This window comes from Pimephales promelas, chromosome 19 (genome assembly GCF_988280905.1).
Source record: "Pimephales promelas chromosome 19, fPimPro1.hap1.1, whole genome shotgun sequence".
Classification (NCBI taxonomy): domain Eukaryota; kingdom Metazoa; phylum Chordata; class Actinopteri; order Cypriniformes; family Leuciscidae; genus Pimephales; species Pimephales promelas.
In genome coordinates this window covers 16122604-16410961 of record NC_142787.1, presented here as the reverse complement: position 1 = coordinate 16410961, position 288358 = coordinate 16122604, and the positions used below count along the sequence as shown (strand labels likewise).

Below are 288358 nucleotides of genomic sequence, written 5' to 3'. Positions count from 1 at the left end.
AACTTCAGCCAGCGCCTTGTTTCCTGTCTGCCATTATTGGGCAAACTTGATTAATTCAGGTGTGTCTGATTATTGTTGCCGTGACTACTGAGGTCAGGCACACCTGAATTAATCAATTTGTCCAATAATGGCAGACAGGAAACAAGGAGCTGGCTGAAGTTCAGGAAAGTAAAAGTTTAAAGCTGCAGTCCGTAGCTTATCTTCTTTGTCGCCATCTCTGTTCGAAATCTGCAATTGGATTTATTCGCGGAATTATCATCTTTACGTGGGTTGTAAATTGGCATGAAACAGCTAGCGCGGAAGAACACAGTGTTTTGATGCGAGTGCTGCTGTCAATCACCGCGCTGTGTGGATACTGTCATACAGAATCACAGATTTACTTTTTGAAAGTTTGAACAACATAAGAATATTCACCGGAAAATGTCTTCTGAACAAGTAAGTAACATCCATTTCGTTCTGATCAACTAAGGGGGAAAAGCATTCGACATGATAAGCGTCGTTAGAGTTAATCAACGCGATTTACAGCAACCGTGCAAATTATAGCCTACTTTGTTCTCAAATTGTTCATGTTAACAACATCAGCATTGCGTGACTAATGTTAAATTGAATGTGTTTTATGGTGACATGTAGTTCAGACCTCATATTCTCCATAATAGCAAAACGAGAAAGGCAAAACAAAGGAAACTCCATAACTGTGTGAATTAAGAAAACGTACTGTTACACGATTGAACTATTGAAATGTCTTACTTGTTCAGCAGAAAAAAGCAGTCTCTTCTTCCGTTTTGAACCCCTTCAAAACACGGAGTTCACACACTTTTCAAAAGCCCCGCCGATGTTTAAATCCTTGTGTTCGCATGAGACGGTTTCTTTCTCTTTCTCTAAACACCTTAAATACAAAGTCTTTTGGGTTTTATAACTGCTGAATCTCCAGTTGACACTGATGATTGTTGTTTGGATCTTTCTGGATGCCATAAGTTTAATTATGTCAAGTGCTGCGAGCCTGCGAGAAAAGCCTATACATCTATACAGTATAGCCGGCTAGCCGAAACTCCTTCTTTGTGTTTACGGGTGTGACGTAATGACGCAAGACATGCCCGTGGAAACCACTCAGTACCACTGGAATTAAAATCATCATTACAAGCTAACTGTTTTGAATCTAGCTGTCTATGGCAAGCAGATAGTTTTGACCACTGGCAGAATATGTTTTTTTTTTTTAATAATTATTTTGGATTATTTATAACTTAAAAAAGTTACGGACAGCAGCTTTAACTGAATCAAACCAAGTGTGAACACACTCTGAAACACTTTCTTGTTCTGTGACCTTGGATATGTGTCAAAACTTTGCCAAGTAGGAGACATCCAGACAGATAGAAGGTTTATGCAAATATCTCTCTGTCTTTCCTTTTATTCTCCTTTGTAATGTGCAGTGGAATTGTGACAGGTGATCTCTCATTATCCACAATATCAGCTGTAGTTAAGAACAGTCCTGGATTTCAGTCCAGTCTCTCTCTCTCTCTCTCTCTCTCTCTCTCTCTCTCTCTCTCTCTCTCTCTCTCTCTCTCTCTCTCTCTCTCTCTCTCTCTCTCTTTCTCTCTCTGAAAAGTTAGATAAAACAGTAATTAGTATTCTGAGCAGACTGAGGTTCTGGCTCTAACTTTTATGTCTTATTTCTGTAATCTTTTTTTATGTCCTCTGTGCTCGCTCTCCCTACATTTTTTTTTTGTTGCCATCCATCCTCCACCGAACAAAATGTGTGGCACTATAATTTTACTGCAAGGTGTATTGTCACCATTAAATAATATCCCTGTTTAATGAGTCTCATCTGATTAGACCATAAATGAACAGTAAACGCAAAAGTTTGTTACAAAGCAATATTTCAGCTGCAGAAAAATGCACCCATATATTGTGTGCGGGAGATAATTCGTGCAGACATTGATCTGAAATGTTGTGATATGAACTGACATCTGAAAATGTTGGTGTTGTTCTTTTTAGGAAACTGAAGTGTAGTTTTGCATGATAAACGAGAGGAACTCAAAGAATGATCTGCACATTTGAGAGTTAATTCTAGTGCACAGTCAACAGAAAACAAGACATGAGCTATAAAGTTCATGACAGCTACAAAGTTGAACGTGTTTTTTAAGTTTTGGTAGGAGATGCTTGTTTAATAGTTACTTGATCCCCTTTAAAGTTACCAAAACAATTAAAAATTGACATTTTTTTATTTTTATGGAACATTGCAGTAACCCCCCTGCGTTTACTGGTGTGAGGGCAAGGAAACTTGTCCAAATCACAACCATCCAATCAATTCATCAGTTTCCCCATGTACAAAATCAATTCCTGCCTTCCTTTTATTTGTTCAGGAACCCATTTCACTCGGATATACGTCACAATGGCGAATCACAGCTTGTGTTTCATGCCGACTTTAAGAGTCAGGGGGCTTTTTCAGTTCACTTTACTTTTCTAACTTAGAACAACTTTGAGAGAGTTTACTTCCCTTCTTATTTAAGGTTCTTAGATCATATTAGTGGTAGCAAACAATGGTGGAACGCCAATATTAGAAGCAATTAGCATCCGGAGCTCCGGCATTAAGCTCTGCACAAAGTAATTATCTTCATTGCATTTTTCGTCCTTCTTAGATCATTTGCATTTTATCTGTAAGCTAAGATGGCTAATTGGCCTTAGAAGGCACTTAGTGACTAATGTGATTAGAAACTACTCTACATCACAATCGAATGATCTCCAATGAGTTTGCTTTTCCCAGGACAAATCATATCAGAATGTCAAGCAAGAGTACAAACACACAGCTTCCCTAAGCTGCTCAATGCTTCTCACTGATGAGTAATTGAAGAACAACACTGCACAACTGCTGCAGGAAATGGACTCTCTTCCTCTTTTTCAGGTGTATTGGAAGCTGACAAACATGTTTGGAGTTTACTATTATGTACAGTGAACTATTATCCCATAATTTACTCACTCTCAAGCCATCCTATGTGTATATGACCTAGGATGCCTAGTTTATAAAGTTATAAATATGAATTTATTTCTTAATTTATGATGAATGGATGCGCTTTTTTGGACTTCAAAGTTAATGGTACCATTCACTCCCATTATAAAGCTGGGAAGAGCCAGGATATTTTTTAATATAACTCATATAAATTGTGTTTGCTGAAAGAAGAAATTCATATACACTTAGGATGGCTTAATGGTGAGTAAATTAGGGGATCATTTTCATTTTTGGGTGAACTAATACTTTAAATAAAATAAATGTTAAAGGGGCTATATGTAGTATTCATAAACTCTTGTTATTAGCGACAAATGTGGCCATTAAGTGAATTGCAGGTATCAACTTGTTTCTTATGCTCGCACTTGTGTGCGTGTAACGTATCACTGTAAAAAAATATTGATGGTTTAACTTAAAAAAGTAAGCAACCTGGTTGCCTTAAAATTTTAAGTTCATTGAACTGGAAAAAGTGAGTTAATACAATGAAGGGCAATGATTTAATCATCAGAAACTCAAAATTATATGTTATCTGAACTAAATAAATTATTTAAGTTGATTTGACAAAAGAAAAAATTTTGTGATTACAACACTGTAAAAAAAAAACATTGTTGGTTTAACTTAAAAAAGTAAGTGGGTTGCCTTAAAATTTTAAGTTCATTGAACTGGAAAAAGTGAGTTAATACAATGAAGGAGATTAATTTCATCATCAGAAACTCAAAATAATAAGTTATCTCAACTAAATAAATTATTTTAAAGTTGAAATATGTTGTGATAACAAATCTTGAAAATATTTTTTACAGTGTACAAGAGACTGAACATGATTCAGTGCTCCGATATACTTACCCTAAAGTTATTTTTCTTTCTTTGCTTAGAAGTAAAAAGTTGGAAATACCCTTGCAGCGATATACTGTTAATAAACATCCTGACGCCGTCCACGCCGCTGAGAGCGACGTTTAGATGAATATGTAAATATGTGCTGCATGCGTTCCTCTCAATAACACTTGCGTTCACAAAATCCACTTGTGACTATATAGACTATATAGATCAGACTATGTGAGACTATGAATCAATCCCTTTTCTTTGCATGACACATTGACGTTACAGTACAGAATAGTGCACGCAAAAGGGGAAGGGGAAGGTCCTGTTTTTTTACAAGCTGTTCACACATTGCCAGTACAAAGCAATTCATATATGAAAATTCATACATATTGCCCCTTTAGCTGAAATAAAATTAGAGAAAACAATTTTGTTTTTGAAGGTGACCGAAACTCTTATGGGTTTCAAACGACATGAATACTTGATGACAGAAACTCAAGGTGAGAGTTAGTTGAGTTTCTTGTGAAGAACTGTATGTGGTTGTTTTGGTTGGCTTGTTTTGACATGACAGCCCACTATGTTTGGAACAGAGTCTGAAAGGAATAGGTGAAGGTAGCCAATCTGTTTAACCCTGAGGGATATTGTTGTACAATGTTGCACAAACGGCGGCTTTTGCCTCAGAGCTATGAAAAGATAGTTTTAAACTAGAGAGGATTTTTGCTCAGAGTGAATTTGTTCCTCCTAACTGAACACAACAAAACAATAAACATGAAGATGAAAGACCACTGCTCTGAGATGGTGCGTGTGTGTTGCATTAGTCCCTCTGACTCATGCAAGTCCAGGTTGTGAACACAGGTTTTTTCTCACCAAAGCGCAAACCTGCAGCAAAAGGGAATTTAGATTGATTCATATGGCCTCTTATGTCTCTCATATTATTCATGATTAGTCATTTGTATGCTAGGCTTGCTGGCAATTTGACATTTTGCATTGGTGAAATCACTGTTTGAAATTAGAGTTCTGAAATATATGTAAAAAAATGAGGTTGAGTCATTTTGATTTTTGGATCCAATAAATAACAAGTCTCTTTTGTTTTGGAGGCTGGTACCCTGGTTTATGTGTTTGTTCAAATAATAATAGGCAGCTATGTGTTTATTAAACTGAAGTATTTTAACATTGAGGAAATCACACACTTCAGCTGATTCATGTGTAAGATACAAAACATCTTCCATCAGAACTTTTCCGAAAAGTTTCATTTAAGCCACATTTAAGTACGGTCAATACAGACAGTTTACAGGACATACATTTAGCGTGCTCTAATAACACCAGCTTATTGGCTACATTTACATTTATTTCAAGGCATTTGCTAAATGAATAGATATAGCAAGTAAGGTTTTATTAGTGGACTACACTAATGTGCACTCTATAAACTGATGCTGGAAATTATTAAATAGATTTGCTCTTGAAAACAAAAGTGAGTAATTTTAAAGCACCATAACACTTCATTTTCCAAAACTCAATATTAGCTAATCTATCAATTAGAGGCTGATTTCATATTTAGGTAGCAAATGATGTGAGAGTTGAGTGCCATATAAATATATACACTACACTAGTAAGATGTTTTTTTGTTGTTGTTTTTTTTTTACAATAAAGACAATTTTTTATTCAGGAAGAATGTATTACAATTGATCAAAAGTGACAGTAAAGACGTTTATAAAGATCAGGCCTATGAGTTACATTGTTACAAAATATTTCTATTTCAAACAAATGCTCTTTTAAGCTTTCTGTTCATCAAAGAATCCTGAAACAAAATGTATTATGGTTTATAATGATAAGACATAATAAGAAATGTTTCTTGAGCAGCAAATCAGCATATCAGAATGATTTCTGAAGGATGACACTGAAGACTGGAGTAATGATGCTGAAAAATTCAGCTTTGCATCACAGGTATAAATTACATTTTAAAATATTTTCAAATAGAAAACAGTTGTTTCAAATTGTAATAATATTTCATTTTTTAATATTTCATAATATTGGGTTTTTGATTAAATGAATGCAGCCTTGATGAGCGTAAGAGACTTCTTTCAAAACATGATTTTTTTTTTTTTAAACACAGGAAGACACATTTTCACACACTTATATACACAGACCATGTGGCCTATATTTCTCTGTTTTCAGATACTGTATATAGAGCATCTCACAGGGGAACATTGGTCTGGATGTAGGTAATGGAAAGTTGAGGTTAATCACATTTCTGAACTCCAGCAGTCTGGTTGTGGGCAGACCCCCCTATCTACAGGTACACCAGACGCCAAACCTGATTTTATCAGGTCTGTCATTGTGGGCATTTATAATATTACTGCCAGTAATTAGGTTTGGTCTCCTCAGCTCTCCTCAGTGGCACAGAAAGAATTTCAGCAAACAGAGAAACACATTTGGCAACTCACTTGTGACCAATCAAAATGGCGAGATGGATGCTGTCCATTTCAGAATTAGTTTTTCATTTAAACTCCTGGCAAACTAGGTAATTTCCCACCTGCTTTCTGTTAGACAACAACCACAAACTGCAGTGAGGGTAATGATGTTTACCTGCGGCTACTTTGTGGTAGATTTTATTTTTAGGAGTTTAAGGGTTTAAGTGGTAAATATCTGAACTGAAAGTTGTCAGTGGTAATCTGCAAATTTTTTGGAAGTCTGAGAACTGGTTCATGAGAGTCATTTATTTGGAATCGTACTACATTGTGGCGCTGTGTGTTTTTCATTCTCTTAAAAGAACCAGTTCATAAGAGTCATACATTCAGAATCATTCTACATTTTTCTGCTGCATATTTTTTAATTTGTTCGGGAATCATAGGCTACTACACATGGTCGCACTTTATGTTTTTGATTCACTACAAAGAACCGGCTCATTAGAGTCATTTGTTGAGAATCGTACTAAACTGGTTGGATTATATGTTTTTGATTCACTAAAAAGAGCCACTTTATAAGAGCAATTCGTTCAAAATCATACTACACTGTTGCACTGTATGTTGTTCATTCACTAAAAAGAGAGACGGTTCATGAGCTATTTGTGCAGAATCATGCTGTTGTGCTGTATGTTATTGATTCACTAAAAGAACTGGCAAAGTAATTTGTTCTGTAATCGAATATAGCGTGGTACTGTAGATTCATCAGTTGCAGTAGCTTTTTTAGTAGGAGTTCGGTCAGCATCGGTAGAAAAACATGCTTGAGAGAAGTGCTGATGGATGGACAAACACTTCTCATGTAATATAAAGTTACTTATTATAAACATTACATCTGTGTAGACTATCTATATATGAATATTACATGCAAACTATGTTAGGGGCAAAAAGCATCTGTATTACAAAAAAAATCTAGCATAACCTCAGGCTAAAGTAATCAAATAATAATAATAATGTTTTGTTTTCCATAAAAAGGTACAAAAATTGGAATCTCTTTTTAGAAACAAAATATTAATGCACTGTATTTTACAGGGGCCACTAATGAGCAAGACATGAGGGCAACCCTCTGAGGAAAAGTCAAGGTTAAGTGTTCAAATGTGCACCTAATAGGACCATTCCAGAGCAAATGGCTTTCCCTTAATTAATTCCATGGGACCGTTAAGGAGTTTCAGACCTAAGTACAGGATTGTAGCTTGTTTTATATTCCCCTGTTCCCTTTGGTCCTCCACCATCAATCTCCATTGGTTGATAAACAAATGAAGCAGCTCCTCTGATCCGATCTGGGACTGGATTTTTGCGTCTCTGTGGGGGATTCCCACATACCCGCTGGCTCCGTGTAGGCAAGTTTCTGAGAATCTAACTTCGTTTCGGCATCAAGGGGACTGAAATCTAATTAAAGATAAACACTAGTGACAAAACAAATCATTTTTTTGCTTCTTTATTTTTTTCTCAAGTAGAGAGGGAAATTCCTGAGATGATATTAAGCTAACCTCTGCCCCTGCTCAACATAGGTCAGCTTTCTGGGGTGATGGGCCCAATATCTACTGTAATTTCCTCTTCCCACAGTTTCCATTCCTGTGTTGTCCAGATCATCCCGAAGGCCCATGGTAGTCTCTTTGATCTATCTTTGCTGTATATTTCTGGTTGGTTGTGTCAAACTATGAAGAGTTGAGGCCTGGCTTGAGGTGTTAATGAGGGCGCAATAAAACCGCCAGGACTCCAGAGGTCAGCGAGGTGCAACACCTTACTGGGAGATGAACTGCTGCCCCAAAGCAATGACCATGGGAACCCAAGGGGTGCATTGCGTTTAAGAGTGTGAGATCATTAAGTGCTTGAGGAAGTGGTGCGTGTTCAACTGTTTCTTAAAAGATGTGATGTTCTCGGTAGTTCGGGTGGAGGTTGGCAACTCATTCCACCAGAGAGTAAAGGTTTTAGAGAGTGACTTTTTGCCTTGTTGTGAGGGAACAAGAAGATGCCGCTGATTCAGTTACCTGAGCTGGTGGGAGGGAGCACACATTTGTAGTTGTGGGTTGAGGTAAAGGGGAGCCTGAAAGCCAGTGTTAGAACTTTAAACTTGATTCTAGCCACAACTGTGAGCCAGTGGAGTGACTTGGGTTCCCTTAAAGGGATAGTTCACTTTTAAATAAATTTTTGATATGTTTTAGCTTACCTCAAGGGCATCCAAGATGTAGGTGTCTTTGTTTCCACAGTATTTTCAATTTTGACATTTTTCAGTCAAACCGTTGTTGTCTATTAGTCATACACTGGAGGCTAAGGGGGTCCACCAAAAAGCATGCACAGAGAAGTCAAAATTAAACATGATTTAATTACTCGTAAATGTAAGTACACACTGATGGCCTAAGACACGAAACGAGCGGTTTTTGTGAGAAAGCGAACAGTATTTATATCGTTTTTACCTTGTGTAATCCAAGTGATCTGAATCAGTTGTGCAATGTCCAACTGAACCGAACTGAATCAGTTCAGTGTTACGCCGGAAGTGATCGCTTGCGTGTGACGTCACTCAATATTTACACAGAGATTTCGGAAGTTTTAACTTTTACTAAACATATTTAGATATACCGAAATCGTCTTCCATTGCCGTTTCCCGTATATCTAAATATGTTTAGTGAAAGGTAAAACTTCCAAAATCTCTGTATAAACAAAGAGTGACGTAGGCACGCAAGGGATCACTTCCAGCGCATGCGCAGACCGAAGCGACCGTGCCGTCAGATCATTTTGTCATGGCTATGATTACAAGAGGTAAAACGATATAAATACTGTTCGTTTTCTCACACAAACCGCTCGTTCCGTGTCTTAGGCCATCAATGTGTACTTACATTTATGAGTCATTAAATCATGTTTAATTTTGACTTCTCTGTGCATGCTCTTTGAGGTGAACCGAATGAGGACCCCCTTCACCTCCAGTGTATGACTGACAGACAACAACGGTTTGACCAAAAAATGTCAAAATTGAAAATGCTGTGGAAACAAAGACACATACATCTTGGATCCCCTTGAGGTAAGCGAAAACATATCAAAAATTAATTTTAAAGTGAACTATCCCTTTAAGAGAAGACTTGACAAGCTGCTGCATTCTGGGTCGTCTGCAGAGGCTCAATCATGCTGGTCGGAAGTCCCACTAGTAGAGCATTTGCAGTAGTCCAGTCTTGAAATTACAAGCGCTTGGACAAGTAGCTGTTTTGTGTATTCTTACTGGAAGGGTCTGGTTATCCTTATGCTGCAGCGCGCAAATCTGCATGACCGGGGCGTTGTTGAGATGTAGGTGGAAAAGCTCAAATGTTCGTCAAACACTATCCCCAGGTTCCTTAAAGGGAACTCCACTTTTTTTGGAAATAGGCTCCTTTTACCACTCCCCCAGAGTTAAACAGTTGAGTGTTACCGTTTTTGAATGCATTCAGACGATTTTCTGATATTTAGAAGAATATCAGTAAACAGGCAGTTTCTGGTCTCATTGACTTCCATAGTAGGAAAACAAAAATAAACTATGGAAGTCAATGAGACCAGAAACTGCCTGGTTACTGATATTCTTCTAAATATCCGAAAATCGTCTGAATGCATTCGAAAACGGTAAAATTCAACTGTTTAACTCTGGGGGAGTGGTAAAAGGAGCCTATTTCCAAAAAAAGTGGAGTATCCCTTTAATGTCCTGGATGTTGTTAGTGTTTTGGATGGGTTTGCAGAGATTACAAGGAGCTCTGTCTTCGCAAGGTTGAGCTGCAGATGATGATCCTTCATCTAAGCAGAGATGTCTGAAAGGCGGGCAGAGACACGAGCTGAGACAGTGTTGTCAACTTATTTTAACTTGAGTGTGGCATTTTTAGGACAACATGTCACGTGTGAGACGCTACAAAAGACGCAAGGGTTAAAGACATCTGTCTAGCGTGGGTTTACATAGGAAAAACAATGGAAAAGTAGCGGTAACGCTTCCTTTTACAGTCCAGTTACCCATGTAAATACTATACTTATTTTAGTAACTACAATTACTGGGTAATAACTAGTACTAACCCTGAACCTACCCCTGTTCCATGTTCTCACCTTATCTTAGCCAGTACTTTCTAGGCAAGTACACTGTAAGTACTCTACTGTAAAAGGAAGCGGTACCAAAGTAGCAAAGTGGAATGGAAAAATGTGTTCTTACTATGGACGTTTTTTTTTTTTTTTAAATGGCCAAATGCAGATCAGAAAAGTACACTTAAAATGTAGGTTATATATGAAAGTTGGCATGCTTGAGTAATCCCAGCATGCTTTGGGACATACTCCACATATCATGATCATTGTTGTGGTTCACCGAGGCAAATACAAATTCTTTCACATCTCTTGATGTGAGTGTAGAGTCAGCAAGGAAGTGTGACAAGGAGACGCATGGTTCCTCTGCTCTGGAATGGGTCGGGTTTTGTTCCCGTCCTTTTGATGATGTGTCTTTCCATGTTTTTCCACATGGAATGCCTCTGGGGGCAACAAAAACGCCTTTAATTGAAGGGCCCATGTCTTTAGCAACCCACCCTCAAGCCTTCCGGTTCTAAAACAGGAACTGCTGCCCACATCAAACTGGTGACCTGCTTCATTGTGGGTTGAAATTTGTGCTATCTTCACGAGCCCCACCAATGTTCCGGCAGGTAGAGTTTCCGTCGCTTAAGAAGTTTGAGTTCAACTTGAACGCACTGTCAGCAGGATCCTGCTTATAGATCTCGTAAAGGTTTATGATGTTTTAACAGAGGCAAGTCTCTGCACCACATGCAGAGAGACTTTAAAACCCCAGGGGAAGAGGTCATTGTGTAATGATCGTCATATGTGGCTGCTTTTTACTTCTTTCGCTCGTATTACCATGACAGGCACCACTTACATCCAGGAACCCTACAATCTAGACCAAGTATTTTTTTTATAAGGACTTTACTGAGTATCATAGTAAACCGATCCTAATGGCTCAACCCAGATAGCAAACTGACATTGAATCAACGTGGAAATATGACATCGAAACAACGTTGATCTGACATTGTTTTGCTCATCGAATTAACGCTGAACCAACGTCAGATGCGTCATTCTTTCAAAACTAACGGAAAATCAACTTAAAATCAACGCGTTGTTTCAACGTTATGAAAGCAAACCAATTTTCGATTTCATTTAGCTTTGAAGAATGCCGCGTCTGACGTTGGTTCAACGTTAATTCGATGAGCAAATCAACGTTGTTTCAATGTCATGAGAGAAGTCGTTTCCACGTTGATTCAATGTCAGTTTGCTGTCTGGGAAAGATTCCACGAAGTCTAGAAAACAACAACTGGCTTGTGACATTTATGGACACTGCTGCATGTTTGTGATTTCGTTATGAAAACCCAAACTCGTTATTAAGTCAGACCTCACTATATCGCTTATATTTACCGCCAGGAAGTTAGACATACACTGCCATTCAAAAGTCTCTTATGCTTATCAAGGCGGCATATGTTTGATAAACGGTAAAAACAGTAACATTTTGATATAGTATTACAATTTAAAATAACTGTCTTCTTTTTTGAACACTTATTTCTGCAACGCAACGCTGAATTTTCAGCATTATTACTCCACTCCTAGGCGTCACATGATCCTTCAGAAATCATTCTGATATGCTGATTTGCTGTTTATTCTGTTTTGGAAACTGTGATACTTTATTCAGGATTCTTTGAATAGAAAAATCCAAACTAAGAACAGCATTTATTGGAAATATAATGTTTGTGTAACATAAATGTCTTAACTATTGCTTGTGATCTATTTAGCACTCTTGCATTTTCTTATTTCAATTTGATTAATATTACAATTTCATTAAGATTCTTTCTGATAATATCATGTAACCAAAGCTCTAGTGGAGAGATTTAAATAATGTATCAGCCGCTATGTCAAGTATTCTTCTTCTTAAATCTCTGCATCCTAAATGTTTTCAGTGTTTCCAAGCATGTCGAGATACTGGATATGGAACATATGCACTGATATTTGATGAGGAAGTAACTGAGCTCTCTCTCTCCCAATGAAAATGTGCCTTTTAAGCCCCACTATAGCACATATATGAAATACTCTCCCTCAAAGGTGACTACTTTAGACCTCTGCAGTTGTTTCCCTGCATACCGTAAATAACCCCAGTTTGCTAGCGCGTACTGTAATGCTACTATTAAAATCTATATGAAAACATTGCTCAACACATGTTGTGTTAATGGCGTTCATTGTGCCGTCTGTGACTGTCAGTCATTTGTATCTCGATTCTGTAATTTAAATAGCAGGATGAAGTTACACACCTGGCGGTAAAATAGTGGGAAATTCCCTTCAAGCGGTTAGACCCTTATTTAAGGTACAAAATAATAATAATGCCCCAATATGCTGATCCCCTTGTGTGAGACCCCTTCTTAAAATATAGACAGCAATTTTTTTCATCTGTAAAAACAAATTTTACTCTAAAAATTAAAAAAAATGTAAAAAAAAAAAATGTGTGTAAGTATTATCTGGAAAATAATAAAAATATATATATATATATATATATATATATATATATATATATATATATATATGAATGAATGAATGAAACCTTTATTGCCCCAAAGGGGAATTTGTTTTACACTCATGGGAACCATAATAAACATAACCACAAAAAACATAAAATAAACATAAATAAAGAAGAATAAAGACAAAAGTGACATGGAATATATCAATTTGACAACTCTAAAATATTCCGCAGCTTAAAAGAATCAATAAATAGATATATATTCAATAATGCACATTCAAAATCAATCTATGTGCCCATGGATGATTCGTTAAGTAGTTGAATGCTCCTCGGCACAAATGAAGTGATGTGTCGTTTAGTTTTATATATATATATATATGTATATATATATATATATATATATATATATATACATGTAAAAAAAATGTGTGTAAATATTATCTGGAAAATAATATATATATATATTGCGATTATTGCAATTGACAGCTCTAATATATATATATATATATATATATTGCAATATATCACATTTTTCTGTAGTCACAATTAATCAAGATTTTTCTCAGTTTCTGGGGATGAAAGGAGTAATTATAGCCATTCAACATAACAGTATAATTGAAAGCTACACTTTGTAACATTTAATAGGCTTTAAGAGTATAAAAACGTTTAATTTATGTGAACTTAAAGCAATCTTCACTCGAGCTGTACGATATAATCTTTAAAATATTGCGATCTCTTTTCAAACACCTATTCGATCTTATCCCTACATGACAACGATTCGGCTATGTCTGTTAAAGCTTTGACTACAAGTACGATCACATCATACTGTCATGTTGAAACATAGTATTGTAGATGATGAGGTACAATATACAGAATGTTTTCATTCTGTGCACATGACACATATTGCATGATAGTATGGTAATAATAAGAAAAAAATGACAGACAGAGAAATACAAACCAATAGAGAAGAAATCATCACTAGAGGAGGGCGAGAATTCATAAGGATAAAGAGACCGACAGGCTGAGAGCAATGGGGGAAATGCTCTGGTGGTGGTAACATGGCCCTTGTGGTGCGCTGATGTTGGGTCTATTTAAAGCACCAGTTCATCCAGCATGTCAAACACTGATCTATAATGCCACAGCAGTCGCAGTGCTGCTTAGGATCCGATTTCTACATAATGGCAAGAGCTTTGTCGACTTTAATGCCGCCTGCGCTCTATTATACAGACCCCCAAGGGGTCCATCTGTAACCTCTGAACTGTCAGCACTGCTGATTTCTGCCTTCAGATGCCCAACACACACACACACATGTATGTATATGTTTGTATGTATGTATGTATGTATGAATATATATATATATATATATATATATATAATATTTTTATTTTTGATCTAATATGGATCAAAATTATATCAAAATAATAAATCAAATATAACAAAAAATATTTTATATTTTATAAAAAATTAAACTAAATTAAGTTAACTTTTTATAATTATTTATGTTTTTTTTATTATTTATGTTTTGTTATATTCGATTTATTATTTTGTATAATTTTAATATAAATTAAACCAAAGTGTATTTAATATTATTAGTTTTTAATTCTATAAATTAAATCTCAATTGAAATCTTAATCAAAATATATAAATAAATAATACGTTTTTTTCACATTTAACATTTAACTTTTTATTTTTATTTTTTTCCAACAATTCTTTTCTCCAATGCATCTGAGCTTTTTCCTTACTGTGATTTCCGTCTTGCTTTCTTCAGCAGTTTGTGTCTGACTAGGCCTATTTATTTTTATTTTTTGGCTTTTTGGTTCCTCTAGGGCTCCATTTCCCTACCTGGCAACAGAGTCACCGAACATCCCAGCAATGGGGAGGAAAGTGGAAAGTTCCTATTTGAAGTCATCCCAGGTAAGGAGAAACCTTTTTTTTTTACCATGTCTGTTTTTGCAATACATTCTTTCTTTGGCTTTCATGATGGCACCCAAATGACCTCGCTCGCTGAGTAGAGGTTTTCAAAGACATTCATCAGCGATAATGAGAACAGACCAACACTGGGCATCTCGCTGACAAACACAGCTGAATCCTGCTCCAGACACATGAAACATACCACAGGAAGTCTGTGGCATTTCTGTTCAACTGTCCCGTGCATTTGTTAACAATTTTATAAATCTCTTGTCATCTAAATCAACCAAAGTGTTCGCAAATAGATCCGTCTTTCTAAAAGTTTGGGGGTGATTTGTTTTTCTCCCAAATGCAGTTGTTTAGTGATGAATGATGCTGGATCTGCCACCTGCTGTAATTAGTTTACAGATCACATGCTTCTTGCTCTCTTCGGGCTCTGGTTGTGTTTGAAAAGGGTTCAGATAAAACACAGATGTACCTCTCGTGCGGTGGATGATGAATCCCTGAGGACAGATGAGTGCTTGAGGAGCGCTACTTCCTGTTAAGTTCTGGGGAACGCTCTTATAACATACACACCTGAGTTTGGAAGTAAATAAATGACTTCAACAGAAATATGCTTTGTAATAGCTGTAAATGTGGTAACACACACATTCAACAACACTTATGGTTGCTGGTTTGAATCAGTTTGCTATATATATATATATATATATATATAAACAATTAATTGTTAAATGATTGCGATCTCGATTCGAACACCCACGTGTGATATTACAATAGCCTGTGTCTATTGACCCGCTGATTCAGAGAGAGCAGTTGTCATGTAGAGGTATAAAACAGCTTCACAAATATCTTTTCAACCTCACGGTATGGTTATTTCTTTTACAAATATTCAAATTATAACAGAAATCCTGGGTTAAAAGTTTCTAGTTAAGATATTAATACGTTAGTCATCAAAATAGAGCAAATCATCTTTTTGAAAGTAAGGTGCTTAAAGGGATAGTTCACCCAAAAATGAAAATTCTGCCAGTATTTACTCAGCCTCATGTTGTTCCAACCCCATAAGACCTTTGTTCATCTTCGGAACACAAATTAAGATATTTTTGATTAAATCTGACAGCTGGATCACTCCTCCATACTAGTCCATAGGCTTCTTGAGGGATTGAAACTTGACGGCTTCAAAAAGACATCGTAAAAATAGTCCAAGTGACTACAGTGGCTCAATTTTAACTTTATCAAGCGACGAGAACAATAACGAAACATAAATAACGACTTTATTTCACCTATTAATTTCCTTCTCTTTGGGCCTCTAGTCAGTTAAACATCACACGTAGGCTCACTTTTGGCCGACGTTGGTCATGTGTGTGATGCGTGTGACGTACAACAACAAATCGCCAAGAGAGAAGGAAATGAATAGTTGAAATAAAGTCGTTATTTTTGTTTGTTAGTTTTTTTCGCACAAGAAGTGTTCTCGTCATTTGATAAACTTAAGATTGAGCCACTGTAGACACTCTGACTATTTTAACAGTGTCTTTAATAACTTTCCGAGGCCGTCAAGTTTGAATCCCTCAAGAAGCCTATTGTGACGATCAGCAGCCGTGGTGCCCTCGAGAGCCACTAGAGGGCACCCTCTCCCCATGTTTGTTTCCCCTTGGACTCTTTGTGTTTCATTATGTTCAGCTGTGTTTCATTATTGGTTATTAAGTTCCTTATTTAAGCCTGAGTTTTCCCTGTGTCCCTGGCGAAGTCTTGTTACACTGTAAGCGTGCAATTCCGAGCGTTATTCCCTGTTCTGTGTCTCCGTGTTTCCCTGGACTCTTGACCCTTGCCTGTTTCCTGGACTGTTCACGAACCTGTGCTGCCTGCCTCGACCATTGCCTGTTTTGACCACGAGTTTCTGGATTGCCCCTTTGTTTAAGTGTTTGCCAGTTTTCATGTCTGCCTGTTTTAATAAAGTGCTGCACTGCTGCAGAAATCCTTCACACGCCTCAGGTGAGCCATTAAACTTCTCGGGAAACGGCGTACTGGAATTACTGCATGCGGTACTCACACTGGGTTGCGGTGGAACAGGCGCAGCGGGGGTTTGGGCTTGATTAGCCGCTGTGCTTGAGCTCTGCGGAGACCATGATTGCACGGAGCTAGCTAGTTCCTCGAGGAGAGAAGTTAGTCTCGCCAGCTGAGAACTATGAGAGGCTAGCATTGAAGAGCGGGTCTTGACCACGGCGGATAGATGCAGAAAGTCTGCTGGATCCTCGTTTGGCGAAGTCTGGGCACGCTCACCGGGGCCTGGCGAACCAAACGAGTCCGACTTCTCGCCCTGCCGGCCCCGCCTCTGCGCCTCGCCCTGCCGGCCCCGCCTCTGCGCCTCGCCCTGCCGGCCCCGCCTCTGCGCCTCGCCCTGCCGGCCCCGCCTCTGCGCCTCGCTCTGCCGGCCCCGCCTCTGCGCCTCGCTCTGCCGGCCCCGCCTCTGCGCCTCGCTCTGCCGGCCCCGCCTCTGCGCCTCGCTCTGCCGGCCCCGCCTCTGCGCCTCGCTCTGCCTGCACCCTTCAAGCTCCGGGAGGCCTTTCCTGTACCCGTTCACCACCCAGAGGTTCCTCCCGGGAATTTCCCCAAGTATTTTTTGGGGGGGGGCAGTAGGTACTCTGTGGGGGCCATGGAGGTGATCCTGACATGGACCTCTGAGTCCGTGAGGGCCATGGAGGCGAGGCTGTCATGGACCTCGCCTGTGTCTGCTCGGCCCTGGCCGCCATCACGTCCTGCTCCTTCCTGGTCACCCACGCTCCACGGTCCCAGGCCTCTCCATGTGCCTGGCCTCCTGCCTCTCCATGGGCCTGGCCCTCCATCCCAGCCCCCGTTGACCTCCCCCCGGAGCTCTTAGGAGCGTCTGGAAGCCGCTCCTTAGAGGGGGGGTTATGTGACGATCAGCAGCCGTGGTGCCCTCGAGAGCCACTAGAGGGCACCCTCTCCCCATGTTTGTTTCCCCTTGGACTCTTTGTGTTTCATTATGTTCAGCTGTGTTTCATTATTGGTTATTAAGTTCCTTATTTAAGCCTGAGTTTTCCCTGTGTCCCTGGCGAAGTCTTGTTACACTGTAAGCGTGCAATTCCGAGCGTTATTCCCTGTTCTGTGTCTCCGTGTTTCCCTGGACTCTTGACCCTTGCCTGTTTCCTGGACTGTTCACGAACCTGTGCTGCCTGCCTCGACCATTGCCTGTTTTGACCACGAGTTTCTGGATTGCCCCTTTGTTTAAGTGTTTGCCAGTTTTCATGTCTGCCTGTTTTAATAAAGTGCTGCACTGCTGCAGAAATCCTTCACACGCCTCAGGTGAGCCATTAAACTTCTCGGGAAACGGCGTACTGGAATTACTGCATGCGGTACTCACACTGGGTTGCGGTGGAACAGGCGCAGCGGGGGTTTGGGCTTGATTAGCCGCTGTGCTTGAGCTCTGCGGAGACCATGATTGCACGGAGCTAGCTAGTTCCTCGAGGAGAGAAGTTAGTCTCGCCAGCTGAGAACTATGAGAGGCTAGCATTGAAGAGCGGGTCTTGACCACGGCGGATAGATGCAGAAAGTCTGCTGGATCCTCGTTTGGCGAAGTCTGGGCACGCTCACCGGGGCCTGGCGAACCAAACGAGTCCTCCTTCTCCTCCTGCGGCGGCGCGTCACAGGGCTAGACACACTCGCTTGGCTGGACAACTCACTCACTTGAACTGGAGATGCAGCGCTCACTTGAAGAGGAGATGCAGCGCTCACTTGAAGAGGAGATGCAGCGCTCACTTGAAGAGGAGATGCAGCGCTGACTTGAAGAGGAGATTCAGCGCTCACTTGAAGAGGAGATGCAGCGCTCACTTGAAGAGGAGATGCAGCGCTCACTTGAAGAGGAGATTCAGCGCTCACTTGAAGAGGAGATGCATCTTTCTGCATCTATCCGCCGTGGTCAAGACCCGCTCTTCAATGCTAGCCTCTCATAGTTCTCAGCTGGCGAGACTAACTTCTCTCCTCGAGGAACTAGCTAGCTCCGTGCAATCATGGTCTCCGCAGAGCTCAAGCACAGCGGCTAATCAAGCCCAAACCCCCGCTGCGCCTGTTCCACCGCAACCCAGTGTGAGTACCGCATGCAGTAATTCCAGTACGCCGTTTCCCGAGAAGTTTAATGGCTCACCTGAGGCGTGTGAAGGATTTCTGCAGCAGTGCAGCACTTTATTAAAACAGGCAGACATGAAAACTGGCAAACACTTAAACAAAGGGGCAATCCAGAAACTCGTGGTCAAAACAGGCAATGGTCGAGGCAGGCAGCACAGGTTCGTGAACAGTCCAGGAAACAGGCAAGGGTCAAGAGTCCAGGGAAACACGGAGACACAGAACAGGGAATAACGCTCGGAATTGCACGCTTACAGTGTAACAAGACTTCGCCAGGGACACAGGGAAAACTCAGGCTTAAATAAGGAACTTAATAACCAATAATGAAACACAGCTGAACATAATGAAACACAAAGAGTCCAAGGGGAAACAAACATGGGGAGAGGGTGCCCTCTAGTGGCTCTCGAGGGCACCACGGCTGCTGATCGTCACACCTATGGACTAGTATGGAGGAGTGATCCAGCTCTCAGATTTAATCAAAAATATCTTAATTCGTGTTCAGAAGGTGAACGAGGGTTGAAACAACATGAGGGTGAGTAAATACTGACAGAATTTTCATTTTTGAAACTATCCCTTTAAGTTGTTTTGAGAATCATGATCTCTTTAGTTATAGCTGAGTAGATGTATTTTGAAAACTTGGAAGGGTCATAAAGTGCAAAATATTGCAATATTCCATAAAAAATAACAACTGTAAATTTTGTTTCATGGTGACTTTTAGCCTAAATGATAAAACAGAGGAATTTGATTCTTCTTAAAGGGATACTCCACCGAAAAAGGAAAATTCTGTCATCATTTAGTCACCCTCAAGTTGTTGCAAACCTATATGAGTTTTTTCTTCTTCTGCTGAACACAAAGGAAGATATTTTGAAGAACAATTGGAACCAAACAGTTGTTTAGCACCATTGACTTCCATAGTAGAAAAAAAGATATACTACTATGGAAGTCAATGGTGCCAAAGTTTCAATCGTTCTTCAAAATATCTTCCTTTGTGGTCAGCAGATGAAAGAAACTCATACAGGTTTGCAACAACTTGAGGTTGAGTAAATGATGACAGAATTTTCATTTTTGGTTGGAGGAGTATCCCTTTAAAATACTTTTTTAAATAAGGATTTTTAGTGGTGACATTCACATCACCTCCTGCAGTGGAATGAACCGTGTCTGTTGTCATCTCTGTTTGGTGAAGCACGTGCGCACACTGTGTCTTTGTTTCGCAGACGTGTGACCTTGTAGAGGGCAAAAAGTCAGTTTTAGGTCTTTGTAATGAAGCATTGGACCTTAATCTACTGCGACACTGTGGCATTTACATGAATAAGGCCTTTTTTTGCTGAGTAGATTAATATGACACATCACTTGCTACTGACCCTGTCATCACATTCTTCTTATTAGTGAAGGAGGTAAATGCCACGTTGTATCTATCAGCGATATCATCACAGTCCCACGCGCCAGCCGGGCAACTGCAGCTGAGATGCATGGGAATGCTAACGGTATTACAGGCGTCTTTGGCCTGCGTGTGGAAATCCGTCCTGTGTTGCGTATACCCAGCAGAGAGCCGTGAGAGTGTGTGCACTGTGCCAGAAAACAGCAGAAACTGAGATTTATAGCATGTTTTCAGCTCTTTGGAAACGCTGCACGGCTCCAACTGTCCTGCCAGCGGACTGTGAAAAACCCCAGCCATTGTTCAGCGTGTCAGTCTTAGATGAAGGCGTTCAGGAGCGACTCCATGCTTACGTGCACTTTTCCACACTGTAGCGTTTTATCCTCTTTATCCCGTGTATTCCACTGTTCATCTCAGCGGTATTTGGGAATATTTTTATATTTTTTGCTGCATAGGCCATGAAATCACTTGTCCTTGAAAACGGCTTTTCGGTGGTAATGTTGTAAAGCTCAGTTCATAAAAGAGGGTTGTTAAAAGTGCATTTAATTTCCTCTCGTCTTTCACAAATACAGATGGGAGTGTTTTGTGTAGGGATAACATGGACTGAATTTCAATTCTTGCCGTCTATTAATTTGGTTCTTTATCATGTCATTTTGACTCGAAACAATATTTCTCAGAGCTGAATTTTTGTTAGGGATAAGTGGGGAAATGTGGGGCCTCTGTTAGCTCATAAAGAGAAAAATATTTGTCATAATCTATAGCTCTATAGCTTTAAGTTTGCAGCAGATGACAGCAAAAGAAATCTAAAATCTAAAAATTGACAGAAACGAGTATCTATTACTGTAATAAATATCTGCCTGTAAATTAGGAATTATCACATGAGCAAGAGCACTGTATTTCTGAATATTTTATATCTTAAAGGGGTCATGAACTGGATTTTAAATTTTTTTATATTTTTGTTCGCTTGGTTTTTACATTCAAAAAAATCCAAATGAATAACTAATAAGCTGTCTTCTACCCTAGTTTTGAGCCCAGCTCAGAAACGCTCGGTTTTTATGGGCGTCTCGCATTGAAGACTTGGAAGTAAACGCCCACTGCTGTGAGTGGATAACAGTTTTGCATATTATAATGAGTTTCAACTCACTCGTCGGTGCACTTGGGGGAAAATTGTTTTGAAAACTTCCAATGTTGTAAAATGGCAACTGGAATGATTCGCCCATACATGTTCGACCCAGAGTCAGTGTGTTGCACAATATTCCTGTCAGATCCAATATAGACGGCACATTATCGTTTTTTAATCTTTATCGGCCTGCATATCCAGCCTCGACCTGTTTCTTGTTTACAAAACAGTCCTCAGTGAAATGAAGCGAACAAACGGACAATGTTTTACCCTCATCAGCTGGAACGTCATTAAAAATAAAGTTTAACTGATGGGGACTAGTGGCGGAGTGTGTAATTGCAAAGCTGATTACTGAATAATGTGATGCACTCTGATGTTTTGACTGTTGAACAATAAAAAAGTTGAATTATAAAAAAAATAATAAAGTTTAACCATGCAGTCCTATTGGAAACTAGAGGAAGCATATGCAGCGACTGTCTTCTTCGGTGGGCGGGGCTAAACCGGCCGTGTTGAAGTAGGTGTTGATCTTCTTCTGCGGGGGTGGTGTTTTATCCTCTTTGACGTCATAGTTCCCCACTTTGAAAAACGAGTCGTTTTCAGAGGCTGGTGTCAATAAAAGCTTTAATTGGACTAACAAGGACGTTTTCAGTTCTTAATCTTACAGGATATTCTTACAATATGATGACCTCTTAGATGTCAAAAACTCAAGGAAAATTTGATTTCTCAGTTCATCACCCCTTTAATAGACGGGAAAACATCAATGTTGCTTTTATAGAAAAGATCAATCATTTAATGTTTACATTTTACACACAATATCGCAATACTTTCTGTTTTTGTGCTGTGCTAATGAATCACTGAATGATTTCATAGACGGTCACTTCTTTCATTTTTGAATAAAACATTATTTTGAATGGATTTGCTAAATGATTCAATGACTCCCTCATGAAAATAGTCTCTTGTTTTGTTCCTGAACGCTGCGTCCAAAATCGAACACTTCCCTACTTCATAGCATGTGATTCTGAAGTGCACATTCAATGGATGCCTTACTATCCCATGAGGCTATGGGAGAGGATTTGTGAATGGAGGTGAAGCGACTCAAACCAAATGTAGTACTATACTATACAGTGTTTTTGAATGAATCGGTTTAGAAAATGATTCAGTGACTCACTTATAAAGTAGCATTTTTTAATGAATCGGTTTAGAAAATGATTGAGTGACTCACTCATAAATTAGCATTTTTGAATGAATCGGTTTAGAAAATGATTCAGTAACTCGCTCATAAATTTGTGTTTTTGAATGAATTGGTTGATGAAATGATTCAGTGACTCACTTATAAATTAGCGTTTTTGAAGGAATCAGTTTAGAAAATGATTCAGTGACATTTTTGAATGGACGGATGATTGATTCTCTCATAAAGAAAGTCACTTTTCGCCACCTGGTAACTCGAAGAGATAGAGATGTTTTGTACCATTGTGTAGTACCATAGCTTTTGGGATATGCTAAATAATTTCATAGAGATTGAGACTTACTGATTCACTTACAGATTCAGCACATCAACATAAATTATGTTATCTGTCAGTCATGTTGAAATGTTCATTTCGAATGTTCCACGTTGTAGTATTAAGATTCCTTTCCAATTTCACAGGCCTGTTGCTTTGGATTTCAGACCAGCGAGAGAAAATTGAGTACCTCATGAACGCAAAATGGGATTTTAATTAAAACCTTGAAAGTTTTAATATGTGGGGTTCAAATTTGCTCCATCTGTTGCTGCAGTCATACAGCTCAAAATACGTTTCTCTATCATGCTGACAAATCTATTGTCATAATAATGTGAATAATTACCTCACCGGCCCAGTGAACACCAGAATGAAATATCAGACCTGGTTTCTCAGAGCATGAGGATCGTACCACAGTATGACAAATTTCACACAGATTTTTTTCTGAAAAAACCAAATTAAAACAAACACGACACTGACAGCTTAATTTCATAACTCCAATCCTGACAGAAAAATGCATCTGCCTCATAATCTTTAATCATTTCCCATCTAGACCACTGTTTACTCACTGATCCTTTATTTATCAGCTTCTCACTGACATCCAGTGATAATAATGTGGAGCTGAAGAGAGAAAGTCAAGATAATGCAGACAAACCTGCGAAATGAAGAGCATTTCTGCTGGACAGAAAGCCTGCAGACGAGGAACACAATCTGTTTTCAGAGAACAACTTCAAGATCAACAACAATGCTTTCTCTCTTTTGTTGCTTCTTTCCTCTCTTTTTTTCTCGTTATTTTTACAGTTATGCTTTATTTTGAGGTGACGCGGTGACACTTACTCAAATAAGTTCTGAGTAATACGAATGAACTTGTACTTACCATAGAGTTACGGTTAGGGTTTGGTTTAAGGTTAATTGTAGTGATTCACTGTTATTATTAAGTACATGTAACATGTGACTATGTCACCTTCAAATTAAGTGGTACCATCATTATCTTTGATATTTCTTTCTTTCTTTCTTTCTTTCTTTCTTTCTTTCTTTCTTTCAATTGTTTGTTCGCTTCATTTGTTGGTTCATTCATTTCTCCATTTTTTGTCAGTTCTTTCTTTCTTTCTTTCTTTTTTCAATTGTTTGTTCGCTTCATTTTTCCATTTTTTGTCAGTTCTTTCTTTCTTTCTTTCAATTGTTTGTTCGCTTCATTTTTTGGTTCATTCATTTCTCCATTTTTTTGTCAGTTCTTTCTTTCTTTCTTTTTAAAGATTGGGAATCAGTTGATGATACAAACTTAACAAACTTATTGAAAGGTTATGGGGATTTGGCTTTTTTTGGTATTGAGAAAAAAATGTTATATCATATATGTGTGAAGTCTGTACATCTTGGGCAATTGAAACAAAGACTGGACACTAAATGGAGGACTGTGCTTTCTATTCCTGATGAGGTATATCCATCTTGGAGATTATTGTACAAACCTCCTATCTCCAAGAGATGTGGAGACCTTCAGTGGAGGGTATTGCATTGTATTATTGCCTCAAATTCTTTTGTCTCAAAGCTTAATGAGACTGTTTTACCGATATGTCCTTTTTGCAATGCAATTGACACTGTTTTTCATATGTTGAGTGTCTTAGACTTTGTTCATTGTTTGAACTGTTGGGTGAAATCATTGCAAAATTGGGTTTTTCGTTTACCAATAGTCTATTTATATTGGGTTGCCGATACAGGAAGTCTTGGCAACAACAGTGTACACTTGCCAATTTTTTAATAGGACAAGCTAAACTAGCAATTTTTAAGACGCATCAGTGCAAAAATGCTGGAGAGGATGTAAGCATGGTGTCTCTTTTTAAGTCTTTGGTGAAGTCAAGAGTGATCATTGAATATACCTATTATCGTAACACCAATAATATCTCTTATTTTGAATGGAGATGGGGTGTTGGAGCAGTTCTGGTGACTATAAGTGAATCAGGGAATTTGGTTTTTAATTGGTGATTTTTGTTTTGTTTTTTATTTATTGGATAATTTTTGTTTTGTCTAGTTTATTTTTGTAAATTAAAGAGTGTCTAAAAGTCAAAAGTCTTTCTTTCTTTCTTTCTTTCTCTTTCTTTCTTTCTTTCAATTGTTTGTTCGCTTCATTTTTTGGTTCATTCATTTCTCCATTTTTTGTCAGTTCTTTCTTTCTTTCTTTTTCTTTCTTTCTTTCTTTCTTTCTTTCTTTCTTTCTTTCTTTCTTTCTTTCTTTCTCTTTCTTTCTTTCTTTCAATTGTTTGTTCGCTTCATTTTTTGGTTCATTCATTTCTCCATTTTTGTTAGTTAGTTCTTTCTTTCTTTCAATTGTTTGTTCGCTTCATTTTTTGGTTCATTCATTTCTCCATTTTTTGTTAGTTCTTTCTTTCTTTCTTTCTTTCTTTCTTTCTTTCTTTCTTTCTTTCTTTCTTTCTTTCTTTCTTTCTTTCTTTCTTTCTTTCTGTCTGTCTGTCTGTCTGTCTGTCTGTCTGTCTTTCTTTCTTTCTGTCTGTCTTTCTTTCTTTCTTTCAATTGTTTGTTCGCTTCATTTTTTGGTTCATTCATTTCTCCATTTTTTGTCAGTTCTTTCTTTCTTTCTTTCTTTCTTTCTTTCTTTCTTTCTTTCTTTCTTTCTTTCTTTCTTTCTTTCTTTCTTTCTTTCTTTCTTTCTTTCTTTCTTTCTTTCTGTCTGTCTGTCTTTCTTTCTTTCTTTCTTTCTGTCTGTCTGTCTTTCTTTCTTTCTTTCTTTCTTTCTTTCTTTCTTTCTTCTGAGAGCATAATGAGGTGATTGTTGAATCTCCTGTGGTGAACCATTATTCTCACCTTTAGAATGACTTAATTACAGCACATAACACCTCCATGTCATGCACTGGCAAGACCAGGTGACTTCTAGAAAACAGTGTGCCGTTTAAAACATGGAGGTTGTGAACTCTTGAGATTTATGTGGGCTGTAATCTCATTCTGAAGATGAATGTCAAAGTCAGGGTCAAAAAGCTACTGAAACCACAGGACTCTGTGTCGTTACTTACTGTTAAGTCATAGTGGCTACGGCAGCCAAATGGATCAAACTGAGAACAAAGGAAAACGTAATACATTTGCAGATTTATTTTGGTATTTATCTCTCCCAACAAATAAAAAATGTGCAACATGCAAATCAAGATATCAGATAACACTTTTAATTTAAGTCACTGTCTATTTTAGAGCTGCATATTTTTGTTAAATGAATTTAGCATTGTTTACTGAGATGATAATGAACCTTATTATAAAATATGAACAAAACATTATTTGTCTCTAAGGTTCCTCTGTTTTTCCACAAGGGATTCTCTCTGATGACATGAATCCATATAGAATTAATCTGGGGTCTCATCAGGGGGTCCGGGGGCGACTGAGGAGTCCAGGGGCTTTTGTCTAAAGGTCGTGCCTGGTCTTCTCTGCTGTTTATTTACGCTCTTGCTGCTGTCCTCTCGTTTACCGCCAACTGTTCAGACGTTATTCTTTGACTTGATCGCTGGTAATTTGCATGGCAATTTATTTCACATTTAGCCTCGACTCCCTGCCAGGACGGTCCTAATGTAGCGAGAATCACTAACAAGCCAAGTTAGACTAATGCATGTGTGCGCGAGACTCAGATTTCAGTCACCAACATCGATTTAAATCCAGGTGCAGTGTTTTATTGTTACTGTTTTTCTACTGTTGCTATTATTAATGAAGTATTTGCAGTTGGTTGATGCCATGTGCTTGTGTTATCTCTGCTAGAACAAATATAAATAAAAAGCCTAAGCACTTTTTAGCTGGCCAGGCTTAGACCTTCCCTTGTGGTTTTGCTTTTTAAACATTTCTTAGATTTAAGATTTCTCTTTAAGATTTTGAAGAGATAGTTTATCCCATCTTTTACTCGCCCTCATGTTGTTCCAAACTTGTATGAGTTTGAAAACAGAAGATTAGAAGATATTTTAGAAAATGTTGGTAACCAGATAGTTGACGATAGCCATTGACTTCCTGTATTGTATTTTTTCATACTATGGAAGTCAATGGCTAGAAGAATATAGTATAATGGCTATTGATAATAATTGATAGAATATTCCAGTTCTGCCTATGATGATGTCATTCATTTTTGACTGCTAAATTGTGATTGGTTATCAAACACCGGTTGTGTGGTAAAAATGGAAGCTGAACAATAAGAGTGCAAAGCAAACAAATTTAGGTTCTGGGAACGTTAGCTTTTGGTTCCCAGAACGTTCCTAGAACTTTCCCTTAAGGTTAAGGGAACGTTCCCGGAACATTCTCATTACGTTATAAAAATGGAACCTAAAAATAACCTACATGGAACGTTCTTGTTTGGTTCCCAAAAAAATATCCTCATCAGACCATTCGGGAACGTTAGGGGAACGTTCTGTGTTTGCTGGACAGGTACTGGGGGGGAAAAAACCCCTAGTTTTTTCCATAGGGAAATTTTTAACAATAACTTATAAAACTTTAAAGACAGCCTTACTGTGAGCTACCAGGTTGTTAATCGATGGTATTTGCTTCTGTTGAAGACATTAGTTTAATTATTGTTTAAAAGCTAATTTTGTGTTGAAAAACTACATTACCCATGATGCTGTACAGAAAATTTCACCAATCAGAGATTTGACAAGAAGAAAAATGCACAGAAAGATCTCATTAGCTCCGCCTACTCTAATGAGCCACTGCGAATGATGTAATCAAGTCGGTCTCCCACACTCTCAAAATTCTTAAATATAAAAATTTTAATTTGATTAACCTGTTCGCAATGCTTCATGGGATTGTAGTTCTTTCTATGACTAAAGACGTACACAGTCTTGTACCTTTGTATTTTTGTATGATTTTCAAACACTATTTTGCTTGAAATTAAAGTTTGTAATGTTATTATTCACCTTGTTGCTGGTTGGCTTCATTCATCATGGCTTAAAATTCTTTAACAAAGACTTTTTTGAAATCCCTATGGGAGAAATGAATGGAAAAAAATACTTCAGGATCCAAAGCCGCTTAGAAAGTGTGCATGCTCACGTTATAATTAATTAGGGAGTTGCTCTGTATATTTAATCAAAAGTTAATACTAATTATTAATTTTAACAAAATTTTCACTTTAACTAATTTTTTCTTTATATCAGGCTCATTACATTTTGAGACATTAACATCAAATATAAGTTAAAATAATGAGTTTTGCCTCAGCATATTATGGACTTTAACATTATAATATTGTTAAAAATGTTTTTTTTTCCCCCACAACATTCATACTAAGTCCGTCATGCCTCTTAGGAGTGGCGTGGGCTGGGAAAGAAAGTGCTATAGATGTACGTCTACTGTGTTATCATCCAATGTCTCTCGTACCCCTCCTTGCATATCTTGCATGCTTTAAGAAATGTGATAGTCATAGGCACGTCGCCACAGGCTGTACATACATTATCATAGACCAGGAGAAAGGTCACCTAGCAAACAGAGAGAACAGGACATAGTTGACATTTTTCTGTCGGTTTTTTTTTTTTTTTTAGATAGAATGTTTTGGTAGAGATACAGAAAGATGGAAAATACATAATACATGTGTATACATTCTAAAAAGACCATAAAAATTAGGTCTTATGTGTTGATTTCTCACAGTATTTATACCTGTATTTTATACACCGATACTTTTTTCTGTTTTACTGTAGACATTTTCTTAGTGTAATACCAATACCATATTGAAATTGTATTTCTTTTTATTTGTACCAACACATTATGTGCATAATCAAAGACTTTAAAAATGCAGGTTTTTCCATAATAGATTTAACTTTCAGTTTGAAACATCCTTGAATGTTTCTTTTGGATTATTACAACAATCATGTAAAAAAAGAAGAGTATCACTGTGTCCGAAATCTCCACTCAAACTACTACTCCCTACCCCCTATGTACTGTAGGTGGTAGGGAGTAGAGCACTAGAGACATAATTGAAACACCACTTTTTGACACTACTCGATCGTCTCTCGGTGCCGTTGATTACGTCATTGCTGTCGCACTATTTTAAACGTGCCATCATCTGGTGCCGAGCTGGCTCTGGGCTAAATAGATTTTTTAAAATAAATACATTGCATTATATGGAGCTTATTTCTCCAAAATGTAAAAACTAAAAGTAATTTCTTGCCGTTTCTGTTATAATGCGCTACTCATAACTTATTTTTACGATCAGCGCAATGCATGATGGTATGTAGGGCTTGGGTTAGTGACCATCGGTTGTACACTACTTTTCAAAATGCATTCGGGATACATTGAGTGGACTATATATAGGGTATAATAATCACTATACATTCGGACAGTATTACAAAATGGCGAGCTCACTATATAGCCGGTGATTTCGTACTCAGAATATGAATCAACCTCTCGATGGCTAAAAACACACCTGTACTAAATTTTCAGATTAATAATTTTTTGGATGTGTGCTGTATTTTCTTTGTGCACCTGTCACACTTTACACAGTCCTCACGCATTGGGGTTTTCATTTTCCTTTCACAAGGGCAGGAAGAGCATGTCATGACAGCTTAGGGTCACTGCCTGTTACCTCTAGCTGTATCATCTCCATGGCAACAGCTGATGACATGCAGCTCAATTAACAAAAAGACCTTCAGCTGTTGCTAACACAATGTTAGACATGATAGTTTAATACGGCCTGAGTTCATAAAATGGTTTTATTTTAGCCGTCATCTAATATTGGCATTAATCCAGATGTTTTTTGTTTGAGGAAAACTTTAGTTGGACCCTCTAACCTGGCATAAGCAAGACAGTGGGTTAATTTTCCATCTGTTTTGCCACTGTAAAACCTTAGTGTGAAATTTGTATTTCACAGATGGCGTCAGGAAAAACAATCAGAGCCACATCTAGAGGATACTATAGCCAAGAATCTCTCTCTACTGTCGCATATTTTCAGAAGTGAGCTTGTAATATACAAACAAGATCCAAAAATGTACTTTATGGCACCACCACTTAATGCAAAAATGTACCAAACATAAATATTTTTTTTATACTGCCACAAACCGTATTTCCGTTTTTTTGAACTGAAGGATTTCCACAGATGTTTGGCCATATTTAATTTTGTCTGAATAAAGATCCTAGATATGGGTTCATCTTTGTTAAGCTGCATTTTTTTTATTTTATTAAAATGAATGACGGACAACAGCAGGAATATTAGACTGCTGTCACTAAGACCGAATGCACGGGCCGAATATACCGACACACATCTGGTTCCTTTCCCAACTGTTCATGTATGACATAACCAAGAGCATACTTGCTGAGATGGGTACTTTAACATCATTTTGTGTGTATGTGTCAGTTCAAGCGCAAGTAAAAGAAAGAGGAATGAATTTGGTCTGAAACGCGACTCTCTTTCTTTCTATCTTTCTCTTCGTGTGCTTCGGGTGCGAGTCCTCTTTTAAAATTGTTTGAATGTGTAAATTGGTAAGACAAAAGATGTCCAAGTGACGTCCAACTTTCGCTCTATGATGGTTAAACACATGCGTGCCGAATCGTGAGAACCAGATGAGAACCAGTTCCTATAACTATCTGGTGCGAAAAACCCTTTTCATTGAGAGTCTCTAGTCGGGTTAAATGTCCAAAACATGTTTACATCCTTGGAAACAATTGAACAATCCATTTTAACGATTCAATCGAGTACTATGCAGAAATGATGAGGATGAAATTTCATCATTCATATTTTCAATAACTTTATTTGATGAGAAAAAAATGACCTTCTGGATATTTCACAGCTGTCCCAGAGAATGTTTCTGATCTTTTGTGACATTCCCGTCCGTTCCATACAGATGGAAAGTAAAAGCACTTCAATGGTCAAAACTATGAAGGACCCCAAAGAGAACCGGCGCGAACATCGGACAAACAAATTCCCGAAAGCTAAATCTGTCCTACAAGAAGAGAAAGGGCGAGGGAACTTGCGATATAGTAGAAGACGGAACAAAGATGTCTATTGTCCTGACTGTGCAGACTGGCCTGTGTCCAGGTGTGTGTGGCCCACTAAAGATTGCTGAAGGAGCTCATTCTGGGCGTGAAACAAGCTGACCATTTCTCCTGTCCGCTTTGTATAGAGATACATGCTTCTGGGCTTCTCACTAGAAATGACTTGGGAACCTATACTTGGGTTCCTCTACATATGAAGAGTTCAGATGCAAAAGCCTCTAAGTGCCATTTGAAATTTTCTTCTAAAATGATCATTTTTATCAAGCTTGTATATTTAAGTTCAGTAATTTCACTTAAATGGCAATGAAGATTACCTATTAATTGCCATTTAAGTGAAATTACTGAACTTAAATATACAAGCTTGATAAAAATGACCATTCTAGAAGAAAATTTCAAATGGCATTTAGAGGCTTTTGCATCTGAACTCTTCATATATATATATATATATATATATATATATATATATACAGTATATATATACACACACACAATGCAAAGGCTGGTCATACCAAGGCTGAATCCCAATTCTCTGTCTTACCCCTTCCCCTTACCCCTTCCCCTTCGTCTTACCCCTAGCCCTTGTCCCTCGAAACCGAGTGGTAAGCGCTAGTACAAACATACCCCAATGAAATGAGACACCACTCGATTATGTCATCTTGCATCGTCCTTAACTGGCGTCTGTGTCACCCGGGGCAATAGTGTTGATCACAAACTTCTCGAAACTTTCAAGATGCTGTCAAAATGTCCGGGATTGGGCTTTTGCTTTCTGTCTTCACTATTCATTATGTTTACATGCACAGTCGAAGATGGTGATATCAGATCTCTGTGTGGAGCACCGGCTGTTGTAAGACAACCTTGTGCATACAAAAATCTCACTGGATTATTACAATTAATGGGAAAAGGAATGTTTGGAAATGTAAGCTGATACTGACACACTACAGCAAAAGATATAAATAACTGGCTTAAACTGTTTTCTTTCAAAATACGAATGAGCCTAAGACATTTGCACAGTACTGTGCATATATAATATTCTGTTGATTATGGTTCCAACTATCCAATAATGTTTCCTTTAAAGTCAATTAAAAATGACCTTTAATTTGACCTCTCATGCCAAACAATGACTATCTATATATATATATATATATATATATATATTACTTGTTTGACAAACTGACATTTCAATAATAGATCAAATACATCTGAAAACATAAATATATTTTTTTCTTCTTGAGGTTGAATTTCTCTTTTGAATTTACCAAATTATACTGTAGTCTGTACTCTGAATCTGTATGTTGTTCTCAGCAGATGATACAGGGTCATGATTGTTTTGTAGGACTCTTACATGAGTGCATTTCTATGTGGGTTGAACCTTGTTGGGGAGGTTGTGTAGGTTTGATATGTGGCGTGACTGTTTCGTTTTTCTAGCCTTTTACCGGTAAGACATACTCCAGCAGGGGTTTCTGGGAAATGCATCATATGATCGTTCTGTTTTGTAAATATAGCAGATGATGTGGTGGTTAAAGATCTCTGCTTTGAAACCAAACAGGTGATGAAATGAAAATTCCACGTTCTCAAGTTTTTACTTGTGTTCAAAAATAAAAAGCTTCCTTGCAAAATCATAAATCATCGTTTGAAAACCTGAGAATAATAGCGCAGTTAATGCATGAAATTAAGCGCCTCCATCCAACACAAAAGCATGAAGCTGTTATTGGAGCCGACAGAGTCACGTATAAATCCCCTCCAGCGTGTTGTGAAAGGATTGTTGTTTGCTGCGAGGCTGTTTGAGTAGTTGTTCAGTCGGAGAGTGTCCTATTCATATGGATGGCATCATTATCTGCCTCTCCAGATGGAGCGAGTGCACCATGACGTAGATGTTTTGGTTTGCTGTGATGGTTTTGCATGTGGGCCTCTTGCTGAAACATGTGCAGAGGATGTGGAATTAGAGTCGTGCATGTGGTTCCCCTCTAGGCAAACATTCTTTTTTCTGTCTGGATATTTGGAGGGTGTATACACACACACACAAAAGGGCGTTATATCAGATTAGATTTTAATTATAGGTTGGTTTTAACCGATTGGATGATAGGTATTTCATTTTTTTTTTTTTTTCAAATGTACAGACAAGTTAAGCGGGGTGGTGATGGCACAGTGGATCAGACACATGCCTCTGGTGTGAGAGACCCGGGTTCGAATCCACTGTGAGACACCAATGTGTCCCTGAGCAAGACACTTAACCCCTAGTTGGTCCAGAGGCGTGCGACCTATGACATTTATCAATTGTAAGCAGTGGTGGAATGTAACGAAGTACAAATACTTTGTTACTTTACTTAAGTACATTTTTCACGTATCTTTACTTTACTTAAGTAGAATAAATAGTGCATACTTTTTACTTTTACTTCGTTACATTTTGCAGCAATTATTCTACTTTCTACTCCACTACATTTCTACAACTTCTGTTACTTTTTCGTTACATTTTCTGATCAGTTTTTCCCCTGCCAAAACGCAATCTGACCATCCATTCGTTGCACGTTTGTCTCACCAGTGACGTTTGGTTGCCATAGATACATCAACTAAATGCGTCTCGCACGCAGTGTGCTTATCGTGCAATTAATACGCGAAAATGTGTTTTTACGTGCATAGGAAACACACCGTGTGTAATATACGTTTGGTTAGGATTATGGCAAGCCAAGAGGTTCAGAATTACACCATAAATGAATCGCGTTTACTGCCAAACATAGTTATTAACATATAGTAAGGATAAGCATGGCTTATATTGCCTAATTACAAGCTTGTTTCAGAAATGGTGACAAATTTTTTTTTTCCATCATTATTGAACATCATTAAAAGGAGTATTAGGTTGAATGAATTAGAATTAAATGTTTTATTAATCATTAGAAAATAGTCATTAAGAAAATCAATTGTTATGCAAGTACTTTTACTTTTAATACTTAAAGTACATTTAAAATCAGGTACTTTTTACTTAAGTATGCTTATCATTGTGTTACTTCTACTTTTACTAAAGTAAATATTTATCTGGTTATTTTTTACTTTTACTTAAGTACTGAGATTCAGTACTTCCTCCACCACTGATTGTAAGTCGTTTTGGATAAAAGCGTCAGCTAAATGAATAAATGTAAACGTTAAATCCACCACTCTCATGGCAGTTTGTAACGATTTTATGTTTTGCCGAATTGATAGTGAATTTGTTAGAATTTTTACAATCTCATTTTCGCATGGTCTGCTTACACCCCATTGAGTGTTATGGTTAGTGGTGGAACTTCATGCTTTGTTTTGTCATACTTTTTCGTACAAATCAAATCATACAAATTTAGATTTCAAGTCGTGGCTTGGATTGGGTTAGTTTAATCTGCTTTTAAGACCCTTTATTATACACTTTTGTTCTGTTTAAATTTACTATAATATTCAATGTATATATTCAAATGTATTCAATGTATATATTCAATATTCAAACTATAATATTCAATATATAATGTTCAATGCAACTTGAGCTTTATACAACATTATAGATTAGCATAGAAAGTAATTTTGCCTTTCCGTTTGTAAAAACACTGTCGGAGGCGTTTGGCGATCCCGTTCCCTTCTCCACCCTGTGCTTTCCTGTCTATCCATACTGTCCTATCCAATAAAGACATAAAAAAGCCAGAAAAATAATCTTTAATAAAAAAAAGTGTGTTATATGCACTTACAGTAGACGTGTATAGGGCAAGACAATGCACTTAAAAACTATGGATCCACAATATTTGGGCCACTGACTCCACTGAAGGCCAGAGTTGAAGGTCTGACACTCCACTGGAGGTCTGAGTTGAAGGTCAGAGACACCACTGAATGTCTAATGCCGAGTTCAGACTGCATGATTTTAGCCACGATTTTGGCTCGCCGACAGGTTTTGAGAAATCGCCGACAAATGCCCGAAATCACAGGCAAATCGGCGCTCGTTCACGCGAGTGACAATCACGCAGTGTGAATGAACAAAGACGCGAACTGAGAGAATCACCGACGAGTCGCCGACGCCTGTGAGATATTTGGCATGCTAAATATCTGGACCTGTCGGCGATTCAAAATCCTGCTGTGTGAAAAGTGTTTTGACTGAAAACTACATCGGCGATCACCGGCAGCCAGTGAGAGAGCAAGATACAGAGCAGCAGGGAGTTCGGGGAGGAGTTATAGATCACATATCAACATGATATGGCATTGTTTCAACAAAAAAAGCTTCTTCTCGGTCTATTTGGACACAATAAATGGAAGAAAAATTAGTAGAAATTTGGCAGGAGCACTCGTGTCTGTTTCACCAGCTGTACCACAACCGGGTCGAAAAAAAAAGTCTCACGTGAGAACTCCGGTCTTGCACGTGTGGTGTCGCGCGTTGTTTAGTTGTTTCCTTTTCATATCTCACGCGTGTTTGTTGTGAAATGTAGTTTGCGTGCAGCGTGCTAGACAGAGTCTGTCGGCGATTTTTCTAAAGTCATGCAGTGTGAAACCTTCTGTCGCCGATCCATCGTCCAGTGTGAACACAGCAGCGACTGAATGCTGGCCAAGATAGTCATGCAGTGTGAAAAGAGCAGCGACCTGACTACTTTGAAAATCGTGCAGTCTGAAAGAGCCATAGCTAAGTTGAAGGTTTGAGACGCCACTGAAGGTCTGAGTTGAAGGTGTGAGACACCACTGAAGACCAAATCTCCAAGGTTTGATCTTTTGGATAGATTAAAAAAAGTTACTTTTTCAAATTTATTTTTAACTGATTAAACTGTTTCACACCGCCCGTCCAAAAAGAGAAATAAGTCGCTGTTTGGATTTAAGTATTCAAATGCTTAAGAGTCTATGATTAAGAGTCTATGTCCATGTCCATTTTTTTTTTTTTTTGCAGTGATTATTATTATGTTTTGCTTTGTCAATAAAATATCTGTATTATGTATTTATTTTTATTATGCAGTTCTAAGAAATATTTGATTCTGTTTGGTCAATAAATACTGTTCATTTTTTGTGCATAATGATGGTAAACATTACGATTGACTGATTTTACTACATTGCCAAATTTGTGTTTCTCATATTGTGAAGTCATAAGAATAATACTGTATGTTGTGTGTGTGTGTGTGTGTGTGTTTTCTTTTTCTCATGCTAAAAAACCCTTGCAGATCTTTTGAACAGTGTGAGTCAGTGAATAATGAAGAGTTTGCAGTTTTTTTTAAAGCCTGCTGCTGTTTGAACTTCGAAGCAATCCAGGGGTTTTCTCTCACAAAACCTCTTGAACTTTCTTACAGGTTATAAAACTACTGTACATCTGACAGCTGAGTTATCATTAAGTCTGTGCTAAAATAGTTTTACATTTTTTTATTTTCTAATTTGAGGGCTGTTGTCTTGGAAAAAAAAAAATGACGCTGATGCCCCCAAGTGGTCACAAAGCCATTTACAGCAACATTGCCACAGATGATATACAATATCACTGCAGACATTATGCTGGCTTTTAAATATTCATTGAGCCGTTATTGTGCTTGTCATACACTCATTACACTAAATTCAATTCCTTCAAATTATCTTGTCAAATCAATAAATATGCATATGAATAATGACCGTTTTATGTCCTGAAGGAATCAATACGAATCATATATTCTGCAAGAATCTGAATTGTGGTTTTGTTTACTCTTTATCTTCTGTTTATTCCTTTGTTTGACATGGCATGAGAAAACAGCAGGTTTTCTCATGGATTTTAGGAATGATTACAGTGATTGACAGAGGCTGTTTTTGGACACATTTTAGTTATTTCTCTGAGAACCAAGGTAATAAAATCTCCAGTTATGATTAGAAATTTGACAGGATGCCCAAGGCGCCTGATGAATGAGCTGTAATTTAACAGTACCATGGTGCCATTTTTTTCTTCAGTTTTCTTCATGCTATTTGGCGGACAACTCTTGATAATGCTTGATTAAAACATTATGACAAAATGGTAGCCTAATTTTCTGATGTATACTGTGGTTGGATTATAGATTATATGAGTTTCAAAAGGGTTTAATAAATCCCACATTGACTTCCCATTTGAAATGAATTGTGAATGTTATCAAATTGGAGATCTCTGACCTCCAGTATGGAGTTACTTTTTACTATATGTTGTATGGGCACCAATCTGGCAATCTGCGTTTATCAGCCACTGCGTGAGAGACTTTCTTGCCTGAATTTGGAATAAAAATCCTGATTGACCCCCTACCAATATTTGTTTTTGTGTGCATATGTTTATGTGATGTCCATTAAATGGTTTGTCAGGCTTAGTTTAGATTGTCCAGTGACATGTGTCTGCACATTTGAACAAGCATGGAATACTGCACTGTGTGTTATTAACCTAGCAGGACAGGAAACCATGGCAACAACATAAGGCCAAAACCCAGTTAATGGAACGACACCGCCTCCATCCTCATTTGCACCGCAGTCGTTTTCTATCTGAAAAATAGCTTTACTGTACGTTTCAGCCTACGGTATATTGCATCTTCAATCACAGAGTGAGTCACACCTCGTTTTTCATTCTCCAGCCAAAAGGTCAGAATAAAATGGCTCAAACTCCTGAAAATGAGACGCATCGATCATTATAATATCTGTGAGTTCTGTCAAGTTAAAAACTGATGCTGTAAGTTTGTCCTCACATGTAGTGAAGTTCTGAGTTTTTTAAAGTCTGATCAGAGAAGATGGAAATGAACAAACCTGCATACAAGTCTGGCACCATCATGGCTCGACTAGTTTTCAATGACTATGTAGCAAGACTAGCATCTGACAATGGCAAATGGCATTACAATGAAATACAATGGCATTAGAAATACAATGGCATTAGAACCTAGAACTATTACCAAACACTGCCTCCTTCTCAAGCCAACATCAAAGTTTGTTTTGACACACTTGTTTTTTAGTGATTTATTTTGCAGACTGATCTCATGAAGTAGTGTATGTATGACACGCCGATTCGTATTTCCATTTTTGGCGCGCTATCAACACGCATAATCGCTTTTCAGCATGTTTATGAACGCCGTTGACTTAACGTTATTACTGTATATATAAATATATGACTTACCTCAACCCTGTCCCTAAACCTATCCGTCACTGGGGTTATTGGCATTTATGACTGTTCGCTTACCATCCTAGGAAAAAAAAAACATAGCTCCCCAGATGTAGATGTACATTTTGCTTTGTTTTGGTCGGACATTTAACGCAGGAATGACGCAGATGTTAATGGCGTAGACTTACACGCATACACGCGGATACACGCGTATAGCTCAAAATGCGTCGAGATAACACGCCACTTGACTCGAAATTGGCGTGTATGTTTACGCAAAAGTAATGATGTCATGTTGCATTTTGTTTCGTTTATGTTTGTTTTGTCCTATCGTTTTGTTTTAGGAGGTTTGTTTAGGTTTGATTTGTTTTAGTACGCTTAGGTTCGTTATGTTTTGTTTCAATTTTTTGGTTCTTTTGTTTAGTTTTAGAAGGTTTGTTTAGGTTTTGTTTGGTTTTTTATGTTTGTTTAGTCTCATCATGTTTTGTTCTGTTGTTCTGTTTTAGTATGTTTGTGATGTTTTGTTCTTTTCTATATCTGTTCTGTTGAATGGAGAAACCAAAAATGGCCTCTTTTGAGTTAGGTTTTCCTGTATAGAGGGTAATCCAATTTTGAAGAGAGAGAGAGAGATTATGTATTAAGCAGTTCAGCGTTTATCAGTCCCCAATTAGATAAGATTGAGTTAATTATCTTTCCAGTGACAGTGATGTCAGAACCACCCTAGAGACAGTGACCTCATTGAAGATACTGCCTTCCCAGATCCTCTGAGTAATTAGAGACATTTTTATAGCTGTGGATTTTTCAAGAGAAAACTGATGACTCTCCACATTAGCCTGTCAAGCCTGGCTGCCATCACTGTGTGCAAAGTGGGACTCCTAACTACACCTCTACTGAGAGAGAGACTGAGAGATAATGCTCTGGGACACACAATAAAACAACAATTTGTTATCATAGTACAGTGGTACATTGATATTTGACCTTCACCGAAAGCTCAGCACAGCTATGTCTTGTGCTTGTGTGCGTAAATTATATACCTGGTTTTATCTTGGAACTAAAAGCTCTGTGTTTTATTTAATCTCACAGAAGCACCGTACAAAATGAATCACCGTGCACTTTGTGATTCGATTTCTTTCACTCAGCTCCTGAACCCCTCTGGCTATAGGCAATTTGCTCAATCGAACCATTATAAATTACGGTTTAGCACAGAATACGTATCAGTTCCCTCTTCCCTGCTAGTCTTCTTATTTAGCGTTTACTATTATTAGTGGAAGAACATCACTGGTGTTTGATCAGATTTCATATTTATCTGTGCTTTTGTCGTATATAAATAAAGCTCTGGCTGAAATGAGTTATAACCTGGCATGTTTGTAAGAGTAAGTAGATATATTGGCTATCCTCTGAGTTATTTGCATTTCATTAAAAGAAGCTACAGTATACAACCGAAAAGGGCTGGTAAAACACATTTTTTTCAAAGGCTTTATTGTTATGACTGACTGTATGGCACCGTTTTTAGAATGATTGTCACATATCTGTCGCCAGAATTAATAAATATTAATTATCAAAACGAACACTAAACATTGGTTTTACTACAGTAGCCAAATCAAACACAGAACCATGTTTAGCATGCGTGTAGATAAACATATACTGCACATAAAAGCTCTAAGGTTAATCAAATAATAATTTACACAAAGTCAATTCGTTGATTCATTCAATTTGGTACATTCAACGAATGAAATTAATGAATTGAAAAAGATTTGTTTATTTTGATGAACGAGTTCGAACAGGATAGTCACGAACGTCCTTCGCAGTACAGAGCAAGGCGAGCATTTGAGCTTATAAAACTTAAACTTTGTTATTTTTTTTTTAATGAGCGATTATTTCCCTTGATAAGACCCTTATTCATCGTCTGGAATCGTTTAAAGCCCTTTGAACAGTTTGTAGTTTGCACTGAAACTGTCTATTGGACCTTGAACCCCATTGAAGTCCATTATATAGAGAAAAATGCTGAAATGTTTGCATTAAAAACATTAATTTCTTTTAGACTGAAGAAAGAAAGACATAGACATCTTGGATGACATGGGGGGTGAGTAATTTATCAGCAAAAGTTTTTTGAAAAGTGAACTACTCCTTTAAGTACTATGAATGAGCATTTTGCAGAGCCAAACAGTTGTCGTTTATTTACTTCCTTGCTACAACATACAATTAACAATACAAACTATTACAGGAAAACACATTTTTTGACGAAAAATAAATCATACAGGTCGTGGCCTGTAAACAACAGCTTATGTTCTTAAAGTTGGAACTGCTCCATCTTTCAGGACAAGCCATTGTGCGAATCCTGAATCGAACTCGCAAAGATTGTGGAAACTCTTCTCCGTAAAATGTGTAGCACAGAAAGCGCGCGCGAGATTTGGCTAATAATTATTAGGGACCGAGTTAAAAATAAAATGTAACCATTGATCCCTAACTCCCCCGTCCCAAGGAAGGCTGAACAAATTGGACCTGCAATTTTTCACAAAAAAAAAAAAACAGCGTTTCGACGGCATTGCGGCAACAACACTCCGGCCTACTATACACAACAACTCTTCTCCAAAGCAATGTAAAATGGACTCGCCCACTTTATTTAGTATTCTCGGAGGAGGGGTTTATGTAAACATTGGGGTTAGTGACATCAGCAACCCTGGAGGAATGTCTTGTAGTCCGTATCGGCCATTTGCTGTAGTTCTTAGAAATTGATATCTTTAAAAGCAAATATCTCCCTTTGCCTTAAACTTTGAGTGTTGTAACTTTACAGATGTTGTTTGTTTAAACAGCAACATTACATACTAGCTAAAGCTATAGTGAAATTGTGTTTTACCACTCTTTAGTGAATTACACAGGTCACGGTTTTCATGAAATGCAAATAAATTGGAACTGGAGCTGTCTAGCTTAGGGGAATAAAGATGCATTTATGCATCAATATCCAAACAATTCCTTTACAAATTAGATAATGCTATTTTCTCATTAACTCTCTATAAACATGTCAAGATATTCAGTGAATTTGAGTTTGAGTTATTGTATGACTCATGTTTGTGGTGCTTTTGCATCTTTTTTGCAGTTTGAAAGTCTTTAAACAACATCAGGGTGAGTAAATAAAGGCGATCACATTTTTTTGGTGATAGTCCTTTAAAAACGAGTGCAATCCTATTGTAAACAAGTTATTTGCCCTTAGAATTAAATGTAACACTCTGCTTGTTTTCACGGCCAAGTCTGACAGAGTGAGTCTGCTATTTTTCATATGTTCGTTTTGTCAACCGACTTTACTATGATCAATCTTCAGCACCAGAATATGGCAGTCTGCTATGATTTGTACTGTAGGTGAAGGTGCTTATTTATCCTTTTCACTTTATACATTGAATCTACTTTGATAAAGTAATTGAACGCCACAATCTATTATCTATCATCCATCATGTCTCTTTTGGTCTCTCCACATAAATCTGTCATTGTCCTAAAGTGGTATTGTGTTTGAAAATGAAAATATCCCATTAGTAACATCGTCATTATCATTCAGCTTAAAACATTGCTTTTCTACCAAATTTAAATGTACATTTTAATATGAATTTGTCTGTTGCTGACTGTTGAGATAAATGAGATTGTTATTGTGTAACTTTTTCAAGGTATTATGGCCTCCTTGTGTTTTTTAATCCTTCCATGTAGTATCGCTGTAAATAAATATTTTTGGAGTTGTAAATAAAACAGAATATTTGATGTTTTACACGAAACCTGTTTTTCCAGTCTTTCTTAAAAAACAAAAAACAAAAAAAAATGCTTTTAATTCAATGTTATTTGCCGTTTCTTTGTAATTATTTGTAAAATTGACAAGCAATTCCTAAGAGAAAATTCCTTAAATCCAGTTTTCAGATTCACATACACACACTAGAGATGCGACTGTTGAGTATGTGCTTATTCCAGTTACACAACTGTGCTTTTGATAAAGCCGGTTTTATTCCATTCAGAACCTCGTACATTGAAGCTGAAACTCCCATCAATGGATTCGCCCTAATTAAGAAACTGATTAGAAAAAAAAAAACAGTTACATGTCCAGCTGTGAGGGCCAACGTCTGTTTGTCTCTGTGTGTGTGTGTGTTTGTGTATTTCTCTGAGCTCTCCTGCTGTTTTCCTTCTTTCGTTCAGTCTGTTATGCCCGCTGTTCCTTCATCCTCTGAAGTGTGTGATTGATGGCGGTCATTCATTGAATCATGTTGTCACGCGGCGTGTTTTCCTCGTCCCCTCATTTCTCACGCTGTAGCCTGGGGGACCGAAGGAAGAGTTTGTGCTCAATTTGTTTCATCGTTCACTTCATTCAAGTCTGATTAATCGCCCGTCTCTGTCCTCTCTCAGTCCTGGTCTTTCATAACCCTCTGGTCTTGTGTGAGAACTGATATTTCTCAAGTCAAAAGTGTCTGCAGGGGCGCTGATAGCACAATCTCGGACCTGATTGAGAACAGTGTAGCTCAGGGACAAACGGAGGGTTTTCTATCACAGTTAGAGACGTAGACCTCTTTCTCAGTGTGATCTGTGTGATTTTTGTAAATGAACAGATTAAATCAAAATATGAACCTATTTTTGAACCAAGTTTAATATTTAGTTAATCGCTGTCTCATAAATTATACAGTATTCTAGGTTTTTAGTTGATCTGTACAAGTTTTATGTTGTCACCTTATTCAGATTGATTCATAGAAATGTGACTGATTAAAGGCTAAAATGATATAACTGGATAGTCATATATTTAAAAATATAACTGACAGATAAATAATTTATACCTTATATATAACATTTGAAAAAGTCTGATTCATTTTAGTGAATATTTTTCTCAATTTAGTGAATTGTTTTGATTTTACCGGTTCTTTTTCTCATATTTAGTATTTAAAAATTATTCATTCTAGTAAATCGATTCATCATAAATAGTTATTTTTCTCATACGAGTATTGGAAACTCCTATTGAACCTAGTGAATTTGTTCAACCTTAACAGTTATTTTTCCTCATATTTATTATTAAAAAAATTATGATTAATTTTAGTGAATCAATTCATCATAAATGGTTATTTTTTTTCCCTTATATGAGCATTGGAATCTCTTGTTTCATTCCAGTGACTCAATTAATGGTTATTTTTTCTTATATGAGCATTGGAAACTCTTGATTCATTCTAGTGAATTTGTTCAACCTTAACAGTTCTTCTTCTCATATTTAGTCTTAAAATAGTCTGATTCATTTTTCTTTGGAAAATCTGATCCGTTCGAATGAACTGGTTTATTTGGATACATGTAAATTGCCTTTTTTATAACTTCACTGTAATATAAATGATGCATGCAGTATTCTAGTTTTGTAGTTCATTCATTCTAGTGAATTTGTTCAATTTGTCATTTTAGTTAATCGATACGTCATAAATAGTTATTTTTCTTTGGAAAATCTGATCTGTTCGAATGAACTGGTTCATTTGGATTCATGTAAATTGCCTTTTTTAGCAGATAACTTCACTGTAATACACTCTAAACAATGCTGGGTTGTTTGAACCCAAATTTGGGTAAAATATGGACAAACCCAAATGTTGGGTTAAAAATGTCATTTAAAATTTTAACCCAACTTCAACTTTCGCTTGTACATTTTTGTATTGCATTTTTAACCCAACATTTGGGTTTGTCCATATTTGACCCAAGGTTGGGTTGAAACAACTCAGGATTTTTAGAGTGTATAAATGATGCATGCAGTATTCTAGTTTTGTAGTTGTACTTTGTACATTTCTTAGCTGAAGTTTGATGTCACCCTAATTGAGACTGTTCATTCATTAAAATATATGTGGCACTTATTTAATGATACATAATTGGATTGTCGTTGTAATTTTGGTATAGTTTGCTCGTAATATAGATATCAACTTTAATCAAGGAGCTTGACTGAAGAACAGTATAAACAAACAAATAATCAAATTCTCAAGCCAGCCACTATTTAGGTAAAATGCCAACCCAATCTCATGAGGAAGTGGAACTGTATATGTTGTATGAATTTGTACGATTTGACATATGAAAGTTTAAAAAAGGTCCACTTCTAAACCTTTTTTGCATGTTTTCTAATACAAAAGTATACAAATGAGATCATACTAATTTGTCGCCAAATTGTGCTAAAATGCTAAAAAAAAAAAAAGTAGTTTAAAAAGTGTTTGAATTGATTTTTTGCAGACCTGAATGAACTCATTTATTACTCAGCTTAGGATTTAGGTCAAAGAAGGTCTTCTGGGGTGAGGAGAACCTATGCAGGCAGCTTTTATCCTGAGCTTAAGGGAAACTCAAACACTTTCTGTCATCACGAGCTCTCGCACGCCATAAATACCCCTCTGATGTGTATTTAAGTTCACAGGACTCGTCTTGGCAGAGGAAGTGGCGATATGAGCTTTATTTTTCCCTCACATCTACATGTCAGCCATTTTTACTGAGTGCTTTATGATTTCCAGATGTCAGAACCACTCTATGTGGGCTGGACTTGACCTTAGGAATATTATGTTTATGTCCTATTTTGAAAGCCCATATCTTTTGAACACCTCAGCACGGATCTTCTTTTGTACATCAGAGGAAGGGTTGCTACTGATACACAAAGTATACTCTGGAGACGACATGAATGTTTTAATAGCAGTCCTCGCAAAGGCAGTGCCATCAGCCAATTAGAATGATGTACTGATGAATATTCATGAATACACATCCTTCTTGGTGATTCTGTTCTGATACAAAGGATTCTTATAAAATACAAATTGGAGACGTTGCCACACAAAAGCTCTTTTTTTAAAGGAGACATTATTCAAAATTCACTTTTACATGGTGTTTAAACAAAAGTGTCAGCAGTGTGTGTACAAAATGGTAATAATGGTAAAAATCCACCCACTCCTTTTTTAATCTCCATAAATCATAAACAGTGTCTCGGAATAAGCCGTTAGCAGTTTTTATGCAAAATGAAGTCACGTTGCATAGGCTCCGCCCACGACTTCTGCCGTCCTATTAGATTAGCTCCTCCTCTGAATGAGTTGTACACAGTCGGCCATGTTTATCTCCTCGCCTCTGCTTTTAAAGCAACACGCTGACTTTTTGGGACTTTAGCTTATTCACCGTATCCCAGTTAGATAAGTCCATACCTTTTTCATCACTATGCGTGCTGTAACTTTGTCTGATGCACTCACCGCTAGCCTAGCTTAGCACAAAGACTGGAAGTAAATGGCTCCAGCTAGCATACTAATCCCAATAAGTGACAAAATAGTAGGAAAAAACTTCCATAGTAAGAAATATTGATATTCTGATACTGATATTCTTCTAAATATCAGAAAATCATCTGAATGGATTCGAAAAGGGTAAAAACTCCAAAAAAAGTGGAGTATCCCTTTAAGGGGCATAATGGGTCCCCTTTAAATTATAAATAAATGATCTATGCTGAGTTAGATTAAGGCATTTTCTCTCTAAAATTACAAAACAACTTGTCGAATCTAAGATACTGGGGGTTATAAAGGGAAACTGGCTGATTCTTCTGGCCTTTATCTAATGTAGCTGAAGTTGTGACTGGGCTCTTCGTCAAAGGAAATAATGGATGCCACCCGAGATTGAAAACAGCAGCAGCAATAACACGAGGGACGGCATATATCCCAGAGTGCTCTTGGTGTGGGATATGTCTTGTGTGCTCAGCATGATTGAAAAGACAGAGCAAAGGGAAATGAGTTCAGTCTTTCTCAGGGTCTAGTTCTTTCCACCGTTTTCTCTCGGCTTCCTTCAAATTTTGAGAAAGCTACAGACGTGTGGCCATGAATAGACAAATGTAAGTCAGTCAATATACTATATAAGATTTGATGTCTGTAGTGTTTTCAGTAAAATGGTAAAACAAAATTATTTGATGGAATGAATTGTTCACATTTTTGAGACGCTAGGCATGTTCATGCTGTCTATTTATGTAGATTAAAAGTGATTGGAGACTAAAGCCAAATTTATACTTCTGCGTCGAACTCACACCGTAGCTACGCCGTAGGCTGTGTGTAGCGCCTACGGAAGTATAAAATCAGCCTTAATACTGCTAAGCTCCAAAAATGACAAAAAATTAAAAATAAATAGTATTCATTAAAAGTATTCGCTTGGAATTTTATGCAAATTCCCCCTTCCTGAAGCTCCACCCATTGGTTACTGTTGCTAATTTCATAGGAATGAACTGAAGATAGCAGTTCCTAACTAACCTAATCCCAAACCTAAAAATAAACGACATGATTTTCAATAAAATGTGCTAAAAAAGGATTATTATATTGGGAAAATTTAATTGTGACTGCTAGTTTGCATTGTTTTAATTTCTATAGTTTTTCATTTTTAGATTTAGTTTATTTAGTTTGAGTTATTTTAGTACTTAAACTAAACAAAAATGCTAAATATTACTGGACTAAAGTAAATTTGAATTTTTATATATTTTATTTCTATTTTTATGGTCTTAGTTTTAGCAAACAATAGTCTGCTGAAGTCACATTAAAAGCTTAAAACTGTCTTTAGATTTATTTTACATGCAGAATAATAGAAAAAATACAATCAAATATAGTATAATTCACTTTTATTTTCATTTAAAAGATTAGTTTTCTTAACTGGTTACATTGTATCAAGCTGCGTTCACACTACACGCGACCAAGCGACACAATACCATTCATTTTCAATGGTGAGCGGGCGACTTTCTGCGACACGCGCGGTCGCGACCATTGGCGACTGGATGGGGCGTGTCTGACGACGCGACAAAGTTGAGAAATTTTTAACTTTATGCAAATGAAGAGCGATTTTCGCGAGCGACAACCAATAGGAGTGAAGTCAGTGGAGCGCGTCACTCTTCAGTGCTGAGTCTGACCGAGGCAAGTTGAACGAGAAGCTCATTTTAGTAGTCAGAAACTGTCCTATAATTTATGATATATCTATGTGTACATACAGTGGTGTTCACCGTACTGACTCCGTGACTGAATGGTTTCGGGAACCCAAATAGACCGGTATTTGCCCGTTTGCTGCAGTTAAATAGCCGCGATGGCAAAGAGCACTCACTGTGTCTCGTTCATCTTTAATATTATGCATTTTATGTACTGATTCCATTTATATTTAGACTTTTCCTTCCAAAATATTTGTTTGTAGTGGCAATAAAACGTATTTGTTGTCTAACGTAGAGTAACATCCTTGAATGTCACTCACAAACATTACTAGGCAACCAGTAGTGGGAACGCCCTCCAGCGCAGCCACTGGCGACCGGCAGCGACAAAGTCGCGTGTTGTGTGGAAACACAGCTTCACAGGTATATAAATACAAAAACATGAATTTCTTATTGTAACAGTCTGGATTTGGCTTCATTAATCCTTCAGCTGGATGAAATATGTGTTTGTGTTTCTCAGTCGCACATTTCTGCCATTTGTCCACAGATGGAGGATTCTGGCGTCACAGTTGGAGCTAAACGGGGCTCAGGCGTCACACTGCATGACACTGAAGCTCTGGTTATATCTGAGAGATGTAGACCAGTCTTTAGAAAGAGACTTTAGTAGTTCTCAAGGGGTAAAACTGATGAGTTGCAAAAGGTCAGGAAGTGTCCATATTCAGGGAGAGTGAATTACTACTGTGTGTTTGTGTGTGTCTGAGCTGGCATACAGATGCAGGGACAAAACGGGAAACACAGACGATTACATAACCTGGTAACCGAGAGGATGTTTGGCTGTCACAGCAAACTTTTAGCCCCCTATACTATTTCTCCCTCTCACAGACACACACAGATCAGGTTAAGCCTTTACATTCAACATATCTTCAACATCTATAGTTCATGTAAATGAACACTGTGTTGACACTCTAGGGAACATTCTAGACCGGTTTTGCCCTCAGACATATCCAGCATAGCAGATATAACAGGAATACACATGGTGGTTGCACACAGAGTCAGCAGCCTAAGCTGTCATAGACTGTCATTGACTGCGAGGTCAGTGGATGCTAAAGATATTTGGGTAACGTTTACGTAAAGGAATAGTCAACCTCGTCATTCCACAAACATGTGACTTTAGTAAAAAAATAAATGGATTTACGTAGAATGAATGGTTACAGATGCTAAAAAAGGTCAAACTATTTGTTTTATTTTATTTATTTATTCATTTATGTATTTATTTATGTTTATTGTTCTTATTTATGCTTGAAAAATATGTATGTCTTATTTATAAATTAATTAAATTAACCGTAACCCTAACCCTAACGCTAAATATTTATTTAATAAATAGCCTACATGTCAAATATTTATTTATCACTAAATACATACATGATAAGTACTTATTTATTTCATTTGATTATTTATTGATGTATTAATACATGCATGTTAAAAACATTAATTTTATTTTATTTATTTATTCATTTTAACAAAAATCTTTATTTATTAACCTATACTTGGTAAATATTATTTTAATTTAATTATTCATTCTATTAATTTATGAATACATGATACATCTTTATTTGTTTATATATATATATATATATATATATATATATATATTGTTTATATAATACCAAATAGTAATTGCAAACAAAACATATACTTTAAACTACTTTTACAGTGCTTTTCTGTCATTTTTGGAGCAGTGTTGCGCAGAAGAAATGAAATCACCCACATCATTCCTTTCAGGCAGATTAAAGTGAAATTTAGTGGATTATGAGATTTTTTCAGATCAAAGTGCAACTGGAAAAGAGAGCTCAAGGAATCAGTTTCCTCGGCGTAGCATGCGGTAGCAGCTCTGTATTTATAGAGCCACTGTAAGGGGCCGAGCTGTTTGGCCGAGTGCCTGTTTTTCGATCATCAAATTTACAGGCCAGGCCGAGACCCCCAAGAGCCTTAGCGGTCGTGATTTATGAGCCAAGCTCCTCTGCTCGCCTTCCAGATCGTCACAGTGCATCATCGAAAGCCATCCTGGCCAAGACACTGCGTTCGGGAACTGCCCCGTCTCTGCACGCAGCCGTAGAAAGGAAGAGAACCTGTTGACCAGTGATGGTTTGACTCTGTAATTTAGATTTAAGCTGAAATCTGATCAGGCGCAGGGAATATCATGCTGAAGGGAGATAAAAACCTTGAGAAATGCACAGATGAGAAGAGCAGGACTGATCTTTGTGTTCTTGTTGAATCGCAAAAGCTGGATAGATAGTGCTCCTGTCCCGTCATGGACTTGAACTACAGCCCAGGTGGGTGGCATGGAAACTGATCCTGTTTGTCAGGAAGTGCCTTTATTGGACAAAACCAAAAGGGGAGGAGAATAAATCAGGTTATTTGTGATGCTTGCTCTTTTTGTGGTTTTTACTACTGCTTTTACTATTAGTGTTTTTTTTTTAACACAAAATGTGCAAAATCATAGTTTTACAATAAAGGAGAATCCCAAGCCACATCTAGAGACCAGAATATCTCATAGCAACACCCTAGCATGTTTACAAAGCTTTGCATTTTGAATGTTCTCATGCTTGACATTTTTTCCAACTGCATATCTAGCTGTATATTTTAGGATGTTTAGGATTTTGATGGTGTGCTTTGCATGATTTATTGCTTGGATGAATAAGAAAGAGCTTTAGAGAGATTTCTTCCCGTCTCTCACTTGTCTTGCTGGCTCTGTGGTTAAGTGCTTCATTCTTGGACTGATTTCAGATGGCTTTTTTGCTCACTCTCCTTATCTTTGTGCGTTCCATTCTTTAAGACTATCTGAAGAGCTGACGTGGCACTCTGGGGTGTCAGTGCTCTCTGATGGTTCCTCTTGCACTGCTAGCTGTGTTTAAAGAGGCTGTATAAGGAAAATAGGATTTTCTTACCATTTTGAAAAAGGTATTAGATCACTACGTTGAAATACTCCAATATCCATCCAGACTATATGAAAATAAAATGCACAAATGGCTCATCTAATTGTAATTGTAAATCAGAAAAGGTACAGCGACATAATTGTTAGAATTAACCTTGATACAATGTAAATTACCTTTGTTATAATTTGCTACCATTAGCAGTCTACACAACTAACACTTTACTATAGCCCATAGTAGCGTCAAAATGTTAATTCCAGGTCTCTTTGTAGGTCTCATTTGTAAACACTTTCTTGGTCTGCATATCTACATTCTCTATCTTGGACATCATGAATATGGTCCAGTAGAAATAACTTTCCAATGCATGCATCTGGATAATTGTGCATTTCCAGCCCACATAATAGATCCTCCCCAAATCTCTGAATTATTAACAATAATGCTGGTCTAGCAATCTAATTATTCACCTCATTTTATTACACAAGGATGTTAAATCTTCTGGCTCCTAATAGCTCAAAGGTTGAATATTAAGTCCAGAGGACAAGTAATTGAGAATGTAAGATGATATTTCAGTGTTGTGAACATAGGCAAGACACAATGGCATGTCTGCTCGTTGTTGAAGACAGACCTGTCTTGTACATCCAGTCCCCAAGAGACTGCGCAGTCTTTATTAGATTAGCAGATGTCATGATTCTCATCTCCTAGTGAAAGCTGTCAACGCGTTTTTGAGGGTTTGCGTTGTCCTGCAGAGATTTTACTCACATTTCGAATCGTCAAAGTTGGTTAAAGATAGAGAGACAGAACGAGAGAAAGTTTTTGTACAGGACTGAATGGGATTTGTCATAATGTCAGAGCAGAAGCTGTGATTGGTTCAGATAAGGTTTAACTACATCCCCTGTCAACGACCCTTGTGAGGCCTTCCAGTTACAAGGATGTTTAGCGGTTGCAGTGACATGCGATGTTGAAATTGCAATGGTCATCCATCATCTGCAGAACAAGACAGAAACGATGACATTTACTTAAGCAGTCTCAGCGTGGGATTATTAGAAACAAAATTAAACGAAATACAGCTCTTTTTAGCCTGGATCTCACAACTCCAAAAATGGCGAAGCAAATTTATCTCTATCTTTATAAATAAACCACAACTACATTCTCCACTGAAAAACTTAAAACTACATTTTGTGACTTAATAACGGAAGTATTTTTTAAGTTATGCAGGTTTTCTTCTCCGCCATTGACACTAGTTGATCCAAGATGCATTCTGGGATACCTGGCTGCTTTAAGTGTGCACTTGTCACCTCCTGATGCATCCTCGATAAAAGGGTTAGAGCAAGAACACTTTAAATCTTGGGATTTGGCTAGATGTGAACTTTAAATTGGAACTGTACTTGGGCAGCGACTGATGTTGTTTCACAAGAGCACAAGTACAGACAAGAACACAGATTGAGAAAGGCCTAAGGTCTTATTAGACATACAAGTTAGAGCTAAACTGCTGGACAATGGCCCTTCAGGACCGAGTTTGGACACCCCTGGTCAGACACCATGCTTTATTTCCAGGCTTGTACACAGATGACACTTGCACTGGTTGGAATAGCAATGGACTGCGGCTCACAGGAATGATTGATCATCACTGCTGCAAGTGTTGTAGTAAATCACATTAGTTAAGGGAGAAAAGGTAATTGAACCAAATAATAAATGTACTCCATTAGGCACTTCTAACCATGATGTATTAAATTACTAAAAGATCTCTTCCCCCCAGGTCTGTCTGTCAGATGGCCACAGGCCCGACTTTAATATCAGTGACTATCTTTCACACTATATGTCCTGCTTTCATTGGGTAGACAAAGGGTTAATGTTATTTGAAGTCTGACACACCTGTGGGAGAGATTTATATGGTACACTAGTTTCTGATGGGGAATCAGATAAGTGGGGATCTTGACTCATGAAACTGGTGGAAAATTGGTGCTACCAATACAAAAACACAACACTCTAAAATAAAATCATTACACCACAACAATTCACAAATGAATAACAGATGAAGCTGAGATGGAGTTTTTACTACTTGAAAAACGCAGAGGTAATTTGTCAGCATTAGCTTCACTGCCAACCTACTGGCCAGCTTGTCTACACTACTTAAAGGTTTGGGCACAACTACTACTCCTTTATTATATATTTTCCCCTTTTTAAAATAATAGTAAAACAATGAACTAACATATGGAAAATGTGTCGAGACCATCCTTCCTGTATGATCTAAATCCATTTAAAAAGGGATAAATAATTATTTAATAATTTGTATCAATGAATTCTAAAAATATGTAGATAAAAATAGTGAACAATAAATAAAACAAAATAGTTTATTAAAGAATTTAAGCTTCCACAGTTTTAATTCTTTATTATGACATTTTTGCACTTTTTATAATAATAGTTGAAAAATTACTTAAAAACTATGATTTAACACACATGGAAGTATGGATAATAAATAGGGACAAAAAAAAACCTTTACTGTCACGCTTATCCATTTAGAAATGAATTAATCAATAAAATGAAAATTAAATTAGTTTTGTAGAAAAAAATTAACTGTTTGATATTATTAATTTAAATATATTTATATTATTTTTTAAAAATTAAATCATTATTTTAAGTAGTTTCAATAAAACATTCATATTTTCAATAAAATTATAGTTTTTAAAGAAATCATAAGGATTCATGTAATTTAATTACTTTTCCCTTGAAAAAAGATTACTCTTAATTGTTTGTTTTGATGTAATTGCATTAAAGGTGCAGTGTGTGATTTTTAGCAACATCTAGCGGTTCGGTTGCGAGTTGCACTAATGGCTCAGGCCCACTACTCACCCCTCCCTTTCGATGAAGCTACGGTGGCTAAAACAGGACAAACATATCGTTAACAGAGAATTGCCAGAGTAAGCCAAGTTTCTGTACCTCAGTCCATTATAAACCACATTATGGATAAAAATCACAAAGCCATAGTCAGGTGAGGATCAATGGTCTTAAAATATAATATAATAATAGTAATCAGCTGATTGTCTCACAAACATAACCAGCACATTTCTACACACATTGCAAACCCATAACACAGTGAGGGAGAAGAACCTCATGAAACTATGCAACTATATATTTTTTTTTTCTAACAGGGTAGTAAAAGTTTAGCTGAGCTGGTTAAAACATAAAGCCTTGTTTATACTCGACGCGTCCGCATGAGCCCAAAGGTGCGCACGGCAAAAATGACATGATTGTAACAGCGCACACCTCCACATGCCCTAGATAGCATTTACTGCAAACAATAGGCTTTTTTTCTCTGATTTTAAAAAACTCTTCGCGATCGACTTAATATGCTTCCAAGATCGACATGTCGACCGCGATCGACGGGTTGGTGATTCCTGTAACTACTATTTTACGGTCAGTGACGAGTACTAATCAGCTGTCTCAAGAACATAACCAGCCTACGCTATCTCACGACCAATTCGTACGAATTCGTACGAGTGATTAAAAAGTGGCTAATTCATACTAATTCATACGACCTCACTTGTACGAATTCGTACGATTTGTCCAAACCCATGTGATGGGTAGGTTTAGGGGCAGGGTCAGGGGTACGTCATTCGTACGAATTCATACGAATTGGCCAATTCGTAAAGTATGTACGATTTAGCAAAAACGAGTGAGGTCTTACGAATTGTAACGAATTAGCCACCTCGTAAAATTCGGACGAATTCTCGTGAGATTGGGTTGAACCAGCACATTTATCCCAACATAGCAAAGCCATAACACAGCGAGGGAGAAGAACTAAGTTACATGAAAGAGTCCAACTACATATTTTACACCATTGACAAGGACAAAGTCACTACTCACGGTGTTTATGGCTAGCTTCTAACTCTCTGCGGCTTCTCTTTCAAGGTAGTGACGAAACACACTCTGCAGCGATGTTTGTTCGCTGTCGGCTACAGTAGAAACATGACGTCACAATATGTCAACCTTCATAGAAGGGGATACCCGCAGTTATGTAGATATACGTAAATGTCTTATTCTAGGGTAATAAAAACATTACGGTTTATTAAAGCTACACTGTGTAACTCTTTTAGTTTATTCTTAGCTAAATCACTTTCAAAAATGTATGTGCTCATTATTGTATATTTACTTCGTTCAAGTAATAAAGTATTCTCGTGAGTGCATAATATGCCATTGAAAAACATACGGGTAAGGGGTTCTAATGTCGGTCGCCATGTTGCCCCTCCATCTTGAAAGTACATTAGCCAATGAGGGACATACCCGTTAATTAAAGCTTTGCCTTTCACGTTTACGTTTGAGTTAACACTCATGGACGAGGTCGAACTGGAAGCCATGTTAATCTTGGACTACATTGGCCACCGTAGGAGTTAAAACGAAATCGGAATTGAGAGGACCAGAAACTAATATTCACTGGATGGTCATATACCTTTTCACCTCTAGATGGGGGTAAAATCACACAGTGTAGCTTTAAGTAATCCATAGTTATGGATGTCATATTGCATTTTTGTTAATAGATACTAAAAAAAATACACATTGCACCTTTAAATACAGACTAGAACAATATAAAATTGTGAATTTAACATCTAATGTTAACATGTATGTTTTTAATGTAACCTCCTTTTAAATACTTTGGTCAGTTCAAGAATGTTTTAATGCAGAATTAAAAGTTCTGAATCTGCAAGTTGTTTGCTTCAGAGTGTAAAACATTGCTAGCTTGGCTTTGTAGGTTATCGGAAGAGACTCCCGTTTCCCACTGACAGGAAGACTGAACATAATCCCTGTATAACAGGACGGGACTTTCTATAGGAAACCCAGAGCTGAGTTCTACATGCTAACGCACTAAACACCTGTTACAGCACATGTTGTGTCAGTTACTGATGTATCCCCTGAGATGGCATTCACATGGCTCAACCAGAGAGCTAATGCTAAGGCCCAACTCACTTTCGAAACACATTTTGTTCCAATCCCTGAAGCATAAATAGCGATCCTTGCTTAATCAAAATCTAAGAAACACACATTATTGCAAAAGTTAGTGTGTGGAACTGCAAGTCCCAGTTATCGTTTTCCATTCGCCATCGGAGACAAATAAAGAACAAGCTGTCCTAAACCCCTGTGCGCAGCTCCAGAGATCATTATTCACACAATCATAAAACATTTCATTTCTGCACTGCGCTCTAACATTTGCATTTCCGAGATCAAATTCCTCCGTAGAGCCTCGAGCAACAATCTGACACTGCACACATCAATCTATCAGACAGTTTCCACTGCGTCCCTGCCCTGAAATACAGCGTCGAATCAATATGAGAGACAAATATATCAGATTTAAACAGCAAGACAGCCACGGATGCATTGTGCATGCGGATATCACATCTGTAATTTATGATTCATCAATGTCAACATGACACTCGAAGGCAGAACTGAATGTTAATGTACTGGTGTTGGTGTGAATCCCTTGAGCTAACAGCCTGATCGAATCAACAGGCCTCTGGAGACAAAACACTGGGCTCGATATCTCCAGCTGGCGGACAACAGACACAGATTGAGGTGAATCTCAATATCAATCAATGCCATCTGTATCTTTTCAACATTAACCAGTGAGATATGAAATTGAGCAATATCTCCTATAGGCAAAGTAGATATAGCTGTATTATTCAAGTCATAAATAATATTTCTGTAATGATTTGCGTAGCACTTGCAAAGTAATTATTTGTGTAATCCTATACGAATCTGTTAGCCCAGTAAACACTGTGAACAGTTAAATCTTTTTTAAAGGAGTAGTTAGCTTTTTTTTTTAAAAAAAAAAAAACTTTTGCTGATAATTTACTCACCCTCATGGCCCCATCCAAGATGTCCATGTCATTCTTTCTTCAGTCGAAAAGAAATGAAGGTTTTTGATGAAAACATTCCAGGATTTTTCTCCATATAATGCACTTCAATGGGAACCAAACGGTTCAAGGTCTAAAAGACAGTTTCAGTGCAAACTGCAAACTGTTCAAAGGGCTTTAAACGATTCCAGACGATGAATAAGGGTCTTATCAAGCGAAACGATCGCTCATTAAAAAAAATTAAATAACAGTTAAATAACAATAAGTTTAAGTTTTATAAGCTCAAATGCTCGCCTTGTTCTGTTCTGTTCGAACTTGTTCATCAAAATGAACAAATCTTTCAACGAACGAATGAACGAATTGACTCGAAAAAAATATTTGTTCATTTTGATGAACGAGTTTGAACAGGACAGACACACAGAACAGAGCAAGGCGAACATTTAAAATGATTGATCGTTTAGCTAGATAAGACCCTTATTCATTGCCTGGAATCGTTTAAAGCACTGAAACTGTCTTTTGGACCTTTTGGTACCGTTTGGTATCCAGTAAAGTGTATTATCTGGAGAAAAATCCTTGAATGTTTTCATCAAAAATCTTAATTTCTTTTCAACTGAAGAAAGAAAGTGTAATGATCCCTTGTCCGCCCCGTGTTTCACTGTCTTCGTGTTAAAACTACATTTCCCATGATCCCCAGCACTCATCACTGCCAGCCCTGTGTCATTGTGCTCATCTGATTGTAGTTTGTCATCATCATGTCTCCAGTGTATTTAAACCCTGTTTGTTCTCCATTCCCTTGTCGATCGTTGATGTTTGTGGACGCCTGTTTCCGTGCTCTTCCTCATGTTTATCCTGCCTGTGCTACCTTTGATGTTTTCTGTGTTTGCGGTTTGTTTCCCCATCGTGGGTATTTCCTTTGTTTGTATTTTGTCCTTTTAGTTTTCACTGTTATTAATAAATCACTGCATTTGGATCCAACCCCTTGTCTGCCTCCTCCTGCATCGTGACAGAACGATCGACCCATAATGGATCCAGCAGCGGTTTTCATCGAACTGGCCCAGGCTGATCTGACCGTTTGCGAGTACTCGCGTCTCTTCTCCACGGTCGCCATCTACTCCGGGTTCGACGACGCTTCCCTGAAGACCATCTACTGGATCGGGTTACCATCAGCCCAGTGTTGGGAAGCGCCAGAACACGGAGACCACACGTGGAGGGAGTACGTGAGTCTCGTCTTAAAGAAACTCGCGCCCGACGAACCACCCTTCGAGATCCCGGTTTTCGAGCCAGAGCCCACGCCTGCCATGGTCAGCGAACCGTTAGCCCCCGATGTCAGTGAGCCAGCGCCTGTCGCCTCGGCCGTCAGCGAGCCAGCGCCAGTAGCCTCCGACGTCAGCGAGCCAGCACCTGTAGCCTCCGACGTCAGCGAGCCAGCGCCTGTAGCCTCCAACGTCAGCGAGCCAGTGTCTGAAGCCTCTGACGTTAGCGAACCAGCGCCTGTAGCCTCCGACGTCAGCGAGCCAGCGCCTGTCGCCTCCGACGCCAGCGAGCCAGCGCCTGTAGCCTCGACCGTCCCTGAGCCAGCGCCAGTAGCCGTGACTGTCCAAGAGCCAGCGCCTGTAGCCATGACCGTCCAAGAGCCAGCGCCTGTAGCCGTGACCGTCCAAGAGCCAGCGCCTGTAGCCGTGACCGTCCAAGAGCCAGCGCCTGTAGCCATGACCGTCCAAGAGCCAGCGCCAGTAGCCGTGACCGTCCAAGAGCTAGTGCCAGTACCCGAGCTTTCCAGAGCTACGCCTTCTGAGCTTTCCAGAGCTCCGCCCTCAGAGCTTTCCAGAGCTCCGCCTTCCAAGCTTTCCGTGCCTCCCAGGGCTCCTTCCCCCAAGCCTCCCAGGGCTCCGCCTCTCAAGTCTCTCGAACCTTCCAGGGCTCCGCCTCTCAAGCCTCTCGAGCCTCCCAGGGCTCCGCCCCTCAAGCTTCTCGAGCCTCCCAGGGCTCCGCCCCTCAAGCCTCTCGAGCCTCCCAGGGCTCCGTCTCTCAAGCCTCTAGAGCGTCCTACGGCTCTGCCTCCTGAGCCTCTCTCAGCTCCGTCTCCAGAACCTCATGAGCCTCCTACGGCTCCGCCTCCAGAGCCTCCTACGGCTCCGCCCCCAAAGCCTCCTGAGCCTCCCACGGCTCCACCTCCTGAGCCTCCAGAGTCTCCTAGGGCTTTTCTCCCGGAGCCTCCTACGGCTCCGCCTCCAGAGCCTCCTATGGCTCTGCTCCCAGACCACCCAAACCTGTCCTTGCCCTGTGGCCAGCTCCCAGGCCTCCTGAACCGGTCCCTGTCCTGTGGCCACCTCCCAGGCCCCCTGACCCAGTGCCCTTTGTGCCCCCCTGGACTGCCTGCCTGCCCTCTGTGCCCCCTTGGACTACCTGTCTGCCCCTCGTTGCCCCCCTGGACTGTCTCTCTGCCACACGTTGCCCCCCTTGGACTGCCTGTCTGTTTTCTGTGCTCCCTTGGATTGCCTGTCTTGCGTCCCTTTGGTTTGTCTAATTGTCCCTTGTATCTCCTTGGTTTGTCTCTGTGTCCTTTGTGCCCCCCTTCATCTGTCTGTTTTCCCCCGGGTCTACCCCCTCACTCCTTGGTCTTTTTCTTCTTGTTGTTGGTTCTTCGGGTCTTTTCCCCTCTAGGACCGTCTGGAATCCGGTCCTTTTGAGGGGGGCCTATGTAATGATCCCTTGTCCGCCCCGTGTTTCACTGTCTTCGTGTTAAAACTACATTTCCCATGATCCCCAGCACTCATCACTGCCAGCCCTGTGTCATTGTGCTCATCTGATTGTAGTTTGTCATCATCATGTCTCCAGTGTATTTAAACCCTGTTTGTTCTCCATTCCCTTGTCGATCGTTGATGTTTGTGGACGCCTGTTTCCGTGCTCTTCCTCATGTTTATCCTGCCTGTGCTACCTTTGATGTTTTCTGTGTTTGCGGTTTGTTTCCCCATCGTGGGTATTTCCTTTGTTTGTATTTTGTCCTTTTAGTTTTCACTGTTATTAATAAATCACTGCATTTGGATCCAACCCCTTGTCTGCCTCCTCCTGCATCGTGACAGAAAGACATCTTGGATGACATGGGGGCGAGTAAATTAACAGCAAAAGATTTTTTTTAAGTAAACTTCTCCTTTAAAATGCTGATTTGGTGCTTTTCTTTCTTTCTTTTTTTTTTCCTTTTTTTTCAAAAGTTTCTTATATAAGGACCAAATCAGCATGACTTCTAAAGGATCATGTGACACTGAAGACTGGAGTAATGATGCTGAAAATTCACATTTGCCATTTAAATTACGTTTTAAAATAAACTTAAATAGAAAACAGTTATTTTAAATTGAAACGTTTCGCAATATTATTGTTTTACTGTATTTTTCGACTTTCAAAAGCATAAAGAAATCTTAATGATTTATGTAATAGCCTACCTGATATTTCCAGGTTATATATAATGAAAACATCTTTCATTTAATAAAGGGGTCATGACATGAGAACTGAATATTTCCTTGATCTGCTAACATATAAGAGATATTTGTACCATTAAAACATCCTGCAAATTGCATAGCTGAAAAAGACCTCATAAAAATAATTATTATTATTATTTAACCAAGCTCCAAATGGGTATTGTGGGATCCATGGTGTCTTTTTTACAGTCTATGGCAGGGGTCTCTAAACTCAGCCCTGGAGGGCCACTGTCCTGTATTTAGCTCCAAACCCAATTAAACACACCTGAACTAGTTAATCAGTGTCTTACTTGGCAAATATGTCCACAAAATACCTAAAAAATGTACATACACACTCTGGCATGTGGCTAGCCCTGCTCAGATTATTATAACAGTCCGTACGCAGCGTCCGGCCCAAAAGCGTTCAGGCAGCTGATAAGAATGTTTGCATTGTAAGCCCCGAGTGCTCCCGTCTGCTTTACCAGCCCAGATCGCGCTTGTTTTCTCTGGCAAAGCTGCTGGCCAATACAAGCTGCCAGAACGGAGAGCCTGCAGAGAACAGAGGGGATTGTGGGATTGAGATCTCCAGTAAGATAGGGCTTAGATCGAGCTGGTGAGAAAATGCTGACGATCATAGATTTAGGCTTTAGGACTTTAGGAAACACCCTGTAATGCCATTACCTCATTATCTCCCAGCAAAATCCAGGCAAAAACAAGCACACGTGCACCCCAAAACAACCCATGCACTTTGTGTTCTGCATTGTATTTTTTGCGTCATGCAAATTACTGCTGGAGGGGTCAACACATTTACAGGGAAAATATATATATATAATTTTTTTTTACATTTCTACATTTTCTAGAAACGTGATACTAATATGTTCTGAACATTACAATGCAGATGCTAGAGTGTCAGGGTGTTGCTATGTGGTTGCTATGGTGTTGCTATATGGTTGCTATAATTTTTTTAGATGTGCTGTTGGTGTTTACTAGGGCATTGCAATGCAGTTGGTTGTTATGGGTGGCTGCTGCAGTTGCTAAGGGTTTTTATAGTTTTTTACAGTGACGTATGTAATGCAGTTTCTAAGATGTTGCTAGGTGACTGTTCAGAGTGGTTGCTAGGGTGTTGCTGTGGTACTAAAGTGTTTTTTAAACCAATGTAATGTGATTCTAGAATATTTCTAGATGGGTACTGAGATGTTCTCAATATAGAATATTGCATTTCTTCTATTAGGGTGTAGCGGGTGGTTCCTAGAGGGTTGCTATGCAGTTCCTGAAGTGCTTTGTGTGGTTGCATTACATGTAGGGTATTTTGTGAATGGTTGCTAAAACTTTGCTAAGTAGTTGCTAAGGCATTGTGTTTTTCACAGCAACTCAATGTTTTCTGCTAAGTGTTTTTAGAATATTGGGTCCCACTTTATATTAAGTGGCGTTAAGTTAACATTTAAAAATAAGTACAATGCACTTATTGTGCTCATGTTGTATTGTAAATAACTTTTGGTGCTATTGAGGTGGGATACGGGTAAGGTTAGGGACAGGTGTGGTGGTATGGGTAGGTTTAAGTGTAAGGGATAGGTCAGCTGTGTAATTACAGATGTAATTACATAAATTAATGATGGCTGTAACTACATGCTGGTATTTTTTAAATATAAGTATAATGTAAACACATGTATGTACACAATAAGTCCATTGTATCAAATTATTAATTTCAATGTAAGCACATGGTACTTAAAGCCACTTAATATAAAGTGTGACCGAATATTGCAATTAGAGTTTTGTGAGTGGTTGCTAGGGGGTTGCTATGCAGGTTCAAAGGTATTTTAAATGATTTTCAGAGCATTGGGGGATTGCAAGGAGGATTAGATATTTAAAAATTACAGGCCTAGTTTTTTTTTATTAAATCCTGTACACTTAATTTTACAGAAAAGATCATTAAAAGATAATTAAAAATGTAATTAAAACAGAAACACCGTAGGATTAAAGTCTTATTGATGACATCATTCATCTTTCTGGGCCACAGGCCAACCAGCTGTGCAGATGCGAAGGTGAAATGACACCATATCTTTGGAAGCAGCCAAGGGCTCCACGTGACCTTGTGACTTTTGGCTCTGACTTAGAATGAGACATTAGACGTGTGAGCTTTCTGACTTTTTACCTTAATATCTCTTCACATCACAAACCTGACAAGAGATAAAAGACAGGGATATAAAAGAGAGGCAAGGTGAGAAAGAGAAGACAAGGGGACATCTCCACCTTAAATTGCTTGATATCTTCCTCAGATCTGTCTGACATTCACCATATCCTCTCCATCCAACTATCTACTGACAGGTTTAGAAACCAATCTTTTTTTTTTTTTTTTACCACTAAAACTTTAAGATCCGTTACTGAGAGAGTTGATAGAGTGGACTGTTGCTTCTGTTGTTTGTCCCCCTGTTTGCTTTTATTTGGTTCATCAATGGCAAATAGCTTCAAATAATGATGTCACAGTACTAGGAACATGAAGGTGCGTTTCGTTCAGGCCATGTCGTAATTACATAACGATTCTGAGCTGTAAAAAGCCTTCATATGCGTGTAGAACTTGTAATTACAAAGTGTAAACATGTAATTTTCTGAGGGCCACAACTTGGAACACGTGGCCGCTGTACCACCTGACCACTGCAGATTAAAGGTGTGTTTGACCTTCATAATATTAGTAAAAACCTGAGAAAAAACTCAGTGTACTCTGTAATAGCATAATAGCACTGAAAATTCTGATTTTAGTGAGGGGATTCTTTTGTATTGATTCATTGACTCATTTGAGTCAATTCACTTGTTCATTCACTTGTATTTGTTCATTGATTTGTTTGAATCAATTTAATGCACTACACAGAAAGTTTGTTAGATTTTATGTTTTTATTTTTTATTTACATTTATTTATATTTTTCATTTATATATTTATCATTTATATGTTTTTTTTTTAATTTTTTAGAATATTTATTTAATTAAATACTGATGTTTTTATGAATATCTTCGATTACATTACATTGATTAAATGTTTCGGTTAATGAATCAGGTATTTCAGCTGCCAAATTACAATACTTACAGTCCAGTAAATTATGTGATTTAAATCATATTATTGCCTTATTATTATTAATGTTATTGCAAGTAATATGATATTTATAATCAGATTTAATCTTCTGAATCAAAGAACCACTTTAAAAGAATATTTAATTCACAAAACAAAAGAGTTGAATCAACATATTGGATGTATTTAATGGATTTCCAACTTGCTTGATTACTTGATAAAAACACTGAATTGTAATTAAACAGCACTGTTTGATTGTGTGTGCATGTTTGTGTGTGTTTGGAAAGAATTATCTTATGAGTTTCTTTGCCTGAATAGTCAAAGACTATGAGAAGGTTACATTTGCTTCCACTGTTGGCATTCAGACATTCAGTTCCTTCTGCGGCCATGAGCCGAGGTCTCGCTCCATTCCAAAAAGCCACAAAACAATCAATGCCAATAAAGAAGCTTTATTTTGAAGAGTGTGTGACGTCTTCCACTTCTGAGAACTCCGGAAAATCGCATTGGATGTCGATGCGCTCAAATAAAAGTATTTAAAGATAACAAAAATGACCTATACACTTTAAAGCACTTTAGATACAGATTCTCAGTATGGCTCAGATGTTGCATCGAATTTCATCTAAATGAGCAGGACGTCTACTTCAGCTCCTTTACAATAGAGATTTGGCGTCTGTCCTCACAGGTGAGTGTATGTCTGGTCTCCTGTGCACTTTAGTGTGGTACGTATACGCAAGCCGAGATTACTTTCACATACATACTAAGTTACAGTCATGAACCTAGTGACCACGTAACCATACACTGCAAAGCATACTCCCCCTGTCATTAAGACACATTGAAGTGCTCTAAGGGGTGTCATGTTGTAATGTCAGTGCTAGTTCATTGTGGTTGTCTTATAGGGTGGTAACTGTTCCAGTGGAGATGTATAGAGTTGAACAACTAGAGTTGCCTTTCACCTTTGGCTTGACCTGGTCTTTTCAATCTCAGTCTCTATGGATATCGAATGGGCTATAGATGAGGCTCTTCCGCCCCTGGATGTCAAGCTCGGCCTCTTACAATGGCTGACGGGAGCTTGTGGACACAAGATGTGGGCGGAGTCTATTGATATGAGTCTGTGGATCAGATAAACCCAGTCTCCCACTTTCCCCTTCTGGGGGCACTGAAACCAGACCCTCGGACATGCACCGGAGGAGCTGGAGATTGTTCATTGTTCAAAGAGAGTTAAAGCATTTATCTGCAGTTGGAATGGCGACCAAGTTGGTTCAAACCTAAGAGTCCGCTTGAGTATTTAATCAGGTCGCGTGAAGATAGGTCTTCATCTCACTCATCATTGCCCTCAGTGTTAACCTCATGTTATCTTAATCTATGAGATAAGAAAGTTCCCCATTGATGTTTCTGGTTAGGCGAGGATTGCGGAGGGAAGAGGAAAACTTTGCCTTCCCTTATAAATATGCAGATGTTTGAAAACATTGTGGAATGACCAGGACCCAAGGGTCCTGAACCCTTGGGTCCTGCAAAAAGTGGGCCATTATTACAAAATAACCTGATCGGTACCCTGATTAGTTTGAATAGCCACCCTAGACAGCCTTTATACGGAAAATAAAAATCCTCTAAAACAATTCATTCAAAGCTTTGACTGACAGACTCTCTGGAGAAGGGGCCGTTTTCTCTTCTTCTCTTTTAAGAGATTCTGGGACTGTTGAAACTCTCCATTGTTCACCGAGTAGAGTCACAGAGAGAGAAGTGGGTGTACCCGTCCCGACCCCCTCCCCTTCAAGTGTTTCTTCCCTCCTCCTCGGTCCTCACTATGGCCCATGTCAGCGCTCCTCAAGTCTGCAGGCCCATAGTCTCCTGACAGACCCACTCTCCTCCCAGCTCTTCCCCACTTCTGAGGTCTCTTTTCTGGGATAGGTAGAGCAGGAGTGCTGCTTCATAATGGAGGTGGTGCAACAGGTTGGACATCAGCTATCTCCATTTGGGATATCCGAGTGTCTGTCTGCATCTGCAGGTAATTCTGCTCTTAAACGTTCAGCGCTGCACTGCTGACAGAATTGTTCAGTTGTATTGACTTTGTCAGATTTTTCCTAGTAGTTTGTTGTTTCAGCTCGTATTGTTCTTCATATGATTCATAATTCAGTTATAGTCACATTGTGTGTGGAAACAATTTAGGCCAGTCATTTTCTATAAATCATTTGGGTAAACTGAAGATAAATATCAAGACTCACAGATGCCAGAATGGTTGTATTTGTAGAAATAAGCAGGTTTGGGCCCTCGTGTCTGTCTGAGTCGAACATTATTTATGAGACGAGTTTAAACTATTTCATGAACAACAAACTGTCTCTGCTTTCTTTCCCGCCCTCACTTTTTCCTCCACACAGTCCTAGTTTCGGCGTTTCTTCATCATGATGTTCTCAGATGTGTTGATGGATCTCGGCTGTCTCGGAGTACCTCAGATGCTCTCTGTACAGCATGTGTTGTGTCCCTGTTAAAGTGATACAAAGCCATTAATGTTTGCATGAATATTTCTTTGCGGCTTTTAAAAACAGTCTTCGCAGTAGCTGAGGGGAGTTCAAGCTCAACCAGGATGTATGAAATATGTTATGTCTATCCTGGGCAAACAATGCTATAGTGCAATTGTCCTTTTTCCTGCCAACTCCTGGTGCTTCCTTAGTGTACAGTGAGCATCTAAATCAAATATTTGTGGGGTTTCTCAACACTGTTTTGCAGAAGAACATAAGAAAAAATCATTATCTGTATCTCTGCATTGTTGGTACGACCACGAAATGATTCCCATGTAACAATGGGCTTATTTATGTGGCTGTTTTGTTAATAAAATGGCTGTTGATCTTTGGGATTAGCAAAGTCAATGATGGGAACACACATAATGGAGCGTTTAAGGGTGAGGGGGCGTTCCTGGAGAAGGTATGTGACAGTAATTGCTGCTCACTATAACCCTTTTGTTTGGTTCCACCTGGTTTGAGCCGTCTTATAGCCCAGGTCACTCATTAAAGAGCAGCCAAGCTCATATTTGACGAGACACATGCACAGGAAGAGACGTACAGCACAAAAACATTATATATATTATGTTATCACATTATGAAAATGGATAGATTTTTCCACTTGCTGTAATGCATAATGGGTTAAAAACTGATGATCTAAAAGAAAGCTTCTTTTCTTAGAGAAGTCTTTGCACCAGGAGTGTGTATGATCTCAGGTCTCATTGGTATTGTTATTCCCATGACAGTTCACTCTGCTTACTTTTAAAGTTCTGTGGCGTGACAGGTTGTCTAGTCGGTTCAGAAGAGCCGTCTGCCCATCGCCCCGTGCCTTCAGTGGCAGATGGTGTGAGTTTTGAGTTGTTAAAATCTCAGGGTACCTCAAATACAGACACTGACCCAGAGACTGGAAGTCTGAACAGACAGTGTCTGACTGCAGCTGTCACAGACACTTTAAGACTTTAATTAGAGGACTGTCAAGGAAGAGTCCCATTTTCTTTTGACCCTATATTAACATAAAACATATATTATCTCCTTTTCTTAATGTTGCACTTAAACCGATGCTGCCCATCGTTTAAGTGCGTGACAACTCTGAATAGTTTTGGTAGAATATTGAATATGCCAACGTTAATGTGTTTGGCCTTGGAGGAATAGATCTGCCATGCTACTTGCTACTGCTAATAGATACATAGACACACTGCTCTGGGGATGTAAGAGATATGCTGCTGCTGCTGCATAGACATACATAAATCCTATAGCAGATCTAGGAAGGTGGAGCTGGGGGAGGTGGACGGTTTCAAAGTCTATCTTAGAGCAAACAATGAATCAGACTATTTAAATGTTGAGTAAGCAATCTCATTGGGTTTCTCAAGATTAGCTAAGGCCAACCTGCATGTGCCATGAGGTAATGATGTGATTCTGCACCCTCTAGAGTTTTTATTAATAAACTAGATATTTTTTTCACCACAAATGAATCTCTGTGTGATGCAATTAGCAGAAGCTAAAAGTAAAGTTGCATTTGTCTTTTCCATTTAATGTTGTCAAAAGTACTGACTTTGGTACCAAGTCGATACTGTAATTTTTTTTAAAAATGTGATGTTACCAGCATTTCCCTCTAGCATTTTGAGCACTGTTGAACACATGGGAGTGTTGGAATGGAACGTCTATCAGTGGATATATTAGGGATCCTCCGATATGTGCTTGTGCTTTCCATCGCTCCTGTTTGTATGTGTAAGCGCTCCGTGAAGATGACATGTTTTTTGAAGGGTTGATCATTGTAGCCAATCACAGACATGAGCGCGTGAACACAATGGCCAATCAAAGACATATGTTGAGCACATCTGACGTGAAACCCCTGTAAACACACACAGGCATCTGATGCGCATGTACAGTTAGGACAGGTATCTGGCGTGAAACCCCTATAAACACACACAGGTACATCTGATGCGCATGTACAATTAGGACAGGTATCTGACGTGAAACCCCTGTAAACACACACAGGTATCTGATGCGCATGTACAGTTAGGACAGGTATCTCGCGTGAAACCCCTGTAAACACACACAGGTATCTGATGCGCATGTACAGTTAGGACAGGTATCTGACGTGAAACCCCTGTAAACACACACAGGTATCTGATGCGCATGTACAGTTAGGACAGGTATCTGACGTGAAACCCCTGTAAACACACACAGGTATCTGATGCGCATGTACAGTTAGGACAGGTATCTGACGTGAAACCCCTGTAAACACACACAGGTATCTGATGCGCATGTACAGTTAGGACAGGTATCTGACGTGAAACCCCTGTAAACACACACAGGCATCTGATGCGCATGTACAGTTAGGACAGGTATCTGACGTGAAACCCCTGTAAACACACACAGGTATCTGATGCGCATGTACAGTTAGGACAGGTATCTGACGTGAAACCCCTGTAAACACACACAGGCATCTGATGCGCATGTACAGTTAGGACAGGTATCTGACGTGAAACCCCTGTAAACACACACATGTATCTGATGCGCATGTACAGTTAGGACAGGTATCTGACGTGAAACCCCTGTAAACACACACAGGTATCTGATGCGCATGTACAGTTAGGACAGGTATCTGACATGAAACCCCTGTAAACACACAGGTATCTAAAGCGCATGTACGGTTAGGACAGGTATCTGACGTGAAACCTCTGTAAACACACACAGGCATCTGAAGCGCATGTACAGTTAGGACAGGTATCTGACGTGAAACCCCTGTAAACACACACAGGTATCTGATGCGCATTTACAGTTAGGACAGGTATCTGACGTGAAACCTCTGTAAACACACACAGGCATCTGAAGCGCATGTACAGTTAGGACAGGTATCTGACGTGAAACCCCTATAAACACACACAGGCATCTGATGCGCATGTACAGTTAGGACAGGTATCTGACGTGAAACCCCTGTAAACACACACCGGTATCTGATGCGCATGTACAGTTAGGACAGGTATCTGACGTGAAACCCCTATAAACACACACAGGTATCTGATGCGCATGTACAGTTAAGACAGGTATCTGACGTGAAACCCCTATAAACACACACAGGCATCTGAAGCGCATGTACAGTTAGGACAGGTATCTGACGTGAGACCCCTGTAAACACACACAGGTATCTGATGCGCATGTACAATTAGGACAGGTATTTGGCGTGAAACCCCTGTAAACACACACCGGTATCTGATGCGCATGTACAGTTAGGACAGGTATCTGACGTGAAACCCCTGTAAACACACACAGGTATCTGATGCGCATGTACAGTTAGGACAGGTATCTGACGTGAAACCCCTGTAAACACACACAGGCATCTGATGCGCATGTACAGTTAGGACAGGTATCTGACATGAAACCCCTGTAAACACACAGGTATCTAAAGCGCATGTACGGTTAGGACAGGTATCTGACGTGAAACCTCTGTAAACACACACAGGCATCTGAAGCGCATGTACAGTTAGGACAGGTATCTGACGTGAAACCCCTGTAAACACACACAGGTATCTGATGCGCATTTACAGTTAGGACAGGTATCTGACGTGAAACCTCTGTAAACACACACAGGCATCTGAAGCGCATGTACAGTTAGGACAGGTATCTGACGTGAAACCCCTATAAACACACACAGGCATCTGATGCGCATGTACAGTTAGGACAGGTATCTGACGTGAAACCCCTGTAAACACACACATGTATCTGATGCGCATGTACAGTTAGGACAGGTATCTGACGTGAAACCCCTATAAACACACACAGGTATCTGATGCGCATGTACAGTTAAGACAGGTATCTGACGTGAAACCCCTATAAACACACACAGGTATCTGATGCGCATGTACAGTTAAGACAGGTATCTGACGTGAAACCCCTATAAACACACACAGGCATCTGATGCGCATGTACAGTTAGGACAGGTATCTGACGTGAGACCCCTGTAAACACACACAGGTATCTGATGCGCATGTACAATTAGGACAGGTATTTGGCGTGAAACCCCTGTAAACACACACCGGTATCTGATGCGCATGTACAGTTAGGACAGGTATCTGACGTGAAACCCCTGTAAACACACACAGGTATCTGATGCGCATGTACAGTTAGGACAGGTATCTGACGTGAAACCCCTGTAAACACACACCGGTATCTGATGCGCATGTACAGTTAGGACAGGTATCTGACGTGAAACCCCTGTAAACACACACCGGTATCTGATGCGCATGTACAATTAGGACAGGTATCTGACGTGAAACCCCTATAAACACACACAGGTATCTGATGCGCATGTACAGTTAGGACAGGTATCTGACGTGAGACCCCTGTAAACACACACAGGTATCTGATGCGCATGTACAGTTAGGACAGGTATCTGACGTGAAACCCCTGTAAACACACACCGGTATCTGATGCGCATGTACAGTTAGGACAGGTATCTGATGTGAAACCCCTGTAAACACACACAGGTATCTGATGCGCATGTACAGTTAGGACAGGTATCTGACGTGAAACCCCTATAAACACACACCGGTATCTGATGCGCATGTACAATTAGGACAGGTATCTGACGTGAAACCCCTGTAAACACACACAGGTATCTGATGCGCATGTACAGTTAGGACAGGTATCTGACGTGAAACCCCTGTAAACACACACCGGTATCTGATGCGCATGTACAGTTAGGACAGGTATCTGATGTGAAACCCCTGTAAACACACACAGGTATCTGATGCGCATGTACAGTTAGGACAGGTATCTGACGTGAAACCCCTATAAACACACACAGGTATCTGATGCGCATGTACAGTTAGGACAGGTATCTGACGTGAAACCCCTGTAAACACACACAGGTATCTGATGCGCATGTACAGTTAGGACAGGTATCTGACGTGAAACCCCTGTAAACACACACAGGTATCTGATGCGCATGTACAGTTAGGACAGGTATCTGACGTGAAACCCCTGTAAACACACACATGTATCTGATGCGCATGTACAGTTAGGACAGGTATCTGACGTGAAACCCCTGTAAACACACACATGTATCTGATGCGCATGTACAGTTAGGACAGGTATCTGACGTGAAACCCCTGTAAACACACACATGTATCTGATGCGCATGTACAGTTAGGACAGGTATCTGACGTGAAACCCCTGTAAACACACACATGTATCTGATGCGCATGTACAGTTAGGACGGGTATCTGGCGTGAAACCCCTGTAAACACACACATGTATCTGATGCGCATGTACAGTTAGGACAGGTATCTGACGTGAAACCCCTGTAAACACACACAGGTATCTGATGCGCATGTACAGTTAGGACAGGTATCTGACGTGAAACCCCTGTAAACACACACATGTATCTGATGCGCATGTACAGTTAGGACAGGTATCTGACGTGAAACCCCTGTAAACACACACATGTATCTGATGCGCATGTACAATTAGGACAGGTATCTGACGTGAAACCCCTGTAAACACACACATGTATCTGATGCGCATGTACAGTTAGGACGGGTATCTGGCGTGAAACCCCTGTAAACACACACCGGTATCTGATGCGCATGTACAGTTAGGACAGGTATCTGACGTGAAACCCCTGTAAACACACACCGGTATCTGATGCGCATGTACAGTTAGGACAGGTATCTGATGTGAAACCCCTGTAAACACACACAGGTATCTGATGCGCATGTACAGTTAGGACAGGTATCTGACGTGAAACCCCTATAAACACACACAGGTATCTGATGCGCATGTACAGTTAGGACAGGTATCTGACGTGAAACCCCTGTAAACACACACAGGTATCTGATGCGCATGTACAGTTAGGACAGGTATCTGACGTGAAACCCCTGTAAACACACACCGGTATCTGATGCGCATGTACAGTTAGGACAGGTATCTGACGTGAAACCCCTGTAAACACACACATGTATCTGATGCGCATGTACAGTTAGGACGGGTATCTGGCGTGAAACCCCTGTAAACACACACCGGTATCTGATGCGCATGTACAGTTAGGACAGGTATCTGACGTGAAACCCCTGTAAACACACACCGGTATCTGATGCGCATGTACAGTTAGGACAGGTATCTGATGTGAAACCCCTGTAAACACACACAGGTATCTGATGCGCATGTACAGTTAGGACAGGTATCTGACGTGAAACCCCTATAAACACACACAGGTATCTGATGCGCATGTACAGTTAGGACAGGTATCTGACGTGAAACCCCTGTAAACACACACAGGTATCTGATGCGCATGTACAGTTAGGACAGGTATCTGACGTGAAACCCCTGTAAACACACACAGGTATCTGATGCGCATGTACAGTTAGGACAGGTATCTGACGTGAAACCCCTGTAAACACACACAGGTATCTGATGCGCATGTACAGTTAGGACAGGTATCTGACGTGAAACCCCTGTAAACACACACATGTATCTGATGCGCATGTACAGTTAGGACAGGTATCTGACGTGAAACCCCTGTAAACACACACATGTATCTGATGCGCATGTACAGTTAGGACAGGTATCTGACGTGAAACCCCTGTAAACACACACATGTATCTGATGCGCATGTACAGTTAGGACAGGTATCTGACGTGAAACCCCTGTAAACACACACATGTATCTGATGCGCATGTACAGTTAGGACGGGTATCTGGCGTGAAACCCCTGTAAACACACACATGTATCTGATGCGCATGTACAGTTAGGACAGGTATCTGACGTGAAACCCCTGTAAACACACACAGGTATCTGATGCGCATGTACAGTTAGGACAGGTATCTGACGTGAAACCCCTGTAAACACACACATGTATCTGATGCGCATGTACAGTTAGGACAGGTATCTGACGTGAAACCCCTGTAAACACACACATGTATCTGATGCGCATGTACAATTAGGACAGGTATCTGACGTGAAACCCCTGTAAACACACACATGTATCTGATGCGCATGTACAGTTAGGACGGGTATCTGGCGTGAAACCCCTGTAAACACACACCGGTATCTGATGCGCATGTACAGTTAGGACAGGTATCTGACGTGAAACCCCTGTAAACACACACAGGTATCTGATGCGCATGTACAGTTAGGACATGAGTGCAAAGGCCAATCAAGAAGCCGTTCAACAGCGCCAGAGAATGTCTAATTGAAGAGAATTGGCACTGGCTGGTTACTTCCGGGTTGTGGACTGGCTGCAGTAACACGTCTCTGTCCATGCGGGGGCGCTCACGGTCGAGTGCAGAATGAATGGGAGTCAATGGGGTTTCACCCCCATAAATCCACTTTTCTCAGGATATAATTTTTTGCCGGAAAAGGGTGGCTTGCCCACTTCAGGTTGGTGGAGAGATCCTTCCTCAAGTGGAGGAGTTTAAGTATCTTGGGGTTTTGTTCACGAGTGAGGGAAGGATGGAACGGGAGATTGACAGACGGATCGGTGCAGCTTCAGCAGTAATGCGGTCGATGTACCGGTCTGTTGTGGTGAAGAAGGAGCTGAGCCGTAAGGCAAAGCTCTCGATTTACCAGTCAATCTACGTTCCTACTCTCACCTATGGTCATGAGCTTTGGGTCATGACCGAAAGGACAAGATCCCGGATACAGGCGGCTGAAATGAGCTTTCTCCGCAGGGTGGCTGGGCGATCCCTTAGAGATAGGGTGAGAAGCTCGGTCACTCGGGAGGAGCTCAGACTAGAGCCGCTGCTCCTCCACATCGAGAGGGGTCAGCTGAGGTGGCTCGGGCATCTGTTCCGGATGCCTCCTGGACGCCTTCCTGGGGAGGTGTTCCGGGCACGTCCCACTGGGCGGAGGCCCCGGGGAAGACCTAGGACACGCTGGAGAGACTATGTCTCCCGGCTGGCCTGGGAACGCCTCGGTATCCCCCCAGAAGAGCTGGAGGAAGTGTCTAGGGAGAGGGAAGTCTGGGCATCTCTGCTTAGACTGCTGCCCCCGCGACCCGGCCCCGGATGAGCGGAAGAAGATGATGATGATGATGATAATTTTTTGTCAAGTAATTTGAAAGTTGCATTCAAAAGGGAGGGCTAAGATAATACACTCAGCTGAAAATTGCATTTTTAAGTTCACTTATCTGTTCTAAAAATCCGTTCAAAAATGTGATGACGTCACACAATAGCAGAATGCTAGCGTGTTCCGGCCAACAACGGCCTAAGCTGTAAGAAATTAAAAGGACATAAGTACTCGTTCATTCGACTTTTGGCCTATAATCTATATTGAACTTACGGAATCAACAATAAAATCTATGTTAATTTAACGACAAGCAGGTGAAAGAGACACATTTAGCCGTTTAGCCCCATAGACTCCCATTCATTCTGCTCTCGCCCGCGATCACCTCCAGTGGAATTCTAATGGAACTGCAACCAGGATGATGGAAGTGCCACGGCTCTCCGTTAGACGGGCTCTGACAGCGCTCAAAAAGCTAGAGGGAAATGCTAGTGCTGGTGCATTTTTTAAATTTCAGTATCGACTTCACAAAACTACTTCCATTTGAATCTGCCAACAACTCTTATTTCTGTAGTTCAGGAATGTCACAATAGAATATTCCACTGGCATCTGCCAAATCACAAATGTTATTTGTCATGAAGGTCAGTAGATTAGGAATGGGCATGGAGCAACTTCTCACAGTGTCAGGAAAGGACAACAGAAAATAGCGCCATTTACTTGGGATTGCTGAAAATGGCCACCTTTGGAGATATAATCCTGTTTATTGGTCAAATCTCCTGACAAGCATGACGTCTCCCTGCTATCTTTCACTTTCCCATGTAGTTCTTGGTTTATCTCATATTATGTTTTCCCAGACAGCAGTGTGAGATTGACATAGTGCCTTATTTGATTGGATTTACTGACAGAAACAATGGCCTGGGTTATCTGATTGGCAGAGAGCAGGGACTGTGATTAGCCAGTGATTCACTTTATCTTTATACTTACGTTCAGATTAGTTCACTCATTTTGCCAGTTGTGGAAAAGGCCATTGTGTTTACAGGCTAATCATTTTTTCTTTTATGATAAAACTAAATTACCCATCTGTCATATAGTGTCAATTCAAGAAGTATTATGTGTTAAGGTTTAGTCACTCGAGGATTTGAGCTTGCACAGTTACTTTAAACCTGCAGGTACAGTGTTGGATGTAATGCATGAAATACAAAATGTATCTAATGTTTAAATGTATGTTTTTAATGTAACCATCTCCCTTTACATACTTTGATCAGTTCAAGAATAATGTATGCAATTTTATATTATTTATTTGGAAGAATTAAAAGAGCAGGTTTGTGTCTATACTTGTTTTGTTCAACTGGTTTCGGTTGATATGGGCTTTTAATGCAATATTTTTTAAAGTAACTTTTCGTACAGTATCATTGTTGAGGATGTAATTAGTAGCTAGTAATTCATTTATTCTTTAGAGTAACTTATCCAACATTATTATTTTTTAAAATAATAATTTAATATAATTAAATTTTTATTATTATTTATAAGAATTTATAAATTTTTTATTTATTTTTTTACATTTTTAATCATATTAAAATTAATTATTTTGAAAGTGAGCATGTTAAATTATTTAGGAAAACAAACTTGGGCAACACGATGTACAATGATTCAAAATGTACATTATTTAAATAATATGTTATGTCATAATATTTAATATCAATGTTAATAAATAACATTAATATGATCACATGATTATAATAATTAAATATTTTTTGTATTTTATTAATTAAATTCAATTAAATAATGTAATAATACAAAACAATTATTTATAAGTATTTATTCAAAACAAAACTGTAACAATATGTACAAAATGTATTGCATGCTTTTGTTTTTAATAAATACTTATAAATAATTGCTTTTATATTTTTACCTTATTTAATTGAATTGAATTAATAAAATACATCTTATATTTAATTACTCTAATCATGTGGTCATAGTAATGTTATTTATTGATATTGATATTGATATTAAATATTATGACATAATACATTATTAAAATAATGTACATTCTGAATCATTGTAAAATATTAAAATATCCATATTAATGGAAGTCTAAGTGTGACTGCATTTTTAGAATAGCAGTTTCCTCATTCGAAAACTATGATTAAGTTTGTGTAAACTGATTATGTTTATACCACGGATCTGTTCAACTTGGTCTCTCGATCATCCGTAATAAAACGACCGAGTCAAATGGATTGCATGTTAATCAAGTGCTGGATTTATTCCATGACTTTCTAAGATCTAGTTTCTAAATGGAAACCTATCTTCTGACGGCTGCTTGGGCTGTTGGACAGGCAATCCATCAAATTCTCATCAATTATGTTTCATATTTATCATGACGGCGAGTCCAAATCTCGCCATTATTCGGTTCCGTCGCAGGAAAATGATGTTTCTGTGTACAAAGAGATCACTATGGATTATTTACATAATTAAATGTGGTTATTATTAGACATACACTCCGGACATAATGAAAATGTTTTGTTTTATGTACTTGGACTAATAAAGACATGTTTATGTCGTAAGCCTTGCCATGGGTTGTAAATCCAAGTTAAGATTATTAGGCCCAAACACAACAGACTGTTTGTGAGTCTAATAATCCTTCATTCATGCCACACTCCTTATCAAGACTGTTTTACGAAGGTCGTGATATGCAATTGCAGCAGCTGTAATCTTAATGACGTAATGCTGAATAATCTATTGCGATGTGCAGTAGAGCGATATGATAGTGGCATGACAGCTACAAGAATTGATTCAGTATGTCACTGGACTCAGAGTGCAGCTTTCCGTGCAACAACATCAATCATTCATGCCACATTAGCACTAGGAGACAGAGTTCGTCCCTCTGAGCCCGTAAGCATTGCTGTATTACTAAGACTTGGAAAGAAAGCACAGAATAGAGAAAGTGAAATATGTTTTGTTTGCAGGAGTCATGGAACTTCGGCTTGCTAGTTTAATGGAACATGCTAGCTGGAGATTACTGTAAACATTCCACCTCATTCCTTTGCCATGGCAACAGAGGTGCACCACCATGGCGATTCCCTGACAACAGACAACAGTAAACAGCGATCATGAAACCCCTTGCAGAAGTATAATGACTGTATGCATCTTAAAATTAGGGAGAACCAGTTGCTTTTGGGCTCATTTTAGCCAATCATCATCAAAAATGGTACAAAAGCTGTCACTGGGATTGTACCCTTTAAAAAGGTTCCACTATTTACCATTTAGGTACTAATATGTGGACTTTTAGTACCAATATGCATCTGAGGATCTAATAGGCAATCTTTTGAAAAGGTACTGCCCCAGTGACGGCTTTTGTACTTTTTTTTTTTCCCCCTAAAAGTTTATGGGCCTATATTCTCTGCCCAAAAGTCAATGTTTTGGGTTTTACAAACTTTGTTAAGGTTTGTACATACGTTCGTAAATACGCAAATACGAACTTTTATCTCAGAGTTCAATGTTCTTATTTGCATATTTATGTGGTAAATCACTCATAGCTCTCATTCAACAAAAACAGATTGTTTTGTAGATGTTCTTCTCCCAAAAAACTTGTTCTGAATCTGATGTCAATGATTTTGGAGTGTCCTAAATGAGCAAGCTCATGCCTGAGGCTGGTCATTTGCATAAGACATGCCAAAACCATCTCCATATAAGGACTTTTCCCTCATAGGCTTTCAGTACTCTCAGCAAAAAGATGACACTCTCTAAACACGTACAACTCCATATGATTTTTGCGTATGTGTGGTTTCAGTTGTTCTCATTTTTTTTTTTTTTACTATTAGACAAAAGTTATTGGTAAATCATGATTTAATTGTAAAAACAGTCACCTAATCCCAGTGACTGGACAAGCGATGCAAAAACTTTTTTTGGTTTTCATCTGTCGCTAATTACTCACTGTTGTATTCCAGCATGTCTTGGTGATATCACATGCTAAATATTGACATAGTATCGCTGAGAGAGTTAGTGTTGTTAGGCCGTTATCAATTTTAGTCAAAGAGAAAGTGTGAACATGGTGGGATACATAATACTTTTCGGTGATTGTGATTCCTTGTATTGAAAAAATACAAGCGTGAGATTGATTAACCCAGAGTTAAAGTGGCATTAAAAGGCAATTAAGGGGCCATTCATACAACTAATTTCTGGGTTGAAAAGTGGAATTTAAAAAAAAAAAGTTAAATTTATTTCAACTTGACTGTCACAGTTTTTACAACGCAAAAGGCTCTGAAAAAGATAAGCTCTATGGTTCAAAACAACCATTTAGCTCATAGAAAAACAATGCAAACGTAGTGGGAATGGAAGGGTTAAGCAAAGTGTGAAAAGCACATTTAGTTTGTATGTATTTCCTTTCCATTGTGGCTATCTTACACAATATAATGGGGTTATATAAGACTTTTTCATGACCGGGTCATTAGATTAGAGGAGGCTAACACCATGTTCCAAACAGGAAGCAATAAATCACTTCCCTTTCATGATAGTCTAGGTTTTTTTGTCCTAATAAGCCATCAATTTAGTTTTGAACTTTGCAGCATTACTTTAGGTAGTTCCGTCTGTAGTGAAATCCCATTGGTTGAAAGTCTTAATAGCAGTAAATTAAACATAAAATGTGTTCTGATTGGCTGTGAATGTGTGACCTAGTTAAAGTCGGCACGAAACAGAAGTTGCGATAGTCTTTTCTTCGGACAAGAAGTAAAAAATATGGGGCGGGGCTTGGTTTTGTCCAATGGGAATTGGATGGATGGTTACAGTGTGCTATTGCTGTGATGTCATGTGAGTGACAGGTTGCCCCGCCCTCGCGCCAGTAAACATGTCATCAGAGAAAATAATAGATGTTGCTGCATGTATGTAAAAATAATATTGTTATTAATTTAAATAATTATTAACCCATAATTATTATTATAAATTATTATGACAAACAATTGTCCATTTTGATTTCATGGTGACTTTAAGATCTTTTTTGACTCATAAGTTTGAGTGAATTTTCTTGTTAATTATTTTCATTCGGGCAGTCACCATAAAATATCCGTCCTGGATGTTATGGAGGAAGAAACAGGAAGAAGCAGGAAAAAAAGGAGGTCACTGGGTTTGTTGCATTAAAGGAAGGCAAGTCACTTCTTCCTGTTACTCATGTCTGGAAAGGTTATATTGGCTCTTTGGTGTCCTGCTCTGAGGAAAGAAACAGAAAGAGTCAAAGTCAAACTCCTTCAGGAGTCAAAGTGTGTTTGCATAACAATCCGTTCACACAGCGCAGCCTGCGAATGCCTCAGACAGCTGCGTCCTAAACACCAGTGACATCTGAATAAAGACCTTCAGTTGATTATGTCAACGCAGTTGCTGTTAAACCCACAAGCATGCGTGACAGATGTTAGCTCTGATTTACTGTACAATAAAACCACTTTCTTGAAGATCTCATTTATTTTAATGAGATGAATGAGAGTTTGTGGGTCACCTGCTACTAACCGACTTACTGGACGGACACATGGTACACACAGACACACTTAAGGAGGAAAGCTATTGCTAATCGGTTTACTCATGGTGAATGCAAAGATGAGTAAGTTCAGAAACACTGGAGCGGTTGTTTAAGACATCCTGAGGAAGGAGGGTGTGCGTTTCTAAAGCAGGGAAACAGGAAAAATGCAGGGAATTCTGCATAGATGACTGAACAGGGAGTCAGTCAAGACAGATAATGCTTGGGTGTGTGTGTCAGTGTCAGAAGGTCAGGATGACTAGACAGTTTTATATGTTTTGCATCGTGAAAAGAAATGAATGCTCCATTTAACTAATTTATAGTGTGTAATTAGTCTTGTTTCCCTTTATAAAAAATTACTATAGTAACCACCATATTGTTGTAAGCTTATTATTCAAAGTGTTACTCATTATGCATTAATAAAACATTGCCCAATAATAATAAAATCATATAGCTAGCTATTATTATGCATATTTTTTTCTTTATACCTCAAAGGCTTTGATTCAAATAATTATAATTAAAAAGCAATTGAAAATTGCTACAATTATTTCGCAGGTAAAAACAGGGACACATGGGGTAAAACGGAGACACATGGTTTTCACCAAAGTGTAAACTATGACAAATGTGAAAGCAAACTATGATATTACGAAAATGATGAACGAAATATAGCTCAACAGTCTGCATGACGTCACGCAGCTCTAAACGCCAAACAAACAGCGTAGTGGCAGCGAGTGCGTGAGGGGAGGGACTGACAAGCGCTGGTAATCCTATTGTGTCTCGCGCAGCCGGTGCGCGAGGTGCTGGTGTGTGGAGCAGTGCGCGCGGCCGTTTGGAACATAAGTGGGATTTATTTCTGCAGTACTTTGAGTCCATACGTATGTAACAACTACCCGCACCTGGAAGCCTTAGGGTTAGTATGTATACTGAGGCGTTATTTTATAGTGTTGGCTTGTGTGGTGGTTTCATTTTGAAGCGCGTAAATGTTGCGTGTGTGATTTTACAATTTACAGAGAGTGTAAACAAGACTGGATTTATGTACTAAACTCGCAAATGTGGGCATTTGCAAGGTAATATACATAGGGAGTGGGGGGATCTAATAGAACGCGTTTGTCTTTGCGTTTAAAAAATAGACGCAAGCCTCGAGACGCGTTTTAAAAGTTGCACTATTTTTAACACTCTACCGCATGTTGCATGCATTACGGAAGTAATGTTAAACAAATTGATTTTTTCTTTCTTTTTTTCGTTTTTTTTTTTTTTTTTTTTTTGGAGAATGGATTTGACCTCATTCCTAAAATAAAACAAGTGATGTGTATCAGTTTAACAATATTTTACTGTTAAATGTATGAATCGCCTCATTTATGACGACAATGACATTCCAATAATTACATTTGTTCAGATTTTAATTAAAAAGTTAGTTAATTTTTGCTATTAGTTTGTTTATTGGAATTTTACATTATGTTAAGTTTTATGACATTTGTGTTCATTTAGTTCATATTTACTATAAGGTTGTGTCATGTGTTGATGGTGTTTTTGTGGGTAACGCTGTGCTCTATTTTAGTATTATTATAGTATTATTGACCACAGTTGCTGGAAGCACCAATTTGGTGAACTTGGCTTTCCACATGTGTTATTATTAGCACAATTTACAGTAAGAAACTGATTTGATTAGCTCTTGTATATTACATTAGATGATGCATTGACGTATACAGGTAAAACTGAAATATAGAGCAAACTAATTATCTAAATGATGAAATTGTTGGTGCATACACTGCATCCACTGTGCAATAGAGGGTTAAAATGTGAAACTATCTTAAAAATGCAACACTTGTCTGCTTATCTGATTCATATACATACATCAACTATTAAAAGGAATCACACATGTAATGCAAGAATGCATCCTGAGACTTTAGATTTTAAGGGCCCTGTTATGTCTCTAGATGTATTATGGCATTATCTTGACAGATGTGAAAACTGAAGCATTTTTGTTTGTCTTTCTGGGATGTAAGGGTTTGTGCGTGTGATGGATTGTTTAATATGTGAGAATTCCATAGGAGCAGTGCATGCAGATAAACATACAAAGCACAAGAGGAATGTGTGTCTATAGATCATTCTTACATTGTTTATTACACACACTGATGGTCCATGCATACATTACACTATGTAAACCTTCTCTCTACTCCTTAACACACTGTCAAATAGCTCTCTATATAAAAATATATTACTTTATGTGGTGTATGTTTACTCAAGTGCTTTGTCCATGTATGAATTCAGTTAATAGTGCCAATAAACATCATAACCTTGGCATTTGCATATTAGTCGGTGGCATTATATATCCATAAAGAACTATATCCTCAAAATGATGTGCTTTGCAAGCATAACTCGTACTATAATTAATTTCTCAAGTGCTTTTCGACGTGTAAGCAATGCGTCTGGAAAAATAGGCACACCAAAAAGTATGCATTGATGCATTTCATAAGCATAATGATGTTATTTTAAATGTAATTAGCTCACGCATTTGCATATTAGCCTTATTTATTGAAGATCGCTGGAGTAGATCTGTCAGCGGTGACATCGTGCTTGGCACATTATGGTTTGCTAACCGGCTCAGCCGTGCCCTGGTCATGAAGATGGGTGATTGTTGAACGCTCAGCGGGCACAAAGGGCTCTCGTTAGCCTCCTGAGTGTGTGAACTGGCACCGGGATCAATGGCAGCGGGCTTGTAAAAAGCTGGTTCATTATGAACCCTTGAGAACTTGTCACTCACCCGCTGCGAAGTAGAGAGGAGCCGAAAGATGGACGGCGATCTCAGATTTTTAAAGCTACTGTTTACAAAGTGGTGCTGATCCTAGAACAGCTTTTATGGGTCGCCTCGATGGGTCTATACTCATGGGAAAAGTCTAGTTTAAAGAGGCACATTAGGGTTAATGTATAGCCAGGTGATGGAGGGGAGGGGAGAAAGCATTTGGGTCATAGATCGTTGAGTTCATTTGGAGAGGAAGGTAATCTATTAGAGTATCTGTAGTAAGAGTGGGGTCACGGGTCTCTGGAGTGAACTAAAGTACTGGTTAGAGTAAAATGGTTGAAGAAAGAATCATGGGGTGGTTGAAGCAGTGCTGATGTTTGTTATAAGGAAATGCAGTATAGTTAGGCTGGTGGTATTTGTTTTCATGCCATTGTTTGGTACATTGGTTCCAGTTAAGGTGCTGTTCTAGATTAGAGAGTCTAATTTTTTGAATGGCTTCCAGTCCTTTGAACCAATCCAAAATGCTTTTTTGTTGTTGTTGCTGTACTGCTGATTATACCTGTACCATTTTTTTCATTGTTTATCAATTTAATCCATTTTAAAGGGTTAGTTCACCCAAAATTGAAAATTCTGTCAGTATTTACTCACCCTCATGTTGCTCCAAACCTCTATGTGTTTATTTGTTCTGCTGAACACAAAGGAAGATGTTTGGAAGAATGTTTTTATCAAACAGATATCATTCCCCATTGACTACCATAGTAGGAAAAAATACATACTATGGTAGTTAATGGGGAATGAGATCTGTTTGATTAAAACATTCTTCCAAACATCTTCCTTTGTGTTCAGCAGAACAAATAAACACATAGAGGTTTGGAACAACATGAGGGTGAGTAAATACTGACAGAATTTTCATTTTTGGGTGAACTAACCCTTTAATCCATGCAGTGAAAGTGAATGGGGATGGAAGCTGTTGATTTCCAAAAATATGAACCAAAGCACAATAAAAAATAGTTCAGACTATGGTGTAATACAAGTCTTCAAAAGCCATGATTATGCGCTACACTATACTGTATTAATACTGTTATTGAGCAAGAATGCATTAAATGTATAAAGTCTTCTGTTTCAAATACATTCTGTTATTTTGAACTTTATGTACATCAAAGAATCCTGGAAAACATTTATAATTGTAAAAAAAAAAAAAATGTTTCTTGTTTAATTTTTACCAAATGAGCATATCAGAATAATTTCTGAAGGGTCATGTGACACTGACTGGAGTAGTAATGCTGAAAATTCAGCTTTGCGTCACAGGAATAAGTGTGATTCAAAATATATTAGAATTGAAAAATGTTATTTTAAATGGTAAAATTAGCCTATTTCAAAGGCCTCTGAGCATAACAGACTTCCTTCAAAAACATAAAAAAAATTAGTGTGTCTTTTTAACCTGTAATACCAATTGGAGCTAAAATTCAGGTCTTTAGTTTTATAATCATGCCCTCTGTCTATTCTCTAACCATTGAATTGGAGAATGGTTTTAATGAACCAAATGTGAAGTATTAAAATGTAATTTCAGACCCATGTAGCTCACCAGTGTCTGTCCTTTCATTTCTAGATGTTTGGCCTCACTGATAAAGCAGCCATGCATTGCAGCCAAGAGGAATGAGCTGGCGAGCACTTCTATACATTCATTCTCTCTTCAATGAAACAGGTGTCGTGTTAATTGGGGAAGAGGCCTTGTTTACTGCTAGATAGACTCATTTACGATTCATTTAGCCTCCTCTTGGTCCTCTGACAGTGTGTTCAGAGCTCTTGTGTTATATGTGCTCAAGTGGTCGGAAGATGAGACCGCAGCAGATGGTGTGTAAACTGTGTTCTAGTCGGACCCCTGTCGAGTCTGCCCTTTGTTGCACGCATGCATTCCTATGTGAGCGGGTCGGTGCATATGCCATGACACTTTAGTCTTGGCTTAGGTTGCCGTTATCTTACTCTCATTCATCTGCTGCCTCAGGCGGTGGACTGCAGCTCAGCATTCCAGCTTTTGTCTCCTTCATTTCCATTTGTAAAACAGGTGTGGATGCCGAAACACTAGAGCAAGTTTATGAAATGTAAATGTGATGGATTGTGCTGACTTTTTGCAAAGATTTTGCTTTGAATGGCTTTTGTGTTGTTTTAGTAAAAATGTTTCTTAATAGGTGACATGGTAGGTAAAACTATATGTCATGAAAGTCATTTACATGTCGATTATACGTTTTTAAAGGTAGTGACAAAAGGTCCAAAATGTTGCAAAATTGCCTTGAAAAAGTAATATGTGGCAATTTTGGGGCCAATAAAATTTTACTAAACTTTAAAAAAACTGAATATGGCCTTACAATGCTTGTTTCTTCTGAAAACCTGAACCTCAAATACTCTATTGCCATGTCACTTAGGTAAATGTAAGATAAAGATAAAATAGGCTGAGTTTGTAAATTTAGCCCCCTGTTTGGTTACCCAAATGAATTAAATAAAACTATATGCAAATATGACAAGCAAAAACAAATCTGACAAAAATAGGCCACAACACACTCGGTTGTGCACGGAAGCTATTTCCGAAGGATCAATCGCTCCGTTTCCAGGGGTGTTGTGCAGGAGTCGATGTCATTGTTCCTTCTGTGATTTCCATCTGCTTTGCTTCTCGACAGTCTATAAATACATTTTTAATGGTCGCCAAACTGATCTGGTTGCAGATGAAAATCAATAATCAAGACAGCGGCGACTCCCTGGAGAACTGCATGAATTTAGTCTTTCATTCAAATCATATCTCCATTAACTCTTAAAAATCTCCCTCAGCACACGGATCGGACATGTCAGACATGCTTTTAAAGAATGGTATAATCATCTCTCTCCATATGGATGAGGAACAAAACAAGATGTATCCGGCACTGATCAGATTTTATCTTGATTTTTCTTTCTGTCTGTCTTTTGTTCTTTCTCGTCACATTTCTTTATAGAGCTTAGTTTGAATTGTTTCAAAGCAGCTTTAGAGTGATAACAGGAAAATAATGCAAAAAAGTGTTTTCAAAAGAAAATAGTGTTACAGTCCAGCTTACTGTAAGTAAGTTCAGTGTTGTTTCTTTTTTGTTGTAAAAAAGTTATCAATTTAGTTGATGTTATTGTCCCGCTCAGTTCGGTTCCCATATTATGGTGTCAAAGCAGGCAGATCAATATTATTGTTGAATATTAAATTAAATATTACATTTAATGTCCTTAACCTAGCAAGCCAAGCCATTGGCAACTGAAGTAGAAAAAGGCGACAGTGGCAAGGAACCAAAACTCCGTCAGGTGGCACAATGGAGAAAAAAGTGATACTTTGTTAAATTAAGTTAAAAAAAAAATGTTTTTTGCTGCTGTAATATGGAAATCTAGCAGTTTTAACCTAAAGTAAAAAGTCTTTATTTTTAAACACTTTCTATCAATGTTGTCATTTAAATTCCGTGGGCCGATGCATGCTGTTCTCAAAAACAAGACAGACACCTCATTCCCCAGCAGACTAAACATGTGACATCACCTCGCATCAACCGAGACAAACCCATGGTCAAAAGTCTCAGGCTCAGCTCCCTTTCACAGATGTCAAACACACCTGAACATTTTTACATAATGGCTTTGAGTCAGGGGTTAATGACGGATCACAGAAGTGTCAGTGAGGTTTAGTACGCAGCGGCATGTGACCTCTCATCTTTCATGACAGAGACCTAATTGGTTGTTGTCGTGGTTTGTTGAAAGAAACGTTTTGGGGGCTGAATGTGAAGAAAGTGAATGAGATTTACCTGGCTCTTGCAATTGAAATTGTGTTTATTGCTATATTTTAGAATTGTCAGTTTAAAAATGTCAAATTGTATATATTTTTTTTTTAAATGGGGAAAAAATGTTAACTTCTCAAATCAACAAACATCTGACCATTATTTCAATTTTCTCTCTTTAGGGGGCGACAGGGAGCGAATGACATCCAACCATGAGACGTACCTTCTTATGGCCAGCACGCAGAATGACATGGAGGATTGGGTGAAGACCATCCGCAGGGTGATATGGGCTCCGTTTGGAGGAGGTGAGCTTCTGCAACCAGTTTGTTAGAATAAATCAGTGGTTAATGGTTATAAACAGGCTGGTCACAGTTTAACCATGCTTTACTTACACAGCTCAGCTTTGCTATATATTATACTAATGTATAATGAGAAAAACTGCGAACCAAAGAGGGCACCGATAGACAAGACAGAGAAGATTACTTTTGATATGAAACAAATTCTCAACTCTCAGATTCTGTCAATTTTATTATGAAATTCAAACAATAAATTGGCAAACGTTTTGGCGCTTTTAAATGTGACAGATCGCTGTAGCGCCTGACTCTTGAACGATCATCTCTTTACTAACTGACCTCTCTTTACTAGCCTACAAGTTAATAGTAAATAAACACAACTGATCAACAGCTATGTAGAAAGATACAGTAACGTTACAACTTACCAAAACATATATGACTCATTCATAATATCGACCAATCAGTGTTTTTCAACTGTGGAAAGAGGTCAATAATATAGCTGGAGTAGACTACATGTCTCATAACGTTACATTTACAGTACCTCAGGAAAGCCATTCAATGACCATAGAAAATTGTATTTTATATTATATTTAGTATTACTATAAATTGGTATTTTGCTAAATATGTACACTATATTACATATTTATTATATTTTTCACTTATACACTCTAAAAAATACTGGGTTGTTTTAACCCAATTTTGGGTCAAATATGGACAAACACAGCCATTGGGTTACATTTTTAAATTACATTTTAACCCAATGTTTGAGTTTGTCCATATAATTTGACCCAAAATTGGGTTAAAACAACCCAACATTTTTTAGAGTGTAGCATTAAAATATTATAAAGTTGTTATTGTAATAAAAATCGCATTAGGCCTATATTTAATTTGAGTGGTTATTTTGGACCTTTAATAATACCAGCTGATGTTTACCACATTAGGTGAGATTTTATTTCTTGAGAAAAATTAACATGTATCTAGTATCTACTGTACCACTTCTATAGACAACTTCTATAGAAATTGAATCAAGATTGGAATAAAACCACAAGAATTAAATTGAAATAGGAAAATTTGTATCAAGCAATAATAAAACCAGTAGCCTATACCAATTATTGCACCATACTGTCACTAAACCTAATACAATTATGTTTAGTTAGGCTACCAAATGTTTTAATAATCATAATAGCTTACACTTATTGTTTGTGATGCAAGTTTTTTACACATTTTTGCTATTTTCATGACAACTTTCAATATTGTAATGCAAAACAAATATATAAAAAAGATTCTTTTTTAGTGTAAAGTATTTAGACAAACATGTTTTATTTATTTTTTTGCTTTAATACATAAATGTAGCAGTGTTTTAAAGAACCTAAATTAAAATTTCCTCATTCATTCATTCATTTTGACTTTTATTCTATTTTATTTCAGTCATTGTCTAAAACTCTATTGAACTTTTTAAAATGATTACGTTTTAGCAATTGATTTGGAGTAGAAACAATTATATATCATTAGAAGCTTTATGATTTTCTGTAGTTTTTACTCAAGTTGTATCTCTGGGTCAAGGTTGGAACAGTTTGCATGTATTTAAAGACTCAATATAGATTTCATTTATAGAAAAAAATGCCATTAGGTCTTTGAAATAGTTGTCAGTTTAATTGACTCGATGTGAGTGGTGTAATTGCTGTTGGGTTATCAATGTCTCTGTAAGAGTGCGGTAATGGGTGATCATGTTCATTGCTGTGTGGGTGTGTTTAAATGTGTGCTATTTTTTTCAATCTCGCATACAGCACCATGATTAGACTGCCCACTTTCCAATTTCGGCTTAAAAGGTGTGTTCACCAGACTGCAAGAATGGCTCATCCGTCTGAATGATCCCACTCTGTGTGGGCAGAAATGTGACCGGCCTCAGTGTTGAGGGTACCAGACTGACCAGACAGACTGCAGACTGACAGCATTGAACTTTTACAACTTGTCCAAAAATATTTGTTTAATTACTCAAAAGTTCAGTTATTTGTAATACGTGGGGCCACACTGTGCTTTTTTTTTTTTTTTGTGACCGTTTTGCAATCTCTTTAATCTCCCAGTTTGTTTAAACCTATATTTCTATGTGAACTCAATTGGTTCATTGGACTTTGACAAATGGAGACTGTTACGATTTTGGTGGCATTTCTGTGCACAGAGCCGTTCAAATCTCATAGCCAAAATAATTAAGATTCCTTAGGAATGCATTTAGTGTTTACATTTGTAGTTGTGAAAGCGACATTCCCTCCCAAAGTCAGTTGATTTACCTGATAGGTCAAAGGTCACTGAGTCAAACAGTGTACAATATCCCACTGTAGGGGTTCTTTGGGGTTTCACGACCACCCAGTTGCAGTGCGTGTGTTCTAGTCTCTTCTCCTTGACCTTTGACATCTCCGTCTCAGATTTGATTTGAGCATGTGTGCGCAGCTGCAACAAGTTGATAATTCATTAGAGCGCGGACGTTGTTTATAATCATTATCAGATGTAATTAAGTTTTGACTTGTTAAATGTTATTTGGCGTTTGCAGTGTGATTACCCTTCTGTCAAAGACTTTATTGGCTTTCAGAAGTGACTTTTGTAGTTAATGGAGTATTGATTCTCTGAGGATGACACTTCCAGTGGGATTCAAGAGAGATCACATATTAGTTAAAAGTTTACTTTGACTAAACAAGGAACTTCACCAACCTACCTGTGACATATTAGACCCATAATGCATGCTGTATGCTATACATTACAAAAATGCCAAACTATCACCTTATCAGAACATCCAGTGTCAAGTGTCATTTCATAATAAAGGTTAAAGTCCCCCTGTTGTCAATAATTGTATCCCTTTAAAACTAATCTTTGATCACCAAAACTACATTTTTTTCATGCTTTAAAATAGCTTGAACGTAACCCTACGCCCTTGCCTCATTTAGTATATGCGGTTCTATGAATATGCAAATTAGCCCCGTCTCCACTTACTCACACCAGCTCAGAGGTAGTTTGTGACGTCAGAAGCACCAGCAATTTCAAGCCGCGTTTTGAGTCTGTCTTTGGTTTACTGCAGTTTTAAGGAGAAAATACTCAGCAATGGTGTTGACATATGAATTTGCACATGGTTTGTCTTAAAGCATATTAAAAACACCACATATAAACAATATTAAAAACTTGATTTTCACCACAGGTGGAATTTTGTAGTTAGGTTTGTAAATCAGAATTTTAAGCCAATGAGATTTTGTTGTGGGTGGAGCTACCCAGCATGATGGGATAAAAATTGAAAACATTATTGGTAATGTTACTAAAACTAATTGGGTCATCACTGGAATGGATAAGACGCATGCAGTCCTGGGTCTCAAGCAATTTGGTCAGTGTGTTGACTAAAATTAAAAAATATTAATCATGTTCAGTAACTGAAATAAAGTTGAAATAAAATATCACAAATATTAGAATGTGAAGAAGAAGCTATGTATGAATATTGCAGTAACCTTATATAAAAAAAGGCAAAAGCACATAAAAATACTAAAAGTTCAAATCAAATTTAAAGGAAAGTCATTATTTTCTCATAATCTCCTACCATTTTATATTAAAGATGAATTTGTTAAATTAAAGATATCAAGAGCTCATTTAAATGCTCATTTTACTGTACTCGTTATAGGGTTTGAGATGTTAATCCTGCCCTTAAGGGTCAGACAGAGAATATTCATTCAATGCATGTTTTTATTCTTCATTCAGGAAGATCAAAGAAACAATCAGTCTGTGTTTAATCTTCCGCCAATGAACTGGAAGACCTTTTAGGCTGAGAGCGATTTGCCCACAGCCATTGTGGAGCACTGTTGTTCAAACGTCTACCAAAAAACACGGCGGTGTGAACAGCAGGAATGAGGGCCGAAGGCTGGGAACAGCCACAACAGACGATTACACAGCTAAGAGCTTAGCAACTTTTTTTTTAAATACTAACCTATACGGGGTGGAGTGGAGGGGGGTTGTTTTGGTCTGTCGTACTCGAGTACAGGTCAGGTCTGAGCTTTGGATGGATGGAGTGGTTCGTCTCCTCCCCTTTGAATCCAAACCTTCTTAAAGGAGGGAAAGCACTCTACTTCCAGAAATACAGGAGAGGGGAACAGTTAAAATACAAGGAATGGCTTCAGGGCAATCTGACCAATCTGTGAACGAAAAGAAGACAAGATGAGACGAAGAGAGGGGATCATAGGAGTGGAGGGGAGACTGAAGAAACTGCAAGAGAAGAGCTCAAAGGGTGTGAAACCGTAACGAGGGATAAAAAGAGATGAGAAAAGACCATCAAAAAAAAAAAGAAGGGACATCCTCAAAGGAATGAGATGAGACAGGAAGACCTAAAAGGTGCAAGAGCGTAATGAGAGGAGAAGATAGTTTGCAGAGAGAGCCGGTCTGCCAGCTTTCATATTCGATTTTCTGTAGGATAAGAGTCGCAGAGCAGCACAAAGAGCCCTGTGTGTGTGGATACATGAGGTCAGCAGAAAAGCCCTGGACAGCTTGAAGATGGCATGAAGTTCAGTGTGTGTGTGTGTGTACAGTGCTGATAATTGCCTATTGCTATTGTGAAGTGAAAGACAACTTAACCCAAATGTGATATTAAAGCCCTGAGCCGAGGATTCACAAACAGAGTGCTTACGGGAGATCCAGTCATGAGAAACCGAGGTGAAAGCCAGGAGAACTCACCGAAGGGAGAGAAAATCCATCAGGAGATTACCTTTGGCTGGAAGCACAAGTCTGAATCATCAAACTCTTTTCATGGGAAACTAGAAACTCGTGCAAGAGCTTCTGCATAAATCATTAAGAGTTGAAGCCAAGTCAATGTCTGCATTCAGTTTATTTACTTTTGTTCCTACTGTGTTTTAGGCAGATCACTATCTCACACCTGTGTGGTCACCGTAATAACATCGCTTGTCCAGAGATGGATCGTAGGAAATTTCTGAGTTTATTCATCCAGAAAGGATCTTTGTACAGTAGTAAAAGGAACTATACAAAGCAAGTCATTTTTCTTTCAGCATTTTGAGTTCCAATTGCGGTTCAAGTGTGGATATTCTCAAAGTTACAATGTTTTTTTCCCCAAAATTTTGGTTGAAGGAGCCTCTACTAGCCGGGACTTAACGTTTTGGATGATATTCTTGTGCCATTGTGTTTTTGTATGGATATAGTGTGACTGCAGGCCACATCAGACTTATTGTTGAAGATGCTCGGAGGAAGACAGTTCGAATGCACTTTCTTGCATCCGTTATTTTACTATAGTTCCATGCACAGAAGTGTCTTCCGTAAAATTAAAAGTTGCGTCAGCTTCAAACATGGTGAGTCAGACATTCTTTTGAATGTGAAAGAAAAGAAAATGCAAAACATTGTTTCCTCCATCAGCTCAGCCAGGAAAGGGCAGTAAATCCCTTCCTGTCTTCTTGGTTTAGTTGAATTTGTACCATCTTGTACCCTCGCCTGAGTCCGGAGACCCGGAAAGCGCCACCGATCCAAAGCTTCCAGGAAGTCTGGCCTAATCCCCGCTCATATGCATGCCACATGTGATTCACGCTTGTTTTCAGCCTGACTGATGCAGACAAAAGAACAGGACAGGAGAGGAAGCGTGCGATTTTCTTCTCAGAGGGCATGACATGAAAGAATGGCTTAAATCAGGCTTCTTTAGCAGCTCTCTCCTCACTGTTACGGGGCTTTTGTTTTGTCTCTGATACAGGAGTACAGGGATCACTTGAGTTAAAACTCATTTTTAGAGCTCTAAAACATCTGTCAAATAGCTCAAGACTCATTTTCCATAATAATATAATACAATAGCACACTAACTGAAATTATTCACATTTACTTTAGGCCTATAAATTTAAAGGATTATTAAGGGAAAATAAATAAAGATTCAAAATTGTTAAATATTAAATAAAGAAAATTCAGAGCATTCATTTATTTTTACTGAAACTTTGCAACGTCTTTTAAAGAGGTCATGAACTGGCTTTTTAAATTTTATGAGATTGTTGTCTGAGGTCAACGTATGACGTTTGCTTGGTTTCTACATTCAAAAACATCAAAATGAATAAGTAATAGGCTATTTTCTACCATAGTTTTGAGCATAGCTCAAATACACTTGGTTTTTATGGGCGTCTCGCACTGAAGACTTGGAAGTAAACGTCCACTGCTGTGAGTGGATAACAGTTTTGCATATTATAATGAGTTTCAACTCACCTCGTCGATGCACGTGGGGGAAATGGTTTTGAAAACTTCCAATGTTGTAAAATGGCAACCGGAATGATTCGCCCATACGTGTTCGACCCAGAGTCCGAACAGACGGACAATGTTTTACCTCATCAGCTGGAACGTCATTAAAAATAAAGTTTAAAGGGTAACTAAACCCCTGGTCAGAGCCTGACTCCACCCACTGGCAATATTTGAAAATGCTGAAAAAGTGTCCTGACCCCAGCAGAGATAGAGGGGACGAAATAGATTATAAAACACTCTATCCTGGTCGTTTTTAATACTCAGAATTCCAATTCCCGACTCCCTACAGTGGTTTTGAAGACACAAGATGGTTTTTATATTGCCAAGGGCGTAGCTCGCGTGGTGAGCTGAAACCTGCGTACGTCATGAAGTGCGGAACATCCAATAGGAAAATTCAACTGCAGTAGCCACCGTTGAACCTGAAGAGGGCAGCATTACGACGTTTTTACACCATATATTGTAGAAATAGAACACTTTATAAACAAATGTCAAAAAAGTTACTCGAATCAATGAATGGTATTAATAAAGATCCATTCTTACAGATCATTAACTAAAAAAAGTTGGTTTAGTGTTTAGTTACTCTTTAACCATGCAGTTCAATTGAATTTGATCTTCTTCTGCTGGGGTGGTGTTTTATCCTCTTTGTCGTCATAGTTTTCGTCGTAGTTATATATATATATGATATGTATGTATTTACAAAGAAAAAAGAAAATAAATCAGCAGGGGCGTGTCAAGGTTATTGTGTAAAGTAAGCAGGATTTTCCTATATGTTATCTTGTTTTTCAGAATTTTTCTTTATGTTGGCTTGTGTTTCAGGAATCTTTGGTCAGAAGTTGGAAGAGACGGTTCGATACGAACGACGTTATGGCAACAAAATGGCTCCCATGCTGGTGGAGCAGTGCGTGGACTTCATCCGCTGCTGGGGTCTACGAGAGGAAGGGCTCTTCCGTTTGCCTGGACAAGCCAACCTCGTCAAAGAGCTTCAGGATGCTTTCGACTGTGGAGAGAAGCCGTCTTTCGACTGGTACTTGCTCTAAATACACTTATAGTCTCTGTATGAATTATTTCAAAAGGTGGTTTTCACAGTGATGCCATAAACAACCATTTTTGAACCTCAAAGAACCTTTCAGTGATCAGTTCTTAAAAGACTTGGACTTATTTTACTTAGAATGAAGACCATTTTGAATCTTAATTCCGTTGTGCAAAATAAAGGTCTACAAAACCTTGGATGCTTTGGATAAAACATCTGCTAAATGCATACGTGGTGACCTGCAACATCTTGCTCTTTTCAAATACCATAGCATTTAAATAATGCCTGAATTGAGTCTAATTAAAGGCTTTACGAAAGGTTTTAGTTCGCTCTGGCTCCAGTGACAAATCAAAGTGAAAAGACATAATGACAGCTCTGGCACCTATAAAGCTTGTTCAACATACTTTCTCTTCATAATAAAACCCATTAGTTTGCCATCTTTTTGCTTCATGCTTGATCAAATTGATTTGCTTTCTTTTCATATGTCTGCCATTACAATTTAGTAGAACCTAATCTGGAATATTTATCCACACATTTGCATTCATGAATTAGCTAGACCAAATCTTCCTTTTTAACAACACAAGGTTTTTATTTAGTCTTTTTATTCCTTTTACATGACGTTCCCCAAATATTAGACTGAAAGTGCAGTATTTTGTCCATTTTAATGCAATGTCTCCTCATTACATTACATTAAAATGTAGACTTGGACACTTTCTCTTTCGGGAAGAGCTTTCTCTGTACTTCCGTCCGTGATGCCAAACGCTGCAGATAACACCAGCAGCTGTTTTCCAGTTGATTTACAGTCTGTGATTTTAGAGATGGCTTGTCAGAGCTCCACACAGGAAGAGACACCAGGAAAAGCACACTGCATATTTAACACCGTTCATATTTAGATCTTGTTGGTGTCTGAAGCAAAGGTGATAATTATAAAGGGTCATTGCTCAGAAAATACATTTGGCGGTTACATTATACATGTGCCGGCTATTCCTGTACAGCCCACCCAGGAAGTGACAATAAATCCAGCATGTTACGACGTCACCACAAGCCTAGGTCCTCTACGGGGCTGTTACATGGCCAATCAGTGACGGGCTTGTACTCGCTTTGATTTAGTACCAGCTTCCTGTTACTTATCATTAGATATACTGGGATACCCACTCAGGGATGTCCTCATTGCTCTCTATAGGGTGCATTCACACTTGTAGTTCAGTTCTCTTGGTTCTTTTGGTCCAGACCAAAAAAGGGAATGATACATTTAGTCCTGGTTAGCTTGGCGCTCACACTGTCATTTATAACACCGAACCTAAAAATACAAAACAAACAAGTTCATTTGTAAGCGAAACAAGACCCACATTTTCATGGGTCCGGGTGAACCACACTATTAGAGCAATTGCACCAAAGTTTATTTTAATCAAAGTGTGAACACACCATTAAAGTGTCCCACACTGTTTAACATGCTTTATCTCTTCTTTAATCAACACTTTCCATCTTTCTCTGCAGTAACACAGATGTTCACACCGTGGCATCCTTGTTGAAGCTGTACTTGAGAGAGCTGCCTGAGCCGGTCATCCCGTTCTGTAAATATGAAGAGTTTCTGGCCTGCACCAAACTCCTCAGCAAAGACCAGGATGAAGTGAGTCACCTCGTAACACATTTAGTCAAAAAATGAAGGCATGAATGGTTGACCATCACATGAGGTAACATATCTCAGTACTCAAAAGTTGGATTAAGTTTGATTGAGTGTCATTAAGGATGCAGGTTGCCAGATACTATACTGTATATGCTATGCTTTTTTTATATTGTTGAAAAAAGTCTCTTGATCACTAAGGTTGGATTTATTTCATCAAAAATAGTGAAAATTGTTATTTTGTGAAATATTCTTACATTTTAAAATAATTTATGTAATTTATTCCCTGTGATGCAAAGCTGAATTTTCAGCATCATTACTCCAGTCTTCACGTCTGTCACGTTATACTTCAGAAATCATTCTAATATGCTGATTTGCTTCTCAAAAATCATTTTAATTATTATCATGAATACAGTTGTGCTGATTAATATATATGCGGAAACAGTTTAGTATTCTTAAAGGAAGAAGAAAACAAGAACGTTCAAAAGAACATCATTTAGGCCTAGTTAAAATAATATTTTGTAATATTGTCACTTTTGGTCAGTTTAATGCATCCTTGCTAAATAAAAGTTTTAATTTCTCGCAAAAAAACAAAACAAAAACTTTAACTTTTAACTTTAACTTTCTCAGCAAGTGTACATCAAATTGTTGGAAACATTAAGAATGCAATGTGTGTATGCATTGTGTTGTGAATTTAATTTAGCCACATTTTTGGACTTGTGTTTTGTTCACGTTTATGTCACTCCTTACTGTTTTAATAGGCATTTTTTTTGTTTGTCTTGCTTACTTGTTATACTATTGGATCAACTTGGGTAAATTAAAATGAGGCAAATTAGGCTTAAACTAAGGGATCTTTCAGTTGTTTGTCATTTAGCGTTTTATAACACTTGGTTTAACAGACTGAATAAAAGTAAAAGCTGTTATCTTTAATCGTAATGCATCTACTTTATACTGAAGGTATTGTTGACCTCTTTGGTGCCATTCTTCTGGCTATTTCTCATTTCTGTTTGAGTTTGGTTCCCACCAGCAGGCTGAGAGAATGGCATATGACTTATCACATTATTCTCCCGCAGTCGTCTTTCATCTTGCGTACATCCATTCCTTATTTTCGCTGAGTCTGTAGAAGAAAGGGTTTGACCCTGAGGAACGGAAAAAGCCTCATTCTGACTTTAAAGTTCAACTTTTACCTTGCGTAAATCACAAGTGCCTCCAGCCAGAGGCTTTTCAGGATAGAATCAAAGTGCACAATGGGGTTTTACCAGATTTAATTTAATTTACTGGCCCAAGGTTGTGAACGAGATTCGTACCTGTGAGAATCCCTCGAGTGCGGAGCACACAAAGAATCGTGGTACGATATCAAATGAAGCTGAAGGCTGTACTGGATCCATTTGTTTTTGAGAAATGGCTTTCTCATGTGGTGCAACAAAGTATTTTTCCTCAGAGGGAGCCTGCAGGGAAAATACATATCAACCATGATAAAAACAGATCTGGGATGGAGCGCATCATTAAATCTAGACAGTCATCAATTGTTAAATTCATTGACCCATGCCTAGACGAATAGCACAGTTATAACAAAATAAATTGCAATATGAATATTTAAAGTCAATTAGGAAGAGTTTTAAAAGGAATGGGACTGGTTAAAATGTCTTTTGATTTAGTAATGATGTATATTAGTCCAGATCATTTCAAATTGAATTACAGAAGTCGGTTCAAACAAATGCATATATTTCCTTATTTATATATATATATATATTGTTTGGTCTTTATACAGGGAATGAAGGAATTAAAAGGTCAAGTAGAAGGTCTACCTCTGGTGAACTACAATCTGCTTAAATACATATGCAAGTAAGTGATTTGTTTTATTTTATTCCTTTGTGGCTCATCACAATGTGGATTAATGTTGTGAATTTTTCAGTTTACATGATTCTGCAGGTTACATTGTTATATATATATATATATATATATATATATGTATGTTTCTGACCACATATTAAGAATTTGTTCAAAATGCTGGGTTGTTTTAACCCAATTTTGGGTCAAATATGGACAAACCCAAAATGCTGGGTTAAAAATGTAATGTAAAAATTTAGCCCAACGGCTGGGTTAGTCCATATTTGACCCAAAGTTAGGTTAAAACAACCCAGCATTTTTTAGAGTGTGTACAGTAGTACAGTTTTGACTGACCTGAAACAAAGGGAACAAATTATTACAGTGTGGATTATTAACTTGTGGACACAATGTATATATTTTTCCACGCCATATGCTGGGTTCCGTATAAAATATAATCTTGTTTTTTGTGTGTTTGCCACGATCAAGTTCCAATAAACCAACCAACAAATATGTAAATATTACTACTTGGCTATTTTATATTAGGTTAAATTGTGTGTATTGTATATATATATATATATATATATATATATATATTATATATTTATATATTTATATGTATCATGATATAAAATTTGGGTCATAATGCTCACCACTTCACTTTCAGTTACTCTTACATTTTTATATGTTTACATATTTATTTATTTTTATGTCTTTTTTTATACATTCAGATTTGTACGTTCAGTTGCAGAAATCTCAGTTGTAAAGTTAAGACCTTTCTTTGGATTTAGGTTTCTGGATGAAGTTCAGTCTTACTCAGGTGTGAATAAAATGAGCGTACAAAATCTGGCTACGGTCTTCGGGCCAAATATTCTGAGGCCAAAAGTTGAGGACCCGGTGACTATAATGGAAGGTAGGTCTTTTTGTCCTTATCTCTCACTCCAGACAGCTCTAAATCGTGATTATTTTAGTGTTTGAGCAATCTGTTTGTCATGTGTTCAGGCACAGTACTGGTACAGCAGTTGATGGCCGTTCTGATTGGCCGGCATGATGTCCTTTTCCCACCCGAAGAGGACCAGACATGCACCCTGGAACTGGTTAATAATAACAACAATGAGACACAGAAACGGCCTACAAATGGTCAGCTACAAAACAAAGAGAACAATAACATCAGTGGGGTGCGACAATGCACCTGGGACGCACCCGAATCACCCACCCGGGCTCCTCTGGACAATGGCTCTCCCCGCTCGGGCAGCCCGCGTAACGGTTTTACCGGACAGCGATTCGAGGTGACCCGGAGTCCGCCACTGGCAGTAAAAAAGAACCCGGCTTTCAGCAAAGGCAGCGGGATTGTCACTAACGGATCGTTCAGCTCGTCGTCATCGTCCTCATGCGACGCCAATCAGGAAAAGAGTCAGACTCTACCTATTATCGGCACTCTGCATGCCCGTCGGACGGGTGCGATAAAGGGCTCGGGCACTAAAATGGGCGTTCAGAATGGTGTCGTTCGAATGGGCATATCCAGCACTGACGTGACGATTGGGACTCTGAATGGGCGGAATGGACTCTGGGTGCCCAATGGTCACGTTACAATGCGTGAGGTTAAAAGTCGAGACGCCGAGCACCAGCAGAACCGCCTGTCCACATACGACAACGTCCACATCCATCAGCAGCAGACGACACAGCCCAGTCTGAGCAGCAGCTGTGAGGACAAACAGAGCGTGGATAGCGCCACATGGTCCACCTCGTCTTGCGAGATCTCGCTCCCGGAAAACTCAACCTCCTGCCGCTCCTCTACGACCACGTGCCCAGAGCAGGACTTCTTCGGCAACAACTTCGAGGACCCTTTGTTGGACGGGCCAGCACAAGAGGATAACATACTGGTGGCGGACGAAAAGGAGCAGCGGACCAGTGTTGGAGGAGGCCGGGGAAGCAGAGGAACCAGCAGCAGCGATAACAGTGAAACGTTTGCCATCACAAATGGCCCGACCAACCACAGTGCACTACACAGCCTGGTGGCCAGCCTCAAACAGGAAATGCTCAAGCAGAAGAATGAATACGAAGCCAGGATCAAGAGGTGAGAGCCACGTTTAAAACTAGAGAGCCATGTTGTGAGAGACATGTCAGGACTTAAAAGTAATGGTACCAGGCTGTTGTTTGCGTTTGTCCTGGTCTTTGGTTGGAGAGTACACAAATAAGAGATGTTTTTCACAGTTTTAATGGAATTGAAAATGTATAGAAATGAAAGTCTGATTTCTTTTTTTCACCCTGGTTGTTTCCAACTTGCATGCCTCTCTTTATTTTGTGGATCAGTGTCAGTGATGAGAGATGCTGCAACAAATACATCTACTACATTTTTTTGTGTGATCTATAGAAGAAAACCCCACAAAAATGGGAAAACACCAATATTCACCAAAAAACAAAACGGTAACACTTTACAATAAGGTTCATTAGTTACTACATTAGTTAACATTACCTAAGAATGAACAGTACTTCTACAGCATTTGTTAGTCTTTGTTAATGTTAATTTCAACATTTACTAATACTTTATTAAAATCTTGTTAACATTAGTTAATGCACTGTGAACTAACATGAACAAACAATGAACAGCTGGATTTGTATTAACTAACGTTAACAAAGATTAACAAAAACAGTAACAGATGTATTGCTCATGGTTAGTTCATGTTAGTTAATACATTAACTAATGTTTGATAAATGAACCTTATTGTAAAGTGTTACCAACAAAACACACTCACACTCACACACACATATATAGAGGGAATGCATTGACGTCACTTTCCCGCCGGAACAACCCCCCTCAGCCTGACTGAGTGGCAAAAGATCTGCTGCGTGACTTGATTTAATAGGGGGAAACTGCGAAAATGCGACTAAAACAAACAATTGTATGAATTTAAACTAAATGTTGGACTCAATATAGTCTTCCTTACAACTTACTAAAGATCCAGTGATCCATGGATATTGACATGCAGCCAGGAATCGTGTTGCCTGACATTTATGTTTGCCTGATTTTGACACCGGGGAAATAAAAGCAATATAGACCTACATAAAGCAAATTTGCCTGTGTATTTGTATTTGCTTTATATAAATACAATATAGGTAGGTCTAAATCCGGGTGACCACTTACTGTAGTGTTATATACAGCCTATATATATATCATCATATCGTCCAGCCCTAAAACTTTATAGTTTTTTTTTTTTTTTGGTCAGTGTTTATTGAAAAAAAAACATCCAATAATGCAGAATATGCAATGATAAATATTTAATTGATGACTTGTTAATATATATAACAATACAAAATGGGTATGGTTTTACACCTCAATTCAGCATATTGACACAAAATGATAACTGCAAATCCACCTTTCGCTGACTGGAGTCCAGTTGTTTCTGTGAATTGCAGCGATCCATTTACTCCTCTTTTTATAGCAGTCTGTAAAAATATACTTCCGATTTTTTGTCAAATCCAGTTGTACAGTCAATCGCAAAGCTCTTTCCCACTTCATATGTGTTGTGTTTGTTTTTTGCGGCATTCACACTGAAAACCAATACAGCCGCTCAGTCTTTTTGCCACTCACTGTGAGTAACTGCAGACACTCCGGCCGACGGTGACGTCACTTGCATACCCTCTATACAGTATATGAGATGACAAATATTTTAAATATTTTCCCTTTTGCTTTTGTTTGCATTATCACTGCAGATCTATAATGAATTTAGTTATTTTTTTAAGCAATTTAATGAGATTATTTTTTTTTTTTTAAAAGAAACTATTATAAAAATATTTTTTACTATTAGAAAAAAAATTAGAAAAAAAATAGTATATTATATTATGGAAACAGCAATATATATATATATATATATACATATATATATATACACACACACACACATATATATATATATATATATATATATATATATATATAAAGTCACTTTTCAAATATATTTTCACACTTAATACATTTTATTTAATTTATATAATGAACATTATTATTACGTTATTGTAATAACTGTGGGGTCTTTAGCATAACTTAAGTTCTCTGGGATGTAAAATATAACTGATCTGATGTCAAGCCTGATGTGCAGCATATTTGTATTTCTGGCAGAGATCAATGTATAAATTTGTGGTGTTTGTTCTTTTTGTATTTTATTTTTTTTTTAAACTTGTGTGGTTCATGGTAGAATTACCTTTCACCTAAATAAACGTTTTAAGTGTTTTATTAAACTATCACAGTAGTGGTAATAGTTTATTTACCCACCCTTTCTCATCTTCTCTGCAGTCTGGAGCATCGGAATCTAGAGTTGGAGACAGTGATGGCGAATCTACATGAAGAGCTGGACCAAGAGAAGAAGAAATACACCATGGTGGAGATCAAGCTGAGGAACGCCGAGCGAGCCAAAGACGATGCAGAAAAGAGAAACGAGATGTTGCAGAAAGAGATGGAACAGTTCTTCTCCACCTTCGGAGACCTGACCGCAGACCCGCGACGGCCCGACAGAGCCAACACCATCTGGATCCAGTGAGTCTTTTCATCCACGCTTGTGAGGACAGTCTATTATTAACTTTACACTGTGTGGGCTGTTCTCTGACAGAACGTGGGCATCTCTTCAGCCGTGTCACCTGTCCATTCGATTCAAAGGTTTCGACACAGCTGAGCGAAGCCCATTGAGCTGATTGCGGACCAGTTGTGAGAATGCTGTTGGATTGAATTCATAAAGAAAGATGATGGGATGGTGCAGCTTGGTTAGGTGAAAGATGTCATGATGAAAGGTAAAGTGAAAATGAGTGTCAAACAGAAAGAAGTGGATTCTGACTCTAAATTATGACAGAAAACGTTTGCTCTGAAAGCGAACGGTAAGATTAACTCTTGGCTGTTACAGTTGAATGTGAGAAAACGAATATGAGAATGAACAATGAGTTTTAGATGATGGGAAACTCCTGAAGGACGACAGAACCAGGAACGCCACTCGTATTTCTTCTTGTGATCGAACCAAACGTTTCCTTGAGCTGTCGTGGATCCTCTTGTGTATATAAAGGCGAAACGGTGTTAACAATTCCAAGGTGAAGAAGAAATGTATAAATGCAAATTAAAGTAATGTTTAATGTACGTACTGATATTTAAACAGAATTCTCAATGTGTTACGTATACATTTTATATCAAGGCTTTTCCTTGCACTTACTGTAAGCATACGAGTTGCTGTTGTTTTCAGTATGGTACGAATATGAGACGTGGCAAACCTTTTGAATATCATTCAGTCTTTCCTGTTGCTTTTTTGCATAAATTTACCACTGCAAATAAACATTTTCTTCATCAGTATTAAAAATAATCATTTTTAAGCATAAATCTAATAATTTAGGGAGGTACAATATAGAACTTGTGACCAGCGGTGCAATATATATATATATATATATATATATACTTTGAATGATGTCTCAGATAAATTGTAAGGGTTTTAATGTATTTTTATTGGGAAACAACAAAAAATACTGATGGAGAAAATGCTTTTTTTGACGATGTGACCAAAACCAAGTAGACAAGGAAACCTGTAAATATTGGTGAAAACAGGGCAAACGCTCAGCCTGTCCTTGTCATTTGTACCTGTCGCACATCATTTGCTTTCAGCGGTGCTAGACGAGAGGACGTCTGTTAAAATGAAGACTAAAGACTTGACGATTCAAACCCGATGGGGTTTGTTCATGTCTCGGACCACGTGTCTGTGCGTTCGGGTTCATTTGCCTTGTCACAGCTGTCCATGCTTCTACTGTAGCTTGATGCATTCAGTGAAATGCGATGAAATTAAATTATGTGACCTCATTTAAACTGTCTTTAATTGCCTGGTGTTATTGTATCAGTCGCTGGGGCTGACCACACACGAAAGCTGTGGGTGGTCTGATGTGCACAACCACAAAATGAACGTTATGAATCGATACAGCATACTCCCAAACAAATGACTATGAAAAAAAAATATCCCTCATGACGCAGAATGCAACAAAATCATGGGGATATTGACCCGATCTTGTTGTTCTTATGCTGGGTGGGCTGTCATCTTTCCCCCCACTTTGCAATGTAATTGTGAATGTATTTGCTGGTGTTGATGTTCAATTAGGTAGAACATTTCTCAGCGCAGTGTTGTAATCTCTCACTTAAAGATGCAAAAATCATTTCTGACATCATTTACACAGCCCATAGAACTCAGAAGAAGAACGAAAGTATCAAAAGTGTGTTTCAAATGATTATATTCCAAGTCATTCTTTACCAACATTTCTTTTTTTGATTTCATCTTTTATTTCAGATTCATTTAATTACAAAAAAGTTGATATAGTTGATAACAACATTGGTTTGGAATGCCAAGATTTTGATTAAACAATTGTCCTTTTTTGCTCTTATTAAAAGTACAGTATGTATAGAATTCAGGAACCCTTGTTATTAGCGACACTTTGTGGCCGTTACGTGAACTGTAGCATGAAACTTATTGCTCACGCTCGCGCAGACATAACCTACAAGAGACTGAATGTGTCAAGCATCACGGTGAAGTTCAGTTTCGTTCTTCGCTACTGGCAGGAAATACATTTGCAGCGATATTATAGAGTGCCGAAGTGATGACGTCACTTTGTAGGACAATTCGGAAGTTAGCGGCACATGGGTTCCCTCGATCGAAAAGCTATGCATTTTCCCCACAGACTTTTGTAAAATCGCAAAAAATAAGATCTGTGTTCAACAAAGAGTTGTGACCCTTACGCATTTTGTCTGTCAAGATAATATTTACAAGTTAATCCAAAATGTATACATTTTGAAGCCAAATAAAGTTTTTAAAAAACACAAGCAGACACAATAAAGTTAAAAAACCACAAGCAGGTTATAACTGGTGTGTTTTCTGTCATAGATCAAAAAGTGAAAATATTTAGAGGCTTTGTTAACCATAGACTTTGTTTCAGGCGATTTAGCAAAAACCCATTCAAAAATCCCATAGACTTTAGAGCGAGGGAACCAGGAGTGCTGAAATGCTACCTCACTTCCGCGTTTTGGCCTACAAAGTGACGTGATAACTTTGGCACTCAATAGAGCATCACAGTCCCGCCCGCAGCCCGAGAGAGCGTTGGTGCCGGAAGTAAATTTCCATTACATTTCTCACGTTTTGTAAAATCCCTATCTAAAGAGTATTAGAGCATGTCTGAGGATAAACAGCTATGGCTGAACTCATAAGCATACAACATATAATTTCAAGTGAAAAAACGAAGAGAAAACCCCAAAAAAGTCAAGGGTACAAGCCTGTGTACATATTTTCATTTCCGAGCAAAGGAACTACTCCTCCCATAAACCACCGCGCCTCACTAAATTCGACTGAAGCCACCGTGAAAGAGCCTTTTGAGTGACTTCCAAATCTTACGACAGCCACGTGAACTTTTTCCTCCGGTAAATTTGATATAGTGAATGTGCAGGGAAACTCCTTTTCCTTGATTTACTGTAAAACGCATTTGCAGCTGCACATGCTAAAACATTGAGCATCTGGCTTGCTCATAGGCTGTGCTGCGGCAACTGCACATCCAATGGTGCGGGGGCGTCTCAGAGGTGCGACCAATGAACTAGCCCTACGTCATTACACCATCTTCAGTCTGTCACATACTTCGCTGGGTTTCAGACACTTTACACGACTTCCACCAATCAGATGCATCACTGTGGGATTGTGGGATTGTTCAGGATTGTGGGTAATGAAGTACTTATCCAATACATCGCAAATTAAAGGCATTTATCTTAAAACAAGGTTAGTGCCCCATGAACTCTTGGCATTTAAATGAGCATATACAATCACTTAAAGCCGTAGCTGGTTTTAAGTCTACCACGTATGGTTACGTTTTAATGGCTTATATCCTAACTGTCAATGGAGAAATTGTATTGAATTTTTACTTCCGGAACCGGCTGTGGGCGGGACTGTGATGCTCTATAGGCCTACTTTTTAACGAACATCCAGATGCAGTTCAATGCTACCGTGAGCAGATTTTCTGTCCGATCAAATCCTCTCTAGAATCTAAAGCGTCCCGCCCCCTATATTATAAAAAGACGCTGAAGCTGCGGCTGTCATTTCATCTGTCATTTTTTTAAACATTTACTATTTTTTTATATGGTGAACTAGTGCACTATACAGGGGATGGGGAATTATCAGACTATTCAGTAAATATGCTTAATGAAGTCTTGTTTCACGTTACGTAAACCGTTTCAGCGCGCGATGGTTCCGATACGTTTTCTGTTTTTCCAACTAGAAAATTCTGCACATATTTTTGCTATATTTAGGAAACAGCGGTTTTACCGAGCTCAACGGCTCTGGTCCAGCTGTGATGTAAACAAAACGTTATTGGCTATTTAAAAAAAAAAAAAGGAGCAGCTGTTCGATACGTCTTCCTGTTTCGGTGTAAATTACGGCAAAACATTGAATAATGATGCGCGTTTCAAGGCACTAACTAATCCTTTAACTTTGCTACAGACCCGTAACGTTGCCCCGGTGCACTCTGGGGATTACCATCCTTGTCATTTTTTCCCAGTATGGGTCCGCTTGAATTTAAAGATCCCATAATGTATTTCACCCTGAACCTATTAGAAGACACACCAGGGGGCCTGCGGTCTCCGTCCTCACAACAGCAGCACATAGAGGGAGTCTGGCTCACACACTCCGCACTTTTCTTCACTGCATAATAGGCTTATAGCAGCCGGACAAAGTAAACGCAGCCCGCGGATTCCATTCTGAGCCACAGATGACAGAGAGGAGAGGCATCCAGGAATATTTTCACGCCAAGCTTGATCTGAAGAATACGAACCTCTGGAAGCTGGAGAGAAGCACAGATAATTGAGTGCTTCTCATGCAGGGATCGGCCTTTGTTGGCCAGTCAGGTTTTGTTCCATTTTATAGAACCAAACCAAATGAGATGGAAGTCCACTGTAGGTAACAGAGCTATTGAGATGATAAATATGCTCCAGTCAAGTGTGTGTGTGTGTGAGTGTGTGTGTGTGTGTGTGATCCTGGTATTCCTATATGTTATGTGGACCAGATTTCCTCACAAGTATAATACTTAAGTCTGACGTTGTGGGAACATTTGTTGGTCCCCAGGAGGAAACAAGCTTATAAATCAGACAGAATTATAATTTTGGAAAATCTAAAATAGCAGAAAGTTTTCAGTGATAGGAAGGTTTAGGGGAAGAAGGCAGAATGTTTGTACAGTAATAGTAAAACTACTATGTCTATTGAATGTCCTTGATTATACATAAAAATCATGTTAAAATGTGAGTATCAAATATGATGCATCAGGCTTTTGAGGAACGCTTATTTGTTAAACTCTCAATCATTGTGGTATTGCATTAAATATATTTCTAAGACATATTTTTGGGAGATATAGAATGACAACTGCTATCTATATGCATTTTATGTAAGTAGTCTCCTGTACTGGTATAAAGATCTTATTGATTCATATTACAAGAATCAGGATGTCATGTTTTTGGCTATTTAAAGTGCTCAATTTGGGCCTCTGAATGAAATTGAGGTGCTTTTTTCCTCCTTTGAGCTCCATGCATGTATTCACGTGAGCTATGATGTATCAGAAATGATACTCAACAATATATACACTCACCGGCCACTTTATTAGGTACACCTGTCCAACTGCTCGTTAACACTTAATTTCTAAGCAGCCAATCACATGGCGGCAACTCAGTGCATTTAGGCATGTAGACATGGTCAAGACAATCTCCTGCAGTTCAAACCGAGCCTCAGTATGGGGAAGAAAGGTGATTTGAGTGACTTTGAACGTGGCATGATTGTTGGTGCCAGAAGGGCTGGTCTGAGTATTTCAGAAACTGCTAATCTACTGGGATTTTCACGCACAACCATCTCTAGGGTTTACAGAGAATGGTCCGAAAAAGAAAAAACATCCAGTGAGCGGCAGTTCTGTGGGCGGAAATGCCTTGTTGATGCCAGAGGTCAGAGGAGAATGGCCAGACTGGTTCGAGCTGATAGAAGGGCAACAGTGACTCAAATAACCACCCGTTACAACCAAGGTGGGCAGAAGAGCATCTCTGAACGCACAGTACGTCGAACTTTGAGGCAGATGGGCTACAGCAGCAGAAGACCACACCGGGTGCCACTCCTTTCAGCTAAGAACGGGAAACTGAGGCTACAATTTGCACAAGCTCATCGAAATTGGACAATAGAAGATTGGAAAAACGTTGCCTGGTCTGATGAGTCTCGATTTCTACTGCGACATTCGGATGGTAGGGTCAGAATTTGGCGTCTACAACATGAAAGCATGGATCCATCCTGCCTTGTATCAACGGTTCAGGCTGGTGGTGGTGGTGTCATGGTGTGGGGAATATTTTCTTGGCACTCTTTGGGCCCCTTGGTACCAATTGAGCATCGTTGCAACGCCACAGCCTACCTGAGTATTGTTGCTGACCATGTCCATCCCTTTATGACCACAATGTACCCAACTTCTGATGGCTACTTTCAGCAGGATAATGCGCTATGTCATAAAGCTGGAATCATCTCAGACTGGTTTCTTGAACATGACAATGAGTTCGCTGTACTCAAATGGCCTCCACAGTCACCAGATCTCAATCCAATAGAGCATCTTTGGGATGTGGTGGAACGGGAGATTCGCATCATGGATGTGCAGCCGACAAATCTGCGGCAACTGTGTGATGCCATCATGTCAATATGGACCAAACTCCCTGAGGAATGCTTCCAGCACCTTGTTGAATCTATGCCACGAAGAATTGAGGCAGTTCTGAAGGCAAAAGGGGGTCCAACCCGTTACTAGCATGGGGTACCTAATAAAGTGGCCGGTGAGTGTATATATATATATATATATATATATACACACACATATACACACACACACACACACACATATATATATATATATATATATATATATATATATATATATATATATATATATATATATATATTGTGTCTAAATAATTGTATGTATTGTAAATACTCATGTCAGGCTTTACAGGGTTAAATTATCTTTTTAAAAAAGTTGCTTTCGCAAACAAATGCTGCAAGTTTTTCTCACAAAGAATTTCACTTTTCATTTTTGCAGTCAATTTTAAATCATCTGGGTGTCAAGGTGATTTATAGGATGTAGATATAGTCCGTTCAACTGAAGTTCACACAGGTGTTCAAGCACAATTATTTTATCATTCAAAACATTAAATCATTTTTTGAAATGTTTAGCTTGAAATGGTCCTAACTGAGTTCCCACACTTTTTGTACAAAGAATTTCCATGGTCTTTCCAGTCATTTGAATACTGAAAAAAATGCCTATATCAGTAATGATTCATTCACAGTGATTTTTGAACCAGTTATAGAGTCATTGAGAACTATGAACTTGAAAGAACAATTTGCGCATGAATTAGACATCACTATGGCTTACATTACGTTTAACTCTAGATGTCTATCTGAAGAAATATTTTAGAGCTCAATGTGGTTAAAAAATGTGGATTTATTACAGAACCTCCAGGAGATTCATTCCTGGAAAACAAAACGCTCTGATAACAAATTGTAATTAAAAAAGCATAACTTATGTTTTTTTTCTCATTACAGTGATCATGGTTAGTTGTGGGTCACACTCTTTTTTTACAACCCGACTTTGATTTCCTCATCATTTCAACCAAATTACAAGGTCTCATGAAACTACTTTGAAAACGTCTCTGATATTTCCAGGTTTTCCACGTCTACAAGAACCCTATATGGAAACCTGAGCTTGTGCCATGGTACAAACTCCCTGGTTGGCTCATAGATGGTCTGAGAAGAAACATATGCATTGGTAAGGTATTAAAATAAGCAGATATTATGGTGAAGGCTCTGTGTTGAATAACTCATTTATATTCAGGAGTCCTAAATTGAAGACTCTTCAAGCCCAGCTTTGAGAAGGACCGAAAGTACAGATCTCAAAAATGACCCTAATAGAAAGATCTGGCTCTCTGGATTCTGTGAAAACGGTAAAAAAGAAAGACAAAACGCGAAAAGAACAAAAGAGATGAGAGAAGCCTCTCTCTACCTCCTTGCTTTGAATTGAAAAACAAATCTTGCTTTATTTCTCACTCTTTTAAAACCCCACATTTTTGAACACACACACACTCTCCCTCTCTCTCTCAATAATCCCACTCATCATTCCTTAGTGATTCCCAGTGATGTCCGAGTCTTGCATGAATCGTTCATTTGAGCAGGTCCTCAGGAAGTAACCGGTCGAGCAGGTGCGGGGACAAATCAGATCCTCCTTCGAAATCGGACCATACCATTACTTTTTAATAGGTACAGTATACTCTCTTTTTAATAGGCACTCTCCTGATTACAATTCATACAAAATCATGTTATGATGTTGTTTGAACTATGTTCTAATGACTAAATGTCTGTTTTACCTTATGTACTGAACTAGCATGGCATACAGATACTCAATTAGCCTGATAGCATAAACATATTTGCACTTATATACCCATCTTTAATGTTAATGTTAAATGATGTGTTATATCATGTCCAAATATTTCAGTTAACCTATAAAAAGATTGGAATGATATTCAGTTATTCACTTAATAGGCTATTATTAATTAGATTAATTAGCCTAATTAATTCATTAACAGAAGGTCATGTGGTGTTGATATGCTATAAACTCTATCTAATAATAATTTAGACAGCACCTTGCTGTTAATTCAGTTAGTATGCATGTTTATGACCTCTACATAGAATATTGATATTTAAAAAAAAAATCCCCTTTCTCACCATATATAGGAAGATTTAAAATGAACTGATGTCTCAAAGGTAATTAAAAACTAAAAAAACAATCCCATAAAAAGACATTCACCATGTCTATGCCTAGCTTAGAAGGCATGTGACTTCAAGAACAGATGACAATTCATTTCAAGGTCAAATGAGTTTATTTTCAGTCACATACAGATATATATTACATACAGAGTACCTTTAAAATGTCGGGTGGTAACAGCAATTCATAGTGCTGTTTAAATCTTTAAGTTTTATTTTTATTTTATTTTTTCCCCCCAAACCATCTCATTTTATCTTGCATTTGAATAATTTGATTCGATCATCAGCCTGGAGCAGGTGGTGTGAAAATGGCGTTAGATGTCAAAAAGAACCACAGCCTCCATCTTAAACTCTTAACAGAATGGCTCACCGACAGCACAGAAAGAGATAGACGGAGAGAGAAAGAGGCTTAAAAATACCATCCGAGTCCAAATGAAACCATAAAGACTTGATTGAGTTGAACATCACCATGAGACTCGTAACATTACTTGCATTTAACACACAGTGTGAATCCATGAAAAACATTGTTCATTGTTCACTTAAAGAGTTTTGTTATTGCACTGTAATGTCTGACATTAAATAACCTTAGAAAGACAAAAAATAAAAGGAAAGAAAAAATAAACAAGCAGGAAGGAAGAGAAACAAAAGGAAGAAGGAAAATGGGAAAACAGAAGATAGAAAAAGGAAGGAATGAAGGCCAGAAAGGAAGAAAAAAGAAAATAAATGGAGAAACAAGGAAAGGACAAGAAATGACTAAAGAAAGAAAGAAAGAAATGACTAAAGAAAGAAATGACTAAAGAAAGAAAGAAAGAAAGAAAGAAAGAAAGAAAGAAAGAAAGAAAGAAAGAAAGAAAGAAAGAAAGAAAGAAAGAAAGAAAGAAAGAAAGAAAGAAAGAAAGAAAGAAATAGACGGAGGAAGGAAGGAAGGAAGGAAGACAAATGAAGACACAAAAGAGGGAGCAAAGAAGGAAACAAAAAGTAAGATCAAAAGATGGAGCAAAGAAGGAAGGAAACAGAAAGAAACAGGAAAAATTGAAAAAAAATAATGCATAAAAGAAGGAAAGGAAGAAATAGAATATGGGAAGGAAGGTAAATAGGAAGAAAGGACGGCAAAATGAAGATAAAAAAGCAAAGAAAGCAAGGATGGAGTTGAAAGGTAACAAAAAGCAACAGATAAGGAAAATGGGGAGGAAAAAGGGAAGTGAGGGAAGTAAACAATAAGGAACTAAGAAAGGAAGAAGGGAAAAAGGAAAGGATGAAAGCAAAAATGATGTTGATAAAGCAAAGAAAGCAAGAATGGAAATGAAATGCAACACAGCAGGAAAGTAAATGAAGAAAAGGAAATTATTTAAAAAAATTAAAAGGAGGGAGCAGAAACAGGAGGAACTGAAAAAGGAAAAAAGAAAAGGAAACGGGAGGTATAAAAGATAAGAGAGTGAAAAGGAAGTGAAAGAAGTCATGTAATGGATGGTCAGTATTGCTCTGAGTGTTTCCTTTGATTGCAGAGACACAGATTCATCAACGGTACATTGTTGTGCAGATTGTTTCGATGAAGGCATGTAATTCATATGAAAATATTACATTAAATATACCTTCATTTCAAACATAACATGACAGATGTGTTATCTGGGAGCTGCTGAACAGTTTCATAGTGAACATGCATTAATTATGATGAACTTTCAAGACTAGATAATGAACAGGTTTTTTTTTTAAAACAGATTCAAACAAAACCAGGGAATATTTTACAATTCTGTTAAGGCCACCATGTCGACCAATCAGTTTGAGTTTAAACGATGACATCATAATAGCACATTGTTAAGTTACATCATTTCCGATCTTTCGCTCTCTGCTCACACACTGTTACGAGACAAAATCACACACTACAATACAGCACGTACAGCACACCTGCCACGTTCTTTCAGCTTTAACGTTCAATCATTACCCACAATGCAACAGTAGTGGCTTCCCAAGTATATCACCGCTCTCACAGGCGTATAATGGTTTCAGAAGCTGCATCGTATCATTCTGAAAAGTACACACATTCAATGTTGACGCCTACTTTGATCAGAAGCCATTCTGAAACATCAATCCTAATGTTTTTTTTTGTTTCAAGCACCACGGGAGAAACACACACTCCCGGGTCGACATTATTCTAATTTCAACCTACATGAGGAAGCCTTACAGTTTAAGTTCATATTTCAAGTTAACGTTTTGAGCTTAATTTCATTACAACTGGTTTAAGTTGAGTTTCAAAATGGACGACTGAGACGATGGAGTCAAAAAGGAACCCTGTGAGTGACCCGACAGACACGAGGGCCTTTAGTTGAAAAATAACCTGTATAAAATGCAAGATGCACACAACATTGCTATCAATCTATTCCTAAATGAAATGCGATCAACAAATTTGATACGCAACGGTTTACAATTATAATTCTAAGAGTTGAAATACAAAAGCTACTATATGTCCACCCTGTTGTAAAGTCATCAGCAGCCGTATTGAAATATTTTGCAGAAACCGGAGACCTCCCAGAACCCTCTCTGTCCTCTAGAGATGATATGTATTACTTTGTACCATAAAAAGGTGATGTGAGAATTTGTATGTTGATTATTATGGTGGAAATGTCTGATTAGTTCGGGAAACTAAATGGGAATTTAAATGGCTTTCAATATCAAAATTCGGAGGTTTTATGTTTGAACTCTAAAAGTGTCAGACGGAAGGCTAGAATATGAAATCACACTTATAGGGTCATACTTGATGTCAAATGCATGTGACTGTCTTTCACAAAAGAAATAAATTAACATGTTTGTTTACTGGAAAACAAACGTCTGAAATGTCTACTTAGAGGTACACTAGGCTATGTAACTGTTTTTGTTTAAAATCAACACAAATTGAACATTGATTTAATACACCATCAATACTTTTTCCAAAAATGTTTTTGTCTTACCCGGACTCACTATGGTAAGCCTCTTATAAGTGTTTATTAGACCTGACAGGACGTTTTTCGCAGGAAATTGCGTGCACGTCACTCGCCCGCGCGTGTCAGTCTCGTCATCGGTAAAAGGAGAAAAGTTGCTTCGGATATATTTTGACGCGTGAGTGGCACAGGTTAGTTGTCACAACGAGAGAGAAAGGTTTATATGCAGCTCACTAAATCTCCAACCTCTAGTAAATCACCTGTTGTTATTAAACACTTAACAGAGGAGAACCTGCTGGCAAAAAAGTGAACACGACGACGACGCTCGTACTGAAACAAGTATCTACATCGGCTTGGCTTTTCAGAGATGGCGAACACTGAGGGATTTGAAATGTAAAAGCGACGCAAAGATGGTTTATCACTCAACAAGGTAAGGTATTTTATTGAACAGATAAATTGTCATGTAACGTTATAGGCTAACTTATTAGCTCATTGAGAGCTTTTAAACGGTCATTTCATTATTGTAGCGCAGTGCTGGACTTTATTTTCAAGGAAGCACAGTGTCTACTAACAGGTATAGCTACTGTAACATCTTCAGCTAGTTAACTTGAGATCCTTTCCATCTAAACTATTTGTCTTAAGCCTAGTAGTGCGCGTTTTTTTTTTTTAATTTATTTATTTATTTTTTAGCTGTGTGATAACCATATTTATCCCCGAAATGAAATCACGCAGGGCCGAAGCTAGACTCTAGAGTGTCTAAAGTTGTCGTTGACATAGTGTACCTTTTAAGCAGAATCAGATAAACATTAACATGCAATGCCACATAAATGTGTTATTAAACATACAAATAATTGAATTATTAGGAGTTTTGTCCACAAAAAGGATGTAGATGATAATGAGTTAGAAAATTAGAGCTTTGTTACATAAACAAACCCTCCAAAAAATCATGTGTATTTCATCCCTTTATTAAAATGTTTAGTACACGGATCAAATCAGACAAATACAGGTACAAAACAAAACCGTACAACTTAAATATTATATGTTCAATTGACTGTGTACTTCATAATGTATATTCAATGAAGCTAAACTTGATCTAATACTGAAAACATCAGCCATGTGTTTGTGAAAATTTAAACTCCAGTACTCGTCTTATTAAAAATGAAACAATTAATGTGAATGTGGAGGGGTTACATGGGAACCAACAGTGGCCCCAAAGTGTAATTGGACACTTCAGACATTTATTTAAAAATACATGTAAATCCATATAACAAAATAATAGTAACATTTTTTTTAACGAAATATGTTAAATGATACATAAATTGGTCAAAACAACACTTTGGACATTTTACGGTTGTCAAACGATAGTGGAATATGTTGATATTTAATGTCATACATGTGTTAGATTTTTAAGTGTGATGTAAATGTCCAAATACTGTCCGAGGCCACTGTAGTTCTCAGATCTGGGGCTTATAACAGATTTTTGTCCTGGTGCCTTTTCCCCCCATTTTATTTTATACATACAGTGACTTTAAATCAGACACTTAGACTACACTAGGAAATCTATATGAATAGGGGATTGTGGGATTGGGTAAACAGACCTGACACATCCGACACCTCTATCAGAGCCGTCGCTTTTACTGTATTCGTGTTTTTGAGGAGGAAACTGCATTATTTCAAAGGCACTTCCCAAAACCAACAATTTAATAATAAACTCCTGCTGTGAAGTTTAGGTAGTAAGCACGTTGATTCCCTTCAGCCAACACAAAAATATGAATTTCGAGATGAGATTTAGTTTGCGTGGATGTGATCAAGGAACCAAAAGTGAAGATGAGGCTCATGCTCTCGACTTTAGTTAGACACACCTTTCAAAGGTGAAGTTAAAGCATGCAAGGCTGCCGCAGAGAGGGCGAGTTTCACAAACACGAAGGAAGGGCTGTTGGAAGTGGGAAAATGACAGCGACAGTGCTTGTACCCCCCAATGGCTTCCTTTAAAGCAGCCTCACTTCCTGTCGAGCGACAGATACATTCACCCGCATTCACCCACAGCTCCTTAAATGTTATATAAACACGGTTCTCTATAATTGTATATGTTATAATTAGCTTAAGTACTTTTTTTCTCTGACCATGCAAGACTACAGGCAAAGGGAAACGGGTGATTAGCTGTAATGTGGCAAGGTGTGCGAAACCTCCCTCTACTGGCCGTCAGTCCCACTCTGAGAACGCCTCACAGCTGTACACAATTACATATATACAAGAGATAGGGGGCGCCATTGTACATATTATTAGTATACCTGACAAGGAATTGCACAGAGACACACCAGCCCATCCGAAACCAGTTGGGGGTTTCGGCACAAGCAAAAAAAAAAAAAAAAAAAAAAAAAAAAATCATCTCATCAGGGCAGAATACAAGGGTTGATCGATTATTGTACAGTGCTCGTTAAAATAAAAGCCCACCCTGCCACATTGACTGAAGCACAGAAAATCGCAAGGTATTAGATAGCAGCCAGTCAATGTACACTTTACAGAGATGCCCGATTAAGTCATTTTTTTGCTCTCTTTTTTTTAAGTCTCGTTATTTTTATTTTTTTTTTTGGTTGCCATATGAGGGGATTCAAAGCAAAGCAACTAGTGAAGATTCATAAATATACATATTCAGAATGAAAATGCACACTTTGTCGTCATTTACTCATGGTACATTATTTTACGCGTATTAACTCGTGTTTTAAATTTGATTGCGTTAATTACATTTTTCCGAGGTTTGTGGGTTCACCTTCTGAAGAACATGGGGTTGCGCAGGCAGGCGGTTAGTCACCTGCAGCACCCCAGGGGTCCGGCGGAGGTCTCCAGGCTGCTGTCGGTGTCGGACGCTAGGGTCTGGTCGGTGGACATGGAGGAGATGTCATTGACGGAGGAGGAGGGGGGGAGGCTCTCGCTGCTGTTCATGGCTGCACCTGCGCTAAGGGAAGTAACGGGGGAAAAACGGTTACAACGAAAAAAGAAAGTGCAGCCACAGTGCCCTCTACAGGGCTGATAAATACTACAAGCAGAAGATCAAATACCAAATATTACAATAACAACATTATGTGTACACGTATCCCAGACGGATGAAAGTGGGGTCTTTAAGGGTGGAGTCCATGGACTGAGTCTCTGAGGTGATATTGTAGGATGTTGAGCCATGATTTTGAACAACAGATGACTATCCTAAACCCTCTCCATGCTCTCCTGAACCCTAAGCATAGAATATGAATATAAACTATTTTTACTCTATTATTATTATAAGACCCCCGTGGTGAAAATCAAGTTTTTTTTATGTTGTTTATGTCTATGTGGTGTTACTAATATGCTTTAAGACAAACCATGTGTAAATTCATAAGTCAAAACCATTGTTGAGTATCCTTAAAACTGCAGTGAACGAAAGACAGACTCAAAAACACGGTTTGAAATTGCTGGTGTTTGACATCCCAAACTTGTAACCAATCACAACAATGTGTGATCGCCAACGAGTGGATTTGGGTGAGTGTAGGCAGTGCTAATTTGCATATTCACTGAACTGCGTATACTAAATTATTCAAGTGCGAGTTACAAATAGTCTCTGGTTACATTCCAGCAATTTTAAGGCATTAAGATTATTTTTTTTTTTCACAGGAAAAACCTTTTAAATATTTAAAGTTTCCTAATGTTGTTTTGGAGTCTCCTACAACAGGTTTACATCCATCAGAGGTCAAAAAACTTTCATTTAAATACATTTGCACATCACTACATTTTCAATGATTCTCAATTGACTCGTCAGATGAATCAATCGCTCCAAATCCCTCCTTTCCGCGAGCTACTCTGCTCTGATTGGCCAGGCAGCTCAGTCTGTTGTGATTGGTTTACCACGTACCAACATAAATGGCCATTGCCATAACGACGTCAGCTGTCCTGAGGCTTCCTACACCATAAAATAAACACAAACAATGGCGTCAATTTGACCATATCAATCTGAGCGCGAGTAATTCCTCCACCGATTATTTTACTTTTACTTATTTATTTACTGAGTATTTTTATAATTGATTATGGTGAACATGTGGAATCTTGCTCCATGCTTATAATCTTTACTGATTCTTCACATGCTCGTCCTTGGGCAGTGAAAAAAAAACTGGCTTTACCTTCACATTGTACAGCATAGCATCTTCTTGACATTATAGGGGCACTTTAAAAGATAAAATTATTGACTACAGGGAGACTTTAAGATATACATGCATATCATACTTCCTTTTTATACCAACCATTACAGCACACACACATTTGCAATACAGTAAAAACAGTAATACTGAAATATTACTACAATTTAAATGAACTGCTTTCTGATATAAGATTTTAAAATGTAAATGTCATGATTTGCAAAGCTAATGCTGAGTTTTCAGCATTACTGCTCCAGTGTCACATGATCCTTCAGAAATCATTCTAATATTCTGATTTGGTGCTCAAAAAACATTTCCTATTATTAATGTACGTAAATTCTCTTTTTCCAGTAAGCATCACTAGTTAGTTACGAATTCTACATGCTTGTACCAAAAAGCACATACAAAATAAAAAAAAGCGATACGCCACAAGGTGGAGCTAACGCTCTACAAGAAGTAATAAATAAAGGCTCTTGCAAAAAGAACAAATTGTCCCAATTTTTCATCATCAGGTTTGAGAGTTGTACTGGCTGTCCTATAAATCCACACACCAGAAATCCTGGAATCCTTCACCAAATCTAATTCAACATTGAAGCTCAGCCCAATCCAATCAGGCAAGGCGATTGCTTTTGATAACAAACACAAACAACCCCTTAAACGGCTTCATACGATAACATAAGCTAATTTACTTGATTGACGGGTTACGGCTTTAGTTTTAATAGAAGGCGGCTCTTTAATTCCCATTCAGTGCTGTGAACATGATTTGCAATAACTTTATACTACATTGCCCATATCCTTATTTGAGATTAACATTTCAATGCAATTTTGAAGCACGACTTCAAAATTGAGAGTGGGGCTGGAACCAACGGTTAGGATGAAAAAATAATGGCTATATGATAAACGATGAAAGCAGAAGAAAAAATGAAGAGGGTGACATTGGCTCAGCAAGGGGGTTTTATCGCCTCTCTCTCTCACTCACTCTTTCACTCTATAGAAATGTGCCAGACCAGCAAAATATGATAGCTAGTTACATATCACATCACACTGAGAGCATCAGTGACAAACAAGAATATTTCCACAAATAATAATTCTTCTCTGTTTGAAATTGAAGTAGAAATGCAGTAAAAACAGTAATAATTACAATTTAAAATATCTGTTTTCCATTTTAACATATTTTAATATTTCAGAGTTTGAATTTTCATTACTCCATCATTACTCCAGTCTTTAGTGTCCTTCAGAAATCATTCTAATTTTGGTCTGAAAGAAACATTTCGTATTATTATCAGTGTTGTACACAATTGTTCTACTGGTCATTTGATCAACAAGTTTAAAATAACAGAATTTATTTACAGTTTTAGAATTTTTTTATGTCTTTACTGTCACTTTTGATCAATTTGATACACTTTTGCTAAGTAAAAGTATTAATTTATTTAATTTCAATGTACTTAAAGTGATTTAAGGAAGATAAAAGAACAGTAAATGCACCATTAAAAATAAATAAATACCGAAACAAAAATGTTTTGATCAGCCCTAGAAAAAGGGTCTTGCTTGGTCTGTTAGGTCTTGGACCCTTTTTTTGGTCCCAGACTGACCAGCCAAACCAGCTGGGTTTTTAATTTTTTGAATTCCCTGATGGTCTTCTTCACTGGTTTTCTGGGTTTCTCCTGACCATTTTCTCTGCTCTTTCTCTATCTCAAAAATAGACTTTCAGCTACATCGCTCTGCTCCCACTCTACAGAATCCTCCAGTCAAGCCTCCCCTAACAAGCGTCCCAGAGACCACCATAAATCCCTCATTTATACTGCAGGATGGAGCTTCTTAAAGCACATCTTGGACTCCCAGACCTTTAACAAACAGGAAGGGAATGAGGATTTATAGCTGCATTGATTTTAACCCAAGTACAGTTCTGCGGGTTTAACTAAATGTGTACTGAATCACTGTTTAGTACAGGATGCCACATCAACAACGGTCCACTGCTGGTGCAGGACATCTACAAACACGAATCTTCAATAATTCTCATCCGTCAATATTTCCAGTGTGTTTATAGGCATGCGATCAATCTATGTTGAAAATAACCCGCCATTTTTTCATGTTTGCTCCGTAGTCTGTCTTTTTGAAAAATACAAATAATACTTTTTCATAAACACACTTATTAGTTACTCTTAAAACATAATTAATGAAATTCTTGTAAAATCATATATGTGTGTTTCTGAAAAGTGCTATACAAACAAGCCGAATTGAACGTGATTTTCTACACACACGATTCAACACACTAACCCACACTGCTGTGAAATGTGGAGCTGCATTGCGACTGCTTTCTTCAGCACAAGCACTTAATTACAAAGAGAGAGAGCGAGAGAGAGAGAGAACATGAGGCCAGAAAAAGATGGACAACGCATGCAAAAGGAAGTCAAACACTAGCAATATCACAAAACAGCAGATACAAAATAAGCAGCTAGAAACCAATCAATCATTAACATGATCGGATGTTAATAAGTCAGTGAGACGACTAAACGGGAAGAACTTCAGCTCGTGTCACTGTCTGTCACCTTCAGTGCTGCAGGATTGCAGACATGCAACACCGCACCAATGCAAGCACACACACATACATGTGCTGCACTCTACAGGTTAAACGGAGACACTGCAGGCTGCTGATAAAATAGACTCGACATCCCACAATCCTCCAAGAAAAAGCCTCTATGTTGAGTGAATTAGCATATTCTTAATCCTAAATTAATCCTAATTATATTTCAGTGTTGACTCAATGTCAGATGTCATGGCCTCCAACCTTAATTATACAGTGGCAAATATACATTACAATATACATGTATACACTCACCGGCCACTTTATTAGGTACCCCATGCTAGTAACGGGTTGGACCCCCTTTTGCCTTCAGAACTGCCTCAATTCTTCGTGGCATAGATTCAACAAGGTGCTGGAAGCATTCCTCAGGGAGTTTGGTCCATATTGACATGATGGCATCACACAGTTGCTGCAGATTTGTCAGCTGCACATCCATGATGCGAATCTCCCGTTCCAACACATCCCAAAGATGCTCTATTGGATTGAGATCTGGTGACTGTGGAGGCCATTTGAGTACAGCGAACTCATTGTCATGTTCAAGAAACCAGTCTGAGATGATTCCAGCTTTATGACATGGCGCATTATCCTGCTGAAAGTAGCCATCAGAAGTTGGGTACATTGTGGTCATAAAGGGATGGACATGGTCAGCAACAATACTCAGGTAGGCTGTGGCGTTGCAACGATGCTCAATTGGTACCAAGGGGCCCAAAGAGTGCCAAGAAAATATTCCCCACACCATGACACCACCACCACCAGCCTGAACCGTTGATACAAGGCAGGATGGATCCATGCTTTCATGTTGTAGACGCCAAATTCTGACCCTACCATCCGAATGTCGCAGCAGAAATCGAGACTCATCAGACCAGGCAACGTTTTTCCAATCTTCTATTGTCCAATTTCGATGAGCTTGTGCAAATTGTAGCCTCAGTTTCCTGTTCTTAGCTGAAAGGAGTGGCACCCGGTGTGGTCTTCTGCTGCTGTAGCCCATCTGCCTCAAAGTTCGACGTACTGTGCGTTCAGAGATGCTCTTCTGCCCACCTTGGTTGTAACGGGTGGTTATTTGAGTCACTGTTGCCCTTCTATCAGCTCGAACCAGTCTGGCCATTCTCCTCTGACCTCTGGCATCAACAAGGCATTTCCGCCCACAGAACTGCCGCTCACTGGATGTTTTTTCTTTTTCGGACCATTCTCTGTAAACCCTAGAGATGGTTGTGCGTGAAAATCCCAGTAGATTAGCAGTTTCTGAAATACTCAGACCAGCCCTTCTGGCACCAACAATCATGCCACGTTCAAAGTCACTCAAATCACCTTTCTTCCCCATACTGATGCTCGGTTTGAACTGCAGGAGATTGTCTTGACCATGTCTACATGCCTAAATGCACTGAGTTGCCGCCATGTGATTGGCTGCTTAGAAATGAAGTGTTAACGAGCAGTTGGACAGGTGTACCTAATAAAGTGGCCGGTGAGTGTATATTTTTTTAAAGTCCCCATGAATTCAAAATTGACCATAGGCCTACTTTGTTCTTTTGTGATGAACAATTCATCCATGCAAGTCAATCCACACAGTGTAATCTTTAATCAAAATCTGAAAATTCCCCTCCCATCTGCATTGGAGGACTTTCCCTGATGACGTAGGTTTGTCGGTTTGGGTGTCTGCTTAACATCCGTAACGACTGTGTGTTTGCGAGCATTGACAGCGTGTGAAAGGAGAGATGGCGAGGAGAAGGTCCATTTTTGATGTTGGCACTCATGGGTTAATGAGTTACAAGCAGGTTATAACATATCATAACGGTTAAGGTTGCAGCAGTAATAGCTAATAAAAATAGTTTTATAATCCCAATTAGTGTTACACCTACTTTTCTAGATCCAATCAGGTGCTAGTTGTAAAAAAATTCCACGCCCACTATTTTGCCTCATTTAGTATTCTGTTTTTCTCGGAAACACGTCACAACACTGGAGAAAATTAGTTCTTCTGGGTTCACGGGGACTTTAAATTAACCCAGGCCAGTTCCTAACATTTTAGCAATGTTTTGAACTCAGTTTAAACTATTTTTTAGTATACAATAACTTGGATATTTTTACAATCATGTAGAATTTATTTACATGATGGTTTAAAGTGAAAAAAAAAGTGTTTCCTTTACTAAGCTCCGCCCTTTTGCTTATGGTTGCTAATTAGCATGCTTCACAGAATTTAAAATATGCATATAAATTTGTATACATGCTGGGATATTATTATAAAATGGGCTGGAATAAACTATGACATTGCAAGCATTAATCTGCCCTTTTTTATATATAATAAAATTACAACCCGAATCAAGGCAAATGCTTCTCAGAAAAACAAAACAAATTAAAGTGATTACAAGTGTCCTGAAAGATGGTTATGAAAATCATTTGACTGTATTTTTGGATAGTTTCAATTGATAGAACTGCGTATACGTTTATCCAAACTCACAGATTCCCCATTGAGTTACATTGTACAGTGCGTGCATAATTATAATTATTAATAGTAGTTATTAGGATTGATGTGGTTTGGAATTGGTAAAATGAGCTTGGAAAAAATATGATCAGAATATCGACTTGCATAATTATGTAAAAGAGACAAAGCTTGTCTGAGAAAATGGGGGACTGGATTGGTCGGTAACATTTTAAGGCGGGGTTTAGCGAAGGTCCAATTGTAACTGTTCAAGTGAAAAAATAGGCTAAAATAAATTTAAATACATATAAATGTATTAAATACAAATATAAATTTAAATACAGTGTTATAAAGTGCTTTCATAAAGATGCTGTAAGTCTCTGGGAGAGGCCCATGCTTTTTTTAGCCAATCAGAAACACTCTCTGCCTGTCAAGCAGCGTCTTTGGGGGTGGGGTTTTGTAGAGTTTTAGGTACGTTCATGCCATGTCATAATTACCGTAAAAAACGGTCACATCCTACTAGAACTTGTTATTACAACTTGTAAACTGGGATTTTTCTGAGATTGTACCACCTGACCGCTGCAGGTGCAATGTGGCATTTAAAGGAACTGTATGTAAGAAATTTATTTCAAATAATCATAAAATGGCCCTGATATGTCACTAGACATTAAGAAATAATGTTCATTTCAAATACAAGTTGCAGCCCTCAACTGTCATGTTGTGTTTTGGTCTGATGCTACACACTCTACCGATCTACCAATCACGAAGTCAGTAGTGTTGCAGCATACGGGTTGCCAGGCCAGCTCTGCTATAGTTACCACAGCTGCAGCTACAAACATGTGGGATAAAAAAAACCGGTTTTGGCCACAATCTTACATACAGCTCCTTTAAGTGTTGCAATAGAAACGCATAATTCCGAGTCATCAAAAATGTGTTCTCATCTTGTAAGTACGGTAATTACGACATTTCTTGAACATTTCTGGCATCATTTGTTTTGTAGTGGGGAAGTCAAAGAATAGCAGCAAGTGCCTGAAGTCGCTTACAGCACCTTTAATTCATTTCAGCAAAGAATACAACAGACAACATCGTCAAAATAACAGATTACCAACAAAACGAAAAACTAGCACGTAATCACACTCAAGACGTGTTCTTTTTGAGTCACACGGACGAGATGAGAGGGGGACAGGGACAAATGGAGCAGTCACAATGGGAGGGTTTCTCATAAACAGCTGAAATCACTTTAAATTGACTTACAGAAGCATAGCTTATGCACAGAGAGTACCTGAGGGAGAGGGCTGTCCCTTCACCACACCATTCTTTGTTCTCTCCTCGAAGTTCATCACCTCTTTATAAATGAGCTCTGAGCCAGAGAGATGCACGGGTGCAGGAAAAGAGAGAGAAAGGAACACATTTAGAGCTAATCGACTCAAAAGCACTTTTGGTTCATTAGAAACCAATGAGATAAACTGAAGATGTCAAGTTGTTTAGATGCATTGCTAAGTGTTGATATTTACGTATATCCATTGTTATAAAATAAAGCTGAAAATAAAAAATTAAATATAAATATTAGATAAAGATCTTAAAGGAGTTGTTCACTTTACAAAATAACTTTTTCTGATAATTAACTCACCCTCATGTCATCCAAGATGTCCATGTCTTTCTTTTTTCAGTCGAAAAGAAATTAATGAAAACATTCCAGAATTTTCTCCATATAATGGACTTCAATGGGAACCAAACTGTTCAAGGTCTAAATGAGAATTTCAGTGCAGCTTCAAAGGGCTTTAAACGACACCAAACGATGAATAAGAGTCTTATCTAGTGAAACGATCGGACATTTAAAAAAAAAAAAAAAGTTTAAGTTTTATAAGCACAAATGCTCGCCTTGCTCAGTTCTGTGATGAGCGTTCGTGACTCTCCTGTTCAAACTCGTTCATCAAAATGAACAAATCTTTTTTTGAGTCATTACTCGAAGGGTCCTAGACAAGACCCTTATTCATCTTCTGGTGTCGTTTAAAGCCCTTTGAAGCTGCACTGAAACTCTCATTTAGACCTTGAACCGTTTGGTTCCCATTGAAGTCCATTATATGGAGAAAATCCTGAAATGTTTTCATCAAAAACCTTAATTTCTTTTCGACTAAAGAAAGAAAGACGTGGACTTCTTGGATGACATGGGGGTGAGTAAATTATCAGCAAAAGTTTTTTTTTTTTTTTTAAAAGTGAACTACACCTTTAAGCTTAAGTTGAAGTACTAAAATTACTAAACTAACTAAGTTTACAAAAGCACATTACAAAGTTACTAAAATGAAAGTGAAAACTCACAATATAAAAATAAAAGCTACTTCAAACTATGAATAAATACTATAATAGTATATTAAGTAATACTAAACAGACAGTAAAACCTGAAATAACCTACATTGTGGTGTTCAGCCATGTCCTACAAAAATGTCATACTAAAATCAAGTTTTATTTCAAATGTAAAAATGCAAGTCTAGTTTTTTTTTTTTTTTTTACCATATAAGGATATACACTTTTTTATACTGGTTCAGGACAAAAACTAGTCAATGGAAAGTGGCCACCATGACAGAAAAACAATCTGTGGGTTCAACAAAGACCTACCTTTCCATTCATCAATGGAGTGTTCCCTCTCATCTAGCTGCTTATCATAGATCTGTGGAGGAGGCTGAGACAGAGAGAAAGAGGGACACGTTTAATTATAACCCCCAACATAATCATAACATTGAGTGTCTTCTGAATAAACATGTCTCAACCTTTATCATTGCTCATCCTAAATTATGAAAACAATCCAAAACAGTTAAAAAAAGTAATACAATCTCATGCTTATTCATCAGGCAGTATATACTTATATTTAGTGCTTAATAATGTCTATATATAGCACATCTGCTCCTGTAGAGTCACTTATTTGATGTAATGCTTTTCATCTTGCATAGATCCTGATCAGAAAACATATGAGGGCCAGATTTGTAATGTGAAAACATCTCCAAGACAGCAACACAGTGTCTCCTGAGATCCGGCCCACATCTGATACGCATGGAATCCACATGTACCAGATGTGGGCCGGATCTGGGCCGACACTATGTTGCTGTCTGGGTTGCGTTAATGTTGCATTACAGTGTTCATAATATAATATTACACGTGTCTATTAAATTACTTCGTTAGCATAACCATTTTTGTAATTAATAATATTTGCACAAAAAAATAACATGAATACTGTAATGTAAAATGTCCTCACCATTTGCACATGCATCTGACATGTTCAACAGTAAGAACTTAGTAAATAAGGACCAAACACCACCATTAGTAGGACAGAAAAGTCTGCAGTTAGGTTTAGGATTAAAACAGAGACACGAGATTCTAGTGAGCAGACTAACTAGACTGCATTTTACGGCATCATGGACACATTTCAATAATACAATCAATCCTCAGCCGCATTTCCAGGCATCCACATGCCATTCATTTCAAATGCCCCTGTGCTGCTGACAAAAATGCAGTCTATGTAGAGAGCTCACTCGGTTTTGTGACAAGCCAGATAGTTAAAGAAAGATATAAACAGGAAGAGAGCTTAAATGGCCCTGAAAGGATCATTATGGGGAAACAGGGGTACTTAAATCACAATGCACCTGGATTATTCATTTACAGTATTTTAGTTGTTTATTTATTTCACAAGTTAATTTAAGGACTTTCCACTGAGTAAAGCTGAGTATGTCTACATCTACACTAATCCAGATACATAACAAAAACAAAAAAAATCTCTGTTTTGACCTTCCGTCCACACTGAGATGGCTCCAAATTTCATATTCGGATTCGGCAATGACCGTTTCCGGGATATTTTGGCTTTGTTGTTCTGCCGCGGAAGGAATTGGAGACACATCGTACACTTTTTTACAGTCTTATATCAGTATTCAGTTGCACAGTTTGCTAAAGATACATGTTACTTTATACAATCTTCATATTACATTCCTGCGAAAATGAAAATGTATGCGCAATTGCTGTTCTGCGGCAAATTTTGATCATTTGAGAGATAATTTGCTAGTCAAATGTTTGCGTCATAACATTTCAGTGTGGACAAGAAACTTTTGAAAAAGACCTGAAAACACTAGTGTGAATGGAGAGCGGTTTTGAAATGAACAGAGAATTTTCAATTGGATCCGGATTAGTGTAGACGTCTAAGCCAGTTCTATTTGTTCAGTGTGATTGGGGGGCATTTGTTAACTGGTTGACCTGGATGATGTCATATTGTTATACATAATCATAAAAATGAATAATTGTAGGTTTGAAATTAACTTAAAAATGTTATCTGAATGCAGAATTCTTCTACAAGATTAGTACACCATACAGACACATACAAATACACAGATATTAACACCTTAAACACACACTGCTCAAATTTCAAATCGTAGTATGTTTTTGAGTTTTAGACATCAAAGTGTGTTACAAAGAGATCGGTGTGTGCGTGATTTGAGATGAGGAGGTTTCCTAAGTGTGGAATGGTCTTTATTTACCATAGATATCTGCTGATTCCTGGCCTTCATCAGAGAAAGAGAAACACCAGAGAGAAGGAGAAAAGAATCACACTAATCATAATGATGCTTCATGGGTTATTAAAACAAACTATGTGCTAATGAATGTCAGATTTTCTATCATAGCGTACCATATTAGTATTTCCGTTTCATATTTCGATCAGCAGAAAATGTACGTTCACATAAAATGGCAACTGCTAACAGCTATACACAATAAATGTGAGCTAGTATTGTATCTCATATTTATCTCTGTAGCTTTGTACTTTGTGTTGTGTGAACTCTCAGAAAACCAGATGCGTTGCGTCATTGAAACCCCTTTGAAATGGTACAGATGTGCACTTTAGACAAGAACAGGCTGTTTGTCAAAAGGGGACGTGTGAATAAAATCAGAGTCAAAGGCTTATTGAATGTTTAGAAATCTTCATCAAAGAACAGGACAACCTTATGGTATTTTTACTCCTTTCCTGTGTCCTCTCAGACTGATGAAGGTCCCCAGAATCAACCGTCAGTATTTACAAACTGAACAAATGCAACATTATCAAGTAATCCTAGCTAGTAATCTAAAACTATTGAGTGATGATCTATATGATCTTTATATTATATAATAATTATTTTCAACAAAGCAAATAAATAGATCAATAATACTCATTATATGACAAATTTACATTGTTTTAGCCTGAATAATTTTTTCAGCAAATATGAATTCGATATTTCAGACTTGGTACAAATGCATGCAATTGTAAAAAAAAAACAACAACAATATAGTGAGTTTAATTCATAATATTTTTTAAATAATATATAATTGAGTAGGTGAGTGAGTAAATGAGTGAGTAAATGAATAAGTGAGTGAATGGGTAAATGAACGAGTCAATGAATGAGTGAGTGAGTCAGTGAATGAATGAGTGAGTGAATGGGTAAATGAACGAGTCAATGAATGAGTGAGTGAGTCAGTGAATGAATGAGTGAATGGGTAAATGAATGAATGAGTAAATAAGTGAGTGAGTGAATGAGTGTGTGTGTGAATTGGTAAATTAATGAGTGAGTGAATGAGTAAATAAATAAATGAGTGATTGAGTAAATGAATGAGGGAGTGAGTTGAGCGAATTAATGAATGAGTAAATGAATGAGTGAGTGAGTAAATGAATGAATGAGTGAATTAATGAGTAAATGAATGAGGGAGTGAGTTGAGCGAATGAATGAATGAGTGAATGTGTAAATGAATGAGTGAGTGATTGAGTAAATGACTGAATGAGTGAGCGATTGAGTAAATGACTGAATGAGTAAATGAATGAGGGAGTGAGTTGAGTGAGTGAATGAATAAATGATTGAGTGAATGAGTAAATGAATGAGTGAGTGAGTGACTGAATGAATGAAATGAATGAGTGAGTGGATGAATGAGTCAGTGAATGAGTGAGTGGATGAATGAGTCAGTGAATGAGTGAGTGGTTGAGTAAATGAGTGAATTAATGAATTAAATGTATGATCTGAATAGAGTCAAGAATTTTTCTTCCATGTTTAATTTTAAAATATTTTTACTTTATACTGAAAATTCAGACTGAATAGGTCTTATGTCTGTGAGGACATATCATATTGATTTGTACATATTTATAGTGTTGTGTGTTGTATTGTAGCTTTTTTTCCCCTTCTCCAATTGTATCCAATCAGTTGTGATTGATGAAGGATACCATGATTGGTCAGAGTGGTCCAACCATGAAGAAAAAAAAGGTCAGATGAATCAAAATGCTGAATATGGCCAGACGTAGGCACAGAGCTGAGTCTATAAAAGCTGTGTCCAGTGTTTAATGAGCTGGCAGTAGTGTGGAATAAACAGGTGACAGATGGCCCTAGGCGCACTGATCGATAGTGCAGATAGAATTAGGAGACTGTACTCACTGCCTCCACCTCGGCCGGGTCGTACCACACATTGATGTAGGGGTGCTGGAGGGCCTCGTCCACTGATATCCGCTTAGCGGGATCAATGATCAACATCTTAGACAGCAGGTCTCTGGCCTGACTCGCTGTGAAACACATGACAACAGAGCGGAGAAATCTTTACATCATTAAAATGATGGCATTTCACACAAGTGTATCATTTTGACATAGCTAATGTTATTAGAGAGTAGGGCTGTCAAACGATTAATCGCGATTAATCGCATCCAAAATAAAAGTTTGTTTTTACATATTATATTTGGGTGCACTGTGTATAATTATTTAATAATTACTTATTATTTAAATGTTAAATATAAATTATATATAAATCTGTATACAGTATATACATGAAAATATTTCTTAAATATATACAAGCGTGTGTGTGTATTTATATATATCTATAAAATAATTATACACAGTGCACCCACATAAATTATGTAAACACAAACTTTTATTTTGGATGTGATTAATCACGATTAATCGTTTGACAGCCCTATTAGAGAGACATTCATTAAGTAAGTAAACATAGTTATTGTTGATTTCAGATGTTTAGGAATGCAGTGCAAAGATCTCACAAATCAGACACCACAATCTTTATATTTCATCCTCTATTTGTTTGTTCATTCGCAAGGGCACTAAAATATCTCAGTCTTTTCACACTCTCACCTTTCCTTCCCTCTCTTCCTCTCCACCTCTGTACGCTGCCTGATTCCCTCACTTCCTTGCTCTATAAATAGCTGGGTAAAGTCAGACCCTTTTTCTCTCCTCTCACAGCATCATCCCATCTCTCTCTTCTCTCTGCCGCCGGCTGGACCACTTCAAAATGGCCGACAGTGATTTCTGCAGATCTGTACGGCTGACTCTCACTCTCTGTGATTCGCTCCACTCTTCCTTTCCATCTCAATTTTTCATGCAAATGTGTTTTATTAACATGGTAGAAATGTTACATTTATATTGGCTAAGTGTTTGCAGACTATAAAGTCAAACTGAAACACAATGGAAAACACAAAAATCTAAAAAGTAAATCTGAAAAAGAAATAAATGACACAATAAAATAAAATAATGTATAAAATGAGACTGGAGTGCAAACTGAACTCACAAATATACAAAAATGTAATGCACAAAAGGAACATCATTTAACAAACAAAATGATGACATACAGTAAGATAAAATGATACAATAAAATGAAATAAAATAAAAATATAAAATAAAATTACATGAAGTAAATAAAATATAACTGAATAAATATAATATCATATACTATCATATAATATGATGGTTGCTCACAGCACAGCCCATATTGGATGTCTTTCTTATCTCACACACACAGAACAGTTCATGGAGCTTCAACTGTTAATCTCACACACACCATTTACAGTCTAATCAGCAGTGCCTTACACCCCTCTTTGTTTCCCATACATAGAACATTCATCATCTGACTGTGATGTGACGTCTGTTTACGGGGATAAACTTAACAGCGCAATTTTCATGTCAAAAGCTCGCGAATCTCCTCTGCTGTCCCCTGAAGACCAACATGAGCTCTGAGAACAATTTATGAAACGTCTCTTAATTTTGCAAATGGGAAGGAAATTGCTGCCTGATTCCTCCAGGCAAACCATTAAAATGACACATACAAATACAAAGAGAGATGAATCAAACAGAAATATCAGCTAAGTACTTTACAATACAACTTTTTCCCACATTAAAGTAAAAGGAATTAGTTTTTTTATATTAAAGTGTGTTACAGAGAATAGAGGAAATTCTAATTTAAGTTAATCTAATTAAATTGTATTTCTTTTTTTTGAATGCCAAATTACATGTTTGCAACTAAATGTGCACAAATTCTCACTGACCTTTGAGTTTGTTGTGCTCCGAGTCTGCAGGGAAGAGGCAATCAGGGAAGAGTTTGGGGAAGGTCAGGCCAGCATATTTTGGCCTGTTCTCCACGTAGTTACGCACCGTCGGCTGCAGTTTCTTCATGAATTCAGGAGAGGGCGTGCCGAGCTGCTCTATAACCTTATTCCATTGGTCGATGTCTGAATGTGGGTGGAGTCATGGAAAAAAACGCCTACGTACACTCCTCACGCCTCACGGTTATAGATTAGATAAAGTATGATATTTCACTTTTAAATGGAGTATAAAATGAAGATAACTACATAATGTGGTTATTCTAACATGATTACACAAGGCAAACATAAAAGCAAGTGCCGTGAGCCTAAAAATGCCATCGGTAATAAAATAAAGTTTGATTACACTTCCTCTCCAGCATAATAAAATCTAAATCATTGAAGGTTAAAACACCCAGAGGGCTCCTATTTAGGCCTTGAGTGTGAAATTTGCAGTACATAAATTGAAAAGAAAGTCAGTACACACAAGATAAGAGAAATTTGATACTGATGATACTTGAATTAAACCAACAACTGAGTCATTACAATTAAGATAATCTCAATTTTTGTGTTTGGATTTGCCCATCAGGCTAAAACACACACTCCTGAGACCATCATATCTGATATTAGCTTATATTCCAATATTGCTCTATTATGTAATTATGGATTTGCATTCTGGGATAAGACTCATAAGATGGAACTCTCATTGAAATCTTGTGAGTTAATTCCCAAGGCGAAGACTAGCATAAAGCACAAACAAATAAGACATCCGAATTATCCTGTTCCTTTAGTTTCTACTGTAAATAGTTTCAGAGAACTTTAATATCATATGTTCATTAAACATAAACTCATGGTGCGTTCATGTGCTATGGTAATTATGGTAAATACCAAAAGCTGACGTTAAAAATGCACATGTATTTTCCACTGGGCAGCTCGTATAATATTTTGATGCACGAGTTGCCGAGATGAGATACCCTTTGACCTATTCAAAATGGCGGAGAGCAACGCGAGAGTTGTGAATGGTAAAAATATGTACTATTCATGATCTAGAAAATATACAGCATATTATTTAAATTTCAGTTTTGATATCCATGATATCCATCTTTTTACCACATTACGACAACAAAAGCACTTGAACGCAACACACTGGTAAATACCAGTTCACAAGTGGAAAATATCATATTTTCCATAGCGTGAACGCACCATCAATATCCAGTTTATATTGAAAATGTATTGACCTTTATCAATAAAATTAAATCAACAAAAATAGGAATTCAAGCAGGGACATATTTTGTCAATTTTGGTGGTATTTTTTTTACCCTGTTAAATGTAGGGTAGGCAATTTTTGTTATAAATTAAAATTTTAAAGGCAATTTTGGTTAAAATTCTCTTTACATCCTGATAGCAATCAATAATAAAAGTGGTCTAAATATTAAAACATGTACATATATCATCTGTGGAATTCATGGAACTAAAAAAATGTTCGTCCAATCATTGCATTCGGTTCGGTCTGGTACTACCTGACAGTCAGCGTATGTATTTCCGTTTCCTCACCTACACACACAGGCATCACACGTCATCAACGTGTTCACTGAGTAAAAATGTATTCAGAGCTGTTCGGGTCCTTAGACTCGGATTATGCGTTTCTAAGTAAACACTATCACCGCCTAAATGAATCTACAGCAGTCAGGTGGTACAACTAAGAGCTCTTTAAGTAGTTTACATTCATTATTATTGGGATCTTATGCTTTTCAAAGCTAGCTTGCTAGTGCTAGCTTATCCAAAATTGCCTACCCTACCTTTAATTTCAGACCTCAATGCTGCTCTATGCTGTTATCACACAATGGCAAATCAGTTCCAATCAGATTTCCTGGACTAATATTATGAGCGATGAATGAACGAATTAATAAATACATACATTTAAATATAAAAAAATATTTTATGTTAAAAAAAATCATTTTTATATACATCACCAAAAGTTTTTAATGTTTTTTGAAAACAGTCTCTTATGCTCAATAATTCTCCATCTATTTAATAAAAAAAAAACAATACAAATATTGTGAAATTGCAGTATTGTAATTGTATTTTAATATATATTCAAATTTAATGTATTCCAGCAATGAACAAAGCTGTATTTACAGCATCATTACTCTAGTCTTCAGCCTCACATGATCCTTCAGAAAACAAATAAATTGGCCTTGGTGAGCAGAAGAGACTGCTTTTTAAAAACATTAAAAATGTAATGTATGTATAAAAACTGAATGTTATCGATCAGTTCAAACACGTCATACTTAATAAATCTAAACAGAACTCTTGTTACAAAACGACATTTCTCTCAGCAGTCTCTTCATTGGTGTCAATATCACAGAGGTAGTGGTGGGAAATTAGGGCAGAGAGTGAGACTGCTGGAATTCAGCGGTCTTGATTATTGGCGTTTTAGTGAATGCTTTATAGCATATAGGTCTGAGCTGGCCAGAGTGAATGGAAGACGTTAAGAGCCGTCTGTATGGGTGCCTAGCAACAGAGGGGGGAACTGGATGTTGTCATGGTAGCCCAGTTAGCCTTGGGGAGTCACATGACTGATTTTGCTCCCCAGGCTTCCCATGATTCCCACAAAGGGGGGTCCTGGTTCAAAGGGCCAGGGCAGCTAGGACCACATTACATCATCCAACGATATATATTTATTAGGCAAGTTATATGAAAGAAGACAGCAGTGAGGAGTGGAGAACAGACAGAAGGGAAGGATACGATCTGTCCCTGGAAACAGCACTGTTCCTCTTATAACTTCCCCAAAGATACAGCCTACAGACCACATGTCCACTACAGCACACACATACACATACGCAACATACTATCAGACACTCAACATAACACACAGAATGATATGCATACTATATATGTTCATATAATAACTCTTTTCTAAAACTTGATTTAGAATACTGCATAAGAAAAACAGATGCTTTACTCAATTGATTCCAATTGAGTTTATTGCTATAGGATAACTCATTGGATTAATGCTTTCACAAAGCTGGGTGCAATGCATTCGGGAATAGCCTATTTGGTGATGAATTCATTCAAACCTGCCGTTGAATATCCACATTTTTAAGAGTCTTTCACCTATGATGCTTTGAAATTCTTTAAACAGATTTATAAAGAGTACTGACAGAGAATAGTAAATGTGACGATATTTCAAAGATTATCCATCAATGACTCCATTTTGTGAACTCACTCAGGTTCAGTAAGAAAATGCAATCTTTCATATTCATGCATTAAATATTCTAATTTATTATTAAACGAGGAGATTAGAGACGTCTATGTTAAGAATCTAAAAGAGGTTAAAAGAATTTGATACAGGGAAAGAATCAAGGGCCTATTTTTTCCAAAGATATGAAGATGAAGATAAGGTACAAAGTTAAAGGGGTCCTATTATGCTTTATATATATATATTTTTTTAACTTTCTATGTAATGGTTCTGTTGAAGCATGAAAAAGTTACAAAGCACAAAGTTCTCTACAAAGAGAGTTATTCTCTATATCAGTGCGCAATGTTTCTGCTCCCTGAAACACCTCCATTGTAATCTTCCAAGAACGAACACATAATATTCCTCATTTAAATGATTTCTGCATAAGGCATACGCAAAAAAAGGGTCAAGGCCTAGTTGAATTGAGTTAATAGTGTGAAACTCGTATTTATGGTAAGGGGCGGGACATAAGTCACGCTCAAAACTGTTGACCAATCACAACACTGGTCCAGCAGGCCAATCAGAGTACATTACACCTTTCAGAAGGAGGGGCTTTATAGAGACAGGAAATAAAAAGTATCGTTAGCCAACTACGGTCTTAGGGCCTGTTTACACGAGAACACTCGCGGGTGAAAACATAAAAATATTTAATCGGATGTGCCTTTTGTTTACACGGCGATGGCGATTTTGGGGCTTAAAAACGCAAAAAAGTGAAACCACCCTCCAGAGTGGAAATCTTAAAAACGCTCCACCGCCACGTTCCTGTGTAAAGGGTAAACACGCAAAAGTCTGCTAGACAGTGAAGGTTGTACGCAGACGCACGGACTTGGTGTTGTTGTGTGGCAGTGCTCCACATTGCCACCTAGCCGCCTGGAGTGCAGACTACATTGAATTTCACACACTTATGCGTCACCATATGCACTCGGATTTCCCACCCAAAACGCTCGTCTAAACAAAGAATAAAAAGGAATAACGCAACACCAATTTTGAGTTTTTTCTTCAGAATCGTTTCCGTGTAAAAAGTAGCCTTAAGCTCTGTTGAATTGTGTTTGTAACGATGGAACTTGCGACCAGATTTGGCCTCGGGAAACGCACCCCAAAGAGTGTTACTGACAGACAGGAAAGAGAGGTGATGCTATAATGTAACATATGTGAAATACTGTTTTTTTTTTTTTTGTTTGTTTTTTTTTTAAGCATAAAAACCTATTTTAGTAGACCCCCAAAACAAAATCAAGAAAAACAGCATAATAGATCCCCATTAAATTCAAACAAAATGAAAATGTTAAAGGGTTAGTTCACCCAAAAATGAAAATTAAGTCATTAATTACTCACCCCCATGCTGTACCAACCCCGTAAGACCTTCGTTCGTCTTCGGAACACAAATGAAGATATTTTTGATTAAATTTGAGAGCTGTATAACTACCACATTGGCTCCTAAGGGACTGCCTCTTGACGGCCCAGAAAGTCAATGAAGAAAATGTTTAAATATCCCAAGTGACTACCGTGGCTCAACTATATGTTTATCAAGCGACGCGAATACTTTTTGTGCGAAAAAACAAACAAAAATAACGAGTTTATTCGACTATTTCTTTTCTTTCTTGTAGGCCAGAAACGAGATTTCCTTAGATTTCCACGACGCATGCGCGAGAATTGCTATCTGCTTACGCCAGCTTACACTACTTCAGATCGCAATTCTCGCGCATGCGTCGTGGAAATCTAAGGAAATCTCGTTTCTGGCCTACAAGGGGCAGAGGAGAGGCAGCCCCTTAGGAGCCAATGTGGTAGTTATACAGCTCTCAAATTTAATCAAAAATATCTTCATTTGTGTTCCGAAGACGAACGAAGGTCTTACGGGGTTGGTACAGCATGGGGGTGAGTAATTAATGACTTAATTTTCATTTTTGGGTGAACTAACCCTTTAAACACTTTAACTTTAAAGTGCTTTACACACGGTTTCACAGACAAGGTTTAAATCTTGAGCTGTCTTAACTGAAAGCAACTTGCACTGTCATATCTTTAGTCAGTGCCATTGTTTTGTCTCAAGATACACACCAGTAATGTTTTTTCTAAGACACATTTATAAAAGCTACTTAAGTGTCCTAATTGAACTAAGGCCTAATCCTGGCTCAATCTAAACCCATCTGTGAAACCAGGCCTTAGTGTTTCAGGCTTTGGTAAAGTAGACCCTGTAGAGGTTGACTATAGTAATAGGTAATGATGAGACAGCACAGCAAAGAAGTTCATTCAGGCATGTGTTAATGAGTTTTTAAAAACACCCAAATAAGCTGAGCTTGGTCTATGGGATCGATACCTTAATTGCAGTTTGGAGAGCAGAGAACAAGCACTGTTCTCCTGCAACTCAACTATAACTACAATTTAACTCTCCAGGATTCATAGCAGCAGAAAGAGAAATCTCTAAATAAATGAATAGTTCACCCTAATGAGTGACTGAAGAGGAAGACTGTATCATTATTTGACTAGTCTCTCTAATCGCCAATTAAGCAAGAATCTCTGTCCATTAAGGGACCAATAACTACTGCAGAGAGGAGAGATGCCAGGCCTCCACATCCAACAATGATCCCACAACACCCTAATGAACAAAATCTTCAATATGCATCCAGGATTTAAGGGACTGGGAGGTACAAGTGTCACAAAGTGAGAAAAAAGAGATTTAAACAGCATTTTGGATATTTAAGCTGCACCTAAAGTAAGAAAACCTGCAGGTTAGGAGAGCTACAGCCTTAGTCGATTAGTTATGCCTGAACAGATGAACACTGGCCCAGTCAGGTCGAGTCTCATGTGGACCACAAAATGTTTGTTATATTAAGATCAATACAGAAATATCGTGCTTGATAAAACTGATGTTTTCACCAATAATTCCTTATTGGCTAGTCAAATCAAGCTAGTTTGGACCTATTCATGAAGGATACAATCCCTGCCGGGGAATAGGATTTTGTGGCGCACCATTTCTCCCATGATGCAACCAACTGACCAAATATCCACTGCAGGCACATACAGAAGCAGGAAAGAGAGCAAAGGAAAGAAAAAGAGAGGTTGGCGTTAGCAAAAACAGTCATCAGTGATGGAAAGAGAAAGACCTACGTGAGCTGGATCACTCTCGCTAATTATTTCTGCCACACATGTAATTAGACAAACGATTATTCAACAACTGCTCAGATCAAAGTTGGAGCTGGGGACAGACCTGAGGGAGGACCATTTGTGGCAGGAAATCCATAGCCTGACCTCTCTCTCTTTTTTTTCTCTCAGACTCGAAATATACACACTAATATTTGAGTATTTAGTGTATTAATGAGTTTTCAAGCAGTGTGGAATCTGTTAGTATTTCAGTAAATTAACAGAAGGTTAGCAAGGAATCTAAGTAACTGAACTAAATTAACTTTCCCAATCTCAAACTTAAAAATCTACAGTAACATTTATTTTTGTTATTAACTGTGCTGCTCGTTTTAACACATACTTTGCAGTGTCAACAAGACATAAATATTGTCATTGAACACAAACTCTTTCTTTGCTGTGTTCCTTTATTTCTAAACAGAAAGTCTACCTGGGAAGTTCGGAGTTTGGAGGTCATAATTACGACGTCATGTGTGTTTAAGTTACTTTAGTTGGAGCAAGATGGCGATGTACCTCCTCTACAAACATTCAGCAAGATTTCTAAACTCAACAGTACTTCTACAAAATGTTAAAGAATGTTCATCGCTTTATTTTTGCTTCATGTTTTTATTAAATTTATTAAGGTGCTATGAATTGAATCATTAAAAATTCGATCATAATTAATCTTGTTTTGCGCATACAACTTAGTTTTATTGTAAACACAAATTTTCATCTATGTAAACAAATTTACCGTCAATGCAGATGTTGCGTCCAATATATTTTCTCACGAACGTTCTCAGATTGGAAACTCTGTGTGTACGACTTTGTAGTGACGTTAATGTTCGGTCATTCAAATGGAAACAAGCATATTTACTTTGAAAATCTTAAATACGCATTGTAGATACTTCCGTTTGCATAAAACATTGCTCACACACTTACTAAAATACTAAAATGCTTTGCAGACATGGACTAAAAGACACACTCCAATCCTACAAAAGCTTTTTAATTCTAGTTTTATTAGAAAGTGTTGCAGGCCTGTGATGGGTTTACCGTTCTCCTTGTAGCCCATGCCCAGGATGACCTCCGGGGCCCTGTAGTACCGTGTCACCACGTAGGGCGTCATCATAAAGCTAGTGCCGGCGGTTCTCGCCAACCCAAAGTCCAAGATCTTCAGCGTACAGTCGGATTTCACCACAATATTGCTAGGTTTCAGATCCTTAAAGAGGAATACGTGTCATGGTGAGCTGATGACAAGATTTTTTGCTAGGTGTTTAGATTTGATTGGTTATTTAAATGGTTCCTTCCAACCAGATAATTCCTAATTTATCACTCTTGCAGTATCTCTCACCCTGTGAATGATGCCGGCTGAGTGCAGGTGTTTGATTCCACACAACATCTGGTACAGCAGGTAGGACATCCTCTCGTGGTCCAGTTCCATCTGAATCACCTGGCAAAGGTTTGCGTCCATCAGCTCCATGACCAGGTAACTGGAGAAGCCAGAAAAAGTCAGGGAGAAAATGTGAATTTCACAGGCCGGACACCAGTAACAGTGACTGCCGCATTGATTCGGTCTTGTTTCATTGGCATGGCTTCATTCATGCATTCTTAAATGTACAAAAGAGACTTTTGTGGATCGATGCGGATCTTTATGACTTCTTATGCAGAGAAAATACTTGTCGGTTGATGACAGTCAGCAAGTCGTTGAATGAATAAACCAACAGTCAACTGTATTCTGCTGAGTGCTCAAAAGCCATGGCTGCACATTTATGGATTAAACATCACATTTGTAATTCATTTAGTTCCAAAACAGAGAGTTGACCTTCAATTAATCATGCAAAGGTGCACAAAATATTTATATTCTATATAATTGTTATTATTTATTTATATTTTATTTGTATATCATTTTTATGACTTATATTTTTACAGATATGTATAACTGTTATTATGTTTTATTATATTATTATTATTTTAAATATAATTATTCTATTCTATAAAATTATTACATTTAAAAACTCACTATTTTACAGTAGTGTGGTACATTTGTGTGTGTGTGTGTGTACTGTATGTATATGTGTGTGTGTATATATACTGTATATATATGCATACATACACAATGTAAATACTGTAACTTTTTTTATTTATTTATTTTTTTTTGCTGGCCACAATCTAAGCTAATCATCTGAATCGAGTTTGTTGATTTATAATGTTTTAGTCATGCCCCATCCATCCTAACACTCAAATCATCCGGCTTTGACGTTTCATACTCAACATATTGATCCTTCTCTAGATTAGTCCACACAGCGTGTAGAATAAATGAAGGCAAGGGTGCCACTGGACTGACTCAAGCATCGGGACCAACCAGAGCGAGAGTATGAGCGACTGTAGGTGATAGATCACCCTCACTCTGCTACATCACAGCAGTTATACTGGGACCCTGCATGAGCTCCAACACCCCGGGCCATGCTGTAACTCATCTGAAATATCATAAATCACTGTACTTGTACTGACTGTACTTGGTTTTTCAGCAAATGTTTACACAAGTATTGCATATTATGCATGAAAAACATCTTAATTATTAATAATGTTTATTCAAATACAAACACTTTACCAATAAATGTTCCCTTCCCTTTCTGATTATATATTTCTTTTCAAAGGAAAAGCAGTTTAGTTTTTAAAAAATTTTTAAAAAATCCAGTCAGATTCTAGAGCCAGAACTATTAGTTTCAGAATTGTTGTTCACTAGCTGCAAATGGTTTATATCCAGACTTTGAATGAACTAATTTAATAATTCATGATATTTACAGTGGAACTGAATCAACACTGAACTAACCTCAGCTGAACAATTACACCTTTTTTTTTTTCTTTTAGAGCCGCTGTACAGCCGAAATGACCTGTTTGCTTCATTAAATCATAACCCTGTTATCGCTGTAAAGCTGCTTTAAAACTATTTTGTATAAAGAGCTATATAAATAAAAGTGGGAAAAATCCCCAAACATTACTTACACATCTTGGAATTCCTCCAAAGACTTCTGTGGTGTGAATACATTTAATAAGCTGATTATCTGGAGGAGAAAAGAAGAGAATTGATTGATTGATATAAGTTTATTGAATAGGATAAACCCCTTGAGATGGTTCAACAAATATGAAAATGTTCTTTTAACAAGTCTTCTCAAGTCCTAATTGTATGACAATTTCAAAAATATATATAAATCAATATCAAAAAATATTATATATATATATATATATATATATATATATATATATATTTTTTTTTTTTTAGATTTATATATATTTAATGTTATTTATTTATGTTCCATGGGATAAAGATTTTAAAATAGATAAAAAAAAATTTTTTTTTCATTTGTTCCACAGGCTAATAACAGCATCGAAGGTTTCGAAGGATACAAAGGTGAGTAAATAATAATTTCTCTGTGAACTATTGCCCAGTTATTTTTCTTGAATAAGAGGCCGAGAGATTCATAAAAGGGCTGCTCAACAGGCAATAAAAGCTGAGGATGATAGAAAAAGCACATTTGTATTTCTGTCACGTCCCAGCTGTCCTTTATAAAAAACGAGTCTCAGAAAGAGAGGACAGGAGATCTGGCAGCAGCACTGTGAAGTGAACTCTTTAGTTGCCAAAAAAGTGTTTCATCTATCTCTTAACACTATCATTCCCTTTCTCTTTAACTTATTAATCATCCAATGCCATCAATCTCCACCAAGCTCTCTCTCTCTCTATCTCGACCTGAGGTTCGTGTGCTGTACGTGTGTTATATACAGGAATATTAAATATAACGGCCAGTTGGCACAATATTCCTGCCTTCCAGTTTAACAAACAAATCATCTTTTTAATTTCTCTAGAACATGCATGCACATTAACTAGGCCTGAACAAATGGGTCCGTCCAATGGGACAATGGGTGATATTGAGCTCTGGCACTCACATTTTTGTGATTGACACATTTCATAAGCACCAGCTCCCTGTATGCTCGCTTGGCGTGAGTCTGGTTCTGAAAGGGTCTGCTGAGTTTCTTAATGGCCACATTTCTGTCCAGGACGGCGTCATATCCAGCACTGCCAGAGAAAGAGAGAGAGAAACCAATATTAACGTATGGAACACAATAGGTGCGTCCCAAGTTGCAGACTTCTGCACTATTCTAAGTTGTGTAGTATAATAGTGAGTAGTGTGAAAATTCGAAATAAAAAAATACACTTTATCTACCCAGATTATGCACTTAATTAACCACAAAAACCAAATTGTGAATAAAAAATTGAACTAATGAGTTATTGAAAAGAACGGAATTCATTTAAATGTTTAAAAGATTCCGAATGGAATTCAACACAATTCCCCATCTAACCATTGGCCTAAAAGCAATTTTAAAGATGCAAAGTGCTTTTTTAATTTGCAGCTAATTTCAATTCTAAAATTATGAACAGTATAAAATGCAACTAGATTTGTATTTTCACAAAGAAATAACATGTTATGTAATGTTAGGTGTTAAGTTTTGGTTCTGTGTAAATGAAATGGTCAGCACACGTCTTGTTTTCAGTTTAGTTAGATGTAATGGCAATAACAATTCAGTATGCAAATAAACGCATGATTAAAGACCAATCACAAATCAGTCAGCAAATATTACAATGACATAGTCAGTGTCTGTTACATTTTAAATGTATAGCACACTGAACATTTAATTTATGTGAGTTAACCCTTACATGTATGAATGTTTCGCCAATCATTATTACATATCCGGGTCTTTAGTGACCTGGATCTACATCTACAGAGACAGCTCTCTAAATGCAGCAATAGTATTGAACTCTATAAAAAAATAACTCAAGTGTGGCTTCAAGTCCAAAGCACTGCAGAAAACCAGGTGGCCAATGGCTCATTGTAAAATAACACATTAGTGTTATTTAATAAGTGAAGGCTGATATTAATTGTATTTAAGAAGTTAAATCTAAAATAAAATGAACTGAGTCCCAATTCAATTTCCTGAACGAAACAGTATCTTCATTTAACAAGTATACCTGGAGGGCAAATGGAGCCACTAAATTATATAATAAATTAGCAACAAAAACAGCATTAATAAAACAGTGCGTGCTCATCTCAGTTGTTTCCTGTCTTTCACTATGATAATATTTATATTGGTCAAAAATTGCATCAAAACTGTCATGTCAAAAACTGGCATGATGAAATTGAGGTCCGAAACCTTATATATTTATACTGTATATGTTTAATGCAGCAGGAGAGCTGTTGTTAAAAAACACTATAATATTTATGACTACACCAGGTAGAAGGAGTGCTAGCAGAAGCCATCATGTTCTGAAAGCTACTGAGGTTTATGACTTAATGCTTCATCCCACAAGGCTGCACTGAGAAAAGCTGCTCTTTAACCATGTTGACATGTGCTGCTTAAGCTTAAAACACCATTGACATTGAACAGGACCAGGAAATGCAGCAGTGATTGAAAAATGATTTCCTCCTGTGGCCACAGACAAGTTGAAAGTATGCCATGTGGTCAAAACTGACTTTCACTCTTTTATTGCCAATGAAACCAATTAAAAAGCCTTGTGGGTGAATAAAATGTGTGATGTGGACTTGCTCAATGCACTCTTTTTCTGCTTTCGATGCAACCTTTTTTAATCCTCCACTATAACACAATAGTCAAAACTACATGTTTGATAATGCCTGTCTGCATCTGAATAATAGTGTGAATTGGAGAACGCCCATAAGGATCTTTGATTCACCTATGGATTATTTGAGTGAAAAGTCAGAGCTGTGGGGTTTGTAATACAGCAGATGGTCAAAGCAGAAGGGGGTGAGGTACATCGAAACAGGAGAAATCCTACAGTACATACATATACACATCAGGATTATAGTTGCAAAAACTAAAACCATTTTAAAAAAAAATCATTACTTGAAATTAAATAAAAATCAAAATTGAAAGAAAATTACGTTACAATATTCACTTATTCAAGGGCAAAAAAAAATTGAAAATAACTTGAATATACAGCCATAATAAAAATATATTTTAAATATTAATAAATAGTATACAATAATATCTCAATGATGCTAAAATAACACTGATACACACAGTAAAAGAAAATCTTCAGAATGAGCTAAATCAAAGAAAAATCACAAAAGGAATTGATGTAAATATTGAAACAATGTTTAGAAAACAAAACCGTATGAATTTAGGAGGCAAGATATTCTCTGAGCAACAGCAGGAAAGTTTCTAGAGCATTTTTTTTTTGGAACCGAGGACTGATGTGTCCATGGTAACGGCAGTTTCAGAGATAATTATTATTTTTTTTTGGCTAATGGCACCCATAGATACCCATTTGTGTCAAAGATGATGTCATGGCTGTCTCTCTAGGTGGTAAATGCATTGCAGTTTTGCTCTTCGAGGGCCCTGCCTACAGGCAGCTGTCACAAACCAGACACCATTTTAATTACTTTAACACCACATTTGATTCTACGGCATAAAAAACAGTTCACACAAATAGAAAGACCTGACATATAACCACTACATCATATTACACTAGTAAAATCTAAAGGAATGGTATTCTGTCATAATTTACTCACATTCACATTCAGCCCATTCTCACCCCCAAGGCGTCACTTAACTGACGCCTTGGGAAGCATTTGGACATGCTTCAATATCTGACGCTTTAGGCGCCCTTTAGCGTCAGTTAGATGACGCCCTAGGATCGCGTGTACCCTACCCCCACCCCACACCTAAACCTAACCGCGTCCTCTAACTGACGCTTTCCTTTAGCGTCAGTTAGATGACGCCGTAGGATCGCGAATATTGAAGCATGGTCAAAGGTGACGCCTTGGGGTGAGAATGCGTTGTCACATTATATTCTTTCTTCTAAGCAATAAAAAAAATATATATTTTGTAAAAAACTGAGTGTCAAAACTAGCCTGGGAAAACCCAGACAACTTCCAGCAAATTTAGATTTGCTCTGAAAGGTAGTCTGGCAAAGAGCTCATTCAAGCCCATTTCCAATCCGTCGAAATCGAGGCACCAATCAGAAACGTTGGGGCGGGCTTTACACGATGACGACAGCGCTGGGATTTTGAAGCAGATTTTGTAGCCTACATTACAAAAATGGATGCCGCCGTCGAACATTACTTGTTCGAATCAACTATTGGGTCTGTTTTAAGCGATTTGAACATTTCCTTTTTGTTAAAAACCGAGCAAAGAACAACACTCAGAGATGTTTCTCCACCGCTCTTCATCCGTCATCTCCTTCATCACTCTGGGGTGCGTTTCCCGTGCAACGACGTAGCTCACTGCTTCACTACCATAGTACGATACATCGTTGGAGAAATAAACTAGCTAGTGACGACTGTTTCCCGAAACCCATTGTCGCAAAGTATCGTTCAACCACGTTGGTTTCGCACGTGGAGTATAATAACTACTTTTAATGAAACTGTTTGAGATCCAATTAATGCTAGATTTGTTTTATATAAATTACAGACATGTTTGAGGACTATTTCAAATTGTTCTCAGTTATTTTGCTTTATTATCAGACTCAATATTTGGCTCGTTCTCTCACAGTAGAGCACGTTCGCACATGCACACTCTTCAAACACGTTACTTTAAATCTTTTGACAAACTAAAAGGCGTAAATTACATTTGTATGTATTCTAAATAAAAGACACCGGTTGTACTGAATGTCAGCTTGCTTATTTTGCTCAAGATAAGGATTTATTACCTCCAAATGTCATGCAATATAGAAACGATGCCTCTAACCACAGGTCGAGAGCTGTCGTTCAAACCACACAACTTTGCGATGCTGTTTGCGAATGTTCGTTGGAACAATTGTTTCAGGAAACACCGACTTGTTGAACTATGCTGATAACGACGGAACTGGCGACCATAGTTGGCTAACGATGCTTTCGGGAAACGCACCCCTGATTGGTTTTAGGTCTATCCAATATTTCATATTGATACAACTCAATTCAATATGACTTGTAATTCTATATTCGATTGAAATATAAATAATTTGCTGAGGATGAGTAAATGATGACAGAATTTTATTCCTCTATAAAAGTCCCTCTGCAGTCAACAATTGTATCCCTTAAAACTCATCTTTGATAATCAAAAAGACATATATTTACTGTTTTTTCATAGTGAAAATAATTTCTTCATGCCTTTTGATATAGCTTGAATGTAACTCTACGTCCTTGCTTCATTTAGTATACACAGAACAACCCATGAATATGCAAATTGGCCCCACCTCCACTCACTCACACCAGCTCAGACTTCCTGATCCACTCGCTCGTCGTAAATGCAACACAATGACAAGTAGAAAATTTAATAAGATTCAAATATTAAAAAATTCAAATATTTTTGAAGCAGAAACTGATTAAGAAGAAGAAGAGTGAATAATACAGGCTTGACTACAAGTCGATGTATCACAATGGTTTAAGTTTTAAGTATCTCTCTTTACAATGTCAGACACAAAACGGTAATTTATTTGATTAGCCTGTAATAGAGTGTTGCTAATGTTACAAAAACCACATTCCCATCCTCATCAGAGTCAGACGCTTTGAACATCACAGCATGTAGAGAAACACATGTACAGTAGTTCCATCACCATAAGCCCCGCCCTAAACATTGACGGGATTGGTTATGTTTGTGACGGCAGCTGTTTCATCCTGTGTTTTTGAGACTGTCTTTGGAACACTGCAGTTTTAAGGATAAAATACTCTGCAATTGTGTTGACTGATGAATCTTTAGGGGTCTTTAGAACTTTCCAGCATTTTTAAAACACAGAGAATCATCTTTTCTTAATTAAATACATTAAAGACCATATGAAGAGTTCAGATGCAAAAGCCTCTAAATGCCATTTGAAATTTTCTTCTAAAATGACCATTTTTGTCAAGCTTGTATATTTAAGTTCAGTAATTTCACTTAAATGACAATTAATAGGTAATCTTCATTGCCATTTAAGTGAAATTACTGAACTTAAATTTACAAGCTTGATAAAAATGATCATTTTAGAAGAAAATTTCAAATGGCACTTATAGGCTTTTGCATCTTAACTCTTCATATATAATCACTATAATCGAAGCACAACACATCTCATGCCCCCAAACCAACACTGAATACCTCTGTGTGGAGAAGAAGTAGAAAAGAGGACTAAGTTACTGAGCCCTCCTAAAGTGACTAAGTCACTGACAGCCACAGTGGAGTTTCGTGACAGCCTGGTGAAATTAAACAGCCTAAAGTAATTAACTTGACACCAAGTTCATCACACTGTTCAGCCCCTTTATAGCTCCTCAAGACTTCAGCTCAGAACTGTCCTAGCAACTTGTTTGTGCTCTCATTATTTTTCTTTCATAAATGACAGTGTTTGTGCCTGAGATTAATCTTGTCATATATGCAAGACATGTAAATAATGGCATCTTTAATATGAGAGGGTGTATAATAATCAGAAATGAGTACTACAGTAGTGCTTATTGCATACTACGATTAATTATAGATTGTAAAAAAGTATGGACGTATTGTTCGTGACGTCACCCGCAGGTTTTTGAAGAACATTTTTGAAACTCAGAGTGGGCGGAGCCGGCCGTAGCCATCATGGCACGTATTCCCGGATAATCGAAAATAAGTAAAGAGGCGGGATTAGCTATGTTGACGTGATGGCTAACAGACAGTTAACAAACAGCTAGTAGTGACAGCAGAGTAATCCACCTGTCACTCAAGTGGCCATGCCCTTAATTATGCAGAACTTTAAGGCTTAATACAATTTAAACGGATGAGTTATAAAAACATTCACCCCCCTCACAGTTGTCATGAAGGGCAAAATCAGCTATTTAGACCAAAACCACTTTTTTTGTACCAGTAAACTGATTTTTTTTCTGCGATTTGTTTGATAAAAAATTACAGTGTAAAATTGTAAACATTTTCATAATTTAAAATTACAGTTTTTATTTTAATATTTTTAAGTTTTTAATTAAAATATTAATAAGTTTTTCCTGTGATGGCAAGGCTGAATTTTCAGTGTCTTCAGTGTCACATGATCCTTCAAAAATAATTCTAATATGCTGATTTGCATCTCAAAGAAACATTATGATTAGTGTCAATGTTGAAAACAGTTGTGCTGCTTAATATTTGCTGCTTTTGTGCTGCTTAATAGTTTTGTAAAAAAAAAATATATATATATATATATATATATATATATATATATATACATTATAAATGTCTTACTAGAGCCAGACCGATATATCGCCAGACCGATATTATCGGCCGATATTAGGCATTTTCCAAACTATCGGTATCGGCAGTTATAATGGCCGATAAATTAATATTTCAAAAATAAAATAAAAACGGACGAAACACGCTTGAACCATGTCATGAGTGTTGGAGTTGTATAGTTTGTCCACCAGAGGGCACTCTACACCTCTAGAGTGAGTTCCTGTTGGCAACACTCGTTGAGTTGGTCACGATACATACATTGCTTGAATAACAATTAAAAGAACATCCCCATCAGTTCTCTTAACTCAAATAAGCATGACAAAATCCGTGACTATCATGTCCAGTTTCAAATAAATAAATAAAATATCGGCCGATATATCGGAATATCGGATTTTAAAACCCAAAAATAGTTGTATCGGTATCGGCCTTCAAAATCCTTCGGTCGGTCGGGCTCTATGTCTTACTGACCCCAGACTTTTGGCTAGTACATGCATAAAAGAATAGTATGCAATATGCAACAATATAGTAATTGTTTGAAAATGGTGGTATGCTCTCTAATGCCAATATCCTAGCGGCTCTGTAACAGATTACATATACAATAGCGAGGAAAAGCTTCCAGCGAAACACAAAAATGTGGGAATAACATATTTCTTTCTTCCAATATTTGGGCCCAAAAGTCCCCATAGAGTCTGACTGCATCTTTTTGATTCTTGAGAAATTGCCTTTGTTTTGCATAATGGATTATATAATTCAAAACTGAGTGTGATATGCTGCATTCTCTTAATAATGTTGTGGAGAATGCTTTTTGTTTTTCTAAATGCATGTACATTTACTTTCTTGGCACACACATTTTTACCCAAAATGCAATATTGGAGAGAGTCCTGCCAGGCATAGAATCTCATTTTCTGTTGGCGTAAACAGTCAGAAAATTGGTGTGTGTGTGATATGATAAATTATTAGCGACCAAACCTTTAGCAGCAGCAGCAGCACGATGCCAGATGCTCATAGCTCTGTTACTCTGAGGAAAGCAGCACTGCGCCATCTAAATATTCAGCATGTACTGTAGCTTTCCAACATGGACTGTGAATGATTTGATGGATTCGTTTAATAAACTCACAAACCCAGCTAGCTAAACTATGCCTTGAAAACGTTGTAACCTAATCAACATACTTAATATTCTGATAAATGTTTGGTTTGTTTACAGTAAAGAAAAACATATTATATACTGTGAAATATTGTTACAATTTACAACTGTTTTCTATTTTTATACATTTTCTGATGTAATTTATTCCTGTTGTGAATTTTCAGCATCATTGCTCAGGTCTTCAGTGTCACTTTCAGAAATCATTCTAATATGCGGATTTGCTGCTCAGTTATTGTGAATCATTGATAATAAGCACCATATTAAAATAAAAAATCCAGCCTTTTCATCATATGAATACTGTAAATTACATTTTGAAATATATCAAAAATAGAAACAGTTATTTCAAATAGTAATAATACTTTGAACAAATAAATTAAGCCTTGGTGAACAGAAGAGACTTTCTAAGGCATGAAAAAAATCCTAATTATTCCAAACTTTCGAAATTTTGAAAACGCCATCAGAACCTGGTCCTACATTTGTCAATAATAGAAAAGTAATTATATTCAAATTGTCACACACACACACACACAAAAAAATCAAGCTGGAAATACAGCAAAGACTGGGCTATTGGAGTACGGTTTACAAGAAAATTATATTTGTCTTTATATTTCAAAATGTCATGTTTGATTCAATGTGCCGATTCTTTGTAATCATTTGACGAAATTTACCAGCAATTTCTAAGCGAAAGATCTTGCACTAACAATTAAAATGATATGAATCATCCCACTATACTTACAGTTATTATATGTAAACTGCTGACGTGGTAAATTGCCCGATTTTTGCGCAGATTTGCAATTCAAACTGAAACTTAGTTTGTACAGTAAGTAAAAACAAAATGGCAAACTAACTTCTAAGCGTTTAACATTTTGAAAACATTGTACAGCAATCTAACATAACCACAACCACATGTGACTTTGCACAATCCTTTTAAACTGTCCTTCTATTGCCCCTCTCTCTCTCTCTCTCTCTCTCTCTCTCTCTCTCTCTCTCTCTCTGGAGAATGATGTGGCGTTTGTTAGGCTAATGCCGCTGCCATGCTACATCGTGTGACTGCTGCTGAGGAGAGGAAGTTAAATTAGATCAGGGTTGTCCATCCAGCAGGCACGATTATTGCAGCCAGCAAACCAGCCAGAACACATCAACAATGCCATTAACAGTCCAGTCCTGCCTCTCTGCCTTCTCCACAACAAATGCACCGCTGCCACTGAAACTCAGATCCAAGGAAAGAGGAATGGGGGAGGGGAAAAGCCAACGTCATCGAGATTAGTCCCACAGTCCACACATTAGCCACGACTCAAAAATCAAAAGGTTTGGGATTTTGGGAAGCGCAATATGTTCTTTTCTGAAACTCGGATTTAAATTAGCCGATGTCTACTGGGAAAGTCTCGGTTTCGTATGTAACCCTCGGTCCCTGAAAGAGGGAACAGAGACGTCACGTCGCAACGTGACCGAATGAAATGGAAACTGCAATTCATCACATACCGCAGGGAAAACCCCCCAAATATCGCTCTTAAAATTCAAAGCCTCAAGATGTTTGAGAATCATTATGACATCCATATTTCAAGGACATATTTTCCTGGTAAAAACACGAAGAGATGCACCATGAGTACTCACCACACAATTCCCTGAGCCCCAGAACCAATGGGCTTTAGATTTTGGTACCGTTTGAGAACCGTGAAGGTGGAATCTCCTACTTCCACGCTGTAGAACTGGTTGTCCACTTTGCTTTTGCTCATGTTGTAATGCTGGGCAATGTAAGAAACATCAACTTGTTTGCCAAACCCCTGCGTGGAGGAAAAAAGTGGATGTATGAGCAGAGAACATCATATCTAATATGTTTAGACTGTTGATAAGCAGCTTCAAAGCACTTGTAGACTATTATTAGTCATAAAAACCTGTGCAAATGATTCTATGATTCACCTCAATAGTGATATAAAGAGGTATGGATAAAACTGTTTGTATTCTCGTCATCAGCACAGGATATGAAAGCTCATTTAAATGCTTTTGCTTAAATGATTTGCAGACAAATACATAATTGTGTAATTGTGTAGACCTTGATATTTAGGTCAAACCACCACCACACACAATAATCAACTACAAAGTAAATTAAAACGATTAAATGAAATGAGGTGTCACAAATGAGTGAAGAAAAATATTACAACAATTATTTGAGAAGAAAGACTTAATAGCAACAAGCCACAAAAATATATATGAATATCAAACAAATACTACTACTGCTAAGATACAAAGTAACATGAATTAAGTCACTATTTCTCACTTGTGATATTATATTTTCAAAATGTGGCTTGTCTCATAGCTTAGTTTTCATAACTTAATGGCAACATAATCAAAACATTCAGAAAACAATTTTTTGTAAGCTGGGTAAGAGCATATCATCTAAACATTTCAGTTTCGCTACTAGAGAGAGTATCTTATCTGTGCTTGGCTAAAGATCTCAGATATCACACTATATTAAATCAAACTATCAAGGTTATCAAGGGTCTCTATGTTCTGGAGTTCAGGCCAACAACGGCACAAGGGCCAACTGTGTAATCGATTGTACTAACTGTCACATAGTGAATATATTTCGGGTATACCAAGGGAGGAAGCTGTCCAGATAATTTCACAAGCTAAAACTGGTAATAAGTGTGAGAGAGATAGAGACGGTTTTTGGGTGTGTGAGCGTCTACGTGCTGTATACAGTCTATCTTCATCATGGGAGTATCCCCTCACTGCAGTGCAGTTCCCCCCCTATTAAACTGACTGGGCTAATTTGAAGCTAATGAGCTAAGATTTGCAGTAATTGCTGCCTTTTATTGAAACAAGGGATAGAGCACATTGAATGGTTTGGTTTTTATTGTTGTGGTGAAATTAGTTCTTTTCCGAAACCTAGTGAGCAGCCTAGATGACATTTTAAGGTAAAAAGCATACATATGAAGACAATCAGTGTATGGGGATGATTTGGATGGCATGGTGGATGGGGGCCAATGGGCAAATTTGGCCAGGATGCCGGCGTTACAGAAGGGGTGTAACCCCGGCATCCTGGCCAAATGCCCATTGGCAAATACTTTTAAGGTCGAAAAACCTGGAAAACTGTGTCAATATGGAAAAATCACATCCCTGATGAAAACACATACAACAATTCTTTTCGAATGACCACAGAGAGTCAGAACCTCGGTTTAACGTCTCATCCGAAGGACGAGTAGCATACCAGAATATTGGCTAAAATAATACTAATACATTTTTAACATTTAATAATATATAAATCAGGCATGTGCTTTATATATTTATATATTCAATTATGATTATTAAATTAAAGCAATATTTAATAATAATAATAATAATACTATACATCATGATAATACAAAATGTTAAAATAAAAGTATTCATAGACTTATTATAAACAATAATATTTTTTTTTATTTTACAGTAAAACAGTAAAATTACAATATTTTAAAATAAAATAACATTTATGGTTGCATTTATTTATTTGCTTTCAAACGTTAAACCTTTGAGCTTTTATTTTGGCATCAAACTGCAGGAACCTTAACAGTCTTCTTTGTTGACAATAAAAGATTTATAAACAATTCTCATTATCAATTTAGGAAGATGGTTGGCACATTTTACGTTCCTGAAAGCAAATTATAATTGACTGAAATACAAAGCACTTGCAGAGTAGCATTTTTCTGTGAATCGCAACTAAAAATGAACACAGTGCTGTGCTTTACCCTGAAACATGCAGTGTGTCCGACTATATATTTATATAATTACATCACAACAGTTGCAATCGGATGATCGCACTAAGCCATATCACATTCTCACAATCATACATTGTCAACATTTTTACTTGAATTCGGCACTTTGAACCCTGGCTGACATGCAATAAAGGACGTCCCACATGTGGCACCACAAACTCGCACAGCGCTGTCAGAATCAATCCGTCCATGAAATAAATGTATTAGAAAATACATGCAGTTCTTTTACTAGTATTTTTAGGGCTATTTGGCTATTTCAATTATCATACAATAACCAACCAAACACCACCAACCCCAACACACATTTTCAGATTTTCGAATTTACGCAAATCAAGTGAGTCTAAAATTGTATAAATATGGAAAAATCACATTTATAAGAATTCTCTAAATAGCATAAATTAGTAGCAAACAGAACACATTTTTTTAATGAATATTCATTGAAAACAACAATACTATTTTATCAAATATTTTTGTGTGCTTTTTTAGAGTATTTTATTGTGTCAAGCTAGCATCAAACATCAAACTCTATTGGAATCAGTTCGAATCAGTCAAGTCTCCCGTGCCTCATATACAGTAAGCAGTAGCCAGATTCTGGAACAGAGCTGATACACTTTTAGAGATATGAAACACACTTGGTTCAGGAGTCAGTTGCCATTTACTCATTTAGCGGACACATTTATTTAAAGTGACCCACAGAACACTTCCTACAGTGACAGTCCCTGTGGAGGACACAGAGGTTAAGTGTCTTGCTTAAGGCCACAGTGTTGTTTCATGGATCGATCCTTCTGGGATTTGAACCTATAACCTCTTGGTTAACAGAATCTTTATCCACTAGTCAACTCTGCCTAATGCCCTCTCGACCAGGGATCTGTATGTCACACAGAAAGTCATTGACAGGTGATGAGTATCATATAAGGCCCAAACTAAAAGGACAAGAACCTCAAGGAACACATGCGGTGGGTAATTAAATGTTTTGCTGTGCTACTGTGATTACTGTACTCTGGGAATAGATACTGTTCTTATATCAAGCAGAGGGAAGTTTCATTATTAACAGGAAATGATACAGTATTCTGATATGTAATCTGATATTGAATCATTGTGTTTATGGTGTTATTTGAGAAAGTTTGTCACAATATAGGAGTTATACTAATCAGGTCAACAAAATATTCTGTTTCTTGACTCAAGTCAGTCAATCATCAATCTGTAAATTGAATTTAAAATGATCGTTCACTCAAAAATTTAAAATTCTGTCATCATTTACTTGCCCTCATCCTATTTGTGTTGATGGGGTGCAAAAAAACAACAACTTATTTTTGTGCTCCATAGAAAACAGATAGACATATTGGGTTTAGAGCTATGGGTTTAGTTTAGAGTTTGAATAAATGATGGTAGAATTTTCATTTTTGACTAAACTATCAACATGGAAAAGCATTTGCAACCCATTATATTTCAGAGTGAAACAATATTGTGATGTCCTATTGGTTTGCAACAACACATGATTCAGTAAATGATTCAGAGTTTCTTTTTCCCCGTAAGTGCTTTTAATTTGAACGATATATCTGTATGACTGCATTGATTTTAGAACACACTTCCATGCATATTTAAAGTGCATTAAGACGCTTTTAATGCATTTTGGGAAATCTGCGAGGAACTGATCCTGTGTAAGCTATACTGTACATCTTCCTTAAGGACCCAGACATGCTGTCACCAGTATTTATTTTAGGCAATGACACATCCACAAGAATGACGGGCAGAATGGAAATGAATGAATACTCTACCTTTTAATTTACCTGTATGGAACACACACCTGACAAAAGGCAATCTTCACATCCAGGACAGGAGCACTGCAGTTATATAAGAAATGTCTGTTCATAAATACCTGGAACACAGCAATACAACAAGAAGGAAAAGATCAAAACAGGATAAATAGTAGGAATCTTCCCTATCTAAACTGATACTGAGGTAATAAGATACTTGCTTTGTTCCATAACGCCCAATTCATCTCCAAATGTCCTCATTTCTCAAGATGTTTTTTTTTTTTTATGTTGCTGCAAATATTGATATGTGCTAAGAGAGAGAGAGAGAGAGCTGTGACGATAAACAACACTTTTTTTTCTTTTTCTCACATCTACCATCTTGGTTCTGTCTCAAAGCCCCTGCCCTGTGGATATAACGTCTCTCGGCACACTGAGGATCTGTGCATTAGCTGTGCATATGTGTCTGAGGATACAGGCTTTCCAAGAATAGTCCGTGTCATCCAGGGGTCATTGACTATGATAATTTGGTTTGATTATTTCTTTCGTATCCTGTTACATTTTTTTCTCTCCCCCAAGGGATGAGAAGGAGCATTTGGTAAGCGTTGTGCACCGTGCCTTTCAAAGATACCAAAGCCCAGTGGATAAACGTTAAATATTTATTAGTGTTTTCCAGACTTCATCTCAGTAACAAAGGGATCAATCCATATAGATGCATATGTGGGTTATTTTAACGTTATGAGATACTGTTTTGATTTTTTTTTTTATGTCTGATTATTATAACTGATTTAACTTGGTGTGCATACTGTATATATATATATATATATATAGTATATGCATAGAAACAATGGTGATAATATATATATATATATATATATATATATATATATATATATATATATATATATATATACTGTATATACTGTATATTATTACCAATAATAAATAGAAATCTGAAATCTAAAATTATTATCCTTTTAAACTATTTTAAAACCAGGGTAGGCGATTTGTTCAAAAAAAAAATATTGTATTTATTTATGTTTATGTATTTTTCAATACATAAAAATCACAATACTGCTGTTTTTAGTGTATTTTAGTGAGCATGACACTTGGAAAAAATGTACATAGGCTAAAATCAAGTCTTACATTCTTTTTTGTAAATATTGTACCTGCCATTAAAATAATAAAATAAATCATAATATCTAAAATACCCTAAATGGTTGTGCCTTCGACACATATTACAGTGTTTATAGATGATGGTTAGGATGTGTCAGAGATGTCCATGCTGGTTTTGAATGGCAGCTTACAGCTGTGTGTGTAAATGGCATGAGAATGTGCGTTTGTCAAATGACTGACATTAGCACTGCTTTCATTTCCTTTTCACAGCGGCTGCTAAAGCTGCACTGATGCTCTGAGACAAAGAGCATGATGGGATATGCTGCAGTTCTGTGATGACAACCTGAATATCATTGATTCAAATGAGTCAATATGATGGAAAGAGGGAGACATCTTAGAGGGAGAGATCTTAAATAACTCCTCGTTCAGTAATTTGTGGGTGCTGCTCTTTAATTACTATTTTCCTTCCTTATTTGCTGTCTGGAGTAGGTCCAATGACAGTGCATGTGTAAACTCCGTGTCCAACTCTGTGTCACTAAACATATTTAGATGTATCGAAATCGTCTTCCATTGCGATTTCCCGTATATCTAAATATGTTTAGTGAAAGGTAAAACTTCCGAAATCTCCGTGTAAACATTGCGTGACGTTTGACCGAAAAATGTCAAAATTGAAAATACTGTGGAAACAAAGACACCTACATCTTGGATGCCGTTGAGGTAAGCTAAAACATATCAAAAATTCATTTCAAAGTGAACTATTCCTTTAAGTATCTGCACTATTTTTTCTGGAAACTTGTTACTTTAACTTCACTACATTTGAAAGACATAATATCATACTTTTTACTCCACTGCAAGGTCTTTGAGTAAAAAGTAGTTACCGTTTGTTAGTCAGTTCATGATTTTCTTCCGTCTCTAAAACATGATTGGATTTTTGCAGTCTATTTACAAGGTTGCTTCAGAGACATAAGGCATAAGGTACTGTAAATGCAACAATAATAAAACAATGCATTGACATTTACTCTTTTACTTTTGATACTCATGTACTTTTAAAAACAAGTACTTCTGACCTTTCAGTCTTTACAACTTTTACTTATATTTGACCAGATCTGTACTTTCACTCAAGTTTTTTTTACACCTCTGGTTCCTTTATACCGAAAGCATTCATTCAAACATTCGGACAGTCTGTTACCATGGCGGCAAACCAATGCTTTTTACAAATGAAAACAAATGAACTGTTTCAAAACTCATTTAATAAAACAGCATTCGCTCAGGAGAGCATCCTTGAACAGATTTCAACAGTCTGAAGGCACACAGATTTTTATCACTCGCATATGGTAATGCAATACAAATGAGATATTGAGTTACTGTAAGCAATATTCAACAGCACCTAACGGAACAGAAAAAATAAATAACACTCTCAAATTCTCCCCCTATATGCCACTGTTCAGAAAACAAATAACACTGATAACATTTTAAAGAGGACCCATTTTATGCTTTAAAAAAGTGTGTTGCTTTAGTGTGTAACGTTGCTGTTTGAGCATGAAAAAGGTCGGCAAAATCACAAAGCACCAAGTCACTACAAACAGAGTTATTCTCTATATCAGTAAGCACTGTTTTTTGAAACGCCTCGAATATAGTCTTTTTTTTTTTCTAGGAATGTACAAATCATAATATTCCTCATTTCAATAATTCCCAACCAAGACATAAGCAAAAAAGGGGTGTGGCCTGGTTGAGTTGGGTTAGTTGTTGTGTTAAAGCTTGTGGTTATGGTAAGGGGCGTGACATTTCCTAAACACACTCAAGGCTTTTGACCAATCACAACACACTGGTCCAGACCTAAAACCAATCAGAGCTGACGTTTGCAGAGCGGCGGAGAAACATCTCCGAGTGTTGTTCTTTGATCATTTTTTAACAAACAGGAAACGTTCAAATTGCTTATAACAGATGCGATAGCTGATTCGCGATAGCGTCCATCTTTGTAATGTAGACTACAAAATCTGTTTCAAAATCCCAGCGCTGTCATCATCATGTAAAGGCCGCCCCAACATTTCTGATTGGTCCCTCGATTTCGACGGATTGGAAATGGGCTTGAATGAGCTCTTTTTGCCAGACTAACTTTCAGAGCAAATCTAAATTTGCCGGAAGTTGTCTGGGATTTCCCAGGCTAGTAATAATATTGTCAACTTGAAGGAGTGAATGAAAACAAGAGAGTGGATTCAGACACAGAGTGCGCCAGAGGGACTGCCATTTTGCATAGTTTGTGCTTGCTGTTTAATAATCATTTGATTAACTTGATTTGCCTTAAGCTCAGACTTAACAAACTGGCAGCTCTGGTAAGATGAAAAGATTAAATCTCAAACTCTGTCATGGATAAACCTTAATTAAACAATTTAATAATCAATTAAACAGGAATATATACTGTATATATGTATGATATTACGCTGCAGCCACATTGGACAAGCGGTTTAAAAAATGGATGGCTGATTCAGCTGCGGGCGCCATCTTCCAGCGAGACGCGGGACTTGGTTTGACTCGAACGCCGAGCCTCATACAGTTGTACACTTGCATTGTGGGACTGAATGAGTGCACTGTATAACGTCCACTATGATTTCGGACACCACTACAAATGGCTGTCCCCTCAAATAGTGCCCTATTTAAGGGTATAGGGGGCGATTTCGGACACAACCATAGCGTTATTGACAGCTTGGACAGAGAGGTGCTGCAATAATGTAAAATAATGTTATTTTTTTAAAACATTCAAGTATGAAAAACGTGTCCAATAGTAGTACAAATAGTACAAAAATCAAGACTTTGTAAAAGGGCATCATAGGTCCTCTTTAATCGTGGTACTCCAATTACAATCTAAGCAGGATTAAAGTCACATTTTACTCGCTTTACTACTGTAAACGGACATATTTCTGAGTAAAACAGGATATTCAGTGAGAAAAGATATAGGATGTTTATGTTATCCATCGGATATCGCCTGAATTGTAAAAAGTAAAGGCTACAATCCAATATGGATGAGGAAAATTATAGGAAAATAGAAATAGATACAAGACAAGTGAGAGAAAAAGGTCAATCTATGCTTCTCAACAGCTTTGACTGACAGGTCGTTTACAGCAGCAACAGTTACGAATGTTAAAATACAATAACACCAAATCAACACTCTCACAAAAGGAACAAAAAGAGAGAACAACGAGGATGTGTTTGTGGTTTTTAACAAACAAAATATGAATTAAAAAAAGCTAGCACATGCTTATCATGCTGCTAGAGTTTTTTTTTTTTTTTTTTTTTTTTTTTAGCACATTGCGGTTGCTAGGGTATTCTGGGTTGTTGCTATAGTACATTACAAAGGTGTTGATTGCTAGCCCATGTCAAAAGAGCTCTTGCATATACTGTTTCCTATATATGTCCCTCTTTTTTCAATAATAACCGTAATGCTAGACTTTGCAAACGCCACTAATGAATAGACTGTGTTTTTTTTTTTTTTTAAGAAATAATAGTACAACAAACATTACGAGTTTGGTGTAGCATTAAAACAAGAATACTGGTTTTAAGGTCTCCATAGCAACATACCGTATTTCACATGATCCTCTTAAATTAGACATTATCGATTGATTAGATAAGCTGAGTTAAATGCTACACACTCCAGAGCTGCTCTTTAAGAAATATTTGACAGCACGGTTGAGCTGCACAGAAATATTAGGCTATCTATAAAGAGGAGGATATGGCAAGGTCAGGCCTGATGAATGAGGCCGAGAACAGATGAAGAACCGTGATAAGTGTGTGATGAATTACTGAGTGCAAATATGATATTAACAGACAACAGGACGCAAGCAGAGAGCAGGAACTATGCCTCCCCAAGGGTGCAAAAAGGCCACAGCTACGGTAATAAAACTGATGCCTGCTGGAGATTAGAAACGGAGCTAGATGGATGCACAAAAAGTCGACCTATTGTGGATGAAGCATCCAACCTCGGGAAAATACAGAATAGAACCGGCGAGTTTAATAATACCGGATTGTGAGTAAGCCCTCTCGTGGTATTGACATGGACCTATTGATTTGGGGTGCACAAGATATTTAATAAAGTCCATCTTCAAGCCTGTCAACAGAATGATGTGAAGGTAGATGATGGCCATCTCATTAACTGCACATACAGTATATGAGTTTGTGCTCAGTAAGATATTAATCATTTTATTCAGCAAGGATGCATATTGATCCAAAGTGACAGTTAAGACTTTATGTTACAAAAGACATCTATTTCAAATAAATGCTGTTCTTTTGAACGTTCTATTCATCAAATAAATTATCGTGGTTTCCTCATACATATAATTATAAGAAATTAATAAAAACGGTAAAATCAGCATGATTTCTGAAGGATCATGTGACACTGAAGACTGGCATAATGATGCTGAAAATTCAGCTTTCCTTCACAGGAATAAATTATTTTTATGTAAAATATATTACAATTAAATTGTAATAATACTAATATTAATGTTTACTTTATTTTTGATCAAATGAATGCATCATTGGTGAACAATAGTAAAAGACTTCAAAAAACAATAATTATTATTTTTAAAATGATAATATATATTAAACCATGTATTTTATCAAAATTAAACCTAAAAATCTCATTCGATTTTTTTTTTTTTACATTTTATTGTATTTTTTTATTATTAATTATTTTATTTTTTAAGTTGATGGACACAAACTAAAAGTTATTTATCCATAAAAAAAGAGTCAGCTTCACAATATGTAGCACTTGAGTAAAAACATGTCTCATATTATAAATATGACCGATACAGCCAAATCTCTACCATTCACATTTCTTCCGCTGAATTGTCCATACGTCATACCGCCAGTCCTAGTGGCTGTGCGTGCTGCTATTATGCCGAAATCTGTTGTTCACACAGGTGGTGCACACCAGAGGCTAATTTTGTAAAGTGTTTGGACAGCATGTGAACCTTTAGTACACGGCAGCCATGTTGAGATGAAACAGACAGGTGTTACAATGAATCATCACCCCTGAGACCTGACAGATGGAAAGTGTACATCACCAAAACTTCTCCCCTTAACTCCCCTCTTCAACAGTTTCTTGAGCGCAGAACATTGATTAATTAGTCTATTGTGTCTGGACAGCTTTCAGGTCAATTAACACTGATGATCTATCAGAGGGATCTATGCTAAAGTGATGTTGAGAGCGCTAATGCTAGGATGTCCACAGTTATGCTGTGCTACATCCACCGATTAGCTTTGCACAGGCTAATGCTACGAAATGCTAGGTGTACAATTAGCAACAAAGAGGATAAAAAAACAGCTAAATCCAGTCTAAGCTGTTTGGCTGGTCTTAGATGGTTTAAGTTGGCTGTATGGTTTAAGCTAGTCAAGCTAACTAGTCTCCCAGCCTGACCAGCCAACCATGATAGGTTGGTTTTACCTGTTTTGGTGTTGTTTTTTCAGCAGGGAGTTTACTGTCATACTCACTTGAAGTATTTTCGAATATGAATCTGAGAATTGGATGCGTTTTATTTGTTTTTGCGCTAGTGTGGCTTTAACTTGCATTGTTTTTCCGGTAAACATGCTGACAGTTTAACTCATTTTAACTAAATCGTATATAAAATATCAAAAAATATAAAAATAAAAGCTAATTTAAAATAATAAAAATGGGCTAGTATAGAAATAATACTAAAATAACAAGCCTTGAACAGCATGACAACATTGTCAGACCCCGACAACCAGATGTGGTTTAATTAGCCTACCATCACACACCTATGCTTGATTTGTTATAATTACCATCATACACCTATGCTTGATTTTTTACAGCCACCGTCAAATCGCTATAGTGTTCTGAAGTATATCATTAATGAGTAGCGTTGTGTTAAGATATGCGCATAACTTTCTTAAATATGCAAAGAGAGGTGAGAAAGGCTGGATGTAATATAATGCATGAAATTGAGGCTGAATATGATAATAATGAGGGGGGAAACATATGTCTGGCTTATGTCTGGGATTTTAATATTATTCAATCACTCTATCTGTCAATCATCAGAGGTTAAGAGATATTTAATTTCGAAAATAGGAAATATCGCTGTCATAGGGAGGGGTGTGGGATAAATCAAGAGAGCAGATGGAGAGAGATTTTTATTTTATTTTATTTTTTTGGCAAGGAGATTGGCAAGGATAATTATGGATGACCTTTAGTTATAGAGATTTCGGTTTTAATAATATTTATTTATTTACTTTTCAATTCATTTTAAAGGTAAATTACGACCTACAAAATGTAAAATCTCCAAAACAAGAATTGAAGTTAAAATGTGACCATCATTTGTTTAAATGAATAACTCCGGATCCATCTGTATATGAAGCTAGATTTTACATTCACTAAACAAAAAGTGAGTGGTGCTGATCAAAAAGTGAGTATTTATATACTATTATAATATGTAGTATTAATCTTATGAATGAACCTTTATTAGCTTTTAGTAAACAATAAGAAAACTGCATACAATTATGTTATTATTGCAAATTAGAAACCTAGCAATTTTCTAATAAAGAAAAAAAAATCAATGTCAAATGTAAAAAATAAAATAAAATACACTGTATTTTTATATAAAAACCTTAATGACTGGCCTGATCTGCCTCTGATAATACATCCAGCTTAAAACACAACAGGAAATGATCTAAGATGCACAGGGGTCAAAAGGTCTCTCTATTACATTTGTGTTTTGCTCACCAAAGGACAATCTCCAGTCATATTATCTCAAGAATTTACCATGACAACCAAAACCAGAGTGTAGAATAAAATCCCCAAGGGTGTATGAAAAATACACACAATCAAATTACAGACTCGCAGTGCCTCTAAATACAATTTTAACCCTTGACAAGACCATGACAATGAGCACAAATCTGAATACGGTTCAGGGTCCTGTAACATAAAAACAACTGAACAGCTAGGTGGTTATGTTTATCATCACATGTTTATGTGATTTTGAGAGGCTGTCAATGGCAGTGTGGCTGATTTACTCGGGGGAAGTAGCAGGTCATAAAACATTTCTGCTCACCGGGAGCCAATCTGGGCCCCGTCGGCAGAGCTGAGGGCCATCTTGACACCGCTGGCAGGTATCTTGTGTGTGGGCGGCAGATACCGTAGAACAACATCAGCTTAAAAAGGGAGACAGATGTCCTTGCTGCACTCTATGTTTCAGAGCATGCATATGATGATATATAGGCGGCCATGTTGTTACACAAGCACAATGAACTCCTGTCTGATGGATTCTAATGTATGCAACTTTGGCTACGACAACATTAATCTGGATACAATTGAAAAAGGTGTTTTCGTTTCAAAACCCTCTCCGTCCACACTTAGTTTTCAAGCGGTTTCCAACACTGTAATGTCGTAAAATGCCAAATTCACCTAACTGCGCATGCGTAAAACCCCATGAAATCTCACTGAGATGATACAGACAGAACAAGACATCAGAACGTCATCAATTATTCTGGCAGGATCATTTTATTTAATGAAGAGTGAGCAAAGTAACATATTTTAGCAACTGTGTGAAAGTGAATAGCACATAACAGTTACAAAACCTCTATGAAACAGATACAATATGCGTCACATGACTAAACATGAGTCATCATTTTCAAATACCTCCGTTTTCACAGTCCATTTTTAAAATGTATCCACTTTGGAGAGTGTTTTCAAAAAGCTTTATTTTAATTCATCAAAACGCCCTCTCAGTGTCGACGGGAGGCCAAAACGGAGAGAATAAGATGCGTTTTCAAACGAAAAGGTTTTAGTGTGGTCCAGGCCTTTAATAATCGCTCTTAGCATGCGGTTACATGGCTAGGCTTTTTGAGGCATACTATTTTTCTCTTCTAAGTTAAAGATTTTCATCTACCGGACTGTAAGGGTAAGTTTACACGACAGAGCTGTACTAAAAAACTTTAAAACAACGTTGCCAAAATGATCCCACACTGTTCACACTGATCCGTGAAAACGATTAAAAATGCTGTTTATGCATTAATGATGACAAAAGCAGGAGGAAATGCCAGACAAGAGCAAATCTGAAAATGCGTCAGACTGAGGAATTAAGAAAGTCCCTGCAGTCAGCATTCTCCATAAGCAGCAGTTCAAAGAATGTCTTATCTAGTATATCATCCTCTAAAAGAGACCAAAGCTTTGGTATCAGAAGAGCATTTCAGACAAAACTGTCTGAAATCATAGACAGACAAAGTAAAAACTTATTCTAGTTCACCAGAGCAGTGCTGTGGGCCACAAGGGGGAAATAAACTTCCATAATATGATATATTTATATGAAACCGAACATTAGTGGGAAATAACATAGGACGGCACATAATAAAACATGATGTTATTGGCTATTATTATTTTCCCTGCCTATAATACTGCCTCAGTTACATCAGTAGAATAGAAAATTTATTTCAGAGGCAGAGAAATGTAATTCATTTTTATAAGAAACATTATGAAAACATGTTTTTTTGAATAAGGTACACTGGTAAATCATGCACAGTGAGACCAGGGACATTTATTAAAGGAGCATTGCGGAAGTTCTGAAATTTCTTACCGTTACTGACACCAGTGGCCGTTAGGCCCGTATGCTCGTTGGCACTAGATAAGGCTTTTTTTTTTTTTTACTTACAAGGAGTTTCCGTGGGTATCTGGAGTACTGGAGGCTGGTTGCATCTTTCCAAGGTAAAGTACATTTGAAACACTACTGCTAGCGATTGCCGCTGCTTACTAATGGCTACCGTACGGATGACGAGAACGCGCACGATGTCACATTTTGTGAAATTTCACGCCAATTCGGACCCAACTCCACACACGCAGTTGAACCTACAGGCTGACAGAGGCAACCGTGATGGACAGTCAAGGTGTCATTCTTTCTATTACATTATGGTTGGCTCATAAATATAAGTACAAATGAAGACTATATCTTAAAGCTACACTGTGTAACTAAGCTAAAAACACTTAGTTCTTTCAAAAATATATGTTATGTGCTCATTAATGTATATTTACTTCGTGTATAGTGTATAGACCTTATGTAGCCCCGCCCCTTTTCAGCGTTGCGCTCATTGTCTTTTGACTTCCGGTCTGTATTTTCACAGCGATCTTGCATAGGAATGAATGAACTGCTCGTAAAAAAAAAAAATCCTGGTCGATATTTGTTAAGACATCTGCTTTACGATGCTTATGATTAACATTACAATGCTCATGATAACTTTTGTTAACTCTACAATAAGTAAATCCACTTCACCAGCTAGGCTACTGGACAGCGATGCCATAGAGATATACAGAACGACCGCAAAAACGGAAGTTCAAAGACAATATTCTAAAGATGACGGCGCCCACATTTCTCTGGTGCATAAGGTCTATAATATGTGATTGAAAATACATATGGGTTAGGGGTAATGTCGGTCGTCATGTTGCCCCTCCATCTTGAAAGTACATTAGCCAAAGAGGGACGTACACGTTAATTCAAGCTTCGCCTTTCGCGTTTTCGTTTGAGTTAACACTCATAAACGAGGTCGAACTGGAAGCCATGTTAACCTACAAATAGCCCCTTTAATAAATGTAAAGTAAAGTAAATAAGATACATTTTCATTTCACATTGTCTAAAAAGGATAACTTTCATCATTTATGCCGTAAAATTTCATTTGAAAAAAGTTTTTATTTGACTCTTATTTGCGCTTGTTCAGAGGTAAAAGTCAAGCTGGGAACGAATCAAACCTGCCGACTGTTGAGTGCTGACAGTTTCATTTAACACCTCAGCTTTTCTGACTTACTGGGACGTATTTTCAACCTACTTTGAGATTATTCAGCAGTTCTGCAGTCAAACTTCACACACACACACACACAAGCATACATTTTTCCTACATTAATTTCTTTCCACAAACATGCTGACAAAGTTCAAAACAGACATTGCTGGCTGGCAACAGGAAAGTAAAAAAAAAAAAAAAAAAAATCACTATTTTTTGATTTATTGCTCATTGACAGCATTAAATGACGTAAAGAAAATGGAAACCTTTGAATAAGTTTCTTCATTCTCAGGAAATCCTCCAACATTCTCACAGTTTCATAAGACATCTCAACAATGTCTCAAACAGTGCTCGCATTCACCAAGGTACCACAATCAAAAGACATGTTCTCAAAATAAACTCAAAGATTCCTATGGACGCTTGTTTCCGCCACAGAATAAAACATTCTAAAAGATCATTGTGACATTTTACCTCACAATTTCGAGTTTAAATTCAGAATTGCATGACATAAAGTCACAATTCATTTAACACGCAATTGCGAGTTTATATCATGCAATTCTGAGATAAAAAGTCAGAATTATGAGATAAAATTCATCCAAGAATATTTCAGCTGTATACTATTCACATTAAAGTTGTGTCTCTATAATTTTAGTGTATAGGTCAAATGTCTTATTTGTGTCCATTTTTATTGCTCAAATGAAATCAGAGGGAGAACTGAAAGGAACTTCAGAACTCAGAAATTCATTTAACTCTAACACAATCCTTTCAGCGCTGATCATAGAAGAAATGTAAGAGGCTTCAAATCTCTCAAACCTTCATAGGAGTCTGAGCTCTTGCTGGGAAGAGCTGTAATGTGCTTTGTTTACTGTTAATTCAATGGCAGACATCACTCACTAATTACAGAGCACTTGAATATTTTGCAGTTGGCTGCACAAATGCATTGCTGGAGTCCAGGCACATAATTGACTAGAGCAGTAAATCAGCGCAAAGGGTTGTGAGGCGCCAGAATGTGAATCTCTCTCTCTCTCTCTCTCTCTCTCTCTCTCTCTCTCTCTCTCTCTCTCTCTCTCTCTCTCTCTCTCTCTCTCTCTCTCTCTCTCTCTCTCTCTCTCTCTCTCTCTCTCCATTTTGTCTTGCTGGGCTTAAATTGCTTTGCTTTCTCGGTTTGGGACTTTATCTTTTTGTCAGTACTGTCTGTGTGTGTGTGTGTGTGTGTCATCAGACTAATCCCACTCTAGTTCACTGTTAACTGCAGGGTCCTGGATGGCTTAATGATATGAATAATTCACATCTCCCCTCACTCACAGTCTGTTCGTTCCTCAACTGAATTTACTATTGCATTCTTCTTCCTCCCATACTGCATTGTACAGCATACATCAGCCATTACTCCATTCTTCACTGTCCCGTGATCCTTCAGAAATCGTTTTGATATGTTGATTTGGTGCTCAAGAAACATTTTTTATTATTATCAGTATACTATTTTTTGTGAATACAGCGATGCATTCAATTACCATTTTCAGGATTCTTCGATTAATACAACTTTCAAAAGAACAGCAATTATTAGAAATCGTTAGCAATACTATAAATGTCGGTAACACTTTATTTTACAGTGTCATTGTTACATATGTAGTTACTATAGTAATAACTATAATTAATGCATAATTACTTGCAACTAACCTTAAACCCTAATCCTAACCCTTTAGTAAGTACATGTAGTTACTTAATAGTACTCAGTACTTAAATGTATAATTACAGTGTAACAATGACACCTTAAAATAAAGTGTAACCTAAATGCCTCTAGTGTCATTGTTGTGTACTGTGTCCTTGCTGAACCAATCAAAATAAACAACAATCCACAATAAAAGCACAGGAGCAACAGAGAGCAGCTTGTATAAAACAAAGGCAATACTGGACATTGAATAAAACCAACTTAAATACTCAAGAGATAACGACGATAATCTGTAACTTCAAAACCACAGATTAATTCAGGAATACAAAAGATAAACTTTATTCTGAATGAGTCATTGAATCATTCACTCAACCAATTCTTTCAGATCGTTCACTCAAAAGATTTATTCAGTACTACTTTATATTCAGTTCAGTACTGAAAAGTATTAAGAAAAATATAGATTAAATAAAAATGGCCATTTAACCAATATTTGAGTGTGCTATCTATTCTTTATGATCATAATATTGCATTTTTAGATTCACAAGTGCCACTTGTGCGGTTCACATAAGGAGCACTGTTTGTATAATTATGTATTTGCTGCTTGTGTACAGTATAGTACCCCAAATCAGTCACTTATAAGCTATTTCATTAGGATCCCTATGAGGCTCTTGTCAGCAAGGCAGAGCTTTTGGAACTAAAATGGCCAATATAAACCAAGGATATTTATTAACCTTGATAATCTGTGCGAAACATTGTTCTAAAGGATCTATTGTTGGGTACGCTTTATTTTTCTCGCTTTCGAGTAGAAATGTCATCTAACTGCTGACCTGGCTGTAAATACACCACCAGCTGGATAACATCAATATTGTACAGCAGTTTCCAAATATGGATCCAAAACCATGCCTACCAGCAACAATGACTGACGATCTCCATTCCAACACTCATTAGATTAGGCCTACATCTCGTGCAGTGCAAAATCCCTGCGAAACATAATCTACAGGCTCGATCTGGATTAGAGCTGGATTGTTTTGAGCATGGGTTTCAACATTATTCTGACAACGTGCATGTCTCTGTGTGTGTGGCTGATCATTAGACCGCCGATGTGATCAGATTATAATAATGGATTTAATGAAGCACGTTTCTTTAAAATGAACAGCAGCTTGTGATTTTGCGTTATGTAATTTCTCTCCCATTTTAGCGCTTGGGTAATGCAGATTGATAAGGGAATAATGTGATCATTCTGTCAGGTTCAAATCCTTAAGCTATTCTGACCTGCAATAAATTACAAACCCTTTTAGATTAATGTCCCATGGATGAAAATAAAGCACAATGGCTACCTCTGTAATATCCCAGGGCCATCTAGGAGGAGAAATAAATAAATATATAAGTGAACGGCACAAAAGACAAAAGAGCTTTTAATGTTATTGGATTAAGTGTGTGTCCATAGCTAGTGGACGGCTGGATTCATCTTTTTGAGAGGAATGGAGCATGCTCAGTTGCCAACACAGTCTCATGAAGATGCGTATCTATACCACGAGTGTCATTTCTCGTGGCATTTATACGCCAAAAGTGTTTTTTTCGTGTATATGGTACGCACTAAAAAACCCTGGGTTAGGTTTAGGGGGGAGGGGGGTGGGGAGTTCGTGTGTATTATACGCAAAAAAGTGCGTATAATATGTACGCGAAAATCGCGTGCCAAATACACGCAAAAAGTGCTTTTGGCGTATAAATGCCACGAGAAATGACATTCGTGCCATAGATACGAACTTTCATGAGATCGGGCTGCAGTTGCTCACTAGGTCAGGGACATGCAGGAAATTCCCTCTCTTGTCCTGTGGGTCATTTTTATTCACTTCAGAGCAATGCAATGGAAGTTACCAGCACAAAAGAAAAGCAATGTACTTTTGTATAATATAAGTCAGGGTTTGTGCACATCACATTTTTTTTTATATAAGATAAAAGCCTGAAAATGGAGATCCAGTGACTTGATTATTTATAAAGCACTTGGATAGACAAAGTATAGCTTTTCGGTTGTTTGCCTGTGCCTTGTTGACTTCTGCCTTCATGAAGCTACCTTTAGAAACAGCACACAAACTAAAGTGACCTCAAATGACTGAGTTTGACGCTCTAATAGGCAACGACTCAAAATGAATTCGAGACTAAATAAAAAAAAATAATGAGAAAAGACTCATATTTGATTCCAATCAAACGTGTTATTTTCGTAGTTTTTTATTTACAGTATATACGATTATATTATTTATTTAGATTTTAAATTAGATTTTATATTTATATGGATATTTATATTGTGTATTAATATTTTGAATCAGTATCCGTTTTTTATTACAATTTATATATCTTAAACGTATTTCTTTCAGTTTGTTCAAATCAACATTTTTAATTGTACGTTTTTTAAAGTTTATATTATACTATTTATATTTTATTTCAGGTTTATTTCAATTACTGAAAACGATTTGTATATATATATATATTAGATTTAATTAACAACACTGATTCCAATAGAGTTTGATGTTAAATGGCATGATATTCTAATAAACATGAAATTATTGTTCGTTTTGCATATTTTATTGATAATTTCAGAAATGATGAATGACTATATTGATTCATTTCTTGATACTCCGCCATTTATTTTTCACTGTTGCAGGGAATTCTGGGATCACCTTCTTACATGATGATGTCATCATAGCCATCTTAGGAGGCAGCATAATATATTGTATTAACGTATTCACTTATTGCCTATGACGCCTTAAAATGTACTCTAGGGAGCTCACTAAGTGCTAGTATATTAAAAACCGTGACGCATCAGCCTTTTTGACAGATTCATACCATCCCTCATTGGGTGGGAGGAGTAAATATCAAACAACACCTACAAACACTCAGTCATGATGCCTCTCTTATTCTCAGCATTCATCACCCTAACTCTCTGCAGTGACTCAATGAGTTTCTTAGCAACTGCCTTAACATTCAAGATGTCAATAGCGATGTTCTACACCACTATGAAGACAATTCTTATTATCTTGTCAGACGTCTGACTTGCTGTACCACCTTCATACTAAAAACAATAGAAGAAAGCAGGCTGAACGATTAAGCTCACAATGGCAGATGCCTTGAGTGTCCAAAGCAAATGTCACTCACTGTTCCGTTAATATCAAATCCTCTTTTCTGTGGCTCTCTGGACTCAGCCAATCACAGTACAGCATCCCAGCATCCCTAAAGACACTCCATCATGAGAGCACAGCAGCAATCTATCTTTCTGTCTAACATCTATCCATTCATCCATCCATATATCACTGTAAAAAAACCATTTTTTTTCTTTTGACAAATCAACTTAAATAATTTAGTTCAGATAACTTATTATTTTAAGTTTCTGAAGATTAAATCAATCTCCTTCATTGTATTATATCACTTTTTACAGTTCAATCAAATTAAAATTTTAAGGCAACCAGGTTACTTAATTTTTTAAGTTAAACCAACAATATTTACAGTGTATATATATATATATATATATATATATATATATATATCCATCCTAAAGTTAAGGTCATCTCTCACTTCTCTGTCCTGCATTTTGTCTGAGTTAGTTCACAGAATGAGAGAAAAATGAGAGACCTGTTTTAGACAGCGTTTTGTGTCCTCTTGGGAAAACCGATCTATTTTAAAGTTCTACACGGTGCAAATAAGTCACGTTCCAGTTAGTTCACAGATTCAGAATAATGACTATAAACAATCAGCTCGAAAAGCTTTAAAGTTCAATTTATTTCTGGGAATCAAAATTAAATTGTTCCAAGCATTGATTCATTAGCACACATTCATTATTCAAAAATATTCACAGAGGTGCCAAAGTCAAAATTTTTCATGCAAAAAAAAAAAAAGATTTCAGTAAAAAATATACACCATCGTTCAAAAGTTTGGTGTTAGTGAGAATGTTTTTTTATGAATTAGATCTGTTCTGATTAATTGCATCCGACAGAAAAGTTTGTAAATTTGTGTGTGTGTGTGTGTGCAACCGGCTGGACGTAAATTATCCCTTACATATGCTGTCTGAAAAAACATTTTCTATCGATCTGAAAAATATGTATTTTAAATATATAACATATTTAGTTTTCTCAATCACTTTTAGGAACAGGTATGACGAGTAAGCTGCTTGTGTGTGTTACTGTAACAGCTCTTGCTGTTTGTGTGCATGTATGTGCTTTTAGTTTGTTCTTTTTTGCTGTCCACCAGAGGCAAACCTTAAGTCGGCTACAAGCATCACATAAATGGCAGTAATTCCACATTGGTCCCATATTTCTCGTCTTTCCTTTCTCTCTCTCTTTCTCCTCCCCCTCTCTCTCTCTCTCTCTCTCTCTCTGTCCACGGTGCTGTGGGGAACCTGAAATCCTGTCAAGTGAGCTTCACAGCAGCAGATGCATTCAACCAAACACTAAAGAAAGACATACAACCGAACCTCCCAACTCAGAGCGGAGAGGAAGTGGATGGCTCGCAGTTACTTCAGTGAAATGTTTCGAATGCCAACTTAGCTTTTTCGAAATTGCTTTTCGAGACCTGAGAGTTTAAATCAGCCTCTATAACCCACTGATCATTCAGAAAGATAAGCAATTTTTTTTTTTTTTCAAAAAGCTAAACTCTCTCCTTCCTCGCTTTCAGATGACATCAGCAAACATGAACGCTCTATTTCTCCCTATCACATTGAGAAACACAAACACGGTGACACACACTTCCTAGTGTCCGTAATTAAACAAGGGTGGAAGGAAAGCAGTCGGTTATCCCGTGGGAAATGACATTTGTCCAAACACTTGTTTGGATGACTATTTAGAAGAGAACAAACAAAGCACAGCGCTAATAACATCTCATTAATGTGCTGAGGCAATTAAAGTGGTCTCTTGCATAACACACTCTGCCACTATAGGGCAACGCAAAAACATCTAAATTATTCACATTCCTGCAGTCTGATTAACAGATGCGGCCAATGGACTAATTTCAAAATGCAGAGACAACTCAAATGCTGAAAGAATGATTGTGGTTAAGAAAGGAATCTTGAAGGAAACAATTCATTTCTACAAACTGTGAATCTTTTTGATTGAATCACTACAAGTATCTATCTATCTATCTATCTATCTATCTATCTATCTATCTATCTATCTATCTATCTATCTATCTATCTATCTATCTATCTATCTATCTATCTATCTATCTATCTATCTATCTATCTATCTATCTATCTATCTATCTATCTATCTATCTATCTATCTATCTATCTATCTATCTATCTATCTATCTATCTATCTATCTATCTATCTATCTATCTATCTATCTATCTATCTATCTATCTAACTAACTAACTAACTAACTAACTAACTAACTAACTAACTAACTAATATGGTGAGGTTTCAGTTTCAGGGTAACATTGCTGAAGCCTTTGGTTTTTCCTAGGCAGTAAACACACTTGATCATTCATTCCTTTCTCCTCCCTGATCAGCATGAGACCAAATCATAGCGGACGGCAGAGGCCAACCCACTCCTTGAGCCCTGACCCCTCCACTTCTCAAGCGGCACTTCTTTTTTTTTCTCATTTTCCCTGAACTAAAGTCCAGTGCTTCCTTATATTCCTCTCTTTTCCATCCGGTGCCTCATGCTTGCCATCTCCAAAACAGCAATTCCATACTGCACTTTCTTGAAACCAGGAGTACTGCGCTCCTAATACACTGATCCGAAGAACATTTAATGTAACATCAAATGTAACTGTAATCTTATACTGTAAGAAGCATGTAGCTATCTCATGAAAGCCCAATTCAGTAGAATAATACTTCAAAAAACCTTTCAAACCTTCATAGGTTGAGGATTCGCACACTGTTTTCTGTACTCTCACTAAATGTTTTGAACAGCTATGAGTCATTTCCTTAAGATTGTGAACAAATATGGCGTCTTCAGTATGACTATAGTAAACAAATTCAGCACGCTTCAGATATTATGAACTAGAACATTCCGGGAGGGTATATCTATATCCTCTATATCTTTTATAAAAATCCATATATATACTATATTTAAAGTATTTAAAAGTGATACTCTTTCATTTTGAATAAGTGCCATACAACAATAACCACATAATTGCATTTGAAAATACTCATGCTATGTAGAATCTGAGAGATATAGTATATAGCAATACAAAAATAGCTAGTGCAGATGTTCCAATGGTTTGACATCCCACATCCCTGTCCACATTAATACTATCAGATAAATCCTTTGCTGACAGCTGTGTATTTACTCAGAACTGAGCTGATCATGATGGCTTACGCTTTCTCTCCTGTGTGTTCAATAAATAAAGTGAATACACTCTCACACATACAATCACACACAAACATGTATAGTCACTTGGTGCATTAATAAAGTCAATTACGAAAATCTATTTATGTACTGAATTTATGACATTTACACTAATGCCTCTTGAGAATAATTTCTCTGACAAAACAATGGGTCAGAGACATTAATCAACATGTTAATTTGGCACAGAGTAGTTAAGACTTAAACAACTTTTGATATTCATTTAATGGGCTTGGCGGATGATTTCATCCACAGCAACTTACACTGGATTTAAGATTTGTGCTTTAAGATGCTATTATCTCCAATAATAATGTAACAAACACTAATCTATGACAGCAGCCTAGAGAAGCAAATCAACTCTTAGTAGAAGTGTGTTGATGCAGTGCTACTGGATTTACAACTGCAGTGAGCCTATCAGTTATATAAGATCAAATCCTAATGAACAACTGAAAGTAATTATATAAACAAACAGCAAGCCAATAACTGCACCATCTGTCAATTCAGGAGCTTTCATCAAATGTGAAGACGATGTACCAGAGGATTGTAGATTAACATTGCTCATAGTATATAATATGACCATAAAAGTTCAAGCAACATCTGCCAATAGAGATGCCGATAGTTTGGATCGTTTTTCAGCTATCTTTGTTTTTAAAGAGCTCATTTCTAATTAATATATTGCAATTTGTGAAATAAATATACAAAAAAACAGTTTATTTTACCAAATACATTAAGAAGACTAAGTCATGATTAACTTTACCTTTGAAGTAAACATGAACATTTTTAAACATGAAAATGGAAAGCTATTGATAAAGTCATTGAGTTTTTACTTGCTGTGGGCTGCTGTGTTCAGTAATCAATCCCTCCAGCCTTTATGGTATGTATCTTAAAACCATCGGCTTGCGCAGGAAACATTCTCCTTGAGGCTGAAATTTCACTGAATACCTCTGTGCTGACGATAAACATTATTTTACAGTGTACAGAAAATCCAATGTGGTGCTAAATCTCTTCAAGGTATAGGTACACTGGAAGCTTGTGGGAGTACAGACTAAAAAAAATGAAATTCTGTTCTATGCTACTGATGGTGTTGGTTGTTTTTTGCTGAACAAGATCTGCTTTTACAGCATATAACAAAAGAGAGCGAGTGCTATAGATGTCAAGTCACTTAGAGGTGGAGCTTGGTCTAAAGCCACGCCCCTTCTCGCATAATTACAAGTATAATGAGCATCCTGTTACTCCACACCCACAGATGACATCATCCATCATACGCCTGGACACACGCCTACAATAAGTCCAAAGAATTCACGGATGATTAATTCAGAGTTCCCAACCAAAATATCCCAAATTTAAGCATGATTATAAAATGATCACTGCAGCTACTGGGAAACAAATGTTAGGGTTTAAAATCTGTAAAACGTACTAAATAGTCCTAAAATTGCAAAAATATTACAGTAGTTTATAGAATGAGGTGCTTATTGTACTTTTATATTAGTTTATGTTCGTCTTAAGTAGTCTTAAAGGAATAGCACACCCCCCAAAAAGCAATAATTTGCTCACCCTCAATTTGTTCTAAACCTGTGCGAGTTTCTTTCTTCTGCTGAACACAAAAGAGTATATTTTGAGGAATATGGGCAACCAAACAGTTGATGGACCCCACTGGCTTCCATATTATGGGGAAATAAATACTATGGAAGTTCAAGTCAATGGGGCCCATCATTAGTGAACTCATCATGTTTGGTTACCAGAATTTTTCTGTTCTCAGCAGAAGAAAGAAATTCATACTGGTTTAGAACAACTTAAGAGGGAGGGAATGGAGAGAATTTAAATTTTTGAGTGAACTATGCCTTTAAGACCTTAAAGTGACAGTTCGCCCTAAAAAATTCTGTCATCATTGACATGGTGACCAAAATTATTGTCTGAGAATAAAGCCTGTTTTTCAAAGGAAGCTATGAATGCTTTTTTTTTCTATTTTTTTTTCTATTTTTTTTCTTTCTTTTTTTTGTCCTGTGAGCTTGACAGCCCATGGTCACCTATGGAGGCTTATTTACACCACCGAAAAAAATATATAAAAGTAGTTTCGACTTTTCAAAATTACGAGTTTATACCTCACAATTCTGATTTTTGATTTATTTATTTATTTATTTTTGATCAGAATTGCAAATTTAAGCATCACATCTTGCAATTCTGAATTTTCTCAGAATTCTGAATGTTCATGTGGTCAGGTCAGGTGTCTAAAACCAAGAAAAAATGAGATGTACAGGAATGCGAAAGTAAAAAAAGTCAGAATTGTGGGAGGTAAAATCACAATTACAAGACATAAAACAGCAGTTTTGAGGGGAAAAAGACTGATTTGTGAGATAAGAAGTTGCAATTACCTTTTTTATACTTTAAGTCCATGGCAGAAATAAGCTTCCATAGTCCCTCCCTATTTACTTTCATTGGCCAATTTAAAAATAATCTTTTCAAGTCATCAAGTTTTCAGTTCAACATTGGGGTGAGTAAATGATGCCAGAATTACCCATTTAAGTAGTTCTTTATTGTGCAATTTATAAAATGGCTAGTCCTCGCTCTACTGTAAATGCCAACATGGCATGAGGAAGACATTATTGGTAATCCCTCTTACAAAAACAATGACCTTAAAAAAGGCATCCCAGAAAATGTGCCATGGCATAAGCCAATAAATTCAATGAATGTTTCAAACCTTAAGTTAAAAAAAGTGTTCATAACAGCAGATTGGTAATGCTTGATACCATTCCAATAACATTGACTCCATTGTGTTCCCTGGTTAGCAGTGACATCATCTACAAATGGCTTTGGATGGTAACACGGCGATTTTAGTTGCATAACGTGGCCCTGCGATAGAAATATTACAACACTGAGATGGCTTAACCGGGGTAGACTAATCCTAACCACAATCAACTAGAGACAGAACAAGCTTTTGGCTCCAAAACATAAAATATTAAGTGGGACTGTTCTTTGACTGCATAGCAGCAGAGACTAAAATTATGATTTTGCAATCCCGCAGAGCTTGTATATGACATTAGAAACATTTACATTTAGACCTCAAAACCTGATGACCAATTTTAAAGTATAATCACATACACATTGTTAAATGAACTGCAACTAGTGATACAAAACACTACAGGATGTGGCACAAGACTCACAAAGGTTACTGATCCAACATGAATGCAAACAATAGCTAAATATGCAAACAAACAAACCAGCAAGCCAATATTGACGGAAATAACAAGTTTAACCCTGTCTATTGCAGTGGGCTACAAAACCGGATGGGTCAAGCATCTATTTACAATAATCTATTAAAGAGTCCTTGAAAAGAAAGGTGACAATTCCCTAGGAACGTGGTCAGTTTGCAGAGAAGCAAAACCATCCAAGTCATATCCAGCCAGCTTCTCAGGCTTCAGAAGTCCTTCACTAATTCATTCCCAAATTCACTCTTTATCTTTCCAAATGTCAGGACACGATGATCACGACAACCTCTGACACTAAACCATGAGCCGAGGCTAATCAGGGCACCCACTGGTTTGTGATTTAACAATATACAGACACAATAGAACAGCCTAATTAGCCATATGGGGTCTTTTTTCATTTTTGGGGGGTTTGATTGGCCCATGGCTGTCCCTCAGCGTTATGCACAGCGCCTTACCAAATTCTGCAGTAATTGGTTCATTATAACAAAGCACTGATGTTTAAAAGCCACATGGTGCCATTGGCATTGCATTAAAACAAAAGCATAGATGCTTAAATATTAATCGCTTTTTCTATTGAAAATGTGTGAACAGCTTGTAACGTAACTTAGCTGTAACATACTGTGAACAACTCGGGATATTTGTGCCGGGAAAATTCAAAGGATGTGATGTTTTGCGCCTTCCGTTCTAAAACACATGAAATGAATGCTAATACAATGTTCAGGATAATGCCGAAAGAGCTATTCTGTACATAATGTCAGTGTGTCATGCAAAGACAAGGGATTAATTCAAACTATAGTCTTACATAGCCACATTTAGTCTATAATGTTAAATATACTTTGCAATCAAATCAGTGAGAGCTTGTGCAAACAGATCCAAATTGATCAGATGCTTTGTTAATATACATTTACATATTCATCTAAACGTCGCTCTCAGCAGCATGGACGGAGTCAGGATGTTTATTAACAGTATATCGCTGCAAGGGCATTTCCAACTTTTTCTTAGCGAAGAATGAAAAAGAACTTCACCGTGAGTATATCAGAGCACTGAATAACTTTCAGTCTCTTGTTGAGCAATAAGTTGCTGTCTGCAGTTCACTTAACAGCCACCGGTGTCACTAATAACAAGAGTTTCTGAATTCAACTTTTTACTTCTTAGCGAAGAATGAAAAAGAACTTCACCGTGAGTATGTCGGAGCACTGGATAATGTTCAGTCTCTTGTTGAGCAATAAGTTGCTGTCTGCAGTTCACTTAACCACCACCGGTGTCACCAATAACAAGAGTTTTTAAATTCAACTTTTTACTTCTTAGCGAAGAATGAAAAAGAACTTCACCGTGAGTATATCGGAGCACTGGATAATGTTCAGTCTCTTGTTGAGCAATAAGTTGCTGTCTGCAGTTCACTTAACCACCACCGGTGTCACCAATAACAAGAGTTTTTAAATTCAACTTTTTACTTCTTAGCGAAGAATGAAAAAGAACTTCACCATGAGTATATCGGAGCACTGAATAACTTCCAGTCTCTTGTTCAGCAATAAGTTGCTGTCTGCAGTTCACTTAACGGCCACCGGTGTCACTAATAACAAGCGTTTCGGATATCAAATTTTTACTTCTTAGAGAAGAATGAAAAAGAACTTCACTGTGAGTATATCAGAGCCCTGAACAACGTTCAGTCTCTTGTTGAGCAATAAGTTGGGGTCTGCTGTCTATTTGCTTCACTTAACTGCCACCAGTGTCACTAATAACACGAGTGTCTGAATTCTACATATAGCCCCTTTAAAATTTCATGAAACAATGTCGCCCCCATCCCCTCGGGCGACGACAGAAATGATGTTTCATTAACATGAAAATTAACAAAGTTCGGGAGGAACACATTCAAATGATCTATCTAATCAGCACGAGAGGAGGCCTACGCAGCCGACTCACCTATGTTCCTCGACAGTTTTCAACATCCCTCCGCCACCCCGACTCCTCACTCTTGGCTGGTTCCTATTCCAGCAGGGATGCGGGGGGAGTACTCTGGGTTCGGGCCAAAATACAGAGCACAGAGCCCTCTCCTCGGACAGCATGCTCTTTATCTGATTATAACTGTGATCTAGTGAACTCTTTGTTTGATTCAGTGAATCCTATTTTTCTTTAAAGGAGTTAACAATTCTTACAACTGCAAATTTTGTGCAATAAAATGCACAAATACTGTATATCATATGCCATTTTTAGGCTAGAGTCACAATACACTACACAAATACCTTCAGGTCATGTAAGTAAGTCAGAGCCATTTGTATTCTGCGTTGTATTTTTTAATAGCTTTTAAGACCGTCATTCCATGCAGTCTTATGAAAAATGAAAGTGCATGAACACATCACATCCTGTGATGTTTATTGCAAATCGGAAACCAAAAATGGCCTTTAAAAAATTGGAAAAAAAAACCCACAACAATATCAAACATATCACATCTAAAAAATATGTTTCATTACATTTTAAGTTATTGAATAATGTTTATATTCAACCATGGGTTGAAATAAACAAGTAAATCAAACAACACCAATATAAATTTGTATACATTTTTGCATCCTACTTTTAAAATGAGATGGTTTTTACACTGTTTAGTAGCTAGCTTACCTACATGAAAAAAGAGAAAGAAACAGCAGGTGCTTCCATATGCCCCATCTCAGACTCCAGGATGAACTCAGATAACAGTTTAAAAATATCAAATGCAGGAAATAGTCTCAAAGTAAGTAATTTAAATTCTTCAACGGCAAACATTTTACCAGATTGGATTAATTTAGCCTCTATAAGTATAGAGCGTTATATTCGAATTAAAAGGTTTTTTATTATTAACCTGCATTTGCATGTCTTGTGACTTCACATTTTATCAGTCCATATTCTAACAAAGGCCTGCCGTCACTGCAAACAGGACATATGATGCAGGACTGCGAGTGATGCAGGGAAAACATGGATGGATGTGCGCTCACGCGCTCAGATCTGGTAAACACCGGAGAAATCCTGCCGTTTACGCGTCTGCTCGTTCTCGTGCGCACCGCCAATCTTGGCGGATCATTTATTTCCCTTTAGCCACAAAGACATCGACTTCATTAACCTTCATAGCGATCAATATTCATCACCCCACCCTTCAGGTTCCCGCATCAACATCTCCCACCGACCGACCTACCATTCCGTGCCAGCTGCCCGTCCGACGTTCCCGGTCCGGTGACAGTCCAGTCCTGTTCAAAACATGCCGGTAGGCGACGGTTTTAAAGACCACTGTGAGGACGAACCAAACAGATGTAAAGAAAGAAAGGTAGTTGAAATAAAAAGAGAAGGATTAAAGTCTGAGTTTGCGATGCTGAATCACTGCGCGCTCACCATTGTGCTGCAGGATGCTGCCTGTACCATTATGGATCCTACCAGCGTAGGGATGGGAAGGGCAGGGGGTGCGGGAGACGGGTTGCCGTAGCAACCGGAGGGAGCACACGATGACGTCAAGGCCGAGAGCGGTCTCATAGGAGTGAGGAGATGGAGAGGAGCGGCATCTGTAGATTGGTGGGCCTTTGCGCACATGACCGCCGCCTGCGTGTTCGGAGGCGGGCTGAGGAAAACAGCAACCAGCATCACAGAGCATTCGATTCATTTGAAACATTCGATTCGTTCGGACAATTCTTCCCCATGAATCAGTTCAAAGGAATCGATTCACAAATCAAAATTGACCCCTACGCACGAGATTAGGATTCCAGATATTAGTTTAATGGATAAACTAAACTCAAAAATGAATGAACGAATGAATAAATGAATGAATGAATGAATGAATGAATGAATGAAAAAAAATGGCACGAGGGGAATTTGTTTTACACTTAACCTCAAGCTATTCTAAACCTGTATGAGTTTCTTTCTTCTGCTGAATTCAAAAAGAGATATTTTGTGGGATGTTGCTAACCAGATAGTTGATGGCACACATTGTTTTTTTTTTTCCTATTATGGAAGTCAATGGCTACCGGCATCAACTGTTACCAACAAAGTTCAAAATATCTCCTTCCTTTTGGGTGAACTATCCCTTAAAGGTCTAATAGTAGCCTAGGCTATATGATACATATAGACTAATAGCCTAGCAAAGGCAGCTAAATACCTATAAAACAGTCGAGAATTTTTAAATTATTTAAATCATGTGAGATAGGCCAACACAGTCTCATGAAGATGCGTATCTATACCACGAGTGTCATTTCTCGTGGCATTTATACGCCAAAAGTGTTTTTTTCGTGTATATGGTACGCACTAAAAAACCCTGGGTTAGGTTTAGGGGGGAGGGGGGTGGGGAGTTCGTGCGTATTATACGCAAAAAAGTGCGTATCATATGTACGCGAAAATCGCGTGCCAAATACACGCAAAAACTGTTTTTGGCGTATAAATGCCACGAGAAATGACATTCGTGCCATAGACACGAACTTTCATGAGATCGGCATATGGCTATGGTTGTTGTTGGTAATTAGTGATTAAGTGTAGGCCCCTAGCCTAAATTGTAAATTTATGATTTTATGCCAAAATAAATTCCAACATGCTCGAATAAATAAAAAAATGTCAAATGTTGCGTAATTTATTATTTCAACACGTTTCTTCTCCCTTATAGTTTAGCCATGCAGCGCAAACGCTTTGCGTTACAAAAATCGGTTCGAACAAACGATTCATTCGCGTATTGCACATCCCTTTTTGCCCATGGATACTGACAATAATAGTAAAATATAGTGCACTATGCACTGAAACGATAGTTGTAAGCATCATAATAATAGTAATAATTGTTGTATTCATATCCCAATTTTCTAGAATAAACACCAATCTGGCTAATCAGAAGAAATGTAATGTTTATTTATGCATTTACCAAATGCTAACAAATTAAATTTGAATTAAAAAATACAGAGTATAAAAAATCCTCACCACAGTACAGAGTTATTTTTTCCCCTTTTAAAATAGCCTAATAATAATAATGTTGGCTATATTTTTCCATGGCCATACAGAAAGGTAAGTAAAGTTACTAATGTTATTAGAATGTTATCAAGTAATGTTGCAACTCAATAGAGGAAGATAATTGAGTTCCCAGTGATCTGTTCACTAACAAAAACGCCTCCAGGAACAGTATTGTCACAAGAGAGCTGTGGCAAGCTGTCATCATTCTAAACGTATAGAGCAGTGTCAAGTGAATGCGCAAGATGCACAGTTACTGTCCCGTCTCTCTGAGAACTGCTTTAATCATATTCATATCAGTCATCATTTGGGACTGTCTCTCCGACAGCCCATGCATAACAATGGCCTAAATGATGCCCTCTCAAACTTTTACTCCCCCAAGCCCTTTAGTGAATCTGGAGCTTAACTGGGACTTTGCTGTTGTTGCATATTAATTAAAATCAAAGAACTTACAATATCACGGCTCAACTGTCTCACGTTTATTGACAGAACAAGCAAAGTTCTTTCAGATTCTGTATATCTGTAAATATCGACCTAGTCTGTATTTTAAGAAGACAAATACCTCACAATGACCATGCCAGAGTGAAGTGGTCCACTTTGAAAATCAAGAGCACTCGAGAAAATCTTTATCATTATGGAAATTATCGACTTACTCTGCAGACATTGCCAATGCTGTGCAGGGGCAGTTAGCCTCATGTATAATCAATAAACCCGAATGTTTTATTCTACTTTAATCACCTTTTGTTGAATTTCCATCTTCCAGATGCAATGTTGGCTTTATACACTAAGAGAGCTCTGTTACACTCTGCAGAGTAGCACACAAAAAGGCTTTCAGTGTTATCGAGGAGAATAAAATACATATTTCATGATTGTTGCAGAACATGGTTCCATTTTGATGGTAGTGAAGCATTTATTCTACATTTAATTTGTTTTTTATCAAACTGGAAATTATATTCAAGAATGAGACAATACGAATATTATTTGTTATAAACAATCCTTTAAAAATGACCAGTCGTCCTGTGCAGAGATGACTTTTTATAATGACACCAAAATTCCACTAGGGGGCGTTTCTTGCATTATAAATGCTAAAGAAACAGAACACTAAGTGGAAGGAAGCCATTAAAACTCAATTACTTCCTGACAAACTTGACCTCTGGCAATTGAAAGGCAACTTTCAAACACTGAGTGATGCTGATCAGATAATCACTGACTTTTATGTTTCGCTGTTGATCTTTTTGGGGGTTAACTTTCTCTAAATAACTACAGTTTTGTCGGTCTGTTGCAGTTATTTGGGCTTCTGTGGCTCTTACCAATGCAAAGGGAAAATATTACTGCTACTACTATGCAAGGCACCTTAAAATAAACCGAACATACTTCAACATCAGTCATTGTCAGTGTAATGCACACAGTTGCTGATAATGACCACCACATGGTCCAGACATGGATGATTTTGTATTGCTCTGCCTCTGCACAGAATAGGCACTTCCTGAGTACTACATTTCTGTATACATCTGGAATCTGGATCATTGTTTTACGAATAGGCTACATGAGATTGTTTTGTAATTGACCTAATTGCTTTTAGTATACTTTCTAATTATTTCAACATAATTAAACAAGTTGGATATCATTTAAAAGCTTTATTTCAATGGTCCACTTTAGATGGACTTTGCAACTACAAGTTAACTAACCCTCATTAAGTAGTAGACTGTTAGGTGGGGTGTTAGGGTTAGTTGATAGTTGTGTAACAGACGTAGGCCAGTAAGAGCTGTACAGGTAAATCTCCTTCCCCTAAACCTCACTCCCCTGATCTAAAGAGGCATGCTAGCGACTGCGGTCTTCCCCATGTCGGAGACTCCGGTTCAAATCCCGCTCAGAGGGGGTCGAGTAGGGCCAGGTATAGTTGCATAGTTATAGTCAGTATAATGTCTGTTGCGGGACCATAAAAATAAAGTGTTGGCAGATATTAAGTAGACAGTCTACTCTTAATGATTGCTAGACATGTAGCAAAGTTGCTTATGCACATCAAGGCTACATTTGTTTGACAAAAAATACAATAAAAACAATATAATTATGAAATACAGTATTATCAAAATTTAAAACACCCGTTTTCCCATTTCAACATATTTTAAAATGTAATTTATCCCTGCACTCTAAAAATGCTGGGTTGTTTTAACCCAACTTTGGGTCAAATATAGGTCAAATATGGACAAACCCAAACGTTGGGTTAAAAATGTAATGTAAACATTTTTAAACCCAACCCAATGGCTGGGTTTGTCCATATTTGACCCAAGGTTGGGTTGAAACAACCAAGCATTTTTTAGAGTGTGTTATCGCTGAATTTTCAGCATCATTACCCCAGTCTTCAGTGTCACATCACATGATCCACATCAAATTTGGTTCTTTATTTATTGATTGATTATTATCAGTGTTGAAAATAAAAAAAATGAAAAACGAGTAAATGTACTGTATCTGAGAGAGTTAGTGGCTTATGTTTGATCTGCAAGCCACTGCAGAAATCTGGACTTTAAACCTAGAGTTCAGCTTCTTATGTAAAGTACATACATGAATCAGATGTACAGTATGAGATCAGATGGATTAAAGCCTGTTTAGCTTCTGCGTTCAACCAGGCCTTTAGGGAGCAAGAGAAAAACATTTAGTTGCTACAAAACAACTTAAGAGTCAGAAACAGTGAGGTTAATACAGTTCTGTTGAAGGCTCGAATCTCTTTGGGACATGCTGTTTTACTCAGGTCCCACAGAGGTGTAGCAAAAGTGCTTGAGGAAGCATATTTGCAAAGCCAGGGCATGCAATTAGCAAACCCACCAATCGAGTCTGTCTTCCCCTCCTCCCCTTTTCCTTTCCGGTATCCCCACAGTGGTTTTAATGGCCTGGTCGGGAGCCAGGAGCACTCTCTGCAAACCTCCAAAGCCCTGGATAGAGAAAGCCTGCTGTCATGGATAGAGATGGCGGAACATATTTAGATATCCCAAACAAATCAAATCCAAACAGACAAAGTACGTCCCATTCTCGAAACGAGGGAAGTTTTTAATTTGTAAAAGAGGAGGAGGATTCCGAAAAATACTTCAACGGACAGATTTTACAGTAAAATACTGTTAGTTTTACAGTTTTACATGAAAAGAAACTCATTTAATGATTTGCAGTGAAAAACCACTGACATTCCCAAAATTCCCTGCGTGATACTTGAATCAATTGCTGAAATAACAATTGAAGAGTTCAGATGCAAAAGCCTCTAAATGCCATTCGAAATTTTCTTCTTTAATGATGATTTTTATCAAACTTGTATATTTAAGTTCAGTAATTTCACTTAAATAACAATTAATAGGTAATTATCATTGCCATTTAAGTGAAATCACTGAACTTAAATGTACAAGCTTGATAAAAATGATCATTCTAGAAGAAAATTTCAAATGGCACTTAGAGGCTTTTGCATCTGAACTCTTCAATTTTTCTTCTTAGATTTTTTTTTGTCTTTTAAAGTTATGAACATTAGGGTTTTATGTTATACATGTAATGTTGTTATTGCATTATTTGAGAGGCATGTGTGTTAGCTACCATGATGGTGTTTAGAATTTGTGTGAATGTGCACCTTTAATATGTCTCAATTTCGACTTTTTCAGCTTGTCATGTCACAATTAGTTTCAGGATTTGGGTTTTGATTCATGTGCGTTACAATTTGATTGACGTTTGTTCCTGATTTCTTGTCATATGACTACCTTGCCCTCATGTGATATTGCCTTGATTGTTTCAATGTGTGCAGGTGTGTCTTGTTTAGTCATTTGTCTTTGTATATAAATAGCCCTCATGTTCCCAAGTGTAGTTCATGGTTCAAGTCAAGCCATTGTGTATTTTGTTCATGTTTATGTTAATAAACTGCACATGGGATGACTTTCACTTGCCTTCAGTGGAGCTGCTTTTGTTGAGATTTGATTCATCATGTGATTTTCTCATCACCACCTGTTTTTGGTTCTTGTCAGTGTATTACAAAGGTACAAAACAGATATTAGTACTTCAATAGGTTGGTAAATTAACAATATATCAGTAAATTAAATTTGCTTCTACTTTTTTTTATTAGTTTAAATCTATAACAAAAATGCAGCTACCATAATTTTAAGGTAAATGTGTGGTAAACACAGCTGCATTTTTTTACTGTAATTTTTACTGTAATATTTTAATGTGAAATATAAGACAATGCTTTTATGGATGCTTCTTAAAAATCCCTGTCCTCATCTCTCTCTACAATCATTGGATACTGGTTGAAGATAAGTATATTGTTTCCAGTAACGTTTTGGAATACCCTTGTTGATGGTCTATTGTGGAATAAAATTCAGGAACCATCCCTTAGAATTCCGCTGAACTCAGAGGTGCCAATGCATGCGTGGAAATGATTCTTCATGCTTCCAACCATAATTTCACCATTTGAGCCGAATCTTGACATTGTCATCCTGGAATATGGCCATGATGTGTCTTCCTACATGGTTGTTTTAAGAAATGAACTGCTACACACTTAATTAGGGATAGAAGAACTGTAGCTATAATAATATATGGCATAATAATCACTGCAATAATGATCCAAACATAGAAGAATGTGAAGTCTGAAAACATTTTAAAGATTTTATATAACTTTATTTCTATCGTTTGATTTTGAATTTATGTATTTTCTTTGTTTTGTTTATCCTAAAGTATCCCCTAGCTGTACTGTAAATTTATTAAACCAAAAAAAAAAGTATAAAGTAATGCTGTGAGGCCAACTTTTTTTCTGCAAAAAACTGCAATTGAATTAAACGTATTTTTATAAGAAGACTTTGCTTGTAAAACACTGGAATGTGTTTATTCACAACTTATATATATATATTTACCGTGCAAAAGCTACATAGTAACAACGACTTATCTGATTGGTTATTAAGGGCATTGTTCTATAAGTATTTTTATTATTATTATTAAACAAGTGGAAATCACACTGTGGCTTCCATAAGCACATGACACTGCTTAACAATCCTGGTTCTCATGGCAGATCCTGAAAGGAAACATTATTACTATTTTTTTAAATAATGATTAATTTTAACACACTTTTGCACTCTGTATTGCATTTCAATGCACTTCCTGTCTCATTTTCCTCATCTAAATCTTCATATCCTGCTCCTCAGGGCCCTCCTGTTCAGTTAAACCACCACCTCCTCTTTGCTCCACTTTTTGGAGGTGGGCAATCCAGGTCCGAAAACAAAAATCCAGCGGTCTGTTTTAAAATAGCACTCATTCTGCCTCTCTCCGGATTCTGTTTTGGAGGAAGAAATGTCAAATACATAGCACAGTACCTCGGAGTGACATTTGGTTCATCTGAACCCTGCTATTTGTGGCTTGAAACTCAGTTTTCCCTCTGTTAGTCATGAAGTGTGCTAAATCACTGCACACACACCCTATCTTTCCTACCTCCGCCATTACCGTTATACCCTTGCATGTTTAAATAGACATTTTCAAGACACCGTTTAAGATGTTTTAATGAAAGCATTAAAGTAAAATAAATCCTTCTGATCAAAACAATATGTGTGCAACAAGCTTTAATCTCTTGCAGGATTCACATGCAGACATGTATGCTGATCCCTGCGGCCCCAGGTAAAGTAGGAAGGTCTTCTCAAGTTTGAAGAAAGACTTCGAGGGTCAATAATGGCACAGGGTGAGGGAAAGGAGGATTGGAGATGAGATGGGATGGGAGGAGGGGTGGAGGTGGAATTCTGTGGTTGGAGTACTAACCCCTCATTCCTCGGTAGCTCTCAGGCAACACACGGCAAGCATTAGGCTGCATGACTGACCCCAGAACAGAATTTCAAGTACTACAAAACACTGTGAGGTGTATGAACTCTAAAAGGGAGTTCTCTCAAATAATGAAAATACTGTCATAATTTACTCACCCTGAAGTCACCAAACCTGTATGACTTTCTTTCTTCTGCTGAACACAAACAGTTGGTCCCCATTTACTTCCATATTTCTTTTCCATAATAAGGAAGTCAATGGGTGCCTTTAAGTTTTTGTTTATTGACATACTTCAAAATATCGTTTTTGTGTTCAGCAGATGAGAGAAATTCAACATGTTTGGAACAACTTCAGGGTCAGTAAATAATTAGATGATTGTCATTTTTTGGGGGGATGGGAAAGGGTAAACTGTCCCTATAAAACACAACCTATAGAGAATATTTCTTCTTTATCCTAATGGGAGGTTGATAATAATTCATATCCAGTTAAGGATATAAAAAGTTCACCCAAAAATGGAAATTCTGTCATCAATCTCAAGTTGTTCCATTCCATGATTCTGTTGAACACAAAAGATGATATTTTGAAGAAAGTCAGTAACTAGACAGTTGATGGACCCTATTGATTTCCACAGTATGGAAAAAAAATATTGAAGTCAATGGGGTCCATCAACTGTTTGGTTACCTAAATTCTTCCAAATATCTTCTTTAGTGTAAATAAAGTGTAAAAAAAAAAAAAAAAAAAATTGGAACTTGAGATTGATGACAGAATTTTCATTTTTGGGTGAGCTTCCTCTACTTTGATTCTTCACAATATTTTGCAACTGAAAAAAAAAAAAAAAAAACAAACAAACATAATATAATTATTTTGGTATCACCTCTATGCATTATTGGTTAAATATTTTGATTTTTTTTTAAACAATTTAAATCATAAATATTTTGAAGTTTTTTTAAACAAATTATATACATAAAGCAATACTATTAAATAATTTAATTTAGATTTTCCCCACTTATGATGATTTTGAATAATTTAGTATTTTTGAAAAATAAAAAGTTGTGCCATTGTGTCAAGTTGTGTCTCACATTCGGAACAAGTAAAATTAGGTAGAATTGAGCATTTATTTGAGATTAATCAAATTTGTAGTTAAATGTCTTTGTTGCAAGTTGCAACAGGTAGCATGCGTGGGCCTTATCGTTTAATATGCAAATATTTGGGTTTTAATGAGATTGCGTCACACTTAAAGGGATAGTTCACCCACAAATGAAAAATGTGGCATAATTTAACGTTTCTCATCCTGAGGACGAGTAAATGATGACAATATTTTCATTTTTGTGAACTATCCAAGAAGGGTAAGAAAACCCTGCACGAAACCTGCTCATTTCTTCAGATGTTTTGTTTTGCTTGCGTTACATATCTGGATGCGTGGCCACCGTGGACTGCGCCTCACTCTTAACAACTTTTCGTGGTATTTTCCTCCCAGTCGAGGAGAGTTTCTATAGAGACGCCTCATGTTGCTGGTGTGACGGCTCCTGCTCCGGTGGAAAGCAACCAATGAGAGGCAGGAGTGCGGTGTCTGGTTACTCCCTCTCTCCCGCGAGCAGGAGGGCTCACAGACGCTAGAGAGATCTGAACCTCTCGGGCTGGAAGGGTAACTCGGCTTCCCAGAGGAACCAAAGACGCGCTGCCTGTTTTCAGCCGCGTAAAAGATCCTCTCTGTTTACTCGCAGTCTGCAACATTTTACGCATTATCCTTTAAGGACAATTCAAGGAGTACTGGTTACTTTTTCTTTAAAACGGAGACCATGGACCTTACGGTCGAAGTAGATCTTATGAAGTAAAACCTGTTGCCAGTTCGACTCGGGCTGGTTTTCCATTTCAGGTTTGCTGGTGGATGTGATGCTGGACTCTTGTTTGGGCTCTAGCTGGTAGTTGGAGCGAAGTTTGAAGTTGTAGGCCACTTATCTGCGAGGTAAGTTTTTGTTTTTACATCAATACTTTGTTGAGTTTGATGCTACTGCTTGCGAGGTTTACCAGCTTTTATATTGGTCTATAAACCGCGCAAGTAGCTTTGCACACCATGAGGTTTTGGATTAGGAAAGGTTAGTTTATGTGTGTATTCGAGCAAAAATGCAACTTTTATTCGAACTTTATTCGAGTTTCATTATCACAGTCTACAGCAAGTTCCAATAAGGCGTTGTGTATGTAAAAATATTAGCTTTGCAAACACAAACTGTTCCCAATGTTGCTGTGTTGGATGGTGGGGCGAGTTGGAAGAAACCGCAGGTGTTTTCCTGATGGTTATTGGTCTACTATTGGCGCACTTGAGGGTGCCTTTGGACAATTTAGTGCCTTTTATCATGTAGTTTGTGTCAATAATATTGTAATGAAAGGCTTTTTATCTTTATTTGGTTTATTATTGTAGGTATGTCATTGTTTTGGCTCGTTTCGTAGCCTGGCCTCCAAATCACAACACTGCAAGTCTATCACGGATAGGCATTAATGTGATTCAAATTAACAGTGAAGTACCATTGTATTTCTTACTAGAAAAAAAAAAAAAAACATACTAATTTGAGGACCATTGAAGGCTACATGAAATATGTCAATCTTTCATAAAGAAAGTTTTAATATTGTAATGTCTATGCTTAGTAAAGTAAATTCTAGACTAGTTTAGTGGTGCTCTCAATAATAATTCCATAGAATATTACTTGACCTAAAAATCTCCATCTTCTATAAAATAATTTGTATAAAATTCTGCAGTCATAAATGAACTGAAAGTAATGTAAAAAAGTCCAGGAAAGCTGTATTTAGTACAATAGTGTTATCATCCCAGAAAATTACCATACTATGTTACCTCCACAGTACATTTTGCAAAAGTTAGAAGGTTGTACAATGCTTTTTATATCCTGATGACCATCATCATGAGTTTGAGGAACCTTTCATCCCCATGCACTTCAGCACTCTAAAGCTGTCATTTGAGAGCTGGAACTTGTCATTTTTAGTCTGTGATGCCACCCCTGAAATAATGGCAGGCGGAACTATCTCTTTCCAGTGTAAACATAAGGAGTTCTTATGAAATTATGCTGTGTGGTTTGCAGTTCACAGAAGGTTCTTGCACAGAGGAATGTTCCTGACACTGAGGGTGTTTGATTCATCCAGCCATAGTTATAGGGGCCAATACAAGTTCTTGTTTTCTTTTGTGCGGTGGTCCCAAGGTTTGTTTTATCCTCTGCGCTGAGCTCAATGGATCTTTTGTTTCATGTCTCTATTGCAGTTCATACAGTCCGGGCGCTGCTTACATCTGGGTTGTGCAAAATCTGGCTCAGTAATCTTGCCTAGCCAAACGTCTTTAAGTTCATTTGTGCTCGACAGGAGATGGTTTAGACTTAAAGTCACCATGACATCAAAATTGACAGTTCTTTTAATTTATTATTATTATTTTTTTTATGGAATATTGATTCTTTATTATAAACAAGATCAATGCACATTTTTGTTTAAAAATTCATATACCCCCGTAACTTTTTTTAATTGAAATAACTTCCCCTCCCTCTTGCTCATCTCTTCTCTTCTCTTGTTTGCTGCCTTGATTGCTGGACAACCTGTCACTCACATGAGTTTGCAATAGCACATCACAACCTTGATCCAATTCATTCCCGTAGGTCAAATCTATGTCCCGCCCTTTATTATTATTATTTTTTTTTCGAGAAGCCATTTCACTATGGATATGGTGGTCTTGCAAAATAGGGAAAAAATACTATCGCAAACTTGTTTGTTTTTATGATGATTAAAGGTGCAGTATGTAATATGGACAGGTAGTGGTTGAAATAGGCACTGCAGTCTAATTAAAAATATTGGAGAGAGTTGTTTGCCCCGCCCCCTCCTCAGTTATGAAGCTCATGTGGGTTGCCAGATTGAGAACAGGTACAAGCGCAATTGACAATGGAGAGTGACGATTTGATTTATTGGTATTTTTATATGCCTCTGGTTTAAGATGAATGCTGACTTTTTAGATCAGGTAGAATCTGTGATTTCTGACCCCATTTTTTTGTTGGCTTCCATGGCTGCAATACACTGTTTTCCAACTGGCAACCCGGAGTGTTGAAATACTATTGGGTAAATTGGCAGTGGGCGGGATCACGCATACCATAACAAACATTCAACACGAAACACACATTTCAAAGTAGAATAACTGGCTATAGATTTTTTTTCCTAGAAACAAGAATGTGAACTTGGCATGTTACCTAAATAACTGCAAATATTAGGTTATTTTTATGCTTTAGTGCAGTCCAAAAAATGACATACAGCATCTTTAAGGCCCATTCACACCAAGGATTATAATGAAAAAGATAAAGTTTTAAGAATAGATCTAAATTTAAAAGAAAAGCAGATTCCACAACACAACAATAACAATAATGAGACTGAAACAATTTTTCCAGATGATGTACAAAGAAAACATCTACAGTCAATCGGAATCTAGAGCTTGAGCATTTAAAGTAGCAGACAAAACATCATCACTCGCATATAATAATCATGGTTTTGTCATCTGTTGATGTTGACGCTAAGTTATCGTTACACTTATCTTAATAGTTCTAGTTCTTGGTGTGAAAAACCTGTCATTCCTCAATGGGCGGTCATCAAGATGTCCACTCTATAATGCAAACAACACTGAGGAAACGATGATTGAAATCACTATGATGAACGATAAAAACATTAAGCCAGCCAGAATCCACAGAACTTTAAAGCGTTCGAGCATTTAAAGTGGTAGACAACATGCCTGACGTTTGTATAAATAGAACATCATTATGCGTTGGTGTGGATGCTAATAGTTATCGTTATAATTATCTTTACAGAATCATTCTTGGTGTGAACTGGCCTTTAGCAAACCACCTCGTGCAAAAGCACATTTGAACTTTGGCTATTCAGTCCATCACTTTTAGTCCTGTGTTTTGAGTACTTAGGCATTTAATGGATGTGAAAGTAGGCTGACAGATGAGTTAATCTCTGACTGTCTGAATCCAGCTGCTATGTATTTCTGTTTGCTATGAGCCTTTCGGATGGATTGTGGCGCTTGTTATGTGATGTAAAAGCCATGTGAATGGTGCATTTGGCAGGTGGGTAAGAAAGGGCGCGAGCACTGGTTTGCTTGCTTGTTAGGTTTGTATAAATGTTTATTCTGTTTCCTAACATTCGGGTGAACAGGAAACCTCTGGAGGCGACTTTGATAAAGTGGCACAACAGTCTTGGTTGGCCGTTGATTTTACAAAAAGAATAACATAAGCATTGTGTCCACACATTTTTCTGCTTGCTCTAAGGAGATCTTTCTCACTGGATTGAGAAATGTGTTGAACGGAAGTCTCAGTTTTGATGGCTTCCTGGATCAAGCTTCACCCTCACACCTTTGATGCTAATTCTGCTCTTTCAGCGTGTTATTTTGTTCTGACCTGTCTCCACTGAGGAAATTCCATCTCTGCTGAACCGCAGTTCAGTGCGCTTTTACACGCCAGACGCTCACAGCTCAGGTTGTTAGTTCGGCCATATTCAGTCATCTATGTGAGGTGTTTTTTCCTTAAAATGTGCAGTTGCACTCTCTTTTGCACTCTTTGTGCTTATTCTGGGTAAATGTTTAGGTTTCGGAGTTAGCGCTGATGTGGATTGAAATAAAATGGCTTTTTGGGCACGGAAATAAAGATCTAGGCCTGGTTTCACAGACAGGGATTAGATTAAGCCAGGATTAGTCTTTAGTTTAATTAGGTCCCCATAGAAAAAAAAAAAAAAAACATTACCGTGTTCATCTTGAGACAAAATAATGGCACTGACATAGTATTTTAAGATATGTCAGTGGAAGTTGCTTTCAGTTTAAACGGCTCAAACATGCATTTTAGTCTGGGACTAGACTTAAACCTTGTCTGTGAAACCAGGGGTAAATGATATTATGATGCACTCCTATTCAAACTAGGTTTAGGGTCAGTAAGATTTTCATATGGCAAATTGATCAATGGTCAGTGAGATTAAAGGTTAACTAAACCCCTGGTCAGAGCCTGACTCCACCCACTGGCAATATTTGAAAAATGCTGAAAAAAGGGGCAAACCCCAGCAGAGATGGGGGACAAACGGAGGACGGGGCTGAGTGGGGGGCGGGGGTGGAGGGTGTGCACCTGAGACCCGCAGTGACAGCTGCTGTCAGACTCTAATGCCGCTTTTCCACTACACAGCACTAGCTCGGCTCGATTCGGCTCGCCTTTGTTTGGTTTTCCACTGTGTAAAATTTGTACCTGTTCCTGCTTTCGGGTATTTTTTTTTTGTACCACCTCCAGCGAGGTTCTGAGTGACCTAAGGCGATACTAAAATATCACGTGAAAACAATGCCGACTGCTGATTGGTCAGAGAGAATCGTCACCATTCACTACGTCATCATTTCATGTGCCAGATGGAGTATCCAGAATATCCCCGCTATTTTTAAATAGTTTGGCCAGAGATAGTTACTAAACTAACTACTATTATTATGGCAACTCGGAAGAATACACTGTGGTCAAACGAGGAGGTGCAGACTTTCCTTTGTTTGGTGGCCGAAGAGAGAATCCTGCAAGAGATTGATAGGGCAATGAGGAACGAAAGGTGTCGCTATGACGACCACGTACTATTTGTGGCGGTACTGTCTGCAATGGAAAACGGAACGAAAAGCGAGCTGAGTCGAGCTGAGCCGAGCTGGTACTCGTAATTGAAAAGCGCCATGGCCATATAAATTGAAGCCGCTAGCTCAAACTGTGGTCTTAACTCCCGCATCGCGATCCGCATCTGATGAGTTTTGTCGAGTTGATGTCAATATCGTGAGCTGTGTGGAGAAGCCCATTTCCACCTCTATTCCGTTACCATCCTGACCACTGTACTAAATCTACGCCAACTTGAAGCTATCCTAAATGTACTACTGTATGCTACTAATGAATTAGGCTACACAAAATAATCGAAATAACTATATAAATGCTATGCTAAATAGATGCTACAATACTCTATCCTGATAGTTTTCTTGACTCGCAGTGGTTTTGACGAAACAAGATGGTTTTTAAACTGGCTAGGGCGTGGTAGCTCGTACCAAGGGTGTGGTGAGCTGGAATCTGCGTACGTCAGCTCCTCCCCGCTTTTGTCACGAAGAACTGCAAACATCCAATAGTAAAATGCAACTGTAGTAGCCACCGTTCAACCTGAAGAGGGCAACACTCAGACGTTTTTACACCATATATTGTAGAATTAAAAGACTTTATACCCAAATGTCAAAAAAGTTACTCGAATCAATGATCAGCACTAGTAAAGCCCCATTCTTTCAGATCACTAACTAATAAAAGTTGGTTTAGGGTTTAGTTACCTTTAAAAGATCTTGGTTTCAACAAAAATTTTAAGCAGCACAACTGTTTCCATCTAGATAATAATAAGAAGAAGAAGAAATGTTTTTTGAGTAGCAAATCAGCATGAATGATTTCTGAAGGATCATGCGACACTGATGACTGGAGTCATGAAGCCTAAAATTCAGCTTTGCATCATATGAATACATTTAAATTTGAAATATATTAAAATAGAAAACAGTTATTTTAAATTATAATAATATTTCACAAATGTACAGTTTTTACTGTGTTTTTACGATCGGATATATACGTTAACGCAGGGTGTTCTTGCATTGGTTAATTTTCTTTTCAGTGCAGTAAACGAGACATGCAGAGTAAGCTTTAAAATAAAAATGGCCATTCTGTTTTGGTTTTTTTTTCTTTTTCCCTGCATGGATGATTCACATATTTTGGGGTTTTCCAGGATGGAAACTTACTGAGAGCTGGTATATTTTATGTTCTACCAGTATTTCCAAGTCAAACCGGGCTGTTGCCCCGGGCACAGTGTGTATCCTTTTGGCCTAGGCTCAACACGTGGCGAATATTAGTGTGTCTGACCCTGAGAAACAGCTACAAGTGGGCAATTTTATTCTGGAGGCCTCTGGTTTTCTCCAGAGCTCTGCTTTAGAGGCTTGATTGATCACACCATTGGGAGAAGAAAAAAAGAAACCTCTCACCCTCTCTAGCCCCTTTTCCACCAAAGCATTTTGAGAGCCAGTTCGGAGCCGGTGCCTGCGCGCGAACCAGTTCTTTGTGTTTCGACAACCAAAGAACCGGTTCTCGGCCAGGAGAACTGGTTCCAAAGCGGCACCAACTCTTTGCTGGACTAGAACCGTTCTTTTACCACGTCATGCTTACGTCGGGGGCTGGGGGCGGGTTTAGATGTGTTCTAAACATCTTTTCTGACCATAATAAAGGATCGCAAAGCCAAGAGAAACATTTGCGGAAACACTATGGAGTCCGCCTTTGTAATTGTTATGCTTGAAGTTAACGCAAGCGTTTCTATTTTTGTAAAAAAAAAAAATTATTGAAGACATTATAAGCAAAGAAGAAAACAGTCACAATATAGAACAAATAAATGGAAAGAAAAAAAGACACAAGACAGGGGTACATAACTTATCAGAAAAGATTACATATCAAACGAAAAGATTAAAAGACTTGCATATTTCAATTGTTTTTCAAGCTTTCTTGGTACACAAGTTAGAGATAATCCGAAAGTAATGTTGTATTTGCAAGTGTTTCTAGCTAAGACGTATGGCGGCGTACACAGTGACGTAACAACGTCGTTCCCTGGGCGCTCTAGTCAGTGGAAAAACAAATAGGTTCTGAAGCGGTTCGCAAGTTGAACCAACTCCGAACCAACACCAGTTCTGAACCAGTTCTTTTTTTGGTGGAAAAGGGGTAACTGATCGGGGTTCAGAGCCACCCTGTGTGAATTACAAGCACTATTATTACAAAATGGGTCACAAAACAAACTGACATTGGATCTAGCAAACATTGAATGTAGAAATGGTTTTGGCATTAAAGCATATTGGGAGTTGAGGAAATTAAGCCTGCACAATATATCGTTTCAGCATCGACATCGAGATGTGCTCATCCATTGCAGGATGCGTTATGGCAAGGCCTAAGTAGGATTCGTAGTTGATCCTTATGGATCAGGACCCACTGTTCTGAATGGATGCGATTTTTAGTTTAACAATCACAGAGTGAAATTTATCATGTAAGTCTAGCCAGTTTTAACACTCAAGTGAGTTTAAAACATTCAAGCGCAAGCTGACGTGAAAAAATAATCATTTCGGGAACTCGCACATGCACACTGTTTCAGAAACAACGCAACACAACGAATACAGTTCTGAATTATTAGTGAACGTAAACAGCTGTGAAAGAAAATTGATCCTGTATCTGTATATTGGATCCGTCATTTGGCATTATAATTGTCTTACATTTTACAAGTACATTTTAGATGATGACTTGTATTCTGGAAAATATGGTACATTTTTATCTTTCACTTCTTTGATTTATTATTAACAATTGTTTTACTTCATAAATTAAACATTTTGAGTCTAATTGGCTGCATAGATTATATTGTCCAGCCCTGGCGGAACTTGTGGAGGAAAGAAGAGGAAAAAAGGCATAAGTTGATTGGCATAGTTCTGTTCCCCATAGCAACCTTGTTTTTTTTACTAGAAATGGGAGAAATGGAATGTAATGATAGTCTTCCTGAGAAGTGAGAAATCATGATGAACTTGCACAAGCAAAGTGGTGGAATAGGAAAAGAGATGAAGATCAGGGGCGGGATTTATCTTTCAGCCAAGTAGTGACTCATCCAGGGTAAAAGGGAGTTCTTCTGCCTCTGGCATGTAAAAGTGTGTTTTATTTTATGCTACAGAAAATATGCACTGATTCATCATGGTGCAGTAATCTGGTCCTTCCAGTCGCCTGTGTTACTTACTTCCCCATGAACTGCAGACAGAAGCCTACTGTTCTGAGCTGGCTTTAGCAAAGCGTGTTGTCAGGGATTATTGTGCAATTGACATTGTGTGTACACACCAGAGGCGGACAGAGTACACTACTTTATTACTTGAGTAAAAGTATAGGTACGCCTTGCTAAATTTTACTCAAGTACAAGTAAAAGTACTACAGTCAGATGTCTACTTAAGTAAAATTACTGAAGTACTTGTTTTTAAAAGAGTACATTTTCTAAATACTTCTGCCACAGTGCTTAAATTTACAGTATGTACAGAAATGTCCTACATGGAGTTATGAAAAATATTAAAAATATAATATTAAAAATAAAATAATTGAAAGTAAAATCAAGTAATTTTCATGTTTTTACCATGTTGTTTTACTTAACAATTAAGAATATTCTGAAAATTGAAATAGTCTGTGGAGTTGAGGCCACGGGTTGGCACATTCCCCGGATGGACCTGCTGCATCTTTATCCATTGTTTTGTCCATGGTTTCGTCTCTTATCTAAATCTGACCATGGAGTTGACTTTGGCGGAAAGCTGAAAGTGATTTTTGATAGGCTGTCCCAATCAGTGGCTCCTGCACAATCCAATCACATTTGAGAGAGAAACAACAAATTGAGGGTTTCCGAGATTTTCTTTTTTTCCATTTTTTTTTTCTTTTCTTTTTTTCTTTTAGAAGTAGTAACGGGTACTCATAATTATGGATAGAAATGTAGTGGAGTAAAGAATACAATATTTTCTTCTCAAATGTACTTGAGTAAAGTCTCCCCAAAAATGATACTCGAGTAAAGTACAGATCTCCTCAAAATTGTACTGAAGTACTGTACTCAAGTAAATGTACTCCGTTACTGTCTGAACACACACACACAATGCACTTTTTGTATTTTGTCCCATGCCAGTTTGCACACAACAACAAAATGAACATTAGCCTAGAACATTAGAACATTACTCTCCTAATTGCTAATTGTGTGATAATATAGTTAGTTGCATTTTATTATTCCTTTTTGACATTGTCATAACAGACCTACAATCTATTTTTAGGTCATGGCCCACCAGTTAAAAACTATTTTGAAGCTGAAATATTTTTGTGTCTATGACCTTATCAGAACAGACTTGTGGCCTATTTTTTGGCCATGGCCCACCAATTGAGAATCACTATTTTGAAGCTGAAATGAGAAGAACCTTATTGGAGGAAGCATAGTTGCTTCCTGTTTTATGTCTTACAAGCTTTTTAGGTCTCAATGACCTGTATTTGCAAAATATGAGGTATTCCTGGCTCTCAAGTTTTCCTTATTTTTAACACAGAGAGAGAGAGAGGGGGAGAGGGAGAGAGGGAGAGAGGGAAGGGGATCCAGCAAAGGATTGTGGGAGTTTGGAGTGTTTTTTGCTTTTTTCGGTCAAAAGCATCTCCAAGAAAGATTTTCGGCTCAGTTTACTGGCATTTGGCTGTTTTTAGAATTACAGATGATTTAACCGGGTCCAACCACAGATTAATGTTATGAGAAAATTAAACATCCTCTCTACTGGGCTTTGGTGTTCTGTTGGAAACTGTTAGCCCATGCTTAAAGAAAAAGATTGCTTCTAGAGTTTTATTCTTGAATCTGCATACTGCCAAGTTCTGCAACTAAATGGAAAATCCTGAAATGATGACTCCTGTGTCGGGCATGAGCTTGTATCATCTGGAAGATGACTTAAAGCAAGCGCTGTTCTCCTATCTCATTAACCCTCTGTCTCTACACTGAATACAATTAGTGTAGGATTTACTCTGAAACAGTTTTCATTCAGACATTCTGGTAAATTTCACAAATGATTTGGTAAGTACCATTGAATTAAACAGGGGATTTTTAAGTTGAAGTAGAAAAACTAAAATAATATTTACTTGTGGAAAAAAGAAAAAAAAAATTTTTCTTTTTTTTTACAACTTCAAAAAGTCCAGGAAAGTTTATTTTGGGTAAAGGGGTTTTACCCACATGAGGATAGTGATGAGATATCATGTTTGACGTTTCAAAGTTGAATCCCTTTAAAATCCTCATTACTGTGATCAGGAAAACCCTGACCACGCTCATTGTGTTTCCCCAGCTCGCTCGGCACTGGGGGAATAATCTTGGCCTGAATCTACTATCCATTGCAGCTCTTCTTTCGGTACTGACTAGTTTTAGGGGCTTAGTTTCATGTCTCAGCTCATTGCTGCTCTCTAGAGAAAATCTTAAATCTCCATAATTTAAAAGATCCGACTTGACCATTATGGAAAATAAACTGCAAAACTGCCTCATTAAGAAATTCACAGCATTGAGCAACTTGGTATATAACTGCCCACATTTACATCGCAAATCACAACCAGTGTTCAGTAAAATGGTGGTATACTTACAGTAACTGAAAATAAACCTGTAAAAACATTTTCATTAATTGAAATACAATAAATGTTAACTGAAATAAAATAAAATATACAAAAATAAACGTAACTTTGACACCATGAAATCAAAATGGCCAATTATTTATTTTTTTTGAGTAATATTGCAACCTTTGGATGATTTGTCTTTGCACTGCACATGATTATTATTATTATAATATTATTTTAGTTCATTTTTTAATTAAATAACTTCCCCTCCATCTTGCAGCAACATCTCTGATGATGTTTTTGCTGGGGGGTAAACTGAGGGGCAACTTGTCACTCACATTAGATTAACCAATAGCAAGTCACAAGCATCCAATCAATTCCCCATGAACAAAATCAAGTCCCGCCCCACATTTGTTCTTGTTTGAGAAGCCGATTCAGATGTACGTCACAATAGGGAAGGAAATACGATCACAACTTCTGTTTCATGCTGAGTCTGACTTTAAACTTGTTTTGTTTCAGCCAGTTGCCAATAAGTTTCTTATTTTCATTTAGTTTAACGTACAAAATAACTAAAAATAACTGAAATGAAATGTATAAAAGCGAAATTATTAAAACGTTTAACTAAAATTAAACAGAAAATATAGAAATAAATTTTTTCTGCAAGAAACCTTGATCAAAATTATTAATGGACATCAGGGGAATTGCATTTAGTATTATGACCTTTTAAATGGGCTTTTGACCAAGCTTAAGTTGTTTGTGTGTGATTTTGGTTGTGTAAAATACACTTTAAAACAGAATTTACTTCCTCTTGAAACATTTTCCCCAGACGTGCTAGATTTCTCCCTGAAGTGATTACACACTGCATAACCCAAATTCTCCTGCAGTCTTAAGCATTTTAGTGCTGCTCGAGGTCTTTTAACATTTTTAGAAATAACTGACACCATGCATAATGACTAGGAAAGGATACTTTACATAATGAAATAAACCCTCTGGTGCTACAGTATGTTCAAAATGGAATGCTAGCATATATCATACTGCATCATGGTGTATATATTGTATCTGCATGCAGTATGTAACATATTGTTCACACATGACTAAGTTGCACATGTAATTCGGCAGAATCGGAACCCATAATAAGTACAGTTTGATTGCCTTTTTCCAGTAATGGACATTAACAAAGTATTTTTATTTTGGGAAACTTTTACTTTTTCTTCACTTTGACCGGTGGTGTGAAAGTGAGTTACTAATGCTGAATTTTAGTATTTATTTTTGTAATTAAAAATCATATTTATGTAATGACTGTCAGTTGTTTGTGAATTAAATCTGCTGTAAAAGGCAGAGCTGTTTAAGCCCATTGTACAAAATCCTTGAATATTGACATGTCCACATTTGTGTATTACTGTTTTTAACAGGGAAGGTTTTAGATAAAACTAAACAACATTAAGATAACTCCAATTATTGCCCATACATCTTCAGTTTCAGATGATGTGAAACTAATGCTTGCATAGTGTTTTTTTCTTAAAATGTTTACACATGTCTGCATAATCTACTTGAAAATAGATCATTCAAAATTTTGTCAGACTGAGCTGTAGCCTATTTAAAGGTCCCCTGACATGGGGTTATTTTATTATTTTATGTTTCCTGGGTTTTTTTTTAGATCAAAAATAGTCATAATTTAAAAATAAAAGATGTTTTTCCCTGCCTGATTTTAGCCTCTGCTTTGAACGCTCTGTTTGAAGGGGCGTGTCTGCTGTGTGATCGGCCTCTGCTGTGATTGGCTGACATGCTTGCATATGAAATAGCTATGTATTACATGAGAACCTCTCTCGAATACTTTTACTACAGCTATTATACGTTTTTACTATTACAGATATCGAGATTACTGAATCATGTTTTTGAAGTATTTAGATTCTCATCGCATAAAATGTTGCTGTGGTGAGCATTGAGCAGCAGATGACAGTCTGTCGATCACGAGAATGATCTTATTGCAGTTCCTGCACTCTCTGCTTTCACCAATGCAAACACGATGATGTACATACAGTAAGAGCTTCGTTGTGCAGTGTAACGCAGTTTCTGTTCTCAAAAGCCTGGAAGTCGTCCGCTCTCGTCGAGGTAAAAAGCTGCACTTGAACTCACCGAGAGAACTGCAGCCGACTGTCAGCTAGAATGTGCGTTCTGCGCCTGCGTTTAATAAGCCAACTGTCTATTTCTGCTATATATTAGTCTATATTCGTCATTCAAAAAGGAAAACCGACGCTGCCGGCTGCAGATACACATACTTGCGTGCTTACCGTTTTGAATATCAATCCTGCTAAACACTTTCTTTAAATAAGATTATTTTCATCCTACTTAAAGAAGCGATGTGAAGTTGATATGTTAGTCACTGGGTTGACTTACTGATGCATAAACAGTATCGAACGATTTTGAGAGAAAGATTAACTTACCTGTCTCCTGCCTGTTTGGACCATACAAAACTTTGGGAGTTGAGTCGGCGCATTTCCAGAAAAAATAAAATTAACCCATTGTTTCTTCAGAGGCGCGGATGAAGGAACTAAAAAAAACTTTTGTGTTCATTTGTGCATCCTAACACTGAGCAACTGCCATGTTTCGCTTGTTTGCAGGCCATGATATCTCTCGAGGGAAAGCTCAAATCTCAAAGCTATGCGCCTGTGTTTGTACGTCCTGTTCCTAGCTCGTTTTCTCATGGTCGGGCCAAATTCTCTGGGCGGGCAAAGCAGAGAAAGGGGAGTAACCTTTCCCCCATATGACGTTATATAGGGGGAGATTCAAGATCAGCGCGTCTGAGATGCAGACAGATGCAGAGAAGAGAAAAATAGCCAAAGCTCGGTTTACACCGATTGAAAATTCTAGACACGAGGGGACCAATTACAGTCTAGGGGAACTCGTATTAATGTTAAAAAACCTCAGAAAATGAAAATTTCATGTCAGGGGACCTTTAACCCCAATCTGTGTGTCTAGTACATACAGTATGCATTGCATTTTTTCTGTTTTTAAAGGAGTAATTCACTTTAAAAAAAAAAAAAAAAAACTTTTGCTGAAAATTTACTCACCCCCATGTCATCCAAGGTGTCCATCTCTTTCTTTCTTCAGTCGAAAAGAGATTAAGGTTTTTGATGAAAATATTCCAGGATTTTTCTCCATATAATGCACTTTACTGGGTACTCTCCTGTTCAAACTCGTTCATCAAAATGGACTAATCTTTTTTTGAGTCATTGGTTCATTCAACAAACGAAATGAATGAACTGACTTGACAAAAGATTTGTTCATTTTGATGAACGAGTTCGAACAGGAGAGTCACCAGAACAGAGCAAGGCGAGCTTTTGAGCTTATAAAAGTTCAACTTTGTTATTTATTTATTAAATGAGCAATTGTTTCACTTGATAAGACCCTTATTCATCATCTGGAATCGTTTAAAGCCCTTTGAACAGTTTGCAATGAAACTGTCTTTTGGACCTTGAACCGTTTGGTGTCCAATAAAATGCATTATATGGAGAAAAATCCTGGAATGTTTTCATCAAAAACCTTCATTTCTTTTCCACTGAAGAAAGAAAGACATGGACATCTTGGATAACATTGGGGTGAGTAAATTATCAGCAAAGGTTTCTTTAAAAGTGAACTACTCCTTTAAAGTATTTTAATGTTAAAAAATCTGCTATGTATCAAAAAAAAAGTATTTTGTGCAAACTGAAAATTTGCATACTGTGCAAAACTACTCAATACTGCTTTAAAAAATATGTGGTAGTTTACCATTCCAAAAAATATTCATATATTCATAAATATTCATATTTATATTCATTTGGCTGACACTTTTATCCAAAGTGACATTTATCAGTTCATGCATTCCCTGTGAGTTGAACCAGCTATGACCTCTTGGGTGTTTCTCTACTGGAATGAATGTCTGACAGTGGTTCTCTCCTGTTCTCCTGTGGCTAAACGTACCGGTGGGAATGACCCAGTGCTCCACTGCACCCTGAGAGACGGGGGGAAAACATTCCACTCGTTGGCTGTGTTGGAATAACAAAAGCCGAGGAAAACAATCTGCATACGACAGCCCCCCACACTAAAGGCTAATGAGGCATGCGGGAGGGGTCCGGATCATACTTTCCTCTCCTCATATCCCTCTTTCAGAGAGTTTCACATTCCCAATGGCATTCCTGCATAAATATGCGCCTATCTGTAGTAGAGCTTTCTTTCTCTCATGTGGAATTAGTCGCTCTCATTGGGGCCTGAAGTATCTTAGATGGAAGGTGATTGCCATGTCTTTTAGTGCATTCTTCATTGGGGTTTGGTTCTCAGAAAATGAGATTTAGAGCTTTTTTTAGTTAATATAGCCATCGTTGATAAACATTCATTTTTACCCACACACTCTCACTCTCTCACACACACATACACCTACACCCTTAAACCTGTTTTTATATTTTATCCAAATTGTAATGATGGATTACAGAATTTTTTTTTAACTTTCAGATAACATGAATTGATAAATTGTCCTTTTGAGCCTTTTTATTGCTTGTTTGTGATTGTATTTAATGTAATTGTATGTAAATTGTGTGTGTGTATATATATATATATATATATATACAATTATGCTTAGTATAAATATATATATTATTTTTTGTTCTGTAATTTTCTCTCAAATATGGTCTCAGGCTTTATTAATTATTTTTATTCAACTACCTTTATCTCTTATTTATTCATATGAAAATGAACAATTCTAAAAAAGTTGATCTCCAAACATGACCGAAGTCGCATGTGCTCTGATGTTTCATGCATGCACGCGTTGCCTAAAAAAGTCTGACTCCACAGTTCAATTGAAATGTGACATATAACCATTTAGGTAGCCCCGCGTAATGCCCGCTCAAAAGTAATCCCTTAAACCCTGAGCTTCCTCTGTCTCTCTTGCCTCACAGCATGCTGGGATTTCCAGGGGTTTATGGCTCTTTGTAACTACAGCTGTGGCAGCAGTGCAGAAGTTTAGACATAATGACGAACAATTTCACTGCAAGTGTTACTGACCCCACCCTGACAATCAGACCTTACTGGACACACACAGGTTTGCTTGTTTTGGTGTGACATTATGGTGATTGATGGACTGTTTTTTGGATCAGCTGTGCAGTTTCAGGAGCGTTCTCTCTTTCAGAATCACATTTAAAATGGAAGAATCAGAGATTTTTCTTCACCTAATTTAGCTGTGTGGTATTCTGTAGAGATGCCACTCTAGCTTCAGCAAATATATGAGTCGGCCTCCTGAGGTCAACACAGTATGACTTATGAAATCATGCTTCAGGAGAGAGGATTAAAGATTTGTTCTTTCTGGGAAGAACACATGCGTGCAATACCCAGTCCCTCCAGAAAAACGCGATTATGCGATCGATTCAATGCAAAGTCCGCATATTTATGCGGGGGCCGCATTTTTTCAAATACGCCGCACTTTCGCCGCATAAATTGCCGATTTCCGTGCAAAATATGCGGGGTTTGCATAATTTCATAATCCTCGCATTTTCGTTGCAAAAAAAGTCACATGTATCTTAGCAGAAAGTTGAAAAATGTTGCGTTTGCTTCACACAAGAGCAGCCATTTCCCCCTGTTTCCATGGGAACGTTATGAAGTGACGCAATTACGCGACGCCAGACAGATGTTGGGGGAATCACTTTTTTTTCTCTTTTTCATCAAACTGCAATTTTTGCAAGTTCCCTCAATTTTTGCAAATTCCTGCAATTTCATCGCATAAAATTGCATAAATATCCCGCATATTCCATTGCATTTTTAAAGAAAACGGGCCGCATAATCAATCAATTTTTTGCCCACAACAATCACAAAAAAACTGCGTTTTTCTGGAAGGACTAAATACTATTATGGTAAATGTTATATATAAATCGCAATTTTTTTCACACATTTTTGGAAATTACCACAACAAAATCAGTCATTTTGATCGCAAAAATCACACAAAAAAATCGTGAAATCCTGGAGGGACTGAATACCTTGTTAATTCTTTTTCTATATCTATTCTAGATTAGTGTTGAAGTATATAATTTCTGCACCACTAATGACACCAAATGGAAAAAAATAACCATGAATGTTTTACAGCTCCTTCCACCCACCCCTGTATTCCATGGCCATGTGGGCGGGGCAAATAATAAATACTCATCGTCTAATGTCATAGACAATGACATTAGACCTCATGTCATATGCCCATAATGCTTAGGGATAAAATCAAGCTTTGCTCTACTTTATTTCTAGATGAATATTGTTACCCTTGGAAATATGGTGCATTTTAGAAGGTAAATTTGCAGCTGTTTCTTTAAGCCAGCATGAAATCAAAATGACCCCCTTTTATTTAATACATATTTTTTGACTACATGGGTTAAGGTCAGGTTTAGTATCTAGTTATGAGTTATAATTACTATAATATGTACATAGTTGCCTATATACATTGGGAACAGGACTATACAATAAAGTGCGACCTGATTGATCAGTTCATGTTATACAAAAGAAATGTTTTTATCTTTGTAATCTTTCGTTACTTGCCCCTCTTCTAAATGACTTTGTCTGTGTTGGCTGACATCAATTGGTTAACAATAACCAAACAGCTATTTACTGTAGAATTTGTTTTAGGCAACTGTTGTAGGTGATGCAGCCTTTCTACAGTTTTGCCAAGTTTGCATTAATAGCAAATTCTCAATATATATATTTGAAAAAAGATCCTTTTAGATGTGTAGAGAGCACTTGTAAATGTCCTTGATGTGTTATGCAGAATGTTGATGGTGATTGCATGAATAATGTTGATGTGTTTTGTGGTCCCGTAGGCAGCATGCATGTGTCTCTGGCTGAGGCGCTGCAGGTGAGAGGTGGGCCGTTGCAGGAGGAGGAGGTCTGGGCCGTCTTGAACCAGAGCGCAGAGAGCCTGCATGAACTCCTCCGCAGAGGTAAACCACACTGATAACTCCCACATCTCCCGAGGGTACCCAGCCAACTCCAGGCCTTGGGATGGCCGAGACAATCAGAGACCTTGGATTGCAGTCTGGTATCTTTGGAGCACATAAGAACGTTTGTTGATAAAACATGTCCAAAGTATTCAGCAATCTGCTCAAAATACACAGGGTTTTTGCAACTGAAACCAGCTATCTGGCTTCCTTTGGTTAAAGTGCAAGCCATATGGTTGCATAAATGCGGTGTAAACGCCAGTCGTCCAAAACTGAAGGAAGTTATATGAAGGAATCGGTTTCAAAAACCTAGCTAGTTGCCTACAAGTCATCATAGTCATGGTCCTTATGTGAAGGTAGTTCCAAAAGGTAGATTTTTTTTTTTTTTTTTTCATTTGGACAAATTGAAAGAATTAAATCCCACAATGTACTGCTAGAAGATCAGTAAAAAGGAATGTATCCAAGATGGGTGACAAATTGAAATGTTGGTTATACATATACTTAAAAAAGAACTATCACCATTGAAAGCAATTGTGAGTCAAGTCTCCTATTAATTAGGGGTGTCACGATTCTAATTCTTATTCTAATGTCACGGTTCGATTTTACTTTTTTTTTTTAAAGCACAGGTTGCTTTGCCATTTTTAGACTAGACTTCTATGCAATATCATATCTGACCTTTGTTTGCAATGTACCACAAAACATTGTCAAATTTTAAATAACTTGTATCTTCAGTCAGTTGGAAACTAAAGCAAATTAACCTCCTCTAGTTTCGCTTTTGTAACTGTAGTCTTCACAGAATAAACAAACAGTTGTTGTTTAACAGATAAATCTATGTTTTTCTGGTGCCTGCGGAGATGGCCTGCCATTTTAGTCGTTCTGTCAGTGGAAGAATTTCGTATACACGCATAGCAGAGCTTTTTTGAAGCGTGAAAATTGTCAACATAACTCACTGGAATTCCAAAATACTTCCACACCAGTGACTTCAATGAGTGAAAGAGGAGGGGGTACAAGTTCTGTCGATGGGTCTCCTGCATCTGCAGTTATCATGCTATCCTTTCACTGGCTGTAGCAAAGTTAGAGGAGGTTGACTCGTAGCACCATGACATGGGGGCATGGCAACATCAAGGATTCCATTTTTTTAATTCGAAGGTCGAGATTGTAACTTAATTTTGGCCTAACACCTTTGACACCCTTACCTATTATAGAGCATGCGGCATGAATTCTGCAGGTTTGGGTTTGATGAGTTTTTAATGAAACCATCATCTTTGACCTTTTCAGAACCTGGTAGCTTCTGTTGATAAGTAACATGCAGAGAATGCTGCTTTATTTAAAAAATGTGTGTTCCAAACAAGTGCAGTGCCATTAAGAGTGTCATTTTTTAATAGTTTGTGGAATGTTTGTAGATTTTCATTTCATTTCATCCATTATTGCAATTTATACTTTGCAGTCACGTGACTACCATGGATGCCTGGCAGGCAACGAATGGGTATTTTCAACCTAGAGTCCTGTAGTTTCAAGTCTTTCTAGTAGCCATCAAGTCTTTTAGCGAGCTAGCTGCATAACTATGAAGGTAGTTAAATTGTGTGAAGCAGGCAAGTTTTTTTTTTTTTTTTTTTTTTTGATAACCGAGCTGTAATAATTCCTCCGTCTATAAATAAATCTAGCTCTACTGTTCTCATTGAAAACCATAAATATCACAAACCTCAAAACAACCCATCACACACTTATGAAATGTACAAGATGTTCCGGTTTAACATTTTGGAAGGAATCCATTATCTAGTAGTGGAATTTCATGCACTAACCTTGTGTTTGTGTGTAAATTACCGTACCATGGTAGTAAAGATGTCCACCAAAAAAACAAAAAAAACAAACCCTTTTTATATGATATAACTTTATATTTATATTACATACTATTATGTCGCTAAAAACCATAATGCAGTCTGGAAAAGCAAGCATTATAGCACTTCATGGAAATGCGTTAAAACACTCAGAACACCTAAGCAACCACATAGCGATTTTGTTAAAAACAATGTCACTTTTGCAACTCCATAGGCAAGTACGAATTTTTTTCTTAGAACATGTGAAAATCTAGTTAAAATCTGTCAAATTCTTTTGGATGATTGTTGCTATAAGATTAGAATAGCTTTATTGTTGCAATGACCACAATAACTTTTTTTTTTGTCGAAACTATGGTTATCATTAGGGGTGGCTATATGACCTATCTGAAAAACTTATATAAAGCACTAGAAATAATAAATACTAAATGAATTGTATATCAAATGTATAAAAAAACACCTGCATAGTCTTCTGTGTAAATTAAATATACATTTATTATCATTAAAGTTACAAAAGTGCTTCAGTCAAGGGCTGTGAGAGATTTTGTTGTTGTTTGATTAACATTAATAACGAAAGCAGGTAAATTTGGATTAGGGATGCTCCGATACCATCTTTTTCAGAACCGGTCCGATACCAAAAAATCTGAGTATCGGCCGATACCGATCCGATACCAGTGCAGTTTTTTTTTTCCAACAAGTACAATTTCTATAACTCTGTGTGTTGACTAATCACTCTTTTGTGTGTTAAACACAATCTATTTAATACAGACGACTTCATTTTAAAGATAAACAACAAATCCCAAAAATATATGATCATAATCTATGACAAAAATGCTATTATAAACTAGATTAGTGGGTAATACACATTGATCTTTGTATTGTTGTAAAATACATTCCTGAAAAACAAGATAAGAAAAATCAAAAAAATAAATGATTTTAGATATAGCCATGGCTTCTGTAAAATTGAGACAACATGTTTTAAATGTATAGCACAGATGTTTAATGAGGCAGCAACATATAATAGATAGGACAGAACAAGAAAAGCTATTAATAATCTTTCATTGCGTCACAGCATTACGATATGGAAGGCTCAGTACAGTGCGGCACAAAGTGCTTATGCGCATCCCAAGCTGAGAATGATGCGCTTGAAGCCAAATGGAGTCACAATTGAGTCCGCATTGAGAAGTTCAAAGCACAAAGGAAATATATATTGATGGACAGTGTATTATACATTATCTATCTATTCAATAGTTTATTGAGCCTTTTCTTTGAACAGTTTTAAATTTCAGTGACTGTGCGCGTGAAGAACAATTATAGTGCTCTGACTCTGTTGTGCTCTAACCGACAGCGTCCGGCACTCGGTAGAAAGTAACACAATTAAGTTACAGCAAGATAAAGTTGCTTTATGCAAAACCATTGACCTTTATCTACAGATCAATTATAATAGTATTAACACTGAATCATCTTGATTATAGTTTCATCATTGACCGTAACCGAATGCGACACGCTGTTTGAACGCTGATTAGAGAATGACTGACAGCCGCAGCGGAGCAAAAGTTTACGTGATCTTCAATTTAATGACTTAAATATTAATTTCTTTCTCACATAATGGCTTCAGAACACTTATAATAGAGTGCACGGAAACTTTATGGTACTTTGGAATGTTTCTGTGCCTTTTGTGGGGCTTAACAATAACAGAATAGTATACGCACAATATCGGATTTGGATCGGCCTCGTCTGATCGATTCCCTTTCCGGCAAAAATGGCAGTATCGGAGCCGATACCGATCCCGAGTATCAGATCGGCGCATCCCTAATTTGGAGTGCTGTCACTTAAAGACCGACTGCACAGATCCAATATACTTTTGGATATACTTTTACCATATACTATAGTTTTCTTTCTTAACACAGCAACGTCACATGAGCGCAACCGTGATAAAGACGCCAGTCCAAAATCTACCGATATATCGCCCACCCCTGGTTATCGTGGTGAGTTTTTGGAAGGGGAACTGGCAGGGATTGTTTGAAATAGAAAAACAAGAAACTGAGGTCATGTCTCTATGACTTAAAGTGAAAACCCTTCAACTTCTAAAGAAAAACCACAGACCACAAGTATGCCACACATCTCATGCTGTTTCCTCACAAAAATATTTTTAAATGTGAACAAAATATTTCACTGTCCACATTCGCTTGATTGTCCTATTCTTGCAAACAATTCAGTGCCATTACAAGCCTCAGATTTATCAGTACATTCGGCATGATTCTTTTGTAGAGTGGTTATTCTTTCAGTTAGCATTGTCTTAAGCCAATTCACTCATGTTTAAATGTCATTCGAATAAATCTCCGGCTTCCTCAAAAGCTGTCAGCGTAGGCCCGACCAAAAATAGCTCCTATCAGTCTGATTCAAAGAAGAAATCTTTTTTTTTTCTGTCTCTGGAGGGAAGGGTAACACTTCTGTGAAATTTATGAGAAGGCTTACTCAGCCGTATGTCCGTCCTCTGTCTCTCAGAATGACTGTGTGGGCTAGTGTTGTGTGTCAACGCTGTGAACAAAAGCCTCTTTATTGTCCTTGCACCCTGGTTTCCTAAAGAGCAGTCTGGTGGGCAGTTTGCGGTGATTGAGATGATGCCAGCTCCTCTCGACCGATATCTGCTGCCGTTCCCCGCATAGATCTTGAGGCTCTCGACAAGTCTTTCTCACAGTCAGTGGACAATTGTCATTCTGTCGTCATCCCAGACAGTCGTTGCCCCCTTTATTCAGCAGACCTGGCCATTAGCCAGTCGGGTTTGGAACGCAATTAAGCCTTTGTCTTCAGGGTCGAGGAGGACGATGATGATGATAAAGATGATGTAGCCGCTTCGGTATGTGTTTGCAGGGAGAAGTAGGTCTCTCCTCGTCTCACAGTAGCTTGTTATCTGGCCTTGAGCTGCTCTGGGGTGAAAACTTGCTGGCAAAGGTCCCTCTTGACAGAGTTTGCAGAAATTCTGGGCCCTGGACGAGAGTCATGGGACATGACTTGAACAAGTCAGCAAGTTTGCTTTGTATAACATGCCGTTTTAGTTTGAAGGTGTTGCTTTTATAGTTTTATGTAACATAACATATGTTGTGTTATGTATGTTATGTTCGTACACACACGCATATATACACTTTTTTTTTTCTCTTGGTTCTGAACAGATTTTTTATTTCATAAATATGGCAGAATTTAAATTTTTCACCTGTATTAAACTGTCTTGAAATATGTAGGTATTCTGCTTTCAGCAAAAGCAATATTTTTGGAGGTTATTTAGCATGATATAAATAACGCAAAAGTTTCCTCTATATATATATATATATATATATATATATATATATATATACAGTGGTATGAATAAGTTTTGGCACCCATGCTAAAGTTGCCTAAAAAGACGAATAAAAAATCATCTTTTGGATATTGATCTTAATGCCTTAATTAGAAAAATGAGGAAAACTCCAACCTTTAAGGACACAAAATTTCTTTGTGAATGAATAATGTATCATAAATAAATAAATGTTTTTCCTTAAAATACAGGGTGCATAAGTCAGGGCACCCCTATGTTAAATTCCCATAGAGTCAGACAGATTTTTATTTTTAAAAGCCAGTTATTTCATGGATCCAGGATAATATGCATCCTGATAAAGTTCCCTTGGCCTTTGGAATTAAAATATCCCCACATCATCACACACCTTCCACCACACCTAGAGATTGGCATGGTTTTACTTCAGTTAGCCTAATAGCTGGTTTGATTTGCATTGAAAGATGACCTTATGGAAAGTACCCCATGCCAATCTCTAGGTGTATTTTAAGGAAAAACATTTATTTATTTATGACACATTATTCATTCACTAAGAAAATTTGTGTCCTTAAAGGTTGGAGTTTTTCTAATTTTTCTAATTAAGGCATTAAGATCAATATCCAAAAGATGTTTTTTTTATTCGTCTTTTTAGGCAACTTTAGCATGGGTGCCAAAACTTATTCATACCACTGTATATATATATATATATAATTTTATATAGCCAAATATATATATATATATATTTGGGCTCGAGAACTGCAGTAGATTATATATATATCCATTCGGGCTAGTCTCTGATAGAACAGATAAACTTATCCGATTGACCCGTTCTGAGATATTTCGTACTGTGCGTCAGCTTCCTTCAAATTAACAACTTGATGACTCTGAGCTTTAGCATGCCAGCATTTTCAGCTTTTGAGAATTAGTTGCAGTGCATTGCTAAGAAAGGTATGTGACCTGTGTAGGCCTATTAGCAAATTATTTTAATAAAGGTGCAGGAATATCTGTGCTGGAAGCTAAATGAGAGAGTGCACTGCTATATTTTCACTGTGAGGTTCAAATGTGGCCAGACAGTTTCCACAGGAAACATGTGTTTACTTTGGGATTTCCAGTGCTTTATAGCATCGCTGCTTAAATTAAAACAATGTTTTGTTCTCTTGATCACATTCTGACATTATTAAAATGTTTCTGTTAATTTATTTTGTTAATTTGAACAAACCCCTAACTCTTAAGTACAGCATTAGGAGCATAACTTGTTTGAGCTACTGTCACTAAATGCCAAAATGAACCCCGAGTCTTATGTGCACCAAGGCTGAATTTATTTGATCTAATATACAGGAAACAGTTTTTTTTTACTGTTGAATATATTTTAAAATTTATTTTATTCCTGTGATGCAAAGCTGAATTTTCAGCATCATTACTCCAGTCTTCATTCCCTCATGATCATTCATAAATCATTCTGACATGCTGATTTGGTAACATTTCTTATTATTATCATTGTTGAAAACTTCCAGGATTTTTCATTCATATGAAATAGACATTTTTGTTTAATTATAATACAAAATAATATAATATTATAATAATATTTACTGTCATTTTAATCAAGTTAATGCATCATTGCTGTAAAAAAGCATTAATTAAAAAAAAAAAAAAAAAAAAAGTTCTCACTGACCCATAACACCCTATTATCAAGGAGACAGCATTTGCTTTAGTAAATAGAAGAATCACAATTTTAATTGTATTCATTTTGCGATATTGCTCTGGTTTCCTGGTATTCATGCAATAATACTAAGTAAGTTTGTCAAAAGCAATTCCACATTTCCACTGAATCTCATTCTGTAATAGATGAGTTATTTCTGTACAGCTGTTCCATCCAAACCGCAGGGCCGTATTGCAAAGGCTCCATTGTTTTGCGCCTACAGCAGCACAAAAGGAGAGGAAAAAAAAAACATCAAAAAGAAAAATGAACTGTCATACAGAATCATCTTTTTGAGAGAGAACCCAAGGGCCTTGTATTTTAAGGAAATGCACTCATTCACAGAATAATGTAGCTCTTTATTACATGTCTTTGTCCGGATGAAAAGAATTTGCTTTCTACCAGCAAATCTTCAAAGTTCCTGAAGCGTGCACAGTCAGATCGTGCTCTATGAGGCCAAGGCCATAATCTCACTTGTAACTGTCCCATAATCAACACAACTTTTATTAACTTAGAAATTCTTTCAACACAATGCTTTTTTGTCACTTTACAAAACCGAACTTAGACAAATTTGGATTTCTGAACTTGATAAATCCCATAGACTGATAAAAAAAGAGCAGAGTATTTAATTAATCAATTAATTTCTCAATCTATTCAGTCAAGCAATCCATCTTTTCTGTCTGTCTATATGATTTATTCATTTCATATTTATATTTATTACAGATTCAGATGTCCTAAGAGCTGCAGTTGTGGTCAAGTTGGTGGTAGTACTCTGCATGTTTGTTTTCCCTCAGGTTCAACAGATCCATCTGCGTTGGGTTTCATCATTTCTCCATGGTCGCTGCTGCTAATGCCTTCTGGGAACATCTCATTCACGGATGAGAACGTGACACAGAAGGACCTGCGGGCTTTCACTCCTCCAGAGGTGCTGAACGGTCTCAACCTCACCTCGCTTTCTGATATGGAAAAGGTACCTTATGTAGTTTGATTGATTTTTGTCGGGCTTGTTCTATATTTAAAATCTCTTGTTTTCCTTTCTCGTTTATGACTTCTTTTATCAATTTAAACTTGCTAAGGTTAAGGTTATTCAGAACAGTTTTCTTTTTCACTTGTGAATGATGGCATGTAAATATGAGAGAGAAGTTAAAAGAAGTTTATTTATTGTCTACTTTCATTTCATCATATAACCATTTCCTTTATGTTTTATGCATACATAAAACAATGTATGCATCAGCTCTTAAAGCATTTTGACAGTACACTTCTGTGTACACATGACATTCTCCGAGAGAGACCGATACACCACCGCATGAGTATTTGCAGAGAAGTTAAAGGATCTTTTGCATTCTTTGGCAGACTTTTGGATATTCTGTGCCCAAAGCTATTCTTTAGTAAGAGGAACAGACAACTAGACGGAGAAGAAACACAGAACTATGTAGATGTGCTTTCACTGTCTAAAAAGTTTGATGCCGATTAAGACCTGAAACATACTGTGGGCACTGTGGGCTAACAAATGCTTTTGACAACACAAGCTCGTTCGCACAGAAATGAGGCTGTCTGGTGTTTCTCCATTTTGTTATGTGGACTAAAACATCAAATGCAATCATATAAACTGCTCCATTGTCACATTACATTTCGGTTTTCTTTTTACCTTGTAGATGCACATGTATTCACTTGGCATGACGTTGTTTTGGGGTGCAGACTATGAGATTCCTCAGAGCCAGGTGAGGCTTTCAAGGCATTTATTGTTTATAATTCTAAATTTTACTTTTAGTTTTTTCATTTAATATAGAAAATGAGTGATTTAGAGTGGTTAGTACAAAGAAAGATTGGGTTAATACAATTTAATTTGATTCTATGTCATTATTTTTAGTTCTTTATAGAGCATCACAGTGTTAGCTTAGCAATATGCTAATAACTTTTAAGAATCAAGTCTCTGCTGTTTCATTCTGCTGTTCATAGAAATGTCATTTTAAATTATGGAAATTAATTCAGTACAAAAGGAGTGATTTAGAGTGGTTAAAATCATATTAAATCTTAACCCAATATTTGTTTGTACTGTGTATTTTTTTTGTACTTAGCAACATGCTAACATCAATTGGAATCTATGGAGAATCCCACCCTGCAAAAACTCATTTCACGGAGATGGCACAAAAAATTATATTATACTATTATATTAATTTGCGTAAGCTGCCTAACATGGGTTTGTTCATTCAATAATATTTGTGTGCTGAAGCCTAAAGTGGTAAGAGTCTGAAATCGCATCTTAATACCAGGTGGAAACAGGCTTTGTCACTCGCTCGAATTCCGGGATATTGTATATAATTTTCATATCTATATTTGTGAGACTCCTAGACCCTCCGTAAGAGGTGGGATTTCTGCCATTGCAGCATCAAGTTAATTTATGGAAATAAATTCAGTTGGCCCAGACAAATAATAGATTTTAAATGACTCGGCATCTTCTTGTATCTTTTCACTGACCTCTTCTTGTGTGTTTTAGCCAATGAAATTGGGAGAACACCTGAACAGAGTCCTGCTCAACATGTGTGATGATTCCACACTCAGCCGACTGTCTGCACGGTCGGTTCTGGACACCTGCAGCGCTCACATCCGTAACTCCAACTGTGACCCTTCTTTTTCATACGTCAGGAGGCTGGTGAGACTTGTTCTTGGCAGTCTCTCTCAGGTACGTGCCTGTGTGTTTTTCTCAACATGCTTGTTTTTGTTGTTTAGATTAACTAAGGAATGAATTGGGGATGGGCAAGTACATAAAGAGCCACTCTGACTCAGTGAAACCTAAACGTTTGAGTCTTTTTTTTAATTATTTATTTATTTATTTTTACCATTGAATGAGTTATTTACTTGCAAATCAGACTACAGTCATGTTATTGTTTTCTGTTGTAAAGGCTACTTTCTATTAGCAACGGTATTTTACTTCAAGTTTGGATACTTATTATTTAAAAAAAAATGTATACAGAATAGTTATTATTCAATTTTTTAATTTAGCTCGGATTCTTGGTTTCCAACTATGTTTTTGTTAGTTGCTCACATCCAAGCAACAATGATTCAGCACAAAGTGTGTGAACAACATACTGTTCCTATTAACTGAACTGCCTGCACAGTCCAGCCCTATAAAACAGCTTTCAATTAAAAAGGTAGTTAACAGTCTTTCCTGTGCTTGTTTTCTTATGTTTGATGTCACATCCTGTTTCTCAGCTACACTCTCCCCAGTGGTTTAATTGCACAGTGATACAGAGTATTGCCAGGAACTAATTTCTGTCAATCTTCTAATTTCTGTTGATGTATTCTGTAAGTGATCCCTGGGGTTTACCTCCCTGTGAGCAACACTCATCTTTATGTCTTCCACCACGTGTGTTTCTTCTTCCTCCAGTAACCCTGATTTAGAGTTAAAAATTTGACCATTTTATTCAAAAGGTGTTTTGACATTGTTCTAAGGCCACATAAAATCAATTTTCTCTGCGAAATTCTATTTTATTTTCCCCAAATTTATTTTTCTGGATGTTGTGTGTTATTCATTTGCTTCATTAAAAAACACATCGAACAAATCAATAACAGTTTATTTTTAAGTATAGATATAGTAACTTTTAAACTATGTCTTTAATTGATCCTATTTTTTTTGTTTTTGTAGCTTAAATGGTTTGGTTGGCTTGATGAAAAAAAATATATTGTGCACTTTAAAGTACACTACTGTTCAAAAGTTTAGGGTTGGACATAATTTGTAATGTTTTTGAAAGAACTCTTATGCTTTTATTCTATAAAAATTAATCTGTAAAAACAGTAATATTTTGAAATATTATTACAATTACAAATAACTGTTTCTGGTTTAATGTTTTAAAATGTAATTCCTGTGATGCAGTCATTTTCTTTGCTTGTAATCCCTTTCTCTGATTAGAGTGAATGATTTTGTCTTTCTCATTGTGTGCATGTGTGTTTGTTTAGCTGGACGGTCTGTTGTCAGAAAGCGAAAGGGAGTCACTTCCAGAAAGAAGTAAAGAGATTCGTGAACGTCTGCGAGGAAAAGGCCTACCCGCAGGTAATACATACAAATCTAAATGTTAAATAATATATAATTAATACTTAATATATTGGGCATTGAAGCTGGGGATTTCACTTTTTAGTAGTATGGGAGTCCTTACGTTTTCATTCCTACGTGAATAAATATGTATGCATTTGATTTCCACTTTTCTCTTTCTCCCACACACACACATGCATACCCAAACTCTAGCGTGCCAGTACACGTTCATATCTCAACCTTCTGGTCCTCTTCCTCGCCAACCACTCGTTTGAAGTTGCTGTTGATATTTGATGATATTTTGATTGTAATCACAGCTCACACGTTGTCCTCTTTCTAATAATGTCAGACTGATTGTTCTAAGACCATGAAGCGCTAAGCTTTACACTGGCTCATCACACACCATTTGTCCAGTTCTAGAGGAAGTGATTCAGAATGTAAACAAAGCAGGGCTTGGTACTGACATGACATGACTTAGGCTGTGGGGTGCTTATCAGAACAGAGGGATAATAGATCCTCCCTGCCACAAGAGACAAGCCAGAACACAACCAGCTCCAGACTCTGGAAGTGTCAAACTGAAACTAAATTGGTGGAGAGCTTTCCAGATAATCATAAGATTGCAGATAGAAGGTTCTGGGGAATTTAGTGAAATGTATTTTATTCGTCGACTTTTAACATAAATAGTGGTTCTGAAGAAAAGTGTTTTCCAAATCATTTTATGATTGTGTAATCAATGGGATGTTACAATGCACAGATTGTTTATGCAGTATTTTAAATGAAATGCTAATATACTGCTTATTTCATACTGCATAGTATTCCTAAAAAAATGAATGCTTTTATTCAGCTAGGAGGCAGTCATTTAATCAAAAGTGACAGTAACGACATTTATAATGTTACAAAAGAGTTCTATTTAGCATGCACAGTATACACAATGCAAATATAATAAGAGTAGTATGCTATTCTGAACATAGTATTCATAAAATGGTATTCCAGAAGTTTCCACTCTTCCATGTATATTCTGTGTTGTATGCGGTAGGCGGTGTGTTATCATTCTGAAGATAAAGTTTTGTTCTAGTTGTGTTTTAAGACTCCACTAACATCCCCTGGCCATCTCCTTTATTCTCTCAATCTGTTTTTCTCGTCTCTCTGTCTGACGAATTATGCTTTATAGTTTAATGATGTGCCAAACAAAGAACCTTTCTCTCCCCTTCTTCTCTGTTCCTCTCCCAACTTTCCAACTCCCTCATTTCTTTCACTCTCCGTCTATCTTCTGTTAGTCTCTCTCTCTCTCCTTCTTGTCTGCTCACTGTGTGCCTAGACAAGAGTTTGAACCGAAACTAGACAAGCATATCACCACAAACCAAAACCAGAGCGTTTCATTTTGGAAAATATGACCAGATTTTCCCAGTGGTTTCAGTGGTGCTTTAACACAAACATGACCGACCGGTTATGTAACTGAGGCATGGCATCGATCACTAATAGATATTTCCCAGGGTTTTTTACTGCGTGTTCTGTAGGAAGTTTTGTTTTCATGCTGTTGTATCTGGCCATGCATCGGGGTCATGATGTGATTCACTTCACTCTAGCTTATTTTTGGCTTTCCAGATGTCTTGAAACCTCAGCAACAAAGTAATAACTGTGGTCTCAGACTGTGTCATTGTTCTCATTTTGAAGATCGAATGTTTGTTGACTTTTTCAAAGTATTCGTGCCTTGCACACACTAGCATTAGCCTCAGGTTATGCTAATACTGCTTAGCTTAATTTAAGAAAATACATAGCAGCTTTATATCTGTTTCAAAGCTGTCAAAACAATTGTATAAATGTTTAAATTTCACAGTGGTTGTCTTTATGTGGCAATGTTTTATTTGCATTTACATTAGCATCTCTTTATGCAAGCACTACTGGGCTAATGCAGTTAACATTTGTTGCTAACATTTTTGGGATATGTTTTGTATAGTGTTTCGGCAAATTATTAGGTTATGTTAAACGGCTATATCGGCTAGATCTTATTGAGACAATCCATTTGTGAAAAAGGTTGTTTTTTTTTGGACCTCGTAATTTTTAACCAATATGCCACAACTGGATCTTCCAGTGAAAGCGACAGACTTTGCATTCTTTCTACTCCACTTTTGAATGCAAAACCCACATCTCAAAATCAAATCAATAACCAATGCATATAACTACAATTTTTATTTTTCGATAATCCGTTACACTTGGATGTGCATCACAATAAGGAAGAACAGATCTGTCACTATTTCCAATTCATTGCAACTTTAAGGCATTTAGTTCTACATTTTGGTCTACGATATGGCAAGACTCCATCTAATTTCCGAACGCTTTTATATTATATTTTGTGACACTGGTATCCTTCCAGCATGATGGGTTTTGAAGTGTCTGGGTCAGTGTGTAATGACTTTAGCATGCTTCTTTTTGTTAACTGTTTGAAATCAGCCCAGGTCCATCTTTGCCCCTACGATATAGTAAGCTTTTTATAAAACATGAGAGAAAAGGGCTCTTGTTGAGCCATTTAATGCTCAAACAGTTCCCTAAGAGAAAACCGTCTGGAACATCTATGCCTTCCTGATTGACAGTGCTGGAATTGGCGTGGCTAAAGAGCGTGTCGCTGGAACCTCAGGGTGAAATCAGAGAGGCTTTAGTGGGGCTCGTAACCACTAGAAGGCCACTATTGTTCCTTCTGTTCTTCCAGCCAATTATGACCCATTCTTATCTCGCCTTGACAAACGTGATCCATTAAAAATGTTCCTTGAAGACAGCAAGGGTCCCACATTTAGTTTATGTCCTTCAATAGATTCTTATTGGTCTTTAAACTTTAAAGTTCTTGTATGTTTAACCTTTTTGTTCTTTTTTTTTTGTGCCCTATTAGGCCGTAGTGCCGCCCATCGTGTGCTGGAGCGTTATAGAGCCCGAACCCAGGAGCAGGCCAACCTGAACCGTGGACTCAGCCGCTCTATGGGCTCTCTTCCCATCCAGGACATTGTCAGAGCAGACGAGGGTCTTGTTCAGTATGCCCCTTCAGAGTCCACTGCCGAACTCTACCACCAACGCCAACAACATCAACTGCAACAACAGCGCGGCCGACCCGTGGAGGTGAACCAGCGTTCATACCCTCATCAGAGAAACAAAAGCTGGGCCTCCTCAGCAGACCTGGCCTGCCTGGATCCGGATATGCTCCGCTTTGGGGCCCTTGAGGACGCCCGACGGGGCAGCAGTGCTCTGAGCTCCCGCTCAGCCAGTAGACACAAATCAGCTTCCAAAACCAGAGACTCCCGTTATTCGGACTTTGGGAGTTTGGATGTCAGGAAGACCCATCACCATTCGAGTCAGTCTGTTGGCTCGGCGTTCAACAGCGCTTACGACCGGATCAGAGAAAAGCATAAGAAACTGCAAGCGCTCAAACAGGCCATAGATGGTGAGTACTGATTCTAAAGTTACTTGTTCACTTACCACAATAATTAACGGTGTGTGAATCTCACAAAACCTGTCAAGAAAGAATGTTTTGATTCACAAAAAATATTTTGCATGAACAAAGTTAAAACAATTGTATTATATTTGCTTTTTACTGTGTAGTAATATATTTTATTCTACTTCTGTGCTGATCTTAGTCTATTCAAAAGCTTAGGGGTCAGTAGTTTTTTTTTTTTTATTTTAATTTTTTTGCTTTTATTCTACAAGGATTCATTAAATTGAAGTGACAGTAAATATACGTATACATTTTACAATCTTCTATTTCTAATCTTCAATTTTCTATTTATCAAAAAATCTTAACAAATTATATATATATATATATATGAAGAGTTCAGATGCAAAAGCCTCTAAATGCCATTTGAAATTTTCTTCTAGAATGATCATTTTTATCAAGCTTGTATATTTAAGTTCAGTAATTTCACTTAAATGGCAATGATAATTACCTATTAATTGTTATTTAAGTGAAATTACTGAACTTAAATATACAAGTTTGATAAAAATCATCATTAAATAAGAAAATTTCAAATGGCATTTAGAGGCTTTTGCATCTGAACTCTTCATATATATATATATATATATATTATGATTTCCACCCAAAAATATTAAGCTGCACATCTGTTTTCAACATCATTATTAGAAAAAAAAAAAAAAAAAAAAATCATAGGGACCAGTCAAATACTTGTAGGCTAATAATTTGCATCCAATATATATGTTTTTCTTATGATCTTGGAGTTAAATTATCCTGCCATTTCTTGTCAGGCTTTTTGAGATTGACCCCAATGTGGAAAATTAAAATAATGTCTATGGCTTTGCAAGTTTTAAAAACAGTTTTAGAGATTTTGTCAGAAAATCCAAATCCAGGATTCGTTTTCCCCTCAAGCTCATATCAACAACACTTTGTTTGCTGTGAGTTGTGCAAAGCTAGTTGTCAGAATGATATTGAATATCTGATGGAAACTGCTGAAATCACCAGTGAATGAAATGTGAATGACTGTGGGTGTGCTGTCTGAGACTGAGACCAGCGGTGATGTAGCCTAAGATCTGGGATTGTAATCAAAAGTTTGCAGTAAAATACTTAACCCTGTGTTACTCCATGGGCAATTGTGTCTGTAGCTTATATTGCATCATGGTCACATCACAAAATGCTTTTGTGGCAAGGGTTTTATTCTACGGGCTGATGTGACAGCGTTTACCAGACGTTTAAACCACTGTGCTACTGACTTTGACTAATACTGTAACTAAAATGCAATAACCATCAGAAGATTCAACGGCAACCATGAATTGTATTTGTTACAGAGGAACTTATGATGTTTTTAGTCCCTTGCGAAATGAAAGTTCCGACGAGCTGAGTTGTCTCTCTGTGTGTGTGTTTGTGATGGAAGTGAACGAGAGTTATGAATGGGTTTTGCGTGGCTTTTGCGCGTGCGGCATGTTGCCAGATTCTTTATGACTCAGTCTGGCTGAGGGATCAAGATTCCAGGAACTAATTAGAGAGATGGATAATTCTAGGCCTTCAAAGCTCACATACTTATGCAAGTTTTTTACTCTCTCGCTTTCAGTCGTTCACTCTCTCTCTGGGTCTCTCTCGCCATTTTCCGCTAGCTTTTCATTCAAAACTTTCCCCACTGTTGGTGAAACTCAAGTCAAAATACCCTTTTGAAAAAGTTTACTGCACATAAACTTTGGAGAGGGCTTTATTTTAATTTATTTTGATTTAATTTTTTATTTGATTTATTTTAATACTGATTAATCATACTACTATAGTTGTATATCTACACAAAAATATGCATATAATTGAACAGAGAGACCGAGTTGATTTTTGAACCGGCTCTTTTAAATGATCCGTTTGAATGAACCTATTCAAGGAATCAAACTTCTCCGTGCTTGTATAAGAGGACATTTTAGGGGAGGATATTTAATATCTCATGTTTCTTGGCTGTAAATCTTTAAAAAGTAATGTAATTAATTATCCCATGTTTGTTTTTCTTCATTCTTGTCTTATTGCCACCTTGCCGTCTCCATAAGAGATATTGAATTCTTCATATGAGCCACTTTCATGTACACATCCTTCGCCTGGCCTCCATCTGGAAATTTTCTCGATGGAGTGAAGCTTTGCTTCATAATAATAAACCTCAGGCTTTCCAACCCGACCTGGCCCTGAACTGAGCCCAGAAGCTGTTTGGCTGCTATTTTTACCACGGTTGAGCTCAGAACCAAAGACATTCTCTTCCCAGTGCGTGTGGTTTTACTCTGGCTCATGGATCCATGAAGCTGATCTGTCTGAGGCTGTCTAATACTCTGCACTTTTTTTAGTACCATTTTTTCCAAGTTATAATGTTATGTTATTTTTTTACACCAAAAACAGCCAATTTAATGTTTCATAAGTACTTTCCATCCTCTTTTAGACAACTTTTAGTACTACTGTACCTTTAAGACTTGTGTAAATTACCTGGTTGCCTATATTTTTGCGTTCTGAATGGTGTGGTTCATGAAGCTAGCGTTCATATTCTTGGTTGTGATATAATAACTGTGACATTTGCCATCATATTGCTTTTATGAAGGAAAACAAGATTCTGTGTGTCAAGCTGCCGTCTGTCCATCCGCTTGTATAAACATGAGCCATGCTCATTTTCCTGACAATAATGGGCCGCATTACCCACAATCCTGAAGAGAAGGAATGTCCAGCCCCATTAGAGCATGATGGCAAACAGCGCATATTTTGGTTGTTTTGGTGCCTGTATTTGCTGTGAATGAATGTAATGGTGCAAAGATCATTTGCTGAGGCTTGTATCATAGCAAACAACTGATTCCTATATAACTTTTATACTGAGTTTTACACTTAATTTAAATTTGTTTACATTCAAATTTTATTTAATTTTAAATTATTTCAATTCTGCATTTTTATTTGATGTTGTAAAATCCATGTTTGCACTTCCATCTCAATCTACTTGGTGTTTGCGATCCGTCGTTAGGGAACTCTGCCCTAAATAAATCCACTTTTAAGTCGAGGTACATCACTGTTTTTGGAGTGTGCTGACTTTGGAGACAGTAATTTAAGTCATGTGTTTTTGGCATGAGGAATTGTCCATTACTTCTCATCAGGTCATGTGTGCTGTTTTATAAGAGGCATTTGTGAGTAGAATTAATCAGGATTCTTAAGCAGACTGAAGGGTTCGATTGTCACTACATATATCCTTGTAATGAAAGACAGGGATGAGAACGTAAAGAGATTATTTCATGTTGAAGCTCAGTCCATCTGTGTGGATTACATTTTATGGAAGAGCTCTCACCCGTGGGTCAAAGGTCCTTTGGATCTAAAAGCTTTTTAAAGACTTCTCCAACACTCAACTAGAGCTTCAGGAAACTCTGGGACACTTCCCAGATCACACGCTCTATAAGCTCTATAAACCACTTCTTCATCCCACAGGTCTTCCTTTGTATGTAACATTTATTCTGTTACATCTGCTTTGCGGCCTGTCATGATCTTATCTACTTGCAGTTTCACAGAGAGGATCAGATCTTATCTCTCTCACACTCTGCATATCTTCAGGTCACTGAGAAGTGTAACTTTTTTTAAACTTTTTGTTCCATGACTCATGACCCAGCAGTTAAGCAATGTGTTTATTATTTTAGATGTATTGTTTAAGAGAGAATTTATAAATTGTAAACTGAGTCTTTGAGGGTCCCCAAAAAGATGTATTTATTCATTTGCAAGTTTATTACATAATTGTTTATTTACACTTTTATTTTCATGTTTATATATCCATGTTTATATATACTATTTTTTTTTTACAATTTTTTTTATTTACTATTATTATTTACATTTTTTATTTTTATTTACTTACACATTTAGTGTCATTTATTTTTTATTTATTTTTATTTTAATTATTTTTTTATTTTTTACACATTAGTTTATGTATGTACTTATTTATATACACTTTTATTTACGTATTTGCATTTAAAATTAGTTTATAACTTTCTGAGCATAGCATGCTCTACTGTGTTTACTGTGTTTGTAGGATTTATTTTGTGTGTTATGAAACAATATGTCTGGGGGAAAAAAAAGGTTTGTCGGAGATTTCAAGAGCAAGTCCAAATACGTTATTGTTTCAAAACCACGTGCCCTTAGGCCATTTACATATTTGTTTTGGTTTGGTCTTCAATTATCAAAAGAAAAAAAAAATCCATAAAAGCACAAGTTCAAGTCTGACAAAACTTTGACTGAACAGAATGTAAGCTTTTTCCACTTTGCTAGGAAATCTCCTTCCTCTTAAAATCAGCGCTTTACAGGACAGAAACAAAGCTACCCTAATGAACAAACCTCTTCAGTGTTCAGCGCTTTAATGAAAACAGCCTCTCTCCCGAAACCCTTTTGTGTTTTCTGTCCTCATCAGGCTCTAATTACCCCATTAATCTCTTGTTCATTTTCTCTTCCTTTGTTTTTATTTATTTTATTTTTTTAATCCATTTGCATGTAAGACTTTCTATAGCAATAATCACAAGTATATGAGTCCAAACTGCCACAGGCCTCTAAAACATTAAGATCAGAGGAGACCGGTGAGAAAGAAATTACTGGAAAAAGGCAAAGAAACATGATGAAGAGCATGCAGGATTGGGAAAAGGAGAAATCGGCAGAATAAGCCTAGATGTGGGTGTTTTCCTCTCTGAAAAGAGATTTAGCAGAAGAACTGAGGTGGCGTTGATATGTATGACCGGTCCACCTTCACGTCCCGATCCTCTGAGCTTCTGATGGCGGACTCACAAGATCTGAGGTCATGACAGGCCGTCCAGAAAATTTGGACCCAACAGTTGAGATCCAACATTTATTGGAAACCCATCTGTTCTGATGTTTCTTTTTCCACTGTCAAAAACTATTTTTTTTTTGCAAACAACTTTATTAACATTATAAGTGAACCCAGAGGAACATGTATATTAAAAAAATCCATGACCCCTGTAAAGTCTTCAGTCATGTTTAATCAATGTGATCATTTCTGTACTCTTTTTTTTTTTTTTTTTTGGTCTGAACAGTCCAAAGTACAATTAGAACAACATATTAGGCCATTCATGAAACTTTAGCTGAACAAATTTCCATGAAAATCGTTTTTAACACCATTCTTGCGTATGTTGTCGTTTGAATGAATGGACTTACACAGAATTTTTCATAAACAAGGCAATTAAGATAAATATGGCCCAATAATGACATAGGAACATATGAAACTACACACAGCTTTGTCAAGCGTCAATAAAAGGATCACACATTTGTTTGGCAGATGTCATGTATCACTATCGTTCAGCTTGTGGTTGGCATTGATCCAGAAGCATTTTCTCTTGAATTATCTCACATCTGCAAAGTGGCATGAAACGTGGCAGAAAATTGATTTGTATGACATTACGTGATGCATGCAGCCTGTGGCAGAACACGCCGTCCTGCTCCCTAATGCACTCATTCTTTCCTCCGTTCGTTTCACAGATTTTCACTCTACAGAAAGAGTTGCAAAATAAATGATGAGCCGAGGGAAAGCGCACACTCGAGCGAGTTAATGTGACGGTTCTGAACTTGTCTTCAGAGGCTTTTAGCAGACGTGCTCTCACACCTACAGTGCTGTGAGTGTTATCATGGGCCAGTTTGATGATACGGTGTGTGTTTGTGTGCGAGTGACTCACTTCACAGCCCGCCAAACTCCTACCAGGCTCTGATAACTGCACTGTGTGGGCAGCATTTCCCATAGTCAAAGTAGAATGTTTATGGGTGTCTGTTTTTGTTTTTTTGTTGGTGTGTTTGTCTTGGTTTATGTTTATGTCTGTGTGCAGGTTTTTTTTTTTAACGCTTTTTTCGTGGGTTGCCAGGTCATCTTCCCTTTTCCTATTATGGGTTGTAACTTACAAAAGAACACACCCAGGTTATCACATTACATCAAAATAAAAATAAAAAAGAAATTATTTTTTAAATTGATTTCAAAGCAAATCATTTTCAGTTATTTGCAGCTTGTTTTAAGTTTATAGAATTGCTTTTTTCAGTGTGACATTTAAGCTCCGTTTAGTGCAACCCCTCCATTAAATATGATGTGTTATTACATATTGATGTTGCACTGTTATTTAAATAAATCATTGTACAAAAATTACTGTATTCCAATATAATGAAATATATTGGAATATGTAATACTATAATAAAAACACAAAATTAATAAATAAATACAAATACAAAATATTTATATAAAAAGTTTATATTATTTGTTTTTCTGTTTTAGTTTGTATAGTTATTATATATATATATATATATATATATATATATATATATATTATTATTATTATTATTTATTATTAATGATAAATTTTGACATTGTGACTGTATTTGTGGATTCTCCCCTGTTGCAAAGACAACATGATGGCACTTCAGAGCTCCCAAACAACCAAAAGAATGATGTTTATTAGTCTACATTTTCTCCATGAGCAGGTGATTTTATTTAAAGGGACAGTCCACTCAAAAATGGTAACTCTGTCATGATTTACTCACCCTCATGTTGTTTCAAACCTGTATGAGTTTCTTTCTTCTGCTGAACACAAAAGAAGATAGTGTGAGCTTTCCCTTGAAGTCATTGGACTGGTTGGTTCACTGAATCTTTCAGTTTTTAGGCCAAAGACGATCAGTAGCATTCTTTTTTGATTGCTTCACACAATTGTCAAGTTTAAAAGTTTCACTCAAGGTTGAGCTAATTGTTTACTGAGGACAGCATTCAGTCGGGCATGATACTAAAGCTTCATTGTTTTGCTTTCTGAAACTTCCTTTAGGAATTCTGTCAATGCTAAATATGCAGCATTAAGAAACTGAAATGCATGGACTTGATTTTCTGGTTCTGACAGACTTGTCAAGTTATGCACAGAGGCAGCACGCCACACACAGGGGATGCTGTCAAGTTTCAGTCATAGTTTAGATAGTGACGTAATGTACACACGCATACACAGAGTAAAGCTGAGTCAATGATTCAGAGTTTCCTACCTGAGCTTGGTCTAGAAATGCAAACTGGGGAATAATTTGACTGAGAACACACAGACAGGGGATATAGTATTTCTTAAGGTAAAACTAATACAAATAATTTAACAAATAATATAAATAAATGTAAATGTAAGTATAACAAGTACAAAGAGAGATTATTGAACCCATTCGGCCACAACTGTCCCATATAAAAATCTCCCTATAGAAAGTGAAATATTGTGATAAAGTGATTTTTTTTTTTTTTATTGATCGAGATCTGGCAGCTACAGAACATTTTTCCTCATGGGCGAGCGATTTTTCAGACCGCTTTTCTTGCGCATGAAATCCCCCAAATGCCAGCAAACCAATGAAAACACGGGTCAATGATGGCGAATCATAGCAACAAGAGCGTACGCGCCAAAGGAAAATGTCAGTGCCATTGTTTTGTCTCAAGATGCACATCAGTAATGTTTTTTTTTTATATATATAAGGCACGTTTCCTAATCCTTAAACCATAATCCTGGCTTAATCTAAGATCTGTCTGTGAAACTGGGCCATATAGTGTTAATATTAGCGAGTCCACAAATAGCTTGGCTATGCAAAGCATTCACAGCATATATGGACAGCACGCCCCTGCTATAAAGTTAAATTAAAAACTTTATTTTAATGAAACAACATTATTTTAGAAGTTTAAATGTTGGTTTTGTTTGTTTTTTTCACAGGCTGATCAATGTTAAACAGATTTCTCAGTTCTGACACTTATTAGTCCAGATCCATGGCATGTTAACAGTTATTGGGTCAGCCTAGAGTGGTTTTCTCAGGTTTGAGGTGTTGGGTCTTTAATTGTAAAAGTCTCCCGTTTGAAAACTGAGCATTCTGACAGATGATATGACTGCCATATGGTGTTCGTTCATACAATTCCTCAGTGCTTTTGAGTAGCTGCAGTGGAGCAAGTAGTTTTGCTGTAGACTCAATGTACTGGATTTGTGATCACATATGTACTGCTGCTGTGTATTGTAAACTCTTTTCAGTTTTTTCCAATCTCGCTTCTAAACCAAACTGCAATCCAGGTCATATTGAAACAAGTAAGGTGTGATTTGCTGATGTTATTCAAAATAATTTACCCGAAGCCTTCAACTTCACTGCCGGCCACACATACCTTCCTTTGAGATCGTAAAACATGACACGTGGAAGAACATGATTTACACTCGTGATCGTACCGAAGGCCTACTCTGTTAGTTACTGTATGAATGTTTGGAAGCTTTTTAGACACTCCCCATCACATTTCTGAACTGATGGAAATAATCTGTAACAGTTTCCAGCAGCATCTGTGAAAATGACCCTAATATTCTCAGTCATGAACTGTTTCATTTGGTTATTGGGATTTTCTTTGGACATGATTTAAAAGACTAGTGTGACAGGAATGTTTTGTAGAACAAAGCTGCTTTGATACGATATATATTGTGAAAAGCGATAAAAGAAGTAAATGTGAATTGAATTGAACAATTAATGCTCTTTTTAATAATAAAACACAAGTTGAGGGCTAGAATAAGCTAGAATTGGCTAGAATTGGCAGGCTAACTAGTATTGAATGTGCTGTGCTACATTCTTACATAATGAAATTTACAAGAATTTGAATTGTAATGCATTGTGTTTTCTTTTGTTGTGAATTTCCATTTTCAGATCCCCTACATACTCACAGAAGATACCACAGCGACTACAGTTCCTCCAGCGAAAGCCCCTCAGTGACATCATCAGACCCCGACTACAGACAAGGTTGTACTAATGACCTCATCAATATCTGGCCTTTTTTTTATTATTATTATTATTATTTTTTTTTTACAAACCAGGCGTAAAAAAAAATAATGTTATATAATAATTTTATTTTTATTTTCTTGTTTATTATTATCTTGGAAGTCAATTTTGTATTGTTTTATATATATATATATATATATCTATATATATATGGTCCTTACTGTAATGCAGAAAAAAAATCATAAAGAAATAATTATACATATTATATAAAACAATTATATAATTTTTTTATATAAAAATACCAAAAAAAGATTAATTTTCAAGATGAATTTTTTCCTGTTCAACATATTTATGATGTTTATACGACCATAGTTATGCAGTGTGAGTCATCATATCCTGTAGTACTGTGAGCATTTCAACAGTTTAGTTGAATGTGGGTGGATGTAATTTGAATCAACTCATTGATGGCCCTGCGGTTCATTTAGGGTACATAAAAATCTTTTGATTTGCATATTACTGCACTGTGCTAGGCACATACCTTGCATGTATTAGTTTTACAACTTTCTGTACACAAACAGCTAAGAAGCCAGAAGATTTGAGGCGGTTCAGCTCTCAGGTCGGCCTCACAGAGCATGACGCCGTTTCGCTCAGCAGTGCACAGAGACACAGGTATTCCCTCTCTCTTTTTCTCTCTGATGTTTGTATTGATCAATCATCTGTACTGACCCCTTCTTGAGTTATTTTGTGGACCCAGGCCCAAGTTAATGATAATCTAAACCCTTCCTGAATTCATTTCCTCTCACCCTGTTCAAGTTTAGCTCCGGTTACAAGAATTGCAGTAATGTGTGTGTGTGTGTTTGTGGCTTTAGTTACCAAAATTTTCCCCAGAACTGATCTAAACATCACAAAACCTCCCTATGGGGACACCCCCAGATATGTGATGTTAACATTTTATTTTTCCTCACTTTTTGAAATAAGGTTTGGATTAGTGTTTAGTTTTGTAATTAGCTTTATGTAAACAAGTACATCTCTGTGTCATCATGTGTATAGTGTGTTCAATAGCAAGTTAAAAGTGTGTTCAAACTATAAAGCTTTGAAATTGTCCTCACACAAATATTGTAAGAAATTTCATAAACTTTTCATAAACTCAAAATAGACTTTTGAGCACATTTTAAGTTGCTCTTACAAGTTGAAAGGCTCAGAAATCAGCCACATAATACCTTACATTAAATCTAGTAATGTCAACAGGTTTCCGTAAGATTAAGTACGCAATGCATATTATTGTTTTATTATTAAAAAAAAAATCCTTGCGCCTGGCTCACTAATATAATTTCAAATGTGTGTCTGCAAGTGTGCTGCTAAAAAGTTGTGATTTTTCTGGCAGTGAAGGCTTGAGCATTTAAATATGTTGTCATCACTGCCATAATCATAAGGCCCATCTACGTTAGATACTTTGCACTTTGATATCCCACTGTTTTCCCTTGTTCTCTGCCCATTAACAGCTTTTCCAGTGATCTTCCAGCAGCTTTTGTTGCTTTTCATCCTCCTTATTCCAGGCAAACCGCCAAAAGTCAGTGTAAATAACGTAAATACTTTCATCTACTGTGTTTCTTATTGAGGCAGTGATTCTGCTCCTCCCCCTGCTGGTTAAGCAGATGAACTATACCCACCACTGTTCTTCCCTGAAGTAGATGTTGGTGGTTGGCGATGGTTGCCAGGTGCTGCTGTTGTGTAGAGCAGGTTTTGGGCAGTGTTCAGTAATTGATTCCCTGAGGATGCCCAGGGCCCAGAGCCCCACCATAGGTCACCCATGGCATCCAGCTGGGTCTGCCATTGGATGGCATGCAAGTGTGCTCGCATAACGCTTCACACTCATTTAAGTAACAGTCTTAGTTGTCTTATCCATCCTATTATCTTTAATTCTAAACAATTCCTTTTTAAAACTTGTTCTGATTTCGAAATTGAAATGTGTTGATATTATAATTACATAAATAAACACACACAAACACACATGTGTTTTATGCGGATGTTCCATAGATTTAATGATTTTTATCAGATATCTGTGTTTATAGAATATATATATAAGTATAATGATTTCATCCTGCTTTGGCCTTTTGTCCAGACTTTTTGAGGCGGGTCAGGATGAGCTATTGGGCACAGAACTTCTCATCCAGCGTCAGGAAGAATTGCAAAGGCTCCAGGCCCGGCTGTCTAGAGCCTCCATCTACCCCGGCGAAGACCCGCGCACCTCCATGCTGGATCTGGCGGAGCCCCTTCATAGCAGTCCTTTGGAGACCAGCCTCCATCCACGCAAATCTAAAGTAATGCAGGGCTGCAGAATTCAGATTGAATTCACATTGTACAAGTTAGTTTTAATGAAGAAAGATGCTGTAATTGAATTCACTTCATTCATTTTACATTGCGAATAATCCAAAAATGTCAAAATCCAGTTCATCTGGATTCAGATTGACTTTACTTTTGCTTCATGTCGTTCACACCACAACTTTTATAAAAAAATAAATAAAAAAAACAGTTTATCTGGTTTTAGGGTGAATACTGCAAAGGTAAAGAAATCAAGGTCAACTGAACAGGTTATGCAACTTACTTAATTAACAGTATTTGATTAAAAATGCTTAAAACAAATTCATTTCAGAATTTACTTTATGCATATAGCTTTGTGAATAGGATAGCATAATCCAGTTCATCTGAGTTCACTTTAGCTTTTCAGCATTCACACTGTAACAGGCATGAAGTGTTCATGCTGAACTCAGTTCAAATTTATCAAAAAAATCAAGGTCAATAAAATTCTGATTGAATTCAGATTATGCAAGTTATAGTGTGAATGGTGCAAACATGAAATAATTCAATTTGACTTCAAATACACTGCGTAAGTTCATTTGTGAAAGCACAATCACTTTGATTTGTTCAACTTAAGGTCTCTGTGGGATGTTTGAAAAACAAATGTTTGTGTTGTAGAATCTGTTTGGCCCCGAGTTTGTGAGGATGAGCAGTGAGCCAACTGTGGTTTTAAGCGTGCCTTCGTCCATAATGGTAAGACCGTGAAACTGCTTTGATTTTTGCTGCTACGTGTATAAATGAATATATGCATGCATTTATCATTTTTGCATGTTTTGACAGAACAAGTCAAAGGAGGAGAGTCTGAGAAAAGTGGGGGTTGTCTTACTGAACGGTCAGAAGTTGGAGCTGTGTTGCGATGTGAAGTCGGTCTGTAAGGACGTTTTGGACATGGTTGTAGCTCACATTGGACTGGTGGAGCACCATCTCTTTAGCCTCGCCTACCTTAAAGGTGCATCCTTTTTTAAAAAAAAATGTTATTAAATGCCACAAATTCCTTTCCCTAACTTGCCTCCATTCATTTCTTGCATACCTTTAAAATGTGGACATTTTGTTGAGGAGAAATGTCTTTGGTTTTGTTTGTGTGATACAATATCTTTCACAGTTTTGTGTATTCCTGTTTTTGTTCTCTAAATGGAAGTACCATGGTGCATTTATATGTATCTAATCAATCCTGCAGCATTACATTTATGCGATATTTTATTAGATTTTTCCTGTAATGTCAACAGGAAAGCTTATGTTATTGGTATATGATCAGGTGAACAGAGTTATTTGATTATGAAGTGTGTAAACACATCAGAATAAATAATTCTGTTGTTGTCTTCCTGACACGCTGCCCCTGCATGACTCCTCTAGTTACAGCTCTAATGGACACGGGTGGTTTGTGTCCACAGATGGTTCATTAAGTCCTCTGACTCATGCCTCCCAAGCCAAAGGCTTTTGCTTGTTATGCTGCATTGAACACTTTTAGCATAATCTGTTTGTTTTTCTTACTTTCTTTTTCTTTTTTTCAGATGACGAGTTCTACTTCGTCGAACCTGACTCCAAACTTTCAAAGGTGGCACCTGATGGTTGGAAGGATGACCCTAAGAAAAAGAAAACGGATGTCAATTTTAATCTGTTTCTGCGTATCAAGTTCTTTCAGGATGATGTCAGTCTGATACAGTAAGAGCTCAGACAGCAACTGCAATCAGACTCCAAAATATTGTAACTTGTTAGCTATTTTATAAATTGCAAAAAAAAAAAAAAAGCATGCAGTCTGTACTATCAGAAATGGATCTAGAATGCCAAATGTTTTGTTTTTTTTCCCCTCTTATTTTCATTTTATTTTTGCAATCCTAAAAATGAATGTGGTGTCACGTTCCTCATGTTCTGCCCACTACAAAGAAAATATAAAGCGATTTTACATTGGGTCTCAAAAACATTATTATTTATTTGATCAAATTAACAGTAAATATTGTGAATTATTATTAATAATTCTCCTGTGAAAAGAGATTTTTAATCTCAGAGAGATTTTGCTGGTTAAATAAAGGTCAACTAAAAAAAAAAAAAAAATTATTACCATTTAACATACTATATTGAATTTTAATACATATAGTATTAAATTAATACATTATTAATATTAGTATATTAGTATTATTTCAATACTTAATATATTTTGTTCTTTTTAATATATGCTTGCTGAATAAAAGTAATAATTTATTTAAAAATGTTCTTACTGACCCTGATCTTTTGATTGGTTCTGCATCAATAAAAGTAAGCTATTTTAAGCTAATTAAGCTATTTTTTTTAACAGACACACAATGACAAAGCACCAGTACTACTTACAGCTGCGGAAGGATATCCTAGAGGAGCGGGTACGCTGTGACCTGGAAAATTCCATGATCTTGGCGTCCTTGGCACTGCAGGCGGAGTTTGGGGACTATCAGACGGAGGTACAAACGACATATGGGGAAAAATAGAGAAGTTTTGTTCACAAGATGTTTGAAAATTGCAATGTAACTTGAGGGTGTTTTTTGAGAGATTGTTGTGACCAATTTAAAACCTCCTTACCATAGTTATTTATTTATCTAACTCTCCATATATAGTGTTTTATAAGAAAAAAAAAATAGCAATTAAATAAGATTTCTTCATATTAATTCTCAAAAATAAAGGTTCTTAATTGGCTTTTGAACCTTTCCATTGCCTGAATGGTTAATTATAATGGAAAAAGTTTTTTTTTAGGAAAAAAATGGTTCTTCCATTGCATCACCGTAAACCCAGCCCCTTTTGAAACCTTTATATTTAAGAGTGTTCATTATATGTTTATCTCATCAGCTCCACGGAAAGACATATTTCCGGTCGGAACACTACCTTCCTGCATCGGTTCTGGACAAGATCGATCAGACCACCGTTAAAGAAGAGCTACCCAAACTACACAGCTCGTACTTCAACGCTTCAGAGCAGGAGGCCGAGCTGGAGTTTCTCAAGGTCAGGAACTGAAGAGTGATTCTAGGCAGAGCTTCCTGATTGGCCAAACTTCTGTAATTGACTGGAATAAGCATAGATTGCTGCAATCTGTTTTCCCTCAAATACTTTTGATTACAGCCAGACCAAAAGTTGTTCTTGGAGCCTGGTTGTACTCATTCACATTTTTTTTTTTTTTTTTTTTTTACGAGATAAGTACAGTAAAGTCAATAATTGTGAATAAACTGACTTGTTTTGATTGTGCTCGAAGCTCTATTTCTTTTCCTAAAAACTGTTGTTGTAGTCTGCTTGTGATTAGATCGGTCTCGTCATTTCTCTCTAATTTAAAGGTGTGCCAGAGACTGCCAGAATATGGAGTTCACTTCCATCGTGTGCTTCCTGAGAAGAGATCCCGAACTGGCATCATGCTGGGCATTTACTCGAAGGGTGTCCTCATCTTCGAGGTACTGAATGGAAATCGAACCCCTGTGCTAAGGTTCCCCTGGAGGGATACCAAGAAGATCTCTTTCACGGTAAGGTGTTTAAATGTGCATGTGAATGTTTCACACAGCCGTGTTGGAGTTCCTAGAAGAAAAGGCTTCAGGCTGTTTGACATGGAAATATTTATTTGGTGTGTTCCTGTGTTTCTCTATGGCAGAAAAAGAAGATTTGCTTGCAGAACACTTCGGACGGGATCAAACATCTGTTCCAGACAGACAGTCAGAAGACCTGCCAGTATCTGCTGCACCAGTGCTCGGCCCAGTACAAATTCCACCTGCACATGAAAGCCAGACAGAACAACCAAGAACTACAGGACCTGGGTGAGAAAGAAGGAAAGAGCAAACACAAATGGAAGCAGAAAGCAAATGTTTATTTCATTTTGAATTTAATACTCTTTATGTAGCTGTAAAAGAGCAAGAATACAGCATAAATATAGATTTAAATTGTGTATATGTCTGCAAGAAAGGCTGATATTGCATAGTTTACACACAATATTTCCTTCTCTCGGCTTTTTTTAACTCTATAGAGTGCCGAAGTGATGACGTCACTTTGTAGGACAGCTCGGAAGTTAGCGGCGCTTGAGTTCCCTCGATCAAAAACCCATGCATTTTCCCCATAGACTTTTGGAAAATGGCAAAAAAATAAGATCTGTGTTCAACAAAAAGTTGTGACCCTTACAAGTCAATCCAAAATGTATAAAATTTTATGTCCAAATTTAAAGTTAAACAAAAACACAAGCAGACACAATAAAGTTTAAAAAAACACAAGCAGGTTATAACTGGTGTGTTTTATGTCATAGATCAAAACGTGAAAATATTTAGAGGCTTTGTTAACCACAGACCTTATTTCAGACGATTTTGCAAAAACCCATTCAAAAATCCCATTGAATTTAGAGAGAGGGAACCGGGAGTGCTAAAATACTAACTCACTTCCACGTTTTAGCCTACAAAGTGACGTGATAACTTCGGCACTCTATTGGCAAATGGATTAAGAAAGTGCTTTTTTAATGTGAGTTAAACATTTGATTTTAAGTCTATTTAATTTTGTCAAATTAGTCAAATTTTAATCATTTCTGTTTTTGATTAAAAAAAAATGATGATTGATTTCTTAATTATAGTTTTGTGTGGTACTCATAGTTCTGGTCAGTAATATTTATTTAATTTTAGTTGATTAAATACTTTTATTGAGCAAGAAGGCATTAAATTGATCTTTAAAAAAAGTCTAACCAAATCTAACCTTTTACTTTTATGATATTAAACAAATCCTTTTCTGTTTTAGAATTTAGAAGACGACCACATCATTTTAAACACTGTAACAAGATGACTTCTGATATTTATTTCAATATTTACTTCTGGCATTCTGAAATATTTGAAATCAAAAGGAAACAACTTTTAGGGTTGAACTCCTAATGATTAAACAAAATGAGAAAAAAGCAAGGAAAGGTTCCTTTAAAATAAGAGACCTTTGGAAAATAAGCAAGTGTTCCAAATGGCCCATCCTCCTCAATTTGCTCTTCAAGAACTGGCATTAAACTCACTGTTGAAAATAAACTATAGAGTCGATACAAGCCATAATATGCCAGAACCTTTCTTGGCTGTGTAGAAGCCAAAAATGTCATGGAAGCTGAAGCATGGCTTTAACTGTTGCACTCTGCATGTTCTTCACCATCGTCTGTTGTTTCTTCCCTACAGAGAACTCTCCTCTTAGCAGTCTGCAGTACACTGATGGGATGGGTGCAGTAAGTCTTTCCCCCAGCACTGACCCTGACCTCTACAAGAGGATGTCCTACTCTGACATATCCGTCAGCAAGAGTTTATCGGGTCGGGTCTCTGTCCCACCAGAAGTGCCCTATCCGGGGTTCAGCAGCTCCAACCCCAGGATGATGAGCCGTTCCCATCATAACCTGGGTCAGCTGCCCGAGTCGCCAGAGCACAGGATGATGCCTTTCAGTAGCCAATCACAGAGCGGCATGGCCCGATCACAAGTGCTTGCATCATCACACCAGCGTGCAAGCTCCGACACGGACTCCATCTCTGTCGCCAGACAGCAGGAAAGGTGAGCGACACATGCAAACATGTATTTACAAAACAAATGATGGTTGCAATCTTGTCTTGTTCACCGGCTGTCTCATAGATAGTTTGATGTTTTTATTTTATTTATTTATTGTTTATTTGAGTAGGGACAGATACAAAAAACAGATTATTACATAAAGAACAATCTGATGCCTCTGTCACAGTGTTTATAGCCAAGGCTAATTCGCAACACCTGTCCCTAGAAGAGCTTTTAACAGTTTCAGATAATAAAGAAGTAAAAATGACAGTGAATACAATAAAATGTCTAGAAACCAGTTAGCACCTCATATCACATTTACTCGAACTCACACAGATGCACACCTCACATACACAAGGATATACATTTCATATGGCATGATCACACTGCTGCTGTATGAACCAGGCTTTTGTTAGTTTTTTAAAGGTGGACAGTTTAACTGGTTTTACCTTCTCATGATCAATTGTAACTTGTCTTGAAAATTATGTCTCTGTACACCTGTCTCACTCTCCTACTCATGTACAACTTATGTAATGTTTAATAAGGATAACTCATCTTATACCCATTTTACAATGTTTTTGTATCCCGTCTCACTCTCAGGTTCTTCTACTTAGTTTCAGTTTGATTTCTAATGTTCCACACCTTTGTTACAGTCTTGATTTGCATTGTGTGCCTTTTTAATACCTTTATACACATCTCACTCTCCTTCTCTCTCTCTATATATATATATATATATATATATATATATATATATATATACAATTTTTACAATACCTTTATATAACCACCTTGCTCTCTAGCTCTGACATGGTTTCTCTTATGTCTTTAAAACTTTCTCAATCTCCTGCTCTGCTTATGTCTTCAAACATGTATAGCTCTCTTGTTTGGCAGTTCTTTACACCTGTAGTTTGTCTTGTAACTTCTGTAGCCCTCAAACCGTATTCACTTTATAGCCCTTAATCCTGTACTTGTGGACAAATGTGGGCACAGAGGACTCAGGTGTGATCATAAATTTTATATCACTGTCTTCGATAAAGTTTTGTCTATCCATTTATGGTGTTTTATTTATTTTGGGGGTATTTTTGAATTTATTTACTTCAAAAAGTACCATATTTTCTATGTAAATTATGCTTATTTTTATGTTTTATTTTTTTTTTTTTTTAACTACACTAAAATATCATTCCAATAAGTTCTTAGAGCTAAAACCTAAAGATGAAGTGACTTTGCGGTCACCTGGTGTCTTATTTTGTCTTATTTTAGTATGCTCTAAATTACAGTTTTTTCCTATTCATTTCTATTGGTGCCCATTTACAAATACAAGATTAAGGAGTTTTTTTTCACCCACTTAACATTGTAGAATTGAGTCAAAAAAAAAAGTGTGTGTTCAGGAGGCAAACTTAGGAAAAGTAGCCAAGTCTTGTACCACTCAGATCAAGGGAAGTATTTGTTAAAAATAAATCAAAACTATTTTGCCCACATTTGTCAAGAATACGGCTTTAGGGTTAAGCTTGTCTGACTCTCCTGTAGTTTATCTGATAAGGTTTTTGCACCCGTCTCACTCTCTTGATATGATTCAGTTTGTCTTATTACCTCACACCTGTCTCACTCTCCTCTTCTGTTGTGTTTTTGCTTTACAGTGTTTTACACCCGTCTCACCCTCTAGCTTAGTTTTATGGTATCTTTACATCCTTCTCATTCTACTAATCAATTGTAGTTTGTCTTGTAAATAATGTTTTTACTCCTGTCTCGCTCACCTAATCTTGTACAATTTAATTTGTAAAGAAAACTCATATCTAATAGATAACTCATCTCACCCACCATTTTTTTACTCAATTTACAATGTCTTTACACCCGTCTCACTCACCTAATCTGCTGTAGTTTGTCCTATGTCTCAAAACAGTGTCATTTTCCTTGCCTACTGTGGTTTATCTTACGTCTTTATAGCCTTCTCACTCTCCTCTGCTTCTTTCAGTTTGTTATACCTGTCTCGCTCTCCTGCTCTTCTGCAGTTTTATTTCCGCCTGTCGCACTCTCCTTTTCTGCTTTTGCGTGTTGCTGTGTCAGCTTGCCACTGAGCTGCCTGGGGCCAACAGCATTAATCAGCTCTCAAGGGAGACAGACAGTCTCTGTGCCTGTGAGACTGATATTCTTAAAACCCTGTTCGCACATGTTTGCAACCATTTTATAGTCCTGTGAAGATAATTGTAATATTTTACACTCAGTGGTGTAATGCATGCTCACAGGAACAGTGCTCTTATGGGTGACGTCTTGATTTAGGTGATTGCGATCTTTTACATCTTTATGACTGTAACGCGTGTTTAGTTTTATTTTATTAATATCATATGCAGTTTCACTCTAACGATTTTTATAAATTGATCAGAAAATGGAAATAATTGCATTTATTCCACTGGATGTAATTGCCTTTTGCACTGATTTTCTTTTACTTTATTCCCAGTTTGTTCAGCTCCACGGTCGATGGCAGTCCCCGCTGGAGCCCCAAAAGCTTGAAGAAAGAGTCTGACTCTTCCTCCTGTGAGGACACGGGACAGGCGTATGTCGTAGGTGAGGACGATGAGACACGACCAGTTGCTTCTCTCTTATCTCCGCTTGCACCTGCCTGGAAAATGGCTCATCACCCTCAAAGAACATGTCTTTCTGCCTTTGAACTTTTATTTTGCCGTCTCTCACTTCCTTACTTTGTTGTCTCTTTTCTGATGGTCTGTCAGGATAGTGGGTGGATTTTTTTTTTTCTTTTTTCTCTCTGCGTCTCTCTGTGGAGTCAGAGGCTGTCTGCCTCTTTCGTTTTATCTTTTTAACAGCTCTCTCCCTCGGTTCCCTCACTGATCTTTTCATTTTACCTCTCCATTTCATCCCGTCATCCGCTGTCAGATCAGAGAGAGCAGCAGCCCAAATCCTCTCAACATCTTCCTCCGCATGTCGAATAGATGCCATAAAGAGATTACAGATTACAGAATTGATGTGCTTTTACATTCATCATTATATATCATGTCAGAGAATAATGTGAGCCTCTATATAAAAAGTTATTTTACCTTGGCAAATAATTGATTTTGGGCAACATGACAGCAAAGTTCACCCTATTTACTTTCTTCATGCATGTTACTGGTTCTATTGTGCAAAGACCATTTGGTGCACATTAATCCAAAGAAAGAAAGACATTTTGGGTGACATGCAAAACTCTTCAACCTCTTCATTATGGCATGCAACTCCCAGTGAAAACACATGGATGTAAAATGCTAAGACTGTTTCGTGTTATCTTTAACCATGATAAAATCATTGTTATTGTATTTAAATGACAATATAAGACACCAGTCTTCAATATGCACTTTATTTGATTAATAGTTATAATAATTAATTGGCATTACTGTGTTATATTGTAGCTACACTACTATTTAAAAGATTTGTGGTAGTTTTTTATTTTTTTAAACGTTTTTGAAAAGTCTCTTATGCTCACCAAAAACTGCAAAAACAGTAATATTATAAATAATATAACAGTTTAAAAGAACTGTTTTCTATTTGAATACATTTTAAAATGTAATTAATTCCTGTGATGGAAAGGCGACTTTTCAGCATCATTACTCCAGTCTTTAGTGTCACATAATACAAAATACATCCCCTTCAATACATGTATTTAATTATGTAGTTATCGGTGTTGTAGTCGAGACCAGCTCACTCGAGTCCGAGTCGAGACCGAGACCATAGAGGGTCGAGTCCGAGTCGAGACCGAGACCAAAGAGGTTGGATAACCTAAGGTTGGGTCTCAAACCAGACTTAAAGATATCTTCAAGAATATGTAAAATATTTGGTGGTAACAATAAAATTGGCACCATACTCAAACAGTAAACCAAATATACCATGGAATCATGTACACTGTAATGGTAAAAAGGCCACATAGTGGTGTAGGGAATTTTATTATGATTATGACTTACAATTGTTTCAATCAGTAAGTGCTCTTTCACAGAACATTACTGTACAACTGAATTATGGATGATAAGGCAGACATTTTCATAGTTGAGCTAGAGGCTCCACATCACATCTGACCTGGGTCCTGCTGCATTTGCGTGCCACGAACATTATAGTCTCAAGTCATGCGCAGTTGCGCACAAGAAAGTCAGCAATCATTGGACGTTTCAATTTAAACATATTTAAAGAAATATTAACATACAGTAATAATCATGACATATTTTGAATGGGACTCGAGTGGACTCGGGAATAAGTCCGAGTCCCGAATCCCAATATGTTCGAGTATGAGACAATTCCGAGTCAAAATGCATGACAGTTCCGAGTTCATGACAAGACCGAGTTCGTTAAAATATGGACTCGAGACCGAGTCTCAAGTGCACAACACTGGTAGTTATGATGGTCTAGTACCTTGACCTGTTTTTAATATTTCGCAGGTGTGAGCATGCACAGCTCGGGAGTGCCCTCGACTCCGGCCGGCTCCATAGGAATCACTGGTACGATATACAAATCTGTTTTTCACTTAGCGTTGTGGAGCACAGCACAGCTCTATGTAGTTTTTTTCCTGCCTGTAATGTGTTTCTTTTCAATGGTCAAATTTAGTGAGTCCTGAAAGCTGCTAGGAAATGTCTTGTCCTCTCTGGCCCAGAAACACAAACATCTGCTTAAATTGCAGTGAACTTTTGCTGAAGGAAAACAGTCCTGATTTTAATGTCAATAATAACAGTAGTTTGCCACACATTGACAATGGCGTCTGTTTAATCAGAGTTTAGAATCCCAAAGTCTGAGGAGAACTTGCCAAATCCAACATGCTCCGGATTGCTGTTTTCTCTGGTGTTTTGCATGGCATGGAGATCATCTTTTGTTATGCTCTTTCCTCTCTCGCGCACACTTTTTTTTGGCTCAAGTTTTATTGCCGTCTTTCTCTGGCTCAGATACACTGTTTTGCTAAGCCGCGTGTTTTTAGCAGCTCTGATATATGGCCGTAGTGTGGGCTAATCTCCCTCATCCTCGAGGATGAGTTGCTGGCCACGGCTGTTAGTATAGCACGTCAGAGTTGGGCCAAACATAATGTTGTCCCTTAGTACCAAGACCCTAGTTATGAAAGATTAGCCCAGCTTATGGAAAGATGTGCATGCATTTAAGACTTTTTATACTTATATACAATGAACAAGTATTTTTCTGTTATTTTTTTCTCTCTGCTCATTGTTTTACTGCTTTTACAGCACTATGGTCAACTTGCTTTATAAATAAATTTGAATTTAAATATTACTCACAGACTGTTGTGGGATGCTCAATTACATGTGTGTGTGTGTGTGTGTGTGTGTATATATATATGAAGAGTTCAGATGCAAAAGCCTCTAAGTGCCATTTGAAATTTTCTTCTAGAATGATAATTTTTTATCAAGCTTGTATATTTAAGTTCAGTGATTTCACTTAAATGGCAATGAAGATTACCTATTAATTGTTATTTAAGTGAAATCACTGAACTTAAATATACAAGTTTGATAAAAATCATCATTAAAGAAGAAAATTTCAAATGGCATTTAGAGGCTTTTGCATCTGAACTCTTCATATATATATATATATATATAACACTGGTTGTTAGTTCCCAAAGTGTGTTTGTGTGTAAAAAACGAACACACACTGTTTTAAAACCTAAACCTCTTCCCTTTCTGTTATTTCCCACCCACAGACTCCCTGAAGAAGAAGGTGCATGCTTTACCCTCCCCAGAGCGAGAGATACAGACCGTAAATCTGAAGAAAGATGCCAAGTATGGACTGGGTGAGTGAGCAGTTCACACAAGTAGTCAGAATGGAGCTCCTTTGACACAGAAATGCTGCTAAATCTCTCTCTCACACACACACACACACACACACACACACACACACACACACATTGAGGTTTTATGAAGACTTTTCATAGACATCATAATTTTATACAGTACAAACTGTGTATTCTATCCCCTTACCCTAACCCTCCCCCTAGACTTACAAATTACAGAAAATGTTCTTCATCTGTACATTTTTAAAAAAACATCAGTCTGTATGATTAATAAGCGGTTTTCCTCATGGGGACCAAAATATGTGCCCACAAGGACAAGGATTTCAGATATTGCCAATCTTTGTGGGTACATTTTGTCCCCTTAATGTAGGGTTTACCAGGCCACACACACAGACACACACGCGACTCTATAGAGTGATAGAGTGCAGAGGTCTGGCAGCCCTCACCTCTCACACAGTGATTAATGAATCCCATTCCGGGAGGGAAATGTGCTGTTTTACATCCACCTCAAATGGGGACTTGCACTGAAATATCTTATCAGGATTTTGCCTGAATGATAGGCTATCTGTTATTGATAAGAAAAATGCCCTATTTTAACTATCTGAAACGCAAGTAAACGCAAGTGGGCGGATATTCGGGTCGCAAATGTAAAATGGGTTGGTCTGAAGTAGCTACATTACTCATAGGTGTGGTTTGGGCATAACATGCAATACGTATCATCTCACATTCCCTTTAAAGGCAGGCACACTTGTTTCATGAGGATTGCAATTAGAATGGCACACGCCGGGAGAGGTTCACAGCCGAGGAGACCGAGGTTTTCATCAGGGCCGTATTGTATGGGGATGGGAGAAACCCACCCAAATTAGCTTCGGTTAAACAGGCGTATCATAATTTGAGTAAATGTGTAAGCTAGATTAATGCCTATTTTTTCACATCTTCATTGACACCACAATGATTTCCCTCATGTGGTAATATTTTTCTTTTTTATTTATGTATCATATGCAAAAATGGGAATTTCTGCATCTGGGTAGATGAGAGATGCAAAGTGTTTGCGCGTTGTGCACACTCTACACTATGGCTAAGTGTGCGCCCTTAAAATAGCAAATGAATAATGCGCCGCTGATGCGCCGGAACACACCGCCTCTTCTTCTTTTTTTTTTTTTTTATTTCTGTGAGACATAGTAGAATGATATATGCGTTTGTGTCTCTCACCAGGCTTTCAGGTCGTAGGCGGGGAGAATTCTGGCCGTCAGGACCTGGGCTCCTTCATCAGCTCCATCACACCAGGGGGACCAGCAGATATCAACGGCTGTCTGAAACCAGGTATCAAAGTGGAAAGAGGAGTGATCTTGTTTGTATATTTAGAAATAGTTTGAATTTTCTGATTGAAAGCATCACATTTTAGTCTTTTTAAGGGAACTTCCTAGAAATGTGGAACTGATATACCTGAATTTCAATATGTGAAACGCCGTGTACTATCCATGAGCGACAAGTTTTGATCAAAGACGATGGTCGATAGAGCATTTTTATTTGTTCAGTGCAAGGTTGTTAACTCCACATTTTTGTCATTTCCTGCAGGTGACCGGTTGTTGAGCGTGAATGCTGTCAGTCTGGAAGACTTATCACATGACACTGTGGTGGAGATTCTGCAGAGCACCCCTGATGATGTCACACTGGTGGTCTCTCAACCTAAAGAGAGACTGTTTCCAGGTAATGGATGCGTGTGGACGTTATGGGAGAACAAATATAAATGTAGCGTTTCACCAGATTCGGTCTGAGAAAATGCTTTTCTGAAGGCTTGATGACAGTACCATAAACAAGCCTCTTTTTTCCTTCTGTTAGACTCTCATTCAGGAATCCATCACTTTAAATCAGCCACTCAAAATCAGGAAGATGTTGTTGATTCTTCCTCTGAAGATCATACACCCTCCCCCAGCCCGCCTCTTATCTCCAGCAAAACGTCTCCGCCTCAGTCCGTTCGACAGGGCAGCGTCAGTTCGCAGGACTCCAGGACAGAGAGCGCCGGCCTCCTGCAAACAAACCTCAATGGATTCCATCGCAGCATTCCCACCGAGGGTCCCGTGGCAGAGCAGTCACTGACAGCTGACAGTAAACCCTGTGTTGAAGCCACTCCACCAGCGTTGCCCCCTAAAACTAGAAAACCTAAAGTGCCAGATGTTCCTAAAGAGCTGGAATACTCAGACAGAGGGGATTCTGACATGGATGAAGACACACACTCAAGTAGCCAAGAGAAACAAAAGACTAAAAAGGTAGAATCAGTCTCAGTAGTTATTTGAAAATGAACTTTGACTCAGCCTTCAAGGTTTCCTATCGAGATTGTAGTCAGCATCTGTTTGATATGAACTTTGACGTGTGCTTTTTAATGTTACTTCAGTGTTTAAACCTCACAACAAATATTAAATTGCCTTTTTTCTAAATAATAGGACAGTTCTTGCTCACTCATTGCTTCCCTCCTCCAGTGGATTTTCACTTAATCAAATGCAGAACATAATTTGAGATTTTCAAACATATTTCACATTGACACAATGTTCTAACTATGGCCATTTGACAAGTTTAAATCAATGAAATCATCATGTTTCATCATCAAGTGCCACTGAGGAAAATGTTGGTCTAGTGTTAGAGATGTTACCAAATTCACTGCATTGAATGAGGTACTTAAGTTTGGGATCAGCAAGATTTTTTAAATGCTCACCAAGACTGCATATATTTGATTAAAAATATAGTAAAAACCATAATATTAAGGAATATTATTACAATTCGTATTCTTTTTGAATAGATTTCAAAATTGTATTTATTTTTTGTCTTGGTAAAGAGTTCATTGTCACATGATCCTTCAGAAATCGTTCTAATATGCTGACTTACTGCTCAGGTAACATTTTGTATTATTATCACTGCTGAATATAATAAATCGAAATTTCAAAAGAACAACATTTATTGGAAATCTTTTGAAATATTACCAATGTCCTCACTGTTTTGCTTTTTCTCAATTTAACTCTGAAGTATTTTTTTTTTTTAAATGTCTTGCTGACCCCAAACTTTTGATTAGTTATTAACCATTGAGCAAATGCATATCAATGTGTTAACAACCACTCAAAGCCACAACAGAGGTTTGGACCAATGAGATTTCAGTGTGGGTAGGGATGACTGACAAATGTTCTATCGATCATCGTCATTAAACTTCACTTGTCGCTCCTGGATAGTACACAGTGTTTCACATATTGAAATTCAGGTTTATCAGTTCCACATTTCTTGGAGTTCCCTTAAAAGCTTATATCACTATTTAAGGTTAATACTTAGTATTTAGCTACACTTTAGACCACGCAAATGTGTGAAATACCAATAAAAAGGTTCTAATTGCTTGTGACCGTCCCTCGCTCTCTTTCTGACCAATTGCATTTCTGAATGTAAATGCAATGCAGTTGTGCATGTCAACTCCATTAACCTTTGACCCTTGCATGAAAACGGCTGTGCACGGCCTTGTATTTACCCCAGCTCTTCTCTGTTTACAGGGGGTTTCTCCCAACATCGTCACGGAGACTTTAAGTGCTAGTAGCCCAGAAGTCAATAGCCTCCAGCCTGGAGATCTATTTGACATTGAGCTGTCCAAAATAGACAGCAGTCTGGGCATTAGTGTCACGGTACTGTTTGGAAAGGTTTCCGCTCTCTCTTTTTTTTTCTCCTTTGTTTCCCCTTTACTTACTTTGTGTGTGTGTGTGTGGTGTTTTTGTACCCTTAGCCCTCGCTCCTTTTTGAAGCTCTTCGCTTGGCTTCAGTTTTGGGAAAGTAGATTTGGCTCTTTGCATGCAGATTTTTACAGGCATTTGAATTTGCTCCTTCACAAAACGGTAAAACTGAAAAACAGTAGGTACAGCAAAGTGTAGAAACACGCACAGCCAAAGACATTTTCAGTTGTGTTTTGTTTCTGACGGAGACGCACTAATGCCTGCATGGATTTGCATTTTCTTGTCTACGGTGTGCTTTTTACAGCATGCAGCTTTTGTTTTGTAGACTTTTAATGATTGGATTGATTGCAAACACTGCAATGGAATTCATTAATCATCATCTTAAGTAATCAAGTGGTTTGCTTTATGATTGTTAGGGTGGGTATATCTTATAAATATAAAATGTCCAATTGATTGCTTAATACACTCTTAGATCCAAAGACAGAGCATAGGCACTTTTCCCCCATGATGCCTTTGTGTATGGCTATATTAACATGTTTGTCTGTCTCAGGGTGGATCAAACACAACATTGCGGCATGGAGGGATATACGTCAAAGCAGTCATTCCTAAAGGAGCAGCTGATCTGGATGGGAGGATTAAGAAAGGTAAAAATAATGAATTTATTTTTATTAAAACAATCATTCAGCTAGGATGCATTAAATTGATCAAAAGTGATAGTAAAGGCATTTATAATGTTACACAATATTTATATTTCTAATAAAGGCTGAATTTTCTATCAGTCAATGAATTTGTTGAAAAAAAAGTGCTGAAATCAATTTGTTGAAATCAAAGTTGTTTAATATTTTATACTTATACACTGTAAAAAAAAATATTTTCAAGATTTGTTATCACAACATTTTTTCTTTTGTCAAATCAACTTAAATAAATTGTTTAGTTCAGATAACTTATTAATTTGAGTTTTTGATGATTAAATCATTCTCCTTCATTGTATTAACTCATTTTTTTCCAGTTCAGTCAACTTAATTTTAAGGCAACCAGGTTACTTACTTTTTTAAGTTAAACCCAACAATTTTTTTTTTACAGTGTAGTGTGTGAAATTGTATTGAAAATACTCGTTTTTATACGTGTGAAGCACTTTGAGCCGCATTCCATGTATGAGAAGTGTTATACAAATAAATGTTTATTATAATAATATTTGAAATATTTTTGTGGGTAAAAGATGACCCGTTCGTTTCTTCAAGAGACTCCCAAACGTTACAAGCCTGTTAGTAAGCATGTGTGTTGATTCTGTGTCCTACAGGGGATCGTGTCATGGCTGTGAATGGGAAGAGCCTTGATGGAGCATCTCACAAACAGGCTGTAGAGATGTTGAGATATACTGGGCAGGTGAGAACGCTGCACCCCCTAGAGGACTTTTCTTTTCTCAAAGAAACAGTGTTTTTTAAAACTATGTTCTTGTTGTCTAGGTGGTGCATCTGTCTATGGAGAAAGGTCTGCCCCCAGAAAACAGAGTTCATGCCCCTCTGACCCCTCAAGACACTCCTGAGCCTCAAAACGCAGCAGTGGAGGAGATACCACCACCCAAGAAAGCAGAATACAACTTCATTACTCCGGGTATGAGGTGGAATTGATACACATGCTTACGAGCTTATGAAAATGTGCCAGAGGTGTAGAGGTTAAACATGTGGGCTGGTTACTCAAAGGTTGTGAAGAGTTAACTTTTTTTTTTTTTATTCAACCCCTCTAGATAACACGTTTGAGGTGGGTTTGCTGAAGAACACCTCCGGTTTGGGTTTCAGTTTCAGCCGTGAGGAGAACATTCCCGGAGAGCCTTCGGGTTCCAGCATGGTCCGGGTCAAGAAGCTGTTTCCAGGGCAACCAGCAGCCGAGAGTGGCTGCATCGAAGTGGGCGACGTCATTCTACGTGTCAATCAGACGCCACTCAAAGGGCTTTCACAACATGTACGTTAACCCTTTAATTTAGTCTGTGAGGATTTAAAAATATGATTTAAAACAAAATGTAAAAATAAATAAATAAAAAAATGTATTTTCTATTGCTGTTTGTCAGGAGGTGATCTCTGCTCTGAGGGGGACAGGACAGAAAGTGACCCTTCACTTGTGTAGACCTGAACTAGGGGTTTTACCTGAGATGGACCCTGCCATTGCAGTAAGACTTTTAGTCTCACTGATCTTAATTTATGTGTCAGCATCATGTTCCATTTCTAAATTAATTTTATATATAATTTGCTCAAGAATTTAAGGGAAGGCCATGATGTAACTCAATGATGTAATGGTGTATATTCAATTAGAAAATTAGTCCCACCACCATTTAGAGACCATTTTATTCAGTTTTAATGAGTCTTATTTTGAGTCATTTTATTTTATTTTGATATTTTTTATCTTATTTTATTGTCTTATTTTACTTTTATTTTATACTCTTATTTTGAGTCTTATTAAGTATTCAGGGCTAGGGTTTAGTTTTATTTTATTTAGAGTATCTTATTTAGAGTTCCATTATTGTTTTATATTTTGAGTATTTTATTTTCATTTGTTGAGTATTTAATTTTATCTTATTTTGAGTTTGTCTGAGTTTTGATTTATTTTGTGTCTTGTTTTATTTTGAACCTTATGTATTTTTAATTTGTGTATTATTGTTATGTTTAAATTTAATTATTTTATTTTTGCGTATTTGATTTAATTTAGTTTTATTTCTTTTTGAATTCTAATGAGTTTTGAGATTTATTTATCATCTTTTGTCTTATTTTATTCTCATTGTCTCATTTTCAGTGTCTCATTTTGTTTTACTGAGTTTTTTTTTAATTATTACTTATTTATTTTAATTTGTAGTATTTAATAAATTTTTTATTTGTATTTTTTTCAGTCTTATTGGGATCTCAATAACTCTCCAGTGGCCTACCTATTTGTTTTTTTGTTTGTTTTGTTTTGTTTTGTTTTGTTTAGCAACTTTAGCAGTTCTTTACAGATTTAGCTATCACAACCTATTTTTAACTATCACATCTTTGAAATTAAAACTAAAATTCCCGCTCCACAGACTCCTGTGCCTTCTCCACGAAAGGAACCTCGTCCCAAGCCCCAGCCTGAACCCAAGACAAGTTCCCCTCCTCAGACGGAGCACCAGCAATCGGTGGGCCCTGTGGAAGCGGCTCTGGAGAGGTTGCTGATGAAGTCTCCCAGTCGCAGGGACAGTTACAGCGACAGCACCGACAATGACGAGATGGAGGAGGCCTTCAGCCCCGCCAACCTAGAGCAGGCCAGTCAAGCCTGGGACAGGAGTGTATATCAAACCCCCATGGAAAGACTCCCATACGAGGCCAATATGGACGACACCGTACGATCTGCATATTACTCACCCAGACAATCCATGTCTAGACCGGAGGTCAACAGAAGGTCAGGAATGTACTCCTAAAATCGTGTTTTGCTAATATATGTGCTTGCTAAACTGTAAACAAAAAAAGAAAAGCTGCTGCCTTACAGCTCTAAGTGCAATTTCAACAACTGTATAATTCATTTCAACTTAGATTATATTAAACTGGCTTAAAATTAGTTGAATCTTGTATAACTTATCAAAATAAGTTTTCAACTTGTTTATGAGTTAAAGTAATGTAAATGTTCATCTTAAATTGAATTAATCTTAATTTAAAGAATTTAAAATGACTCAAATTAATTTGAATTAATGAATGTACATCAGTTAGTTACACTCGTTATTGCGGTGCAGTATGGGATTGAATGAGTGAACTCGATAACGTCCATTGTGGTTTCGGACACCACTACAAATGGCTTAAGGATGTAGGGGGAGTTTTGGACATAGCCCCAGGGTTCTTACATAAGCCGACTTGGTCATTTCATATTATTGGGCCCAGGTTAAAGAGTTCAGGTGTGACAGACCAATCCTCTCCTGTGGGTGTGTTTTGCTCAGTCTGTCACGTGACTCTGTAAGTGTTACACAACACGGCAGCTGGTAGCAGTGACACGCTTGTTTGCACTGCTGAAAGATCTGCAGGAAAATGACGTGGCTTGTTTTGCCTGAAGACTTCTCTTTGAGCTGAAAATGAAAAGAATTAAATACCAGGAAAAGGTCGTTGCCTTTGAGTCATGTTTAGTCTGATTGATATGCTAGTTACATCAGTTTGTTTTCTAGTTGTCTTTTTTATCTTTTGTTTTAGTTTTTTTATTTCTTAGTGTCAATGTCTATCAAAAATGTGATTTTTATATTTTTATTTTGATCGTTTTATTTATTTGTATTTCAATATAAGTTTTATTTTTCATTTGTTGGTTTCAATAATCTCAATGCATTTATTTTTTCTATTTTTAATGTAGCATCATTTTTTCCCCCACCTTTTCCCCCCCAAAATTTTCAAAACACGGGCTAGTTGTCTTACACAGAATTCATATTTATTAATCATGTTCCATTTCCTGTCTCTGTCCTCCACTGCTTCCTGTTCGTCATCCTTATCCAGTGATTTGGACAGCTCTGCTCTTGGTATGTCATCATCTCCATCTCTTCCTGAGGGGGGGATCCTGAGCCCCAGTCCTGACCCTCTTCCTCCCCCACTATCAATCCCTATTAACCTCTCTCTACCGGAACATGGCCAGGAGGAGTTCATCCCGGTGAGTGACCAGTAGCACGGCTATTTATTTTTTTATTTTTTGAGAATTTCTAACGGAAATGGATTTCTAATGTAGATTTACTGTGACTTCTCTGCTATGGTTAAAACAAGAATGTTTGTGTCATTTTAGGAGGTGGAGCTTAAGGTCTCTCTGGTGAAGTCTGATAAAGGAAGTTTAGGTTTCACCCTCACTAAAGGGCCAGATGACAATTGCTACATCCATGACATTATCCAGGACCCTGCTAAAGGAGACGGCCGCCTGCATCCAGGGGATCGCATGATAATGGTATGATAATAGGGATTAGTGTTGAGCGATCGTCTCCATTTTCAGATCGTCCTATCGTCAGACTGCGAGAATGCCCATACACAATATTATTGTGCGCATTTGGGTGGGTGCAAGAGAAAGACTTTTTCACAACTACTCATGTTTTCAACCTTCTAATGTTTATTTTGTTTCATTACTAACAAAATAAACTGACACGATTAATATTAAAGTGTTTAAAACGATTAAAACTGAGCGAATGACACTTAATGACAGTAATCACAAAAATGCATTAAACTTCCTGCATATGTCATGTCATGATTATGGAGGTGTCATGTTAGTCTTATACACACCCTTCAAGTAAAGTGTTACTGATGAATTCTATTTCATTTATACAGTGAAGACTATGCAGTGTTATTTTCCATTTGATTATTCGATTTCTGTACCTGAATACTGCTAGACTTAGCTATCAATGTCTAAAGACTTGTATAGTTAATGTACATGTACTGAAAACTTTTATTTTTGGTCCACGTCTTCTATAGATTAATTTTTCTAGGCTTTTTGATGTACACTAGCACATAAAGCTAACACAAATGGACTACTAGCTACAAAACGTAGATTTTAATTTATTTTCCACATTATGCATCTACATTCTTCTTCCTCTGTTTTTAGGTGAATAACACTGAGGTGTCCGGCATGAATCACACCGAGGTGGTCAACCTGGTGCGTGCCGCCCCCAAAGTCGTGGACCTGGTGGTAGGCCGTGTCCTAGAACCTCCCAAACCACCAATAGAGGCCCACCTCCTTCCCGACATCACGTTTCAGTGTCACGACGAGCCTTTAGGTAATGGAAATATCAAGGTATATTGTAACCGATCCTTTTTACAATTCAATGGTGTTCCCGGAAATGCCCAGAATCCAGCTGGGAAAGTATATTTTGCTGCGTTTGACCGATACATGTGGCACATCAGTGTTATCTGACTGTCAGAGGTCAATGGGGGATTTACTGGGTCACGCAAAAACACAGATATCCATCAGCATAAACAAAGCCCACCTGCGTTTCACTGGAAAAAATGAGCTCAATGGGTTCAACAACAAGCTAGATAAGGGTGTCGGATTTCAGCTTGCTGACAAAAAAGTGAAAGAGAGAAGGTGGTGTTAGAGTTTAGAGCAGCCGGATCACTTAGTGTTTGTTTACTGGGTGTGTGTGGCCGTCTCTTGTAGGTCTGGTTCTCGATGGAGGAAGTGACAGTGGATTGGGCGTACTGTACGTGAAGGACATCATCCCAGGATCCGTAGCCTCTGCAGAAGGCAGTTTGAGACACTTGGATATCATACATTACATCAACGGCGCTCCGACGCAGGATCTGACCTTGAGCGAGAGTCGCAGACTCCTGCAGCTGTCACTGAGGAATCTTAGTCTCAAAGCCACCAGGTGAGTTACTCGCACGACACCACTCGCAATGCTCGCCAAAAACACTACTAGGTTCATTTAAACGTGCAAAAAGTAACGAATTATTCAGGTGTTGGGAAGATTCTTTTGATGGACTTGTTTGTCAGTTGTTATGTGATATGTGTGATACTGTAAAGCTTCTGGACGGATGCCACTATCTAACTATATTTCCGTAGGAATGGGAAGCCTGTTTTTCCGGATGAGGAGGAGATTTCATTACTAAACAATAACATCAGTTCTAAAGTCTCCCAGAGTATGAACGGTAAGTGTAGTGGGACATAAACTAGCTGTACCTGCACAGTTTTTGGCCAAAATTTAGTCATATACACCGTTCAATAGTTTGGGCTCGGTATGATTTATAATACTTTAATGCTCCCCAAGGCTGCATTTAAAATGTTAACATTTTGAAATATTTTTTTAATAATTTACAATAACTTTTTTTTTATAATGTAAATTTAGTTTATTTCTTAGTTTAGTTTCAGTATTATTACTTCGTGATCCTTCAGAAATCATTCGAATATGCTGATTTGGGTCTTAATGTTGAAAACAGCTTCATATTTTTGTGGAAAGCATTGTTTTCCAGGATACTTTGATAAATAGAAAGTTTTCAAGGAAGAAAAAGGAAATATTAAAAATGTGTTTACTGTCACTTTTTAATCCATTTAATTCATGCTTGCTAAAGAAAAGTAGTATTTTTATGGTGTAAAAGTTGTAGTAAGTTTTATGGTGCGGACCCCAATCTTTTGAGTGGTAATGTAGAAGTGATGCTAAATGAGTTGTGAAATTTTATATAAAATCTATTAATAAGCCAATAAACATCAAGCGGTTAAAGAAATTATACAATTGCAAAGAAATGGTAAGTTTGTTAAGTTTACATTGACTGATAATGTTGATGTAATGTAACACACACTGAAGATGTCATCATAATATTTGCTTACTGAATTACCGAGCAAGAAGCAGAAGCCTAAATGTATTTATTATATTATATTATATTATATTATATTATTGCGTCTAGCTAACATTACCCCTTTACTACTGTATGGTAAAATCACATGATCTTGTGTGATTTATTGCTTAAATGAATGGTATCAACAGTTTATTTTTCTTTTGACTGTTGGCATTCTGATTACTCTAGTTAGTTGTTACTCTTCTGGTTGTAAGCACTTTAATATACACAGTGACCTCATTTCTCTCTTGCTCTTTCTCTTTGTATCATAGGTTATCTCCATAGCAACGATCGTAACGAATTAGAGGCACTATCCGGTATCTGTCCTGCTGAGGTAAGAACCTGAAGAACCTCTGGTAAACTATTACCTAATATTGATCGGTGCTGCTCTGGCTAAATATTTTATCACTAAATAGACCGACTTCAGAAACAGAAACTATTTTACTGTGGGTGCTGTTTGTGGCATGTGAGACGAGACACAAACAGCCTGAAATTGAACTGAGCCAGGTCAGATTTCTGCGGTCTGCGTTACAAGAAGAGCCAGTGAGAGGAATTTGACTAGATTTTCAGGAAACGTGTTCCGTGAATGGCCAACATTGAGGCTCCTTTCACTGAATTCGCTGTAATTGTGCTTCATTGTACTTAGGGCTTTCTTTTTTTAACAGGGTTTCGGCGAGGCTTTAAAAAGCATTGTCGTTAAATGGATTTTGCTACAATTAAGGCCTTAAATTGCATTACTTTACATTTGAAGATAGCTGCAAAAACCCTCTGCAAGTTTCCTCATATCATTCATTCTGCATTTTTTATTTCACTCTTTTCTTGTTTAAAATGTTTACAGGAGCAGATTGTGAAGCTGCAGTTGGAGAAGCCGCCAGCAGGGGGCCTGGGCTTTTCTGTGATTGGTGGAGAAAGGGGTATTTTCGTGAAGTCTGTCACCCCTGGAGGCACCGCAGACACTGCGGGCACATTGCAAGTTGGCGATCGTTTACTCAAGGTACGCAAGCAATGTTTTTACCCTCCACACCCATTTTTTTAAGTTGCATTTTTAAATTGAACTTCTGAATGCCAATTTGCTGGTTGTGTTTTTGTACAGGTCAATGACGATCTGATGATCGGCGTGTCTCACTCTAAAGCCGTCACCACCATCCGTAAATCTAAAGGCTTGGTGCAACTCATTGTCTCCCGTCCACCTGACCAAATGCCCAATACGTACCTGGGCTTTCTGCCTCTCAAATCCAACGGTGTTAATGGCAATAACGGTACGGTCTGCACGTTAACAACCTCATGGTTATTAATAAAGTAGAATGAATGAATGCCTGAAACTGTCAGGTTGTGTATCTATTTTTTGTCTAATCATTTTTATTTATTTATTTACTTAGTAATTAAAAAAATTACATATATAAAACCAACATATTTAATATTTATATATACAAATAAAACATTTTGTCAATGAATATACAGATCTTTAAGACAACTAGAATTTAAAAAAAAAAATCATTCATTTCTATTTAATGCCAATTTTTCTAAATAATGAATTGATAAAAGTTTTTTTAATGAAAGGGTAATTATTATTTACCGCCTGTTTCACAGACAAGGCTTAAGTCTAGTCCCAGACTAAAATGTATGTTTGAGCTGTTTTAACTGACAGCAACTTGCACTGACTTATCTTTAAATCTGTCAGTGCTATTGTCTTGTCTCAGTGCTTTCTTCTAATGCATAGTTATAAAAGCTACTTAAATGTCCTAATTGAAGGCCAACCTGGCTTTATCTAAGCCCTGTTTGTGAAACCAGGGTTTGAGTGTAATAATTTAGTCTTACAAAAAGGGCTAATAAAAATCTGTGTGATATTTCAGATGTGAGTGAAGACAGTGGCGTGAAAACAAAACTCCAGACGCCATCAGAGCAAAGCAAGAGCATCAGTTCACCTCCCCTCCCTCCGATAGGTACAGTAAAGATCACATGACCAGTGTTATTTTAGTATTGATATGAAATACTATTATGACAATTTAAAAAAAAAAATATATATATATATATATATATATATATATATATATATATATATATATGTGTGTGTGTGTGTGTGTATTATATATTAATTAAATATTATAAAATTAATTACATATAATAAATAACATTACAGTTAAAACACTAAACATTTTTAAAATGTTATTACTATTTAATGCAACGTAAATTGATTCTATATATATATATATATATATAATTAAATATATTTAATTAAAAAATAATAATATATTAATAAAATATTATAAAAGGAATTACATACAATTTAAAAACTAAATGGAAAATATACAAAAATAATATTTTAAGTTTTAATTTTAGAAATAAATCTTATTAATTTTGTGTGCATGTCATTTATATATGTTTATATAGTCTTTATTAATTTCTATTTTATAATTTTTTATATTTACTTTAAGTTAATGGAAATGAAAAAAAATTGCTTTGGCAAATATTTTGTACAATTTATTTTGTTTAATGTTTACGTTTTATTTCAAATAGCAAACATTTTTATGGCTATAGTTTTATACGAACACCATATCTTAGCTGATGACTCATCTGAATGTCACCTGAAGATCTGATGTGAGAGTGTGGCATTTACTGTGTTTGTGTGTGTTTGCTCTAGACTATGACACAGGCTCTCTAGAGAAAGGCAAGGGAACAGAAGGAAGTGGTGATGACCTATCAGAGGACACAGACTGTGACGGCTCGTCTCTGCCCGAAGACTCACCAGAGGTACGGCCATCTGTAATTAAACTTTGAATATCTGTAATTTTACAGCAGTCAAACATAGTTCATAAGATCTGATCTAATAACAAAAAAAAAAACTTTAAGGCAATTGTATTGACTTGGAACAGCACATTAATATTCATGTTCCTCTGTCTTCAGACATCTCGGAAGGTTGAGTGGAAGGAAGAAAATGTTGATGCCCCACTGAACGACAGGTGAGGAAGATGAAAACAATTTTAACAACTCTCATAGGACTCATAGGACTAATTTCGCATCTACAGTGGGTGTTTTTGTTTCAGCTTACATGTCAAACTCAAAAAATATAGTTCTAAAAGCAGTGCAAAACTACATCAAATATTGTTTGAAAAAAGCCTTATCACCCAAACACTTTCTATTCGGTAAACATGACTGAATCCAGACGATTTAAGCAATTTATAATTACAATATACTGCAGATTAATTGTTGTTTGGATCTACACTACTGTTCAAAAGTTTTTATTCAGCAAGCATGCATTAGATTGGTCAAATAGACAGTTATGTTACTAAAGATTTTGATATAAAAAATGCTGTTTTAACTTTCTATTCTTCAACTAATCATGAATAAATGAAGAGTTCAGATGCAAAAGCCTCTAAATGCCATTTGAAATTTTCTTCTAAAATGACCATTTTTATCAAGCTTGTATTTTTAAGTTCAGTAATTTTACTTAAATGACAATTGCCATTTAAGTGAAATTACTGAACTTAAATATACAAGCTTGATAAAAATGATAATTTTAGAAGAAAATTTCAAATGGCATTTAGGGGCTTTTGCATCTGAACTCTTCAAATATATCCCGATTTTCACAAAAATATTAAGCTGCAAAAACTGCCAATAATTGATAATAAATGAGCAGCACATCAGCATATTATAATTAATTCTATCATCTGAGTAATGACCCATCTCAAATTCAGCTTTGTCATCACTGGAAGTAAATAGTTTTAAACTGATTATATTCAATCAAATAAATGCCTTCTAAATAGACTACTTTCAAAAACATCAATAAATCATACAGACCCCAAACTAATAATTCTCAATGACCAACCCAGAATTCAGTTTATTTTGTCAGTAGAGATCTGTAACACAGTCAGAGTGAAATCACATGCATGTTATGCATGATCAGGTCATGCTCTACCGAGCTTCAGGAATGAGTTAAATCTAACACGTTTGTTACGATCAAATCTTAGTGCCCTGCAGTCCTCGTCAGGCCAGCTGGATGAAGATGAGATCACATGGGGGAGCGATGAGCTGCCAATAGAGGACATCAACCTTAAATTCACTGAAGGTCAGTCAGCTGAACCTGTTTTGCACAATTGTTCTCATTGTAACAGTAATGCATGTTATTTTTCGTCTCTCTCTTTCTCAGATGGACCCATTGTTACTGAGGATGAGCTGACGTCCCTGCCACTGGTTAAAGTGGTTCCTGACGGTCATTACACATCCACTAACCTCAGCACTATAGTCCGTATGATGAAAGGTCTGCTGGAGCAGAAAGTTCCTCTTCAAGAGTTTGAGGTGCAGAAATATTTCATTGTACTATATACTTAAAGAGAACATCTGTACTTTTTGCGGTATTGAAGCAATTTCAGTAAACTATGATTCTGTTAAAATCAGTTTACTACATCAGTACACATGAACTAAAAATGAAAAAGGTTCATCATAATCTCAATATTTACTATTATATTTAAAATACAAAGTTGTATCTGTTAGCATGCTATGAGAAAATCACCTTGAATGAACAGTTGTATTTTACTAATATTAATTATTTAAAATGTAATTATTATTAAAGAGTGTTACCACTCTTTCTTCTATTAGAAACATTTTTAAAACATCTTTAAATTACTTGACTTTTAAAGCCTACTTGGTTTTATTTATGCATTTGAACAATTTTATGTGCATAAAGAAGTCTTGTACATGTTTTTTTTTTTTTTTTTTTTTTTTAAGTAATGTTTATTCCGCATGAATTCATTAAATGTATCAAAAGTGACAGTAAATATATTTATAATGCCTTCTGAAAACTCTGCATTGCATCACAGGAATAAATTACATTTTAAAATATATTCAAATAGGAAGCAATTATTTTAAATTGAAAAAAAAAAAATCACAATATTGTTGTTTTTTACTGTAGTTTTGATCAAATAAATGCAGCCTTGGTGAGCATTTTAAAATAAATTCAAATAGAAAGCAATTGTTTTAAATTGAAAAAAAAAATCACAATATTGTTGTTTTTACTGTAGTTTTGATCAAATAAATGCAGCCTTGGTGAGCATAAGACTTCTTACAAAAACATAAAAAAAAATCTTACCAATCCCAAACTTTTAAATCGCAGTGTATATTTTTAATATACAAAATATCTGATGCTAATATGGTGATAAAATAATACATTTTTATGTGCATATTTTTTTCTTTCAAAGAACCTGCAGAATTTGCGCCCCTTGGATGAATGTCTGATTGGTCAGACCAAAGAGAACAAGAAGAAAAACCGTTACAAGAACATCGTTCCATGTGAGTTAGGAGAAACATTGATGTATAAACAATGTTTCAGCATGAACTTTTTTTTTTTGCATATTAATAATCATCTCTTGCTCTCTGTCATGATTCAGTTGACACGACCAGGGTCGTGTTGGGAAAGGATGGTGGCTACATTAATGCTAACTTCATCAAGATGCCTGTAAAAGACGAGAAGTTCCTGTACATTGCGTGCCAGGGGCCGCTGCCCACCACGCTCGGGGACTTCTGGCAGATGGTCTGGGAGCAGAAGTCCAACGTGATCGCCATGATGACACAGGAAGTGGAAGGAGGGAAAGTGAAATGTCAAAGGTATTGGCCCGATACGCCCCGCTCACCAGAGATGGTTGACGACCGGCTGCAGATCACACTGGTCAAAGATCAGCACCTGGACAACTTCGTCATTCGGCTCATAGAGGTCAAAGACATCCAGGTAACAGACACACACATATATATATAATTGCATTTATTTGATCCAAAATACAGTTAAAATTTATATTGATATTGTAAAATATTAGAATTTATTTCTAGTTTTCTATTTATATATATTTTAAAATTTATTTTTAATTCTGTGATACAAAGCTGAATTTTCAGCATCATTACTCCAGTCTTCAGAAATCATTCTAATATGCTGATTTGCTGTTCAAGAAACATTTAATATTATTATCAATGTTGAAAACAGTTGTGTAAAAAAAACAAAAAACAAAACAGTTTACACACACACACACACACACACACACACATATATATATATATATATATATACAGTATATAGTACACACATACATGCATATACATACCGGTACATACTTACACACATATACATATTATTAATTGATTTGATAACACTAAAAATAATATTGTTATTATTATATTATTTTCTTGTATTATTATTATATTGTTATTTTATTTTTCAGTGACATTACAATAGTCATTTTTCTCATTTTAGTTTTTTTTTTTTTTTAGTTATTTACTCATTTTATTTAATACTAATAGCAATACTATTACTACTACTGCTAACTATTATTATTCTCGCTCTCTTTCGAACAAGCACAGCATATCTGGAATTTCAAATCGCAATAGCTATTTTTATCAGAAAGATAGCAATTTGATTTTACCCCCCGAAATTGTACAGCTCTAATATCTTTATAAATATACTTATAGATATTGTGATTGAAATGCATAAATCTGCATGCGTTCATCATTCTCTTTTAGACTAGTGAGATCCAGAGAGTCACTCATCTGAACTACACAGGCTGGCCTGATCATGGAACCCCAACTCAACCAGAACAGCTCCTGACATTCATTTCCTACATGAGACATATCCACCAATCAGGCCCCATCATCACTCACTGCAGTGCAGGGATTGGCCGATCAGGAACGCTCATTTGCATCGATGTGGTTCTTGGTCTGATCAGCAAAGATGCAGATGTAAGCATCACCTTTAAAATATAGAAGTCTGTCATTATTCTTTGAGCAATTGACTTGAATGTATGGTTGTGTCTAGTAACAATTTATAATACATTTTATAACATAAATTGTATAGATGGTTTAATGGCAAAATTAGCGAAATGGCTCAAATCGATCACCTTAAGAACATTGTATACAATATATTAAATTATACAACCGTACATTATTAGCTTTGTGATTAATACAAGTGATATTAAGTTACATGTAATATGCTCTCCACATTTCCTCTCTTTAGTTTGACATATCAGATGTGGTACGTACCATGAGACTCCAGAGGCAAGGCATGGTTCAAACAGAGGTAAGAATTTCATAACTAACTGTGAATTTAATTGAAGTTCACTTCTGCTGTCTGTTTTCACGTAACATTTCCTGTTGTCCCCCCTCCAGGAACAATACATTTTCTGCTACCAGGTCGTCTTGTATGTGCTCAGATGTCTCCAGGCAGAAGAGAAACTCTCAGGATAAAAACGTGGACCAGCACTGCCTTCCTTTTCTCCTCACAGAGTCGACAGATCAGCTGAAAATACCAGCGGTCTTCAGTCATCCAGATGTTTCCAAGCAGTTTCTTTGATTTCCGATCGGGAGCTTCGACCTTGTCCGAACAAATTATGTTCTTACAATGTTTTGGACGTCTGTGATGCATACAATTCTTGCAGAATTTTGTGTATTCGTATCGCTTACATTCTTGACCAATGGCTGCTACTTCTTTGAAAGCATTTATTTTATAACTTATCTTTTTTTTATAGATTCCTTAAAGATTATGGATCAAATAAAAAAGAAATGAATTCTTTTTTTTTTTTTTTTTTTGTGGTACAAAATGATTCTTGTGTATTTTAAAATGAAATGATGCTGGAAATGTTGCCTTGACAGAATACAGGACAGTATTTGCTTTGTAAATCTTTTAGAAATCACTGAGTGCCAGTGATAATCGAAGAAATTAAAAGTGTTATATTTGGTGTGATATTTATCATATGAAATCTGTTGATATGTTTTAAAGCTGTTACTTACTGGACAATTTGCAATTTGTAAATAAAAGAATATCATGCCTTTAAGATGTCCTTTAATGTGTTTTTGCAATTTCTGCTACTGTTTTTATGGCTTTCAGGCCATACTTATGATTTTTTTTTCATGTTGCTTGGATGCATTCAGGTTTTACTAGGTTTGAGATAAGCATTCTCTAAATTCAGTTTTTGGAATTGCAATAAGTGCTTTATAAATAATGAAGGCTATAGCTGTTTGTATCAGTAAAAATAGATTTGACTATTTCCCCGTTGCATTGCTGTTTTCCTCATTTCTTATTTACAATACTAATTATATAAAACATAGGCTATAGAAACTAAACTTACAATTTCTTTATGTAAACATGATCAGAGACAACCAATATTACAAATTAAAATGGATGTGGTATTTAAATCGATTTGGATTTCTCCGTAATATTAGAGAAATATAAAAATAAATGTTAGACATCTATAAATGTTTTCTGCGGGACCACCAATCTCCACTTGGGGCCGCTGCAGTCTACAGAGAGATATCGGTAACTTGAAAAGATATGTTAGTAGTGACGCTTTTCAGATCTTTCCGATTGTCCTTTTAGGCTTTCCGTAGTTCTTTGGCAACATGGCGGCCTCCTTATGAGCCACGCTGGTGAAGAAAAATCCATACAGTCAAAACAAACGTTCCTTTCTGACGCGGATTATAAGAAGATAATCAAAAATGTCGGGACGCAACAATAACAAATTACCGACGAACCTCCCACAGTTGCAAAATCTGATCAAGAGGGATCCGAAGTCCTACACGGAGGAGGTAAGACACTTGCTATTGGATTTGTCAACTGGTCTGGTCGCGAGATACCAAAATAATTATATGACATTGCGCTATGACAAGCTGTTCATGTAAACATAATAACTAAGCGTTTAATTTTATGTAACTTCTATTAACGTAACTTTCATTTTCTTAAGTATGTAGAAGTTACTATTCTATTATTATTAACACATTGCTATGGGGATCTGTTGTCCAGATAGCAGCTATGATAATTGGTATTTATCTAGTAACTGTAATAGATGCTTAGTGATACAGAATAAATGTTCACATTTAGTTTTATCCACGGGGTGTAATGATGCCCTAATGTCACGATACGATATTATTGTTATACTCCAAGACATATGATAAAAGGTTATAACTGGAATACTGTTAATTTAAAACGATAAATTTGAGCTTTGGGTGTGTAAATTAATAGACTTGGACTTGGTGCTGGTAACCCAATGGACAGGACAATAGTCTCACCAGAATAAAATATTCATGATTCTGAAGCTGAAAATACAGAATGAATTTAGACGGATATGCTTGCGCACTTTCACTGACCAGATATATTTAAAATAATGTATGCCACTTTTTCCTTGTAATTTAAGACATTTGGCAATATCAGGACCCATAAGTATTCCCCCATTGCATTTTTATACATTTTATTGAACATTACATATGGTAGTTTAATGTAGTACTACTGACACTAAAACTTTGTAAGCTGGATTTTTTTTTCTCTCACAGTAATTTTAATTGTAGGTGAACTATACACAATAAATATTGTCACTAGTATCCACGATACACGTTGCATTTTTGTATTGTGATATGTTGTGAAAATATGTTGTTTCACCTCTACCAAATGAGCTTAATTTGTTGTCATTCCAGTTTTTGCAGCAGTATCGTCATTATCAGTCAAATGTGGAGATCTTTAAACATCAGCCTGACAAATCCAACAAAGACCTGGCTGATTTGGTCATGTTCCTGGCTCAAGTATGGATGTGCTCTCCGTTTATTCTGCATTTCATCTCTTATGGATTAGACCGTTATTGACTGACTGTGGTTTGTGTCTCCAGGTTGGACACTGTTACTTAGAGGAGCTGTCAGACTTCCCACAGCAGCTGACTGATCTTCTCTTAAACCATCATACAGTGCTGGAGTCAGATCTCAGAATGGTACGAATTATATTTGTTGACAGTTAGTATGTCGGTTAGTTTAAACTAACTCAACCTCAACTTTTCTTTATTTCAGTCTTTGTCCACGTCACTTTTACATTTAAAATCCCTCAGTTCTCCAAAAAGCCAAGCTAAATGTTGTTTTCTTGTTTTATTTCGAGCTCTTTCGCAGGTTTTTTTTTAGCGTTTTTAAAATGTGGGACTAGATTGGAGTCACTCATTGTGAGAGCAAACATATGCCACTCCCACACCATAAAAAAAGTAGCCTGAGCAAATTTTCTCTATTTTTTGAATATGACGAGATGCGCACGGGTGAATAACACATGTAGACAATTTATCTAATAGAACGCTTACTTTAGTGAATCAGGGTTAGTAAAAAAAACACGTTTTGGAAGAAGGATTGATATATCGACCCATTATTGAAATTTTGTTTATTTTATACAAAATAAAAGTTATATAGTGTACCTTTAACTTTTGAAGATCTGTTTTCTAAACAAATAACTTTTTGTAATTTCTTTCAGACATTTTGCAAAGCCCTCATCCTCTTGAGAAACAAAGATCTGGTCAGTCCCACCAGTCTTCTGGGACTGTTCTTTGAGCTGCTGCGCTGTCATGACAAACTTTTGCGAAAGGTCTGTGAATTTTTCAGTGCGATACTTTTTTCAGAATTATTGCAAATGCTTGAGTGTTGCATTGAATTATTGCAAAGCCTGCTGATAAAAAAATGTCCTCTGTCTCTTCAGACTCTATATACCCACATTGTGACTGATATCAAAAATATCAATGCCAAGCACAAAAACAACAAACTGAACACGGTAAGTTGCTTGTATTTGAGTTGGGGCTGGGCGATATGGCCTAAGAAATTTTTACAAAAAATCTGATTTACGATTTAAATCGATCTTTTCCACCCCTACTTAAATCAATTTGCAGATAACAAAGAAATTGTTCAAAACAAGTTTTAACTTTATTTTGTTTTGATTTTCCCTTCTGGGATTTGATCTGGATTTTCTCCTTGGGGTTAAAGTGCTAAAGATGGCAGGGCCTGTCTTTGTAAACAGTGAAAATGTAACATACATGTAAATTTTTGTGATTTAATTCTGATCTTAATTCAATATCGATTCCTTTGGATAAATATTAGTTAGATATATGTTAATTGTTCTCCAAAAAAATCTCTTACCTAATTCTGTAAACATACATAGCCCTGTCAGCTGTTATTATTATTAAATATTAAAAATAACATCTCAAATATTTATTTTTTTTTAAATAATATTTTAATGATATAGAGGAATGGCTTCTCGAACAAGAAAAATGTAGAGTGGGACTTTTTTTTCTCCATTGGGAATTGATTGATTGGGTGGTTGTGGTTTGCTATTGGTGGATCTCATTTGAGTGACAGGTTGCCCCGCCCTCACACCAGTAAACGCATCATCAGAGTAGAGAGATGCCGCTGCAAATAAGAGGGAAAGTTATTTTGATTAAGAATTAAGAGGTGACATGAATTTAAAAAAAAAAAAAATTGTATATAATTTATAAATACTGCATTGGTTCATAAAAAAATAGTCAAATTTGATTAGATTGCTTTCCTTAATTTACCTTCTAAATTGTTGTCATGTACTTATTTCTGTACATTTTGATTTTGAGGTGAAATATGACACTGAATATGACTTCATGAGATTTCCTTCCCTCCGTTTTGAAATAAATACTCAGCACTTTTTCTTCTGCGCTCAGACCTTACAGAACTTCATGTACACCATGCTGAGGGATTCAAACCCCATTGCTGCCAAGATCTCTCTGGATGTGATGGTTGAGCTTTACAGAAGAAACATCTGGTGAGCCCTTGAACAGAAGCAACTGTGTAATATTATCTGTGATGCCGTATAATATGATCTGTAGTGATAACTGCTTTTCATTCCTACACCAACCAATCAGGAATGACACTAAAACCGTGAACGTCATCACCACAGCGTGTTTCTCCAAAGTCACAAAGGTTCGAATTTTTGCCTTTTCTCTCTCATTTAAAATGTATGAATTTCCAGTATTCCAGAATTTCCCAAAACATTTAGCGACATATTAGTTATGGTCATTTTTATTATTTGGTATACACTTTGTTTTAACAATTTCTGTCTCCTCTCAGATCCTTGTAGCTGGATTGAAGTTCTTCCTGGGAAAAGATGAAGATGAAAAGAGAGACAGTGATTCAGAATCTGAGGTAAAATTAGTGCAGATTTGTCTTCCGCTTGCTGCTTTTATGTACACTATCATGCAAAAGTTTGGGGTCATTCAATTATTATTATTATTATTATTTAAGAAATTAATACTTTTATTAAGCAAAGAGGTATTACATTCGTCAAAAACAACAGTGAAGACTGTAATGAATCAGGGTTCATATTATAATGTTACACAAGATTTCTATTTCAAATAAATGCTTTTGTATTGAACTTGAATAGAACATTGAACACTGAAATTGTTTCTTGTTTACCAAATCAGCATATTAGAATGATTTCTGAAGGATCATGTGACACTGAAGACTGGAGAGTTATGAGGCTGAAAATTCAGCTTTGCATCACAGAAATAAATTCAATTTTTGTCAATTTTAAATTGTAGTAATATTTCAAAAAAATATTTTTGTTCAAATAATTGCAGCTTTGATGAGCATTGGACACGTCCTTCCAAAAACGACCCCAAACTTTTGAACGGTAGTGTACTTTAAATATTAAAAATAATTATTAAATCTATTTTTCCTCTGCAGGATGATGGGCCAACGACCAGAGATCTAATGATCCGATATTCCACCGGAAAGAAAACGTCCAAAAATAAGAGAAAAATGGAGAAAGCAATGAAAGTCCTCAAGGTTAAATGAATTGTTTCAAAATTAGCAAGTCTATGTTTTTATGTTAATGTCACTGCTAAATTTGTCATTTTCATTTTGTTTCCTCAGAAACATAAAAAGAAGAAGAAAGTGGAGGTTTTTAATTTCTCTGCCATCCATTTGATCCACGATCCACAAGGTCAGACCACCTTTGCGCACTTACGTAGAATACAACATGCATGTAGTGATGTAGTGTAGTGGTTAAAGATCTGGTACCTGGAAGTTGCAGGTTCAGACCCACAAGAACTGATCCATGTTTTGAATCACTTACTATAAAAGCATCTAGATTAATAATTATATCTGTGTTGTTCAGATTTCGCAGAGAAGCTCCTGAAGCAGCTGGAGAGCTCAAACGAACGCTTCGAGGTGAAGATCATGATGATGGAGCTCATCTCTAGACTCGTGGGAATTCATGAGGTAATGTATAAGTGAGCATTTATTGTTCATTATTTTCTCATTAACTTTATCTAACCTGTTTTGTTTCCATCTTTACAGCTTTTCCTTTTTAATTTCTATCCGTTTGTCCAGCGGTTCCTTCAGCCTCACCAGAGAGGTAAAACACTGCTGTCTTTATAGAATACTTACACAAATAATGTGTAATCCACTTCAGTATTTTTAGGGTGTGTTCACACTTGTAGTTCGGTTCATTTGGTCAAGTCCCAAAAAAAAAAGAAAAGAATACATTTAGTCCTGTTTCGCTTAGCACACTGTCGTTTTAAAGACACGTATTTATGCGCTAGTTGTATGTGTGCATATATGATGGTATTTTGACTAGCTGAGAACTTGTGAAGAATTAATAAAATGTGTAAAGGAGTCAATACAGCGGCAGGAATTCCACACAAATGAACATCTGCTGCTTGAACATGGTGGTTCTGATGCCTGTACTAAACTGTAAAGGGCAACATAGATCCAATGACTAGAAAAAACAGTTATGTTTTTAGGTTTTTCTGTCCTTTTTAGGTTGATTTTGGTTCATTTAGATGTCTTTGGTCCGTGTTGCATTCATATTTCAGTCGAACCGCACCAGAGACCACCTTTTCAGTCCACTTGTTTGGTGTGCACCAGGGTTAGTTAGTATGGCAGCGTTCACACTTATTCTACAGAGCAATCACTCCAGAGTTCGTTTTAATACAACCCAAACTGCCAAGTGTGAACACATCATTAATGTCTCTTATCTAATACTCGTGTCTTCAGAGGCCATGTTTATGTCCTCCTCATGTTAATTTGTTGTTTTTGTTTCAGAGGTGACCAAAATTCTGTTGTGTGCCGCCCAGGCCTCCCATCAGCTGGTCCCTCCTGAGGTAAGAACTCATCATGAGGCCTTTATATATCATTAAACGAAGGTCAGGGAAGCGATACTGTTCGAAAGTTGGTTCGTTCATCTTCGCTTTATTTTTCGTGAACTATTATTTTGTTGTGGACATAGACATCCACTCTTGCGTTGTGTGTGTAACAAAGGCCAGTTAGTGAGAGTTATTCAGGCTGATGTCTAGAGAATGCTGTGTTTACTGTTTAGCACCCTTGTTAGTGCACATGCTTCGCACATCAGCGATCGGGGTTCGTCAGACTTTTTTTTTATAGAAATGTATACTTTCATTTAGAAGGAATGTATTAAATTGATTAAAAGTGATAGCAAAGATATTTGTTACAAAATATTTCTGTTTCAAACAAATGCTGTTCTTTTCAAGTTTTATTAAAAAATCCTGAAAAATAATTATACACAAAAATATGGAGTAGCACAACGGTTTTCCAAATTGTTGAGCATATTAGAATGATTTCTGAAGAATCATGTGATGGAGTAATAATGTTCAAAATTCAGCTTTGCATTCACAGGAATAATTTACATTTTAAAATCAACTAAAATACAAAATACTTATTTAACCAATCCTGAACTTTTAGTGTGCTAACTAATTCATTACTTTTACTGTATATCTACAGATCATTGAGCCAGTCATCATGACCATCGCCAATAACTTTGTTACGGACAGGAATTCAGGGGAGGTCATGACAGTTGGGTAGGTGCTGTGTAAAGCTCAATAAAATACACACTGAAATGCTGTTATTTTGTCCCTCATTTGCATGAATGTCTCTCTTGTTCATCCTCATATCTCAGAATCAACGCTATAAAAGAACTGGTAGCCCGCTGTCCTCTCTCAATGTCAGAAGACCTGCTTCAAGATCTCACACAGTACAAATCCCACAAAGATAAAAGTGTGGTTTGTCATTATTTATCAGTCTGTTCCTCAGATGGTTCATAATTTGAATGAAATGTTAACAGAATAGACTGTTTGACTTTTTTTTTTTTTTTATCTTTCAGATGTTGGGATGTCTGCCAGAGGTCTTATCCAGCTTTTCAGAGATCTCAATCCACAGATGCTTCACAGAAAAGACAGGGTGAGAAGCTTAAAATATTAAAATAAATAATAAAAAAAATATCTCTGAATTGGACATTCTAGAGATCAAGGATTCCCAAGTTTTTTTGCCAGTCAAACCTTTTTGACTTAAATATTTACTTGTGCCCTGTGAGATTTTCAATGAATATTTCAATAAACAAACAGCACATTTGCATGTTCATGGTTCCTTGCCATCTGTTAATGGTCATATGAAATGCAGATAAACAGATAAAATGTAATATTTTACAGGGTTCCCGCGGGTCCTTAAAAAGTCTTAAAATGTCTTAAATTAGATATTTAAAATTTAAGGCCATTAAAAGTCTTATAAAGTCTTATTTTTAGGTATGAAAGGTCTTAAATTTTAGATGACACTTCGACTCAGTCATATCTTAATGTTTTCCAAATTAAAACCATCTAATTTGCGTACGTATTAATTTTTATCTTTGTGGATTTGCTTGTTCACGTGACAATTCGCGTCACATTCGCGGCAGAATAACGTCCGTCTCCTGCACGCGAGACAGGAGAGGAGGAGAGAAGAAAGTTGGCAAATGTCAGTTCAGTCGTAAGTTAATTCTTTATGTGCGTAGAGGTGTGCGATGTGTATTGTCTATTATGATACTCTATTGTTTTAACGATGGACGAGGCACTGTGAGTGTGAGCTGACATCGCATTTGTCTCTCGTGTTTTCACGGCGTGATGTGTGCAGTTATAGGCATAGACATGTATTTATTATGGTTATAGGTATGTCCCCAAATTTTTGCCTTATATTTATATCATGTTGTTATATTAGAATATCACATCAGTAAGAGTGCCGTTTTCCCGTGCACAAGTGTTCTCTATGTTATACAATAGTTAAATTAAAAATAAAGTGACATTTTGAGTTAGTTTTTAGCCATAACATTATCGATATTGTTTGTTTTCCCTTTATTTCGCCGACTAGAATTTCAAAATGAAACCATAGCAGAGTCTCAATGCAACAGACAGCGATGATTTCTTGAAGGAAATCCGCGTCTTGAACGAGTCATTTTAACGATTCAATCACTTGCTTCTTTCCCGTTTGAACAAATCGGTTGAATGAATGACTCCCTCAACTCGCTTATTAAGACAGCGATTTGCCGCCCCCTACTGGCGGTTTTAGTTTCATATTAAAAGTAAAAAATAAGAAATCATTTCACATTTAAATATTGAATATTGATTTTTTTTTTTTTTTTAAAACCTTATAGCTTGATTTATGCAATTGTAAATGGAGTCTATATATTAATGCCACTTCTAAGGCTGCTTCTGCGTCTACTCTGCACTGCAAAGATGGATTTTTGATTGAATGATTTAATTTGACTGCTAACAGTGGTGCTGTATAATTATTGTGTAATGAAATATTATTGTATAAATAAGTATAATTACTGTATATATGTGATGCACGTGATGCATAACTCTAAATAAGTTTAGAAAAAAAAATCTCCATAAATAGGTGAAAATGCCCTGGAAATCAATTTAAGGTGGCAAATATTGCACATTAATTAATAATTTCTGTCACTGCTGTGAACTGACCACTGCATAGAATATGAAAAATATAAATATCTCCGCGAGTCTGCTGTCAACAACAGGCCTAAACCAGCCATGGCACCAGCACAAAAACACAATCAGTAAAATATCAACTAATTATTGTTGATAATAATTAGTTGATATTTTACTGATTTTGTTTTTGTTTTGTGTTTATCAACAAAATGTGAAAATATCGAGATATATTTTTGTCAATATCGCACACCCCTAATGTATGGTATTAATTTTGATTTCTTCAGGTCTTAAAAAGGTCTTAAAAAGCCTTAAATTTTACTTTAAAAAGTGTGCAAGAACCCTGTTTTAACTAATAAATCATTTTAAGATAAACAATGAAAATAAAACATGACATTTTTATGATTTAATTAATTGTTAGCTGGAAATCCTGTTCTAGATGTACACTACCAATCAATACATTAAATTGATCAAAGGTGACAGTTATTGTTATGAAATCAATGCTGTTCTTTTGAACTTTATATTCATTAAAGAATCCTGTAAATAAGTATGACAGTTTACAAAAAAATCATTAAGCAGCACAGCTGTTTTCAGCATTGATAATAATTAGAAATGTTTATTGAGCGTCAGTCAGATCAGCATAGAATGATTTCAGAAAAATCATGTGACACTAAAGACAGGAAAAAAATACATTTTATAATAGAAACCATAAACAGTTAATTTAAATTGTAATATTTCACATTATTTATATTTTTCTTACTGTATTTTTGATCAAGTAATTGCAGATTAAGTGAGCATAAAAGACTTCTTTAAAAAACAGTACAAAATCTTACTGACCCCAGACTTTTGAATGATAATGTACATCATTGTTTTTGCATTTATTATTGTTATCAGGGAAAGCCCACAGAATCCTCTAAGGAGGCCAAAATCCACAGCTATGGAGAATTGGAGGCCAAAGACTACATCCCTGGTGCTGAGATTCTGGAAGCAGAGGAGAACGTAAATGAAGAGGAAGATGAAGGTATGTCAAAAGCTGTATTAGCATTTGCTTATTATTTCATTGAGTAATATATGTGTGTAAAACATTTATTCTAATGTAATGCTTTAACTTCCAAGATGGCTGGGAGAGCGCCAGCATGAGTGAGGATGGTGAAGATGGTGAGTGGGTGAACGTGCATCACTCCTCTGATGAAGATCAGGCAGAAGTGGTGAGGATCATTCCACTTTCCTACACTTGATTCAAATGATGGAAAATTCTGCATCTGAACTTGTTGTTTGTATATGTCAGGCTGAGAAGCTACAGAGTATCCCAGAGGATGAGCGCAAAGCCAAAGCTGCTGTGGTCAGCACGAGTCGTCTTCTCACGCAAGACGACTTCAAAAAGATCCGCATCGCTCAGATGGCCAAAGAGGTCCGCTCTGCACCCGGGAAGGGTCAGAAGAGGAAGAACGTAGAGAGTGATGAGGAAGAGCAGAGGTAGGAGAATGGTTTGGGCTGGATGTTTCTTTACTGAAACGATTTTATTTTTTGGTATAAACTGATAATAATCAGTCTATTAATATATATATATATATATATATATATATATGTATGTGTGTGGATATATATATATATATTTATTTATTTATTTTTATTTATTTATTTATTTTTCTCAGAGGAGAGTTGCTTAGCCTGAGAGACATTGAGCATCTTCATAAAAAACCTAAATCTGACAAAGAAACACGACTGGCAACAGCCATGGTGAGTATAAAAAATAAAAAAAAACTAATGGATCCTTTCTGAATTAATTTATAAATACAATTGCTTTATCTTAATGATAATGTGACACTGAAGACCTGAGTAATGATGTTGAATGTTAAATAAAATTTTTTACTATTTTTACTGTATTTTTGATCAAATAAATGCTGACTTTGTGAGCATAAGAGACAAATTTTAAAAATATGACTGAGCCCAAACTCTTGAATAGTAATGTTTATATATATGTATTTTTTCCCTCTCAATATCAGATTTTAATTTTATTTATTTATTTATTTATTTTTACTTAAAATCCAATTAAAAAAAAAAAAAATTATGTTGAAGGAAAGAAAACACATTAATTGCCATTTTGTCAGCTACCCAAAGCAAAAAAAAAAAAAAAAAAAAAACAAGGTTTAAAGTTACACTTGCTTGACATTTTTCTATCAGGCTGGGCGGACTGATAGGAAGGAGTTTGTTAAAAAGAGGAGTAAGCTAAACCCATTCGCCAGCACCAGTAACAAGGAGAAGAAACGAAAAAAGAACTTCATAATGATGAAACACAGTCAAGATGTGAGGACCAAAGGCAAACGCTCCTTTAGAGACAAACAGGTGAGCCTGCAGATCTTTAATAACTTTATATGCAATAAACCTGTATGCACTACCCCATTCAAGTTCAGTTTGTGTTTTGTTTGTGATATTTCCTATTAATAGTGATCTTCCCCACTCATTTGTCCCTCAGATCGCCCTCAGAGATGCACTCTTAAAGAAGAGAAAGCGCAAGTAATTCCCACCTGTAATGAACTAGAGCTGACTGAATGGTTCGTCTCATGATATGATCTGTATGGAAGACAGTATATACGACTTGGCTGTGTGGATTTCCATGTTGTCTTTTAATAAATCGTTTAAACAGTTGAAATATGTTACTTTTTGTATTTGACCTACAAATAGGCCTTTGGACAAACTGCACCCAAAATAGTTTAAATTAGTAAACAATGAATGATAGTTCTGCTGCATTTGGTTTCATATTTTGTCATCTAACACACTGATGTTCAGACATTGTTAGATTATAATTCTTATTTTTAGGCCTATGGAAAGAGTCATGAACATCTAAGCCAATCTATGTTCACAAAACTACCTCAGCTTTACTTTCTGTAGTACTTGAGTTTTTATAGATGGTCCAGGGGTGGTGTAGCAACAGTCCAATTAGAATATTACATCATATAGAATGCAAGACAGAGAGAAAAAACAAGTCCATAGGAGAAATATGTGGTAGTTTATGTTCTGGACAAATACAGAACTACGATCTGAGCTGGTTTCCTAGAAACACACACACATACTGTACATGAAAAGGAAATAAAAGCATCTTCCCATTTTCCCCTCGTTGCCTACTCCATAGTCAGCAAATCACTGAGCTTCCCAACCTAACCCGCTGGGTCGCACGAACCATCAGGTTTAGCTATGCGATTCCGTTCGTACGGTCTCCTCCCCGCTTCTGGGGAGTCCGCTCTTCTATGGTCGGTGGCTATGCCCCTATGAGAGTAGATATTGCTACCCTACTGGCAAAGGGTATGATCGAGACTGTCCCTCCAGCCGAAATGAAGAAGACACACGAGGACGGGACTTGGGCGAAACAGTCCGGGGTTTCGTGGTGACAGGGGGAACAGTCCGGGGATGAGGCATGACAGAGGAGACAGGAGAAACAAACGGATGACCGGAGACAGCGGGGACTGCAGCAGCAGATAGTGGAACGGAGACAAGGGGATTATCAGGTGGTAAGGGGGCTGGGACAGGAACAGAGCTCCCAGAGGTACAGCCAGAATCAACGCTCCACAACTGAGTCGGTGACTGCCATAGGCTCTGAAACTGCAGCAGGTTCGGGTGCAGGGCTCTCGGCGGCAGGCTCGGGGACTGAGGACAAGACCGGACGGACAGGGACTTCGAGGATTCTTGCTAGACATGACAAATAATCAGACAGGGTCCTGGCAGCAATGATGACAGGCATTTCATGACGAAACAGACTGCAAAACTGCATCAGCCGGTCGATCGGCCGTGGCTCTCACGGCAGGGATCACTGCATCAGATCTTGTCCTCTCAAGTGCAGGCTCAGCAATCACGCTTCCAGCAGCAGATACAGGACAAGCATTCACAGATGCCACCTCAGGAACAGCAGTCGTGGCTGCAGATTCAGGAACAGTGCTTACAGTTGCAGCCTCAGGAACAGTGGTTATGACTGCAGATTCAGGAACAGCGCTTACAATCGCAGCTTCAGACTCAGGAGAAGATGGCGATTGGAAACAGGAAGCCCCCCTCTTTCTCTTTGGCCGCGGGGCAATGGTCACAACAGGGCTCGCGATCGGCTGGCCGGGCTCAACGGAAGATGAAACGGGGACAGGGAAGATCACTTCTGGTTGGGTGAGCACAGATGATGATGAGTCCGAGCAGGAATCCCAAGAAATCCATCTCCCTCGTTTACCACGGAGGTCTGCGAGTGTGGAAGACGCCTCTTAAGTCGAAATGAGGGGAGCCTGGTTCTCTTGCGTGACCACCGCTAATATACGACCCTCAGGAATCACTGGCAGCGTGCGGGGTGAAGACGACATGGTGGGAGCCTGTGAATCCCTCCTCGACAAGCAGGCCACCATATCCAGGAATGGGCGGCGAACCAGACTTTCCCGTTCAGCCAGAGGAGGCAGAACATTTAGACCCGCGATGAGGTAGCGATTAACCAGAATCTCAGGCAAGAAGAACCTCCTCTCCTCCACCACCCGGGCATACTGTCTCAAGGTCCGCTCACCCTGGGAAGGAAACTGAAGCTTTCCATTCCTGGAATCAGAAATCGCCTCCTGCCACCAACGTACAAGATCATCAGGCATACTGTCTGCTGTGTTCAGTTGTGGTTGGTTCATTCTGTTATGTGGATGCAGGTGATGAACCCAAATGCAGGCAGAATGCGATGAACACAAGGTTTATTGGTGACAAACAGGAAAACAAAACCCACGAGGGGGCAAAACAGACAAAACAGTCGGGAGATAACTAAACTAGAAAACACTTGACAAGACTATGAACTAACATCAAAAATACAAAATCAAGACGTTCTTCAAAGACAAGGTATGCACAGGTAGATACAGTACTCACAAGAGAAACACGCAATGAGAAACACAATGAACCAACACAGGACAGCAAACACAAGGGGATTATAAAGGGAGAAACTAATGAGGGGAACAGGTGACACAAACTAGGTAATAATGACAGGATGAGGATAACAAGGGGGCGGGGTATTAAACGAGACAACACAAGCGCATGGCCCAAACAACAGGCCAAGCGCATGGCTTGCACACAAAACATGGTTCTGCCATGATCCTGTCACAAGACTAGAAAAATGAATGACATGATGGCAGAATCATGACAATTTCCTTAACATGGGTCATTTTTGTTTAACATTATCAGCAATTTGCATGTTTTATCAAATAAAAGCAATGAATCTATGACACTCATGTTTCAAGTTTCAATAACAGGTGTTGCCAAAGACACTGCAGTGAGTTTGTTTTCTATTGTCCATCAAATGAATAACAACAGTGAAATTATATTTAACTATATTTTTTCAAGATGAATAAGCAAATTTATTTCTATATAATTGTACATTATAACAAATCAAAAAGACATTTTCTATGTTTAGCACTTCTTGAGTGTCATATTTTCCATTGCATTTACATGTGTAAAAATAATTCTGGCAATTTGTTGAAGAGCAAATCAAAATAAAAGGACAATGCTGCAAACACAACCTGCCAAAATAGAAGTTTTATGTATGTAGCTCATTTGCGTGGCTCAAGGTCGCTTTACGTACATTGTACATTACAAAACATTTGCATACCCACACACAAAGTGACTGTGAAAATGCTTTATTTTTTTTTTCTCCATTGATAAGCAAAATGACATTTTTGATTTCTTGCAAAAATGACATTTTTATTTAAAAATAGAACTGTTATTTAAAATATAATTAAATTTGTTGCAATTAACAGTGAACCCGCCTACAAGGAAGTAAACGTTTCTCAATGAAGAGAGGCCAGACTCTATGTACAAATGAAATGTACTAGAGTCTGGTTGAACCAGGCTAATGACACTTAGACCTGAGTGCAAAAATGGAGGCTCTAGACCCTTCCAGAGCTGAGATATTGAGATCCCACGTAGCATTTATGCCATTATAAATATCTCAATATCTCAGGTCCGGAAGGGTCTAGAGCCTCAATTTTTGCACTCAGGCCTAAGTCCCATAGCCCTCTAGCAGAATCCAGAGTTTCAAGAAGATTGGAGAAACTCATTTTTTCGCACACAAAAAAAAACCCGAAAGGGGTACCACTGTCGTTTTTTTTAGGGTCGAAATTTTGAGTTGCTCTGATCTTCTTGAAACTCTGGACTCTGATAGAGGGCCATGATACTTAGACCTGAGTGCAAAAATGGAGGCTCTAGACCCTTCCAGAGCTGAGATATTGAGATCTCACGTAGCATTTATGCCATTATAAATATCTCAACATCTCAACTCTGGACGGGTCTAGAGCCTCCATTTTTGCACTCAGGTCTAAGTCCCATGGCCCTCTAGCAGAATCCAGAGTTTCAAGAAGATTGGAGAAACTTGTTTTTTCGCACACAAAAAAAAAAAAACCGAAAGGGGTACCACTGTCTTTTTTTTTTTAGGGTCAAAATTTTGAGTTGCTCTAATCTTCTTGAAACTCTGGATTCTGATAGAGGGCCATGGGACTTAGACCTGAGAGCAAAAATGGAGGCTCTAGACCCTTCCAGAGCTGAGATATTGAGATCCCACGTAGCATTTATGCCATTATAAATATCTCAACATCTCAACTCTGGACGTGTCTTTTTGCACTCAGGTCTAAGTCCCATGGCCCTCTATCAGAATCCAGAGTTTCAAGAAGATCAGAGAAACTCAAAATTTCAACCTGAAAAAAAGTTTTTTTTTTTTTTTTTTTTTCGGGGCGAGAAATTAAGTTTCTCCAATCTTCTCAAAACTCTGGATTCTGATAGAGGGCCATGAGACTTTAGCCTGGCTGCGCCCTCCTACGCACTTCCGCTCAATTTCATTTTCCTTCAGTACTACGTCTGGGACTGCTGTTTCCAGAAATCATTTTTAGGACCAATCAGCGAATAGAGGGAGTGGCTGAGAACGATGACGTTGATGCAGCGCGTCAGTTTGAGTTCAGTAATGGCAGCGCAGAAAGACGTGAGAAAAGCTATTCGGTCCGTTGTTGGATAAGAAACTGCCAAATATACAGAATCTAAAGCCGGATTGTTGTCGTCTCACCTCATGTTGCACAACGGAGGACCACGTGAAGGAGGCAGAAAGGTTGGAAGTTTGTGCTGGGCAGCTCGGTGAGCACGATGACCGTGACATTTTGGATGGACGCTTTAGCCTGGTGTTCAGAAGCCCAGAGTCCTGGCTACTAAGCTATTGTTGAAGATCCGCTCAGGAGTCATGTCAGAGTTTCAAGAAGATTGGAGAGACTTATTTTTTTTGCACAAAAAACAAACAAAAAAAAAAAAACGGAAGGGGTACCACTGTCGTTTTTTTTTTTTTTTGGTCTAAATTTTGAGTTGCTCTGATCTTCTTGAAACTCTGGATTCTGATAGAGGGCCATGAGACTTAGATCTGAGTGCAAAAATGGAGGCTCTAGACCCTTCCAGAGCTGAGATATTGAGATTCCACGTAGCATTTTTGCCATTATAAATAAATCAGTAGCTGTGTCCCAATATGAAGGCTGCATCCTTCGAAGTCCGTATTTGAAGGACGCTTGGGCGTATTTGAAGGCCGATTGCGTCACAGCCGCGCGACGAAGGACGTCCCAATTCAAAGGCTGCATCCGCGAAGGCCGCATTTAAAGGCCGATTGCGTCATCGCGGTGGGATGAAGGCTGTCCCAATTCAGTTATGCATCCTCCGAAGGCCGTATTCAAAGGCCGGTTGCGTCATTGCAGCGCGACGAAGGCTTACCTGATTCAAAAGCGACGCCAAATGCACCCTTCGTTTCCCCATGAAAGGAAGGATACATAAATGGACACTTCGCGGACTATCCTACCCGATCCTACCCCATAAATCATTGCGCGGGTGACGACAGCATTTTTATTTAAAAAAAGGGTGGCCGAGAGTTCAGTGGTGGACGGCAAATTCACATTTAAATTTAAAAGTATTATGTTTTTATTTACTCTAATAGCCAAAGAAACCAGTGTTAACAGCCAAAAGTTTTTTTTTTTTTCGTTTTTTCTTATTATTATTATTCATCTTAACTCATTCGTCAGCATTGCATGGTTTTGTCAAGTGGAAATGCGAAAACGGCTTTTATCGTCTTGTATTGTATTTCTTGTACATTGTATTTCTTTATTATTCATTATTTCATTATTTTATGCAACTTTAAATGTGTACACAAAAGAGAATTCATGGCTCTGGATATTTGTTTATTTTTGTAAGGGTCTCTGAGTGTTTGCAAGGTTGATACATTTAAACTATAATATACTTTTGTTTTGTGTCGTTTAATGTAAAATGTGTAGTGTTGTTGTCCTGTGAGGGAAAAAAGTAGGCTACTTCACATTTGTACATGAATACTATCGCAGTATGAAGTTCCTTACATTCTCCCAGATTCCCACTGGTTATTTTAAAAAGTAAAGTAACAAATTGTTGGTCCTGTCACAATATTAACAAATTGTTGCTAACTTCAACTTCGTCCCATTTCAAAGTGCGCAGCTGAAGCGATTGGACCGGTCTAGCCTGCAGAGGATTGTTCTTGTCGCCTAGCAACTGTGACTGACAGCTGATGACGACGAGCGGGAGTAACGACGTTTGCACTGGACTTTTTATATCCAACTGGTTTAAAATATTCAAATAGGATTGTCAGCCTGTATAAATATATTCACCATGGTCCATTTAGACAATAAAAAGAAAACCATACAAAATCGCATCAAGGTACGATTAACATTTGAATAGGCTATTGGCTATATATGTGCCTATGTTTTATCATTATTATTTTTTAGGCTATTTCATTACAATATTTACGTAGGTTAACACCCAATATTTGAACAGTTTACAGTGTAATCTCGCTATTCAGGACGCAGCCAACTCTTGAGCCGAAAATACATGACTCTAAATATTTTTTTTAGTGGTTATGTGAATTGAAATTATGTGATTTTATATATATTGCCCCTCCTTTAAAGACAGGAAAATATAAAACATAAAATTTCCAGTAAAATATAAAACAACACAATGACAATAGCCTGTCTCCATAGCTGTTTACTCAGTTTCATTAAATGAATGATCAGGGTGGCAGCTGTACTCTCGCTCCATCGCTTGGCGCCAGGAGCAGTAATAGAGAACACCTGGTTGCGCAATTAGGAAATCCCACGAAGGCTACATGAAGCATCCTTCGAAGGCCAAATAGACAGCATCCTTCGAAGTCTACAGCCTTCGAAGTACGCAGCCTTCACATTGGGACACAGCTATTATCTCAGGTCTGGACGGGTCTAGAGCCTCCATTTTTGCACTCAGGTCTGAGTCCCATGGCCCTCTATCAGAATCCAGAGTTTCAAGAAGATTGGAGAAACTTTTTTTTGCACACAAAAAAAAAACAAAAAAACGAAAGGGTCTAAATTTTGAGTTGCTCTGATGTTCTTGAATCTCTGGATTCTGATAGAGGGCCTTGAGACTTAGACCTGAGTGCAAAAATGGAGGCTCTAGACCCTTCCAGAGCTGAGATATTGAGATCCCACGAATATCTCAACATCTCAACTCTGGACGGGTCTAGAGCATCCATTTTTGCACTCAGGTCTAAGTCTCAAGGCCCTCTATCAGAATCCAGAGTTTTGAGAAGATTGGAGAAACTTAATTTTTCGCCCCAAAACGAAAAAAACGAAAGGGGTAACACTGTCGTTTTTTTTTTCGGGTCGAAATTTTGAATTTCGATATCTCAGCTCTGGAAGGGTCTAGAGCCTCCATTTTTGCACTCAGGTCAAAGTCTTGTGGCCCTCTATCATAATCCAGAGTTTTGAGAAGATTGGAGAAACTTAATTTTTCGCTCGAAAATGAAAAAAAAAACGAAAGGGGTAACACTGTCGTTTTTTTTTCGGGTTGAAATTTTGAATTTCGATATCTCAGCTCTGGAAGGGTCTAGAGCCTCCATTTTTGCACTCAGGTCAAAGTTTAGTGGCCCTCTATCAGAATCCAGAGTTTTGAGAAGATTGGAGAAACTTAATTTTTCGCTCGAAAATGAAAAAAAAAACGAAAGGGGTAACACTGTCGTTTTTTTTTCGGGTCGAAATTTTGAATTTCGATATCTCCGCTCTGGAAGGGTCTACAGCCTCCATTTTTGCACTCAGTTCAAAGTCTCGTGGCCCTCTATCAGAATCCAGAGTTTTGAGAAGATTGGAGAAACTTAATTTTTCGCCCGAAAACGAAAAAAAAACGATTCGGGTTGAAATTTTGAATTTCGATATCTCAGCTCTGGAAGGGTCTAGAGCCTCCATTTTTGCACTCAGTTCAAAGTCTCGTGGCCCTCTATCAGAATCCAGAGTTTTGAGAAGATTGGAGAAACTTAATTTTTCACCCGAAAATGAAAAAAAACGAAAGGGGTAACAATGTCGTTTTTTTTTCTGGTCGAAATTTTGAATTTCCCTATCTCAGCTCTGGAAGGGTCTAGAGCCTCCATTTTTGCACTCAGGTAAAAGTTTAGTGGCCCTCTATCAGAATCCAGAGTTTTGAGAAGATTGGAGAAACTTAATTTTTCGCCCGAAAATGAAAAAAAACGAAAGGGGTAACACTGTCGTTTTTTTTTTTCGGGTCGAAGTTTTGAATTTCGATATCTCAGCTCTGGAAGGGTCTAGAGCCTCCATTTTTGCACTCAGGTCAAAGTTTAGTGTCCCTCTATCAGAATCCAGAGTTTTGAGAAGATTGGAGAAACTTAATTTTTCGCCCGAAAATGAAAAAAAAAACGAAAGGGGTAACACTGTCAATTTTTTCGGGTCGAAATTTTGAATTTCGATATCTCAGCTCTGGAAGGGTCTAGAGCCTCCATTTTTGCACTCAGGTCAAAGTTCCGTGGCCCTCTATCATAACCCATAGTTTTGAGAAGATTGGAGAAACTTAATTTTCCGCCCGAAAATGAAAAAAAACCGAAAGGGGTAACACTGTCGTTTTTTTTTTTCGGGTCGAAATTTTGAATTTCGATATCTCAGCTCTGGAAGGGTCTAGAGCCTCCATTTTTGCACTCAGTTCAAAGTCTCGTGGCCCTCTATCAGAATCCAGAGTTTTGAGAAGATTGGAGAAACTTAATTTTTCGCCCGAAAATGAAAAAAAAAAACGAAAGGGGTAACACTGTGGTTTTTTTTTTTCGGGTCGAAATTTTGAATTTCGATATCTCAGCTCTGGAAGGGTCTAGAGCCTCCATTTTTGCACTCAGGTCAAAGTCTTGTGGCCCTCTATCATAATCCAGAGTTTTGAGAAGATTGGAGAAACTTAATTTTTCGCTCGAAAATGAAAAAAAAAAACGAAAGGGGTAACACTGTCGTTTTTTTTTCGGGTTGAAATTTTGAATTTCGATATCTCAGCTCTGGAAGGGTCTAGAGCCTCCATTTTTGCACTCAGGTCAAAGTTTAGTGGCCCTCTATCAGAATCCAGAGTTTTGAGAAGATTGGAGAAACTTAATTTTTCGCTCGAAAATGAAAAAAAAAACGAAAGGGGTAACACTGTCGTTTTTTTTTCGGGTCGAAATTTTGAATTTCGATATCTCCGCTCTGGAAGGGTCTACAGCCTCCATTTTTGCACTCAGTTCAAAGTCTCGTGGCCCTCTATCAGAATCCAGAGTTTTGAGAAGATTGGAGAAACTTAATTTTTCGCCCGAAAACGAAAAAAAAACGATTCGGGTTGAAATTTTGAATTTCGATATCTCAGCTCTGGAAGGGTCTAGAGCCTCCATTTTTGCACTCAGTTCAAAGTCTCGTGGCCCTCTATCAGAATCCAGAGTTTTGAGAAGATTGGAGAAACTTAATTTTTCACCCGAAAATGAAAAAAAACGAAAGGGGTAACAATGTCGTTTTTTTTTCTGGTCGAAATTTTGAATTTCCCTATCTCAGCTCTGGAAGGGTCTAGAGCCTCCATTTTTGCACTCAGGTAAAAGTTTAGTGGCCCTCTATCAGAATCCAGAGTTTTGAGAAGATTGGAGAAACTTAATTTTTCGCCCGAAAATGAAAAAAAACGAAAGGGGTAACACTGTCGTTTTTTTTTTTCGGGTCGAAGTTTTGAATTTCGATATCTCAGCTCTGGAAGGGTCTAGAGCCTCCATTTTTGCACTCAGGTCAAAGTTTAGTGTCCCTCTATCAGAATCCAGAGTTTTGAGAAGATTGGAGAAACTTAATTTTTCGCCCGAAAATGAAAAAAAAAACGAAAGGGGTAACACTGTCAATTTTTTCGGGTCGAAATTTTGAATTTCGATATCTCAGCTCTGGAAGGGTCTAGAGCCTCCATTTTTGCACTCAGGTCAAAGTTTCGTGGCCCTCTATCATAATCCAGAGTTTTGAGAAGATTGGAGAAACTTAATTTTTCGCCCGAAAATGAAAAAAAACGAAAGGGGTAACACTGTCGTTTTTTTTTTTTCGGGTCGAAATTTTGAATTTCCATATCTCAGCTCTGGAAGGGTCTAGAGCCTCCATTTTTGCACTCAGGTCAAAGTTTAGTGGCCCTCTATCAGAATCCAGAGTTTTGAGAAGATTGGAGAAACTTAATTTTTCGCCCGAAAACGAAAAAAACGAAAGGGGTAACACTGTCGTTTTTTTTTCGGGTCGAAATTTTGAATTTCAATATCTCAGCTCTGGAAGGGTCTAGAGCCTCCATTTTTGCACTCAGTTCAAAGTCTCGTGGCCCTCTATCAGAATCCAGAGTTTTGAGAAGATTGGAGAAACTTAATTTTTCACCCGAAAAGGAAAAAAAACGAAAGGGGTAACACTGTCGTTTTTTTTTTCAGGTCGAAATTTTGAATTTCCCTATCTCAGCTATGGAAGGTTCTAGAGCCTCCATTTTTGCACTCAGGTCAAAGTTTCGTGGCCCTCTATCATAATCCAGAGTTTTGAGAAGATTGGAGAAACTTAAGTTTTCGCCCGAAAATGAAAAAAAACGAAAGGGGTAACACTGTCGTTTTTTTTTTTCGGGTCGAAATTTTGAATTTCGATATCTCAGCTCTGGAAGGGTCTAGAGCCTCCATTTTTGCACTCAGTTCAATGTCTTGTGGCCCTCTATCAGAATCCAGAGTTTTGAGAAGATTGGAGAAACTTAATTTTTCGCCCGAAAATGAAAAAAAAAAAACGAAAGGGGTAACACTGTCGTTTTTTTTTCGGGTCGAATTTTTGAATTTTGATATCTCAGCTATGGAAGGGTCTAGAGCCTCTATTTTTGCACTCAGGTCAAAGTTTCGTGGCCCTCTATCATAATCCAGAGTTTTGAGAAGATTGGAGAAACTTAATTTTTCGCCCGAAAATGAGAAAAAACGAAAGGGGTAACACTGTCGTTTTTTTTTTCGGGTCAAAATTTTTAATTTCCCTATCTCAGCTCTGGAAGGGTCTAGAGCCTCCATTTTTGCACTCAGGTCAAAGTTTAGTGGCCCTCTATCAGAATCCAGAGTTTTGAGAAGATTGGAGAAACTTAATTTTTCACCCGAAAATGAAAAAAAACGAAAGGGGTAACAATGTCGTTTTTTTTTCGGGTCGAAATTTTGAATTTCCCTATCTCAGCTATGGAAGGATCTAGAGCCTCCATTTTTGCACTCAGGTCAAAGTTTCGTGGCCCTCTATCATAATCCAGAGTTTTGAGAAGATTGGAGAAACTTAATTTTTCGCCCGAAAATGAAAAAAAACGAAAGGGGTAACACTGTCGTTTTTTTTTTTCGGGTCGAAATTTTGAATTTCGATATCTCAGCTCTGGAAGGGTCTAGAGCCTACATTTTTGCACTCAGTTCAAAGTCTTGTGGCCCTCTATCAGAATCCAGAGTTTTGAGAAGATTGGAGAAACTTAATTTTTCACCGAAAATGAAAAAAAAACTGAAAGGGGTAACACTGTCATTTTTTTTTCGGGTCGAAATTTTGAATTTCCATATCTCAGCTCTGGAAGGGTCTAGAGCCTCCATTTTTGCACTCAGGTCAAAGTTTAGTGGCCCTCTATCAGAATCCAGAGTTTTGAGAAGATTGGAGAAACTTAATTTTTCGCCCGAAAATGAAAAAAAAACGAAAGGGGTAACACTGTCGTTTTTTTTTCGGGTCAAAATTTTGAATTTCCATATCTCAGCTCTGGAAGGGTCTAGAGCCTCCATTTTTGCACTCAGGTCAAAATTTAGTGGCCCTCTATAAGAATCCAGAGTTTTGAGAAGATTGGAGAAACTTAATTTTTCGCCCGAAAACGAAAAAAAACGAAAGGGGTAACACTGTCGTTTTTTTTTTTTCGGGTCGAAATTTTGAATTTCGATATCTCAGCTCTGGAAGGGTCTAGAGCCTCCATTTTTGCACTCAGGTCAAAGTTTCGTGGCCCTCTATCATAATCCAGAGTTTTGAGAAGATTGGAGAAACTTAATTTTTCGCCCGAAAATGAAAAAAAAACGAAAGGGGTAACACTGTCAATTTTTTTCGGGTCGAAATTTTGAATTTCGATATCTCAGCTCTGGAAGGGTCTAGAGCCTCCATTTTTGCACTCAGGTCAAAGTTTCGTGGCCCTCTATCATAATCCAGAGTTTTGAGAAGATTGGAGAAACTTAATTTTTCGCCCGAAAATGAAAAAAAACGAAAGGGGTAACACTGTCAATTTTTTTCGGGTCGAAATTTTGAATTTCGATATCTCAGCTCTGGAAGGGTCTAGAGCCTCCATTTTTGCACTCAGGTCAAAGTTTCGTGGCCCTTTATCATAATCCATAGTTTTGAGAAGATTGGAGAAACTTAATTTTTCGCCCAAAAATGAAAAAAAAAACGAAAGGGGTAACACTGTCGTTTTTTTTTTTTTCGGGTCGAAATTTGGAATTTTGATATCTCAGCTATGGAAGGGTCTAGAGCCTCTATTTTTGCACTCAGGTCAAAGTTTCGTTGCCCTCTATCATAATCCAGAGTTTTGAGAAGATTGGAGAAACTTAATTTTTCGCCCAAAAATGAAAAAAAAACGAAAGGGGTAACACTGTCGTTTTTTTTTTCGGGTCCAAATTTTGAATTTCCATATCTCAGCTCTGGAAGGGTCTAGAGCCTCCATTTTTGCACTCAGGTCAAAGTTTAGTGGCCCTCTATCAGAATCCAGAGTTTTGAGAAGATTGGAGAAACTTAATTTTTCGCCCGAAAACGAAAAAAAAAAACGAAAGGGGTAACACTGTCGTTTTTTTTTTCGGGTAGAAATTTTGAATTTCGATATCTCAGCTCTGGAAGGGTCTAGAGCCTCCATTTTTGCACTCAGTTCAAAGTCTCGTGGCCCTCTATCAGAATCCAGAGTTTTGAGAAGATTGGAGAAACTTAATTTTTCGCCCGAAAACGAAAAAAAACGAAAGGGGTAACACTGTCGTTTTTTTTCGGGTCGAAATTTTGAATTTCGATATCTCAGCTCTGGAAGGGTCTAGAGCCTCCATTTTTGCACTCAGTTCAAAGTCTCGTGGCCCTCTATCAAAATCCAGAGTTTTGAGAAGATTGGAGAAACTTAATTTTTCGCCCGAAAACGAAAAAAAACGAAAGGGGTAACAGTGTCGTTTTTTTTTCGGGTCGAAATTTTGAATTTCGATATCTCAGCTCTGGAAGGGTCTAGAGCCTCCATTTTTGCACTCAGTTCAAATTCTCGTGGCCCTCTATCAGAATCCAGAGTTTTGAGAAGATTGGAGAAACTTAATTTTTCGCCCGAAAATGAAAAAAAAACGAAAGGGGTAACACTGTCGTTTTTCTTTTCGGGTCGAAATTTTGAATTTCCATATCTCAGCTCTGGAAGGATCTAGAGCCTCCATTTTTGCACTCAGGTCAAAGTTTCGTGGCCCTCTATCATAATCCAGAGTTTTGAGAAGATTGGAGAAACTTAATTTTTCGCCCGAAAATGAAAAAAAAACGAAAGGGGTAACAATGTCATTTTTTTTTTCGGGTCGAAATTTTGAATTTCCATATCTCAGCTCTGGAAGGGTCTAGAGCCTCCATTTTTGCACTCAGGTCAAATTTTAGTGGCCCTCTATCAGAATCCAGAGTTTTGAGAAGATTGGAGAAACTTAATTTTTCGCCCGAAAACGAAAAAAACGAAAGGGGTAACACTGTCGTTTTTTTTTCGGGTCGAAATATTGAATTTCGATATCTCAGCTCTGGAAGGGTCTAGAGCCTCCATTTTTGCACTCAGTTCAAAGTCTTGTGGCCCTCTATCAGAATCCAGAGTTTTGAGAAGATTGGAGAAACTTAATTTTTCGCACGAAAATGAAAAAAAAAAAACGAAAGGGGTAACACTGTCGTTTTTTTTTTTTCGGGTCGAAATTTTGAATTTCGATATCTCAGCTCTGGAAGGGTCTAGAGCCTCCATTTTTGCACTCAGGTCAAAGTTTCGTGGCCCTCTATCATAATCCAGAGTTTTGAGAAGATTGGAGAAACTTAATTTTTCGCCCGAAAATGAAAAAAAACGAAAGGGGTAACACTGTCAATTTTTTTCGGGTCGAAATTTTGAATTTCGATATCTCAGCTCTGGAAGGGTCTAGAGCCTCCATTTTTGCACTCAGGTCAAAGTTTCGTGGCCCTTTATCATAATCCATAGTTTTGAGAAGATTGGAGAAACTTAATTTTTCGCCCAAAAATGAAAAAAAAACGAAAGGGGTAACACTGTCGTTTTTTTTTTTTTTCGGGTCGAAATTTGGAATTTTGATATCTCAGCTATGGAAGGGTCTAGAGCCTCTATTTTTGCACTCAGGTCAAAGTTTCGTTGCCCTCTATCATAATCCAGAGTTTTGAGAAGATTGGAGAAACTTAATTTTTCGCCCAAAAATGAAAAAAAAACGAAAGGGGTAACACTGTCGTTTTTTTTTTCGGGTCCAAATTTTGAATTTCCATATCTCAGCTCTGGAAGGGTCTAGAGCCTCCATTTTTGCACTCAGGTCAAAGTTTAGTGGCCCTCTATCAGAATCCAGAGTTTTGAGAAGATTGGAGAAACTTAATTTTTCGCCCGAAAACGAAAAAAAAAAACGAAAGGGGTAACACTGTCGTTTTTTTTTTCGGGTAGAAATTTTGAATTTCGATATCTCAGCTCTGGAAGGGTCTAGAGCCTCCATTTTTGCACTCAGTTCAAAGTCTCGTGGCCCTCTATCAGAATCCAGAGTTTTGAGAAGATTGGAGAAACTTAATTTTTCGCCCGAAAACGAAAAAAAACGAAAGGGGTAACACTGTCGTTTTTTTTCGGGTCGAAATTTTGAATTTCGATATCTCAGCTCTGGAAGGGTCTAGAGCCTCCATTTTTGCACTCAGTTCAAAGTCTCGTGGCCCTCTATCAAAATCCAGAGTTTTGAGAAGATTGGAGAAACTTAATTTTTCGCCCGAAAACGAAAAAAAACGAAAGGGGTAACAGTGTCGTTTTTTTTTCGGGTCGAAATTTTGAATTTCGATATCTCAGCTCTGGAAGGGTCTAGAGCCTCCATTTTTGCACTCAGTTCAAATTCTCGTGGCCCTCTATCAGAATCCAGAGTTTTGAGAAGATTGGAGAAACTTAATTTTTCGCCCGAAAATGAAAAAAAACGAAAGGGGTAACACTGTCGTTTTTCTTTTCGGGTCGAAATTTTGAATTTCCATATCTCAGCTCTGGAAGGATCTAGAGCCTCCATTTTTGCACTCAGGTCAAAGTTTCGTGGCCCTCTATCATAATCCAGAGTTTTGAGAAGATTGGAGAAACTTAATTTTTCGCCCGAAAATGAAAAAAAAACGAAAGGGGTAACAATGTCATTTTTTTTTTCGGGTCGAAATTTTGAATTTCCATATCTCAGCTCTGGAAGGGTCTAGAGCCTCCATTTTTGCACTCAGGTCAAATTTTAGTGGCCCTCTATCAGAATCCAGAGTTTTGAGAAGATTGGAGAAACTTAATTTTTCGCCCGAAAACGAAAAAAACGAAAGGGGTAACACTGTCGTTTTTTTTTCGGGTCGAAATATTGAATTTCGATATCTCAGCTCTGGAAGGGTCTAGAGCCTCCATTTTTGCACTCAGTTCAAAGTCTTGTGGCCCTCTATCAGAATCCAGAGTTTTGAGAAGATTGGAGAAACTTAATTTTTCGCCCGAAAATGAAAAAAAAAAAACGAAAGGGGTAACACTGTCGTTTTTTTTTTTCGGGTCGAAATTTTGAATTTCGATATCTCAGCTCTGGAAGGGTCTAGAGCCTCCATTTTTGCACTCAGGTCAAAGTTTCGTGGCCCTCTATCATAATCCAGAGTTTTGAGAAGATTGGAGAAACTTAATTTTTCGCCCGAAAATGAAAAAAAACGAAAGGGGTAACACTGTCGTTTTTTTTTTTTCGGGTCGAAATTTTGAATTTCGATATCTCAGCTCTGGAAGGGTCTAGAGCCTACATTTTTGCACTCAGTTCAAAGTCTTGTGGCCCTCTATCAGAATCCAGAGTTTTGAGAAGATTGGAGAAACTTAATTTTTCGCCGAAAATGAAAAAAAAACTGAAAGGGGTAACACTGTCGTTTTTTTTTCGGGTCGAAATTTTGAATTTCCATATCTCAGCTCTGGAAGGGTCTAGAGCCTCCATTTTTGCACTCAGGTCAAAGTTTAGTGGCCCTCTATCAGAATCCAGAGTTTTGAGAAGATTGGAGAAACTTAATTTTTCGCCCGAAAATGAAAAAAAAACGAAAGGGGTAACACTGTCGTTTTTTTTTCGGGTCAAAATTTTGAATTTCCATATCTCAGCTCTGGAAGGGTCTAGAGCCTCCATTTTTGCACTCAGGTCAAAGTTTAGTGGCCCTCTATAAGAATCCAGAGTTTTGAGAAGATTGGAGAAACTTAATTTTTCGCCCGAAAACGAAAAAAAACGAAAGGGGTAACACTGTCGTTTTTTTTTTTCGGGTCGAAATTTTGAATTTCGATATCTCAGCTCTGGAAGGGTCTAGAGCCTCCATTTTTGCACTCAGGTCAAAGTTTCGTGGCCCTCTATCATAATCCAGAGTTTTGAGAAGATTGGAGAAACTTAATTTTTCGCCCGAAAATGAAAAAAAACGAAAGGGGTAACACTGTCAATTTTTTTCGGGTCGAAATTTTGAATTTCGATATCTCAGCTCTGGAAGGGTCTAGAGCCTCCATTTTTGCACTCAGGTCAAAGTTTCGTGGCCCTCTATCATAATCCAGAGTTTTGAGAAGATTGGAGAAACTTAATTTTTCGCCCGAAAATGAAAAAAAACGAAAGGGGTAACACTGTCAATTTTTTTCGGGTCGAAATTTTGAATTTCGATATCTCAGCTCTGGAAGGGTCTAGAGCCTCCATTTTTGCACTCAGGTCAAAGTTTCGTGGCCCTTTATCATAATCCATAGTTTTGAGAAGATTGGAGAAACTTAATTTTTCGCCCAAAAATGAAAAAAAAAACGAAAGGGGTAACACTGTCGTTTTTTTTTTCGGGTCGAAATTTTGAATTTCCATATCTCAGCTCTGGAAGGGTCTAGAGCCTCCATTTTTGCACTCAGGTCAAAGTTTAGTGGCCCTCTATCAGAATCCAGAGTTTTGAGAAGATTGGAGAAACTTAATTTTTCGCCCGAAAACGAAAAAAAAAACGAAAGGGGTAACACTGTCGTTTTTTTTTTCGGGTAGAAATTTTGAATTTCGATATCTCAGCTCTGGAAGGGTCTAGAGCCTCCATTTTTGCACTCAGTTCAAAGTCTCGTGGCCCTCTATCAGAATCCAGAGTTTTGAGAAGATTGGAGAAACTTAATTTTTCGCCCGAAAACGAAAAAAAACGAAAGGGGTAACACTGTCGTTTTTTTTCGGGTCGAAATTTTGAATTTCGATATCTCAGCTCTGGAAGGGTCTAGAGCCTCCATTTTTGCACTCAGGTCAAAGTTTCGTGGCCCTCTATCATAATCCAGAGTTTTGAGAAGATTGGAGAAACTTAATTTTTCGCCCGAAAATGAAAAAAAAAACGAAAGGGGTAACACTGTCGTTTTTTTTTTTTCGGGTCGAAATTTTGAATTTTGATATCTCAGCTATGGAAGGGTCTAGAGCCTCTATTTTTGCACTCAGGTCAAAGTTTTGTGGCCCTCTATCATAATCCAGAGTTTTGAGAAGATTGGAGAAACTTAATTTTTCGCCCGAAAATGAAAAAAAACGAAAGGGGTAACACTGTCGTTTTTTTTCGGGTCGAAATTTTGAATTTCCATATCTCAGCTCTGGAAGGGTCTAGAGCCTCCATTTTTGCACTCAGGTCAAAGTTTCGTGGCCCTCTATCATAATCCAGAGTTTTGAGAAGATTGGAGAAACTTAATTTTTCGCC

At 37.4% G+C, this 288358-nt stretch overlaps 4 protein-coding genes across 19 annotated transcripts in view; 3 read left to right on the top strand and 1 right to left on the bottom strand.

Moving 5' to 3' along the window:
- Positions 1-101359, top strand: part of arhgap24 (Rho GTPase activating protein 24) — a 133447-nt gene extending 32088 nt beyond the window's left edge. For 2 of the 3 annotated variants that reach the window (XM_089124034.1, XM_089124033.1), the window contains exons 3-10: positions 14587-14674; positions 84689-84811; positions 91865-92072; positions 93576-93708; positions 95474-95547; positions 96321-96442; positions 96532-97606; positions 99824-101359. In XM_089124034.1, coding sequence (XP_088980160.1) covers positions 14587-14674; positions 84689-84811; positions 91865-92072; positions 93576-93708; positions 95474-95547; positions 96321-96442; positions 96532-97606; positions 99824-100067 — 2067 coding nt within the window. In that variant the 3' untranslated portion in view covers positions 100068-101359. Of the gene's footprint in view, positions 1-14586; positions 14675-78741; positions 78901-84688; positions 84812-91864; positions 92073-93575; positions 93709-95473; positions 95548-96320; positions 96443-96531; positions 97607-99823 lie in introns of those variants that run through there. The other variant, XM_039672611.2, reaches the window with a different exon arrangement.
- Positions 101360-112214: 10855 nt separating this feature from the next.
- On the bottom strand, positions 112215-177560 carry mapk10 (mitogen-activated protein kinase 10). Of its 10 annotated transcripts, none has more exons than XM_039672625.2 (15): positions 177454-177560; positions 177260-177351; positions 152046-152117; positions 148098-148267; positions 139073-139202; positions 138134-138192; positions 136479-136617; positions 136181-136346; positions 131527-131598; positions 128746-128928; positions 126857-126981; positions 124946-124969; positions 123042-123105; positions 121708-121785; positions 112215-114216 (listed from the first exon to the last, which is right to left on the bottom strand). In XM_039672625.2, exons 2-15 carry the CDS (start codon positions 177260-177262, stop codon positions 114074-114076), a joined length of 1428 nt encoding a protein of 475 aa, XP_039528559.2. In that variant the 5' UTR covers positions 177263-177351; positions 177454-177560; the 3' UTR covers positions 112215-114073. The 10 variants fall into 10 exon arrangements, with proteins under 10 accessions (XP_039528559.2, XP_039528588.1, XP_039528598.1 ...); XM_039672654.2 differs by lacking the exon at positions 131527-131598 and adding an exon at positions 134950-135021 and having other exon boundaries at positions 152017-152117; positions 177454-177559; XM_039672664.2 differs by lacking the exon at positions 131527-131598 and adding an exon at positions 134950-135021 and having other exon boundaries at positions 152029-152117; positions 177454-177559.
- An 8844-nt stretch (positions 177561-186404) lies between these two features.
- On the top strand, positions 186405-259442 carry ptpn13 (protein tyrosine phosphatase non-receptor type 13). Of its 4 annotated transcripts, none has more exons than XM_039672725.2 (49): positions 186405-186775; positions 203816-203935; positions 211568-211743; positions 212429-212494; positions 213271-213456; positions 214731-214824; positions 217688-218233; positions 226946-227038; positions 227596-227686; positions 229140-229338; positions 229994-230068; positions 230156-230324; positions 230887-231037; positions 231669-231807; positions 232190-232342; positions 232669-232851; positions 232977-233139; positions 234511-234874; positions 237324-237430; positions 239284-239343; positions 240543-240632; positions 241848-241955; positions 242211-242342; positions 242475-242902; positions 244163-244291; positions 244887-244980; positions 245637-245722; positions 245803-245950; positions 246084-246298; positions 246405-246503; positions 247389-247744; positions 248815-248965; positions 249095-249250; positions 249899-250070; positions 250451-250661; positions 250856-250941; positions 251898-251959; positions 252464-252619; positions 252719-252884; positions 253479-253568; positions 254267-254376; positions 254530-254585; positions 255594-255691; positions 255773-255921; positions 256821-256911; positions 257010-257347; positions 258130-258345; positions 258620-258682; positions 258772-259442. In XM_039672725.2, the coding sequence occupies exons 2-49, from the start codon at positions 203821-203823 to the stop codon at positions 258847-258849; spliced, it is 7464 nt and encodes a 2487-aa protein (XP_039528659.2). In that variant the 5' UTR covers positions 186405-186775; positions 203816-203820; the 3' UTR covers positions 258850-259442. The 4 variants fall into 4 exon arrangements, with proteins under 4 accessions (XP_039528659.2, XP_039528650.2, XP_039528666.2 ...); XM_039672716.2 differs by having other exon boundaries at positions 244163-244306; XM_039672732.2 differs by lacking the exon at positions 239284-239343 and having other exon boundaries at positions 244163-244306.
- A 531-nt stretch (positions 259443-259973) lies between these two features.
- On the top strand, positions 259974-270783 carry sdad1 (SDA1 domain containing 1). 2 transcript variants are annotated; one of them, XM_089123658.1, is made up of 22 exons: positions 259974-260187; positions 261070-261170; positions 261254-261356; positions 261878-261988; positions 262100-262171; positions 263085-263185; positions 263286-263343; positions 263491-263565; positions 264106-264207; positions 264295-264364; positions 264539-264642; positions 264721-264778; positions 265468-265526; positions 266164-266240; positions 266339-266436; positions 266543-266619; positions 269025-269151; positions 269247-269338; positions 269419-269606; positions 269786-269870; positions 270315-270476; positions 270607-270783. In XM_089123658.1, the coding sequence occupies exons 1-22, from the start codon at positions 260098-260100 to the stop codon at positions 270649-270651; spliced, it is 2055 nt and encodes a 684-aa protein (XP_088979784.1). In that variant the 5' UTR covers positions 259974-260097; the 3' UTR covers positions 270652-270783. The 2 variants fall into 2 exon arrangements, with proteins under 2 accessions (XP_088979784.1, XP_039528696.2); XM_039672762.2 differs by having other exon boundaries at positions 261070-261174; positions 261258-261356.
- The last annotated feature ends 17575 nt before the right edge of the window (positions 270784-288358 follow it).

Coding starts and splice junctions, on each gene's coding strand:
- mapk10 (XM_039672625.2), bottom strand. Junction 136,347..136,478: donor CAGCCGGCATCATTCACAGG/GTGAGAGATACT, acceptor TTCCTCTTTAAG/GATCTGAAACCTAGCAATAT. Junction 126,982..128,745: donor GGAGCACAACAAACTCAAAG/GTCAGTGAGAAT, acceptor TGTGTTTCACAG/CGAGTCAGGCCAGAGACCTG.
- ptpn13 (XM_039672716.2), top strand. CDS start 203,821: ATGCATGTGTCTCTGGCTGAGGCGCTGCAGGTGAGAGGTGGGCCGTTG. Junction 227,039..227,595: donor AGACCCCGACTACAGACAAG/GTTGTACTAATG, acceptor GTACACAAACAG/CTAAGAAGCCAGAAGATTTG. Junction 234,875..237,323: donor GTCGCCAGACAGCAGGAAAG/GTGAGCGACACA, acceptor CTTTATTCCCAG/TTTGTTCAGCTCCACGGTCG.
- sdad1 (XM_089123658.1), top strand. CDS start 260,098: ATGTCGGGACGCAACAATAACAAATTACCGACGAACCTCCCACAGTTG. Junction 261,171..261,253: donor GATTTGGTCATGTTCCTGGC/TCAAGTATGGAT, acceptor TGGTTTGTGTCT/CCAGGTTGGACACTGTTACT. Junction 266,620..269,024: donor TGCTTCACAGAAAAGACAGG/GTGAGAAGCTTA, acceptor TATTGTTATCAG/GGAAAGCCCACAGAATCCTC.